Source organism: Sceloporus occidentalis, unplaced genomic scaffold, assembly GCF_023333645.1.
Source record: "Sceloporus occidentalis isolate IW3139 unplaced genomic scaffold, rSceOcc1.0.p SCAF_9, whole genome shotgun sequence".
Lineage (NCBI taxonomy): Eukaryota > Metazoa > Chordata > Lepidosauria > Squamata > Phrynosomatidae > Sceloporus > Sceloporus occidentalis.
In genome coordinates, this window is record NW_028316989.1 from 3,966,689 (window position 1) to 4,232,500 (window position 265,812).

The window sequence follows — 265,812 nt, forward strand, 5'->3', positions numbered from 1 at the left end:
TGGCCCAGATCACTGCCAGGCAGCAGGGACCTGCCTTCTCTTCTTACCCCTGCCACCTTGCTTCCCTTCTCTTCCAAGATCCCTTTGTTTCCACTTTGTGGCCCTCCAGAAAGGAAGTTTTGAACTCTGCTCTTCCCACCCCTACATGAACCGTTTAACCATTATACCACACTGTCTCTCACCATACCACAGAAAGAACTGAATGGTCCGGTTTACTCTCAGGTCTGAATGTGGCTGACAACCTCAAGACCAGCAATACTGGGAAGCAGCCAGCTTTTGGTCGGCTGTGTTTAAATATTTCATTGCAACCTCTAGTAAAGGTGGCAGAGAGAACTGGATCTGGGACACCCTCCTGCTACTGGGAGGGAAACAAGTCTCAAAGGCTGCACACTTTTCTAGTAGCTTAAAGTGAGCCAGAGATTGTGTGACATTCTTGGAGCGGAGAAGATAATCATTAAACCGTTAGACTGAGTAACCCTGTCTGGTCACTGGGGAGGTCTCTGCAAAAGGAATGAGAAAATGCTCAGAATATGGAGAGATTACTTTTGGGGATTACAATGTCCAGAGTTCCCAGTCATCTGGGATTTTCTGGGATCCGTAGTGGTCATAGTGGCTAGGGGTTTTTGTAATTGTAGTTCCAAAGAAGTAACATCCTTAAGCTCTGCCTCTCTGCTCCTATTTTAGGAATGTTCCTCGGAGGAATGTAATTTGGATCAAACTGGGAGAGATGGGTTTGTGGATGGCATTAAAGGCCATAACCTGACCACAATGAGTGCTTGTTGCCCATAAAATAGGCTGGCATTCCTTTAATGGAGATAAATTTACAGCACAATATAAATAAAGCTTGATGATGATGATGATGGTCAGAAGATACACTCAGCCTTCCATACCCATGGATTTTTTTATCCATGCATTCAGTGATCCATGGTTTGAAAATGTTCAAGAAATATATAAAATCTTGGCAAAAAAGCCCCATGATAGGTTCACCTTAGGGTTTCCATAAGTCAGAAATGACTTGAAAGCACACAGCAATTGCTGGAGAATGCAACAGGAAGTATACTATAATGCTCTGTTTGTGGGTTTTCCATGGGCATCTGGTGGGCAAGTACACTTATAGAAACAGAGGATGGTCTAGATAGGCTACCAGCCTGCTCCAACATTTTCTTGAAGTCATGGCTCAAGCCTATCTTGTGACAGAGGGCTTTGGGGAATCGACATGCAATCCAACAATTGTCCCTTTCACGATTACTACAAACACCATGGTTGTTAACACACACTGGATGATAAACATCCAGTTTCCCTGCCATGTGGTTTGAGCCACTCAATTCCTCTTTGCATTTGACTCCTTGATGTCTTGATTCAGTTTTCTTCTCTCATTCTCTAGCTCTAGCAAACTGTTGCTTCTGCATGAAGAAAAGTGTTGACTTCATGAATGGTGCCATTCATCTCTTGCCGCTCCATCAGACCTTCGTCTGAGATGTTACATTAGTGCCAGTGTGCTGCTTTCCAAATGCGTTTTGTTGTTACGAAAGAAAACAATCTTGCCTTCGGTGTCCAAATCTACAACTGTCAAGGCCACACAAGGCTTTGTCCCAGTGTGCAAGAGCTGGTTGTGTGGGGCTTTTTTATTCGAGGAACATGGAGGAGTAGAGGAATGGCCACATCTTCCAGAACCTTGTAAGGGAAGGCTAAGACTGAATAAATATTGCGGCATGACTCCTTTTTTTAATCAGCCAGAAGTAGATTCTGGGCCAACTTTGCAAATAACTAACTAGAAATAAGTAGCTAGTTGCAGTTAATTCCTTTTTCCAGTCCTCTGTCGTATAACATCTTGGAAAGGGGATTCTAGGAACTGTAACGCAAAAAAGTTGATTCCCCTTCCAAGCTTTGCATTTAAAGACAGTCGGAATGAGAACAGAAAGAAAAGAGAAGAGAGCAATAGATTAGTATGGTTAAGAGCCTGGCTGGTCATTCTGGGTCATTCCTATTCTGTCGCTTTGTCTGTTGACAGTTTGGACACAGTTTGTGGGATCTCTCAGCTGGGATAACCAAACTACAGGATCAGCAAAAACCGAGAAGGAGGGAAGGGTGGTATTTTGTGAACTGGGGACAGATCCTCCATTATCCACTTGAAATCTGCCACTTGAAGGATTTGGCTTCTTCCCTTTGGCTCCAGCAGGTCTGCAAGCATTGATCCCAATCCTAAATATTGATTCTGAGACTGGCATTGCTAGTGGGAAGGTGAAGGCACTCTTTACATGGCCGGGCACAAAGCAATCCTTTGTGTAAGAAAGCGTGGCAAAGTGGCTTGAATATTAGACTACGACTCTAGAAACCTGGATTCACTTCCCTACTCCGCCATGAAAACCAATGGGAGACCTTAGGCAAGTCACACACTCTCAGCCTCAGAGGAAGGCAATGGCAAGTCGGAGTCAACTTGAAGGCGACAACAAGAATCTTTACTAAGATCTTTCTAAATCATTTTGTGTTCTTGTGTACCGGTTACTCTGTGTACACAGATTTTAGGTACAAAGTTGCCTGCTTACCTCTGGTTGTTTTTTGCTCAGTACATGTTCAGCCAGCTGTTCTAAGTACATGTGCATCAGTGCACGGTTCAGCATTTAAGAACCAGAGAGAATGAGCCAAGCTCTATGTGTTTGCATGCGCATGGACCACCAGTTAAAGATTAATGCTCTGGTTCAGTTAATGCTCTGGCTCAGTGCTTTAGCTTTTCAGAGCAAAATCCCACTCCTACCCTCTGACCATGTCCCTGGAAACGCCAAAAGATGCTTCCCAGACTTGGTTTTAGCTTGAATGGTGGAGTTCTGGAGCATATAGTCTTGATTTAAGTGTGAACCTTGAGTATCTAAGTGAAAGATTTTTAGGGGAAGATTGTTGACAGCTTCCTAGATAGGTACATGACAGCATCCAAGCACAAAACAAACTGTCTACAGGGATCTAATACATTTATAAAGATTTTTGTGGGTCTTTCAGGCTATGTGGCTGTGTTCTGGAAGAATTTATTCCCGATGTTTCGCCTGCATCTGTGGCTGGCATCTTCAGAGAATTATTTCTAAAGCATTTATCTAGGTTTTTGGCAATGTAAAGAGACTTTTGCACCCATTATCCTAGCAATGCTTTGCAACTATTATTTAAGGTGGATTAATATCTTGTAGTCAACATCCTTCAGGTTGACTTCAAACTATGGTGACTCTATGAATGGGAGGCCTCCAAGTTACTCCATCAACAACCATTCTGCTGAGGCTTGCAGATTTATGGCCATGGCTTCTCTGACTGAATCTATCCATCTGCTATATGATTTTTCTCTTTTCCAATTGCCCCCCATTTTACCAAGCATTATCATCTTTTCTAGTGAGTCCTTTCTTCTCATTACATGGTCAAAGTATGACCATCCCCAAACCTCAGGTCTAGGTTATAAGAAAGACCATATTGTCCCATACAAACCTGACTCAGTTTTGGGATCATCTGGGGAAACCTGTCTCCCTTTCCCATCACCATTATAGGTATATCTGGTGGGAACATGGAAGAGATCCTTCTCAATGGATATCCCAGGCTCTGGAACACCTTTTCCAAAAGAGGTTAGAGTTGCACCCTCCTTACAATCTTTCCACACCCAAATTAAAATCATTTTGTTTTGGAAGGCCTTGGATTTATTTATTTTTAAAGAAGAAATGGACCTTCTCGGTCATTTTTGGCTGATTATCATTTTAATTTTTAAAATAATTTATTTACTTTCGAATTGTTGTATGCTGCAAGTCTTAACTACGTTTAACCGTTGTAAGCCTGAAAACATATCCAGGGGGTTAGCCATACACAGAAGTACAATAACATCCAAAATCTACAAAATGGTGCTACCTTTATTGGCTAACCGAAATGCACTCAGTACACAATGCAAGCTTTCATAGCTCCATTGGTTTCCTCATCGGGCATTAAAGGTGTTAAAAATCGAACAGGATTTTTGTCGCGAGCCTGTCTTTCTTGTCATTGCTGTCGAACTTTTGTATGCTGCCTTGATTCCTGCAGAGAAAGGCGGACTAAAATCACCAGCATTGACCTCACATTCACCTTCCAGCCAAGCCACTGAATGCTTTTACTCTGAGCCGTTTTTCTGACCTCCCTTGCCGTGTTTTGCAGAAGAGGCGGTGGGAATCCCCTGGCACTTCAAAGGGACAGGTGAGTCAGACTAGAGTTTATTTTGGTGTAAAAAAGGGCTTTCTTTATCTAGGGCTAGCCTAGCACTGGGAGAGGTGAGGAAGAATGCTCTAGCCTTAACTCCCTGGAATGGAGCAAGGTTCACTCCCATGCTTTTGCATTGTGTTCCCTTCTCTCATCTCTCTAGCTTGTTGTTCTGCTGTGTGTGGATCTGATTTGCTCCCCCTGCAGCTCTCAGCATGCATATTAAAGCCACAGGCGCACACAGCAGGCGCACTCTTTCAGGAAAAAGCAGCGCCTTCTCCTTTAGTCTGTGCCTCTGCCTGCCTCCTACAGACCTGAAAGCTCCAGGTTGCTTTTGCCAGCTGTGCCAGGGGTCAGGAGGTGCCCAGCGTTGGCATTAAGTCCTGCAGGATAATAACTCACGGTGCCAGCGAGTTGCAACAGGACTGTGGTTGCACTCTCTAACTTTTCCTGTGCTCTCCTTGCAAGGTAAGAATTGGCTCTCTTAAATCTTGGCAGGGAGGACTTGTGTGAATGAGGTGTAGGTTCTGGGCTGAGGGAGAAGAAGGAGAAGTAGAGAAATGAGACTTGTGGGTAATACAAATAGCCAGACTGGCCACCTCCTGATCTCAACCAGCAATGTCCAAAAACAGCCCAAAGTCCCTTCTGTGCACTGGAGATGGAAGAAAGAAGAAAAATCTGTAGACCTGGGAGAGGACAAACTTATGGTTTCATTTGGAGGTGTGTGCATCATGGAAGGATGGAGAGCAGCTGGACAGTTATTGCTCATATTCCTCTATGCTTCTCTCTGGAAGGTAGGGAGAAATTAGTTGCTGCAGGACAACTTAGAAACCTTCTAAGGTTTCCAGAAGAGACTGTGAAGTGTGGGAAGGAGATGAGGCTTTTCTATGGAACCATATGCTGTCAAGGAAATGGTTCTTCCTCTATCCATAGCAGGGGAAGATGGCAAGAACAAGAGCCACCTGGATCTCTGCAGCTACCTCCAAGTCTCTCTCTGAGCAACCATGAAGAACTGAGGGCTGGGGAGATGAGTTCTGGAGAGACACTGGGGTCCCATAGGTTAGAGTAAAGAGGATGCAAGTCATATAGCAAGCTTTGAGTTAAGTTTCCCAAAGGAACATGAGTGATATGTAAGTTGTCGGTGGGGATGGGTGCGAAGTTGAAGGCTTTCATGGCTGGCATCTATAGTCATAGTTCACTGCTCAAACCACTACACCGGCACTCTGTGGGTGGCATCTACACTGTAGAAATAATGCACTTTGACCCAGGACTTAAAATAGTGTCAAGCTGTATTATTTCTGCAGTGTAAATCATACTATGTGTAAGTCATAACGCACCCTGTGTAAGTCACGGTCACCGAAATTTTGTGCGTGCTTTCATTTGCGACAAAGGTATGCACCTTTCTTCTCTCTCCCCCTGCTTGTCATTCCTGAGTTGACTGTCAATTTTTCTTATTTGCAAGTGTTTAAAAGCATTACCTTCTGCAAATAGTCAAGGTGCATTCCTTCCTCTTGCCCCATGGCAATGACAGCAGCCTTTGCTGTGGAAATGTGATCTAGGAAAGGTCAAGGAGCAGAGGGTTGAAAGACGTGGCATCTATCTTTCCTACAGGGACCTTGACAACTGCAGCAGGCAAATAAGACTTGAAGTCGGGGTTGTAGTCTCTGAAGGAGGTGCCACTTCATAGTTTCAGTATTTCTAGAGGTATTTTCCCCATATATTGGTATGCATGTGTAGATAGAATTTGGCCATAGGACTAAGCAGATCAGAACCAGACAGAACTTTGCTGGCTGAGAGTGCAAGGATTTCTAATGCTGGAGAACTAGATATGAGTGTTTATTATGGGGGTGGCCCTCTTGGCCATCTTGTTCAGCCATCTTTGACTTTTTCCAAACCCTGACGTCCACTTTTCTCCATCCGCATTGCTGTTTTAGGCCTCATTTTTACTTGCCCGACCCTACACTTCTCTGAGCTTCTTTTCTTTCTTTCCTTATTCTCTTCCTGGAGTCTCTAATCTTCTAGGGCTTGCTTCCTTGCCTTACTCCAGCTCTTTATGGAGTTCATTTATAACAACAGATAAGACTTTAACGCTTTCAGCAACTCACAACAACAAATGACTCTTCAATACAAGCAGACTGTGCAGAATCGCTAAACTGGTGGCTTCCAAACTTTGGTCCTCCAGATGTTTTGGACCTGACCATTGGCCAAGCTGGCTAGGGCTTCTGGGGGGTTGAAGTCCCAAACCCCTGGAAGACCAAAGTTTGGGAACCACTCTTTAAACACGTAGCTTTAAATAACCAAGTACCTCCTCCACCTTACATATCCCTCTGAGTGCATGGAGGCACTAGCCCTATTCAGACATTATGGGTCAGGACGGAATAACACGAGAGGAAGTGTAATATGCTAAAAATGTTGTGGAGAGAAGAGACTCTTCTATCTGTCAAGACTCTCGATACAATTCAGGTCAAGTAGTCTAAACAGGGCTAAAGAAGAAGACTGATGCACAGAGACAGCCATGCCCACATTCTCCACTTCTGCGTGTAATGGATTAGGATAGGCTTCAGGGATCCCAGGAAGATGGGATCAAAATACTTTTGGATTTTGAACTCAGCCTGCAGCAACTGAAGACAGCTGAGGACAAAGGGGGAAAGTGGAAGGAGGACAGAGAAACTGGGACATTTTAAAAGCATCTGAAAAAGTGGGACAACAGAGGGATTACTCTGTCAAACTGGGAGAGCAAGAGGTCATGGAGTAGTATAGACAGACCGCTGTTTTGGAGGAGGACTAGAAGCAAGGCATAGCAGGCTAACTGTATTTTACGTGTTCAAGAAGTTTCCTTAGACACCCACTGAAGAATGGAAGCCAATATAATCTCTGAGTGTGCTTACTGGGTGCCATTCAGCCTCCACTTGAAAATCTCCCTGGAATGCAATTGTTTGTACTCCTTAGCCACATATTCCCCTAAAGTCCTATTTTTTTAATTCAAAAATATCTGAAACTTCTCTCTTTCCTGTTATTAAAATGGCTTGTTTTTGTCTCCGCAGCATGCTCATGATGACTAATAATTCTTCTTGCTGACATCCATCAAATATTTGAAATTTGTCAGCATGTTCCCTTTTGGGGTTTCCCCTTCTCTTGGGACGGTTGATGAACGCTTTTTCCAAGCTTTCCTTTCTGTGGTTTGCCTTCTGCCGTTGCTAACTTATCTTCCCTCTTGAGAATCCTCTCAAGTTCATCCCTTGGCAAAGAGATGTCTTTTGTTTGCTAAGAGGGTCATGGGATCTTCCGAAATGGGAACAACTTCCATGGTTCCTCCAGCATTCAAATTTGCTTTTGGTTTTGTGTTGAGATTCCTAGATTTTGTTCCACATTCCCTTACTGACTTGTCTGTTGTCTCCTTTCAGTAGTTTGTTGTCGCACCAGAGCTCTCTGACAAAGAAGACTAAATGTCTCCCAAAGTTACAATGCTTTGAATTCCATAGCATTGAGTCATGGCAGTTAGAGTGGCGTCAAACTAGATTATTTCTGCAGTGTGGATGCAGTCTTAGTGTTGCTATTTTGATATCTATTTCCTATTTTGATGACTCAGCCCTCCATATCCACTATATATTCAAAGGAGGTTTACCATTGCCTTCCCCTGAGGCTGAGAGAGAGTGACTTGCCCAAGGTCTGCATTTATGTCCCTCTACATCATCTCCGTATCCACGGATTCAACCGTCCACAGCTTGATTTTGCCATTTTATATAAGGGCCGCCACTTTACTACACCATTGTATTTGGATTTGAATGCCCAAGGGGTGGGTGGGTCCTGGAACAAAACCCCAGCAGATACTAAGGGGCTACTCTAATCTCTGAGACAAAATGTAGCTCTGTGGTTCCAACCACATTTCTTCTCCTGCATGATTTTCAGCATCTTTGCCCAATGAAGAAGCCAGTGAAGCTTGGAAAGCTTGCGTGGTGCATTTTCTGCCTCTTGGTTAGCCAAGAAAGGCATCACTCTTTTGTGAAAGTTGGCTAAGTTGCTGCACCAGCATCCCAGAAACTTTCCTCCACTTGTTGGAGATGTATGGCTTTAGGCCCTTCTCAAGATGAGACGCAACGGATGTTCTTAATCCTTGCTTTGGCTTCTCGGTCCCCTGCCCAGATATATACCACTGTCCGCAGCTGAGAGAGATTTGAGTTGGAAAATCCCGGCTGAAGCCAAAGTGGGCAGTTCACTACCATGGCCCAAGGATAAACACTAGCAACGCAATCTGGGGGCAGGGAGGAGAGCATTTGGGTGGGGAATGGAAATGTTTACATGGAAGGCTGAAAGGATTGGGAATAACAACGCATTGACTGTAACAGTAATGAAGTCCAGATTTCCCCACCCCACGCCAAGTACTTTGCCAGTTCCCCTCTAGAGTTGGTCACAGATTTGGTTTGAAGCACCCCAAAGATAAGCAGATTTGGGGCGAGTAAAGCTGTGGGCACAGAGAAATAGTTCCTGATAGCTGGTGTTGGGTAGATGTCTCTCCCTCCCTCCATCCCTAAACCATAGCGAAGTTTTGAGAGAAGGAATGGGACTTGATTTTGGAAAGGATTTCAGAGGGGGACGTGGCATTGTTGCAGGGAATTTGGGCAGGAAAGGATTTGGCACCTAGTAAAACAGCACAGCGTTGGCCGGTGCTCTTATGAGAGCCACATTGCAAAATGCTCTGTACGACTGGAAACCAAAAGCACAGCCACGCTGTTGCATTTTTGTAATATATATATATATATATATATATATATATATAGAGAGAGAGAGAGAGAGAGAGAGATTTCAACAATATGAAACAACATAGATGGGAAAATGCATCTACACAACTGACCACACAAACTAAGACACTAGAGGAAATACCAATATAACCAAAGCAAATGGGAGACATATGAGTTTCAACATACTAGATGGCTGTTGTAGTGATCAAATTCTTCTATTTCCTCTTAATATATTTATATTTATATGATTGTTGCTGTGTGCCTTCAAGTCGTTTCTGACTCAAGGCGGCAATATCATGGGGTTTTCTTGGCCAGATTTGTTCAGAGGGGTTTTTCCATTGTCTTCCCCTGACAAAGCTAGTGACTTGAACAAGGTCACTAAGTGGGTTTCATGACCAAGATGAGAATCGAACCCTGGTCTCCAGAGTTGTATTCCAACACTCAAACCAATCCACCATACTTTCAGGTTGCTATAAGTTGGAAACAACTTGAAGGCACACACCACCACCATTACTTCATTGTATGAACCAAATCTCACAAAGGAGAGTAGTGTGCAGAAACAGATTAATATTTGCCTGTAAAACTGATGTGGATGAGCATTTTTGGGGGGTAAGTAGCATGATTACCATGTCTGCTAACCAAAACTTTTTGAGGTGATATAGGACAGGCAGCAGCAGTTGCTTTTGCCTGAGCCTACTGGGAAGAGCAAGATTCTTCTCCTTCCTTTTCTCTGTGCTGAGTTAAGTGAATGGAAAGTATTTTGTACTTTGAACTCAGTTTGCAGCAATTGAAGTAAGCTGAGGACTAAGGAGGGAGGTGGGAAGAGGAGAGAGAAACTGGGACATTTTAAAAGCAGCTGGGACAGCAAGGGATTAATTGCCAAATCAGGACAGTTGGAGGGTATGTAATATGTAATGGCTGGACATTTGGACATGGCTGTCCACCATGAAAATGGTCACACATCCACTGCCTGGTACAACAATATTAATGGGAGATCACTGGATCAGATTCCAGGTTGGCGGTTTTCTGTTTCCCCTTCCTTCCTTCCTTCCTTCCTCTGCTCCAGCATGCAGCCCTGGTGCCTTCCTCTCCTGACCTGCCTTCCTCTTAAGCGTCTCCCCTTCAGGATGCGGAAGTGTTTGCATGTTGGCACGTGCGGCACTTTGGATCCTTGGATACTTTACCTGAAACACAACCCAGGAGCATAGGTTGGGCTCCACACAAGCGTGGCAAGGTTGGAAGTGGAGAGCACACCTTCACTCATGCTTTTAACTTTGCTACGAAAAGAAACAGAGATAGAAAAGAAGATCCTCGTGGCATTTTTAAAGCTGATGGGTTTATTTTATCATGGGCTTTTGTGGATTATAATTTCCTGCCTCACACCATGATAGAATATAATAGGTGTACATGCAGAGTTACATAACTGCTTTTTAGCCTTGAGACACAGCTACTCCTGGCTCTGAGAAACAAATGAAAGGTTGGCCATGATCACTGTAGAACACAGCTCAGTTCTGTAAAGGATTCCCGGATCTCAGGATCCTGCTCTAAAGTCTCAGGATCTGGTCCCATATGGGAGGAATCTCAGGGTAAGAGTATGGTCTTTACATGTACATTTGTTTGTGTCTGTATATTCCTCATTAGTTAGAGCTGTTTTTTATTTGGGTTTTATTCGGTATTTTATTGGACTCTGTATTGTATTTTATTCTTTTGGAAGCCGCCTTGATCCAACCAAAGAGGCGGGATATAAATAAAATTTATTATTATTATTATTATTATTATTATTATTATTATTATTGGCATACAGCTGGCCCTCCATATCCACGGATTCTTTATCCATGAATTCTAGCATTCCCAGCTTGCAAATATAACATAACAATAAAAAGCAAACCTTGTTTTTGCCATTTTATCTAAGAGACACCATTTTTCCAATTGTATTTAGTGGGACTTGAGCATCCATAGATTTTGGTATCTGCAGGGGGTCCTGGAACCAAATCCCAGCGGATACCAAGGGCCCAATGTACTCTGTGCAGAATGAGAGGCAGCGTGGTGTAATGGTTTGAGCATTGGACTATGATTCCAGAGTTGTCGTTGCAGAGAGAATGTTGTTGCGGTGTGCTTTTGAAATCATTTCCAACTTACGGCATCCCTAAGGCAAAACTATCACAGGATTTTCTGAGGGCTGAGAGTGTGTGACTTGCCCACGTTTTCATGGGTTTTCATGGCTGTGGGGATTCAGACCCTGGTCCCTGGAGTCATAGTCAAACAACTATGCCACGCTAGAGACCAGGGTTCAAATCCCAGCTCAGCCATGGAAGCCCACTTGGTTACCTTAAACAAGCCACACTTGCTCAGCCTCAGAGGAAGGCAAAGGCAACACCCCTCTCAACAAATCTTGGCAAGAAAACTCCATGATCGGTTCATCTTAGGATCACCATAAGTCAGAAACAACTTGAAGGCACATAACAGCAACATATTATTTGCAGCTATGTTTAATGGACAATGTACCATGCTTGATGCCATTGCCAAGAGCTGCCTCTTGTGACATTTCTAGGAGATAGGGTCATTTCCAAGTCTCAGGTTTCGGTCCTGAAATCTTAGGGCTGGAGATAGTCCTGAGCTGGCAACCCTAGCTCTATGCAAAGTCTAGCTCTCAGCCAAGGTGGAGGTGCAAATACAGAACTCCTTTTGTGTATATTGTTGATCTTAGCCTAGAACTCCACGCCTCCTGCATCCACTTTGGTCATTGAACACTCCCCATGTCATTCTAATTATTTCTTACTTAGGAAGCCAAAGAGGCAAGAAAGGAACCCTAGAGCAAGGCCAAATGTACAAAGGGATGCTGTCTCTGAGTCAAAGATAACAATACAAGTTCTTTCTCGGGTGTTTTATCAGCTACGACTTGTAAACACAGACAAGTCATCATTAACGTGATGCTATCAAGCGACACCTCTGCGTGCATGAATTACTTCCAGACGTTTCAGGGAGATGTCTTTATGCCTGCCAACATTTCGCAAATGATAACTGAAATAGATGATAACAGAAATGCATTGTTCACACTTACGGAGTTGCTCTGGAAAAACTGAAACTTTAGCTAGCGCAAAGCCTTCGACAACTAGATTGCTTTGTGGCATGTGTTTTATCAGCGTTATGACACTTGTTTCCAGTTTGTTTCTTGGCACAGTTTTCAGTACAGGGCCTCTTCTGTTGTAGCACCACAACCGTTGAACAACTCCCAGGGAGGTTAGACTAGTTTCTTCTTTCTTTCCTGTTAGGTGAAGCCATTTAGCATTTTCTATAACATTAAAACAGTTCTATATGCAATTAACTCCTCTCTTTGATGTAAAAGATGGTTATCGGCTGTTCTTAATTTTCTTTGCCCATAATGTTTTAGAACTATGTTTGAAATTGTACAGTTGTAATGTCTGTTGTTGTTATTGTTGTTGTGAGCTTTCAAGTTGCTTCTGACTTATGGCGACTCTAAGGCGAACCTATCCTGGGGTTTTCTTGGCAAGATTTGTTCAGAGGAGGTTTGCCATTGCCTTCCCTTGAGGCTGAGAGAGTGTGACTTCTTGCCCAAATAGTCCAACACTCAAATCATTATGACATGCTGGTTTAGTAATTTCTATACTGGAGTGCTAAAGTTAGAAATAAACAGATCCTAGTGCAAATCAGGCCGGAGCTTTCCCTGGAAGCCGAGATAAGTAAACTGAGACTGTTTGTACTTTGGAGATAGCATGAGAAGACATGACTCACTAGCAAAGAGAAAAATGCCTGGCAAGGTAGAAGGCAAGAGGAAAAGAGGAGGATTGCAGATATATGCATTGCACATGGATAGACTCAGTCAAAAAAGCCACAGCCCTGAGTTTGTAAGACCTGAGCAGGGCTTTTGATGATATAGTGGCTTGAAGGTCTCTCATTCATAGCGTCACCAGAAGTCGGTTGACTTGACAGCAGCTAACAACAACAGTCTTGATCCTCATGCCAAAGCACATGACCCACAACGCCCCGTTCTCTGCTCTGTTTAAAGCTGCGCCTGTGAGACTTCAGAAGTTCTTCAAAAATTGTCAGAGCTGAGATGCTAAATCATTTCCTCTCTGCTTCTCCGTTGCTGTTTAAAAGCCGGAGGGAGGAAAGAACTGGGTGGGAACTGGTGCCAATTTGGATGGCAAAACATAGCGCACCCTGCCTCCCTATCAACTTGGCAAAAGCAGTTTTCATTTTTCTCTCTTCTCTTAAAGTGCAGTTAAATAAAGCCCAAGGAAGACTTTTCTTGACAGTATGGGTGGGCAACATGACATAGTAGTTTGAGTATTGGAATTTAGGTCTCTGGAGACCAGGGTTTGAATCCTGGCTTGGCCACAAAACCCACTGGCTAACCTTGGGCAAGTCGCACTCTCTCAGCCTCAGAGGATGTCAATGGCAAATCTCCTCTGACCAAATCTTGCCAAGAAAACTCCTTGATAGGTTTGCCTTAGAGTCACCATGACTTGAAGGCACACAACAACACCAAGTGGGCAAAATGGAGGGCACAGCCATCTCCTCCAGCTGTCCCAATTTGGCAGGGACAGTCCCTATTAATCCTCTGCTATTTCACTTTTTCAATGCTTTTTAAATGTCCCTGTTTCTCTCTTCCTCCCACTTTCCCCCTTTTGTCCTCATTTTGCTTCAGTAGCTGCAAACTGACTTCAATGTGCAAAAGGTAGTTTGCACTCAACCCTTTGTGTTCCCCATAGGCTCAGGCAAAAGCAATCCGCTGCAAGCTCTCCTCACTTGTGTGCTCTTCAAACTCTGATATTGCTCTGCCACATGTGTCCTGGTTTTCTCCTGCGAAATATTGGAATGCTGCTTTAGCCTTTCTGTAATATTCTCTCGTATAACATTGTTTGTAGAAAATGACACTAAGGGATATTCCACTATCAGTAATATATCAGCAATTTGGAATCATCAGGCGGTGGTGTCTAGTGGAACGGAGCATGCGATCGTCTTGGGGAAAGATGTTTTAATGCCCTTTCAGCCCCAAATTCTTGATTTATTAAACAGAACAATTAATATTTAACTTGAGACAAGAACACAGAGGTGGGTAGTTAATATACTCGGAAGGGCAGCGATTCTTGCAATGTTTTCATACCCTCCAACAATCCCATTTTGGCACGGTCAGTTCTGGTTATTTCTCTGCCGTCCAACTTTCCCAGCTGCTTTTAAAATTGACCGGTTTCAAGACTGGTATCCAGTCAGAAGTTATTGGAATAAATAAGGTTTGGCCAGGCATACAAAACATTAACTGAAGTCAAAGAAGCAGCTAGAAAGAAGGAATTAGTAACTTTTGCCTTCTTGTTGCCTGGCCGCACCGTATCGACTACCCTCTTATGCCAGTTTTCACCTGTGAAACGTTTGGAGGGTATGCAATTTGATCTCCATCGTTCTGTATTAATAGGAAACAATAGGGTTAAAAAAAGCATTTACTATGAAATGTTGACGCTAAAATAAAGACTCCACCCTCAGACTGTTCTTTTGCTTTGCTTTCAGAGGCTGTTCAGTTCTGTTTTCTTGTTCTCCTCCGGCAAACAGCTAGTGATTCGCCTCCAAAAGTGAGTAGATTTTACTTTCTTTACCTTCTTTAAAAGGGTCTTAACACTTTTCTCCCCAGGGCCAGCTCTACCTTCAAGCCAAGTGAAGCAATTGCTTCATGTGGCAGAGACTGGAGGCAGGGGCATGCCATCTCCTATCCGAATGAACCATCTCAGTTATAGTTATAGTTTTATAGCTATACAGTAGTCATGGGCACCGTTCCATCATTAGCACCAAAATAAACTTGCATTGCTACACTTTCTATATGTGGAATAGGAGAAGGGTGCCATCCTGTGTTTTGCCTCAATATCTGTCCATATTCCATTCTTTGTTAGTCTTGGTATTCCTCTCTTCCACTTTCTCCTGTTTTCTTCCCCAACAGAATAAATTTAGATTGTAAAATTCTTGCAGTGATAAGATCATGTTGCTGATTCTGCTTTGTAAAATCCCATGTGTACTGATGGCACTTGGATCAAACCCCAATAGATAAGGATAATGTATCAAGAGCCAGCCTGGCATAGTGGTGTGAGCGTTGACTACAACTCTGGAGACCAAGGTTTGAATCCTGGCTCAGTCCTGAAACCCACTGGGTGATCTTGGGCATGTCACACTCTTTTAGCCTCAGAGGATGGCAATGGCAAACCTCCTCTGAACAAATCTTGCCAAGAAAATCCCATGCTAGGTTCTCTTTAGGGTCGCCATGCTAGGTTCATAGAGTCATAGAATCATAGAGTTGGAAGAGACCGCAAGGGCCATCCAGTCCAACCCCATTCTGCCATGCAGGAAATCCAAATCAAAGCATCCCCGACAGATGACCATCCAGCCTCTGCTTAAAGACCTCCAAGGTTCTCTTTGGGGTCACCATAAGTTGGAAACAACTTGAAGGCATGCAATACATATAAGCATGTGTTCTGCAAGAACTGAATTGTGTGCAAAGATCTGAAGATGAGACTGGATTATAGGTTTTCTTACAATCAGAGGCCCTCAATAAACATTTCAGACAAAGATGTTCTGCTGTTTGGCTGATTTCTAGAAAGATCCTAGAGTCGGAGTGTCTGCCTACTCCCTCTAATTGTGAAAGTCACTTCTATTTTGGGTCATGTGAACAGGCTGTTTCAAAGCTTATATGAGATGATTTGGCTTAAATGTTATTTATGCTAACTGGTAATGTTCCTTTGGCAAATCATTTAACCTAATTATTCATAAATTGTAAACTGCATATGACCAAGCTAGCGTCTAATCTGTTTAGAAGAGCTGAACTGCAGAACAGATTTTTTTGGAAATATGTATATATACACCACTGTCATGTCTTCCAACTGTCCCTATTTGGCAGGGACAATCCCGATTAATCCTCTACCATCCCACTTTTTCAGCTGATTTTAAAATGCCCCAGTTTCTATGTTCTCCTCCCACTTTCCTTCTTTCTCCGTAGTTTATGTTAGTTGCTGCAAACTGAATATGAAGGGCAAATATATTTTGCATTCATAAGACTGGATCCTGGTCCAGCATCTAGACCATTATGCCATGTTGGTTTGAACAGAAATATCCAGACAGAGGATCATTGTGCATGTATCTACACTTCTGTTAGGCAGAGTTAAGCCTTGCCAGGAGAGATCTATAGATAAAATGGACTGCTAAATAGATGAAGAAGTGAGTCCTAGTGCAAATCAAGCCTGAAACTGGATAATGAAACTGTTGTCATTTGGACCTATCATGAGAAGACAAGACTCACTAGAAAAAGGCAAACGACACCACATAGTATGGATATCTTACATTGTTGATGTTCTTTCCTCCAATTTTCACAGCTCTTTTGTCAGCATCAAATCCATCATTGCATAGGATACGTTAGGTCTAAACAGATAGGAAGATAAAATGCAAGAGTGGAGAAAGCCACATGGGTCGCCCATGAAAACCAGAGATTTATGACCAGGCCTTGAAACCTTAATCTCCAATATTTTGGCATTTCTTGCCCACGCTTAAGCCTTTGCTTCCTCTCTCACCCCCATCCATTCTTATACACTTGGACAAGAATGCAGCTGTGCAACTGAGCACACTGTGCAGCCTTGTTTGGGGCTGAATAATTAATGCGAAATGATTTGCATTGTCAGAGCCACAGCGAAATGCCAGACACGACATGCATACACACACCCTGCGCTGGCACAGAAATGGGGCCGGGCACTGACCTTGCTGTGGGCACTGCACCAGCTGTGGAAAGAAGGCTTGTTTCTCTAGGGCCCAGCAGGGAACAGTGTCAGGAGTAGATAATAGATGAGTCTGCCCTGCTCCAATAACTCACTGGTATCGCTTTCGGAATGAGAAGCTCTCTTGTCCTTCCTTTGCGGAGAGGCAAAGCTTTGGAATGGAAATAGCCCATCATTCTGCCACATCTCTCCTTTCCCCAACGTAAGTCGGACTTTACTGGTGGGAGATTAGTTTTGTATTGTGGTGTGTGGAGGTTGCATGCCTTCAAGTCATTTCCAACTTATGGTGACTCTAATTTCTGACTTATGGTGGTTCACAAGGTTTTCTTGGCAGGTTTCTTTGGAGAGGGTTTGTCATTGCCATTCTCTGAGGCTGAGAGAGTGTGTCTTGCCAAAAGTCACCCAGTGGTTCAAATCCTCGCTTGGCCATGAAAACCCACTGGGTGATCTTGGGCAAGTTACACACTCCCAGCCTTCAGAAAACCTTAGGGTCACCATAAGTTAGAAACAACTTGTGGGCACATAACGATGTACAGTGTGCCCTAGGTATCCATTGGGATTTGGTTCCAGGACCTCATGGATACCAAAATCCATGGATGCTCGAATCCCATTAAAAGTAATTGCATAGTCAAATGGTGTCTCTTACATAAAATGTTTGCTCTTTGGAACTAATATGTTTTTGGAATATTTTGAAGCTCTGGATGCTTGAATCTGTGGATGAAAAGTCTGTGGATAAGGAGAGCCAACTGTATTCTCTCAACTAGGGAATACCTAGGGATTGTGAATATGAAAGAGTCACGACTGCCTAACTCAAGGTTACACAGCAGATTTCCAGCCTATTTTTCATCTCCAGCACATCTTTTACTATCCTATCTCCCATATTGCTCAAAAAAACAAAACAGGAAAGCTTTCAGAACAGATTGGTCTGGGCTGTGGACTTAGGATCCCAGGGGATACATCGCTGATGCCTCCTGTAACAAATAGCAGGGATGTAATCCATTTCTGGCAGCAGCCCCTAGGACTTCCAGTCAGACCCTTGTCTGGGAGCCAAAAGGAGGCATTCCCTTCTCTGATTCCCACAGAAGGAACGATGTGACGTTGGGAGCAACCCTCTGCAAGGGAGGATTAGATAACAATGTGCAATGCAGAGGGGTGGCTGCAAGTTGGAAGTGTGTCTGGCCATCTCTTGTTTCCAGGGAAATGCACAGAAAGCGCGGACCTCTGTTCCGCAGTAGAGTCTGTGCTCTGCATGAAGGTCCCAGGTTCAATTCCATATGCTTCCAGCTAAAAGGTTCAGATACCAGATGGTGGGAAATGGCCTTCAATGGGAAAACCCTCTGTCAGTCACAATATTGGGCTGTGGATCCAGTATTTCTGCATCTTAGCCTTCAAGGGTGGCATCCCCACCAAATTTGTCCATGCATTGCTCTGTGAATACCCATTAGAATCACAGAGTTGGAAGGATTCAAAGATATAGCCATGTTAGTTTGTAGAACCAGTATGTAGAGAGATGTTGTAGCACCTTTCAGACTAACCAAAAAGAAGAAGTTGGCAGCAGGAGCTTGGAAGGAGTCGGAGAGGTCACAGAATCTGACCCGTGACTTAGTGCAGGGAATCCAACTGCAACAAAGGTAGGCAAAATACAGCTTTGTAGACCCCAGGGTTGTTTTAAGTGATTCCCAAACTTTGGTCCTCCAGGTGTTTTGGACTTCATTTCCCTGGTCAGCTTGGCCAACAGTCAAGAATCCTCAGAGCTGAAGTCCAAAACATCTGGAAGACCAAAGTTTGGGAACCATTGCAAATAGTCCAAAAATGGGGAAAAAATCCAAAATCCAAAACACTTCTGGTCCTAAAGCCTTTTGGGAAATGGAAACCCAAAGTGTATAACAAATTGAATTACACGCTTTCTTCAGTCACACCTCTCCAAACTCTATTCAGATCTTCACCCATTCTCTGACTGCACTAACTTTATTCCATCTTTTCTCTATCTGACTCTTTAACAGATAAAGCTCTAGTTTGTAAACAAAGGAGTTCTTGGAGAAGGGCTCCCAGTTTATCTCTCCCTTAGGCCCTTATTCCTCTTCTACCTTGTGCTCTCTACCTGACATACCCATCTCTCTTTTTCCCCTCGATTCCAGTCTTCCCAATTCTTGCTAAAACATTCCCAGTTTATTTTTTATACAGATCTGTTTGTTGCAGTCTGGGCTGCATCATGGAAATGTAGCGATGATGAGATGCAGATGCTTACATAATGCAGCCTAGCACAGGCCTGCATGACTCATGCAGGAGAGACCTGGGTTTGAATCCCTACACGGATATAAATCTCTTTCTCTCTGGCCTTAGAGAAATTAAGATCTCTTTGCATCCTTGTGGCGGGAATAAAGTGGGGCAAGGGAGGTCCTAAGTGTACCATGCTCAACACATTGGAGGAAGGGAGGGGATACCATTGTGCTAGATGATACAATGTGCGCGTCTTATTTCAAAATCTTTCTTTATTCCCTTCTTTGTCTGCCTTTTGCTCCATAAAACAATAAAATACTATGTGCGTTACTCCAGAATGAGCAAAGTTCCATCATGTACTGGTAGCTTTATGCAAATGTGCACCATAACTGTGGTGCCGTTGTTACTAATTGACCGATAGTGAAATTTGCCCAAATGATCCAAGTTGTGTTACTCAAGGACTCTTGTGGCAATGATTGAGCAAAGTCACTCTCCGGGGGTCTCCAGGAATGCTAACGCTTCTCCGTTGTTTAAAGTACAATTCCAGAGGTTGACCATAGACGCATGCTGGATAACCTACAAATGCCTAGAAAAGTGTTTTCTCTAGGAACATCTAGGTCCTCCGGTGTGACTCTATGGTCAAGGTCCATGACAGTCACACAGGAGGACCTAGAGATTCCTAGAGAAAACATATTACTGTATATACTCATGTATAAATCTGGACATTTTAGTCAAAAAGTTGGCCCCAAACACATGAATCGACTTATCCATGGCCAATGTAAGTTCTGTACTTTAACTCTTATTTAAAAAGGAATCATCCCCTGGTGAAAGGCAAGAGCATAATCTGTCCTGGAACCACTGACTTTCCCCTACTCTTTCATCCATTCAGCCTTGAGTGTGAGCAGAGTTTTGCCTGCTGGAATTTTGTAAGTTCTTCGGCATTCTTTTCCTTTGCTTCATGCTTTAGATCCTTTGTTATATGCCTCTAAGTTTTACCCTTGACTTATCCATGGGTCATATCAAAATCCATAAGTTTGGCTGTGAAACCTGCCCTCGACTTATACATGAGGTCGACTTATATATGGTAATCAAATCTGCAAATAATCAAATCCGCCAAAGTCAACACTGCAAACGTGGAGGGTCAACTGTATGTCCTCAAGGCATGAATAAAAATGCTTAATCCATCTTTTCCTTTTCTAATCCACACAGGGTGCATCATATTGGAGCATCGCCCTCACCTTGATTGTATTGGCCGTCTGTCTTCTGTCCCAGCAGGAATGCCAAGCCTCACCTCCCCACCTCCTCACTCCAGGCCTGGAGTACCAGAAACAAGCCTCGGACTTAGTTTGGACGACTTTATCCCTTCACACCTCCAGAGAAACTCGCCCTTTGCCAACAGCACAAGCCCGATACCTCCTCAGGCCACCTCTACTCCGCAGTCTGTGCAAGCCACCTCTCGCCGCAGAGTGAGTCTCAATGAGCTGAACTTAAGCGCAAAGATTTCATGCATCCACATGAACCAGAAAAACAGAGTTGCTTGTTCTCCAAGAGAGTCACACTGCAGGGCAACAGTACAAGAAAGGTGGAGGACAATGAACTGCAATGTGCACAGGGAATTTAGGCCTAGATATACCATAATATGGGTTGAATCTCCTCTATCCAAAATGCTTGGGATGAGAAGTGTTTGGGATCTTGGATTATTTACTGAGATATCTTGGAGATGGGACCCAACTGTAAACATGAAATCCATTTATGTTTCCTAGTTTGGTGAATCGCCAGAGATCACTAGCTGAGAATCTGAAATATCCTTCCTTAAGATGCAACCCCCAAACTTTAGATTTGGGTCTTGTCTCCAAGAAGAAGAGATGTGGCAGCACCTTTAAGACTAACTTGTTTTTATTTTCCCATGAGCTTTCGTGATGCATTTCAAGAAGTGGGGTTATATCCCTGAAAGTTCATGCAAAAGTAAAAACCAATTACTCTTAAAGCTGCTGTCGGATTTCTTTTCCCCCCCCTTACTTCCCAACTGTTCTTTTTTATGCTGTAAGAGATAAACCTGGCTACTTCTTTGAAACTTGTTCTGTTTTGTTTTGCTTCTCTCCACTTCTCAGCGTGAATCAGAGCATGGGAACAGGAAGTGTTCTCATTCAGATAATGCGTTTTCATTATCTTTCATGCCCCTCTTTTACACTTATGTATCTTTCCCTCTATTTTCCTTTCCATCTGTTTTGTTCCATTCCTTTCCCTTCGCTGTTACCAGTTTTTTCCCTTCTTAGTCAGTCGACATTCTGCAGCCATGGAGTCACTGGTCTATTTGCTGGGTTTGTTTTTCTAACTTGAAGAGGGTTTCTCTTTTTTGTTTCCTTCCTTGGAAAAGTAACTTTTTTTGGGGGGGACTACAACTACAGAACATACCTGGCCTGCATTGACTGTGATCATGCTGGCTGGGGCATTCTGGGAGCTCTGTTCCAAAAAAAGTAACTTTCCTGACATCTGATCATTGCAATTTCTAGAGCTATCCTAGATCTGAGGACACCACACTCTTATGGTCCAGTTTTGACTTGCATCAGAAATTAAAGAAACATGTGAAGTCGAAGGCTTTCATGGTCGGCATCCATAGTTTTTTGTGGGTATTTCGGACTATGTGGCCATGTTCTAGAAGGGTTTATTGTACAATACACAACATGGAAATCACTCCTCCCTACCCAGGGTCACATAGGATGGGTGGATGGGTGGATGGATGGATGGATGGATGGATAGATAGATAGATAGATAGATAGATAGATAGATAGATAGATCAATTAATTATACCTAATGTTGCCTCTTCCTAGAGATCTAAAATGGTTGTTTTGTACTTTCTGACCTATGGCGACCCTAAGGCAAACCTTAAGTTTTCTTGACAAGATGTGTGTGTGTGTGTGTGTGTGTGTGTGTGTGTGTGTCATTGCCTTCCCCTGAGGCTGAGAGAGTGTGACACAAAAGGTTAATGGCCCAAATGGGGACTCGAACCCTGGTCTCCAGAGTCCTAGCCCAACCAAGATACTGAAACCTATCCCTAAATCGCCTTAGCACCTTGGACAGCTGCATGAAAGTAGGAGAATTACAGCTGATTGTGAGAATTAATTGTGGGGGGAAAAGAGGGCTTACTCATTGATTTGCTCTCTGGGAGCAGAATTTGAATGTTGCAGTTTTTCCTTACAAAGTACCATTGGGGGAACCATTTTGTCGACAGTGGCATAAGTAAGGTAGATGACTTTGGCTTCATCTGCACTGCAGAATTAATGCAGTTTGACACTGCTTTAACTGCCAGGATTCAATATCATGGAATCCTGCCATCTGTTTATTTTTCACTTATACCTTAGCGTTGCGTCAGGAAAAGCTAGAAATTATATAACATTATATGAAATTATACGACGGGTCCAGAAGGAAATAACCCATTACAATATTACAGTATCTCATTGTAATTTTTTTGTTCCGCTTTTTGCAATGATGTTAAGTTTATTCCTAATAATAAAAATAATGTTTTATTTATATGCTGCCTCTCCATAGGATCGAGGTGCTTACAACATTGGGTAAAACACAGTATAAAATACAACATACAATTAAAACACATCCCATTAATTCCCTCCCCCATGATGATGATGATGATGATGATGATGATGATGATGGACTATATTATTGTATCCATTCCCTGAAGGTGCCTGTTATCCGCAATTGTGGTTCGAACACCCTGAATTTTGAGTTCCATGACACAGGCCCTCGCACCGTGTACAATGGGATATCTCATCTGCAGCCACAGAAAACAACCCAGTGGAACAACTCAGGTAATTCCAGCCAAGAATAAAGGAGATAATAGATTCCCTTTGGCAAGAGGAATGGAACACCTTGTCGCCTTTGGCTCCTTATCTTCCTGTTGTCCATTGACTTGAGCCTTTGTGTTTGATCAGAGGTAGACCCAGTTCTAATCTGCTAGAACCTCCTCTGCTGATGGAAAGGAGCAGAGAGATTAGACCTGTCTCTCTGTTCTCTCTTCTTAGCAGGGATCAGAGAGCCCCTGGGGTTTTTATAAAGTACTCTTTTTGGCTGTCAACATTAATTGTTCAACATGTTAATTCAGCTGGGTATTATACAACCCACATCTTCGCTGTGCTTCCTCCTGCCCATGCCTTTTAGAGCAATGGCTGAAGCAAAATCCTCATTGGTTCAGCGCAACTCTGGCATGGATAGGAACAGGACTGGGCTGATGTTTTGGACCTCTGGGGTTTTTTCCCTGCAAAAGTTACAGAGTGCAATGTGAAGCCAAAGGCTTTCATGGTCAGCATCTATAGTTTTTTGTGGGTTTTTCAGGCTATCTGGCCAAGTTCTAGAAGAGTTTGTTCAGAGAATACTGGCATGGAAGAGAGTAGGGTGTATACACACACACACACACACACACACACACACACACACACACACAATGTGTGACCCTGGGTTGGGAGGAGTGAATTTAATGTTAATCTGTGTATTGTTCTGTTGTTGAATGGCAAGGCCTCAGGGTGGGAGGATATACTAAGAGGATTGGGTCACACATATATATACCCTACTCTCTTCCATGTCAGCATTCTCTGCAAATGCCAGCCTTGTAGATCGTTCCCACTACACCTCGCATGAGCCCTACCTGGCATAGCTAAAGGCCAGGAGTTATGGACATTGTACTCCAAAACATTTGGAGGGCTGTAAGTTGCCTATGCCTGTCAAAAAGGTTCCTTTGGGATACTTGCAAGTTCGGCACAATGCTGATGGTTCTCCTTTTTTTATCCCTAGCATCTGTTGATCAGAAGTAGATTATTGCTTCTGAACACAGAGATTCTGTTTGGCGTCTGTGATTAAAATGATGCCAATCCAATAAATTAGTTTGATCAGACTGTTCTTACCTTCCTACCTTCAGCTTTTGCTGAGTCCCTAATCATAGAATCTTAGAGTTGGAAGGGACCCCAAGGGTGGTTCTGTTCCAACTCTCTGCCACGCAAGAATGCACAGCTAAAGCACTCCTTTGCTCTTTTTTGCAGGAAATAATTGGTACCCAACCTGGCCCACGAAAGAAATTAGGCCACCAAAGTCTCAAGCTACACCTGTCCCCTCTCTCCCTGGTTCATCCATGAGCCCAGCTGTGAATGGCACAGGTCAGCAAGGCTGGTCAGCTACTTGGACAAAAGATGGCAGGAGGAAGGAAAAACGCTGGTTGAAGTATGATGGGATTGGACCAGTGGATGAGACGGGGATGCCTATCGCCTCGCGATCGGTGAGTCCTTGCATTATATGTGAATGCAAACAGAATGCAGAGATCCCCACTTTTTGGCATGTCTTCTCATTTCTTCTGTATATATAGCCTGGAGCCAAGCTAACATGGGGGTGAGGATCTCTTGGCTATGGAGAGCTGGGCTGGTTCTGAGCATAAATGAGAATTGCTTAAAGTTTTCCAAATGCTGTATCACACAAACAGGTGGTTGATCTGAGATTTAGAGTGTTCCTAATACCTGAGAGTGCTACAACTTCTCTGCACGGTTTGGCACAGCCTTTCCATGCCAAACAGCTCATTATGGAAGGAAGACTGTTCTAGTATGTCTGTAATGCTCAGTTAAAACAACCGGTCTTGATGAGGTTGTGCATGATGTTTCTTCAGCTGTCCACCCCTCTCCAGCACAATATTTCCTTGTGCACATAACCAGCAATTTAGCATTATATTTGCAATGGTATTAACCATGGCTGCATGTGCAGTGCAGAAATAATGCAGTATGACACTGCTTTAACTGCCATAATAATATAATTATAATAATAATTTGTTTTATTTATATACCGCTATTCCAAAGATCATAGCAGTGAACAGCAAGTAAGCTAATTAGCAAGTAAGCTAATTTGCCCCCAACAGTCTGGGTACTCATTTTAGCAACCTCGGAAGGATGCAAGCCTGAGTCGAGCTTGGGCCCTTTTGCTGGTCTTGAACTCGCAACCTTGTGGTTTCGAGTGAATGGCTGCAGTACAGGCATTTAACCACTGCGCCACCAGGGCTCCATGGCAAAGTGCTATGGAATTCTGAGATTTGTAGTTTTGGGAGATTGCCTCAACAAATCACAAATCCCAGGATTCCACAGCGTTGAGCCATGGCAGTTGAAGCGGCGTCAAACTGCATTATTTCTGCACTGCAGACACAGCCATTGTCTCATGCTAATTTGTATTCTCTTCTTCCTCGGGATTTCAATATCAGTGCAAGCGTGTAATGTGAAATGAAACAGGGAGGGGACATTTGCATTCGAGAGGGAAGGAGAACATTGAAGGGACTATTCATTGCTCTAGAGGCTGGCTCCCACTTTGTAAACTACATTTATGTTTGTACTGGACACATCCTTATGGACAGAGGATTCAAAGACGTAGTCCTGTTAGTCTGGAAAGCCAGTATGCAACGCCATCTTGCAGTACGGGCATCTTGAGACTAACTGAATGAAAGAAGCTGGTAACATGAGCTTTCATAGACTTGAACCTACTTCTGAATATGGAACAGTTACAGATGAATAGATCTAGGTAAAATCTAGGTAACGGTTCCATATTCCCCATTGCTACTTACTTATGATGGTGACACCCTACAACTATGATAATAACTCCACACACACACCAAACTTACTTTGACAGTCCATTCTGCTGGTGATCAGAGCATGCACAAATGACATTTCCATTAGGTTTGACAGCGGACAGTACAGGGGAGGCTACATAGTGAAGTATACTTATGTAGCTGATACAGAATAATGCCCACTGTTTTTTCCTAACAATATTTATATTTTATTCTTAACATTCAAATGTTAAATCATGACTGGCAATGTCTATTCAGAGGTGATATTCTTCCCTGCCCATCCCTCCCACCCTGATCTTACGCTCCCCTTCCTTCAAGTCTTTCAATCCCTACTAGTGACTTTGCATGTCTGATTTCTCTTCCAGAGTGTGGATAGCCCCCGGGACTGGTATCGCAGCATGTTTCATCAGATCCACAGCAAGTTGCCCGGTATCCGACTGTTAAATTTGAGCATCATATTTATCCGGCTCTGAAACCCGGAGCAATGAATAATCGTTGCAATTATACTCTCAGGCACAGTCCCTAATAGTTACTGAGCATCCTCTAGTGGTTACAACTTTATTGCATCCTTTTTTGTGCTGTTGGTGGGACTTGGGAAACACGTAAGATGTGGCTTTAGATGTTTTAAGGTTCAAGAGGAACTGCAATTTTGGGTACTGAATAAAGCCAGGGATAAACACAGCTAGTAGTTTTCAGCAAGATGAATTTCTTTTCTCAGATTATACCAGGAGACCTAGACATAGATAAGGGTAGTTTCTGAATTGGACATGCTAAAAAATGGAGGAGATCAACCATTGCTTTCCTGCTGGACCCAGCATTTGGAGGCAGAACCTGAAGGTTGCATAACACTTAGCAGAGCCTAATCCTATTAATTATGAAAAGCATACCCTCCAATGGGTTCAATTTACAAAAAACTCCACATACACACCGGGAATAACTTTTTTATTAGTATTGTAAGAGCTGTTCAAAAGTGGAATTTGTTGTGTGTTATTGTGTGGCGTCCAGTTGTTCCGATTTGTGGTTCATATTTCTCCTTTAAGTGAAAAAAATGATGCACAATTATAATAAAATACAAATGAAAGCAATTAAAAAAATAAACAACAGTTAGTTTAAACAGCCTTGGAAAATGCAGCAATAAGGAGGAAACAAACAGCACCCAATCAATTAAAATTCCCTTTGGGTAGTGAACCCATTTAAATTTAAGTCCAGTGTCACGTCTACGCATTGTGGGAAATTTAAAAGGTTGGTTTGATGAAGACATCATGTTCTGTTCAGAGTGTGGCCACCACAGCCATGTAATCCCACAGATGGAGAGGGGAATCCACTAGATAGAAGACACTATTGAAGAGCCCTTCAAAATGAAAGGTGTTTGTTCCTGAGCATCTCAATTCTCTTTCAGAACCAGATGTGGACTGGGACTTCTCCTACAAACCCAAAGGTAGGGATTGGTTTCTGCCTCCAAGTGCACAGCCTAGTTGCCAAGTGTTGTGAGACTACTACGGGTGGGTATTGAGACAAACACAAAACAAGGGTCTATTGTCCTGTCCATGTTTATGGGAAAGCCCAGCTTTCTTCTGGGGCTTCTGGGTCCATGGCAAGGTTGAGCTGTCTACATAATGGGCACCCACAGTAGGCAGCACAGTCCTCACACTTTCCAGGAGACCCCTCTCCTTATTTTCCCATGACTCATGGAGGCAATGGCTATCTTACTGAGTGTTGGTGTGCTGTACTGGTGGTATTGTTTGTCTACTTGGTGCTTGTGCTATCAATTTGCACATCCGCAAAAGGAATGGCCACATACCCAGAGGATTCTCCGGAGTTTCCATCTTGATCTGGAACAAAAGAGGACTCTTTGTACTCCGGGGAATTGTCCTGGAGCATGGATTGGGCCCATGTTTCACCCGTGTTGGCCCTGTGCATCATCTGAAGAGATCAGTTTGGGAATAGGGCAGGAATGTTTCTTTTCCTCCATGCGTACACCATCTAAAGGAGGGTTCATCAAAGGCTAGGAGCCAAATGAAAACAGAAGCCTGTGGATGTATTTTGGAAACACACCTATACAGCAAGTACAGGACTACTTCTCTTCAGATACGTTCTATGTGAGCCAAAGCCTTGGATTGAAAGCTGAGACCTGTTTGTTGAGAGTAGATGGGAACAGAGTACATTTTTCTTGAATTTTCTCCCAGCCTCATGAAAATGACCTGTGATACCAAGAGCATCACTTATTGTGATGCCCAGACCGAACTCCTATGGCTTGGCAGGTGCTTCAAGACCCATAGCTTCATAGACAAGGTCAAATCATTGTGAGCCATAGGAATCAGCATTGCACCATGAGAGGGGAGTTGTTTCCATCTTCCTTTGAGGGAATGAGCCTCACTCTTCATTAGGATGTTCCACCATGTTGTTGGATCATCCAAATGTTCTTCCAGCCATGAAGGAACATCTCATGGACGAAAGTCTCTCACAGCTCTGGCTCATGCCTAAAAGGTGTGCATAGGTTTTTGTGGATTCACATTGGGTTTCTGAGAAGAAGCTAAGCAGAGCAAATGTTGTTCTCCCTTGGAAAGTGATACAGGTTGACTATCCTTTATTCGGAGTTCCAAAATCCAAACTACTCCAAAATCCAAAATTGTCTACATGACTGGCTGAGATGGTGACGCTTTTGCTTTCTAATGGTTCAGTGTACATAAACTTTGTTTCATGCATAACATTGTTTAAAATATTATGTATAAAATTATTTTCAGGCTATGTTTATAAGGGGTATTTGAAACATAAATGGATTTAATGTTTAGACTTGGGTCCCATCTCCAAGATATTTCATTATATATATATATATGCAGATATTGCAACATCTAATCATCATCATCATCATCATCTGAAATCCAAAATACTTCTGGTCCCAAACATTTCATATAAGGGAGACTCAACCTATACTTCGATCTCTTCCAGATTACAGATCCCCAGCGCTCTTGAAAAAGACCCATTCACCAGCCCAGACATCAAACAATTTATATTGTGGACAGAATGGCTTGGATTGGTGAGTATAGCATGAGGAATATGGAAAAGCTTCTTTGGGTTGGGCCAACAACAATGGCTGCCACAGAAATCACAGTTAGACAAGGATGGAAGGCTATGATCCTCCTAGATCCTATCAAAATTACAAAGTTGAACTAGTTTGCATTTGAGGAAGAGGATTTTATACCATCAGAAACTGGTACTTTCAGCTTCTCTTGATCTGCTTGAGTTGATCCAGCACATAACCTGGTTGTGGTGCAAACTGACTAAACAGCATCTGGCATGTTCAGCAGAACTGGGCTATACCCTCCTAATATGCATTTTAAAAAGCTACCTTTTGTTCTGGAAGATCTGTTGTGATGGTGGGTGGCTGTTTGAAACGTGTCCTGCTGATCCACCTGGCACATCCACTGCTGCTGCAAGTCACTTGCTTGGAGGGCAGAACAAGGTGCCCATTTCATGTGAATATTCCTGGACACTTTGTTCTGACCTCAAAGCGAGGCAACACATGGCAGGCAGCTCAACAGAACATGTTTCAAACAGCCACCTGGCATCACAATGGAGGGCCAAGTAATTGGGACGATGGGGTAGTTCCTGGGCCAGTGCAGACAAGGCCTTAAAGGGACTTGAGTATGGGAAGAATGAGAAATTGCACGGAGGGGAAATTGCATGGAGGGAACAGAGGATGCAAAGGCACAGCATGAGTTCCAATAGAGCAGTCTTTCCTATTCTGGGAATAGGATATTCTACTTTGCAAACACAAGATTGAGGATCATGGGAAGGAGGCGTGAAATGGTCAGTGACAGACCTCACAGCCACTTCTTCTTTTGCAGGCGAACTTGGGAACCAGCTAATGTTGCTGCCACAGAGCCCAGGAGCATCTTTGACTACGAACCTGGGAAATCATCCATCCTCACGGATTCCATTTCGGTATGCAGCCCGCCCTGTCTTTGGAGTGTGATATTTCTTGATTTGAGCTCGTAATAGTCCTGCATTATGTCTAGAATGGATTTCTATTGCCAATCGGTAGAAGCCTAGTGAAGTGCCAAAGCTATAAGGCTACACACACTTCTGGCAAGTAAACCTCAGCGAACTCAGTGGGACTTAGGGCTGGTCTACATGTAAGTGTATTGTGCAAATTGCTGCAGATACTTGCACATTTACATCAATCCACATCAATCTCTTCAATCCACATCTATTCACTCTCCCTTTGCCAAAGACACGCAACCATCTGAATCCATTTTGCATGAATACTCTGGTTAAAAAAAGCGAATTTTTTTTTTTCTGCAGAGTTTAAGGAGTTTTTCGGGGCGGTCCCTACAAAAAGCCCAAACTCCTGCAGATCATGTGTTGCCAGATCACATTCGATTCCCCTGGGATGAGGAGTATTTTAATTGTGTAGACTAGCCCTTAAGTGATTGCATATTTCTGCTGCACGGCTCATTGTGCTGAAACTAAAGCAACAACCCCTGAACAATAGTTGCAAGACTGTATGGAGGATTACTTTCAGGAGTGGGAAATCTCCATCCCCAAACCATTAGTCCTGATTCAGGCTGAAAGATAGGGATGTCAGGTTTGGTAATGCTCTCTTAACACCGCAACCTCTCTGCTGTGATTTAATTTGCTGACTAGGGCCTGTTAGAGACTGCCAAAATAAAGCTGCTTCAGGTCTCTTTGGAGTTATGCTGTTTAAATGATGCATGCATCCTAAGAATCCGGAAGCTGCACCAAAGCTGCACTCCAGTGCTTAGGAATGGATTGTGGCTTTGGTGAGACCTCCGGACTCTTAGGACCTATGCATCATTTAAATAGCATACCTCCAAAGAGACCCAAAGCAGCTTTATTTTGGCAGTCTGTAACAGGCCTATGGTTTTTTTTTTGCAGCCTAAGAAGTCCTTCAACACATCTCCAGCACAAGCCCGGCCAACCTCCCCACCCATTGAGGTGAGTACTTTGCAGTGCCAAAGGACACCTATGCTTAACCTGTGACCATGGAGCTAAAACTGAAACCCAGCTAAGCATATGCTACAAACTTCCATGGAGGTGGTTGATAGTTGTGGAAAGACACCCTCCCCAGCATGGAAACTAAGAGACCAGGCAGGAGGGGAAGCTGTTGTGTTTGAGTTCCTCCCTGCAGGGTTCTCCCAAGACGGCTGGAGCACAGCTGTGTTTACTGGCTTCCATGGATCAGGATTCTTTGTTATTTCCTCTCCCCTCCTCCTCTGCCTTGAACATTGTCCCCCACGTTGCCTCAATGCCGTGAAAAAATACATGACATGTTTAGATAGAAAGCTCCAGGTTAGGATTCTGGGCAAGAGCGATACTGGGGTCTCCAAATGGCTGTGCCACAAAGCCAGGTGCTCCTTTGGTGCCAAAGTCAGGATCGGGTGAACGCCACTTTAGAACAACAACCGCACTAAAAATAAAATTGAATCTGCACCCAAGCAATCAACGTTCTCTACAAAAAAGGGCTAGATTCTGTTATTGACATCAATTACCCTAATGAAGATAATAACATATAATTTATCCGGCTGGAGACCATGTATTCTTTGCATTTTTACCCTCTGATTCTGTTTCATGGAAGGTTAGCAGGAAGTTATGCAAGAGAGTTTATATTTAAAACTGCCCACACAAATATGTTTAATGTATTGCTTGTGTGGTCTAGCTGTCCTTGGGGCAGCGGATTATAGCTGATCGTATCATTTCTGTCTGCACATTGAAGGTTTATATGATCCTTCCTATTAAAAAATGTAAGTGCCTTGCATAGAGAAGACTAGCATGCCAGGGCAAAGGGGTCTTTTCTGAACACGTTGTTTTTCTATGTATATAAATCATTTTGTAAGGGAGCAGTCTGTGTGTGTCTATCTGTACATGCTTTTCAATGTGGGAGGATTTTGTCATGGGATCATGCCACGCAGACTGAATTGACATAGTGAAAAAATGAGGCCTCGGTGTCCATATCTCCGTTTCTTCATCTCTGCTTTTTGTTCTTATGGCTGCATTTCTACGCACATGTACTTGACAAGTTGTTCCCATGAACGCAATGGGACTCAATGGGACTGTGGTTCTGAAACACTGGCCTTCTTGATATTTTGGACCTAGTCTCAGAAGTTGAAGCCAGAACAGCTATTGATCAGAGATCAATGATCGGGGAAGGAGTCAAGGTTTCATAACATCTGGAAGGCTCAACATTGAGAATCCCTGCTTTAGCCTCATTGGCTCTCTTCCTATGGCAATGATTAAATGCTGGGGCAGTGCATGGTGTTATATATTATACACTTGTTCTCTGGCATTTCTGTGGAATGGGCACATTGCTGCCCCACTATGCTTCTCTTTTGATTCATCCTAACATTGGTGTGGCTTGCTTACTGTGGCTTCTCCAGACTCTTACCTACTAGCTACATATTTCTGTCTCAGGAATTGCTGGAAAAGGAGCTGCAGCAGCTCAGCGAACAGTTGGACAAGGACATTAAAGCCATTGAGAGGCGGCAGCTCGCTCACAAGGTAAGCATCATTGTTTTCTGTGCCCATTGCTCACTGCTTGCAAATAGGGGCAGGGAAATCTTTAGGGTCATAAAAGTGTCCCTTTTGCCAAGCTGGGACATTTTTACCGCCTTCTCCCATGCTTTTACATGAGAATGAAAGTGCTTCAAAGTTATGTGGAGACAGAAGGATAAATGTGCTTCTCTCCATTTGTCTGTCGGGTTTGTTTTTAATGCAATAAGGTTCCTAGTTTTAAATTCTCTATGCATCTGATATCTCCCTATAAGAGGCTCCCCATGTCTTGGGATCTTCTGGCGAGGCTCTTCTGTCTTCTGGTAGGAACTTGGGAGAGGGTTTTCTTGGTGGCTGTTCCCAAGGTCTGGGGGTCTTTTCCTACAGAGTTACTTAAAAAACCAACACATTTGCCTTGTTGAAATATTATATACAGCATAATCAGAGGTGTAGCTATTGGGGTGGGCAAGATGAGGGCATTGCCCCTTCTCTACATAACAGTTCCGCCCAAATAAAATGTTCCTTCAGTCCAAACATGTTGTTGTTGTTGTGTGCCTTCAAGACATTTCCAACTTATGGCAATTTTAAGGTGATCCTATCATGGGGTTTCTTGGCAAGTTTTTCAGAAGGGGTTTGCCATTGCCATCCTTTGAGGCTGAGAGAGTGTGCCTTTCCCAGAGGGTTTAGATGGCTGAGCTGGGATACGAACCCTGGTCTCCAGAGTCATAATCCAACAGTCAAACCATTACACCGCTCTGGCTTTCTACCTTTGCAGTGGCTTAAAACGCCAGTTGAGCAATGCATTTTAGGCATCCAAAGTTGCCAAGGGAATGCAAACATAGCAAATGTAAAAAGTTCTAGTTGTCAACCATTTTCAGAGTCTTGCTTTCTGCAGTGCAAAAATTTGGCGACTGAATTAAAATCCCATTTAGGAAAGTAGAATTCTTATATTTTGGAGGGGGATGCCATCAATTTGCTCCGACCACCAGCATCATCTTTTGCATTTTACTTTAAATGGAGTATCAGTGTATTCTGTACTCTAGACAGCAACACCAGACTTGTAAGTGTAATTATAGCATTGGGGAAAATACCTCTGTCTCTTTTCAGGGAGGTGAGGTTTTGTTTTAAATTTATGGAAGTAATTTATTACTCCGTCCTTCAACAGAATCCCAGAGCGGCTCACGAGGAATTAAACTTTCCTGCCCCATATCTAGTGAAATACTTGGTTAGGGCAAGTTTGCTTCAGTATGTTTGAGTTTTGCAAGCAGTAGTTTATGTTGATCATGTTGTGGTTTTGTAAGAATAAAAAAGATTACTGAACATCATTAAAAATAGGTGGCATGTTACTTGCACCTTTTGTGGAAAAGCCGGGCAGAAATATGTCCGATAAATAAATATAAAAGAAATAACTATAAATTTTCTTAAAAGTAATTTTAAAAACAACCCTAAAGACCAGGGTTCAAATCCTGGCTCGGCCATGGAAACTCACTGGGAGACCTTGGGCAAGTCACACTCTCTCAGCCTCAGAGATGGCAAGGGCAAAACCCATTTGAACAAATCTTGCAAGTTTTGTGAGCTATTTTGCCTTCTCAGTCAGAGAGGAGCCGCAACAAAGCTCAGGTTCCAGAGCAGTTAAACTGGTATCAAACTGCATTAAGCCTGCAGTGCGGATGCAGCCTAAAGAAGCTCTTTTGGCAGATCCTTGTCAGTCTTTAGGACCCAGCTGTGTCTCCGGCAGCTTCTTGGAAAGCCCTGCCTGCAAAGCCTTTCCCCGCCCGGCTGGGCTGGCAACTACTTTGGCTCTTGGCTCCAGTTGCTTCCATTCCTTTTCCTCTCTTTCTTTTTCGTTCTTTCTTTCTCTTTGCAGGGTTTCTCCTCGTCCCTCGCCTCCGCCAGTCCCTCTTCTTCAGCCTCTGCTGCCCAGCGGTGAGTATGGACCACCTGTGGGGAGTTGGCACCCTTGGCACCCTTGGCACAGGACTTGGTGCCCAGCCAGATGTTGAGCCTTGCTTTTTTCCAGCTCGCCACGCCTTGCCTTGCCCCAATGGCCTCATCCAAGAAGCATCTGGGGTGGAGCAGGGCAGGAAGGGGGAGAGGGGAGGAAAGGCAGAGTGTGAAAGTGAAGGAAAGGAACGGAAAGAGACAGCCCTTTGGGGAAGGAGGGGGTTTGCAGGACAGTCACTTGGGTTTAACCATAGGCCAGTGTGTTTGCATGTCACATGTCAAAGGCACCAGAGATTTCATCCGATCTTGGGAGCTAAGCAGGGTCAGCCCTGGATAGTCTTTGGATGAGAGATTGCCAGTGGATCCCAGGTGCTGGAAGCTCTGTTTGAGAGGAAAGGACTGGCAAAACCACCTCTGAGGATTTCTTGCTGAAAAGAACCCTATGAAACTCATAGGGTCACCATAAAGCAACAGGCCACTTGAAGGCACATGCACACAGTACCCTAAAGGCACTAGAGATCCTCTCTGATCTTGGAAACTAAGTAGGGTCAGCCCTGGATAATCCTTGGATGGGAGACTGCCAGCGAATCCCATGTGCTGGAAGCTCTGTTTCAGAGGAAAGCACTGGCAAAACCACTTATCATGAGGTTTTCTTGGGAGTTTATCACACGAAGGGGATCAGGAGTTTATCCCAGAAAAAAAATGTGCAATTACGTGAAACAATTTCACACAACGTCGCACAAAACCCGCCATTAGAGTGGTCACAAAGAAGCATTAACGCGCATCTTTTTACTTTTGGGATTTCAGCAACAATGCATTTCCGATATCGCTTTATTTGCGCAATTGCGTGTGATAATTATTCTTGCCATTTCTGCTTTATTTGCAGGATGCTTTAAATGTGCTTTAATCTCTCTTTAATGCCAGAAGTAGCCCCTGCATATTAAACTCCATAGCAACCTTTGTTCCAAGGAGGTTTGCCACTGCTTTCCCTTGAGGTTGCGAGTGTGCAACTTGCCTGAGATCAGCCAGTGAGTTTCATAACCAAGTCAGCCTTTGAGGACATGGTTCAATGGAGCCTCCAGCATTTGAAGCAGTGTACCTGTGCGTGAAGAGTAGGGTGTGCAATTAATTCCATTGGAGGATCTTTGAAAGATTTGGCAGCTCACTGTGCAGTGGAATGCTTGGATCCCTTTGTGGACCCTTTTGGTCTCATGCATCAAGGTCTGTTCTTATCACACCCATCCGGACACACATCCTGTTCCATAAGGAAAACAAGGGAGGTGAAGCAGGGGGTCCTTTAAGAACAGGAAGCATTTGCTGGCAAGCTTTACTGGGATTGTGGATGGAGTGGAAGGGGACCGTAAGAGTGCACTGGCACTGAGAGCCATGGGCTGCGCATATCTGAATCTCTCAGGTTTGGTGTGTGATGTTCTTTCAAGTTAGCTGTTGACATAGGGCTTGTTGCTGTTGTGCACCTTCAAGTCATCTCTGACTTATGGCGACCTTTTCTCGGCACATTTCTTCAGAGAGGGTTTGCCATTAAGGTTGGGAGAGTGTGACTTGTCCCAAGGCCACCTCATGGGTTTTATGGCTGGGAAGGGATTCGAACCCTCTTCTCCAGAGTCATAGTCCAATGTACAAACCATTACACTACACTAGCAGCCTCATTCATTTCTTAGCGTTTCTCTAAGCAAGGAATATTCAGAGGGAGTTTGCCTCTTATATGCAGCCTACAGCACCTGAACATAAAGACAGTTTAAAACCATGCACTTTAAAACAATGCAACAGCCCAAAGGATGTTCTTTAAACACTTTCTGTTTTAAAAGCCTGTCTGAGGCTGCAGGTGGAAGGAAAACCAGGAGCAGGCCATTCTTGCTTCTGTTTCCCATTCATATATTAACCAGGCCTGACCCTGCTTAGGTACCAAGAGGAATGTGAAGGTAAAGAATGCTGAAATGCCATTATGTACGTTTGGGTCCATTTTGCAAGTCTCTGTGTGCATATTACTGTAGCTTATTCTTATTATTAATGTTTATTGATATAGCGCCATAAATTCGCGTGGCACTTTACAGGCATCAAAACAGCATATAACCTGCCAATGGCATACAATCTAAAAGTCAGAAAAATATAAACTATACAAAATTCAGCAAGTTATGCAGTTAAAATACAAACTGTAAAAAGTGAATACATGTACTTTGCAAGGTATATCTGGACGCTCATTTTTAGGGCTCAAAAAGAGCTGGGCATTGTTTTTACTCCTTGTATTGCTTTTTAATACTAAAGAATGATAGACTGATTGCTTTTAAATCCTGACCTTCCTCTGAGGCATTGAAAGCCACATGCATATCCTTAAATGCAACCATCTGAGGAATGCAATGTTGAGACATAGCCCAAGGACACCTAGCTGAGGAAGGATTCGAACCTGGATCTTCCCAGTCCTCCTTTCATTTTCTCACTATTGTTTTACATCATGCACCCAGGCCTTGCATCTTCAAACCACACAGCAATTCTGTGTGCATAGGTCTTGGCTATAAGTGGTTGTTATGTGCCTTCAAGTCGTTTCCGACTTATGGTGGACCTAAGGCGAATCTATCATGGGGTCTTCTTGGCAAGATTTGTTCAGAGGGGGTTTGCCATTGCCTTCCTCTGCCGCTGAGAGAGTGTGACTTGCCCAAGGACACCCAGTAGATTTACATGGCCATGCCAGGATTCGAACCCTGGTCTCTGGAGTCCTAATTCAAGGCTCAAACCACTACACTGCATTGAGGATTTTTCCTCCAGCTTCTCTCCAAACTCTTCATGTTTTCATGTTTATCTTTAAATTTGTGGCCCAAAGGTCTGAACCACCTGCAGAGAGTTTAATGACCTAAATGAAGAGAAACTGGTTCTTGCCAAGCAGGTCCCATGATCCCTTTGCCCTTGTTAGAAAATCATCTGATGTGTTTGGCATAAGTAAATGCTGCACTTTTGCCAGTAGTGGCCGGAGGCATTTCTAGCATTTAAAAAGGATACCCAAAGTGACACCTGGCCTCTCCCTGTCCTTACTTAGGAAGGAATGCTGTAGACAACTGGGCAGTTATTTTGCATTTGTTGTCATTGTTGTTGTGTGCCTTCGAGTCATTTCTGATTTATGGAAACCCTAAGGTGACACTATCATAGGGTTTTCTTGGCATGTTTCATCAGACAGGGTTTGCTATTGCCATCCTCTGAGGCTGAGAGAGTGTGACTTGCCTAAGGTCACCCAGTGGGTTTCCATGGTTGAGCGAGCCAAGATTAGAATCCTGGTTTCCTAGTGTAGTCCAACGCTCAAAGCACTATGCCACAATGACTCTTTTGCATAGGTTGCCATATTCTGACCCACAAGGATGTTATTTGCTTTACAGAGAGGGAGAAACTAGCAATTGGGGTGGATAGGGGACAACCTTTACCAGGTAAGAGGGCTTAATCTTAAGGGTTATATTTCCTTCCCTTAGGACCATGATAAGTGGAAGAATCCCATTTACAGATCTCCAACTTCATATCTCCCTTGGCCTTCCTTTTTTCTTTCTCACCCCTCTGCTCACTTTGCCTGGAAGGAACGGTGCTGTCTCTTTAAAAATGATAAACCACGCAAGTTAAACTTCAGCAAATAGATGTTGCTTGCCAGTTTCTTGTTGCCGCCTCAATGGTTCCTGTTGAACTTGGCCTCTTGCTTGCCAAGGCAGCTCCAGGGGCCCTGGGTGGGGAGAGGAATTGCAGACAGACCCACCGCCCAAATGAGGAGCAAAGGGGGAAAGAAACAGTTCGGGAGTCCAGTCCTCCCACTTCCTCTGCTTCTGAATCCTTTGCATTATTTTCATCAGGAGGTGGGGAAAATTGTATTTACATAGAGCGGCTGCAAAGCAGTTGGCCCTGGAAGTCAAGGGATTGGAAATGTCAAAGGGTAGCAAGGCAGGTTGGTTAGGAAGCTGCTCCTGTCTTCCTCCCTTCCTAGCTTGGCTCCGCACCGTGTGAAGCCAAGCGCCAACTAGGACTTAAGAGGCAAATGATTTGTTTTTCAGGTGGATCATTTTGTTTTCTGACTGTTTTCATATAATCCCCCTTTCCAAACCCTGCACTTTTCCTATAGGGACATTTCTCCTGTTTGAAAGGACTAGGATGCAATTGCATGGGCAGTTAAAGAAGACAGTTGGGGCTGATTCTGACCAAATCCTACACATGGAGTGTGTTGCGAGGGAGATGTCTGTGATGTGTGTGTGGCTTGTTGAAAACATTGAGTGGGATGTGTTGTGCGTGTGGAATGTGGAGGACAGACCATGGTGCAGTTATGACCCTTTGTCCCTTCCTAGTTCCCCACCATTTGAAAATCCCAACCCACCAGCTGCTATTTTATTCTGGGGATATCTGTGTGTTTTACAGTATGGGAAAAATAGCAGCTTTGAAAGGCAATTTAAAATGCTGGGGACTTCTTTCTTTCTAGTCTCAAAGGTGCTGCAAGATCTCTCTACATGGCTATATCTTTGAACTGATCAGTGATCTCCCAGATGCATTTCTTTTGTTCCCATCAGCTAGACTGACTATGCTTTCTCTTTCTGTGCATCCTTGTTGTCTCAACTAGCAGCCTGCTGCCCAGCCATAGTGGCTATCCTTCTGCTGGACAGAGTCCTCCTGTGACCCGGTCCTACATACTGGCCAGCCCTAGAATGGAAAAGGGAAGCCCAGGCATCACCAGGAACAACTGGAGCAGTTCCCCACCCAGGAATGGTATGGCTCTGGATTTCCATGTGTTCATAGGGGAAATAGTGACATTTCACACTCAAGCAGGAGTGCTTTTTACTTTCTTGGCATAGGACATTGAAACGTTGAAGTACCTTCACATACTCCTGGTACACTGATCTAATGCACTCGGATTGAAGAAAGTGGCCCTAAAAAGTCTAGTGTTCCTACTCAAAGGAAATCCATAATTGGTGGTACAGGTTGAATCTCAACCTGTAATAACTTCATTGGGAGCCACCAGTATATAACAAAAGTGGGCAAGCTTCTGGGTTTTTGAGGACTCATCCTAAAGGAGATGCTCTCAGTCTTAAAGCAGGACGACTGTAGTCACCATATATCACATGGACCAAAGGGAGGAGAACTGGTACATACTAAATGTTTCTGTGAATGATAACTGAGTCACTAGATGCCACAGACATGCACATAAACACCATGTATACTATATCAGAATTTAGGCAGGAATTTCATATTTGAATGTTTCTCAAATTCAGCAACTCCTTGCAGCTGGAACGCTGTGACATCATGGAGAAACCCACAATTTTTCCCATCCATGCTAAATGTCTACTTCCAGGGAGTATGTTTATGTCCCCTTTCCATAGAATGAGAATTTATGTATATACTTCATCATTATTCTAAAATGGTTCAGTCCTAGGAACCATTAGCTTCTATATGGCTTTTACGAATCTCTGAATCTGCTTGGAGACAAAGAAGTCATTTACCAAAGCCTTTCGTGGAACTGAAAACAAAACTCATCCCTTTGCCACAATATTGCCCCGAAATGAGTGTGATTTGCTAATACCTGTTCTAACAAGAAGCAGCTAAATCAACATACGTCTGCTCCAAAAATCTAACTAGTGTTGGAAACTTGCCTCTGCTACGTCTGGGTGGTCAATTGCCTTCTTGCCTGGTTCTTATCAAGAGGAATGTGTGGCGTCACCCTAAAACTTTGTCCTCAAATCCCAGGTGTATGTAGACTGAATGTAGTGAATCAATTGGGAAGGAAGACCATGGAATCCTAGAGTTGGAAGAGACCCCAAGGGTCATCCAGTCCAACCACATGCCAGGCAGGAATGCACAGTCAAAGCACTCCTTGTGACATCCAACCTCTGTTTAAAAACCTCCGAAGAAGGAAACTCTGCCAGTCTCTGTTGAATGGCTCTTACCATTAAGTTGTTCTTCCTATGTTTAGGTGGAATATCTTTTCCTATAGTTTAAATCCATCACTCTGTGTCCTAATCTCTAGAGCAGCAGAAAACAAGCCTGCTCCATCCTCAGTATGATGCTCTGTCATCAATATGATTCTGCAAATGATCAGAGGCACTGATCTCCAGTTAGCTCACATATATCTATATATCTTGCCCGAGAGCATAAGAACTATAGCGCTTCAGACCAAAGGTCTATCTAATTCAACATTCTTTTCCCACAGTAACCAACAAGTCCATTGTCTGTGAAAAGCCCCACATGCAGGAAATATGTGCAAACGCATCCTCTCTCCTCATTCTTCCCAGCAACTGAGATACAGAGTCATGCTGCTTCAGTGCTGGAGCAAAACAGAGAGAGGGAGAGATATTTAAAAGCAAGGCAATAGCACTTCTCCCAAATTTGTCCTGGATTCCAGAAAGATGAGGCTAATCACTAAAAATATATGCATTTATTAAAGGGATTAACAAACAGCACAGAGCACCAAGAATAGTCTATGCTCCGACATTGCCAAAGTTTTAAAAAGGCCTTGGAAATGTTTATTTCTTACATGTATTCCTATTGGGGTCAGTTAACGGTTTTATGTTTTGTAAAATCTATTGATTTTGCTGATATTGTAGAAGTCTGAGATGACAGAGTATCCAGGTATATAAGCCTAGGGTATCATGGATATATAGCCTAACCTCCAACTCTGAATTTAGGGTTTATATAAGATCAACAGTATCTTCTTTAAGCAATTCCTTGTTGGCAAGGGTTTATATGGGTTGAATGAGTTCACTGAGGGTGCATCTGTACTGTAGAAATAATGCAGTTTGACACCTTTTTAACTGCCATAATAAATAATAATAAATAATAAAATATTTATTTCTATACCGCTTTTCCTGGGAGATCAAAGCGGTTTCCAAGTTCAAAGGGAATATACATTTTAAACATGTTCCAATATAATATACAGTCAAGAATACTGTGTCTTCAGGCCAGCCCGTTCTCTCCCTCACAGGCCCAAGGATGACAGTTACGGAGGGAGGGCACATTCCAGTCTATAGAATCCTGGGATTTGTGGCTTTGTGAGGCATCAGTACTCTTAGGCAGGGAATACTAAAGGCCTTATAAAACTAAAAATCAAAGGATTTCATAGGATGGAACTACAGCACTTAAAGTGGTGTCTAACTACATTTTTCTACAGTGCAGAAATAGATGCATGCTGTTGTATGTGGCAACGACTTTGTGCAAACGTTTGTATGTTGCTTGATCTTTACGTTTTCTATTTGTTTTCAGTTGTCTTTCCACCTTCTGCTGAAGAAGGTGGAAACGCGTTGCTTTTATTTTTCCAATCTGTTTCTTAATTGCTTGTGTGTGTGCATGATCTGTACTGAATAGTAGTCCCTGTTTCCTACTTCCAGAGGTCTAGCTTTGAAAATTGGCTTTTGGGATTGTGTCCTGGCTTAAGTTAAGCTCTGTTTTTTCCATATGACTCATGCCTCGGCTGATCTTCCAGGAGACGGGAACATTCCTTCTTGTGGGAAATGTCTTTTCCAAACTGGACTCTTTCTCTTTCAATTCTTTGCACAGATCCTCTGAGGCTTGTTGGACAATCTCCCTTCCTTGATTCTATGGAAATTTTCCTGGATAGTCCCCCAAAGAAAGATGAGAAGAAGGTAAGACCTCACTCCCACCCAACAGGAGACACATAATACATTAGGCATATCAGCAATCCAGAATTAAAATGCTTTACTGCATAATTGAGAGCCATCATGGCATAGTGGCTTGAGCATTGGAGTATGATGCTGGAGACCATATTTTCAAGCCATGAATGATTAAATATGTGGATAAAGTATCTGTGGATAACTGTACTGACTTTCAGGGTGCAGCTGAAAGTCTGCTTTGACACCACTTTAACTGCCATGCTTCCATGCTACAGCATCTTGGGATTTGTAGCTTTGTGAGGCACCAACATGCTTCGGCAACGAAGACTCAAGACCTTGTAAAACTACAAACCCCAGGATTCCATAGGAAGGAGCTACAGCACTTAAAGTGGTGTCAAACTGCATCATTTCTGCAGTGTAGATGCACCCCGAGTATATTTACACTGAGCCGCATAACAGCTCATGTTCATACCAACAGTTGCTTTCAGCTAGCAAATCATTAATCTGCTTTAACCTGAAAAGTGTGCACATTTTTCTTTTGAGAAGAGCACAAACACCTACTTGTTGTGGATAACCAGAGTAGAACCAACTTCTTCGGTGTCCACCATAGATAGCATTACTTCTTTCTGGAAGGGAGGCCCCGTCGACGAGAATTTTAGATGATTCTCAGAGGAATTTGGTCAGCACAAATCTTCCATGACTCATGCATAACTAGCACATGAACAGCGCCAAAGGTGAGGGGGTGAATTAGCTGCAAAAATGCCTTGAGATATATGTTCTTGTTTGTCGGAATCCAGTTTCCTTTCTTAGGCAAGAGTCGCCTGTGGCTTAGTGGATCTTGTTCCTTCAGGGCACTCTATGATCCAAGCTAAGGATATTTAATTCTCTTGTTTTTGGTTTAGCTCCTTGTTTTGTTTCTGGTACGATGCTGGCAAGGCGCCCAGGTTTCCTTTTTAAAATGCAGTGGTTTTGCATTAGGTATCTTAACTGCATATCCAGCATTAACCCATTTTTCTCCTCCTTCCAGATGAAAGCTGCTCGACTCAAATTTGATTTCCAAGCAGAGTCACCAAAGTAAGTAACAATAACTGTCCCTCTTTTAATTGAATGAACTTAGTTGAATGTGAGTAGCTGGTTGGAAACTAATATTGATAAAATACCATAGTATCTCAATGGTATTGCTAAAGTACCATAGTATCTCAATGGTATTACATAACTCAAGTTTTTATTGATCAAGTACCATTGTATTTCAGTGGCATCACATAGTATCTCAACATCAATGTCTAACCATTTACCAGTTTTTAAGTTCTAACTGATTTGACTGATTTTTGTAATAGCATTACGATAATACGGCGCTGTATAGGATAGCCTTTTAAAAAGATAGGATGCAGTCTTGAGGAGCTTTCTGTCTGAATGCAACAGATGAGACACAAAAGGGAAGGTAGTGGGAAGGAGGTGAGAGATAAAAGATGAATTAAGAGCAGATGTTTGTGTGTGCGCTGTGTGCCTTCAAGTCATTTCCGACTTACGGTGACCCTAAGGCAAACCTATCATGAGGTTTTCTTGGCAAGATTTGTTCAGAGGAGGTTTGCCATGGTCTCCAGAGTCACAGTCCAACATTCACTACACTACGCTGGCTCTCCCCATGTTTAAAGATAAAAATGTCTTATAGCTTTTCCTAATGGGATATGCTGTGCACCTTTGATGGTAGATGGCCATGCTCTGACTTTTCAGGGAACTGACCTTGCAGAAGGGGGACATTGTCTACATCCACAAGGAAGTGGACAAAAACTGGCTGGAAGGAGAGCATCATGGCAGGGTGGGTATTTTCCCTGCCAACTATGTTGAGGTAAGCATGCCTTGGCATTTCAAGTAAGTCTTTGGTATTTGCCTTATCTGTAGGAGTGTGTTTGTTTTCAGTCAGAAGAGAGGAAAGAGAGGGATTTTTGAGATCAGATTTAAACAACTCAAGCTCTTTGCATAAAATTAATATATAAAAGAAAATGGGAACTATATAAGACTGTATTGAGCAAATGCAAAGATGGCTATAAACTAAGGCACCAGGATAGGTAGTTCCCCAAAGGGCTCAGCTGTATAGAAGTCTTGGTAGTCCTGATCCTTGGTGCCCAATTGTTCCCCCCATTGCCTAAATTAGGGGGGCAAAGCTCTCCCATTCTGAGTCCCATCATCTGGTCTAGCATAAGGCAGTTTTCTGTGTTCTTACGGTTGTTTCAAAGAAGATATCTGGCACAGTTCACTTACAGTTGGCCTGAATAAAACATGAAAGGCTCATGTACAACTGGGTTTCATCAACAAACAGTTCTTCACAGCCAGCATTCTGATATGTAGGGAGCAGATTTTCTCTCCTGATGCACATGCATCTTTCAGTGAGCTGCTTAGGGTAAGCTGGCACTGCTTTGCATTTGCACTTCTGCCAAATTAAATGCACTACATGGACTGGCAATGCTGAAGTCCAAATCATATCTTAGGGTACCAATTTTCATTTAGGATTCCCAGGACTCTGGGTCCCTTTAAAAGATAGTTATGCTGCCTTTTAATTAATCATTTCCAAGGCACTTTAGAATATGCTACAAGACACAAAAAGACAGCAATTGTCAATAGAAGAACAGCACAGAAGAATGAAAATATATCAGAGGTTAAAAGCCCTGTTGTGGGTAGGGAATATTTTCCTAGGGCAGAGGTAGGCCACTGCCTTCTCCCATTTGACACTCGACTCACCTCAAATGGAGAAGATCCAAAGAAGATGATGGGTGGGCAAGCTGGATGATGTAGGAGAAGATCTTGTGTATAGTGCATTGCAGTTGTTCCTTGGAAGCTTATCTGGGTTTCTTCGACTGATCATGGTAGAGGAGCTTTCCTGAAGGACTACCTTCCTGGCTCTGTGGATCTTGTCTTGCAATGTGCAGTTTCAAGGAGAGTTGGGTGTGTTCATGGGTGTCTTCCTACTTTCTCCAAGAAAACATAGCAGCCCAGGACACCTAGCTGCACATGAACTGTTGGGCATGCTAGATTATTATTATGATTTCAGCAGCCGTCTGGGGAAGCCCAGTTTAAAGACGACTTGTTGCATGCTTTTGGTGTCAAATGGCCATTTAAATTAAGCTAAATGCTTGCTTTAAATTAGATTCTCCCAATGGTGTTGGGGGTGCTATAAAAATGGTTGTGGAGAGCTGGATGAAGCCCAGAAGGTATGCTTTCCTCCCTCCTGGTTTATCATGATGTCAGAACCCAGTCACTGAGGGTGCATTTACAAAGTAGAAATGATGTAGTTTGGCACCACTTGGATAGCCATGGCTCCATCATACAGAATCCTGGGATTTGTAGTTTGGTGAGTCACCAACACTCATTGACAGTGAAGGCTAAAGACCTTGTAAAACTACCAAACCCAGGATTCCATAGGATGGAGCTGCAGCACTTTTAAGTGGGGGTCACACTGCATTATTTCTACAGTATAGATGCACCCTGGCAGTGAATCTATGAATTCTGGGTCCCAGTCCAAAACCATAACTCATTGTGCCATGCTGCCTCTGCTTCTTTTTCAAAACAGGTCCTGCCTCCAACTGAAATCCCCAAGCCTATTAAATCCCCCACCATCCAGGTCCTGGAATATGGAGAGGCTGTGGCACAGTACAATTTCAAAGGGGACCTGCCAGTGGAGCTGTCATTTCGGAAGGTACCCAAAGCAAATTTAAAGCAAAGAGCTGGGGAGGCCCAACATTGGTGCACAAATGGATTCCAGATCAGTGATAAAGGAGCTCAAAGTCTGCTTCCACTGACTCTCATGGGCTCCAGGCCAGATTTATTCTTCTCTAACAGATGTTTGGTTGTCTGTCTCTGCTTCTCATAAACTGAGCTCTGAAGCAGCCATCATTTTAGGGCCTGGGGCAGAAGATCCAAATCATGTCTCTTGTGCCAGTGGGGGAAAAATGCAATAAACCAAGTGATTGGCACTTCATGTATCTATGCGCCTTCAAGTTGCTTGTTGATTTATGGCAACCGCATTAATTTAATAGCATCTTCTAAGGCAAGGAATACTCAGAGGTGGCTTTGCCAGCCCCTTCCTCTGAAATCTAGCCTACAGCACTTGGGATTTGTTGGCAGTCTCCCATCAAAGGACTAACCAGGGCTGATCCTGCTTAGCTTCCAAGATCAGATGGGCTCTGGTGCCTTTAGAGTATTTTCTGACCATTTAATGGAATCTGCTGCTTCAGGCAAGCTCTTTGTATTTGTCTAATAATAATTAGACCTTGAATAATAAAGGTGACCTTGCTATTCCTTTGAGAAACTTTGCATCAACAGACTCCAAAGTTTTATGTTAAAGATTAATTAGACAAATAATATTTCATGCATTTTTGCTTACCTGGGCAGAAAGCTTTTAAAAAGTCATTTTTTTTTAAAAAAAGTAAAATCTCGCAGCAAATCTTTTAGGAGAGACAAGAATGTTTTCTGCTCAGTATAAATGCTATATTCTTCTTCCTGCTATCTTAGCAATTTTTTATCTGTTAAGTAGTACATCCTCAGTACAGTCGCACCTGGTTCTATTTTCTAAGGAAAGGAAGGAATTTGGAATTATGTGAGTCAAATGCAAGCTGTTTCACATTACGAAATTCCTATGTGAAAGGTGTTCCTAAATAGTTCACGGAGTTCCTATCCACCTTTTCTGCCTAAAATAGTGCTCAGCTGGCTAACAATAACATAGTAATTCAGATAAAAACTAAACTTTGCTTAAAATATAAAAAGCACTTAAGACACATACATGAAACACCCAGCTAGTTAAAAACTTCTCCAGCAGTGATTTAGGTTACATGCCAAGGATCTGTCTAAATAAAAACATCTTTGCTTGTTGGCACAAGGACAACAAAGAGGCTCTCTTGCTATGGAGTCAGTTGCTGAGTTGAGTGTGGTGGATATGAGAGAAGGGCCTCCAATGAAGATCTTAAAACTTGGGAAGGACTATGGAGACTTAGCAAGGGTATTTAAGACCATCCTAGGCTTGGAAGGGACCACAAGGGCCACCTTCTCCAATCCCATGCCATGGAGGAATATACAACTAAAGCACCCATGAATCTGGCTCTCCAGTAGGTCATAGGGAGGAATACAAGTTAAAACAGTCTGATTTCAAGTTGTGTAGGGCACTGTAGGTCATAACTTGGAAAAAGACTGGTATTCAGTGAACCTGTTGTAATAGGGAGGTCTCATGATTCTTGTAACTGGCTTGGCAGCAGTCTGGTTGCAGGATACTCAACCAGTTGAAATTTCTGGACACTTTCCTGGGGCAAGAGATAGAGAGTTCTCTGTATACAGATCAAGGAAAGGATTAGCCTGAGGTACGGTTGCTAAACTTGGCAGCAGGATGGAACTAGACAGACAAGTGGAGCAGGACAACGGTTGGCGGGGGTGAAAGTGCTTGCAGGTGCATCAAGCTGGGCCAATTGTGCCGGGGGTTGAATTCCAGCCTATTTAAACTCATCTCTTTTAGAAGGGCAGAAAATGGCTCACTGGGCCTATATTTCAGCCTTCCAGGTTCCTTTGCTCCCGGGACATGCTAACTTTCCCCTTTCCCCTTTGCCGCTAGGGTGAACGCATCTGCCTGGTCCGCCGAGTGGATGAAAACTGGTACGAAGGACGCATCTCTGGCACTAACCGCCAGGGTATTTTCCCAGCCAGCTATGTGCAGGTGGGAAAGGAGCCAAGAGTCAAGAACTCCGAGTCTGAGTTTCCTTCTTCTCCAAGCCTCCGGGTTCGTTCGGCTTCGCCATCCCAGTTGCATTCCCCCAATGCGAGCACCAGATGGCAGCCAGACACCTCGCCTTTCAGCACGCAGAGCTCCCTGGTCACAGATGTGCCATCCTCCTCCTCCTCCAGCCACTCTGGATTCACTTTCCCCGTGTCCCCCAAGTTAGAACATGTTGAAGCTGTGCCCCACAGACCCCAAAGCTCTCCAAGAGTAGCCTCGGGCAGTCTCCAAAACCAGAGTCCAGTCAAAACTTCTAGCCACAACTTGCCACCTGCCTCTTCCTTCCAGACGCATGAGCTTCCAAGACCTGCTGCCCCTCTCTTGGCTCCAAAGCTACGGACTGCCTTCCAACAGCAGGTGAGTTGCTTGCTATTCTCTTACCTTCAGGTATGTTTTCCTACTTACAGCCCCACAATCCTGTCCCACATGCTAGCTTGCCAGATCCAGGGCCAACCACTGCAGCACTGATAAAGTTTGACACCACTTTAATTGCCTTGACTCCATGCGATGGAATTCTGGGATTTGTAGTTTTGTGGGCTGTTTAGCCTTCTCTCTCAGAGTGCTCTGGTGCCACAACAAACTGCAAATCCCAGGATTCCATAGGATGATGGAGCCATGACAATTAAATCAGTGTCAAATTGCATTACTTCTGCAATCCAGATGCAACCTACTTCCTCAGATGCCCTGCTTCTTTCACACAGTAGGTCTCAAAGGTGCAACAAGAGACCTTTGCATACTGCTTTTCCATACTTACAACACTATATACAGGAATGTAGGTATTTGGTCTTCCTCTTTTTCTACGGTCTTCTCCCTTCCCAAGCATTATTGTCTTTTCTAGTGAGTCATGTCTTCTTCCAGTTTACTTACTTGTTAATTAAAGGCCACACCTGCCCTAAAACAGCTGATGCTCCCTATAGCAAAGTAGTCACCCACGCAGTCCTCTGGGGGGGATGCACTTTTTCCCCACCCCTAATTTAAACCCTGACCAGCCTGTCCAGTCATGTATAAACTGGGATGAGGATCAACTGATTCCTGGAGGGAAAAGGCGTGAACTCTTTTCCCTGCCTACTGCTTTCCTCCAAATGCACTTTCTGTCCTGGAACCCAGCTGGAAAAACAATGACGTTTGAAGACAAGCTGCATGGAGGTCAGCTTGAGGCAGGGGGAGGATCAAGCCTACGTGCTTTGTTGTTGTTGTTGTTGTTGTTCTAATAATTGGTACTATTCATCCTAATTCACGGAGAGCCATTGTGGTGTAGTGGTTTGAATGTTGGACTACGACTCTGGAGACCAGGGATTGCTTCCCAGTTTGGCCATGAAACCCACTGGGTAATCTTGGGCAAGTCACACTCTCTCAGCCTCAGGGGAAGGCAATGGCAAACCTCCTCTGAACAAACCTTGCCAAGAACACCCCATCTTGGAGTCACCATAAGTTGGAAAAAACCCAACAACAACAACAACCCTGATTCATAAGTGATTTAGCAGACCTACATTTGTAGTGTCGGATTCACCATCATCAAGGGACTGTCTGTGAGATAAAGCCTAACACTTCAAAAAGTAGTACAAGGCAGAGAAAAGTTTAGAACCAGGCCCTTCCAGACCCACTATGCTCTTGGAGACTGGGTATATAGGTGCATTTTTTAGTTGCATTAATTATATTACATTTGGGAAGTGTCTGTCTTTTGAAAACTCTGGTATTTAGAACTGGAATGATGACCAAGAGAGAGCAGTATGCCTTTTTATTAAAAACAAATTCTCTAGTGGCTGAGAGAGGATTACCTGTGCATCCGAAACATTTGTCTCTGGGTCGTGAATATCATCAGAGCTGTTGGTTTAAAACCTTGCCTGACCTCATAAAAGGGGTGACGAAATGCATTATGTTTCCTAGATTGCTTATTCAAGAGGATTACAGTTTTGCATTTCTTGGGGTAATGGACTGAGCAAAGATTTCCAGCTACTTTTTCCCCGCTTTCCTATTCATAACAACTAGTCTGTCCATCTTTTTAAAAATTTAAATGAATGGCATGTCAGCTTGTCCCAAGAGCTCAATAAGGCAGCATTTCACACACTGTCTCTGTTCCTCCTAGTTGTTAGAAACATCTTCCTTTTATTGTGTCTCTGCCTTTTTTAGCTCCAACGATAGACTGCATTGTCACCATGGCTTCTCCTTTCTCTGTCTGCAGGACTCAGCCCTTGAGACGGCCGCTTCTTCTCAATCTCCCCAGTTGCGCAGCCCTGGGCAAATGTCCGAAGCTCCCCCATCCAGTATACAGTGGACCCCGTAAGTGAGGCCAGTTTTGCAGTTTTGCGAGGGAAGTGCGAAGGGAATAGCTTTGCTCTGGCTGGCAGTTAGCCAGAGCATCCATCCCTGGGAAGTGACCCATAGAGAGGGCTGGCTGCAGACGGCTGCCTTGGGTGCTAGACCAGGACAGTGCCTGGATTGTTGCTCAGAACAAGGGCTTTTTTCAGAAAGGCTCCCAGAGTGCCTGAGGAAGCGGAAGCGGCTGGCTGCCCTACCTGTCCCTTGACTGCCCTTTTTGCACAGCCTTGCATAGTCCTGCTTGAAAAGCTGAGACAACTCAAGGGTCCCCCAAGCTGTGGGGCTTCTCTCCCTTCCCCCAGCATGTTGAGAGCGAAGGATGAGAATGCGGGAGGAGAGCAGGCAGAGTGTTTGCCTCGGCACATTCCTTTTCCATTTGGAAAGCACAGTTCAGTGCCTCTGGTCCGTCCGCAGAGCCTGCAGAATGGGAGTCTGGAACAAAATGTTTACTCTGTGTTTGTACATTTTTTGATTTTTGCAATTTGGGTGACACTTTTTTGACAACAGAAAGCAGCTCTTGCCATTTTAAAATCTTGTTAAATGAACAACAAAAAGCAGTGCACTCACTGATGGCTTTGGTGTTACAGGTACCTGGCTCTTTATCAGTATAGACCGCAGAATGAAGATGAGCTAGAGCTCCACGAAGGAGACCGAGTGGATGTGATGCAGCAGTGCGATGATGGCTGGTTTGTGGGTATGTTTGCATAGGAGCAAGGGAATGGAGGAAGCAATGAACCCTGAAAGATGATGTAATACCAAATCTGTTGAGAGGCATTGCAATCCTAGGACTAGAAAATGGGTTAAGAGTTCTCTAGGGTTTTGCCATCTATCTTTAGGTTTCATCTCTACAGTTAGGAAAAGACTACCATAACATACGGTACCAAGCAGGTAAAAGATTTGGGTGCCATTTAGGTGGCAGGAAGAAAATACAATTTGGGGGAGTTGGTCTCCTCCCACTTCTATATGTTGTAGGGTTCTCTTTGATTGCTGTTAAGTTGCATCTGCACTGCAGAATTGATGCAGTTTGACACCACTTTAACTGTCACGGCTCCATGCTATGAAATCCTGGGATTTGTAATTTGGCACCAGGCTCTCCGACAGAGAAGGCTAAATATCTTACAAAACTACAAAACCCAGAATTCCATGGTGGTTAAAGCGGGGCAGGTGCATTCTTAGTCACTACCCAAATGTCCACATTTAATTAGAATATATAAATGGCAATTAAATTGTTGTTAAAACTTGAGTCCTTAAGATTTCCCCTTTGTTTCCAGACTGAATAGTCCAGCATGGCTGGGAAAGAATTCTTGCCTTCCAGCTCATGATCTGAATAGGTGCAATTTAACAAGAGTTTCTAGACCATCTCCCAAAATCTGGATGAGAACAGAGCTTGAAGAAGCTACTTTTTCAACTTCTGTAGTCCAAAAAGCAACTTTTTCATATTTTGGGTTAATGGGTTGTTTCTGAAGACCATGAAACAGAAGCTTCAAAGATATGGTGAATTAGTAAGATGACTTACTGGCTTCCTTGAAGCCCACTTTTTATTTGAAGAGGCTGGTTCAGAAAGCACCAGGAAAGCATTCTGCTGCCGAATGGGCAGCCATGGGCTTCTTCTGTCATCAGGGATGTCTCTCTCTTTTGTTCCTTCTGCAGGTGTCTCTAGAAGAACGCAAAAATTTGGCACTTTCCCTGGGAACTATGTTGCCCCTGTGTGACTGTCCTGCAGCCATCCCCTTGTGCACCAAATGGAGAATGAATCAGTCTCTTCTGCACTGGTTTCCCTGGAGAGAGGCTCTCAAGACTGTAGGCAAGGAGTGGAAAGAAGAGATGATGTGAGAACCAACCTTGATCCCTAAGTTCTCTTCAACAAAACCTTGACCTTTGTTACCTAGCATCCTGTGTGCCTTGCCTTCCAGTGATGTATCCTGGCCTCCCCTTTATTGGAGCAGTTGCAGGCTTATTTCTTTTCCCATTATTTACAGAAGGCCAGTCTTTCCATGACAAAGTAGAGCCTTACCCTGAGCAGAAAGTACTGGTGTCTCCCAGATTCTGTCCTGCTGCCCCAACTAAATTTCTACTTAATGAACTAATCTGGCGTTTCATCCAAAGGGAGGTGAAGAGAGACCGTGCCCCAGTGGCTGTCCTACACTACATCTCCCACGCAAAAAGATCCACCTCCCTGGAATGTACTGGATGCTATATTGATGGCTGAAGACTTATTGTGTGATCAACATCCCAGTACCATTGCTGAACATTGCTACTAATAGAGATGTATCTCAGGTCCCATGGAGTGGCTGGGATCTGCTAACAAAAGGCTGTGACACAGATCCATATGCAGTGAAACACACTGCATGGCCACTAGTATGAACATTTTCATACCTTGCCTAACTTCTCAAAAGGTTTTGTTTACTGAACCTTGATTTAAACAGCTTCTCCACCTGATTTTAGCACTTGGAGCTAAACAACATGCAGTTATTGCTCTTTAATATTAAGCCCTGCAGGAGCGTGGGTGTGTGATTTTTATCTTTATTACCTTTTATTTGTTTGTCAAACTCCAACAAGGCATGAATCTTTGGGAGAATTAGAATACCAAGAGCTACTTTGCTGTTGAGGCACAGTATGGCATTCCTTCTTCCAAAGCTGATCCTTCTTGAGGAGCCCTCTCCTCCCCAGTTTAACTCCCAATAACTGCAATAGTTATTATCCCTGATTACTGAGGTTACTAACTTTGATGCTAATAGCCTAAAATCAGAAACAATGGTGGTTCTCTGCTGCTGCTTTTGCATATACGGTCAATTTTTCTTCAAAGTTGTATCTCATGTCCAGCTGCAGAAGCCAGGGACCAATGCAAGGGTCCTGTGGTAGAACATGTCGCCCAGTTATGTTGCCTCTTTCCACCATTTTACCTCCTTGATCTTTCTATTCCAGGAGTCTCCTTTCAACTCCAAAGTCAGGGGTCAATGCCAGAGGGGAGATATCTGGGGACAAAATACCCATCTACACACAAGAAGCGTTGTTCGCAAACTCCTGGGGGCTGCAGCTGGTGAGGCAGGGGAGCAGAGGAAAGAAAAGAGTAGAAGATCGTATCGGGTCTGAACACTGTGATATCTGTGCTGCCTGCAGCTCCATGCATAGTACTAACAGTCTCGTCCCTCCATGCAACAACTAAACAACTGCACATTGACACAGTCCTAGTTCTAGGATAGGAAATTTTCTGGTTGGAACCAGCCATGTGTAAACAGGGCCAGAGAGCGTGGTGTAGTGATATGAGCATTGGATGACGGCTCTGGAGATCAACGTTCAATTCCCTGCTTGGCTATGGAAAACCACTGGGTGAATTTGGGAGAGTCACACACCCTTAGCCCCAGAAAACCCCATGATAGAGTCACCTTAGGGTCACCATAAGCCAAAAATGACTTGAAGGCACACAACAACAAAACAGGACCAGTTGCTCTTTGTTTGCAATCACATCTCAGCAGGTTCAGGTTCTGCCTCTCAATTCAGTGGTTTTCAGACATTCTACCTCTGGGGAATACTTTCTGGCTGCCACAACAATTTGCATCTGCCACTGAACCCAGTGCATTGCAAAGAATTCTCTCACATGTTCTAAGGATTAGAGTCTCACTCAGCTGCCTTCATAACCTACATCCTGAGAGTGATGCCTCTGCACATTTTCAAAAGGATAGGGATTTCTCCATCTCACAGACATCTGTTTGCTATTACTATCTCCAGGACCATTTGAGGTACATTTGTAAGACATCCCAGGTTTCCTTTAAGTTTGAAAACTGGTGGAAAAGTAGCAATGTGGTGTTGGAGGACAGAGCTGAGGATATTGTTTCATCACCAGTCCTGAAGGAAAACTCAATCTTTATTACATGAAAAAAGAAAGCCACAACGGTGTAGGAGAGTATCCGCTTTCTCTGTGCCTGTCTGTATGCACCGTAGCACTTTTGTTCTCTTCCTGAGAGAGAAGGTAATAAAAGTGTCTCTTTTGTTATGCTGGAAAAATCAGTTTGACAAAAGGCACGCTTTTATGACCATCCCAAGAAGGAGGATGCAAGTTCTCCGAGGGTTTGCGGAGGCATGGAGCAAGTCGCTACTCTCCCATTCCCTTTCGTCTTTTTTCCCTCGTGCGATAAGGCTCCAAGTACTCCTTCAATTGGTTTTTGAATGAGTTTATATAAGCATCATCTTGGCCTTTGGGTCTGACCACAAAATATCTTGGCCCAGTACAAAAAACACTGTTTGATTGGTTAGGCCTGGGAAAACAAGGATTGTTTATATTATTATCTATGCAGCTTGTCCTCTCAATAAAACGCCATTGAACTAACATTTCACTTTGCAGAGTGGCACACATCTTCCTTCCTCCAAATGTATACAGGTTCAAGACACCATGAAAGCAAACATGACATCCGCCTCCCTCTGCAAACAGAGGTGCCTGGTATGAGAAAATCTGCAAAACCCAATCTCATGGAGGATTCTTCTGCATTGTAGTGGAAGACCTGTTTGTTTCCATGGAATGCTAAAAATCTGTGCCATGCGTCAAGTCGTGGAGCAATATTACTTCAATTTCCTGTCTTTTTCCATACATTCACTCAGCTGCCACAGCAGTAGTTCCCAAAGTCTGGCTCTCTGAGTGTTTTGGACTTCATCTCCCAGAAGTCTTAGCAAGTTTGGCCAACAGTCAGGAATTTTGGGATCTGAAGTCCAAAGCTTTTGGAAGACTAACATTTGGGAAATACTAAGATCAGTATGGCCGAAGCATCCTTAAAAGCACAACATTGCGTTGGCTGAATATACCTGATAGGTTTTCTACAGCTGCAGAGTCAAATGTGTTACCTGCTTTTAAAAGCAGGAATCCATCTTATGTGAAATCAGAGGCTTTCATGGCCGATGTCCATAATTTTCTGTGCCTCAGATGCGGGCGAAACGTCAGGAATAAATTCTTCCAGAACGTAGCCACATAGCCTGGAAACCCTACAGAACACTGTAGAAACCTATCTTTTGTTGTTTCTGGATATGGACTACTTTCCCTCTGTGTCTGCGCATGCCCCAGCAGATGCTGCCTAACTCTGCATGCATGTTGCATTGCCAGAGATACCTTCACTACAGCTTTTAATATTGGATCTTGCTCAGTCACATAAGGCCAATGATCAGTCTCTTATCACCAACATCATCTTCTATCTGGTGGGTCAAAGGCAACTGCCCTTGCGTAAAGGCAGTTAATATATTATTGAGAATGTTATGTACTCCCTTACATAATACAGTATTGAATGCTGCATTAATGACTATTTTTTTCTGAATCCACTTAGTTACTAATAGGACAGCAGTCTCTTTCTTTGGCTCCATCCACACTGCAGGAATAATCGAGGTTGAAACCATTTCAACTTGGATGCTATGGAATCCAAGATTTGTAGTTTTGCGAGATATTTAGCCTTCTCTCTCAGGGAGCCACAACAAACTGTTTCCAGAATGCCATATCATTGAGCCATGGCAGATAAAGTGGTGTCAACCTGGATTATTTATGCAGTGAGGATGCAGCCCTAGTTGCAAATTCTCTTCTTCCGCTGCACATAATGCTGTAAAGCTGGTGAACTATATTCTTCAAGTTATCCAAGCCTTCAAGTTATTAAAACCATTCTAGTTATTAAATAACATTCAAGTTATTAAAACCATTCTCTCCCCCTGCTATTTTTTGCTGAAACAATTACTATTTTCCTGAATCTACTTAGTGACTAATGGGATTGCAATCTCTGCATTGCTGATCTCCCTTTGTTATCTTCCCATGCAGACAATGCTCTGAGGTTCGAGTGAGCAATGCACAAACCATCTTTTATTCTTTCTGTCTAAAGCAGTCTTCCAGTTATTAAAACCCATTTTCAGAGTAAGACGATCAGTCGTATTTCTGCTTTGTGTATATTCTGCAAGCGTAGCAGAAAGCCTTGCTCCTGAAATCCAAGTATCTTGACAAAGGCCACTCCTCTTATTCGCCATGCAGCTACCAGGGACAAAGGGCAATAAAACATAGATAATAAATTTAAAGTCCATTAGCAACAACATGAAATCTTGGAAGGTATGGGAGCATGGAGAGCCAGCATGGTGTAATGATATGAGCATTGGACTCTGGAGACCAGGGTTCGAATCCCCTCTCAGCCACTGGGGGACCTTGGGCAAGTTGCATGTTCTCAGTCTCAAAGGAAGGCAAAGGCAAGCCTTGCCAAATCTTGCCAAGAAAACCCCATGATAGGATTGTCTTAAAGTCGCCATAAGTCAGAAAAGACGAAGGCACACAACAACAACAGGAGCATTTCACCCAGAAGCATTCAGATTATACAAGCCAATAGGTAGTGACATAAGAAAAGAATAGTTGGGGCAAGGGCCTCTAAGAATTGGCAATGTGTTCCTTCTTAGCTAGGATGTGTGCCTCAGCAGGTGCCCGGCTGTGCCAACTTCTGATGCCAGCCCTTTATTTGGCCTTAAATCCAGTTGCACTCATTGGAATGTATTTGAAAACCAGCATGCATAAACTCATGCTCCACCAAGATTTTCTTTTAATCTTGCTTTTCTTCTTGAGCAAAAAAATTCATTTAGGCTTACAAGGCTTTTGATACTGTGCTTTAACTGAAGTTAGATTCGCCATTGGATCCTGTGTGTGCCTGCTTAGAAACTGCATTCGTCTGACTGGTGCTCGGGCTGCATCTGCACTGCAGAATTAATGCAGTTTGACGCTGTTTTAAATGCCGTGTAGTTTTGTGAGATATTTAACCTCCTCTGTCAGAGAGCTCTGGTGCCACAACAAACTACAAACCCTAGGATTCCATAGGATGGAGCCATGGCAGTTAAAGTGGTGTCAAACGGCATTAATTCTGCAGTGTGGCAGCAGCCTTACTCACTAGTTGGCATGTGCAGCTTTGGAGATTGAGAAGCACTGACCTAAAGAACTTGAACTAGGATCTCTTACCCCTCCCACCAAATTTAATCACTTATTCCAGTGATGCAATATTTGAATTACAAATTAAAAGTGCAAATCTCATTATGAGTTTTTGATCCCACACTTCGAAATCCATTAAGTCCAAAGAAACAGGATTGACATAAATTACAGAGGGTCGAAGGAAAACAAATATCCAGACTCGGATCCTTTAATGTATCCTTTTAAAAAGTGTTCAGAATGACGAGATTTCAATATATCAGCTGATATCTCTCTCTCATTTCCTCATCCTAGGAAATGTTTTCCTTTGCAAAGAGTGGAAAAAAAGAGAAAAGAAATAACATTTTGAAGCATTTTCACTTAAGAAAATAAACATATGTTTTATTAACTTTGTTATCTGTGTATTGCTTTGTCTTTGTCTGCTTGGAGACAACCCTGGAAGGGTTTTGTTTTGCTCCCTTCTTCCAATGTTGGGAAGAGGACTGGGTTTCAATTTACAAAAAAATTAATTAAAGTTTGGGAGATCTTAAAAGAAGAAAGACGATACAAGGAATACACTCCAGGCATAAATATGTATTCAGAAGGAAGCCTCATTGTGCTTAATGGGGTTTATCCACAAGCAAATATACATAGGATTGTATGCTTATAACTGAGTAGTCCATTGATAAGGTCTAATTCAAATTAATAATTCCTATGTGAACACTGATAGAATATTACATGAGTCAGGGCTCAGAAATGCATAGGCCTTCAGATGTTTTAACTCCCATAGCCCACAGTGAAGGATGATGGGAGATACAGTCTGTTTCCTGGTAAAACGCGTGCCATTTGTGTGGCTGTTCGATCGTAGCACAAATTGAGAGCTTCCACGCTATGTCTCCATTTAGGTTTAAAGGTAAGCGAAGCAGTCTAATGGGGTTGATCATTATTTCAGCCCTAGGCAGACATACTTAGCTGAGAGTAAGTTCTCATTGAATCCAACAAGGGCTTTGCTGTAAAAGACAGAAATGCAACAATAAAATGAAACACAGCCATTCAAGTGCTATTGAGGTTTAGTCTTCAGTTGCCAGGGCCTTTGCAAGTTGAAAGCATTCACCAACACTTTTGCCAGCTCTGGGCATCTCATGCCAGCCTCTTGGGCTTGAGAACTGCTGCCAATATTGTTGTTGTTGTTACTATTATTTCTTCCCTGTTTTCCTGTGGGGTTTGGGAAAGGGATCTAGGAGTCCTAGTAGACCACAAGCTGAACATGAGCCTGAGCATCCCAATGCATCTGAGGAAGCAGACTTAACTCTACAACTTCGTTCTTTCAGTGAATCTCCAAGGTGCCACTAGATCTCTCAACGTACTGATTCTAGAGACTAATACGGCTATATCTTTGAATTCTGCTGTGTGTTTTTGGGCCCCGAGACCACTTTAACTGCCTTGGCTCAGTCCTAGGGAATCCCTGGGAACTGTAGTTTCTTAGGGCACCAGAGGTCTCTGACAAAGAAGGTTCAATGCCTCCCAAAAGTACAATCCCCAGAATGAGATAACATAGAGCCAGGGCAGTGGAAGTCAACCTGTGGATGCTTTCTGCAGAATGCCTTGGACCAGATGCAAGTGGAGCTCTCCAAAGCCTTGCAGGAGCCGCCTCGGCCTGCAGGGGGCGCTGGCCCACCGCCTCCGCTTGAACTCTCACTAGTCCAATTAAGTGAGTCACTAGTCAGTCCCATTCGGAGGAGGATCTTTGCAGGGAAGGCTGCTGCTGCTGCTGCAGCAAGAGTTGCTGCTCCTCTCTTGCACTTTGTGCTCTCCCTTGCAACCTGGTTGCATGCCTCCTTTCTGACTTCCAGCTCTGGGACCTCAACAGCCAAAGCAGAGCCGAATCCAAGTTCTGGGTAAGTGTGCCATCCTTTCTTTTTTGCAAAGGGATCCCAGGGAGGGATGCCCCTCTTTCCAGGCTTCTCTGGTTGGAAATTATTTTTGCTTCTCAGCTGGGAGTGGAGTCAGTTTCAGAGATGCACCTTTCTCCTTTGGAGTAAGTTTCAGAAGAAACAAGGGCCAAGGCACTTTGGTCCCCACTTCAATTGCTAAGGCTCTAGGGCTCCCTGGGATTTGTAGTTGGGTGAAGCTCCAGCATTTTGGGGCAGGGAAGGCTCCATCCTGCAAAATTTGGGATTGGTAGTTTTGGGAGGCACCCACTGTTCTTTGTCTCCAGACCTTGTGAAACTATAAATCCATGATTCCATAGACTGCAGCTCCAGCCCTTAAAGTGGTGCCAAACTGCATTATCTTTACAGTGTAGATCAGTACTGGAGCTACAGCAGTTAAAACCCATGGTAGGATTGCCTTAGAGCTGCCAAAAGTTGGAAAGGACGGGAAGACACACAACAACAACAACAGCACTTAAAGTGGTGCCAAACTGCATTATTATGATTGTGTAGATGCACCCTTAGTTAGGGTACTGGAGCTACAGCAGTTAAAACCTGTGATAGGATTGCCTTAGAGTTACCATAAGTTGGATAGGACTGGAAGACACAAAAACAACATCAACAACAGCACTTAAAGTGATATCAGGCTGCATTATTTCTGCAGTGTTGTTGTTGCGTGCCATCCAGACATTTCTGATTTATGGTGAACCTGTCATAGGGTTTTCTTAGCAAGTTTCTTCCAAGGGGGTTTGCAATTGCCATCCTCTGTGGCTGAGAGAGTGTGACCTGCCGAATGTCACCCAGTGGGTTTCCATGGCTGAGCATCCAGAGTCATAGTCCAGCGCTCAAACCATGTAGATGCACCAAAAGTCTTTATAGGACTGCAACCTATAAAGACTGCAACAACAGTGCTGTTGTTGATGTTGTTTTCATTGCTGTATATTTCTGGTGCTTTTATTTCTTTCTCCCCTTACCCCAACATGTGTGTCTTGTACAACCCTGGAACCGGTAAGCGTTCTGAGTTTGTGCGCAAGCATCACAAATCCTGGACAAAACAGTTAACGCATGATGGATATGTACGTGGCTTCTAGTCAGCTGCTGATTTATGGCAATCCCATAGATTTCATAGGGTTTATACAATATTATAAAATGAAATATCTGCTTTTTTCTTTGCATTGTGCAAACAACACAATCTCATTTTTGGTTGTTGCTCAGATGAGAGGAAAATCAAACTTTTCCGCCTTGCCTTCTGCAATGAGACTAAGCAAGTTGTTTTCACCATCCTCTTATTTTGGTCCTCTGTTTTTCATTGCCTTCTTGTTGATGTTGCCTTTGGATTTTTTTTTCCCCTGTTGGCTCTGTGAGATTTGTGTTCAGACTTGAACTTTAATTGCAATATGTACATATACATATATATGTGTGTATGTATGTATATATGGAAACTACCTTTGGAGTTGTTCTGGTGGAAAGATGGTCTGTCAATAATAGGAAGCACATAAACAGGCAGACTGCTAGGAATTTTGCAAAGGCCGTCTCCCTCTTTCTTCTCTAAATGAGAGACATATGGCTGAGTTAGTGCATCATCTTTCCCTCTTAATTGGTGCTCTCCTGGTCAAATAAACTAGGGCTGCATCCGCACGGCAGAAATAATCCAGGTTGGCGCTGCTTTAACTGCCACGGCTCAATGCTATATAATTCTGGGAATTGTAGTTTGGTAAAGCATTTAGCCTTCTCTGTCAGAGAGCTCTGGTGCCGCAACAAACTACAAACCCCAGGATTCTATAGGATGGTGCCATGGCAGTTAAAGTGGTGTCAAATTGCATTATTCCTGCAGTGCAGATGCAACCTAGGAATAGGAGGCAGCTGGCAATACTTGGTAAGCAGGCAAAGGACCACCAGTGCTTATCTGTAGTTGCCTTATGGTGCATCTACACTGTAGAAGTAATACAGTTTGACATTGCTTTAACTGCCATGGCTCCATTCTATGGAACCTTGGGATTTGTAGTTTTGTGAGGCACCAGCACTCTTTGGCAGAGAATACTAAAGGCCTTGCAGAACTACAGGATCCAGGTTTCCATTGGTTGGAATTCCAGGGCTTAAAGTGGTGTCAAACTGCATTAAATTTACAGGGCAGATGTACTCTTAGTTACGGTATTAGTATGTAGGGCTGCATCTGCACTGCAGAATTAGCGCAGTTCAATACTGCTTTAACTGCCAGCGATCATTGCTATGGAATGCTGCAATTTGTAGTTTTGTGAGAGATTTAGCCTCCCTTGTCAGAGAAGTCTGGTGCCCCGCCAAATTACAAATCCCATTATTCCATAGATGGAGCCATGGCATGTAAAGCATGGCATTAATTCTGCAGTGTGGCACTGTAGACGATAGCACTTTGATTCCACTTTTAATTGCCAGAGTTTCATCCTGTGGAATCCTGGGATTGTCATTTTAGGCAGGAGGATGCATAATTATCAGCCAGAGCGTTCTAGTGCTCATGCAAACTACAAATCCCAATCTTCCAAAGAATGCAATTGTGGTCATTATAGAATCCGGTGCTCTAACTGCAGAGTGTGAAAGGGACCCAGGACACATTTAATGAAAGGTGCATGCATTATGCAAGTAAGAAAATACATGTAAACTGTGCAAAAGAAGTAAATATTGCAAACATGTATGAATTATGCACATTCCAGAATTCAGTGCGCATGTTCACACTCTCTCTCTCTGGTATAATTGTAGCTGAGAGCAAATGCACAGCCCTCTTTGCCATTTCTTTCCTCCCTTCGCCAGATCTGTTCTGCAGCCCCTTCAAACTTTGGGGGGGAATGTTCTGCAGAGGACGAAGGGGGACATTTTCTTTGGATCCGCTACCAAGTGCGATATAAATCCATGCAAACATTTGATCCAGTACAACCAGCACAACGGGGGAAACAGTAAACTCCTAATCCCACTGCAATTATAAGTAAAGCCAAGATTTGTGGCTGGCCTGTTGTAAACCCCGTCCGCCTTCCTTCCAGATGAGGTGTTAACTGTTTGCTTGAAGTATTCATTGCACTTTTAAAGTTCCTATTGGCAAAGCAGTGCAGCAGATATCCAGACTATACTGTTGTTGTTTTTAAAGGAGCAGGAAAATTGGGGATGATAGGTTATGAACCATTATAGATGATAGAGACTTTGTGGACTAGCCACATGGGAAGTCACTTGGGTAACTTTGGAAACTGTATTCATTCTTTACAGTAAGTGTAGATGGGGGAAATATGACATGAAGGGGAAGTTCTGTTTTTCTATGGAAAGCATAGCTCAGTTGCAAGTTGCTGTCTGGACATGCCTTAGATATCGAAAAGTCAAGGGGAAGTGGATGCCTGTCTCATCGATCACCTTCTCCTTTGGTTTCTTCCTCATTGTTCCTAACTTACCTCTGGGCACTTTTTTTATCGCTGTAAAACCTGTTGGTTTCGCTAATTGTTTTCGTCATTACGAGAGGCCAATTTAAAACTGTGGTCGAATGACAGGTACCTTCAAATACTTTTAGACACCTGTAATCTTCAAATGCTTGCAGACGTCTGTAATCTTTGCAGACTCACGCTTGCTCATAAACTTTTCCTCTGATCTGACACCTTCTGTGATTAGGATTCTTATCTGGAGGGTCTTCAACCAAGCAGCAGTTTGAACCCAGACCCCTCGGTTGCCTCTGCACTGTAGAAATAATGCAACTTGACACCACTTGAATTGCTATGTCTCCATCCTACAGAATCCTGGGATGTGTAGTTTTGAGAGGCACCACCATTCTTTGGCAGAGAAGGTGAAAGACCTTGTAAAACTGCAAAATCCAGGATTTCATAGTATGGAGCTACAGCACTTAAAGTGATGTCAAATTGCATTATTTCTACAGTGCAGATGCATCCCTAGGACAACACCCAAACTACTACACCACTCTGGCTCAATATCAAAAATGCATCCTTCAAACCCAGAAGTGGACTTCCAGCTGATACCAGGTTTTTGGGGAGAGGTGGGGGAAGTCCTTGTGTCCATCAGAAGATCTAAGGGACAAAAATCTGGCCCCCAGATCCATCTTAGTTGCCCACCTCTCCCAGAAATGAATGCCGATGATAACAATACTTCATAGTGTTTGTACATGTTCCAAGGACAACTCCACTTTTATTGTCTTAGTAATCATTACGACAACTCTGCCAAATAAGTGAGTTCGCCCATTCAGCAGCCATTCATCAATTGTTCAGTGATGAAGGCCGAAAACAGATGCCACGTTTTAACAGGGGTCACAAGAAGCCCTTCAGTCATGTTGTGGGCCTGATGTTTGCAACTTGCTTTGCACATGGACATCCTAGCGATTTGGATTCTGAATCGGCCATCTGCCTTGCCCCTTCCACATATGCTTCAGGCAGCTGGCTAGCTTAAAATACATTAAAATGGCACCTGTGTGCTATCAGCTTATCCTTCACTTAAACGATTTAACGCCATCATTTTAAAGAACAGTTACAAAACTTCTTCAGAGACTTACAAAAGGATTGGTACGCTACAGTTACTAGCCAACCAGCACTATTTTGTCAAGCAACCTGTACACCATTTTAACTGAAAAGCCATGGGACCAAAGAACCATAGAAATGTAGGGGGTTGATTAGATGAGGGTTGCAACCGCAGTGCAGAAACAATCCAGTTTGATCCCCCTTTAACTGCCATGGCTCAGTGCTAAGTAATTCTGTAGTTTTGTGACAAATTTAACCTTCTCTGTCAGAGATCTCTAGTGCTACAAGAAATACTATTCCCAGAATTCCATAGCATTGAACCAGGGAAGTTGAAGTGGCATGAAATTGGGTTATTTCTGCAGTGCGGATGCTGCTAAGATCTGGTGCCTTCCGGGTAGCTGGACTACTTCCATAAGTCAACTTTGACTTATGGTGACCCTATGAATGAGAAACCTCCAAGTTAGCTGTTGTTGTGTGCCTTCAAGTTGTTTCTGACTTATGGTGACCCTATGCTGTATTTGTATGGACAAAAGCAGATATTTAGATGTCATATGGCCATATTGTCATTACAGACGAATTCAGCAGAGAAAATTAAGTAGCGATTTGATATAGAATGCGAATTGACGTAAAGGCAGCCCATTAACCGTTCCACCCAAGAATTTGTGAGAGATTCAGCTTCCTCCTCTGCGGTTTACCTGCTTGCTTGCAGAAGCACCTGTTACACTGGCACCAATAAGAAAAGTATGCGCATGCGCATCCTTGTGCCAAAAGAAGAGCCTCTGACTTCAAGCGTACCTCTTCCTGCTTGCCATTTGAGCCAAAGGAGAATAAAAGACTTGCTAGGACTTCAAGCAAAGCATGATAGCAGCTTCTGGCAACGCAGGCTGTGGTGTCTGCGTACTTCACCCCACTGTTGATGGAGGGCCTCCCCACAAAAACCAGTTCTCCCCCCCCACCCCATCCAAAGGTTTTTGTAGAAGACCCCCCTCTCTGGCCGTCCATCCCAGCTAGAGACAGAAGTCATTGTGTTCCTGGCTGGGAAGGGGTGGTTTCCTGCTGGCACCGAAACATGTAAATGCAGGAAATTCTTCCCCTGAAGGCTTTCTTTGTGTGTCTGGGGTTTGGAGGGGATGTTTTCTTGTTGGCTGTTAGGGTGAAGGTATTGAGTCTGGAAAGTAACAAGGACAAGGTAGACCATGGGAACCGACTCTCTTTCCCTTCCCCATCACTTTGCCTGAACTTGGCTGGCCTTGCCTGGTAGCCTGTCCAGGGCCTCATTCCCACTACATTTTAAACCGGTTTGCAAACCAGCTTCAAGTGTTTAAATGACCCTTGTTTGCACTTGAGCCAAATCACAGAAGCAGTTTGGAGAGGGAGGCTAGCCCCATTTAATGCACTTCTTTTTTATCAGTTTTTCCCCACGTCTTTTGCAATAAATCGATTCAGCGCAAGTATGAACGGGATGCGGATCGAAATCGATTTTTTAAGTGATGTGATCAGATGATCGGCCACTGAAGAGGGTCCCTTTGGAATCGAGTCATTGGTCAATGTGAACCAAGGAAATGTGATCGGGGCAAATGCAGTGTAAACTAAGCTCTGCTGTCGAATTAGTCCATCGATTTGGATTGCAAACTGATTTATTTGTAAGTGGGAATGAGGCCCAGGATTCTTGTCTTCCTCCAAGCTTTAACAGGGTTTTAGAGTAGTTCACGGTGGAAGACTCACCCAACGAAGCCCTGTTTGGATCTACGCTTTATAAGAGCTGCTGCTCTTCTGTTGTTGCTGAACCCTCTGTGTGGTTTTCAAGTGCCACCTAAGAAAGAGGTGAATATGTGTGAAGGAAGAGCATTTGGGGCTATTCTCTATATGTTTGAGGCCTTTCCTCAAACTCCACCACATTGCTGGCCGATCAGCGTGGTGTCAGGCCAGCATCCTCTCCTGGGAGCGTTGTGCAGAGCTGCAAATCTTCCAACCTCTGCTACAGCAAAGGAAGGGGGGGAAAGTATGAATCGGGTTTGTGGTTGTGCAAACTTCCTGTGTTGGTGTTCTGGTGCTTTAGTCTTCCTTCTTCTTCTGCCTCCCCCCAACGCCGTTCTTTCCACCGTCTGCACTGTTGCCTCCCCACGCCTACTTCCTGATGAGAGGGAAGCCATATAATGTGGCCTAGGGCACCGAATGTCTGGCGCTACCAATTACTCATGTCTCCGGGGACCTTGCTTCCCCTCCCGGAACAAGGAGCCAGGCCCACCCCCTAATGAGACCCTTCTTTGCTCCTGAAGGCAAAAAGACCTTCTGGTTTGCCGTCTCCAAGTTCTTGCTCTCTCTTGCCATTCTGCATGCCTTGAAATACCCGTTGATGGCTTCCCTACCCCTTTTAACCCAAAGCTGACCATGTTTAGCCAGCAATGTAGTGTTGCGTTGCAACATCCTTTGCCCCTGGATGTTCTGACCAGGGCTAGTGAAAGTGGCACGGTCCAATAATGTCTAGAGGGCCACAGGTTACCCATTTCTGATTTACTGCATATACTCATGTTACTGTAGGCCCTTGGTATCTGCTGGGGTTGGGTTCCAGGACCCTCCGTGGATACCAAAATCTGTATCTACAGTATTTTATATCAGGATCCTGCACATGATTCAAGAGGGCATCTTACAATCATTTAAAAGTGCAAGTACAACTAAAAAAGCTGGTGGACAGAGGAGAAGGAAAAACACAAGTAATAAGGTTAAAGGAAGGTGAAGGTGAAGGGTGGGTTCGTTGTACTGGCAAGGGTTTACCAGTGTTGGCTGATAGATAGAAGCTGCCCTGTCACTCTTCTTGCATCTGGTTGCTCTGTGCCTTTGTCCCAGTCTTGTCTTGGCAAATGAGAGAAGTATTCTACTCTCCCCTGAGATTTTCTACCCTCACTTTGTTAGATGAAATTCCAGCAATAGCCTTATAGAAGGTCAATTTCTCAGTCAGAAGCAAGGACTGTTGCAGATTTACAGCATTCTTGCAGTATCTCCAAGGAGGAAACCGCGACAATGTGTTGTAACAAGAACAAGTCCTGCAGCACCTCAAAAACTAATAAATATCATCTGGCATGAGCTGCTTTGGACTACCTTGAAGTCTAATCCATTAAAGATTATGCCAGATGAAACCTGTTAGTATTTAAGGTCCCACATGACTTTTTCTTGCAATATCTATATTGTTTAGAAATGTGCAGAACGTGGCATATTTGCCATGCAATAGTCTAAGGATCTTCCTATGCATGGCTCTGCATATCCCAAACTGTATATTTTCAGTACATCACAATTTACCAGCCCACAGTATTTCACAAGATTTCTTGTCAACAGAGAGTGTGGCAGTGTGTTTTATTTCATCAGGATCTATTTATTCAGCCTTTGCTCAGGTGGTTGGGATCACTATCATCATTGCATGTTGAACAATTACGGTCATCATTTTAATGAATAGCCATTCTTTGAGCCGCTTTACTGTCTCATTCATCTTCGTAAAAATCCAGGGCCACGGTTATTCTCCCTTTTTTTATTGCTAGGAATGAAGGAGACAAAAGCAAAGCATGGGAAATAAACCACCATCATCCTGGTGACTGGGACAGAGAGGAAGATAAGAGAGGAGGATTTTAGCACCATTATTGCAGTGTTTTGATGTTTACCAATATAGCCAGCATGGAAGAAATGCCTTCTCATATCAGGAGTTCTCAACTAGCAGGATGCACACAGTCCAGTGTGACCTTAACTGTGGCCCCTTTAGAAGTCCCTCGACTTACTGATTTCCACCTGGGATGAAAAGAAGCATTCAAAGAAATAAGACAGAAAGTAGGGGTTCTATGATAGTTGCTGTATCATGGAACCCCTACTTTCTCTCTTATTTCTTTGCATGCTCATTTCCATCCCATGACTTACTTCCTGAGAAGGGAATCTCCAGCCTGGGTACCCAAACCAGCTGGTGATGGGTTCAGATTTGGTATATGGTCTCACCTCTTTGCCTGACATTCAGGTACGTGTCCCTATCCTTTTGCACCTATACTGGGAAGATTGTCTTGCTCATGTTTCCAACCGGGAAGGAAAGATGTAAGCAAGCTTCAGTCAACTCAGATCTGAGACTGGACAGAACAGGGCTCCTCACTCCATTCCACTCAGCCCATATTCCCACTGTGTGGGGAAAATACCCTTCATATCACCATTTTGAGATAGCAAAGGCATTTGCTGCTGTTGCTACAATTGTCTTTCCCTTGTTAGATCTCCTCTTTGAGTTGATTTGTGCCCTTCTTTGCTTAGAGCTTGCTTCCCTGTCAGGTGCTTGCAACCAGCAAGGCGGAACTTACTGGTTTCATTGGTTGCATGATGTGAGATCTGTGACAGGAAGGCAAGCATTGGCCGCACCATGTGGGCCACAAAACAGCTATCTTTCCATCTCCCAGTTCCCCTTCTGATGATACTCTGTACTGGTTATGCATGAAAGAAGCCATCAGGGTCTGCTGCATCTTCTCTTTTGCGTATCGTTGTGCTTTGGTTTGGAGGTCCCACTGGAGTTTGGGGATGCCTGCAGAATGTACCTGCATGAAGGATTTTACAATCTGGGGCTTCCATTCACCACAGAAAATGGGAAGGTGTCTAGATGACTGAGGTTGGAGTATGGACTTCATGGCTTCTGAATTATATTTCCATCTCTGAAAGCAAAATTACAATGGCTAGAGAGTATATTTCCATAGAGGTGGGATGGGTTTTCTTAGAAAAGCATGAAATAGTATTCTTTTTTCCTGGCTGCCTTGGAGAATTCGTGGTGAATTCCCTTCTTTCTCTAGACTTGTGCAGCCTGCAAACGGCTGGGAAAATCTGGAGCATACCTGTGGAACCAGCTTTTGAAATTGTGTGTTGTTGTTTTTAATGTTATTGAACAAAACATTGGATTTGGCACCACCTCCTTCCAGTCCTTCACTTAGACCTTTGCAATTTTTTCATCCTGTGGCCAAACTGTGGTCCTCTCCATGCTGAAACCTGCGAGCAATAATTTTTGTCTTGTTCAGCATCACATTATCGTTGAATCTTTAAGCCTCTGCAAAGACTCATGACATCTTTCTTTGATTTTATTTTTCAGGCCCCACCAATTGTTGTGGTCATTTTCTTTGCTGCTGCTAGAACTGCCATGTCAGTGACTGTGAACCTTATGGGTCCAGCTCCCTGGGGCTTCCGAATAACAGGTGGAAGGGACTTCCGGAAGCCCATCACGGTCTCTAAGGTAAGCATTACTTTTTCCATGTCCATGTATTTCAGGTATTGCGAATGCTCAAGTACCATTGTATACATTATATATGGCATAGTAAAAAGGTGTCCCTTATATAAAATAACGTAATCAAACTTTGCTTTTTGGAATATATATATATATATATATATATATATATATATTCAAGCCGTGGATGGTGGAATCCATGGATTGAAAAATCTGTGGGCATAGAGGCCAACTGCATGCCTTCTGAATAATGCACTCTGCTTTGCTGAAAACCTCATTGGGGACTCTTGAGTGGAATTTCCTTTGGGGAAACGTTGAGGTGGAGCACAGCCCTTAGTTGGCTCAGCTGTTCCTGCCCTGAATGTCTGTGGAGTTTCGCAGGACATCCTGGAATGCTGAGCATTTTCTTGCTGCTTTAGAGGGCTCTGCGTTTGCTTGGGGGCAAAGTCTGTAAAGGAAGCTGCCTCTTTCTATGGATGGGCACCACGCCAAGCATAGACCCTTCAGTCTAATGAGGAGAACAAATCCTGTTTACCATTCTCCCCACCCGCTCCCATTGCCCCTCAAAGAATCTGACTCCCTGGGAACTTGAAGTCTCCATAGCGCGTGCACATGGACTGCAAGCAGCAGGGGTCTAATATATTTGTTCCTGTCTCCGATGTCCAGTTTTTCGCCAAAGGACGTTCTCTGTTTTTCAGCCTGGTTGGGAAGGAAAGGAGCAATAGCATGCGTTCTGCTTGTGTTGTTTGCCCTGATAGTGAAAGCCAAAGTGGGATGTTGAATCTTCCCATATTGTGTGTCTGCAATAATCTTTTTTTAAAAGTTTATTATTAAAACAAACAAATATCAAACCTTCAACATCCATCCGTCCGTCGACCTCTAATAAATAAAGATCATAAAAGAAAACATATAATAAGTTTTCCATTCTCGTCATCATCACTTCAAAAGTCTTCCATGTTATTTCATACTACATCCTACCAAAATATAGTGGGAACCATGCTCTGCTGTCGAATCGATCCATTGATTCGGATCACACATCAATTTATCTGTAAGGGGCTTAGGTTAGGTGCATATTTTTCTGTGAGAGATGCTGGAGATTTTACATGGTTTGGAAGGCCTGAGATGGTTTCAGAAGTAGCTGTTATCCTGAATCCACAAAGTACTGTTTGCATCACCAAGAAAGTTTTGCTTAGTTGGCTCTTTGCTTTGGGTGACTGTGTATTAGGCAGGAACCCTGCATTCCAGCCATGCACTTTTCATTATGAGAATTCTGCTTTTGCATACATGATTATTATCTCTGGAATAACTAAATCACACTTATCGATTGGTGGTGATGGTGACAATGGCTCCTCGTGTCCTTTTCGCTTTTGCCACTTTTGCATTTGTAAAATGTGTCAGAGGCTGATGTGATGCAAGGTAACATGTTTCAGGCTTCCTAACTTGGTAAACAAGCTCCCCTCTTGTGGCTTCTAAGCTATTCTCATTGGATCCATGTTAATAAACAGAACCACTTTCTGTTAACTCTAGGGATCCAGAACATGGTTTGCTCCCTGGGGTTGCTGGGTGAACTAATTTTCCTTAGCAACAGCTTTCTCAGTTTACCTAATGATAAATTCAATATTTATTACTATTTTTGGTGGAGGAAGGAATTAAAAGGGCAAGGGGCCAGTTTTACATTCAGTTTCTGTCTTTCTGCAAAACCTTGCACATGAGAATGTCATCTACATGCAACATATATAGAATTGGTTTGGGCACCCATGATTCTTCAGTTGTTTTGTTGGACTGCACCTTCCATAATCCCTAGTCACTGGCTATTTTGGCTGGTTGCATGAAATGTTGGGGTTTTTTAGAGGCTATTAATATTGCTGCACCTGTTAAAATGTTTTGTATAAAGCTTTTGTTTTCGGAACTTGTTAATACATTCCAATTATGTATTAAAGGGAGTGTTATAATTAAGTGACAAAATTCATTGGATGATTTTTTTTTCCAAGTAGGTGTACATATTTGAACACATAGTATATTTTGGTAGGCATATATTGGGGTGATGTAAACAGGATCAAATTGCTTTTTCCATTCAAGTCATGTTTAATTGACTACAAACATTTCCCCCAGTTTAGCATAGAAAAAGAGCTTCCTTAAGTGCTATGTAATTTGGAAACTGGTGTCTTTTCCCTCCCACAAGAGTTGTGGGTCTAGATCAAAGTTCTCGATGGCCTTATCTGGGACTATTTTGGCTTTTAACTTGCTTTTTCTTAGCTATTATGGGTTAAATGCATAGTGGGTTTACTCCCATCACGGGAGGAATGCAGGAGCTGAAGTAGGGCCTTGCTTTGGAAAAGTTTGTGCCACCCCAAAAGGGGAGAAATTTGGTGCACTTATTTGTTTTGCTTTAGCAAATTTAATTCAGTTACTCTTTTGGAATGTTTTTCGTCAGGCTTAATTAACTTTTTCTGCTAAGCATAGCATTCCAAATCCACTTTTAATCTTTAATAGAAAGTGGGTGCATGGACTCTTAATAGGGGTTAATTTAGCCCTTATTATGAACTAATCCAAAGAACTCTTTCATGCAGATGCTTGTTTGGTTACTGGGGACAGAGCCAATAGGGGCAAAATGTGCAAAGAAAATAGCATGCTTCCCCCCCCCCTCCAAAAAGAACGTAGTGGCATAAGATGTTCCTATTTATCTTCCTTGGAGTTAGTGCAGTTGAGGGAAAAGGACCTTTTCTTTCCAGCAATTGAATTGCGGTTGCACCTGCCTTCTTCTCCTTATATATATACAGGTAACTGAACATGGTAAAGCAGCCCAAGGAGATCTTCGACCTGGTGATGTTATTGTCTCTATCAATGGAGAGAGGACTTCTGAGATGCTCAATGTGGAGGCACAGAACAAGATTAAGCAGAGCTCTGGGCAGCTTCAGCTGTTGGTTGACAGGTGAGTATACTTGTTGTTGTTGTTGTGTGATTCATGTCATTTCCAAATTATGGTGAGCCTAAGGCAAGCCTATCATGGGGTTTTCTTGGCAGGTTTCTTTAGAGGGGGTTAGCCATTGCTATCCTCTGAGACTGAGAGTGTGTGACATACCCAAGTGGGTTTCTATGGCTGAGCAGGGATTTGAACCCTGGTCTCCAGAGTCATAGTCCAATGCTCAAACCATGCTGAGCTTACCTGTAGCCAGTGCCAAATGAATTGGAGGCGATTGCTCAATCTCACAGACTTTAGCATGAAGGTGTCCATTTCTCCTCTGAGAGCATGGAAAGATTTTGTTGTTGTTGTCATTGTTACTGCACAATGCCCAAAATGCCAGTGGCCATGCTGGCAAAGGGATTCTGGAAATTGTAGGCCCAAAGCATACCTTTTCCAACATCTGCTTCCACTGTGGCTTCAATTTTGGCATTCTTAATAGCCAGCTAAAATAATAGCTAACAGTAACTGATTAAAGAGTTGAGAAACTGGAAGGAGCCATTCTGGAGTTGAAGCTTGCCAAGAGTTACACTGCATTTTTCCCGTATAGACTTTTGTAGCCTTTATTTCCATTTTTGTTGGCCTCTGACTGAGGCCAATTGGGCACCGCAAATCTTAAACTGTCCTGTTTTGGAAACTTTAACATCAGGGTTAGATGTGGGTAGTGGGTTAATACACTGACATTCAGGAACTGGTGCTCTAGCAAGTTTCATGCTATAAAAGTATGGACAATGGAGCTGATGGACTGTGCCAGAACTTGGTGTAGTACCAGGCTTCCCCAAGAGTTCTTTTGGTGCCAAACACTGACACACTTTACTACTACAAGACAAGCTTTACTGGTAGTAAATGATGCAGCAGATGATACGCACAGTGAAATATTCCAGCACTTTCACAGATGCGGTCCAAGATCTTCTTACAGCTAGTGATAGAATAGCCCCTCAAATCAATTCTACCCAAATTGTCCCCAGCCAATAATCAAATTCAGTTATCACTGCTGGATGTATAGGGCAGCTGAGTTGGGGTGCATGTCCTTTTAATGTGTGTTTTTAATTGAGGTTGGGAATTTGTAAATCCTTTGTTGTTCCCTGGCTCAATCCATGTAGAGAGGTGGGTAAGAAATAATAATAATAATAATAATAATAATAATAATAATAATAATAATAATATAATGTAGACGCAAACAACACCAAAGTGCACAAACATGACCCATCTCCCTTCCTCCATTAGCCACCAGAACTGTGCAGGCAGATTAGTAACAGAGGGAAATTCACTCCCGCAGTCCATTCTCAGCCTTCATATCTTTCTATTCCAAGGCTCAACTGAAAAACTAATACAAAAAGTATCTAACAAGGTCATTAATACAAAACTTTTCCATGTTGCTGGACAAGTGTTAACACTGTTTGATCAAGATGTCAGCAAGAAGTCCAAAATCCATCAGCCTGGCAGCAGAGGCCAAACTCATTACAGCTGCGGAGGGTACTATTAGCATTTACATTTGGATCTTAGTTCTGGCATTGCAGCAGGCAGTGTCTTCTTTTACTGTATATGTTGGCAGATGGTTAATGTGCAGCCATCTCTGCCAACTGCTTGGTTCTTCGGTCTTTGGATCCCATCAAATGATCCTTGCCAAACTCTTAACCTAGGGCTGCCTAGCAAAGTGGCATAGGATAGTGAGGGAAGGAGCTCATCTCTGCAAAAAGCTTTGTCACAGAAAAAGCTCAGGCCTTTTGTTTTAGCAAACTGGCTCAAAGCATGGAAGCTTAATACATGTTTCCAGGAAGGACCAAGTTGGATCGTATGTGGAGTAGAGAGAGCTGGATGATTTGTGCGGCTCTGGTTTGAAACAGCAGCAGCAGCTAAAAGCTTCCCTTCCAGATGAAACACAAAAAAGCTTGCAGGGAAATGTATTTGGAAGGATGCTTGGTGTGCTCAGTTTTGGCACTGAAAAGAAATTCTTGAGCTCAGAGGCACCCTGTTCCTTTAACCAAAGTGAATCCCCCCACTTCCAAGCCACTGCTTTGCACCTCGACCAGACTAGTAGATCTCTAGATTTTAATAAAAAGGCAAACTAGGTCATGCCAGCCTGAAGTGTACCCACTATTGAAAGTAAGGGAGTTTGCCTAGACCTGATGGATATGGAAAAACACTGAGTAAGCCCATGATTGTAGGTACATGTGAGAGCAAGCACATATTAGAGTGCATGCAACCTGGAATATGTGGAATGATCCACCTCTGCTCAGTTGTGGGAGAGCTTGTGGAGGTCTAAGTCCTTTCCATAAAAACTCAAGCAGAATAGAAACACAGAATAGTAACCCTCTTTCCAGCTTCTCAGGGACATTAGTGCAAAGACCCTGGGCAAGGACTTGATACTTAAGTTTTAAGAAAAGAAAAAAAAAACCTGTTTAAAAGCCCCTACCATTACTAAATGCAAAACATACATTTTCTATTGGTATACATATTTTAGTTTTGCTCTTTTGTGCTAATTTCTAAAGCTCCCGTATGTCCCAGTAGGGTGGGCTCTTCAAACACCCCACTATTATGAAACTGCTGGCTGTGGACCTGCTTGCCATATGTTGTGCCTGCAGGGATCATAGACGAAGAAATGATGCACACAGTACATGACATTAAAATGATTCACACAGTACATGACACAGTACATGACATAAGTGTATGTGGCTAGTTGGGAGGTACAGGGGAAAACTGGCTACAATTCCTGATCTTGGGATATTGAGATGCAAACAGGACTTGAGGCCGGTGTTCTGAATGGAAGAAAACTGCCTTGGTTTGTGGGTTATGGGGATGGCTTGGGGGCTTGTTTGCCAGACTTGCCTGAGTGTTGGTTTCTCTTGTAGTGTTCAGGAGTTGCATTTTTTGGCTTTGCAAATGGGTTAGTGGTTTGGAAAGCAAAACATAGCTAAGCCAGGGTGGGTTAGCTGGAAAGTGAAACAGCTCTGACAGGGAAACAGCTCCAGGTCTGACTGGTTTGAGTGTTTGGAGCTTTTCTTTTGCTGTGTATGGGGGTGGAGGAGAGAAGGGAGCATTGGGTGATTGAATGTCCTATGTTGAAGAGACTGAGGAAATATAGCTTAGTATGCCCTGCAGAAGGAGGATGTTGGGTGCAAGCTGGTCAAACCAGCTTCTTATGCAGGTTTGGGTCTGGTTTGTGTATGTTTGTGCTCCCCCTACATACACATAATCCTGATGCAAGGAAGTCCAGACTCTACACTGATAATGATTACACAAACTAGTTTAAATTAAAGCATACTTTTATTGTGGTGTGTGTGTGTGAAGAACCACACACTGCCAAAAAGACAAGCAGATGAGCCTTAGAGCAAATCCTCCCTAGAAGCGGAGATGACTACATTGAGACGGTGTGGTATTTTTGATGTATTATGAGAAGACACAATTCATTAGAAAAAGATAATAATGCATGGTCAGTTAGAAGGCAGTATGGAAAGAGGTAGACCACATTACGGATGGATAGATTCCATCAAGAAAGCTGCCAGCACCCTAACGGTACAAGACCTGAGTAGGATTGTTGTTAACAGGTTGACTCTAAGGTCTCTCATTCAAAGGGTCATCATAAGTCAAAGTTGACTAGACAACAGTTAGCAGCAAGGCTCAAGATAGCTTTTGTTAGGGCTTGATGGATGCCCAGGTAATAAAAGAGGGTTTTGGGGGTGGGCAGCAGAGGGATGAGAATGAGGACCTAGCCTGTGAAGAAGAAGAAGGACAAAAAAAGTGATACAACTGTGTGAATGAAAGAGTCCTCTGAGAGCTGTGCCTTTGACTCTTGGAGTACCTTACATGGTTTTGATCATCCTTCATCCACCATGAGGATTGGATAATTACCGAGAATATACACCTTCGTATTGCAGTGAAGTCTATACGGAACTGCCATTTCAATCCTTCACCTACACACTCATAGTTATCAAACGTGGACTAATAAGATCCTTTAGTGGGAAGGAAGTGCGTGTGTATGATTTGCCTTCCCCAGAGAGAAGGAAAGAGTCTCTTTCTCTCTCTCCAGGATGGGCTGTTGGGCAAGGCCTTCTGTGTTGTGGAGACACAGGACCCAATGTGTGTTGAAAACCACAGCCCACAGGCGCCTGGGTTGCTACTCTTGAATGTCCCTCTTCACCCTGCAAGGGTGGCAACTGATACTTGTTTCGGAGAAGGGACTAAAAAACCCAAGTGTCAGCACAATGATTTGCGCCGCCTTACCAAGGATCTACTTAAGGAGAGGAAACCTAGATGAACCCTGCTTGAAAAAGAGCAGGAGATGCACCACTGGCTGGGAGGTCACTGCTGGAATTTTCCTGGACTTGTTGCAAAAGCCCAGCTGGGTCCGTAATCCCGCATGAGTTTACATGTGACTGGAAAGTGAGTGAGTTGTGAAGTAGCCTTTGGGACATAATACATGAGAGAAGGCCTTGCCCGGGGTAGGGAAACTGGTAGCCGTCTCTTTGTCTTCAATGATTCAGACTAATGACAGGCGAAACTTATACTTGTCGGTGCTGGCGGAGAGGGGGAGGAAGTGGACTGCTGCGTTGTGTAAAAACCACACAACAACAGGCTGCTGTCCAGGGTGTGGTCTTCCACTGGCATGACTCAGAGCTTGTCTTTCTCCACCCCGTGTTGGCTGATATCACAGCTTGGCAAAGTCTGGAATAAATCCCCTGAGGAAGTCCTGGAGGGATCCTTACGTTCTTCTCTTAATGCATCTTTTAGAACTGAGCTATCTTGCTTTGCACCTGCTGTGTGAGCCTTGACAGGGCTTTGAAACACCTCCCGTCAACACTGGGGCATATTTTGGCTTATACAAATCACAATGCATGCCATATACATGTGAGACACGGGCGTTCTAGGTAGCGGCTAGGGTAGATCTCAATTGTTGGATTCCCAGATTGGAAAGTGGAGACTGCTCCTGTACCTTTCATGGTGGTTAGAAAAGAGAATTTTAGCCGGTGTTGCTAAGTTGTCAGGTAACAGTATGTGTTGCCTCCCAGTAACAAGCAACACTGACTGAAATTGCCTCTTATTATTTGACATCATTTTGCTTTGCTTCATCATTTAGATCCTTTGTTGCATGCCCCTAAGTTTTACCATTGACCTTTCTACGAATCATTTCAAAATCCATAATTTTGGCCCTAAAACCTGCCTTCAACTTTTACATGAGGTCAACTTATAGTCGACTATATACGATAGACTTGAGTTTAGGAAAGCTCACGCTGCCAACTTCTTTCTTTAAGTTAGTTTCAAAGGTGCGACACGATCTCTCCGCAACCATAAAAAGTGCAGGTGCCCTCTCCAGTTTTCATGCTGGCCACCCTATTGGCAACCTGGCTGTCCAGCTGAGACTCTGCCCTGTTTCTTAGTCTTGTCCTCTCTCTTCACTGCTATGTCCTTTCTTCATTCCTCCTGCTTTTGACGTGCTGCGGATGTTGGATGAGAGCTGGAAAGCCCTCATAGCATCTTGGCACCATCCCAAAACCGACAAACCAAACTGGAGCAGCTCAGGAGGCAGCATTCCTCTCATTCCGGGGCCTTCGGCTCATCCTTTTCTCTTCCTCCTCCACCCTCCCCTAAGCGTGCTTCTGCTTTCCTATTCCCACCCCACAGTTGTCCTGGGGCACTTGGAGCCTTCGGAGTTAGCTCAGCGCTGGCTGCCTTTCCGTCTCTCTTTCCCTGCTCAGTAGAGAAATCTTGTGAGCTGTGGCAAATATTAAGAGTGCGGAATTCTCCATACCACCAACTTTGCAATTTATGCTGGTTAGCAATGATATTTCCAGCTTGATATTAGACACCAAAGGCATTTCCCTCCCAAGTTTCTAAACATTTAACGAAGAGGTTTTAATGAAGACCCTTGCTTCCTTTCAGCATAAAAGGCAGCAGAAAAATTGTGCCCATGTGGTGCACTTACGTTGCCGTTTTTGTCTAGTAACATGAAGGCATGGCCATTTTTAACCAGGATTTTTCTTGCGTGCTTCCGTCTTGGAAGTCTTTTCAAATGAGTTGTGCCTTCTCATGATGGGCCAAAGTATGACAGCCTTAATTTGATCATCTTGGCTTCCAGGGAAGTTTCTTGCTTTGTCTGCTCAAGAACCCACTTGTTCATCTTTTTGCCTGTCTATGGTATCCTTAACACTCTTCTCCAGCATCACATCTCAAAGGAGTTGATTTTCCTCTTACCTGCTTTCTTCCCTGTCCAGCTTTTGCATCCATACATAGTGATGAGGAATACAACAGCTTGGGCAAGTCTAACTTTAGTGTTCAGTTGTATATCTTTACACTTTACAATCTTGTCTAGTTCTTTCATAGTTGTAGAAATAATGCACTTTGACACCTCTTTAACTGCTATTGCTCCATCCTATAGAATCCTGGGATTTGTAATTTGGTAGAATAGAATAAGCCTATCTATTGTTTGGTGTTGTTGATAACTGGAATTTGGAGAAAGGGTTCTATTCAGATTTATTTCCATGTTGACCAAAGGCCATACTAGAAATATATATGACGAAAGCAAAACATAAAATTACCGAAAGAAGGCTGTTTCATACAAATGACTGCAGTGGGCTAAAGGTAAGTTAACTGAAACTACTGGTAGTTTTCATTTACAGCACTCTTGATAACAATCCAGGAAAAAGATGGGATATTGTGTAATCTGCTCTCCTGCTCAGAAGCTCTAGATAGGCCTGGATGAGGTCTCTTCTACCTTCAGTGATTGCAAAAATCAGATTATATTTTAGCAGACATTCAGTTAATAACGTCTCTCTGCTATTTTGCTGCATTATTCTTCTTTTATGGTGGTTTTTATTGTTTGTATCCATGTTTTTGTTGTATACTGTTCTGGGAACAGGATACATGTAGGCAAGCAGTATAAAAACAAAACGAAGGACATAATTCTAGATGCTAGAAGGCAATGGGATTTCCCCAGAGTAAAAACGAGAGATGCTCACAGAAAACTAGAGGAATCAAACATGGAATTTGGGTGGCCAAAAATTCTTCGATCCCAAGGCAAGCGTTTGTACTTTTTCTGACGTGGGTCTTATTTTGTGTGGAAATGTGTACGTTTTGTCTTTCTTTCTTTCTTTCTTTTTTTCCTTCTTTCTTTCTTTCTTTCTTTCTTTGAGGTTGAGTTGGAAGAAAGTCATTTTTAGCAAAGTGATTTTTGCTGCAAATTGAGGGATATTTTGCATGTAGGATATCGGGATGGAAATCAAAACCAGACTTAACCCCACTTCTAACCTGAGATGTTAACACCTGCCTAGCAGAAAATGGGTGACAACAAACCTGCCGTGCTGCAGAACTGCCTCTTTATGGGGATAATGGGATATATTGGCCTTATTTTTTATCTCTTATGGATGACCTGTGCCTAATTGTAGGCTGGTTTTCAGCATTATTTCTGTGCATAGCTAGTAGTTGATAGCTCTTTAGACTTTTGCAAATTCAACAGAAATCAAGGTGCCACAGGCAATGGAAGACACATGCACCTTGTTTACAAGGCTGTTAGTGGTTCTGGGAGTTTCCTGGAACACTGTTAGCTTTACATGTCCCCCCATGACTTGCTTTTTGGTGGAAATATTTTAAATATATATATTTTGTGGTGGTTGGTGGACTGCTACAGCTCCCCAAATAACTTCACAGCATAATATGCAAACAGTGGTTGCAGTCTAGCAAACAAGAAGGAGTGTTCAGGTTTAGTCTTGGTGCTTTGGGGAAAAGTGGCAATTTGACCTGTCATTATTTTTTTACGATTGTTGTTAATTGCTCATGATGAGTTACTTCTAGGGCTTGGCACATCCTGCCTTGTTCAGACCCAACCTGAGATATTTTGTTGCCTGAAGCAAAGAGCAAAATAGCAACCCTTCTTGTTCCATACATCAAAGTCAAGTGGAAGCTTGAATTTTTCTTTAGTCATGGCAATGGCAGACCATCTTCCACTATGCAAGCTACAAGGGACATTTCTTCCAGTGCCTCCTTTCAGCTCTAGCTCATACTATGGACTAGATCACGTTACTTAGACAACCAAATGCCTACACAGTTACCTTTATCTGGAATGCCAGAATATTCCAAAATCTAACATTGTGCACATGAGTGGCTAAGATAGTGACAGCTTTGCTTTCTGATGGCTCAGCGTACGCAACGTTTTTGTGGTCAAAATCATTACAAAACAAACCTTTGGGCTATGTGTAAAAAGGTCTATTCCAAACCTAAATGAATTTTGTGTTCAGACTTGGGTCCTGTCTCCAAGATATCTCATTATGTATGTGCAAATATTCCAAAATCTGACAAACGCAAAAATCCAAAACCACTTCTGATCCCAAGCATTTCTGATAAGGGAGACTCAACCTGTAAAAGCTTGGTTCTGCCACATGTTGTTGTTGTTGTTGTTGTGTGCTTTTGAGTCATTTCTGACTTATGGCAACACTAAGGTGAACGTATTATGGGGTTTTCTTGACAAGATTTGTTCAGAGGAGATTTGCCATTGAGGCTGAAACTTGCCCAGGGTCACCCAGTGGGTTTTGTGGCCAAGCTGACAGTCAAACCCTAGTCTCCAAAGAAGTAGTCCTACATTCAAACCACTCTGCCACATTGGTGTCTGGCTCTGCCACAGATGACCCTGTGAACCAGAGCCAACATATTTGTGTAAAGAAGTGTTCCCTTTGGTATCCCTTTGGTATGGAAAAACAAATTTACTTCCACTGTGCGCCTTGTTTTCCATTCTATTACAGATCCATGTCCTCAAGTGTCTCTCACTTACAAGTATTCCATGCCCTTACTTTACAAACATGTATTCTGGCTGGTTTGTTAGTGGTACCACAGTCACTTTTGTTGTTGTGCCAACAATTTATTCCACGAATAAGTGCCCTTAAGATGGGCACACCTTCGTGTACCTGCATTTAGGCCTTGCTGTTGGCTGGAGCCCGTCTTTCACGCCAGGAATCGCCAATGAGCAGTTTTCTGGCTGCGCCACCACACTTGAAGGTGCTGCAAGCCTTATCAAAACTTAATCAGGGTGTGGTGCAATGCAGGTATGAGCAACTTTCAGGCTTGCAGGATCTTCTTTAAGAAAAACTCGGACCCTGGTTTCTACCTGCCAAAGCCAGGTGTGAAATGGTGACTCAGTGCACAGCCAATTGCCTATTACACTCCAGGATTGCTAAAATCAGTTATTATTATTATTATTAAACTAATGGTTTTAAACAAATTTTTAAAAAATCAGGATATGTTTGTTCAAATTGCATCTTTAAACATTTTATTCAAGCTCAAATATTTTCTTAAAACAATTACAGGCTGAGTCTTCATTATCTCACATTCTTGGGACTAGAAGGGTTTTGGAATTTGGAATATGTACATATACATAACAAAATATACATAACAAGATATGTATATACATACATATATACAAAACTATATATATATATCTCATATACATAACAAGATATGTTATGTATAAGGCAAGTTCCAACTACATGGAGTCTGATGACTAGCAAGCAAGCAGGAATTTGGTTTTGTTTCTTTTCTTGGTGGCAGAATACAATATCTTTTCCTTGACTTCTATCAAGAAATGAAATTGTTCTCCCCAGCTTGCCACCCATCCTCAACAAGAATACAGAAATCAAATCTTTCTGAAGCATGTGTTAACCATTGTGGTATATATGTAGAGAGATCTTGTAATGCCTTTGAGACTAACTGAAAGAAAGAAGTTGGCAGCATGAGCTTTGGTAGACCTAAGTCTACTTCTTCAGATGCATTTGGTGAAGATATCTGGGCAAATTTCTTGAAGAGGTTGATGGGTTTCCACTCCATTTGGCCAAATTTGGTGCTTCCCATAGTGGTAGAGTTCAAAGATATAGCTGTGTTAGAATCAGTATGTAGAGCGATCTTGTAGCACTTTTGAGACTAAATGAAAGAAGTTGGCAACGTGAGCTTCCGTCGACTTACGTCTCCTTCCTCGGATGCATATGGTGGAAAGCTCATGCTGCCAACTTCTTTCTTTCAGTGAGTCTCAAAGGTGCTACAAGATCTCTCTACATACTGATTCTATAGACTAACATGGCTATATCTTTAAATTCTACCATTGTGATGTATAATCAGCTCTGGTCTAGTAGGCCATGCTGTATCCCTCTGCCTTGGCATATCTGCATTTTGTCCTCTTGTTCGTCTCCCTGCAGCTTGCCTTTCCCCCTCTGTGATTTAATTCCCCTTAATGAATTCCAGCTCCCAGCTACATCAAAGCCCCAAATGCATTCCTGTTGGGAGAATATAAAGAAAACTACTCTTCTCCTCCCTCCCTGCCAATTTTTGGGATGGGGGTCCAACCTCCCCCCGCTAGTGTTGGCTCCAGCCATAGAACTCCTCTGATGGAGGGTAGTTGGGGGTGGTATAAGGCGCCTTTGATCCATGTAGGGGGAACCAGCTTTCTGTGCATCTTTAAGGGGGAGAGCGAAACTGTATTAGGGTAGCTCTTAGACCCACCATCTGTGCCTCATTTGAAAGCCATCTCGCAAACACCCGGTGGGAGAGGCAGGCTGTCTCGATTAAGAAAGCTCAGTTTTTATGGCCAGGCATCCAGGATGACAGAATAACTAAGACTGCTGAAGGTTCACACAGGGATTTGTGGGCTACACCAGACTGATTTTGAGCAGGAGGCTTTTGAAATCTGCATATATTGAAATGAAAACCACCCTTGGGTTTCTTAGGCTTTAAGCAGAAAGTGGCTGTGTGTTTTCAGTGTCTTCGATAGTTCTACTTGTGACTCATAGTCGTGACATAAAGATTGCACTATTAGGGTACACTATTAGATTCGCTGTGTGTATGTGTGTGTTGCTTGCCTTCAAGTCATTCCCGACTGATGGCAACCCTAAGGCGAACCTTTCATGGGACATTCTTGGCAAGATTTGTTCAGAAGAGGTTTGCCATTGCCTTCCGCTGAGGATGAGAGTGGGTGACTTGCCTAAGGTCACCCAGTGGGTTTCATGGCTGAGCTGGGATTCTAACCTTGGTCTCTAGAGTAATCGTTCAATGCTCAAACCAGTGCACCATACTAGTTCTCAATTCCACACTCCTATTTTACATTTTGCCAGAGTCACGCTTGCTTTGTGGTACTTCTCTCTAATATGTTCATACAGTGTTGTATCTGGCTGTTCCCAATAGTGATTTTTCCAGGTAAGAAATGCATACAAGGAATAAACTCTTCCAGAACATGGCCACATAAGCCCCCAAAACCCACAAAAAACTATGGATGCTAGCTGTGAAAGCCTTCGACTTCACAAGAAATACATCCTCTACCCAACACTCAGACCACTATTCCATGCTGGCTCCTGCTATTAGATTAGCTAGATTAGATTAACTAGCATAGTGTAGTGGTTTGAGTATTGGACTAAGACTTTGGAGATCAGGGTTCGGTTCCCCACTCACCCATGGAAACCATTTGGATGAACTTGATTGAGTCACACCCTCTCAGCCCCTAAAAACCTTTTGATAGGGTTGTCTTAGAGTTGCCATAAGTCAGAAACAATTTAGGGCACACAAAACGTTAGACTACACAATTATTGTTAGATTACACTATTATGATTATTGCTAATAGGGTAATTAATTATGAGAGCTAGGAACACCATTTTAAAATGTTTGTTGTTGTTGGCTGCCACCAAGTCAGTCTGGACTCATGGCAACCCTGTGGGTGTTACTGTGTGCTACATTTCAAGCTTATGGGGGATTGATATGCTAACAGCTGAGAACATAAAGGTGGCCTCTGCATCTGTTAAAACAGATGTTCACTGAACCTAATTTACAGGGCATCTCTAAGAAATGTTGTTATAGGTGATGGAGCCAAAGATGGCGCTCTGAATGCACCCACTCCTGACTTCATGTGCAAAGAAAGCACTTGAGCTAGCTAAGTTATTTTGCCACCTGCGGCAGAAAAATTCCACAAGCTGTTCCCATGAAATAAATCACAATTTTCTACTCTTTCCTGACACCCGAAATCTGCTGCCTGCGGCAGTCACCGCACTCTGCCTAATGGTAGGGCTGGTCCTGGCAGTTTATTCTGGTTTAGAAACGTCATTTCTGGAATCCTTGGAAGCAGCTCCTTCAGGAGGACATTGAAATATCAAAGCGGGCATGTACTTATAAAGCCTCATTGATCGCTTGCTTTGAATAATAAGTTACTCTGTAGTTCTCTAACAACCCTCTTAACTCGTGTTTTCCAGGTCTGAGCAGTTTTCTCCCAGCCAGACCAATGGTGAAAGTTCCCCAGAGATGCTTTCCATACAGTTTCAGGTGAGTACCTTTGGCTTTTATAGAAACGGTTCTGTTTGACAGTACTAGAGTCCATGGGAACTTACACTATATTATCTATTATACTCCCCACCAATAGCGTATAGCCTGATTTTGTGGCAAAAGAACAATCAAGACAGCTAAGAAATGTTTAGATGCCTCAATAGATGCAACCAGAAGTATTAAAACTAGATTGAAATGCTGCTAGATTGAAATGGGTTTGTGGCACTTTAAAGACTGCAGCCTGCTTCATCAAATAATGAAGTCATTTGCCTTTAAGATGCCACAAGACTGTGTTTTTACACTCAGCAGGGAGCAAATCCCATTAAATTCCAATGAATATATTTTTGGGTAGTCAGGCACAGGAATGTGCTGTGTAACATGTACTTAAGAGGGCCAAACACTTCGTGGAGCAAAATATTTTGCTTTGCCTGCTGGAAAGTAAGAAGAAAAGTTGACAAAACCTGATAGCAAAGTGCTCATAAATGTGATTATTGTTGTGGTTATTTGCCATCAAGTTGACTTAGCCTTATGGTGAACCTATAAAATGGGAGACCTCCAAGAGCCTGGTCCTCCTGTCTTGAAAACTCAAGGTTGTGATTTCCTTGGTTGAATCAATCCACCTGAAATGTAGTCTTCCTCTTTTCCTACTGCATTCCACTTCACCCAACATCATTGTCTTTTCTAGTGAGTCCTTTCTTCTCATGATATGTCCAAAGTACAACAGCCTCAGTTTAGTAATTTTGATGAGTTTAGGCTTGATTTTATCTAGGGCTCATTTATTTGTCTTTTTAGCTGTCCACAGTATCTGTAGAAGTCTTCCTCGGTACCACATTTCAATTGAGTTGATTTCCTTCCCATCTCCTTCCTTCACTGTCCAGCTTTCATGCCCCTACATAAAAACTGGAACTTGGTAAACTTGATTTGTTGTTGCTATTGTGTACCTTCAAGTCATTTCCAGCTTACCTTACACCTGAAATACACTGTACCGAAGAAACGGGGGCTGTAGCATTTATTCCCTTTCTCTCTCCTTTGTTCAAGAAAACATTGCAACATTTAACGAAAACATTGCAACATTGAGGAGAGCGTTAGCAAGAAAAACCTTGACCCAGTGGAGCTGTGTACTGTTACATCGCCTCGCAGTTCCCAAGCCCATCTCATTTCACTTGCAAAGTCTTGTGATAATGTATTTCTCCCTTTGTTTCAGTATAACCGATGTAAGTTTTTCCACTTCACCAACATCAAGAGCCTTCCTTAACCATTTCACAATCGGCGGAACCGTGCCCATTTCCCAGTATCTCACCACCAATTTTAGCTGCAAAGAATAGCTTTGGCAAAACATATTGTCTGCAGATAAGCGAACTGTTACATACATGACATCAAAAATTGAGAGAGTTTTATTTTTAAAAGACAGCAGCAATCTAAATATGCTTTTAAACAGTTGTGTCATAAAAGCAGGAAGAAAACATCTCTGTCAACCTTGATATGTAAAGTTGGCTCAGATAAAGAAGGAACCAGACATACTTTAGGGGAAAGTGCACCTCTTTTCTAGCTTTTGGTTCCCAACAAGCCCTGAGACCCTCCAAATCAGTTCTGCTTTGATATTTGTACATTCATGAATTATGCAAGGTTCTTCAAAGATATAGCCATATTAGTCAATAGAATCAGTATGTAGAGAGATCTTGTAGCACCTTTGAGACGTAAGTGTTTGCAGGGTATCTCTGCTGACCAAAGGGAAAAGTTTGTAGTTATGTGTCTGGTCCTTTTTTGGGGAAGCATTCTCATATATCTGTTCCTCTACTTCAACATCACTATAGATATTCCCAAGAGTCACAAGCTTATCAATGAAGTGTTAACCTGAGAGTCACAGTTGGCATAAACATGGTGGCAAAGGAACGTCTCCTTTTCTGAGCCATTTGTAACATACTGAAATGGTGTTAGAGTTGCTATGTGTTTCCACAGAATTCTGTAATGTTTGAAAGGAAGCAATTGTGTAGCTGGGTTTTAGGAAGTGGTTTGCTCAAACTGCCCCTGTCCAGCCCTGGGGACTTGCAACACTCTCTTGGGCAGTAGCCGCATTGCTGGTCCTCCCCACAATAACTGTTTCCTTTCCAAATTTGCCAACGCTGCATGAGAAGAAGGGCTGCTGAGCAAGGCTGGCTCTGTTGTTAAAGGGAGACGGACCGTCTCAAGGCTTCAAATTTGGAAGGCCATCAACGGGGAAAACAAACGTTGACTTGTACCACTGTGAGTGATGTCACTTTGAGTTTCTGCCTCTGGCACCAAATGTCTCCAGTTGTCTCCTGTGTAGCACATTGTTCCTGACATTGCATTTTTGTGGTCTTCCCCTGTAGGGTGCGGTGAGAACCAGGGATGACGGCCAGAATTCAGTAAGATCCTCCATCTCTAGCCCAGCGTCCATCAGTCCACGGCCCAGCAGTCCTTACTCTCCTCCATCTCCTGGATATCGATCTGGGAGCCCATACAGCCCTCAGAGGCCAAGGCTGCCCAGTGAGGGCAGAGGGGACTCCATGGTGAACAGCCGCAGGTACCTAACAGTCTTGGTCTGCTGGCACAGACTTTACAAAGCTACTTTTTCAAAGTCAGCCCTCCACATCCACAGATGTTTTATCCACTGATTCAAGCATACATATTTAAATTTCAAAAAGCAAACCTTGATTTTGCCATTTTGTATAAGGATCACCATTTTCCCATCCATGGTATTTAATGGGACTTGAACATCCATGGATTTTGGTATCCACAGAAGGTTCTGGGACCAAATCCCAAGCATACCAAGGGCCCACTCTAGTTACATTTATGGTACCAGGGCAAAAATTTAGTTAGTTACCTTTGTACAGGTGTATCTCAGTTAACATTATTTCTTTAGCAGAAACATTGGTATCAGAGGCAGAAATAAAATGGAAAGAATTGGAATAGGTTTGTTGTTGTGTGCCTTCAAGTCATTTCCAATATATGGCAACCTTAAGGTTGACTCTATCACAAGATATGTTCAGAGGGCATTTGCCTTTCCCATTCTGTGAAGCTGAGAGTAAGTGACTTATCCAAGGGAGACTCAACCTGTAGTAGATGTTTATGTTTTCTGGACCATCCCCACCAATATGTGGGATGACACTAAAAAGAAATCTAAAAGGATGTCAAGACAATTTTGCAAAAGCTAGGTTTTGCCCCTCTCCTATACTTTGTTTCCTAATTTAGCCTTTAATTAGGCTTCCCACCAAGTTTTCCTAGTATAGATGTTAGGCAAAAAGATCTCCAAAGGATCTCTTTCCACTATGAATTACCTTGAAAATGTTAGCATATATTAGCTACTAGCCAGTCATTTGAACTTCTTTTTAAAACCTTTTATTTTTACATTTGAAGTCCTCAAAGATGCTTGTGTGCTGTCTAGACCTGGTGACTTGTTTGTTTTTAGGTAAATAGTAAAATTAATGTTAATAATATACCCTTGCTTCTTTTAGCCTCTGATTTATTTATCCAGATGCCCGTAAAAGTGGTTCAGTGATGACTAACTAGTACAGTCAGCATTATGGATAAACTGATTCAGCTTTTCTGTGATCTTCCCATCTTTCTTCAATCAATCACCAGGTTTCATGCAGGGATTTGACTTTCCTAAGTCAATCCTCTTCATTTTCATTTGAATGAAGATGATGATTTTTAAGAAAGTAGCACCGTCATGATGCCATATGAGAATGGTTGCGGGGGATACTTTTCAGATAGGCAGAAGATAGCGAAAATCACAGATAATGGTGAACCCTATATTTCCCCCAGATGTTGACCATAGAGTCATGCTGGAGGACTTCCAGATACCCAGAGATAGCTTTATTCTTTGGATGCAGCAGCTGCTGATCCCATGAATATATGGGTTGTACTGTGATGTGGCTTATTATCTTTGCTACTGACGTGAACTTTATTTGCAATCTGAGAACTTAATTGATCCTGTTTGCTGTTGGGTCTCCATGTGTCTGTATTCTCTTCCAGTTTCCAGTCTCTGGGGAGTTCAGCCGGGATCTCCGGTGAGCAGTCTCCGCCACTGCAAGGACAGCAGCATCCAAGCAGAAAACAGGTAAAGAGCCCGAACTATGTGCGTGATTCCTTGGGTCTCTGTAGATGTCTATATAGCACCATTAGTGCTGCTCTGAGTAATTTGTCTTAGAAAAGTGGCTTTTCCTTCCTGCACATATGGATTTTGCAAAAGGAGTGGTTTGAGACTCTGGAGATCAAGGTTTGATTCCCTTCTTGGCCATGGAAACCCATTGGGTGTACTAGGGTGAGTCACACCCTCTCAGCCCCAGACAACTTTGTGATCAGGTTGCCATAAGTCAAAAATGACTTGAAAGCACACAACAACAAAAATTCTATTTTAATCTGATTTCCTCTCCTGCCCCCTTGTCCTGCTCTATCAGATCTCATGCTAGCCAACAAGTACCTTGTCTGAGGTGCTAACAATGGCATATTCTTGGTTCTCTTCCAACACTACAAGTTGTGTAGCCCCTGCCTTTGCTGCCCTCTTCAGCCTCTTACCTGTTGGCTTCCCTCCTGTGCCTGTAGTTCAATGTTTTCTTGCACATGTCCTTGCAGGTAAGGTGCACACCTGGCTGGCAATGTTTGCTTGTTCCTACCTGGTGTTTCTAAGCAACAACTGGGAGCTAAGGAGGCAGAACCAGTTTAGGGAGATGCTCTCTGCATCTTTTGGAAACAGAAGGTGGGGTGGTGGCATGTGAGGCTGCCTCCCAAATGTCCTGCTTGCCTCTCCTTACTCTTGGGATCTATGAAAGGATCTATTCAGAACAATCCCCTGGCTGCCTCCGGCAAAGTTTGTGCCGTTTATGCTATTGGGAATCCCTGAGCCAAGTTCCGCAGCATCCTTCCGTCCTGAGATAGCTTTGCAGTAGGGTCTGGAGAAGCTTAGTTGTTCAACGGAGTCGGTAGTTTCCAACGTTTGGTCCTGCAGGTCTTTGGGGCTTCAGGTTCCAGACTCCCCAGCCATTTTCAGCGACTGATAAGGATTTTGTTTTTATTACATTAGTATAGTTATAGTACAATGGTTTTCAAATGCTAATCTTCCAGGTGTTTTGGACTTCAGCTCCCAGCTTGGTGAACATTCAGGGATTCTAGAAGCCGAAGTCCAAAACACCTGGCAGACCAAAGTTTGCGAAAAGCAGCCTTCCAATCAGCACTGAAGAATTTGATAAACTGTGGGCAGTTTTCCCCTTCTGAATGCTTGCAGACCAGAAGGGCCTTTAGAGGCCAGGCTGTTTGAGGAATATTTCCCACTACTTTCCCCCCACATCCTTCTGACCCTGTCCTTTTTCTTTTCTTTTTCTTACACAAATATTATTTTCTCTTTGCTGGATCCTTCCTTTTTGTGAATTCCAGTGCCAGTCACTATGGGGGATAGGGGCGGGGGAGTAGTGGAAGCAAAAGGTTTAACACAATTGCGGACTGTGCAAATGAATAAAGCATGCAAATTAAGTCTGCAAAGGCTTGTCTGTCCCCTTTGTGTAATTTGAATTAAAGAGTTTTTGCTTTTGGCCTAGCAGACTGTTATTTGTTGACTTAGATCAATGGCCTGCCCATGTCCTGAAGGTTTTGGGGTGGGTGTTGGAAGCAAAAATAACACTCTACTTAACCAAAATAGAACTTAAACACATGTTTAAAAGTTTTTTTAAATTCCTCCCTTTCCTCATTCAGTTCTCAGCTGTGAACCTGGCACACAGGTTGGTCTTAATGCTTCTGAATGGTGGTGCTTAGGCTTGGATTAGGATGGCTGAGTCAGATGGAGTTTTCATACTATCAGTGCCATTCTTTGTACTCTTTAGAACATGGCGCATCAGCACGGTGTTGGGATTGACACATTCCATATTTGAATGTGAGCTATTTTCCCATAGTGACTAAGAGATTATGAATCAGGAAATCCTTGGTATGAATCTTTTTTAATGCCATGTTACCATCATGGTGCACTCAGCCAAACCATTCTCATTCAGTCTCAGTCTCTAGCCCGCTCAAATATATAATTTGTGGGGTAAGCATAATAACATGGTTTTGTTTTCAAAAGTTTTTTTCTAAGGATTGCAACTAGATAATGTGTAGAAACTCCCCACATGGTTGGAAGCACCGTACAAATATTGACTGGAATCCTGTTGGGAACTCATATGTTTTCATAAGTGGATTTACTTCTACTGGAATTAGAATTGGGCAGTTGCATAACATCTGTATCCAGTGAAGGACTGCTGTTATATTACTACATAAAGAAGTTGCGACGAAGTGACTGATGTGCATTGGGACTGATGCACACCAGGACTAATGTTCATCAGTCCCATTCTTCACCAAGACACCAGCTAGGGAGCGCTGATGTGCATTGGTAGAGCCCAGGACGCACTGGGACACACTTGCTGGTGTCCCATTATGCATCTTCACAGTTCACTAATGGGGTTTTTTAGCACCTCTGCTACGTAGCTAAGTATGCACAGTGTTACAGAACACATACCATGATTATTGTTGTTGTTGTGTGCCTTCAAGTCGTTTCCAACTTATGCCGATCCTAAGGTGACCCTATCCTGAGGTTATCTTGCCAACAGTTACTCAGGGGAGGTTTGTCACTGCCATCCTCTGAGGCTGAGAGGATGTGACTTGCCCAAGATTACTCAATGGGTTTCATAGCCGAGCTGGGAATTGAACTCTGGTCTCCAGAGTCATGGTTCAACACTCAAACCACTGTGCCACACTGGATGTAATAGAGGATTCTATTATTTGCATCAAGCATTGTTCGTTGCAAATCTGCACCTTGTCCCTGAATGCACCTCTTCCACTGCTGACTGGGAGGCTGCATATTTGAGCTTTTCTGGGCCTATCAAGTGGGCTTTGGAGCCAGTTTCCCTGGGGGATCGTGCTGGAATGCCCATGTCTTCCCAAGAAACCTGTTCCTTTCCTCCTATGGTCTTGGAGCTCCTTGTGTCTATGCCTGTGTGTCTTGGCATGTCCCTCTTCTGTTGCTTTTGGGTTGGGTGCTGTTGTTTGTTTGCTTGCTTTGGCTCCCGGGGCTGAGTTCTTGGTGTTTCTGCTATGTTCTGGGGCTATTTTGCAAGCCCAAATTGGGAAGGGAGGTTGGCTCCAGAACGGGCTTGCCAGCTGGCACCTTGCTCGCCCCAGCCCCGCAACCCCTTGGCTTCTCTACTGTGTTTTTCTTTCCCTTCTAGCATTTATTTGCTTTAGTATTTGGCTCTGTTGGTTGGCCTCCTCCCTACCCCAGTGGTTGCATCAGTGCTGGGGGCTGAGATTTGAGTATTGGAGGGTGATTAGGTGAGGCTTAGGTTTGGTTTGTTCTCCCTTATCTTATTTCCCCCAGAAAAAAACCCTTAGCTGTGCATTTCTCCAGATGGGGAATGATCAGCAACTAACCTAAGAGAAGTGCCACTTCTCATATAAGCTGCAAAGCAAAGAGGAACCATCTCTGGGCTGTCTTTCCCTGTTCCTTGTTCTTCCTAACGTCCAGAGTCAGAAAGCTTTGCGGAGACAAAGAAGAGACTGCTTGAAGCTTCCACATTTAATACATGTGTGTTCCAACTTGGATAGATAAATTCTGAACTCATCCTGGTGACAGCTTGACTTGAGAGCTAGAACCTTGCTGAACTGGACCAAGGCTGGGTTAGGTCAAATACCCCACTAAATGCCTCTAGGAAAGCCATAGGTCAAATGCAAAGGGAATCACTGGACTCTTTGTTACCAACCAGAAAGTGGGATCTAATGGTGTACTGCTTCTGAGTAAGGAGGTACCCTAAAGGCATCTGATCTTAGTAGCTAAGCATTCTCAGCCCTGGTTAGTACTTGGACAGGAGATGGCCAATGAATGCCAGGTGCTGTAGGCTAGATTTCAGAGGCAGAAACTGGCAAAACCATCTCTGAGTATTCCTTGCCTAAGAAAACCCTCTGAAATTTATGGAGTTGCCATAGGCTGAGCCCAAGGCTACAGTCCTGGATGACTTCAGGATTGGCACTTAAAGTTGCTTCTGGAATTTCTCGAGATTTCATGTGTCACAGATTGTCCCCAGCCTGACACACAGGGGCTGACATCTCCTGTTGATAAAACCATTCAATCAATTGTTGAATGATGGGTCAACACATAGGTAAATCCCATTGATTCAATGGTTCTGCTGTAGACAGGTCTCCTAACATGATTTCGTCTAGAGCTGGCTATACTCTCGATTTAATATTTTCTCCAGTGACGGTGTCACCATTTGGGTAAGCAATCTGAGAAGACCGTTGTTTTGAAATCCTGTCCTGGCTGTGCCCACAGTTTACTGGGATCATCCTGGCGTTTGGGAGTTGGAGGTCAATCATATGTGAAATTCAGAGCTGGCAGGCCTTAATGTTATGGGTCTTCTGCACTGTAGGGTTTTTGTGACTTTGTGTGTTTGGCAGGTTTCCTGAACTGGAGAGTCTGGCACATCAAGTCATTTAGCAAAACCACATGGAACGGCATGAATGGTTACATGGAATATTTGTGTGGCTTGAATTATTCCTTGGAGTCAGCTGTGTATGTATAGAAGATGGGTGGGCACTCCAGAGCCAAGGACTGGTCTTTGCTTAGAGGACAAAGGAGGGGTGGTGAGGTCCAGCTCCAAAATCTTCTCCAAAATTTCTAGCACGGAAGGAGAAATTGTCTCTTTGTTTTTTGTCTTAGTTTTGTTTTAGAAAAAGTAGATCCTATAGAAATACTGATTCGTATGTTTCTGTCAAGGCTCTTGCATGCTGCTGCTCCCAGGAACATTTGCTTCTACTTAGGAAGAGGTTTCTTCTTTCTTCCATCTCCAGGGCCCTTAAATAGGAGCAGATGAAGTGAGGGAGAGAAAAGTTTTTTTGTTAATTGTTATCACTGGACTAGCAGTACTGTGCCTTGAAAATAACAGCCTTCGTGGGGGTAGGAAGAGAAAGATAGAAGACACGCAAGGAGGACAACAGGCAAAAGAGTACCAGGACGTTGGAGGGGGTGAGGGAGGAATGTTACTGTCCACCACCCGCTATGGGATGTTTAAATGTTTTTATTCATTAGATAGTTTAATGCAATTTTAAATAAATGGAGTATAAATAAAGTCATATAGGAAATAGATAGATATATAGAGTGTGTGTGTGTGTGGGGGGGGGAGGAATTGTATTGTACTGCAACAGAGAGAACTGTGGAGGAGGGAGGAAGAAGGGACTTCTGTGACCTAGATACAGCAGCAGAGAAGGCCTTCTCTGTCCTGAATCCTGAACAAATGCAACTCAGATGTTAGTGGGATGCAAAGGGGAACCTCTCCAGAAGATCTTACTGAACAAGCCAGCTCATATGGGTGGAGGCAGCCCTTTAAGTATCCTATTCCTAAACCCCTTAAGGCTTTAAAACGTCATAATCAGCACTTTGAACTGTGTCCCAAAACAGCCCCCCAAGTCACTGTGGCTGCTGTACAGTACTAGGAGACTAGTGTGCTCCTGATAACTAGCTCCAGTCGGCATTCTGGAGTGTCTGAAAATGCTAAATACCATGTAGACTAGCTTTCAGTAACGCAATTGGGATCTAAGGAGGGCAGGTGTCAGTGTAGGCAGAACCATCCTCTATGGAAAAGTGGGCACTCCAGCCTAAATGGAGAGAAGGCACTCCTGATGGACATGGCTGCCCCCTTGGCATCCTAATTCAAGTCCAGATCTAGGAACACACTGCCTTTAAACCTTAGTTTTCCAAGAGACTCTTACCATGACCAAGAGAGGCTGAACCCTATATTACAAAGGTGCTGGTCTACTCATTAGGAGCACCTCTGTCCTGTCTAGATTTAAGCTTCAATTTGTTTGCTCCCATCTAGTCCACGACACTTATCCTGGCCAGTGATCCCATTTAGGCCAGTATTGTCTGTTGTGATTATCAGCAGTGCATGCTGGAGAACTTGAGCAAAGGTTTTCCTCATTTGCATGCCATCATCTTTTGCTGCGGCTGCATACCTCTTCCAAGCTCAGCTGTGCTGCTCTGCTCTTCCTGTTGGGTGATGGACTTCATCTAGAAGGCCTTGGGCGCTCTCTCCTGGTCAGTGCCTTGCACTGAAACACGCAGATGTCAGAGTTGTGGAAGGATGACCTTTGACTACTCCCACTGGGCAGTGAGATACAGCCACCCAAATGCTTTAGGGGAGGCACTGACTGTTAGAGCTCAAGGTTCAGTATATGCATAAAAATATGAAAACTTTGTCTGTCTTTCCCTCCTCACCCTGGCTTTGTTGTTGTTAACTGTCATCAAGTTGACTTCTGCTTATGGTGATCCTATGAAGGAGAGACCTCCAAGTCACCCTGACAGGTCTTGCAGACTCAAGGCAATTGTGGCTTCCTTGACTGAGTCTATCTATCTGTAATGTGGTCTTCCTCTTTTCCTACAGTCTTCTGCCTTACCAACCATTATTGTCTTTACTAGGGAATCATGTCGTCTCATTTGCTCTAATACCCATTTACCTGTATTTGTCTTTTTAGCAGTCCACAGTATCCATAGAACTCTTCTCCAATACCACATTTCAGAGGAAATGATTATCTTCCTTCTCTTCTTTTCTTTTCCTTCCTTCCTTTCTGTTAGTCTCACAGATGCTACAAGATCCCTTTGCATATTGATACCCCAGACTAACATAGCCATGTCTTCAAATTCTAAATGAAAGATTTTGGTGCTACTTGTGCAAAAGAGCTGAGTGCTAAAATGCTTTCCATGGGCCCTTGGGAAAGTCAGTATAGGTGGCAACTCCTGGATTTCTTTTTCTCTCGCAGAAGGCATTATGCCATCTTCTTTGCTACCTAGTGTCTTAACACGTTTTTCTTCTTCTTCTGACTGTTGCAGGAACAGAGGAGCTTCACCCATTCCAGTGTGTCTCCAGTGCCAGTTCTTCCTCCACTGAATGGCTCTCCATCACCAGGATCATATTCACTCTACAACCCTTGGGAGATCAGGAGAGATCAGGACAGGAGCTCCTCCTCTTCTTTCAATCGCAGTTACAGGTGATCCAAATGCATCTGAGGAAGTACGAAAGCTCATGCTGCCAATTTCGTTCTTTCAGTTAGTCTCTATGGCCTGTTACAGACTGCCAAAATAAAGCTGCTTGGGGTCTCTTTGGAGGTATGCTGTTTAAATGATGCATGGGTCCTAAGAGTCCGGAGGTCGCGCCAAAGCCACACTCCATTCCTAAGCATTGGAGTGCAGCTTTGGTGCAGCTCCGGATTCTTAGGATGCATGCATCATTTAAACAGCATACCTCCAAAGAGACCCGAAGCAGCTTTATTTTGGCAGTCTGTAACAGGCCAAAGATGCTACAAGATCTCTCAACATACTTAAATGACTAGGGCTTTTTGGCCCATTTCAGAGAGTCAGGCTGGGCAAGGGTTAATGTGAAGCTACTGTTGACAAGCCTGGAGGTTGGGCAGATCTGGGCGTCATTTGCAGGGAGTGTCCTTCCATACATTCTCAAGAAGAGAAAGAGAGAGACAAGTAACACCTAAACCGGGAAGAGAGGCTTTCAGGTGAGAGAGAAACAGGATGATTAGTCATTACTCAAAGGGCTGGTCCTTGGGGGTCTTTATACCTAGTCACTCACTGTTACACCTCCTTGGAATGAAGGAAAGAGTCCAGGTACTGCCTTATATGCCCAGTTTGTGATCCATTTCCTGGAGGTGTGGTGCTTAATAAAGCTTTAAAAGACCTGGTCAGGAGAAGGCTTCCTCTTGCTCTCAGCTGCTTTGGTAGGTGGGATTTTTGATAATGGCAAGTGGAAGAGAGTGGAACTCCATGGCAAAGATTTAATTTGCGTGCCTCCCTATAGTATCACAAGTCTTGAATTCAAAGATATAGCTGTATTATGTATGTAGAATCAGTATGTAGAGAGAGATCTTGTAGCACCTTTGAGACGAACTGAAAGAAGTTGGCAGCATGAGCTTTCATAGACTTAAGTCTACTTTCTCCTAATGCATCTTAGGAAGTAGACTTAAGTCTATGAAATCTCATACTGCCAAATTCTTTAAGTTAGTCTCAAAGGTGCTACAAGATCTCTCTACCTATTGGGAACTGATTCTTTAGAAACGAGAAGTCGTTGCATGGCTTGTTTTGACTGGATGGATGACTTGTGTGTAGATGCAATTGTCACTGCTTCCCAACCTGGAGCAAATTAAGTTCCAAGTTGGGTAGGTTGTAGGGCCTTGTTCCTGCTCCATACACATGACTAGACTTCAAGAGTTTCACATCCTTCCTCTGAAACCCTTGCTTCCAGAAGCGTTTTGCAAAGTACCTGTTCCCTGGATCTCTCCCAGTCCCACCTCTTTTTCCAAGCTCTGCAGAAAAGGATAGTGATGACTGATGACTGGTTTGTCCTGCCCTCCTGGATAAAAAGCTTGAGGGATTCCATCCCCACCCTAAGCCTAAATTTAGCACACTTGTTCTGTCTTCCTCTAGTCTGGATTCAGAGGCAGCCATGCATCGTTTGGAAGGGGACTCCGAGGTCTACAAGATGATGCAAGAAAACCGCGAAACCAGGGCCCCACCACGACAGTCCAGCACATTCCGCTTGCTCCAGGTGGCTCTGGAGTTGGATGAAAAAGGTGGGCAACAAAAAGGCACACTTGTGTGTGGGGGGGAGTAGGAGGGAAAGATGTGATTCCACTTTGAAATGTGTCCCTTTGCAATACTCTTCATGTTGCTGGCATTCTTATTCTTCAGCCCCATCTTGTTCACTTGAAACATTTTTCGAACTGATGCAAAGATAAATGGCCTTGCTGTTGGAGGCAAGGGAAAACTCCTAAGACCAAGGATGCATGGCCCACCAGTAACTGGCAGAGTGGCCAATTAAAGCTTGTTTGTATCTGAAACTATGTGCATTCTGCTGTGTTGCTATGAAAGGGAATGAATAAGAAAATATTTATTTTACACTTTCTACCCAGCAGCTTTTACTTCACACATTTATCTCACATTTTCTTACTGATATTAAATTTTGGTAATGTGAAAACATTGTTTCAGGATAATAGTTTACAGCTGCACTTTTGGACAGACACTTGATTGCAAAGTGTTTTTGAACCATCAGTCAGCTGCTTACCAATAGACAGGGGAACAAACCCCTGTTGCTTTAGCAGCTGCCACCCAGTAATTGGGGATTGGGGGACTTTGATTGTCCCTATACATTCCCTGAACTAGCGAATGCATAAAGATCATTAATATGAACCACTTTCATTTTGCATTCATAACTGCCTACAGGTGTATCCACATTGCAGAAATAAAGCAGTTTGACATCACTTTGACTGCCATGACTCAATGCTGTAGAATTCTGGGGTTCATAGTTTTGTAAGATACTTACAAAATATGTCAGTGTGGCATTGTAGTTTGTTGCACCATGACTCTGGTGATCAGGATTCAATTCCCCGCTTAGCCATGAAACCCGCTGGGTGAACTTGGTCAAGTCCCATGCTTTCAGCCTCAAGGAAAAGCCATGGCAAGCTGCCTCTGAACAAATCTTGCCAAGAAAACTCCCTGATGGGTTCACCTTTATAATAAGTTGGAAATGACTTGAAGACACACAACAACGATATTGAGCCTTCCCTGTCGGAGAGCTCTGGTGCCCCACCAAACTACAAACCCTGGGATACCATCACATTGAGCCATGGAAGTTAAAGTGGTGTCAGACTGCTTTATTCTTGCAGTGTGGCAGCAGGCTTAGTGACTTCTGACTGTAGCCTTTATTTATACACTGTCTTTTCCTCCAAAATTGGGACTTACCTCCTCTTCATTGCTTTGGCAGAGGGCACTACCACTCACTTTCCCAGCCAGCTGTCTCCCAGCACTCACAAACTGGCCAGCAGTCCTGTGACAAGCAGCACCCAGAAGCTGCATATATGCGAGAAATGCGGCAGCAGCATCACGTGAGTTTTGCTAATCCGTGGTGCTGGAGGGGGTGAAAACAGAATGGGATTTAAATTAAAAGTGATGTTGATGCTCAGGATGCATGAGTACTGACTATTGGACTTAGCTCAGGGCCATAGACAGAGGTGGAGCCCTGTCCCTTTGACACTGTGGTGGATGGCTGGTTGTGTATCACCATCTCCTGGGCAGTGAATGGAACAACAAGTTCATCCTGGAAACTTGTACAAAATTCCATGGCTGAAGAACATGAAGAATGCTGGATCAAATGAGACTGAGATATTTTTTTGCCACCGCAAATGCAGTAGAATGGTTTTATTCAGCGGTAAATGTGTCTGCCTGTGACCCAAGCAAACATGGAGAATAACAACTGCTATTTGCATAAGTACAGTTGGCCTTTCATATCCATGGAGCTTTGATCCATGGATTCAAACATACATGGCTTGGAAATATTTTTTTAAAAATATTCCAAAATGTAAAGCTTGCTTTTTGTCATTTTGCTATGCCTTTGTATTTAATGGGACTTGGACATCTGTGGATATTGGTATCCACAGGGGTCCTGAAACCAAACCCCAGCAGATACCAAAGGTCCACTGTACTGTATTTCTGTTTCACCTTCAAGGCTGCATACATGGTTGGGTTTTCACCCATTTTATCCTCAAAACAACCATGTGAGATAGATTAGGCCATGAAACCATGTGTTTCTTGTGTATAAGCTTCCCTGGTTGAGAAAGGATTGAATCTGGCTCTCCCCAGTCCAAAGGATCTGAGCACTGTGTCTGCTGCACCAAACAAGCCAATGGGTGGCTATGGCATGATTAGGATGATAATTATTACATTCTCAAATTGGTCTGGGTCTCCCTTAGTCTTGCAGCAGGCAGCCACAACTCCGTCTCTCAGCTTGAACTCAGAAATTTCAGGGTTGAAGAATTTATAGATTAAGGGATGAGGAGGAATGGTTGGGTATATCCAGCAAATTAAGAGGTTGGATATGTGAAAGGATGCACAATTTTGGTCTTCTCAAAGTCTGATGAACAAGTTGCATGTATTAAATAAAATCCCAAGTTCCAGTTCACAGTGCAGTGTGGAAACACGAAGTTTCTTACAAAGCCTTAAATCCCAGAATAAGATCCGGCAGTACTTTTGGGTCACCCAGAGAGACCCGTTTAGTGCTGGTGGGACTATTTAGCCCAACCTGTCTATATTTATAAATATATATTTATATTTATGGTGCAGTAAAAACTGATTCTTGTTGTAATACAGTAGAAGAATGGGAGAAAAATGTTCTGTAGTTGAGAACTGTAATGGGACTATTGATAAAATACCATTTAGAAAACTAAGTTATGACACTCTATATAGCTCAGACAAGGGGTTTACTTGGGATCTGAAACATTTAGCAGTACAGTTGATCTATAGCTAGATAAAAGAAGGTGACAGTTGTTGCCACATAAGCCATCTCCTGTGCCAGACTGCAGACGTTCTTGTATAGACTGATGCAAAAGGATCTTGGAATTGGTCTCAGTCACATAAACTCTAACTTGGTGCCCTAAATAATATGGAACATGTGTATGTATGAATATATTTGTGACTTCCAATATTAAGCAGACAAAATGCATGCATATATAAATAACTGAACTCTTTAAACTCCTTAAAGGCAGGGAGAATGGCTGAACCTTTGCTCAGCACTGCCCATAGACTTTCTCTGCAATCCTTAGCTTTAATTTCCCCCCCAAATAGCCAAGATGTACTAGGACCTCAGATTTTGTCAGATGTCATTCCCATTTTGGTGGACTCTTCCACCTATTTCTAGTTTATGTGTATGTGTATAGACGTGTGGGCATGCTTCTCACATGTTGCAACCCTTGTGTCTCCTGCAGGACCCAGGCTGTAAGAATCCAAGAGAACCGCTACCGCCATCCCTCCTGCTACACCTGCACTGACTGTGGCCTCAATTTGAAGATGCGTGGCCACTTTTGGGTCGGCGAAGAAATGTATTGCGAGAAGCATGCCCGCCAACGCTACCAAGGGCCGGCAGGGGGCAGCACGGTCACTGCTGTCTACTCTCAGTCCTAATGTTACATGGACTGGAGCAGGAAAGAAGAGCAGGTGTTGTCCTCTGGAGGACTTCTTTGCAATAACTAATCAACCTGTATGACGGCTCTTGTGATTGACTATTGGGCCTTCTTCTTCCATCATCACACCCAACCAAGATTCAACCAGTAAAGGCATACCCAATAAGGGTAGTTTCCTAAGGCCCCAAAGCCAAATGTATGGAAAGCAATGGGAGAAGGACATGGGGGATTTGGAAAACTAGGGACAGAGCTCCTCCATGCATTTTCAGTTAGCTTGTTGGGTGTGGAATTGTTATCTTAGAAGGGCAAAAGTCTATATAGCACAAACACTGCCGTATTTGGCACTTAATGGTGATTTGCAGGATAGGCTAAAGTTTTCCGGGGTGAAGTGTGCCTCCAGAGGGGTCCGTTGTAAGGCACAAAATGTAGGATGTGATTATCAGCTTGCCCACACCATCCCAGTTCTATGCGTAGCCCAAGCCAGAGTCACCAGTTGCTCCCTCCTGCGGCTAATAGCACAGCTTTCTTGTCACTGCCATCACCATCACATATCTATGTATTAAATGGAAGAGCAAAGAAAATTTGGGGAGTGTCATTTGAAGCATTAGGTACTGGGTTGGCATGGGTGCAGCTTTGACTGTTAGCTCTGTCTGTAAAGCTTCTCTAAGATATTAAGCCAGATCTCTATGTGAAATATAATATATATGTGTAAAAGGTTTTTTCCCCCTGCGCTTGCATTTACTCTGTGGAAGGGGAAGGGAAGTAATACACTTTCCCAGTCTGCATTACATGTTAAACTTTATAAGCATCAGTGTGCTTGTAAGTTTTGAAGTACAAATGCTCAGTGTGATAGGTCTCATAATTCTGCACCCACCCCAGTCCAAGAATGCAGAAATCCACAGTTGAATTCTCTGGCATCTACAGTTTAAACCATTTCGAGTTATTAGCACAATTGGGAAAGCTCTCCAGCAAACTGAGAGAGTGTTGCCAGTCAGAATAAACAGCGCAAGGACAGACTGGTCAGTCAGTGAGTCTTTCTCAGCTGTTTTCATGAGCATCACTCTGCCACTGTCTTCCAAAGTAGCAAGAAAAATTGTTGTGGCTGTTCTGTGTGCCATTGCAGCTTATCAAAAAATCCATCGTAACATCCCTATTTTTAGTTTTGTTAACCAGTCACTGTAGTCAAAACTATCCTGTTACAGAGATTCTGCATCTTCCCTGGCCATTTTGTTCCATTCTCCGAAAAATGAATGATACATATACAGCTATCTGGCAAATCCATGGCTGCATTAAAGTTTTTAAGCATGGTTCTCCTGCATCTGTACAGTTCTGTCCCTTGGATCAGACTAATGAATGACAAATGAAGCCTTGAGAATGTGCCCTCTCTGCCTGAGCTCTGTAGGATGTCCTTTTTGAAATGTGCTTAGAGACAAGCTATACATTGTCATGACATGTGTTTTTAAAGTAAGTGCATATGAACTATCCACTCTTGTTTTGAAAAGTAACCAACTTGAAGAAGGCCCTGCTGAACTTCTCTTACTGCTATTTGCCCACGATACTGTTCACATCAAGGCTAGAAAATATCTGGCTCTCCAGATGTTATTGCAAGTCTCATCATCCCTCAGCTTTGGCAATGCCAGGCATGGAGTTGGTGGTCAACAATATCTGAAGACTCACATGACCCTGGCTTACTTTAAGACAGTGGTTCCCAAACTTTGGACCCCTATATATTTTGGACTTCAGGTTCCAGAATTACTAACGGGTGGCCAATCTGGCTGGGATGTCTAGGAGTTGAAATTCAAGACACCTGTTGGATCAGAGTGTGGGAACCACTGCTCTAAGAAGCACTACTGAGAGTAAATAGTGATAGGGAGAGCATGGGAGACTACTTTCTTAAGAGATTCCAAGAGGGAGGAAGCAGTTAGTAAGGTCAGTCGATGTGTTCAGCTGAGGAGATCAGGCAGCAATTTGTGAGGATCATTCAAGGAATGCACATTTGTTTCCTATATAATGACCACAGCAGGAATGTCATGCCATTGGGTTTTCCGCAGTTGCTAAAACAACCTAAGCAGATCTTGCATTGTGGTTGAAGAGAACATGAAGGCTGCAGAATCTGAAGTCCAGCATTTGATAGTAGAGTATACAGTAGTCATAAATGGTGGAACATCTGTCTTATTCCTCCCTCCTTTGAATTCTGGAGGCAATTCATGCAGAAACATTGACATCTTTCAATGGCTGGTCTTTTACTAGAGTGACAGTCCAGGACATATGACCGGGCTATGAATTTAGCCTATGTTTCCCACTCTATTCTCCAAAATGTGATCTTTCGGCATGCTTGGAATGCTTTTTTGGGGTGTGGGTTCACTGAGAAAGATTGGGGGGAGCTGTTTCACTCTCTGGAGAAACACAAAAGAGGGGCGTCCGTCCCTCTTCAGCAGTGCAAACAATGGTCCATGCCAAAGGCATTCTGGGTGCCGCCCCACTTCCTGTTCGGAGCAGCATTCCGACCATGAAGTCACCACAGAAACGGCCAGCCCAACATGTTCTGGAATGTAGCCTCTGCATTCCCCACATTCAAGGGCTTGAAAGCAAAGGGAGAGGCAGAGCCAAGGCCCTTTGCCAGAAGATTTTGCCTAAAGAAGCCCTGCAAACAACAAAGACAACTCTCTCTGCTTGTGCAAGTCCTTGACTTGTAAACGTCAGGCATATATATCTTAAACTGCAAACCTGGAATGGTTTTATACCTTGGTAACTGGAGAGTCACCAGGGTTCAAATTCTGGCTTGGCCAGGAAAAGCCACTCGGTGGCCTTGGGCAAGTCACACTCTCTCAGCCTCAGAGGGAGGCAAAGGCAAATCCCCTCTGAACAAATCTTGCCAAGAAAATCCTGTGATAGTCTTAGAGTCACTATCAGTCAAAAACAACTTGAAGGCACAGAGCAGCAAACCTCCAACTCTCCTGATTCCTTCTTCTCCCAGTTTCCTCTGTTGTCCTCAGCATACATTTCAGTTGCTGCAAACTGAGTTAAAAGTGCAAAAGGAGTTTGCACTTGATTAACTCGGCAGAGAGTTCCCAGTAGATTCAGGCAGAAGCAAACTGCTGCAGCTTCTAGCTATTCTGTTCTTCTGTCTTGATAATGCTTGTCTTCTGATGTTGTTTGGCCACATGTGTCCAAGTTTTTCACTGGAGCCTTGAGGAGAAGTGGGAAAGAAATAACGTTGTTTTGCAGGGTATATGCAAGGGGTTTACTGGCGGCTGTGTTTTTGAATCCATTTTGTCACTGTATGCACAAAGAAGGTCACACCACACTCTTTGATGGCTCACTAGTGTACTGCTCCAGTCCCACCTGAATCTGCCCCCCAACAAAATGCACATATAAGCAAAAGAGACCTGAGATTAATCTGGGTCAAAGTCTTGATCTGTCCCTCTTTCTGGCTTTTGAGCTCATGAACACCTCTCCTGCCTTATCAGATCCCTTTGGTATTTTGTCTTTAACATTGAACTTTCGTCATTGCGCCTGTTCAGTTCGGTCTTCATTGCAACCAAATCTGCACTGAGGGCAATTTGCAGTCCAAGACACCCTCTGGGATAGTCCAATACCCATCCAAAATCCACCAAACAGTGATGCCTTTATTGACCAACCAAAAAGCACAATATACACGTTGCAAGCTTTTGAAGCTTCACAGGCTTCTTGGGCTTCTTTGGATTATTATTTGGGTGTCGTTGGATTTGCTATATGGCTATCCCCTAGCACAAAGTCACCATAACAAAGTTGGCTTGAAGGCACGTAGTAGGGACAACAACAAATCATTAACCTGTCTCTGTGTGCGCATAGGCACATGCAATTGTGAATGGGAAGAGGCCATAAAATGCAACTTGTTCCCGGAGGGAAGGAACCCGCAATGAGATAGAGTATGCGACACTTTGTCTGATGTTTACAAGCTAAACACAGAGTGGCCATGCCTAGCGCCAATACCCCCCATTGTTATTTCGCCCCAAACCCTTATTCACGAAGGGTGCATTGACTTTTTAACCTGGTCCTCCTACCTACCTCCATCCCCCTTTACCTTTGCCATAGTACCTCCCTGCTTCAGCCTCTTCTTTTGCCTCTGGCTGATTCTTTTTATTCAGTGTTGACAAGAGGAGGAGGACAGGTGGATTCCAGCACGTCCTCAAGGGCCCCTTCTCTTATCTCCTTGCTCTGTCTGCCTGCCTCTGCCTTCGCCTTTCTGATCTTCAAAATAAGGGCTATTGGAGAAGGAGGAGGAGGAGAGTTTATCCTTCCAATCAGTCTGGTTTCATGGATGAGCCCTTTGGTTCTTCAAGTCAAATGTTTGCTCACCTGTCTGTGCACATAAAGCAAAGTGGGAAAGAAAGGGATTACTTTTCACCTGCCTTTTCTATGGTGTGTACAAATTGTGGCTTTCCCTCCCTAAGGAGTTAAGGCTGACTCCCCGCACCCCTTAGTTTTGTTTCCCATTCTTTATTTCATTGATGTGCCATCTTTCTCCCCCAATGGGAGGTTGAGGGCATGAATTAAAACCTAATTGTAACAAGATTCCAAAGATATAGCCATGTTAGTCTGTAGAATCAGTATGTAGAGAGGGCTTGTAGCACCTTTGAGAGTAAGCGAAAGAAAGAAGTCGGCAGCATGAGGTTTCGTAGACTTCAGTCTACTTCCTCAGATGCATTTGGTGAATGCAAATACATATGATGAAGTAGACTTAAGTCTATGAAAGCTGGGAGGTTTCCAGGAAAGAAAAAAGAAAGAAACAATGAACAATTGGGCATAAATTTAAAACAGGCCGCAGCAGTTTGCTTTTGCCGGAGCCTTTTGGGAAAGGCCAGGTTCTGATTCTTATTGACTGTGAGCTTCTTTTGCACTTTGAACTCAATTTGCAGGAACTGAAGTTGGAAGAGGACAAAGGAGATGGGAAAGAAAGTCAAGGAAGATTTACAATTGAACATTAAGAAAGCAAAAATAATGGCTGCAGGTGATGCACGTAACTTTAAAGTAGAGAACGAAAACAATGAAATAGTTAAATGTTTATTTAATAATATTTATTTAGTCATTCATTAGAATGGAGACTGCAGTCAAGAAATCAGAAGAAGACTGGAAAGGCAGCTATGAAGGACCTAGATAAAATCCTCAAGTATAAAGATAGAGCATTTGAATACCAATGTCACGTTTGACCATGCCATCATATTTCCAGTTTCTATGTATGGTTATGAAAACTGGATTAGGAAGAAAATCATCTTAATTTGAAATGTGGTGCTAGAGGATAGTTCTACAGATAACCTAGACTACTAAAAAGATACATAAATGGGTCCTAGAGCAAATCAAGGCCGAATTCTCCCTATAAGTCAAAACGACTAAACTGAGACTGTTGTACTTTGGACATATGACAAGAAGACATGATTCACTAGGAATGACAATAATTCTTGGGAAAGGTAGAAGGCATAGAAAAAGAGGAAGAGAAGACCCCATTACAGGTGGATGAAGGAAACCACAGCCCTGAGTTTGCAAGACCTCAGCAAGGATGTTGATAAGAGGTTGACTTGGAGGTCTCTCATAGCATTGCCATACATTGGAGTCAATGTGACGCCAGTTAACAATGACAATCACACCTTCTCCCCTCCTCCAGCCCAGACAGGTCATACTGATGCTGCCAGATCATGGGGACAAATGTCTCTCATATGTCAACATATGATGTGATCTCATCAGGATGGAGGTCCATCTTGTCCTCCCTTCCACAAAGCCTTCTGGAGACAATGACTCAGTGAATGGAACTTTTCCTGGGCAGCCCCACCTGCCTTCCTAAACTCCTTCTTATTTTCCTCTCCTGGGCCGGCTAATCCCCTTGGCTTGGCTTCTTGGCACGTCCTTCCTTGACTGGGCTGCTGGAGTTTCGTATGCAGTTAAGGATCTAGTTCAAGAGGTCGGTTAAAGCAAATCCCCCTAAACCTTGGACTGGCTTGTGACAGATGCAATGCCACAGTTATCAGGCAGTCCTTGGAATTTGCGATAAGGCAATATGGTAGCAGAGGAGAATACAGCGAGGTATTAAGACGGCCTTCAGTTTGCATCTTAGCAAAGTCCTACCGGGCTATTATCTCTTAGGTTTGCCCTTCCCTGTAATATGGGGATAATATTTAATCCCAATTTGCATTGCTGCACTCAAGTCTGTAATGCTGTCTATGCTTTTGTTTGTTACATCCCCCCTAGTTACACCTTTGGGACTAACTGAAAGAGAGAAGTTGGTAGCATGAGTTTTTGTAGAGTTGCGTCTACTTGCTCAGATCGGAACCTGAGAAGTAAACCCGGTTCTACCAAAACTCATGCTACCAACTCAAAGGTGCTCCAAGATCCCTTTGCAGACTGGTTTTCCAGACTAACATGGCTATGTCTTTTTAATTCTCCCTCCAGTGAGTTAAAGTATACATGGCTCTTGCCTTTCCTACTTTATCCTTACAACAGTCCTACAAAGTAGATCAGGTGGAGAGAGTGTGACTGGTACAAGGAGACTCAGAAAGGACTAGTTCCAGTTTAACTGGAACTCCTAAAACAAAGGAGTCACATTAGTAGAAGGATGTTAGGCATCACCAAAAAGGAATGTCAAAAGAGGATGAAGAGTTTGAGGTACATAAAACATGGGAATGTGCCCATTTCTTTGATTCCTCTCTGCAGAAAAGGTTTTGCAAGTAGAATTAAATCGTCAAAGGCTTGATCCTTTAAGGCTTCCTAGGGTTGATAATGTCACAGACAACATCTGACGTGCCAGTTTGCTGTCCTCAGGCCTTCCATCATACAAAGCAACAACAGTTCAGGATTAGTTGCGTGCTTACAATTCAGGATTAGTTGCATCCCAGAAATCTCTTTTCTCTGTATTAGGAAAAACAATGAGTCCAGACGTCTCAGGCCTGCTTTCTGGCCAGCTGTATTTCATAACCTTGGAAAGAAAATGTTGCCTAAAATAAGATAGAGTAAATACGAAGGAAAGGTAAGCAACTTGTCAATAATGCTGTTTAAATGCATGTGAGAGTTCAGAGTGAGGCACAGAGCTACTAAACTATCCAAGGAATGCGTTGGTCAAGAAAAAAAGGGATCACAATAATGCTGCATGCAAATAGAAAAGAAAAATTGATACTAGATATTTCCCTGTAGGAGCTCCAAAGTCTGGATATGTATAACCAAAGAGCTACCTTTTTTTGCTTTGTAAACACACTTCTCATTGTGTGAATTCATTCAATACCTTTAGCTGGAGGATTAAGCCATGATGGATGTGGCCAGGTTTAGCTAAAACGGATTTGGGTTCCTAATCCTCATTTATCTTGCCATGGCCAGGTGTGACTTCCGGGCCTTCAAAGCAAGAGCAGATGTCCTCATTTCCATCAGGGAGATCCTTTTACAGGTACAATAACCTCACTTCTGACCTCTTGTCTCCTTCTGGCCGTTCATTATTATACATACAGAAAAGGTAGCTGATGCATGCTGAGTTTGGAAAAAGCTTTGGGACTTCAAGTTGTTTCCCACTTACGAGGACCTGAAATGGGTTTATATTTTTGCCTTTCATCAGGCATAATTCATAAGAATTAAAGTACAGTATTCACATTGACCCATGGATAAGTTGACTCATGCTTTTTGGATCAATTTTTGACCCAAATTTCTAGACTTATACAGGAGTATATGCAACAATTCTTTGAATTTGGGAGCTCCAGCACCACTATAGCCATGGTTAACAATTGTCCTGGAAAACACACACACACAATCCTCCCTGATCTGTCCTTGGCCCTTTAACAAAAGACCGCTGTGAAAATAAAACAACAGGTGAAACTTCTCAGGGCTAAACAGGATCAGCTGTAAATGGCTGCTGTTCAAGTGTTAGCAATTGCACTGATAAAGCTGCTTGCAACTGAAATGATACATCCTGGGTTTCGTTGCATTATGGCAGAGCCACAGCACATGTGTTTTTACCGTAAGTGATGCAAGTAGCAATTTTAGACCCTGGATGTGATAGTCTTATGGGGGAGTGTTTTAGATGTTGATGTGCATTAATTCATAGCTGAAGCTCATGAGTAGAATTGATCTTCAACCTCTTCTGGTAGTTCCATGAATGATTCCGCCAGAGCCCTATCATTACTTTAAGGCTTAAAAGGGGTTTGTTCCTGTGGTCCTTATGCAAAAGATATATTTACAATAGCATAGGATAATATAAGAAGTACGATATTTAGTATCACAGCTCTGGAGACCAGGGTTTGAGTCCCTCCTCAGCCATGGAAACCCACCGGATGACCCCCTCAGCCCCAGAAAACCCTGTGATAGAGTTGCCATGATGGAAATAACTTGAAGCTACACAAAAGCAACAAAAATCAAGGTAGTAATATATTGTAATATAATAAGAAGAAATGTAGCAACAAGTAATATTACTATAAATATATAATATAATAATATTTTTATATATTACTTTATTGTATACTTTAACATATGTAGAAATACATATACATATAATACATAAACCATATTCAGTCATAATATTAACTTTTGCAGGGCATAAGGAAGAAAGGATGCCATGCATGGTCAGATCTTTGGGGTGTTTAATCTCCGAATACCAACCTTTTGGGAATCAAGGGTGAAAGTATGCTATGGATGGCCAGATTGTAAGGATGTTCAGTTTCAGAATACCAACTTTTAGGGTCCAGGGAAGAAAGGCTACCATGGGTGGTCAGATCTTTGGGGTGTTTAATCTCAGAATACCAACCTTTTGGGAGTCAAGGATGAAAGTATGCCATGGGTGGCCAGATTGCTGGGATGTTCAGTTTCAGAATACCAATTTTTGGAGTGCAAGGAAGAAGTCATGTAGTGAAGAAAGGATGGCATGGATGGTCAGATCTTTGGGGTGTTTAATCTTAGAATACCAACCTTTTGAGGGTGCAAGGAAGAAAGTATGCCAAGGTATGTAGTGAAGAAAGGATGCCATGGATTGCCCCATCTTTGGGCTGTTAAATCTCAGAATACTGATTTTGGGGGGCGTAAGAGAGCCTTCTAAACCTGTTACTAATCCTGTATTGTTTTTGTTTGGCTTCTAAGCACACAGCTAATCCTGTTCTGGGCCAGGTGCCAATGCCTGTGCTTTTCATTGCTCCTCTTTCTGATGTGTGTGTGTGTGTCTCTGTCAGTCATTTGGGCCCTGAGGTCCAGCCCTAAATACATCTTTTCTTGCAAGAAATGCTATGTCCCTCAAAAAAACAGATCAGAGCAGAGGCTCCGGGGGAGAAAAGCAGCTTGCTTGCTAGGGCATGCATTGCCATTCCTATTGGAATGAGAACATCTCCATTGCAAGAAGAACTGAGATGGTAAAGAAATGCTTTATGAAACAGTGATGTTAAGCTATGCTTCTCTTGTCTCCCCAAGGCTGCAGTCCTACAGATTACTCACACATCTAGGAGTAAGTCCTATTGAACTTAATGGTGCTTACCACTGAGTAGAAATGTATAAAATGTTGGGTGGCCCTGAGAACCACAATGGGGTTGAGCCAGAGGAAGCAGGCCACTAGTTCCCAATCGTTGGTTGTCCAGGTGTTTTGGACTTCAACTCCCAGAAGCCCCAGCCAGGCTGACCGGGAATTCTGGGAGCTGAAGTCCAAAACATCTGGAGGTCTGAAGTCTGGAAATCCTTGGTCTAGATGCTTTTCTTTCACTAAATAAAGTTAGTGATGTTGCAGTATGGTAGCCATCCCCCGCAAAAACTTTGTGCCCTCCAGATGTGTTGCTTGACTTTGGATGATGGGAATTGTAATCCACCAGCCCTGCGGGGTGCAAAGATGGGGAATGTTGCATTACAGCAACCTTTTCTTAACTGGGCACCCTCCACATTGCCTGGGGATAATGGGATTTGTAGTCCAAAGTAACTGGAGGAGACCAGGAGGGGGAAGGCTCGTGGGGTGGTTCAATTCAGGCTAGGATTCAGATGTCACTTTGATAAAGTCCTTCTTGTACTTTGGGGTTGTTGTGTACCTTCAAGTCGTTTCTGACTTACGGCGACCCTAAAGTGAGCCTATCATGGGGTTTCCTTGGCCAGATTTGTTCAGAGGAGGTTTGCTGTGATCCAAAACAGACTGCAGTTAAGAATACGAAGACATAGCCATGTTAGTCTGTAGAATCAGTTGTAGAGGGATCTTGCAGCACCCTTGAGACTCACTGAAAGAAAAACCCAACCCAAGAATGAATTTTCTTTTCAGGGTGCAAAGAAGCCAGGGAAGGGGGAAAGACCCTCCTCATCCTCTTCCTCCTAAGGCTCCCCTCCCAGCTTCTCCTCCTTTCTTTGCAAGAAAGAACAAGGAGAGGAAAAAGCAAGTGCAAAAATAAAATGCAATGCAAGTGGCCCTTTGGGACTGCAAAGGCAAAGCCCATGTGGGTCAGACAGCTGGAGGGGAGGATCTGGGGTCCTGGGAGGGTCTGAGAGAGTGTGGGTCTGACTCTGGCCAGCCTCTCCCTCTATAAGAGCCAGCCCTGAGGCCAGACTTTCTTCTCCTTCCTCAGCATCCAGAGGCAGCAGGAGAGAGCAGCTTTGCCGCAGAAGATGCTCAGGAGGCGCCGCGTCTTCTCGGTGGAGCCCACCTGGGACCAAGGTAAGCAGCTGCCCACCTTCCTTGGGGGGGGGGCAAGAGAGGGTCTTTCCTGGGCTCAAGGCCAGGATCCCTTCGGGGAATCATCGAATCAGAAGGCTTGGAAGAGACCTCAAGGGGATCCCAGGCACACACTGCAAAACTTGGAGAGCTCTCCTCCAGCTTTCCCTGCTGCACTTTCCCTCCGGTGGACTCCTAACCCTGGGCTTTTTCTTAATTTTAATGTTATGTTCCTCTTTTGCATGTCCATCTCTCAAAGCTCTGGCCCTGCTGGTCTGTATAGAATCAGTATGAAGAGAGAGATCTTCTTGTAGCACCCTTGAGATTCATTGAAAGAAAGAAGAATTCTTTCAGTGGGTCTCGAAGGTGCTGCAATAAGATCTCTCTGCATACATTTTCATCCTTGCTTTGCATTTTAATTTTTTCTCCTTTTGCATTTTCATTTCTCAAAGCCATAGCCATGTTAGTCTGAAGAATCAATATGTAGAGACTGATCTTGTAGCACCCCTGAGACTCACTGAAAGAAAGCAGATTCAGTTAATCTCAAAAGGTGCCACAAGATCTCTCTGCATACATTTTCATTCTTGCTTTGCCTTTTCATTTTTTGCAAATGTTTTGCATTTTCTTATTTTTGCTTTTTTGCATTTTTTGCCTTTTTTTGGGGGGGTTGCTTTCATTTTTTTACATTTTCACTTCCTTCCTTCCTTCCTTTCTTTCTTTGCATTTTCCTCTGCCTCTTGTGACTGTGTGCCACCAAGTCGTTTCTGATAATAATAATAATAATGATGATGATGATGATGATAATATTTATATTCTGCTTAATCTCAGGGAATCCAAGCAGATGACAGCAATAAAATAACATACCATTAAAAGAGAAATGCATTAAAAATTCCAAAATCCCCAACCCTCCCTTCTAACATAAAAACACAACCAAGTCTTAAAAAGAGATGTTGTTGTCCTTGTTGTGGAGTGCCTTCAAGTTGTTTCTGATTCATGGCCACCCTAAAGTAAACCTGTCCTTTTTTCAGTGGAGGTTTGCCATGGCCATCCTCTGGGGCTGAGAGAGTGTGACTTGCCCAGGGTCACCCAGTGGGTTTTATGGCCAAGTGGGAATTTGAACCCTGGTCTCCAGAGGTAATCCAACCCTCAAACCACTACACCAGCTGGCTCTCCTACAGACCCTAGGATTCCCCAGGATGCAACCATAGCAATTGAAGTGGCATGATAGCACTGCAATTCTGGCATTTGATGGCTGCATCTGCACTGTAGGATTAATGGAGCCATGGCAACTAAAGCTGTGTCACTTGCCTAAGAAAACCCTATGAAAGCCATGGGGTCACTATGCGAACAGGTTATTTGAAGGCACATACATACACATACATACCTTGCAGGGACTTTTGGCAAAACTCACCTACTATGGCAGTGATGGTGAATCTTTTCAAGGCTGAGTGCCCAAATTGCAACCCAAAACCCACTTATTTATTGCAAAGTGCCATGTCCCTCTGGCTTTCTAGTAACGAACTCTGGCAAACTCTGTGCTGGGATGATGGCACATGTGCCCATAGAGAGGGCTCTGAGTGCCACCTCTGGCATGCATGCCATAGGTTCGCCATCGCTGTACTATGGGTTTGCCAGACCTCAGCAGGGCTGTCAATGCCTTGGAAGTCTCTCATTCATAGGGTTGCCCTTCGCTGAAGCTGGCTTTATGGCAATTCACAGCAAACCTTTCAGGGATGTTGATTTAAGATCATAGAATCATAGAGTTGGAAGAGACCGCAAGGGCCATCCAGTCCAACCCCCAGCCATGCAGGAACTCTCAGTCAAAGCATCCCCGACAGATGGATGAATGTGTTGCTTGGAGGGTGGATGACGTGTAGTAAACAGCCTAAGTGGAGCAGCTGATACTCATAACCCTTATAGCCAGGGCTTCAAAAGAACCCATAGGCATGTCCCCAGGGCGCACATACTTATAGCCCACATGTCTTTTGCATGTGGGCAAGTCTGCAGTTAAGTGACACTGTCGATACAAACATCCAAAATAAACAAGTCATAAAAGTGCCGTCCTGTTGTTTCCGACTTATGGTGACCCTAAGGCGAACCTATCGCAGGGTTTTCTTAGCAAGTTTCCTTAGATGGGGTTTCCCACTGCCATCCTCTGAGGCTGAGAGAGTGTGACTTGGCCATAGTCACCCAGGTTGAGGCAGGATTCGAACCCTGATCTTCAGAGCCATAGTCCAATGCTCAAACCATGATGCCACGCTGGTTCACTACTTCATATATCTACTCCTTCCAAACTATTTGTAAAGATTAAGTAAGAGGAGAGTTCTATTTCTAAAAAGTAAGTAAGAAGAGAGTTTTTAGACAATAGTCCAATGTCAGATCATTGCATTTCTGGGCTTGGTTTCCTTTTCTGCATTCTTTTTAATGGAAAAGGAGTGCCTTATGGCTGCTTGACATTATGAAGAACTAGAATACACACAATGTTTTTAACCCCTGATCCTCATAAACTAGCAAAACTAAAGGGTTAGTTAGACTTTAATATTCCAAACATTATCCTTTCATGCCAAACTAAATTATACATGATACAATGATACAGTCCTAAAGCCACAAGGGAACTTGAATGGCAACAGCTTAAAAGGTGACTTGACTGGTGATAGTTTCAAGGTTTGCAAAATTCTTTTGAAAGCTGCCTTTGCATTTTTTGATGGCTGAAAGGCACAAAGTTACCAATCTAGCATTTTTATATTTTAACACCCCAGTAATTATTTGTTTCTGAACAACAGAAAAACAGGGAGAGGGGAATAGTCCCTCTGCCTATGACTTCAACATTTATGGAACAATTTTATATCTGTAAAATAGGCCATTATTACAATTCTGTATTTACTATAAGCCCCTTTAACCCTGATGGTGCTTCTTTCTGACTGCATAGGTTCAATTTGTAATCCATGGTGGTTGAACAAAAGGTGCAAATGTAGCTTTTAACTGTACAGTAAATGCAAAAGAAATTTGCAAACACCTTTTGCCATTTAAGCTGCTAGCAAGACAAAGTATTAATCCTTTCCTTACTTTCTTCATTCTCTGACTCTGCTAAAGCGGCACAAAGAAAGCTTGAAGGCCTTGTGTCACTTCATTCACTTAACAGATCAAGGAGAGTCCATCCTTTAGTTTAGCAGATGACTTTCTGGTGAGGAGTCAAGGTAATTCCTATGTAATGGAGACAAGGGTCAAAGCAGAAAATAGGAAATTCGTATCAAACATGATATAATTTTATTTTTTAATCTGCAGTCCCTATAGTAGCTGGAGGGAAAGTAGATGATCCTATCAACAGTGTATTTTTTGCATGCTGTCCATTTTACTTTTATGCCAAACTAAAGTGTAGTTTGCAGTCCAAGGTATTTTGGGATGGTTTGAGCAGACAAGACCCATTAGGTTTACAAAAGACCTGCTCATGTTGGAGAAAGCGGCTGGAAGAGAGAGAGAGAGAGAGGAAGAGATTCAAAACACCAGCTGCATTTTTGGATCGTCTTGGAGGTGTTGCTCAGGATTGTCATAATAGGGGCTTCAAAATCTTCTATACAACTGAACACACGTTTGTGGTTGTCGTGTGCCGTCAAGTCATCCCAGACTTATGGCAACTCTAAGGCGAACCTATCAAGTTCTTGGCAAGTTTCTTTAGAGGCTGAGATAGTGTGACTCACCCAAAGTCACCCAATAGAATAGGATGGGAAGTGCTTTAATTTTTAAATTACATTTTATTCTTTTTCCTGGGGGGTTGGGGTACATTTTAATAAGTGAATAGTTTAATTCTATTTCAATGTTCATTTTTTGTATGTTTTTTTAATAATTGAAAGCTACTTTCAGTCCCAATTTTGGGGGGAAATGGGATATTAATACATTTAACAACAACAACAATTGTTAATGCAGTTGTAAAAAATAGATGCTGGGGTAACATGCTGGGGACTCTATTTCCCCCCACCCTTCGCACATAAATCTCCAAACTTGGAAAGCCAGTTCTGCTCTAATATTAACATTCTTGAGAGTTACGGATCCTTCAGGGCAAATGCTGCTCTGCAGCAGAATTCACCTGGATGCCTTGTGTGACACTTCAGCCCACAAAGGGCTTTGCATTGGAAGGGGGTCGCAACCACATAGCAACATGTATCCCCCCCTTTTAAAAAATGCTAACAAGTAATGGTGCATCTGGCTCATTTTATGGTCACCATCTGGCAAATTTTCTCTCCAGCTCTAGATTGCAAAACTAGTTTTCAGAACTAGTGCTCCAGAATAAAGAACAGAACTGGGGTGATAGAGAAATACAGTGGGCCCTTGGTATTCCCGGTGGTTTGGTTCCAGGACCCCAAATCTGTGGATGCTCCTGTCCCATTATATACAGCCGGGTACTAAAATGGGGTCCTTTATATAAAATGGCAACATCAAAATTTGCTTTATGGAATTTTTGGAGGAGTATTTGCAAGCCATGAATGCAGAATCCAGAGTGCCGACTGTACAGTTGTTTTGAGTTTAAAAGGAGAGAGGGGTCATCTTGATGAGATGGATTGGATAAGATAGTCACTCCAAGATCACACCAAAAGTTGAATGAGGAAGGCACAGGTTTGCACAAAATACTCACCTTTTTTGTTTTTAGATGCAAAGAAAATGACACATGGAAATAAAATAAATGGAATGGAAAGGCATCTCATTGTACTGAGGAAAGCTTTGACTAAATGACTTGTAGGCTTGCTCAGATTACTTCTCAAGAAGGTTGTTAGCTGCTAATGGGCTACTCCAGGCTCCTGCCTTCCCTTCTTTTATTGTTAGTACTGGGGAGGAATTGCTTTTGCTTTACATTCTGTTTCCTCTTTTAAGTGTGGACCTTTGTGTTGTAAATTCATACAAGAGGAGGCCAAACCAAAGCACAACAAAAAGGCTGATGGGGCAGAACATTTGTTGTTGTGTGCCTTGAAGTCCTTTCCAGTTTATGGCAACCCTAAGGTGAACCTATGATGGGGTTTTTTTGGCAGGTTTCTTCAGAAGGGGGTTTGCCATTGCCTTCCTCTGAGGCTGAGAGAGTGTGACTTTCCCTAGGTCACTCTTAAAGGTGTTAATTTTCTATTTACAGTGATTTCACAAAATACATTCTGATAAGCATTGCATTTGGATAAGGCTGGTGTGTCTTTTGGAGCGTCTGTGATCTGCAACTTGTAGCTAACTCACATAGTTGCTTTCTTGTCTTCTTAGCATCCTTTATCTTTAAACTAATCCTGAGCTCTCTAGTCCTTCAAACTGAGGACTGTTCACTGTAAAATAGGATCCAAATGCTTTAGAGATGCATTTGCAGGGCTGTTGTTGCACCTGATTCTGTTGTTCATTTGCAGGCCTTTGCACATGATTCTGTTGTGCCTGGGTTTATTTGGCAAAATTGGAATATGCTATAATCTGGTTCAGAAATTAACTGCATTCATAGATAAGGTTTCTAACCCTTATGGTGATATAGTAAAACCAGAGATTTGGAAAAAGAAATAATTTGCTCCTGTTGCTCATTGTATTATTCAAAAGCAGGATTGGTTGTGGTTACCTGTTGCATTGCTAATGACCTTTCTGTTCCTTTTGGCTCCTTTGGAACAAAAAGCATTACAATTTCAATATGCCTCTAGAAACACCTGTTAGAGGAAAGCTTTGGAAGTAACTAGAAACAGTTAGTGAAATAATTTAATTCCTATGTAGTCATCCACTGAGCACTTGGAGATGTGTCTCCATTTCTTTCACGTGGATTTCTTTTAAAAACAATACCATCTCAGGGATTCCCAAACATTAGTCCTTTGGATGGTTTGGACTTCAGCTCCCAGAATTCCTGACTTTTGGATCAAGCTGGCTGGGGCTTTTGGGAGTTGAAGTCCAAAACACATGGAGGATTAAAGTTAGAGAATCCCTGAATGGAGGACAAAAAAGAAAGGGGGACGAGGAGGCATGAAATGACTTTGGAAGAAGGAGTTCCTTTGTCAGAGGTTTGGTTAACTGCAGTACTTAGGATCTGTTTGCCAGAGAGCTCTTAGGTTACAGGAGAGTACTAGAACTCTCTTTGACATAATTCTCAGCAAACATGAATGTATTAATAGCAATCAAAGTGGATCCCAGGTGCTACAACTGCATTATGGGCCCCCTGCCATGCACCTGCAGCATACTCCAAGAATACACCTTTGAGCATGTGATTCTGCTCCCTGCGAAGTTGGCCCAGAGTCAGCGCAGCTCATGAATTCTTGGACTGCTGTTCGGTGAGATTTCCAAGGCCCTATAATTACCTTTGTCCCACATTTTTAAAGCACAATGGACATGACAGACAAGCTTGGCTACACTGCGCAATGGCAAGTGACCAAGACCAGTCATACCTTATTTTGGAAGAACTCCTCTCATGCAAAGCCAGTCATCCGGAGGATACAAACCATTCACTGTACACTTTCCACGTTCGACACACACCCCAAGACTCAATGCGCTTGCGCTCGGGGGTGACAACTATTATTTTATGGTTTGAGTCTTGGACTACAACTCTGGAGACCATGGTTCCGTTCCCACCTTGGCCGTGAAACCCACCTTGGGCAAGTCACATACTCTCAGCCTCAATGGAAGGCAATGGCAAGCTCTGAACAAATCTTGCCTAAAAACCCTCAGGGTAGGTTCTTTAGGGTTGCCGTAAGTCAGAAATGACTTGAAGGTACACAGCAACTAAATAAGTATATTATTGTTGTGGAGGAAGAAGAGCTGAAATTGTGGATCTGTGTTATCTGGAAAGGCTTTGCCATCTGGCAGCTGCTCACTTGGGAGCCGATCAAACAATCCCGCTCTTCCACAGCGAGTCTTGTTTCTTCCCTTCCTCCCCCAAATCTTCCACACTAAACATTTGGCTGGCTTTGAAGAAGAGTAGAGGGGTCTCTCTGTAGTGGGACTTCTCAATGAAGCTGTACTGGTTTCACTGGTTGCAAATATGTTCCAAATTGCAAGGTGATGGCAGATGCGTTCCTGCTTTTTGCCTTTCTTTAAAGTAAATAGTTAGGCAGGCAACACAGCTTCGCTCCTGCAAAGCTCTCCTTGGGCAATGCATTCTTCCACATTTCGCTGGACAGTCCAGACAGGCTGATAAGAGATGGAGATATGTTTGTGTTTATGTTCCTCGGATGCCAGAAGAAACAGACAAAGAGAGGAAGGGTCATTACTGTTAGAGTCTTATTTCACTTACTTAACTATTTATTATCTGTTACTTAACTTACTTAGCCTATAACTACAAACAAAAATCCATCAGCAATACTTCTATTGGTCAACCGAAATGGACAATGTTGGGTTTTTGTTTGTATTTGTTAAATGGCCAGCACAGCTACCCCTGCATTTTATTAACTTACCTAACCTTCTGGATCAAGTCCATTCAAGGCAGGATATTAAAAAGAACAACCTAGTGGTATTCGCAGAGATAGCCATATGAGTCTGTTTTGACATTAAAAGATATAGTAGCACCTTTGAGACTTAACTGGGAAAACAAATTGTGACTCCTTTGCTTTCTGATGGTTTGTTGTACATAAACTTGGTTTCATGCACAATTAAAAATGTTGTGCAAAATTACTTTCACTCTATGTGTATAAAGTGTGTATGAAGCGTAAATGAAATTTTTGTTTACACATGGATCCCATCTCCAAGATATCTTTTTATGTACATATATGCAAATACAGATACTCCAAAATCCGATGATAATGATGATGATGATGATGATGATGAATCTGAAACCCAGAACACTTCTGGTCCCAAGTATTTTGGATAAGAGAAATTCAATAATAATAATAATAATAATAATAATATTTATTTACATCCCGCCTCTTCCGTTTTGGGGATCGAGGCGGGTAACAGCAGAGTAGATAGAATACAGAAATGATAAAACAACAGACTCAGCCTATACTGGGATTCCTTTGTATCTTTTCAGACGGTATAAAACCATATTCAGAGTGCAAAAATGAATAAAACACACTGAATTAAAAAAAAACTGTGAAACAGATGGGTTTTCAAAAACATTTTTTCAAAAACACTGCATCTCTGCATGTGTTACAAGGAAGAAAGTGGTACAGAGAGGGTAACTCTCTATGTAAGATCCATATGCCCTTAGTGAAGGTTGGCACAAAGTTAATTTGGTGCATTCCTGGTTAATTTGTGATTATTTATTTGCAGGATGTCATTAACAAATGCAACACTATAAGAGCAGAGATCCGTGCAGCAAGGAGTTTACCGTTGATATAAGAGACAACACAGGAAGGGGAGGAAGAGTTAAGTTGAGAAATAATAAGCAACTGTTTCAGTTATTGCAGGAATTTGTCCCTTTCGCAGGCTAGATCTGAACAAAAAGATATCCCTTGTTTCCTTCCCCCACTGTAGTACTTGGAATGATGTGGGTTTAGAGCCATTTGTTCATTCTCTGTATGGGCCTGCATCTGATATATATATGGACAGAAAAAGCATAGGAAATTCACTGTAGGTGTGCTTGCATGCTAAACTGAGGACAAGTACTTGCATGATCTGAAAAATGGCTTCGTTTTCTCAGAAATAGAGATCAGAATGCAGGAATTCTTGTTGCATGAATGTTGCACCTCAAACATCTGAAAGGCTTGTCACATAGATGATTATTATATTGATGGAAAATTGCCTTCTTGAAGAAGTGTCTATAGCAGAAGGAGCTTTCTTGTATTTCCAGAAACCGGGCCCTTCATTCTGGAGACCATATCATGGAATGTCTGGCTTATCAGGATCATTTAGATAAGGATAGGAAACAGACTGTGCCTTATGATTGACGTAGATGTTAGAAAACAGTGGCTAAATGTTCTGCCGCTGACCCAAGTGATCCCAAGATCTGGAAAGCAATGAGAGAAGAGGAAAACCTGTTGCAAAATAAGGCGGATTATTAGATCTCTGAGATGGGATAGGCGGAAGGTAGATTTTGGGGTGATCTGCAGTAGACCATCAATAAGTCTCTGTCTTTTCAGTTACCAGATCCTATCAGGACTTGGAAGCTAAGCAGGGTCATCCCTGGTTAGTCCTTGGATGGAGAACACCAACAAATCTACATTTTGGAGGAAGGAACTGGCAAAAGCATCTCTGAATATTCCTTACTAAGAAAACCTTAAAAATTCATGGGGTTGCCATAGGTTGGCAGGTGGCTTGAAAGGCAAGACAGACAGACACAGTATTAAAGCATTACTGTTTATTGCAATAAATCATTTCCCCCCATTTCCAGATTTCAAAATATTTGTGTTTTAAAGGAAATGTTGGGAAATTAGAAAACGAATAGTCCCATCTTTTAAAAAAGTTTGGTGTGCAGGTAGCATTGGTTGCTTGGCATTTAAACAAGATAATAACAAGATAGAAGCTGCATGTTGCCGCACACACAGGTCCCTGAATCACAGAGCAACTCTTCATGAGAGTATTGAGAAGGTTGTTGTTTTTGAATTCACTGGAATGTACTCTTAGAAAAGGGAGTATAGGATTCCAGCCGGATGTGGCATCTTTGTGCCGTCCAGTGAAGGGAAGTGTGGGGAAGAGACTCAAACAGAAAACATCCATATTGTTGTAAACAGCAAGGCTTAGGAATTGCCTTTTAAGGCCTAAATTGCATGTTTCTGAAGAGACAGAACAGAGAACTGAACATTCCTGTGTTGGAGATTACCCCAGGAGCCTGTAGCTGGTGTGGTCCAAAGGAATTTGATGCAGTCACAGTGTGGAAACTAAACAGGTCTGGGTCTGGTTGGTGCTTGTAGGGGAGATTGTTGGGGACAACGGGAGAGAACCACTCTTAAACTCCTGCTAGTTTACACCAGGTGAACTAGTTTAGCTTTGTGGTTTGAGCGTTGGACCAGGCTTCCATTCTCCATTTGGCCATGAAACCCACTGGGTGACCTTGGCATCAGAGGATGGCAATGACAAACCACCTCTGAACAAATCTTGCCAAGAAAACCCCATGATAAGTTTGCCTTTTGTTCTTGCTAACCATGGTGACCCTGTGGATGAGACACTTCCAAGACTCCCTGTCCAACACTGCTCTGCAAATCCATACCCGCGACCTCCTTAGATTTCATCCATGTAGCATGTGGCCTTACTCTCTTTCTACATCCCTCCACCTTCCTTAGCATTATTGTCTTCCAATGAATTGTGCCTTTGGGTTGCCATATTTCGGAAACAACTTGAAGGCACACAACAAGTTCATGGCAGGAGGAGGTGAAATGTAAATTCAGTGATGGGCACTGGTGGGTATACTTGCCCTTGGCTGTAGGACTCACCATTGGGCCAGTATGGTCTGTAATAAAAGCTGCATCCCAGGTCCCAGTTGTGCTTTGGAGGCTGCTTTTCATGGTCGGAAAGCTCCTGGCTTTGAAAAGCGGCCTCCGAAGTAGTCCAACACTCAAACCATTACACCATGCTGGCTGAATTCATGGGGCCATATATGTTGCTCCTGTAGTTTTATCTTCCCAGGATCCATCCATGCTTTGAGGAAGGAAGTCTGGAGTACTGGGCTTATTTCAGACATTCTGGGTTGGGCAAGTGCCACTATTTCTGAGGCTCGCAGGGCTCTTAGTGCTTCCCCAATTGTTCATTTATTTCGCTCAAAATCCTCCACCTGCAATGTTGTCCTGTTTTCTGTCCCCCGGGGCTGTTTTCGGAGAGGCCTTTTATTAGCCAGGATGTAAACTGGATGTTCCAGTTTATTCCTGTCCCCCCACCCCACCCCAGCCTGGATTGGACCCAAAACACCCGGAGAAAGGAAACCTGTGGTCAAATTGCTTGGAAGCATTTCAGCAAAATATAATATAAAATAAACCATGCCTAAAAACTGGTGTGTAACAAGGACTATGGTTTTCCAGGTCTCTCTGAGGAGGTTGGAAAACTATTCAGGGTTCTAAACACATTTTGGGAAAGTTACTGTTTGGGTCTAAAACGCCCACAATTTCTCCTGGTCATGCTGAATTATTTGATTTCTTGCTGCAACTTGCAAAGGCTTTCCAGAAGGTCTGTATTTATATAGTTAGCTTTCTCTTTCCCTTCCAGTTGTAGTGCCAGGGCTCACCGTCTGCTCTGCTCTGGCTAAAAGCGAATGGGCTAGATTAAATGTTCCTTATCCCATCTGCCTAAATAATGAGAAGGAATAATGCCCCCATTTCACCTTGCTCTGGAAACAGTCCATATAGCTTAAGATTTGTGTCTTACTTTCCAAACAGGAAACTATATTTTCTCTGTATGTCTTTGAATGACAAGCTGCAGATGGTACTTAATGCATGAATCTTAATGACATCACCAAGGGCTGTCTCTAGGTTTCAGGGTTTGACCTAGAAACCTCAGGGCTGTAACCAGTCTTGATCTGGGGAGGAAACAAGGGCAATAGATAAATAGTTAGTGTCTGCCCATGTTGGGTTGCATGTAGCTCCTGGAAGATTAGTCTCTTGACTAAAAGAAAAAGAAAGAAAAAGAAAGAAAGAAAGTTGTTCCTTGGCTCCATGTGAGAAAGGAGTCTGGAATGAGAAGTGTTAGTGGCAGGTGACACATGCCAGCCCAAGGTCCCTGTGTAATCCCTTTCTGTACAAGTTATTTTGCTGCTATCCCCTATCTGAAGAGAAAGCCAACTCCTGCCTGAATCACACACGCATGAGGAATATTCTTGGAATGCGTCTGTTGCAAGCGGGCATATTTCTTCAGGAGTCAACCGTCTTCTTTCTCCGGGTGCATTGGGAAGGGGAGGGGTTGGGGTGGAGTTATTTGCAGGTAAGGCCCTGTATTTACCTAGTTTCAGGTGCTGGGCTTTCATTCTCTGTCGAAATGGGGGTGGCCCTTTCCTTACCCGTCCATGCTTCCTTTCTCAATTTCAGCTAGTGCCTGGAGATCGGGAGAGAGCTGCGTGGTATTAACGTCGGTCAGCATGTACCGGAAGCTGCAGGATCCTCAAACAGAGATGTCCCTCAGGCTGGAGCTGGACGGCGGGATGACCCACAAGGTGGATCGATGGGCCGAGGCCGGCTCCCCAACAGAAGATGAACCCCACCAGCTGAGCTTCTTGCCCAGCAGTGGTCGGCTCCTCAAATCCGAATCGGAGGACTCTGGGGTGGAGATGGCTAGCAATGACCACTCGCCTTCTACCCCGGTGGGTTCTGAGAAAAGCTTTTCCTTGGACTGTCTGGATGGCTTCCAACCATCAACAGAGGATTCTTCACCTCCAGCTGCCCACCAGAGCTGCCCTGAAGAGAAAGGGCAGGATGTACCAGATCCTGTCCACGATCGCACCTATCAACGCAGTCTCTCCATCAGCAAGAAATTGGCACAGGTGGTCCAACGGTCACAAAAGCACCGCTTGCCTAGCCATTCTCCTCGGCCACCGAGTCAACGGCCCCGTAGCCTGATGGATTTGGAAGAGCTTAAGTGCTATCACTTGTCCCAGATGGAAAGCGTTGATGGGATTACGGACATGGCCAATGGAATAGATGACCGACCGCTCTTTGGCTCCAGCACTCCAGAAGAGCACAGCACAGAGAAACAGGTAAGTGGGAGAAAAGATTGGGGTGTGTGTAGGTGCGTAGGTGCCTTCAAGCCACCTGTCAACTGATGGCGACTCCGTGAATTTTATAGGATCTTCTTAGCCATTTGGTGTGGCTTGGCTTTTCCTAGAATCTTTTTCAATGGGCATTCCCCCTTTCTTTCTTATTCCCCTTGTATTTGAAGATGGAACATTTGTGTGTAGAATGAAAACTGGAGTGGTCTCTTGTACCTTTAATGGTCTTAGAAGAGGGCATTTCAACAGAAGTTCAAGCAACACTAGCTGCAAGTCCTCTTTCTAGACAGCCACTGAAGGTACAAAAGCCCTCCCCAGTTTTCACTCTGACAACCCCAGCCGCAGGCAAGGAAGGAAGGAACAGGTCTAAAATGGGCTTTGTGGCAGAAAAAAGTGACTTTTGTGACTGACGGAGCATACTTGAGTCTGCCAGGTAGCAGATTGGCATTGAGGTTATCATGCTTTCCTGCTGTGACCTAATCTCCCCTCCCACTATCTAGGTGGGGCAGTTTCATATGGGAAATAGTATTTATTCCGCCTTATGATGATATCTTGAGTAATTGCCTCTTTCTGGAATGTGGTGATGTCCTTGCCTTTAATAACAGGGGCACACACACATATATACATAGATACACACTCATACATACACCTATCAGAAACTTATACACACACATACACACAAAAATTAATCAATATACAGTAGAGAGTGCTCTGTCTGTCTATCTCTTTTTTTCCCTTCCTTCTCTGACCTGAACCTGTTTTCGGAGGAGGGTAGTAGTGAAACTGCTAAATCTTTTAAGTTCAGCACTTGATTCATATGTGCTCTAGTTAGCTAAATAGCTATTAACACACCTAGTTAGGAACATAGGAAGCTGCTTTATTCTGAGTCAAACCTTATTCTGGGTCAGACTAGTCCAGTATCATTGGCACTGGCTGGCTATGACTCGCCAGGGTTTCATACAATTTTTCACAGGGCTCGAATCTGGGATTTCTTGCAACCAAACCATGGGCTCGCCCACTGAGGTATGGTCTCCCTCCCCAAAAAGTTAAATTTCGAGTCTTTATTGATCTGAGTAGAGGGGCAGTTTAAAATGATTCATAGGAATGTGTGTGTGTTCAAGTCACTTCTTGACTTGCCGTGACTCCATAAAGAATACTCAGAAAGAATAGAATACACTAGTATTGTATTTAGTGCAATACTTGGACTAAATCAGATTATCTGGCAGTGCTGTTTAGGTTCTTTCCCAGTCCTACCTGGCAATGCCAGGGTGATGTTATATATCCAATACATTAGCATCTAGTATATCTGGGCCTGAGAGCGAGTGTGTTGTAATAGTTTGAGTGCTGGATTACAGCTGGGGAGAGCAGCTTGGCCATGAAACCCACTGGATGATCTTGGGCAAATCATATGCTCTCAGCTTCAGGGCAAGGCAATGGCAAGCCTCTTTTGAACAAATCATGTCAAGAAAATCCCATGGTAGGTCTGCCTTAGAGTTGCCATACATCAGAGATGACATGAAGGCACACAATAACAGATATGGGAGTCTTGAATCATCTTCTGCAATCCAAGCTCACTTCCAGACTAGAAAATGGAGGTTTTGCCATAAGAAGAAATGTTAAAATCATATATTTCCAAATATCAGGCAAACTGTCCTGGAGAGGACATTCTAACATTTGGGGGCTACCACTGAAAGGGTCTGTGTGAGTAGCCGTTGACTGAATTTCAATACAAAAAAGCTTTCAGATGGTTCTCGCTCATTGCCAGTGATCTTAGGATATGAGCAGGAGTGTATGGGAGATGAGGGTCCTCCAGTCACCGTGGCCTTAAGGCATGGAACATATTTCGGTTAAAAACCAGCATTTTGCAACAGTCCTTTCCATGAAGGTTCTGCGTAAATGCCCTTGTGTGGTTGCTGTGAATTGTGTTACTGGACTCTGTGTGTTTGTGTGTGAAATTCCTCTGTGTTAGGTGCCATGAAAGGCCAGTCCTACCATTGCTTGCTTGAGGCTGTGGATTTTGGATGTCACAAAAAGGCAACAAATTGTTTGCTAGTAAGTTTGTTGTTGTTGTATTTTTACTGCCAGGAATGGGGAGAGGTTCTTGCTGGATTTTCTACAGCATGTGCCAAAATAACTTGGCTGAGTTTGAGTGTTATGCACTTGACTTGGGCGAGGAAGCAGTTGGGGATGTGTGTCCTATTTCGCGGGCTTCTACCTGCCAAATTGTATTTCAAAGGGCACAATGGAAGCCCAATGTCTCTAGTCACCAAATGGAGAACTTTACATTTTTGGACTATTAACTTCCAGTATTTTTCCAGTATTAGTTAAGGTAGCTAGGGGATGGGAGGTGTAGTCCAAACCCTAATTCTTCCAAGTTCTGATGGCAACCCAGAACTGTCCTTTGATGGGTTGGCAAAGGAAAGTTTGGTTATGAGTGACTATTTAAAGATCAGGAAAATGCCATGTTTGTGTTGCAAACTCCCCATATATTCGTGTGTTGCATGGATATTAATATCCACTCTTTGTGTGGATGCTAATATTCACTCTTTGTGTGGATATTACAGTATTTGTAATCTATTGGTTCACTGCAGAAGCATGCTCAGTCTATATACTCATTCTTTCTCTTTCTGTACAGCTGTCTTGAGTTCGACACTGCTTTGAGTACTAAAGGTGGTTTATTATATTGCTGTTGGGGCAACCATCCCCCTTACTTACTTCTCCCTTGACTCCAGATTCACTGTGTTTGGCTGTGACTGATCATATGTTATCATATTATGATGTCTTGTCATGGTTCCTTCTCTAGGTGCTGGATGACCCTTCACTTGCCATGCCTGGACAGGGTCTGCGGTACCTGGAGCACATCTGTCAGATGCTGGAGAAGATTGCCCACCTGCAGCGAGCCAACCTGCGGCTTCAACATCAGCAAAAGATGATGGAGTGCCAGATCCGGGCTCAGAAATTAGAGAATGTAAGAAAAGATTGCAACCCTAAGCTATTCTGTTGTTGTTGTGTGCTTTCAAGTCATTTCCCACTTATAGCAACCCCTATCGGGTTTTTTTGGCCAAGATTTGTTCAGAAGGGGGTTGCCATTGCCTTCCTCTGAGGCTGAGAGACTGTGACTTTCCCAGGGTCAACCAGTGGGTTTCATGGCCAAGTAGGGAATCAAACCCTGGTCTCCAGAGTCGTGGTCCAACACTCAAACCGCTGTGCCACATTGGCTTCTTTACTAGAAACAAAATCCCACCAAAATGCATTTTGTAGATAGAAGAGATCTTCTAAAAAGTAGGAAACTGGAGGATAGGAAAACAGACTAGTCAATAGTATCACTAGTCTTCTTGGGGGAGGTAACTGGAAGGGACTGTGTTAATGTGACTGTTTGTTTTGTGCTTTTATCCCTTTCTCCTGAGAGCTGGATTCATGGTTTTTCTTCTTTCCTTCCCTTTCACACTTCCCCTGACATTTTATCCCAATGAAAACCCTTTGGCCTAGATTAGGCTGAGAGTCAGTGATATAACTTATTGCATAATAGGTATATAATACTGCAGGTTCCCAGCTGCCATCCCCACACTTTCATCACTTTTGTGGTTTAATCCATACTCCTGAGGGCCTCTGACTTCAAAGTCTTCATATAGACTCTACCCTTTTTACAGCTGAATAGCATCCCTCCAACGTTCTGGGAATGGCTTTTCTCCAACTGATACCATTTTGTTCCCTAGGAGGGCTTTTCTGAAGAAACGTCAGAAGGCTCTGGGATGGCGAGAGTAGGACCCCAGCCGGAGAATCCAGCAGCTTCGGAAATGGAGGAAGAGACAGAGAGGGAGGTCGATTCACCAGCTGCCTGGCATCCCCATCACTTTCGGGCACGTTCTGCTTCAGATACACGGGAGCTGCGGAGCCCAGCCCGAAACCTTGGTGAGTAACCGATCTAACAAAGGCCCGATACAGACTTTGCTTCATGCACGACAGTATTAAAAATATTAAATAAAATTATCTTTAGGATATATGTGTAAGATGTCGTGTACATAAATTTTGTTTAGATTTGGATCCCATCTCCAAGATATCTCATTGTGTATATGTATGTATGGAAATACAGGTAATCCAAAAGGTGCAGGGCACTTGTCAGTGTTCCTAAAAATGCAGGATTGTCTTGGGCTAACAAAACCCCTATTCTTCCAACAGGGAACAGGCCCGACTGCTCTAGGAAGTCTGCAGCTCACTTTGCCAGCTCTCCTAGCCTTTTGGATCAGTTGGATGGTGGCTCTCGTATGTTGCCGGCGGGCATAAAGATCAAGGTAGGCTGGACACTTCGGCTGGGGTATAAATTAGTTATTTCTAAGTGTACAGGAAGGTGTTTTAAAAAATACCATGGACTAGTAAAATGACACGTAAATTAGTCCTAGACCAGATCAAGTCTGAAGTCTCCATAGAACTAAACTGAGACTGTCATCCTTTGGACCTATCATGAGAAGTCATGACTCAATAGAAGAAAAGACTATAATGCTTGAAAAGGTAGAAGGCAACAGGAATAGGATTGTATTGCAGATGGATAGACTCAGTCATGGAAGCCACAACCCTGAGTCTGCTAGACCTGAGCAGGACTGATGATAATAGGTGGACTTGGAGATCTTTCATAGGGTTGGCTTGATGGCAGTTAACAACAATGTCCTTGCTTAAAGAGACTTTTGGGATGATAAGCATCATGAAGCAGGCAGGCGGGTTATGTATCTTCTCCCGCATTTTCTGCACTTCAGTAACATCACAAGCAGAAGGTCAAGTCATTGGTTTCATATTGCCCATGGAGATTTTATGCAGGTTAAGAATCTTCCTACAATATCACACAACACTAATAGTGCTATTATTCCACTTTATAACTACTATGGCTGCCTCCACTTTTCACTTTCCATTTGGTCACTATCTCCGTCCTCTGCCTCTTTTCAGAATGAACATTCACACTGGAGCAAAGTCAGAGTGCTAATCAACAGGATGAAAAGGAAGTCTGTGCGGACCAATGAACCAAGTTCTCCTTGCAAACCCACATCTAGCAGCAGCAGAAGGCAGTGTGGGTAAGTTGCTGCTTTGGGGATGAGGCACTGGAGTCTCTTGATCAGATTTTGAGGGTGCCCCTCTCTCCCATTCCACCCATGGAGGGGAAGTTATGGGGTCCTCTGTGGGTTCTTCCAACCTGGACTTTTTAAACACCACAAGTGGGCAATGTGTCACCTATAGGTGTTGTCAGACTGCTGCTCCCATTACCTCTTTGCAGTAGCAATGTTGGTTAGGGCTTCTGGGAACTGGAGTCCCAAGAACAACTGGACAGCCATAAGTTATGCACACCTGGTTTATAAAGGAGAATGTGCTTGGGGCAGGAGGCAGAAGACAAGCCCAGGACCTTTCCAAACCATTGTGCGATTATATGCCCCGACACCTGTCATGATGCTTGATGGAACCAGTCATTATGTAATATTATGTTAACAGCCCATACTATTGTGTAAAGGTGGAAAATGGGGAATTAACTGAGTTTTGTTTCCAGCTTCCCCAGAGTTTGGGAACAAACTCTGCTAATAACTGTATGGTACTTTGGATGTATAACTGGCCTGACTTACAAACATTCCATGGAATGGATAGCTTCTCCAACCTGATTTCTTTCCTCCTTATTTTTCTCTTACAGAGCAGACATTGCTTTCGACAGACAAGAATCTCAACACAAGCGACATTTTCTGCCCTCTCTGGGGGCAAAGAAGCGCCACTCCAAACACCTTTCCATCCGGTGAGCTTCAAGTCCCCTTGGAGATGTGAAAGATTTGCAGAGGCCAAGTCGGTACTGATTATTGTCCTGTTCTTCACCTGCGCATCAAGATCCAGTGTTTTTTGATGGAGGATTAAAAAGACTTGAGAGACTTTCAGATAAGAAGTGAGAGACTAGCCCCACCTTCTGTGACTGAGAAAGAGAGGCTGGGAACTCACAGTCCTTTCTCTTAGCAAACCAGATGTGTCCTGATGTTTGAACTTCTATGGCATCTCTCTTCCCCCATCGACATCTAAAGATGCTACCTGCAAACTCAGCTTTGCAGACTGGTAGTAAACCTTGTGAGCATGTGTGTCTTTTTCTCTCCTCTTTGGAGAAATTTCTCCTGCCTGATGTTAAACATAGGTATTAACGCAGGCACCAAAACACAGTAATGGTTCACAGTGGATTGGCAAGCCGTGATTATGAGGGAACCTGGTTGCAGCCACCAGTTATTGGAAACACATGTCCTTCAGATTTATGGTTTGTCATCTTTGACCCAGCTCCACCTTTGGTGCCGATGCAAACCATGGTTATTGCACAGCAGGTTCTCTGAAAACCATGCTTTGCCAGCTCACTTTGAACCAGATCCACCTAATGTCTGCTGGTTCAACCCATTGTTTATTTTTCATTAATGTACATTTTAAGTGGAGCTGGGTTCTGATTTGCAAATCACTTTTTGCAGGTAGGTGTATTAATACAGGCACACAACACTTCTGTTTAGTCCTCATCCACTTCACTTTTAAATGCACTGTGTTTGGGACAGATCTTCTTGATGCTGCTCCTTTGGAGAAAACTGGTTTTGGACCTGTCCCCTAAAAACCAGTCTCCCAAAGATAATTCACTTAGCATTCCTCTCTGGTATGCATTTTCCTAAAGGTAGATGCTTTCTCACCATGGTTCAAATCTCCTTCGATTTGAGGCTGTTCTCACATTAGCTGGTTAGGTTTGCTTACATAAAATGGTTACTACATCTCCACTAGGAAATCCCTGTGTCACGAAATGTGAAATAACTTATTGGCTCTCCCTACCTTTATTCCCTCCCTTTAAACAATGTACAGAGACTTCCTTCTCCTATGCGTACAGCCATATAACTTCACCGATGAAGTGAATCCTGTATATTTATATGACCTTATGGTCACCTATGTTTTTGTATGTAGATAGAAATGCATTTATGCACAAGACTTAAAAGGAAAAAAGAAAATAAAACTTTTTGCAGACTTTTTAAACATTCTGCTTTGGAAATGGCGGTGAAGCGTTCTCAAAAGCCAGGTTGACACATTCAGCAGAATTCATTCATAGACTGTATTATTTCAAGACTGAAAGTGGTGGCGGGAAATTTGCCTGTATGACATTTCCTCCTCCTTGCGGATGCGTGGCATTTTTAACTGCATTTCAGCCCTTTCCTCTTTCATACAGTGAAGTGTTGCTTTTTCAAGACAAAGATTGCTTGCAAACCAGGATCATAAATGAGAGCTTGATCCTACATGTGTATCCAGTTTATCCCATAAGTATCTCCTAATTTCAGTTTTTTGCTGGACGACAAGTGTATTTGAATACCCTATAAATGGGGAAGTAGTCCTCTTTCACCACATGGGTTACACAAATGTGTGCTCCTATGTTGATCTTCATCCTGGGATGTGCATGGAGAGGATCTTAGGTTACATCCTTATAAACCACTGTCATAATCCAGGCTGGTCAACTACCAGGGTTTGCCAAACCTTGTCTGGACATTGCTGCAACCCACTGAGAGTTGCATTTACTGTAGCATCAGAAACACCGGTTCTTCTGCATGTACATGGAAGGTGCACAGGTACGTATGCCTCGTTTTTAAGGAGAATCATGTATGGGAAATATAAACAAAATACGTTGACACACTGAATCTAGCTCTCCCACTGGAGCACTTGTTTGGTCTTTAAGAGGTGCCAGTTTCAGTTTCCAGCATTTCCAGGTAGAACTGGGAAAGCCTTCTGTCTGAAACCTTGGAGCACTGCTTCCACTCAGTTTACACTGGGATTGAGCAATTTATGGCCTCTGAATGTTGCTGATGACAATTGCCATCTGCTATAGCCAGCACAGGCAAATAGGGATGATGGGTTTTCAAGTCCATTGAGTTCTATAAGGACATCTTCCAGAAGTTGCCCACCTGTAGTGCGATCAATACTGAACTAAATGACCAATGTCCCAACTGGATTTGCTTTTTATGGGCATCATGGGAACTTAGTGTATGAGGCCAGAATCTTAGGCGAAGGAAAGGAGCTGTGTTCACATTCTGTTCTCTTTTGCTGCATTCCAGCGCTTAAGAAATGAATTGGATGGAGAAAAACTAACCTAAGGATGTCTTGTCAATCAGTTGAGGACTGCTTTTGAAGTTCTTTGCTGGAGTGTGATCTGTGCTTTGTTTCTGAGCATTGGCAGCAGCCCCTTTGTAAACACAGCCTGGGGTTTGGCATAGAGAAGGCTCCTTGGATGTGACTACTCTCTTCTCCTTCCTGCACCCCTGCTGCTCTCTCTCTTTGATGTGCAATAAACAGCCGGGTTTGTTGGATTCCCATTTCGGTGGGTACCTTGGCGAGCGAAGAGAGCTGAGCGTTAGACTTGGCTGGTCAGATCAAAGGCTTTTCCCCAACGAGAAAAGAGGGAAACAGAGACACTGGACCTTTGAAAACATGTGGACATCTGGTATCTGTTCTGCTGACTTGTGGAGCTGCGGCACTCTCTCCTGATCCGCATTACGTTTTAATAGGCTGCAGGGATCTGGAGAAAGGGATGTTTAAATAGAAGAAAGGAATGGTCTTTGTGGGCTGGTGGCCAGTGTTTGTATAGCAGGAACTGTAGAGGGATTGTCTACCCAGCAAGGAGGAGGACAACAGGGACTGAAGGTGCGGAGGGACGGCTATAGCACAAAGGTTAGGAGAAAAGGAATTTTCAGTCTCAGAGGAGGGAAATGGCAAACCTCTTCTGAACAAATCTTGGCAAGAAAACCCCAAAATAGATTTGCATAAGGGTCAAAATACGTCAGAAAAGAAAAGCGCACATTACCTTGCCAAGAAAACTCTGGAGTAGGTTCATGTGTTGGTGGGTAAATACTACTTAAGGACTTAAGGAGCGCTGGCTGGGCAGCAGTTAAATGCCTGCACTGCAGCCATAAGGTTGTGAGTTCAATACCAGCCAAGGGCTCAAGCTGGACTCAGGCTTTACATCCTTCTGAGGTTGTTAAAATGAGTCCCCAGATTGTTGTAAACTGCTTAGAATGGTATGAAGCAGTATATAAATGAAGCTGCTATTGCTATGGCTTAGAGATCATGTATCGGTTGTAGAGAGATCTTGTAGCACCTTTGAGAGTAAGGTGCAAAAAACATACTGCAGAAATAATCTAGTTTGAGGCCGCTTTATTAACTGCCCTGGCTCAGTGCTAGGGAATTCTGGGAACTGTAGTTTGTTTTTTGAGGCATTGAGAGAGCAATCTCTGGTGCCACAATAAACTACAATTGCCAGGGTTTTCTAGCACTGAGCCAGGGCAGTTAATAAAGCGGCCTCAAACTGGCTGGAGGGAGGGGTATCAATAGTGTAATAAATGAGATTATTTCTGCAGTGCAAGATTTCGTAGACTAAATTCTACTTCTTCAGATGCATTTTTTTCTTTCAGCAAGTTTCAAAAGGTGCTACAAGAGTTCTCTACAACTGACTCTACAGACTGACATGGCCATTTATAGCGCTTTATAAATAAAGGTTAATAATAATAATAATAATAATAATATCTGAATTCTACCCCTTGGATAATGTTTGTGTGAGAGGCATGTGGTGTGATGGTTTCAGTATTGGACTACGACTCTGGAGACCTGGGTTCGAATCCTGGCTCAACCATGAAACCCACTGGTTGACTTTGGGCAATAAGTCACACTCTCTCAGCCTCAGTGGAAGGCAATGGCAAGCCTCCTCTGAATAAATGAAACCCCATTATAGTCCCCATAAGTCAGAAACGACTTGAAAACAAACCACAACGACAAGTAACGTTTGGGCCCAATCTTTATTATTGCAAGCCGCCTTGAGTCCCGCTGTAGGAGAAAGGCGGCATATAAATACTTAGAACATAAAGATACATCAAATAAACAAAGAGCCAGGAATTCTGGGATCTGAAGTCCCAAACATCCAGAGGACCGAAGCTGGGGCCACTCCAAAGACCCAAAAGACGAGAATAACGACGAACATCCACTTCCGGGTCGAACTTCGGTCCGGGCAGGAGTACTTCCGGTCGGGCGTTAGCCTTGGCAAGTTGGCATCCAGGTTGCTCCTACTCCTGAAAAAAACCGACTTCCGGTCCTGGCTTCAGTCCTGGCAAGGGAACTTCCGGTGGCGGGCGCCATCCAAGAAACTCTCCTCGCGCCTGTGTTCCATCCACTTCCGGTCCTGGCTTCAGTCCTGGCAAAGGAACTTCCGGTGATGCGGAGGTTGGAGCGTTCGCGTTCGCGAGCGACAATCCGAGAGACTCCTCCCACTCCTGTGTGGCACCCACTTCCGGTTGTGGCTTCAGTCCTGGCAGGAGCACTTCCGGAGGAGGCGTTATCCGTTGTGGAGCCACATCCGGGCGGCGTTTCCGGGTCCCTTTGTCTAGTCCGGCCTTCCTCCCCTTCGGCGCCTCCTCCTCCTCCTCCTCGTCAGGTGGGTCCCTCAGGCGGCCTTTGCGGGGCTCTTCGGGGCTGCTCTCCTTGCTCCGCTCCCGGGGAGGGAAGCCAGGCCCCCCAGGCCCCTCGGCGCCTCTCTTCGCCGCTCTCTGCGTCCGTTGGCGGCGGCCGTTGAGGACCGAACCCAGCGGGCCCTGCATTGAGGGGGAAGGGGGCAGCCCTGCTCCCAAAGCCCGGCCTTTGGGGCTCCTGAAAGGGCTGTGCCTCTTGCCTAGGTGGCGCTTTTCATATTCGGAGCCTCTGGGAGAAGAGCAGGATGCAGATCAATAGAATATAATGTATAATAAATAATAATAATAATATATAATATGATGCCAATATAATATAATGTATAATATAATGCCAGCATAGTATAAGATGTAGTATAATGCCAATATAATGCAAAATATAATGTCAGTATAATGTAATATAATACCAATAGGATATAATACGTAACGTAATGTCAGTGTAATATAATATAATGCCAATATAGCTGGGTACTCATTTGATGATGATGATGATGATGATGATGATGATGGTGAGGCTTAGTGGGAGGAGAAAAGAGAGGCCCCAGATTTAGGCTTTGTGTACGATACTGTGATTTATAGGTATAGTTTTAATTTTGCTCGTTGTTTATGCCACAAACGTTGCCGTTACGTTCAGTAATATCTAGGGATTGGGCTTTATGAGGAAGATGAGTAGAGAGAAGATGGCCCAGCATCCTGTTTGTTGTGATGTAGGAAGAGGCCTGGTGTGTTTTCCCTCTAGCTGTTCTTCCAGGTGTATGACAACCCAGTGTCACCTCCTGCCTTCCCAGCCTCCTGAGGAACCTTAGCCTCAGGACACAAACGCTTGCCCTTGTTTATGGGCTTTAACTCTCTCCGAGAGGAAGCATAAGAGTACTGTACTTGCTGCTTCTTTGGCAGCTCTGAGGGAGTTGTTTTGCCACTGAATGGGAATTTGGGTTGCACCTTGGGACCCTGGGAATTTGCCATTGCCAGTTATTGAGCAGCAATAACCACATAGTATTTTACCTGAGGTAGGCTTACTTGTCAGTGTGGTGCTTGACAGCTCGCCTGAAAGGGATCTTCTCCTTTCCCTCACTCTTTATGCTGTTTTCCTTCATGGGGATATCGCTGTGACTTATGTGTATCTTTTTACAAATGTCTTTTTAGAAAAGGAATCCCTCAGAATGGCACAGTTCAAGCGCCAAAAGCAACTGAGAGCCAGCAATCTTCAGGGAGCCCGGTCCTTCTCAGGTTGGTTGAACACAAGGGTGAAAAAGTGTGCCAATCCTCCTCCTGCGATGTAGCCTCAGCCTGTGTAGATCTGTTTCTGTGGATGAGGACCAGAGGAGGTATTTTCTGCCTCCCAAGTTCCTGGTGGATAAGCGGGTTATCTTAACCAATTCTTGACTAGACCGTAAGTGCCTGCCTGCCTGTCTCTTGTATTATATGGCCATATTTTATGGGTTGCCTCATGGGGCCAGAGCAAAGGCCAGACTTCATATTTACTGTTAAGCTGACACCTCAAAACTGAGACAGTCTCAGTTGCCCAAACAAGTAAATGTGGGTCCAGTAGATACTATGTTAATACCTAGCTGCACGTCTTCTAGTCTGATCTCAGTATAGAGATCTCAGTGACAACTAATATTGTATTAGATTCATTAAAGGCACCATATTAACTATTTCTGCAGCCATCCCAAATTAAGCACATATATTGGAAATGTGCTTTTCAAAAACCCATATGCCATATAATAAATCAGAGCCAGCTTGTTGTAGGGTTTGGGTGTTGGACTCTGACTCCAGGAGCCCAGGTTTCAAATCCCTGCTCAGCCATGGAAACCCACTGGATAACCTTAACTCATGGTTAAGGTTGTATCATGGTTCTACTGAAAAATGGCTATGGAGTTATGTTAGTTAATAAATATAGTTATGGAATTCTGTTACTTAATAAACTATATAGACAGCGTCATTCAAAAAGGAGGGTGCAGAAATAAAGCTTAAAGGCCTTCAGTTTTGCACCATTCTTTCTGAATCACCCTGTACGTTTTCTTCTAGTATTAAAACTATGTCACTGATATTTAATCCCTTTATACTTTTGTCCGGAGAATAACATGGTATTTGCTTCTTGTCACTAGGAACCCAGCCAGCCTCTTTACTGGGACCAGCACCTGGCCTATTAAATCCTCCTATCTCAGCGGATATCATTCAAGCGGCACGTCATCTCCAGGTCTGTGGATGAAGACTTTCTTTTGTCTGTTTCTTAGCTACTAGATAGTGACAATTTGGTATTCTTGCATTTTCCTCCTGTTTAGGGAACTTAGGTTAAATAATTGAAGTCTTGCTGTGTTTGGGGTGGCTACCTCTCTCAGACTTTGCTAAGAAGCAGAGCAGCAGTTCACATTCTGTCTGAGTTTGAATCTCAGCCAGAGGTCAGGTGAAGGCTGCTCAGTTCTCTGTTGGCTCCTCTGATGCCTGAGGCATGTGGCTTTGAACTCCTATGCTTCTGATGAAACTGGAGCCTCACGTGTGGTGGCAGTTTGACTCAAAGCCATTGCGGGAGGGGTTAGAAAGATATGTAAGGCAGCAAGTATGTTTGTGGATGTGTGGGCAGCTTTCTTTCCTGGAACATCAAATCTGACATACCATCAATAAATTGTATGCAAATGGATCTTGAAGCGCCTTTGAGACTAGCTGAAACAGAAGTCGGTAGCTTGAGCTTTCGTAGACGTGAGCCTTGCGAAAGCTCATGCTACCAACCTCTCTGTTTTCAAGATCCCTTTGCGTACATATTTTCCAGACTAACACTGTTATGTCGTTGAATGAATAAGTGATGCCATTAATGCATAGTAATTCAGCTGGCACAATTCCATTTGCAGCCCTTAAAGTTTGCATGTTCAGTATGAAAGCTAGACGTTTGCAATTAATAAGTCCAAAAACGTGAGGAGAAACATAGATTCTTATTTGAGTGTCAGTGAGTAGATAAACTAGGGCAGAAATATGTATCCTCTTAGACTTAGTAGGCCTGATATTATTTTGTGTTACAGGAGCAAGCCTCATGTTGAAATGCATCATATGATATGATAGAAGTCCTTTATCTGTATATGTTATGTCCTATTTGCCCCGTTTTGCATGGGTGACACCTCTTTGAGGTTGTCTACTTTGTAATGATCCGGAGTTCTGTATCACATCAAACAAAGGAGGGAACTGGTCTTACTAACAGCTCATAATATTTTAAGATAGCTTTTCATTTTCCAGTGTTATTAGGTACGAAAGACAAGGCAACAAAAGTATTTACTCTGGAGATAAATTGTATGTAGTTTGGACCTTAACTAGTTAGTGCAGTTCCAGCTGTTCAATCCAGTATTAAAGAGAGGAGGTGCGGATTCTATCAGCTAGGGATCATTAAATAGCAGATTCCTTGTTGAATAGGTGAAAGAGCTTGAGAATAGTCAAGGATTAGGTTGATCTCATCTTAAGAAACTATGAATGGTGCAGAGCCTTAGTGGTTGACAAAAATAGAAAATTAGATGGTGGCTTGTACATAGGTCACATCTGCCTTGTGTAATCACTGTACCTGTTGACTGAGCTTGGGGACACGATCTGCAGAGTACCAGATGTGTGTTGCTGGCACTGAGATTGGACCTATCATTATGTTGTTATAGTGATTTATTTCCCTGGGCCTTTGCTTTTCAGGGGGGAGAGAAGCAACGAGTTTTTACTGGTATTGTCACCAGTCTCCATGATTACTTTGGAGTGGTGGATGATGAAGTTTTCTTCCAGTTAAGGTGAGTAAGGATCTGCTGGGATACTACCCAAGACAGAAGTAGTTCATATGGGGCTATTTGTGACATTGCACTACACCATTAATACTCAGACATTTTACCCTTGGGACCCCCCTTTACATGTACATGTGGATGTTGCGCCTCCTGACAACGTAGTATATGAACAAAAATATTTTGTTCATCAAGGGGCTAAACAGACCACCCCTTTGGAGCGGCATCCCATTGCCCACCAGATAGGGGCCACGGCAACTACATGCTATGACAGCACTAAGAGGAGTCATTTGGTGGGAAATTGAAGAAATGTGTGTCTGAGAACTTGGAGAGCTGCAGCCAAGGAGAATAGGCAAAAAGGAAGTAAAAGCAGCTTCATTTGTTCCTAGTGAAATAGGACAAGAAGTTGATGTTTTCTGCTGTGCATGTAGACTAGAATGAAACCAAAATTGCTTACCTTTGAGCCACTTACCTTCTGTTACAAACTACAGATGTCTGTGGAAAGCTGAGCACCAATAAAACCATTGCAATTTTTTCCCTGTCTCTCTAGTATTGTCAAAGGCCGTATTCCACAGATTGGTGAAAAGGTGCTGGTGAAAGCTGTTTATAACCCTAGCCAGTCAGTGCCATGGAATGCCTTGAAGGTCCAAACATTGTCAAATCAGGTATAACAGAGTTCTCTTCTTTCAAATATTTAAGGAAGATGCCTTGATTTACTTTTCTTCTTCATTAGATTTTTGGAGTACTGTACTACAGATTTTTGGGAGGTGGATGTAGGGAACGATTGTATGTTGACTTTCCCAGGCAGAATGCATTCTGGACTAAATAATGATTATCATCTTGATATCAAGTTCATAGTGTAGCTTTTTAGAAGCTGCTGATGCATATCAAGTAGAAGGCAATGGTGTAATGGCTTGGTATGTGTGTTTCTGACATACCCAGCCAAATTATTTCTTGCTTGGGCAGTTTTACATTCCTTGAAACCTTACATACTGGTAGTATTTTGGCAAACGTGTGCCCCCCTCCCATTCTTCCAGTTTTGTAGCTTTGTTGGCTTAGATGGCATTGGGGAAAACTGATACTATATCTCACTGGTGACTCCTTACTGATCAATTGCTCTCATAACCCTCTGATGGCCATTATATGAGCTCTGGATTCTTAAATCTGGGGACATGGAGGATAAGAACTGACTTTCAAATGTTAATAACATCTGTTTTTCTTCTGTAGCCTCTTCTGAAGCCCCCCACCCCTCTGCTCCATGTGGCTTCTTTGGGACAGAAGCAAGGCATCTTGGGAGCCCAGCCTCAGCTGCTGTTTCAGCCTCACCGAATCCCACCACTCTTCCCACAGAAGCGTAAGTGCTCTTGCACATTGTTTTGGGGGACTGCATGTTTGTTAGAGGAAAAGAGAGATGGTAGAGTAGTAGATAACCTGGAATCTGAGAGACACTGCATGTGGATTGAAGTGGACACACATCCCTTTTGGAAGCAACCAAGGGGTGGAAACATGAGACAGTTCCATTTGGGTGGCCTGGATCAGAAAAACACCTTTCTTCCCTGGGCCATGAGACAGTTGCATTCTTAGCAAATCAGGGCTGGCAGGAGCTGTAATGCTACCCTGTGGACATTCACTGTATGGGATCTCTAGGGTACCATGCGAGGAATTTACTATTTTGATTTTCATCATGAGATTAATAGTGTATATGTCAGAATGAGCTGATGACAATGATGATCCTCAGTGAAGTTGGTACCAACACGGGGGTGTTTGAAATAAGTAGAAATAAGGCTGTGTTTCTTCTCCAGCAATGAGCCTCTTCCAGACATCTCCGTCACTCCACTTGGGGCATCTTGGGAGATATGCTGGTCGGGGTCCAAAAGGCAGGCAAGACACAGGCAGATGGTAAGCACTTATACTAGGTTGTATTGCTATATTAGTTGGTCATCTTACCTGGTTGCATGTTGAATAGGGGACTTCTGCTGTAACAAGCAGCACACACAATTTAATTGGCTCAGTCAATCTCAATCATAGCATGTGTGATCAGTACAATCCACCTTTGAGGGATTGCACTCATTGCAAGTCTCATGTAACCTTTCGGAAAGTCGGGCTATTTAGTCATCTGTCAAATCATAATTCAGGTAACAGAGTTTAGCATACATACTGTGTGTCTTTTCTTTTTTTTTACTATTCTACTCACAAAAGAGAAAGCAAACTATCAAATAAAAATAACAAAAACATTCATAGGCAGCATAAAAGTTAATTCTGTTTCAGTAGGAAAGAGAGAGAGAGAGAGAGAGAGAGAGAGAGAGAAGATTTTATACATTTATTCTTCCTTACATCTTTTTATAGAATGTGTAGAATTCAGCTTGGGATATCTGCGCTTGTATGTATCCTTTAAACACATGGATCTGATTTTTTGGCATTTTGAAGGTTGGTGTTCCCATCCTTGCAGTGCCCAAAGCCTCCCTCCCAACTTACTTTAAAGCCCTGAATGTGCCTCATACAGATATTCCAGGCTGCACTGTAAACAGACAGAATCAGAGAAGCATCTAGTAATCTGCCCTCCCCTGTTGGAGGCACGATAATTACAGAAGTGCTGAGACCTCTGCGGGAACCCAGTGCTGATGTCCTCGTTGTGTGTCTGGCTATGGGGTGGGGGGTAGTTAGATCATGTCTGATCCTGCCTGCTTTCTTTGAAGCACAGAATGCCTGTATGAAGTGGCTTTGGGTACTGTTAAGAGAAGCTGCTCAGAAAGTCTAGCATTTCAGTACTAATGCAGCCATGACCATCTGTAACAAAATTGTTATCCTTATATCTTCTATGCTGTCCTTCTTTTAGGGATGATTTTGATTCTAAGAAGCGAAAGCAGAAGGGGAATGAGCCATGGGGAGTGAAAAAGCCACGGCATGAGCCACCCCAGTACCGGGTCCAATTGGCTTGTTATTCTCTGAACAGGTAAGAAGAAGAGACCTGGGTGAGGGGGTTCTTGGGAGGAAAGAATGAATTGGACTCTGTTTGCATGATCAGCAATAGCCTTGGCAGAAAGGTGGTGTATATCAGCGTGAGAGTATTGTTTATTAATAATAGAGTGCAGACAGTGTGTGTTTTTAAAAAGCCCCTGCCATAAGGGACATTCTACAGTCTATAATTTAACAGAGTAGAATCAAGAGATGGTGGGGGGAGTCAAGGTAAAGCAAAATGGGAGTAAGAGTATGCATTTATTTAAACTACATGTGCCTTTAGACTTAATAGTTGAGCAGATTTTCTGATCTCTGTGCCTTTACAACGGTCACAGCTCCTACTTACAATGCCTAGTAGACATTTTGGCTGGTGATAACGGGAGTTGTATCTAGCCCATCTGAAGGGTCCAGATTTGGGAGAGGTAGAGTATAGTATGTTAACAAGCAAATTTGTCTCTGTAAAAGACAGTCTGGCTATATTATCAAGCTGACATAGTAAATACAGTACAATAGTATTATTTGCTAGAGTCAGAGAAAACAGTATTGGAACTGGTTGATCAGTACAGGTTTAAATTCTGCTTATTCTGCATTTGAATTAATGGAACATCCCCCCCCCCCCCCCCCAAGAATGGAGGGACATGATATATGATGACAAAAGCCTTGAATTCCCCATGGGCAGGCAACACATGTCTTGTCTTTGTCGGATTGTCTTTATAAAGTCTGGTTTTGGTAGCATCTGTTTTGTATTTTGTCAGCCCCTTCTGTGATGCAATGGAAATCTTAAGGCGTTACTGTAGTATCCAGTTGCCCAAGGAGTTCTATGATGTCCGTCTCTCCTGGTTGGATACCTTCCCGCTCACTCAGCCTTTGACCCTTCGGCACCCTAGCCGTATCCAGCTGGCCAGTCCTGCTGAAGAAGCACCTCAGGCTGATGAGAGCCCCACGCAGGATTCTCAGCCAGAGGACACCAACTCAGCTTTCAGTGCTAAGGTGAAGTGCTTGATGGCCATCGTGTTATTGCAAACAAAAGGAGGGATGAACCAGCAACTGTACATGTAGGGGTTGAAAATGAGGTAGTACAAAATAGTTCTAATTAACTTGAGCCAGGCTTGAAGTCAAGTTTTCCTCCTTCTTTATTGGACTTCACTTCCTCTCTTACGCTACCACAGGAGTGGACAACTTGTTTCCCTCCAGATGGACTGTATTTCCTATCATACCTCACCACACACAATGGCAGTTAGTGTCAAGGGGCATTGCAGTGTTACAACCTCTGGAAGGCCATAAAGCTCCCACCTCTGTTCTGCTAACACTGCATTCCATCATATGTGTGGAAGACTTAATTTTTCCTCAGATATAACTAAAGTTGAGCATTTCCTTGGACTTGTGACCCAAGCTGTGTACATGACAGCACAGCTTCTGCTATGATTGCGGAGGATGGATGATCAACCTCTTCTCTTATGTGGATGGTGGAAGATTTACAAGGAGTTGGAGAGCTGACAGAGCAACACATTCTACTATACCAGATCTCTGTGCTTTTTAAACCGCCACCCCACCTCTCCCAATTCTGAAGTATGGGTCATGATCAATAACAATATTTCCAAACTTATCTTACTGCAACTTCCAGAATCCCTCAGCCAGCTCAACAAGTGCCATGGTAGTTGGGAGATTCTAGAAGTTGTAGTCCAAAATAGTAACTTATCCAAAGGTGCATAAATAAGGCGTTTGGAGATCATTATAGCTGTACTCATTGATCCACTCTGTCTACTCTTACCTACTTTAATGGGCAGTGGGTCTCCAAAGTCTGAGTCTGAAGGCTTTTTCTGTTTGAGAGGGTGGGGATTGATCTTGGAGCTTTCTGCATGCTAAACAGCTTCCTTACTATTAAGCTGTATTTCCCTCCCCAATGTAGGTCTTGCTTTTGTCTTCTCCGGGCATAGAAGAATTCTACCGCAATTGCTTGCTATATATTGACGATCCCAGTGACCAGAGGGAGAGTCCTGAACACCCAGCAAAACAAATTAAGGTGAGAATCCCAAGGTTCAGGAGAGGGAAGCATAGATTAATTCCAGTGTTAAATTTGAGCAATTCTGTAAGAATTAGGGGAGCCTAGTCTGTCTAAACAACTGGGAGCAAATCTCGTTCATGTCTAGATCAAAATAGGAGGGATCAGGACACAGCCTACCATGACACTATCTTTCCACAGACCCAAGTAATTGGTGGGAGAGACCATGCAGGATCCATGGCCATTGCAGACACCTATTTATAGAAAGCTCCAGCTTGAGTCTCCTCCCCACACTCGCCCCAAGATCCAAGTGTGTGACTAGATAATGTGTTGAGACATGGATTTGTTTTTCTTCCCATAGTTCTTGTTGGGAAAGAAAGCAGATGAAGCAGTGCTGATAGGAGGAGAGTGGTCCCCATCTCTGGATGGTCCTGACCCAGCAACAAACCCCATGGTTTTGATTCACACAGCCATTCGTTGCACGAAGGCGCAGATAGGTTTGGACTTGACTGGCTGCACAAAATGGTAAGTGTTCCTTTTCTGATGCTGATGCACCTTCCTTGGCTACTTTTTCCAGTGAAATAAAAACCACTGGACCTAATCAAGGAGATACTCATCCCTTATTCTTTGCCTGCCCTGTGTCTGCCTGTGTCCATTCTATTTATATATGGCCTTTTCAGATAATATACCCAAGATGGTTTATATAAAAACAGATAGGGTTTGATTGCTAAAACAATAAGCCAGCACCTTACGTCTAGTCCTGATTTGTTGTCCTCTTCTTCTGCTATCAGATCCTGTAATTTGGGACAACTAAATTAATAAACATTTGTTCTGAGTTTAGACGAGAGTGTAGTTGCTGAGATTAAACCTCAGGTAACTTTAATAGTGTATGGAATAGATGTGACATCTAGCTTAAAAATTTTGTGTGGCTTGTGGTTTCCATCATGATGTCTCAATTCCTTAACTGTTTTGTTGTTGTTATTGATACTGACATTTCATATTTTTATGTGAGCCACCTTGGGTATCAAATAGAGGCAAATTATAAATCCTAAAAGAAAACTGGATGTTGGCTGGGGATGATAGGGATCACAGCTTGACACATTTGACAGTGCCATGTTGAGGAAAACTGGATTAATCAGTACAGATATACAGAATCTTCACAGCCTCGAGATTGCTTTGCCAAAATACAGTACATACACCAGAAAAAAAAAAAATCTGTGACACCTTATGTATTAGCCAGGTTATTGTAAGTACCTCTGGATTAGAACCCCGGTCATGTATCTTAATACCATAATAATTATTTTAGTCTTAAAGATGCCACAGGATTCACTGTATGTGTCATTTCTTTGAAGTTTCAGAAATCTAGTGGCATGCCACTCCTTCATGATCTTAACCACTAGGTGGCTGCCTTTTGTAATTAGATTCACATTACAGATGTCTGTTGCCTTGCATTTTAATTTTGTATATGCAATTCAAGAAAAGCCTGCCAGCTATGTTCAGGAATGCACTGTTAGAATCTAAAGGAGAGAGTGCTTGAAACTTCAGTGTATTTATCACACACCTACAGGACTCAGTTGGATCAGTCTGACAAGGCCACTTTGAGAATACTTGCTTTACAAAACTTAAATGGGGGTTGTATGGAATTCTGAGGCTAGAAGAGTAAATTATATGATGAAATTAAAATTCTGTTAGTAGTAATAAAAGATGGATTTAAAAAAAACCCCCACAATTAGGCAGTGTTTTCATTATTACCAGCTAAAATATGACAAAAGCATGTGCAGGCTTGCATGTCCTTGAGGACTCTTTGACAGGTCAGATGGTGCAAAGTCAGAAGAAAGCCTGATAGAAAGAAAATCAACTCATTTGATGTGTAGTGCCAGAGAGGAGTACTGGTTATTGTGACCAGCCAGAAAGACAAACAAATGGGTCCTTGAACAGATCAAGCCTGAACTCTCCCTGGTAGCCAAGATGACTACATTGGGGCTGCTGTACTTCGGCCACATCTTGAGAAGGCCTGACTCACTAGAAAATACTATAATGCCAGGAAAGTTGGAGGGTAGTAGAAAGAGAGGAAGTCTGCATACCAGGTGGACAGATTGATCAAGGAGGCCATAGTCCTGAACCTGCTGGACCTGAGCAGAGCTGTTGAGGACGGGGGCTTGGAGATCTCATGTTTGTGGGGTAGCCATGAATCAAAGTTGACTCAAAGACAATTAACAACAACACCACACCATTTTAGATCTGTTGAAGTTTCGAAAGACAGCTCCATGTAGAGTATGCTGTTGTAATTGAGAAGGGATGCACTCAGGGCATGTGTCGCCACAGTATGCATCGCTACTTTCTCTCACCTATGGAGGCAGAAAGGTCTTGACCCAAGTGCCTTCTCTCCAGATTGGAAGCACCACTGCAGAGAGCAGGAGAAGAAGCTATGTATATGGAGATGGTTACCATTGCCACAATGGCTGGGGTTAATGTAGCTGCCTGGGCACAGGGTTTTTTACAGTTTATGTTTTGGTTCCCAGTGCCCAGTTTGCCGAAATGAGTGTCTTACTGGGGCTTGGAGATCTGCTTCCAAGCAAAACCCTTTTGCATCTCCATCCTAACCAAGAACTGTGTGTTTCTGGCTCCTTGCAGCTCCGGTGGATGCTTTTCCACGTGAGTTCTTGGGAGCCAGCAAAGACTTCACAAATTCAGACTCCCAGCGAATCAACAGTAAGGAAACAAGCCGGAACTTGGAGCACATTGGTTTGGTTGGTAGCGGCATCGCTATATATAGATTCCTTGCACTGGGTAACCATGGCAACTGATCTTATTTTGCTTAAACCTGGCAGCACATGTGACTTGTTTGGGAAGCAACAGATGAGGGAAGAAGGGAGCTTCTGGGCCCCTGATGCTTTGCCACTTGTTGAGCGTAGTCTTGCCTCGGGAGTGCTTGTTCCCTAGAAACGTTCTCCTTCTGTTCTGTAGTGCTAAGGGAAGCCAAACTATTTGGAGAAGAATTCCAAGGCTGGGGCACCAAAGTGGATGGGACTGGAAAAATGAATATCTGAAGGCCATGACTGTAGGACTGTTTTAGGTCAAGCAGTATAGACAGCTGTGCTTGTGTTCATTGATTGTTAGATTCTGTGGATGGAATTGGTGATGGACCAGTTTGGGACTGTTAGGCTTTTGGGCCAATTGCTTGTCATCTTGCGTGGAGAGTAGAACTGCTCCATAGAGTTATAGGTATCTAAAGGGATTTCAATATATTCATGGAACATAAGGCTGCTAGTTCTGATGGCTATTCATTCCCTCCAGGATTAAGGCAGCTTGCTTTAAAAGGCTGTTTGATGGAAGGGTGCTGTTGTGCTCATGCCCTGTTTATGGGCTTTCCAGAGGTCACTAGTAACCAACTCTGCTGGATCTGATAGGATTTTTGTCTGATTCTACATTGCTAATATGACAGACCTCAAGAGAAGAAAGCAGCTCTTCATACAGTCTGTTACCCAGCTTTATCAGAACTCTGGTGGCATTGCACCCCTAACTACGCAGTGCAGAGATGTAAATGTACATATTTTTCAATGGCTCACATCTTTGTTTTGCTGCCTAATTCTCTCTCCAATTCTTGCACATTAGGTTCCGGTTTGCTGAGTTCAGATATCTATGTGAGGGAAACCCATCACACCAAGAGAAGACTGTGGTCTTCCTGCCAGATATCTGGAGCTGTATGCCATCTCTTGAAGAATGGGAAGCCTTATACAAACAGAAAACACAAAAGGCTCCTCCTCCTCCTCTGCCCCCAGAAGAGACAACAACAATGGTAAGAACAAGATAGAATTGAATAGAAACTTTTACTTGAGCACAGAAGGATCAATGGACTCTGGCAACCTATCATATGATGGCTAGAACTGAGGGGATCTTGCCCCTTGTCTCCCACTTCTTATTGATACCAGAAGTCATTTTTGCTACCTAGTTGATATGAACGATTTTAAGTGGATCATTGGGAAATAGTATTCACTTTGCTTTTAGATTGAAATGACTCATTAATCTTGGATCATGAGGATGGACTTTTTCTCAGATAGAGGTCACTTTCATTGTTGCTGCATGCTTTCTTTTCATAGTGATGGTGACCCTAAGGGAAACCTGTCACAGGGTTTTCTTGGCAGGTTTGGCTTAGAGGAAGTTTGTCTCTGCCTTTTTCTGAGGTTGAGAGCATGTGACTTGCTCCAGGTTTCTCTGGGTTTCCGCAGCTGAGAAGGGTTATGAACCCTTCCCTCTAGAGTTATAGTCAGCACTCAAAACTACTAAGCCACACCGTCCCTCTTTGCTTTGGTTAGCGCAAACTAAAATGATTATGTTCCTCAACAGGAAGACGAAACTGAACAGTCCTCTGAACCAGGTCCTGAACAGGAGATGGAAACCAGCGAACAGGAAGTAGACACAGCCGACCCTGCATCTGAGCCAGGTGTTGAGACCTCCACAGCTGAACCAGAGGCCCCAGCTCCTCCCCTAGAACCTGCCATTGTTGCTTATCCACCACCAGCTTTGCCAGGTGGTCAGCCTAGCTGCACCAACCTATCTCTTTATACCCTTCTGGAGTATAGAAGGCAGCGAGAGAAGCTCTCTTTTGAGGTAGGCCTCATTTTTTCTGGGATTGGGCTTCTCAGGGAGACTTCCATGCTAAATCTCCTCTCTGCCCCTTTGTCCAGTTAACCACCATGTTGAGATTTGCCTATTGGCTTCTTAATTGTCTCAGGTGAGCTAGTGAACACTCATGGATAATCCAACTCAGTAACCTCTTTTTGCCATGGGAGTTTTAAAAAATAAATAGAAATTAGCTTTGGAACACCTAATGACTGTAATGTTCCAGGAGAGCTTGGGTAAGGCAGCTGCTAAAAGGCCCGTAAAATGTAGGGAAAGAGGACCAAGCAAAACATAGACTCTGTTCTATGGACATTTCCCCAACGCTATGTGGATTGCACGTTTTGGCCTCATAAAGATTTTAATTTTTAAGGTTTGAGAATTCTTGTGCATGTTTCTGTCATGTATTTTTGTGAGTGATGTAGGCTTCAAGCTGTTGCCTGGCCTTTTGGTCACTGGTCTCTCTCCTGTTCTCTCTCCAACCTGAGGTGGCAGTGGTGACAGAGTTCTTCCAGGAGATGCTTCAACGGGATTTTGGCTACAAGCTCTACAAAGCATTACTGGCCCTGCCAGAGAAGGAGGAACCACTGGAGGCAAAGAATACTGAGGCTGAGAAAGCAACAGAATCAGAGAAGGAAGCTGAAAGTGAGCTCAGAGATGAGCCTCTAGAGAAACCTGAGGCAGAGGAAGCAACAGAGAGTAACCAGAAGGAATCCCAGGTGAGCTGACCTGCCTCCCTGGGCATTAGCATGGCCAAGTGGCCTCAGTTTGCTTGAGTGGTGGAGGTAAGTCTCTCCTTCCCCAAAACAGCTAACAGCATCTGGTGGCTTTTGAAAGCAGGCAGCATCCTGGTACCACAACTCCCAGGTGGCTTCACTTCTCTCCAGGACTAGCAAAACTTTTGAAAAACAAGATATTTTTCAGATTAGCTGATTTCCATATATAACATTGATTGCAAAATGTTTGTGTTGTTCAGGGTGGTGGTTGCATGGCATACCCATATTCTTGTTGATGTGGTTTTCATTCCTGTAGAAGGAGGAGGCTGGAGATGCTGAGAAGAAGCCAGCAGGTCAGGATGGATCAAATTCAGCCAAGGAAGAGAAGGTCAGTGAGAATGTTAAATCGGAGCCAAAGGATTCTACAGATGACCTCTGTGACCTGAGCCTGGAAGATGACCTACTGCTGCTAAGAGATGACGAGGAGGAGGATTTTGGTTGGTACTCTTGGAAATGCAGCCATCTTACAGGGCAAAGTTTTAGGATGTAAGGGTGGCATCGGTGTTGGGGGGGGGGCAGGAGGGTGGCAGTGATGTTATATGCAGGCAGGCCTTACCTAACTGCCGTTAAATCCAAATAGGGAAAGTCAGGGTTTCTGGGTCCCTTTCCCTGGCCTACTTTCTATTCTCAGACATGCCAAAGCTGCTTCTCCACTGTGTGACTTGCTGTGATGAATAAGGTGCTTTAGAAGATAGTGTACCAGATATTCAGATCTCATGTCAATGTGACTCTGAGGCTGGTGCTAAGAGGCTGCTGTTCTTAGCTCAGGAACTTGCTGATTGAGCCAGCAATCTTGACAAAGACAGAAGTGGGTTTATCTTTGCCAGCAGACTCAGTTTAGGAGCAGAGAAGCAAGCTGGTGCTTTTGACTTCAAATGGTGCCATGTCTCTACTCTTTAATTACCATTGCCAAAACCCTGGTTTATATCCATTTTAGATTTGGCTTTCAATGGTAATCCCTGCATTTCTGCATGAACAGTTAGTAGAGATTAGTATCTGAAGTAGGTTGTTCTGCCTTGCTCCCAGGTGTCAAACTGGAAGATGCTGAAGTGAGATCGGTGGCATCCAATCAATCAGAGATGGAGTTCTCCTCACTTCATGATGTGGTTAGTGTCTGACACCCTTCATTTTGAAGCTTGCTTTGGATTCTGGGAATTGTTTAGAGTCCATTTCAGTATTTTGGCTGGATATTAATATTAGCCATCCTCAGAGCTTATTACGCCTGACATAAATAAATACTGTGCTTCTGTGGCTTTGTCCCTAATTAATACTGTGCCATTTTGACATTCATTTGAAGACACAGCATTCTTCTGCTGAAGGTTTAAAATTCTATATTCAGCCCATATTTTGGCAGGCAGATTGGTATGGTTTTATCTAGAATCCTTCACCATGGCTGCATATTTTTTATTTTTGACCAAAACAGCCCATTTTGGGAGAAGGAAATGGAAAAAAGAGAAGCCAATCCTCATTTTGGGCATGAGGTACGGCATGATTCCTGGTTATCAGACTTCTCAGTTTGGGTGTTTCTTAATTTTTAAAAGTCTTATGTAGGAGTGATGCCAGTTGTATATCCACATCTTTTTTCATGCCTACCTGAATTGGAAATGTATGCCTTGGCAAGTTTGGGTTAGATTTTTTGCATCAGAATAGATGTTGGATGATAAGTGACACCTTGTTCAGGTGTTGTTCATCGCAACTTCTTCACCAAACGGGAACAGGGGAGTGCCTGCACATAATCATTTTCTTACATGGAACGTGGCATGCCAATCTGAAAAGGAGACACTCCTGCTTATGTAGAGGCTATCCATGCAACTGAGAGTGCTGATTTCCCAATTCTCTTGCTTGTGTGGTCAGTTGCCATGTAAGCAGGAGCCTTTCCTCTTTGGGCATATGCTTACCCTTTGAGGAGAGCATTGATAGGGTTGAGGCTAGCATCCCTTTGCTCTTGTGTTGAAAATGGCTGCTGAGTAGTGCCTGATTCATGAGTTTATATTCATGTTGATCTCTGCTCCATAAAATTCTGGAACATAGTTTCTCAAATTTCTTTTCTAGGGTAAGAAAGAGACTATCTGCCTTCTTTATTAACATTTGGAGTTACACTCTTTTCCTTATTATCCATTTTAGGTATGCTCCTTCTGTGTCAGTCTTCATAGCTTGTTTGGCCCTCATTGCAGCCCCACTTTCTTTAGGCTAGTGACTGAAATACATTGAAATCCTGGGTATAGTGTAGAGTTCCCCAGCAAGGGTGCTGAACTGTGGAGTCTGATCCTTCTTTACTATGGCCCAAATCAGCCCTTCCTATCACATCGTACTGATAAGTCCTGAGAGAATCTGCTATGTAGATATAAAGTCCTGACCTTGGAACTGCCCTTCAGGTTGTGTGTCTATGTGTCTTCACCAATGAAAGGGAATGAGATGGTCTGTGGATGGAACAAAAGTGGCATGTTGGCCGTTTGAGCAGCCTCTTCTTTTTCTTTGTAATTCTCCCTCCCTCCCCAAGTCCAGAGGGCTGGACCCAAGTGCCGTCTTACCGTTGGATGCCCTTCTTGCCTTCATTTACTTTGACTTGAATTGCTGCGGTTACCTGCATAGGAAGGATATGGAAAAACTCCTTCTCACCTTGGGCCTACATCTCTGCAAAGAACAGGTGAGTGACAACGCAATTTTGTTCCTCAGGTGGTGGTTGGTTTTTGAGGTTTGAATGCCTTGGAAGATTTCTAGTTAGCATTGAGTGCACGAGGATCTGTTTGCGGGCCTTTTCCAGTGCCATTCATGGAGGGGGGTGTCTCATCTGGTGGCAGGTGAAGCGCTTGGTGAACAGGGTGGTGACGCAGTTCGTGTGCCGCTACCGCAACCTCCACTACAGCCGGCAGGAAGGGACTGAGCCAGGCCCTGAGGAGGAGCCATTAGGTAGGTACCAAAGATGGGGTGGGAGGGGACTGTTCCACTGTATGGAGCTTCATGGATGGTATGGCCTTTGTGTTTTCCTTCTCAGCTAGGATCCTTCCAGCTTTGGCGTTACATGAAATTTAGCTGGCATCCCTCAATCATTATTTTCTGGTCTTCTTTACTCAGCTATATGCAATGCTGGTAGTCCCAGGATCTCCCTTCCTATATGCATTTGAGTGTATACTTGTTGCTGTCCATCCAACTAGTAGCAAGATTTTGGATTCTTTGATGAGACTCAGAGCAGTTTCTTTTCACTGACTCTCAAAGAAGGCTTTGTTTTGGAACAGCAAAACTTCTTCATGTGGCAAGAAGGAGGAGGTTTTGATGTCCCAACCTGCAATGGCAACTATTGGGAATCAATCCACAAAATGTTGCTCCATAATGTTTTTTTAAATTATGTTTTTCTGTTTTCTTTCCCTCCATCTAGTCTCTGGATTTCAAGGCCAACTGGACTAACTGTTGCCTTGTTTTTCCAGGGAACCTCACACTACTGCCTTCATCCTCTTCTGCTTCCAAGGTTCCTGCCAAGTCTGTTACAGAATCTCAGTCTGGTAACCTGGTTTTGTACAATGGGGCTGTCCTCAATGTAGGCAAACTGCTGGAAAAAGCAGAGCAGACAGAAAGTAGTCGTCTCTATCTGGAGAACAAAATCCACACACTGGAGCTCAAACTGGGTGAGCAACACATGGTCAGGCTTGCCCCCATTGCCCCAAGAAGCTGCGTCAAGGCAGAATTTAAGTGCTTTAACCTCCCAAATGGTTGAGCCTCCCTAGAAAGTACATACAGAACACAGCTACCCAGTGGATAGCAGGGCACTCAGGAGCTTTGACCTGAATGTAGAAGCATGTTTGAAAAAGGAATTGGATGCAAGTGCTGAGTTGTAATGAAGCAGTGGGTGGTTCATGAACTGGGCTTGCCACTGATTTAAAGACAAATCTGCAAATCTGTCTTCTGCTTGCTTTTGGCCATTTTCCTATGACTTACTGCCCAGGTGGTTGGGCTGAAGACAGCCTAGACTGACTTGATGGCAGGCAGTGGTTGAATCCATGTACTGTACAGTCCTTCAGCTGTAGGGATTCTGTTAGTACACAGGGCAACACCCTGGGCTCTTGCCCCCACATTGTTGTTCCCACAATGGCTCTGTGTAACTTTGTTTACACTTACATTTAACTCATCTCTTGGGTTTAAGGCAATGGGTGTTCAACCTTGGTTTGGTTGGGTACTTTGATGTCTGCACATTGTTTTACTGGCTTGAAGATTATTTTGTTCTGTTGCCCTTTCAGAAGAGACCCAGCTTCGTTTCTCAGCAACAGAGACTTCCAACAAGTCCCTAACACTGGAGGTGCAAGAGCTTCAGAAGCGCCTTGCTGAGATGGAGGAGCAGTCAAAAGTGAATGAGAGGCAAAAAAACAATTTTCAGAGGCTGCTGCAAGAGAATAAGAAGCGTTTGACTCCACTGCAACTGGAAATCCAGAAGATCATTGAGAAGGTAGGCAGGGGAGTCAAGGAGGATATTTTAGTTGCCCTGTTTCTGTCTGGGGTCATGACTGGTTTTTTCAGGCAAACCTATATATTAAGGTGGTGATGGCTTTGTAAACTAGGAATGCTAGTATTACTAAACACTGGGCTGCAGTGGTGTGACTGTTTTCTCCCCACTCTTGGATATTTTGCTCTTAGAGGAGATTGGGGACAGCATCTTCATGGAAGAACCTTCTCTGTACTGGCTGATTGAGTCTGATTTAAGCTTAAGTCATGGGACAGAATTTAGCTAAAAAGCACTTGTTTCACTGATTTCATCAGATGTGCACTGACCATGTGTAAATCTGGATCCAGTGTCTGTTGCGGTAGCAGTTTTTGTCTAAAGAACAACTTATCAAGAGTGTGCTGTTTGTTCCTGTGTGCACATAACTGGACATCAGTCTCACTGTCTTCAGTAAGAAATATTTCCAGGCAACTGTGCAGGCTTTTTAAACTGTAAAATACAAATTGGGCTTGCTCTCCCTGAATAGGAGTCTGAACTTGGTGGTACTGGGCTGTTGTTCTTAGCTCAGAGTTTAAAGTTGACCTTGTCTGCCCACAGAAGAGAAGCATGCTGAAAGACTGGGGAGTATGGAACTATTCTGTGATGGAATCATTTCTTATTGACTTGGGATTTTTTGGAAATGGAGAACATTGAAATACATGATTTCCCCACCTGTGTTCTTTGTCAAGGCTGTACTGGGATGCTGTACTCATACAGTATCAAAGGAAGTCTGAGACAAGGATAAAACATACAACAGTGGCAGTGTCTTCCTGAAGACTTGTGTCTGCTAGAATCCATGCTATACTATTTCAGAGCTGCCTTTGATAGCCAAGGCTAAGTAGCGGTGTTTAATCTGTGTATATCATTTTTCACTTGATCTTTCCAAGACACATAGGTTCAGCTTTAGAATTAAGATGGATAAGAGGCAGAAATAAATGTAATGATAACTCCTCTTACTGTTCTGTCACTTGTCTCTTCCAGACCAATAACTGCTTAGAAAAGAAGGATCCGGCACCAACGGCAGTTTCCAGCAATTGACATTCCCTGGAAGAGCAGCTCAGAAGGAAAGATCTATGTCCTGGTTTGATATTTTGGGCTGTGGATTAAGTGGTTGGGTGAAGCCTTTGAATCCTTCAACCCTTTCACTACCATCTCAAGGGCCAGAGCTGGGTTTTGTGCTAAACTTCCACTGTCACCACAGCCGCCACCACCACCACCACCTCAGGCTTGGGGAAGGGGCGCTGGGATTCACAGTTCATGTGCTGGAGCCACCATTATTGTTAAAAGGATGCCCATTAGGTAGGAATTTTGATGGTCTATTGTGTAAGTGGAGAAACTGCAGTTTAGGTATTCTCAGGCTGTCTGCTAGCAAGCAACAGAAGGAAGACTTGAACCCAGTACTGAGCCTGATGCTGTTTTAAATGGACAACAGGTGCCAAGTGCTCTAAAGAGGCATGGCCTTCCTCTTTGGGTTGCACGGAGACTTCCCCCACCTCCTCAATCCTGCGTCCTCCATTTCTTTTCTCCAAGCTTTTCTAACCTCAAGCTTTTGCTCAAGGAGATGGCATTGTGCCTGCCTTTTGATTAGAAGGGGGTTTGGGAAGGCTGCAAAGGAAAACAACCAACTAAGCAGGACTGTAAACATCAGAATCAATACAGTAGGTCCTGCCTGTGCCCTCTTTGGAATGTGCATTCCATGCTGCAGGCTAGTTTATGGCCGGTGCTGTGGTATGTATCAGTTTACACCTTCACATATCCAGTACAGCATTTTGGCCCTTTCAGGAAAATACCATTTTGTTCTGTCTTGGCCAGTCTCAAATCACTCATTTGCCAGATGTAGCTTTAATGGCTCAGCCACCTGCTGTGTGTTTTGCTAGCCTTCAAATTTAAGTGAAAATCTTGGCCGTCGGGTGTGGGTTTTGAGGGCCTTGGTCCTTAGTAGTAAGGTGGCTAGGATACATTTACCTTCCATTTTGGGGAAGTAGCAGAATCTACTGGAGGGCTGCGATAGGTAGCCCCTTGGGTCCCTGTGGTAGTTTTTAGTGGAATAGCTGGTGGGCTTTTGCAAAAGCAGTGGTTGGCCTTGGGCCTTCATGCAGTATGTATTGGTTGCATCTGCCCTGGTCACCTGCTCTCCCACCTCAGGTGGTCTGTCACTTCTGGATGTGTTGCTTTTAGTCTGTAAATGTGGTAACAACTTGTATTTAACTGGCCAGGTTCCCTTTTATAAAAGTATCTTCCTCAACTGGAAACGTGTGCTGCCTCCTTTTGTGGTAAACTTTCACACTCAACAAATATCCTGCTCCAAGTTGTTGTTACATAGCTGGAGAAGAGGAAGAAATGGGGCTAGGCAAATTTTTTATGGTTTATCTCAAGTTCTAGCTGCTGTAATAAGGAGTCTTCCTGATCCAAAAAACAAACAAGCGCTTTGCACACTACTTAGCATAGCATGCTAAATTGTCATGCAACTGATGTAACACTCAGGGTGATCTCTTTAGCCACTAGATAGCAGGTGTGTGTGACTCAATGGTCTTCCAAGCAAGAAGAGAGACAAACAGCCAAGGAGGCTTTAGTGTTTTATTTTATTTGAAAAAATAAAATTGGAATCATAGATTACAAGAGCACTTACACTTATATGCACTTACATTATAAGAGTTAGACTACTTCACTGAAGTTTTGATTATAAATGAGTATGGCAAAGACTACAACAGGGAAGTGCTTCTGCTGTAGGAAGGAAGACTGTCTTCCAGAAAAGCTTTCCATAAGAAATAGTATATGTTTGCACTTCTATCACTAGCCTAATCCCATCCCCAATACATGATAAGCAGAGACAACCTCACTGCCTAAATGCAGTGAACATTAGCACAGGGAAACAGGTTTCATGCCTGTAACTTATGTTCAAGTAATTAGACATGACACAGAATACCTGTGGATTACATCAAGACAATTATGTTGCCTTTTCTTGCTCCATGGCAGCTGTCCTCTAGACACATAAGAATTGTTGTCCATTAGAATTAAATTTCACTACTTAATATATATTCAAAGGGATCTTTGGTAGCATAAGCTTTCATAGACTTAAGTGTATGTATGAAAGCTTATGCTACCAAATTGTTTCTCTCAAAGTGCTAAAAGATCCCTTTGCATACTGAGCCATGTCTTTGAATTTCACTATCTAATATATAATCAGCCAGTGTGCTGAAGTGGTTTGGGCATTGGACTAAGACTCTGGAAACCAGGCTTCAAATCCTTGCTGGACAAGTCACATTCTCTCAGCCTCAGAGGAAGATAAAGGCAAACTCCCCTGAACAAATCTTGCTAAGAAACTCCCAATATATGTTTGTCTTGGAGATGCCATAAGTCAGAAACAACTTGAAAGCACACAACAGCACTTTTGTTACAAAACGGTATCCCTACTTTTTAGACAGCCTTGTTTTTCACGGAGACACATATGTTTGACTATGTTTCCAGGTCATGACAAAATGTCTCTTAACAGGCACAGAGGCTTAATTGTGACTAATTACCAGGACAGCCATTTCCCACCACCACCATGCATACAAAATTGAGAAACGCACCTTGGTCAATACATTGTGAAGGGAAGCAGCACTGATTAGTAGCTTGAAAAGGATAACGTCTTGCTCATTTCCAGAGTTTCTGGGGGAGCCTTCAAGAGCCAGAGCCACAAATGGGGGTGATGAGAATCCAGCCACATTGACTTTGATATAGACATTCAGTCTCTGGAGGGCTGTTGTAGATTTACTCCTGTGGAATAGCATCTCTGCAAAAGATTCAGTCAGAGGATCCAGTCTTTAGAAGGTTGGAAACAAAAGGAGATTTCCACACCTTCAGCAGCTTGTTGATTTTCTGGGGTACAGGTCAGTCATCAGCCACAATGGAAAGGGCCCTCAGTTCATTCAGCTTGGCTTCATTCTCCTTCTCCCGCTGCTCATCTGTCACGCCAGGCTCATCAATCTGTTCTGTTAGGTCGCCAAAGATTTTGTACATTTCAGTGTAGTACACAACCTAGTAGAAAAGAACCAGAGTCCTCCTGTTAGATTCATACATATTCACAAATGCCAAGTAGAAAGTTGTGACACACAGGTCTGTTACAGACTGCATGGGTCCTAAGAGTCCGGAGGTCGCACCAAAGCCACACTCCATTCCTAAGCACCGGAGTGCAGCTTCTGGATTCTTAGGACGCATGCATCATTTAAATAGCATACCTCCAAAGAGACCCGAAGCAGCTTTATTTTGGCAGTCTGTAACAGGCCACATTTTCCCTCTGTGTGTATGTGCCTTCAAGTCACCTGTCGACTAATGGTGAGCCCATTAATTTTATAGGGTTTCTTGAGCAAAAAGTACTCAGGGCTACGACTTTCAGCTGATCAATTGATTACATCAACTGATTCAAAGTACTGTAAACTAAAAAGATGCACACAGTCTAAAACCCAAGAAGTATTTATAAAAACAGCAGGCAGCAAGCACCATCTTAAGGAATTCCCTCCTGTGTGCAACAGGTGAGGAAGTGCCTCTTAAAATGAGGGCTGCTATGAGTGATGTGTATCTCACTTACAGAGAAAGTATGCTTTTTCCTTAGTACTATTTCCTCATGTGTAGTTTTGCCTTTTTTAAAAAATACAAAATTCCTACAAGGACTAACCAGCAAACAGCCAAGTAGGAACAAAAAGGAGTGGCTTCTCAAGAGAGCTGATGGGAGTAGTCCTGCTTCTGAAGGTCTCTTTAAGTAGATTTAGTCAATTAACTAATTAAGCAACTTAAGGAAACCAGCTAATTCCTTAATTATGGAATGGGATTGTGGATGGGGAGGAGTGAGAACACATGTCTGAATCAGGAGCACCCTTCTTCCTTTCCAGTAGTCAATGCAATGCTACCTGTATTCTCAGGGTTTTAATAGACCATTGCAGAGATGGCAAACAGTATAGAAACTGATGGAAGAAGGATCCTATTGTATCAAAGTAAACGGTCATGATTTCCAGGCCTTCAGAAGAACTACCAGAAAATGTGGGAGGCAATCTTAGAGGTTTAGGGGAAAACTTTAAAAAGCTTTAAAAACAAAAGCAACAACACTTTTCGTCAGCCATCTCCCATCCAAGCACCAACCAGGGTTAGCCCTGCTTAGCTTCCAAGATCAGAGGGGATTCTCTGGTGCCTTTAGGGTATTTAGGCTTTTCACTTTGGCAGTGACAAAAAAACCCTCCTACAGAACCCGTCTGCAGCAGCGGAGGCAGCAGAAGTGAGTCATGAACTCTAACCTTTCCTGCACAGAGTTGGAAGGAAGAGCAGCAACCAGCCAACTTTAAAACGGAGGAAGGGCAAGCATCGTGGGTTGGCCAAGCTTAACACTTTCCTTCTTGGGAACCCTTCACGGGCCGCCAAGCATTGATAGGATTTTCACAAATGCCGGCTAATCCTCCTGCCGCCCCCAGAAGGTGGCTATTCTTATCGCCACGTTCTAGACGGAAGCCCAATGGGGCAGGTGCCTTCCCCTCAAGGTCAGGACATGGAAGTCAAGAAGAGCTGGGATTTCATGCCGGTGGGTGCTTTCGCTCCTGCCTTAACCCACTAGTCTCGACTGCCTTGCAGTTACAACCCCTTTTATACACCATCACCATAGCAACAGATACTGATGGAGTCGGCCACCAGGAAACTAAGAATCCCAGCTTTTCCATCACTGCTCCTTATTCCCCTGCAATTCCTTATGCAGTGATATGGGCTGCACATCTCTTCACAACTTCCAGGGAAAGAAATGTTCGGTTAATCGGCTCAACATCCAACAAGTAACACAACCTCATCTCCAAGCTTCACCTAAGCAGAAAGACATTGAACCAGGTTTTTTGCAAATGATGATGACTGCACAACCTGCAAACCGCTCCCTTTCCTGCCTTAATTCCCAGCTTCTATAGCAAGGCTGCCTTTATACTCCTGTTATGCCATCTACTGCTAAACCTAACCAGAGGTAATTGTCCTGCAACAAGTGAGCAGTCTGCTTTGGAAGCCTTGAAGATCCCCATTCACCTTTTGAGAGTTTGTTACAAAAGCCAGTAAAATGTGTGCTTCAATCATGCATTTGGACAAGATGGATGTTTGGGCACGTCCCAGAATCCTCCAACCAGAATAATTACTGGGCCATGCAGGCTGGGGATTCTGGAAGTGGTAGTCCAAAAATAATAATGCTTTGTCCACATTTTGCTGGTCTTGTTAAAGCTAATTAAAAATCTGTGTCTAATCATTACAAGGTAGAAGACCCTCTGGGAATCTATGAACTCCACCTTGAGTTCACCATAAAAGAAACACAGCACACTAATGTGATAAAAATACAGGAGCTGTGCCAGAATCTTGGTGTGACCATATCTTTGTCTTGCTGCTAAACCTTTGAATACCCCAAAAGCACCCATATAGGTAGGGAGGTCTGCTGTTCATAAAAAAGTTCTTCCAAGAATGCCATCCAGCTCTGACAAAGGAAGTCCTGACAACTATTCCTCTACAATGGGTTAAATAACGTGACCCTACAGATAGTGTTGGACTGTAAGTCCCAGCAGCCCAAAGTGGTATAGCCAGTGGTGAAGAATGCTGGGAGTTGCAGTCCTCCAGCCTCCAGAGTGATGCTTGATACCCATGTTCTACAGCGCAGGGATCACAAAGAAGACAGTAGTAATGATAGTACACTAACCCAAAAAGCCTATCCTATGGCACAAGACATGACAGAAATGATGCAAACAGTATTTGCTAGCATGCACACAGGCCTCCAGTTCGAGAGGTCTCTCTGTGGAGCTGTGGCACTTCCAAACAAATCTCATCACTTTTAAGAGCAAGTGGTTTATGTAGATATCTACACCATCTCCATGGAGACAGCTTCTCCTCCTCCTCCTCTGGGTGCGCTGGCTTTTTGTTTTGAGTGGACGAAGGTTCCTTCTCGTGGGAACACCTAAATTGCAACAGATCTCCAAATACCTCCTCGCTGCACCTGGGCCTAGCCTACTAACACCGGGAGTGGGAGTAGTGGGCACTATCAGCGAGGCAAATATCCAGAGCGCTGAGATCTGTAGCACTGCTTTCCCTTTTAAGCAGCAGGTAGCAGGGCTGCGCTTTCTGGTGATTCAGCAGGACTGCTGCTTTGCACAGTGACTAATGAAATCAAATTGGCAAGTGCAGAACAACCAAAATAGGAAGAGCCGAATCACTGAGGGCTGAGTGGGCAAGGCTCATGCAGTGACATTAAACTGCTCAGTTCCAAGGAACATGGGGAGGGGGGCTCTCATGTTACAGACCATATTAGTCAACACCGGTGCCACTTTACTTAAACTGCCCACCTCTCCAAAAGCTCCACAGACAGTCGCCCCCGCCCCCATATTTCCTGAACCTGGCGCCAGGAGCCTGTTATCTGAGCCACGGACCCTAAAGTTGGGGACAATGCTATTAACACTTTGTTTAGCAGGCAGTCTCTTGCTGCACCAATGCATGGGAACAAGCCCCACAGTTCCCACAGGCCTCTCACCTGCCTGTTGAATACAGTAGGCCCTCCGTATCTATGGATTCAACCATCCACGGTTTGCAAAAATTACAACTATACATACATTCCAACAGACAAACCTTGATTTTGACATTTTATATAAGGGATGCCGTTGCTTGTAATGGGACTTGAGCATCCATGAATTTTGATATCCAGGGGGGTTCCTGGATCCAAACCACAGTGGATACCAAGGGGCCACTATTTCATATGGCTAGTAACAATAACCCCAAGTAAGGCACTGGGGGATGTCACCTTTCCTCATGAGAAGAGAGTCCTTTCAGGTGTCTTAAAGCATAGCACTTCCCCTGAGTGCATGCACCAATGTGTGGAAGCAATGCATCAGAACATTATACACAAGAAGCACTGAATGCCAGTTGGATAGTGAATCCATTCTGGGTTTATTGCCAATGAGTCTTCCCTCTTCATATATATCCTGCTTTAATGTGTTTGTGAATGGGAACCTTGATCCTCTGAGAAGATGCCAACATAAGAAGTTCCTTTCGGTTGAGAGATTTCCCTTGTGTAGCTCTTCCTTGAGAGCTCAGCCGATGCCTATTTTATATTGTTTTGGCACCAAGCAAAATTCTTTTTATTCTCTTGGGGCTTTCACACCTTTAAGGATTAAAAAAAACCCTTGCTGGTTTTATCCTGCTGTCTTTATGATTGCTACATGTTGTATAAACCACCTTGATATCTGTATACCAACAGATGGTATATAATTCTGATCAATCAATCATTTTCCTTAAAAAAGGCTAGGGGACACTTTCTGGATTTTTCCTCTCAAACACCAAAATAACTTGGCTGGACCTACCATTAATAGTACTAGAATGCTGCCTGTTAAGGAATGGGTAGTGCCTTCCTCTCTTTTCCTCCTCCACGTTGTTAATAGTTACTGTTGTTATTTAATACAACCGGCTCCACCGCAGAGCTAACCTTTAAGCATAGCAAACATACTGTGCTGCTCCCTTTTGGATTTTGAGTCAGTCATAACCAGAGGAGACCCAATGAAATGAGGCTCAGTGAAGTTTAAGGCATTACTAGCTCCAAATTGGGTGGGATCCTGTTGATGCCACAGGCTGAGATCCTGCATGAGAGATCTAGCACTACGATGTTGTAGGTACCTTGATCCTTGAAATCCACCTCAAAAGCCAGCCAACTGCACTCAATGATGGAGTTCTGTGGGGCTGGTGAATGGGGGGGGGGGGGGGCTGCAGGATGTCAACCAGCCCCCTCCTGTCAACAAGTAGTTACTCGCTGGTGGCAGGGAGCTGGTCATATCCTCTTGCAGCCCCTCATTTACCAGCACTGCCAAACTCCAATGCTCAGTCCAGCTGAGTGGCTTTTAAGGTGGGTTTTGGAGGGTGCATTTATAATCATGGCAAGGGGTGCCACAATCATAAATGTGACTAGGGAATATATGGAGTCATAAGTCTACCTTTAGCAGTTCGAGAGCATGCAAGGTACCACTTTGGTGGGAAGGTAACAGCATTCGGTGAAGTCATGCTGGCCGCATGACCACCAGAGCAGTTCTTGGACAATGCTGGCTCTTCGGTTTAGAAACGGAGATGAGCACCAACCTCTACGGTCGGTTACAACTAGACAGTCATGTCAAGGGACCACCTTTACATTTACCTTTTTAAGTCTAACTTATGGTGTCCTAACTAACAAAACAACAGCCATAGTGCATAAGCTCTTGTGTGCTATCCAAAATTTATCCCTAGGCAGTATAAATCCCTGCAGGGCACTGCTGTGGATATTTCATATTTGGAGGAAGGAGAGAAAGAGGACATGCAAGTGCTACTGAGAACCGTTTGATCACCTCCCTTCCTCCCCAGCTCTTAAACAACTGTAGCACCATCCCACAGGACTTGACAGCTGCCTGGGACACAAAACTGATCCAGGATCTCAGCCCCTGATTTTCATAAGTCTGCTGTAAGTGTGACTAAGAGTAGATCCAGCTCTATGGGCACAACAGGGACTGCTTGTCTGTACAGCCTAAGAAACATTTAATACATTTCTGGAGTCTGCTGGACAAAACCATAACTATCGCTAGCCCAATCTATTCTTAAGAACTACCTCTTAAATACAGTCAGCCTTCCATACCCACGGATTCTTTATCCACAGATTCAAGCACCCAAAGCTTGAAAATATTCCAAAAACATATACATTCCACAAGCAAACCTTGGCTTTGCTATTTTATATAAGGGTGACCATTTTACTCTCCATTGTATTAAATGGGATCTGAACATCCGTGGATTTTGGTATCCATGGAGGGTCCTGGAACCAAACCCCAGTGGAGGCCAAGGACCCACTGTACCAACCACGCAGAAAGGAAATGGAAGCAACAATCTTTTTTCTTGCTCCCCAATGGCTGAAAAGCAAACAGGCCCAAGTCCATCTTAAGAGGGCAAAAGAAACCTCACCATTATGGACCATCTTCAGACTGGAAAGGTCATGCATCCTTTAAAGGTGGGGGACGGGACTGTCAAGATCAGCAGTAGTGCCAGAGCAAGTCCGCTGGAGGGCAGCATACTCCAAATAGTGCGCACTCTTTCCTCCCAATTTAGGACCGTACGTTATTGCAGAAAACTTTTAGCATCCACCAAAATTTTCAGGGAACAAGCCTGAAACACCGAACACACCCACATTCCATGAATGTTCTTTAAATTCACTTCTGGAGTTCACAAGCAGAGCTCCTAACCCATTCTTCCATTAAGGTTTGACAGTAACCACCTCTTTTGGTTATTGAGGCTAATTCTCCTATATCAGGGTGGCATGAAAGCTGTGCCCACCCTCTTGTCTACATCTCACCAACTTCTCTAGCATGTCATTTAATATCAAGCAAACAGTGACAACGTTTCCCCCCCTAATGCTGGATATTTTGAATATTCACAACAGCAAGAGTTAAGAAAGTCTCTAAATTGTGGGGTGTGGATATCAAAGCAAAGCAGTGCGCTGAGAAATAAATGTTGCATTGAGGTTGCTAATGATATGCAACGTGGCTCTGACTCAGAATAAATTATGTATACTTTGCAGATATCTCCCAATCTGCATTCTTTATTCAAAAAAATCACTGTTTTAATCGTGTAGAATTTTGAATATTTCACTTTAAATAATTCATCATCATCATTATCATCATCACTGTGTCAAGAAAAGAGGCTGAAGTAAAACAAGGAAATAGGCTTAAGGAGAAGGAATGAGAAGATACTTATGCATGAAAATAAAATTTGGTTCTTAAGTCACGGTGGAGCCAGCATGGTTGAGTGGTTTGAGTGTTGGATTATGTAGACCAGGGTTTGATTCCCAGCTCAGCCAAGTAAACCCATTGGGTGACCCTGGGCAAGTTACAAGCTCTCAGCCTCAGGGGAAGGCAATGGCAAACCTCGGACAAATCTTGCCAAGAAAACCCTATGATAAGTTTGCTTTGGGGTCGCCATACATCAGAAATGAAGCCACACAACACACACACCATGTTTAGCTTCCCCCCAAATCTTTAACATCAGTCTCAAGAGCCAGAAAATTGGTATTATTTTTATCATTAAAAGGGATGCTGTATCAATGACGATGATCCCACGTTGCACACAAACCTCTCTGTCTATGGGAAATGATCAGGCCTCTTTACGTTAGGCTCCAGAACAGGATAGATTTCATTCACGCTTTCATGAGACAGACTTCAGCTTACAAACTTATAACATACTCCTCAATATCACTCCCAAAAAACCCACTAGAACTGTACAGCTTTACAGAACATTACAACTCTGTGTAGCCCTCTCTTCAAAGCACTTCCCACTCTTACTATAAAAGTGAATCGCTTTGACATCTATAGCCTAACAAGAACTGCCTGCTTAAGGAGTGCAACAAGTACTGTATGAAAAAGCTTAACTTCATCAAATAGGACAGCAGCACAGATTACTCAACATGACTTTATGCTAGCATAGTATAATGGCACAGATTCAGGGTGTAGACAACTACAGGAATAATAAAATAGCACAGATCCAAGGTGTAGACAACCACTTCTGCTTACAGTAATACTGCAAACGAAACCTGTGTCCAGGAGCTTCAAAAAGAGGCTTGATGCACCTGCTAGATATATGCAACACACACATGCACATGAGACCTCTTAAACATTCAGAAAAGGAAAGAAATGGGTTTTTCTAAAGATGATAAGAACAAGGAAAGAAGGATGTGTTCTTCATAGGCCCCCATCAACAAGGGAGCACAAACTCTCCCCCTTTTATCTGTGTGTGGGAACTTCAAAGTCAATGACTGGGGAAATGTTTGATTCCAAAAATTCAGATGAAGCCTGTGGGTGGGCAGAAGTATTTAAGTGTTGGAACAGTATACTGAGTATTCATTGAGGGGGATGTTGCATCAGCTTTTGGCATCAGGTAGAGGAAGTGATCCAAGTAGTAAAAAGTTTCCCCACAATTCTTTACAAAGTCACAGCAAGGGTAGGAGGGGAGCGCCCTCCAGATGCTGTTGCACTCTATCCCAAAAGAGCATACTGTATATGATTCTCAGCTCCATTTTATGCCAATCACTACCCAGGATGGATATGTAAAGGGTCAGTATGGAAAGGGATCTTTGAGACAAACTGTGTGAAAGATGTTGTAGCATGAGTTTTCCCAGACTCGGTCTACTTCCACAGATGACTGAGGGCTTGAGCAAATGGGCACGAAAGAGTGGCCCAAGTCCACTTTGGCCTGAAGTGGCCCAGAACCCCACTGACCACATGGCATTCTCCCCAGGCAGGCCGTGAATGCTGGGGCTGACTGGCTCTGGCAGGAGTTGGTTTATCCTGGCTCCTTTTTGCTCCGCTCTGGACTGGAGCATGGCATTGGCACAGCTTCCGGTTGACTCTGGAGGCATGTGTCATCTAAACGCCATGCCTCCAAAGAGTCTGGAAGCCGCTTCATTTTGACCATCCCTTTCACTCTCAAGTCTACGAAAGCTCATTTTGCAACTTCTTTTGCACACTTAAGTCTCAAAGGTGCTTATGTATTGATATTCCAGACTCAACATGGTCTCTGAATTCTAACCCCCTGGATGGAAAGTTACCGTATTATCACATTCTCCACCAAAACATTTCTATTGTTTTTATAAGGAAAAAACATTCCCTCCCCCAATGCACTCAACATTTCTAGAAATTTTACATCTCTATAGTTACATGGCATTGTGGGTTTTTGCACAGGAAAGGCCTAAGAGACTTTGGGCCTTGTCAAAAAAGCCACTTTCCAGGTATATAGTTTCTTTTCTGGGTTCTGTTCCTCCTGAGGTGGAGTGCTATTTAAAAATATAATTTTCCCATCACCAGTTATTTATGCAATGCTATGTGGGAAGAAGTTGGGAGAAGAGTAACACAGAAAAGAGTCATCGCTTTGCTTCAACTATGTGATTAAATCCATACATGTGCAATTGCAGCTGCTGGTGAAAAGCAACTTTACACTAAGTTTTCCTCCCAATTGGGAATGCTGAGTGAAAATGTAGTACGGCAGTGCAGCCTGAATCCGTTTGTGGCTGGATCAGCCTTTTGGTTTGTACTTATCTAGCGACTGTTTCCCACAATTCAGGAGTGTTGGAACAATCCCTGGGAACACTCATAAATATATGTGTTATGTAAAAAGTCAATAATTACACAACTGCAATGCTGAAGGGAGGGACATTTTGAGTAGCTCATTAAATGACCATCACATTCTTGTCACTCATAGTTTTTAATTGCTAAGCAAAACCAGAGAATTTGGAGGATCCTCTCAGCCTCAGAGGGAGGCAAGGACAAACCCTCTCAGAACAAATTCTTCCAAGAATGGCTGTTGTTGCTGTAAACTGCCATTATCGACTGTCCACTTATGGTGACCCTACGAATGAGAGACCTCCAAGTCACCTATCATCAATAGCCCTGCTCAGGTTTGCATACTCAGGGTAGCCATGGCTTCCTTGACTGAGTCTATCCATCTACAATGCAGTGTTCCTCTTTTCCTACTGCCTTCCACCTTAGCAAGCATTACTGTCTTTTCTAGTGAGCCAGGTCTTCTCATGATGTGTCCGAAGTACAACAGTCTCAATTCTGTCATTTTGGCTTTTAAGGAGAGTTCCAGCCTGATTTGCTCTAGGACCCATTTATTTGTCTTTTAGCAGTCCACAGTATCCATAGAACCATTCTTCAGCAACACATTCCTAATGAACTGATTTTCTTCCTATGTAGCTTTTCAGTGTATTGTTTCCATCATCTTTTTATTCATCTTTGGTACTTGGCAATGTAATGTGTTCTTTTGCTGGCTGTAGAGCATCCCACTCTTGGTTTAAAAGTCACAAACTGACTTTTAGGTCAAGATCCTTAATATGCTACAGCCAGCTATTTGTGCACATGCTAAATATGTGTAGATGTGGAGATATGGCAACAATCTCACTTCTGGATATAGAATGGTTGACAACCAGAGAGAAGACCTTTTAAGATGTGACTACAGAGCTGCCTCTGAAGAGAGATTGGGGTGCAGTTTATGATCTTTCAGACCTTTAACCCTATTCCCTCTTGTGTATTTAGGCATTTTGTAGTTTAGTTTGAGATATGGATCAAAATTGATATGACTAACCCCACACCAAACTGATCCATACAGTGTAGTGATTAAATTATCTAATATGCCACTTTGAATTGATACTATTTTTGCACAACCATGTATTCTCTTATTCTGATGGTAGTTGGGTTTTTTTGTGATGTTCTGATTATTTTTTATGGTATTTCATTATTCAGCCTAGAATGCCATTTGGCAGAGAAACAACACATATTGTTTTGAAAGAAACAAAACTGAACAAATTAAGCCCAGCTTCTCACATTTCCTCTAAGGGTGGGGATGGGTGAGCCCAGAGGAAGGGATACTGGAGCTATGGATGGAGAAGAGAAAGAAATGGTGGTGTGGAGGAGAAAGGACCTTGATCCATATGTAAGCAATTATTTCATTCTTGTTGTGGGAAGGCATTTTTAAAAGGCAGCAACAACTTGGATAATAAAAAATTGTGCCAAACAGCCTTACTTTTATATTAGCCAACAAAAAGCAGATGAACTGCCACTGTCCTGGCCTCAGAGAGAGAGAAGAGGAGGCAGGCACAGCTCCATCATCACTGGGTCTAGAAGGAAACAAAAGGCCCTCTCACCTGGCACTGCCCTGGCACACACATACATGCACACAGGTTTTCTCTGACACTGACAGCAACTAAATATGGCATTCAGCCCTCAATGACAGCCCTGCTAGTTTATGATGCATGCAGGAAAAAAGCAATTTCTGGTATGGCAGAAAGAAGGGAGACAACAAGTTGCCTTGAGTCATACCTGAGCCCGGATTAGAGATTCAAAACTTGGCTTGAAGTAATCAATCCGGCTGCTGTAGAATTTGGGCATCTCTTCCAGAAGCTGCTTGTTTTTGGCCTCAAAGTCCTCCTTCACTGGTCTCAGTTCTTCCCGTGCCTGAGAGAAAAGGAGGAACACAAAATATTAGCTTTCTTGAATAGTTGTTGTTGTTAACTGCCATGAAATCGGACTTGACTCATAGCAACCGTGTGGATAAGACAAGCTCCAAGCTAAACCCCGACATATGAAGTGGCACCCAAGACATTTTAGGAGCACTTAGAGCAATGGTGGACATCATGTGGTCCTCCAGAGGTTTTGGATTGCAATCCCCAGAATTCCTCACCCCAGGCTTTGTTGGCTATGTTGCTGGAATGTGAAGTCCAGGAGCATCTGGTCAGCTGCACAGTTACCACCTCTGACTCAAAGTGAAGATATATGTAGTTATGGTCACATATCTGATTCTTTTCATTTCCATGTGAAAGTTGCACTTTTGGAACCTCTGACAATGTTTTTCATTGCTGAAATGTTTCAATTACCACTGAATATGTTTTTCTTTTCTAATGCCCATTTATCTCACCTGTCCTTATTTTGGCACCATTTCCCTGTTGCCACTAGGTTATGGCTTCTTTCAGAGGGATCCCAGACATTCAGGGTAAATATGTCGCAGGCCAACCAGATCTAAGATTAATGCTGATTTCAGATGGAGACCAATGCTTCCTAACTAGTGTTATGAGTGTTCCAAGCCAATTAGGGCTATGAGAGTAAGGAAAGCCTGTTCATGCCCATCCTGTCTTAGGAAAACACATTCACCCTTCTCACAGTGCTACTGCAGACAAGTCTTTTCTCTCTGTGTGTATCTTCAAATACTGATGGAAATGCCTGTAAATATTGTGTACCCTCCTCCACCCTTTTTTCTCTAGGAAAAAACCCTTCCTGCTTAGTCATCAGGACAAAGCAGTGTGCACTGCCACATCCTTCAGTTTATGCGTGCATAAGTGGCATTCTAAGCTTCTTTACTACTAAGCTCCAAGTCTCTTTTCTTAATGTCAATATGGTAATTCTTCAACACAATGCACAATTGATAGAGTTATACAAATTTTGTATTCTTCAGTTCTGTCAAGTCAATCTGTTAGAGGCTACACACACACACACACACACACACACACACACACACACACACGAATGTTAACAGCATTATATTCAGAGCTGCTCCATCATTTAAGTGGCAAGCTTTTTGCAACTGATACACCAGAGCTGCTTCCAGGAAAGATATAAAATGTGGAGGCATGTTTCCTTAGCACTATGGAACTGCACACAGCTTCCCCAGAGTTATGTCCACTGAGTATTTAGGGGCACATACCCACCTGTTGCAGATTTGTTGCTGGATAAAGCAATGCAGAGGCACCAAATGCAATTGCCGCATAAAGTGTGAAGCAGCACTCAGTGACTCCTCTGTGATTCCTTTCAGAACATTGTCTTTCTTAAAAAACCAATCACAGTTCTTTGTACAACAACTAAAGATAACCCAGAGATCTACCTTCTACTTGCCCCTATTCGAAGACTTCACAGTGCTAACTCTCACATATACTTACATCTCAGCAAAAAGCTTCTATGGTAACCATAAAAAAATTACCACATATCAGGCAACTCTCCAATTTTTCTCTGACAGTCAAGTTATGAATGTCCTTCATCTTTGGCTCAGTACCTGGTGGAGCTTGGTTAGGATGGGCCCTGTCTTCTCCTTCTCTTCATATTTTTCCACCTTGGATTGCAGTCGCTTGTAATCCTGCAAAGCTTGTTCACGGCGCTTCACTGCCATATTCAGGCTGGGGAAAACACCGCTAAATCTGAAAAGAGATTTTTTTAAAAATGACAATTATAGTGTTGTCAGTATACCCAGTCCATGGAGCTTAAGTATGCAAGAAACAGAAGCTGGATGCTTTGAACTTCTGTTTAACTGGAGGCCAGTTAAGTTTTCCCCAATGACTCCTACCCTTGCTGTTATCTCTGTAACAATTTCGCGTGTGAGGTTAGGCTAGAACAGTACTTCTCAGGATATGTGACATGGAGGACAGGCAATGGTGTGTCAAGGCTCAGCACCATATTTGTGTCAACAATTGTTTATTTCATCCTTGGAAACCCTCCAAGGCCTGGCAGCCAATGGCCTGGGCAATGGGACTCGTATTTTGAGTAGCACTGGGCTAGAACACAATGTGTGAGGCACAGCCGCTTAGCAATCCTTGCAAGTGAGCAAGGAAACCAAGACTGCCAGGTCTAACACTACAGCACACTGGTTTTAAACAGAACGGAGACAAATCCATTCTCTTCAGACCTAAAAAATCATACACAGCTTCCCTTGATCATGCTAGCCTGGAAAGCTTCCCTGATCATTTGGAAACTAAATTCATGCATCACCACACTTAGTGTATTTGCTATACTAAGATCTCCTAATATGATCTTGTGCACCACTGTATGATTCAAGATTCTTATCAACTACTAGGAGACTCCCATAAAAAAATGTTGCCAGATCTCCATACTGAGACACCTCTTTAACAGCTGGAATTCAAGATTTAAGGGCTACCCAGACTAGCATGGGAAGATCTGAGTGAAAAATAATAAAGGCAGATCATTGTTTTGACCAATTATGATAGAAATTCCATTTAGACAGATCTAGCCAAGCCAACCCAATCAGAAAAATATTTAGAGGTTGCTTACAATCCTTAACAATTTTGAACTATAAAGGGAGTATACAATTTAGTCTTGCATTATATATAAAAAGGATTGGCCTTAGAATGTTTGCTATGAACAAAAGAGGAGATTTCTCTCTTCTGTGGATCAAGAAAAGAATTCTGATTGCAGACAATTTTCACAAAGTGGAGGCACCGATCGCAACCGCTGTTAGTTTATCCAAAATAAAGAGTCTGTCACATCACCTAGCAAAGTGGTGCTTTGTTTGGGTCCTCAGGTGTTATCGGGAAGCAATTTACTTGATCCCCCAAAATTAGAGCTAATGGCCAGGAATTCTGAAAGTTGTCAAGAAAAACATAATGGAGGATAAAAGGTTGAGAACTCTTTACTCTAAGGTAATCTGGAAACAACATGGATCCATCAGCTATCCAGTGCAGGTCAATTTAACTGGACCACAACCAGGTAAGGAGGTTGAGAATACTTGAGAAACCACAGTTCATCTAACTCCAGCCCCAGACACAAACCAAAATGGAAAGTGTCAACTCCTGTATCCATTGCATCAGAAAAATCTTAGGGATAGTTATGTGTTAACAGTCATGGTGGCAATGAGTCTGGAACCTCAATTGCTGAAAGGAGGCCTCAGTATGAACAGTGAATCTACCCTACCTAGGAGATATCAAAAGCACCTCCAAAGCTACTTGTGTTACCATGGGAGTCTTACCAGACAGTGGGGTAGCTGGCACATTAACAAAATCTACAACGTGTCCTAAGACACCATTGCTCAACATAAATGGCATCTTGCAAGATGTGTCAAGGAGAGGGAGAAGCAATCCTTGTGCATCACAACAATACGACCTACCTTCCCACTCTGGTCATCCACACAGTATGCAACTAGAACCCCCTGAATATACAGCTAATATTTGGACAGTAATTTCCAGAATGCCTCCACCAGCATGGACAGTGGAAATGCTGGCTGAAGGATTCTGAAAGTTGTCATCCAACAAAGCAATGTTTTCAGGCCCTGATCTGGACCAGGGCTGCAAGTACACATGCAAACATGTGCATAACTCTCCAACGCAAAGTCTTTCTAAGTCAGGTCCCCATTATATACAAACAAGGTCAATTCCTTCTGTAGTATTACAAGTAGCCATATTTCTTTAAAACAAAACAAAACCAAAACACAACTGACCTGAAAGTAAACAGCAGCAGTAAAAAGTTTAGTATGGTACTGACAAACTTACCAGGATCAGAAATTTTGGATAAGCTGTCTATAAACATCTGACCTGGTACAGTCAGCATCATAACTATCAACTGAACAATGCTGCTCACTTTTAGCAAGGAAACTGGCCAATATTATTACTTCTCTGGTACAGTACTTGCTTGGAACCAGCATGGTGTAGTGGTTTGAGCATTGGACTATGACTCTCAAGAGTCCTAGCTTGGCTATGTAAACCCACTGGGTGACCTTTGGCAAGTCACACTCTCTCAGCCTCAGAGGGTGGCAATGGCAAACCCTCTCTGAAGAAATGTGCCAAGAAAACGGTGTGATATGTTCACCTTAGGGTCGCCAACAGTTATAAACAACTTGAAGGCACACAACAACGAATGCTTGCATGAAAGTCACATTAACTTTTCATTTCTCACCATTTCTATCCGCAAAGGAGGCTGAGCAAGATCCGACTTGATCAAAGGCCCCTGGAGAATACTTAATGCATCACATTTTCCCCCACATTGCCTGATCAGGGACCTCATAGATGGAGCCCTGATTGATCGATTATACGGAGCCAGAGGCAACCCTTCCAACCCTGACTGCAACTCTCAAGAGGACATTCATATCTTTAAAAAGTAATGTGAAAACAAAAATTACTTTTAAATTAATACTGCCCACACAGTGGCTCAGAAAGGGCAAGGACAGATTAAAGAATACACACACGCACAACATCCAGTCTAAATTCAAGTTTCACAAGGTGCCTCAATTACTAGCCAAGGAAGGATACTAGCTAAACCGAACATTACACTCCTTCATTAGCAGTGTCTTTGCTGAGGTACCAAATAACTTAAAATTGCTAGTTTCGCACAAAACTAGTAAAAAAATAGTTGCAAGGCTTCTACCTGCTCTGCAAGGGCCCCAACATTTATACCAACTATATGATGAAATTTCTCTTGTCTTGTAACTTATCTTCTTCTTCGTTGTCTCTGTGATTCACACAAATGGAATATCTGCGCCTGTATCATTTGAAACCTCCTAGACCATAAGAACCCTCCATGTGGATATCTAACACATTTCCCACCTGAACTCTCAGTTCTATTTCATCTGCTGCAACAGCATCACTGAAGGAACGGCTGGTGAGCTATTGCTTCTCTTTTGGATTTCTTTGGTTTTTAGCTTCCATCAGACTGTGTTTTGGATTGATTCTTTTGAATAACGATTTGGCTTTGTTCTGGACTCTTGTCTTTTGGCTTGACTTGGACTCTTCACTCAGTAATGTTCTTTTGCTTCGCGGTTTGGTTACGCTAACCCAAGCTCAAGACTCTCTTGTAGGATCAAGCCCTGATGGCCTCTGACAAGTCCTTTGACTTGGGCCGTGGATCATTAGCATCTCAGATCTTCGTAAGTCCTGACCGTCTCTGGCCCCTTGCTCTGGGTGGTGGTGAAAAGCTCTCTCCAGGACTCCAAAACCTGACATCTTCCACAGCAGTTCCAGAAACCTGACTGCTAGAATTTAACCCCAAAGCCTTTCCTCCTTTACCAAGAGGAAAGTGGTCAAATTCAAACTATCAAAGGGATACCTGCTCAGCGAAGGAGTCACCTTCCTCTGGGGATAACTCTCCTGCTCTTTTTCCGAAGTCTCTGGTGGAAATTTACATGGTTTTCTGTACCAGCCATGTAAGCAGCAAAATATGAGGAAGCAGCCACAGAAGGGGAAATAACAGTTTTAGTTTCCCAGGGGTTGGTATTGCTGTACTAATGTTCAGGGAGGAAACTTGCATGCTCAGTATTCATTCACTAATGATTTAGGTTTAACCATAAGGCCCAGTCACCTATCTCAGATTCCCATTAATCTTCTTCCCAGAAGAATACATTTCCATTTCACACATCTGATGCTATGAGAGGTTTTCACCCTATCGTGGTGCACATTTCAGTTACACCTAACCACAACTATTCACACCCTAGACTTAACTAAGATGGGGATGATCTGATATGTGGAGGTGTGTTCCTTAACACTGAAGGCTGGACTAGATTATCTTCACACGAAGCAAGACAATTCTGTGATCAGAAACCAACAAATTAAGCAGAGACAGGGAGAGATGGTGGCTGAGCAGCAAGCCAAAGAGTTCAGAGCCATGAGATGTACAAATATGCCCAATGCCTCCTGTTACCACTATCGCCACCTGCCCAGCTCTGCAATACATACCAACCTTTTGGAAAACACACAGCTGTTAAAATAGGAATGAATCTGTTCACTTAAGGATTGCTGCCTCAATCCATAATTCATAATCTCCCTGGAAATGTATTGTTTGAATTCAGTAGCTAGACCTTTAAATGAAAACCACGATTATTGAGGCTCTTAGTACTTTGCTAAAATGTACAGACCTACATATACGGAACAGTTGTACCAGCAGATCCCCCCCTCCAATCTTTATGCCAGAACACCATGTTATACTCTTAAATATTTCAGAGGCTGCTGTGCCATAAAAACTAGTCTATAAAACCTACTCACCTGTAATAGCCCGTACGAAAGCCATAACAGCAGGAAAGGTATTGCAGTATTATTTAAAACATAAGAGCTATTGACATTTGCTTCTATACTTAGCTTTCTACATTGTTGAGAAGGACTTAGATTTAAAGGACTAACGGCACAATCCAAGCTGTGCCACAGTTGCTGTACAAATTTTACAGTGCGGTAAATTCATACAGAGGAAAGATGGGTGTCCTGCTGAATATATGCATAGATCTCCTTCCCTTTGTGCTTAATGATGCACAAGAGGAAAATGTTATAATTAAAGTAGAGTCCATTTGAGATGACAAACTTGGCCTTGGAGTGTACCACTTCAAACTGCAGGTGAAGGCTTACAAGGCTGAATACTCCTTGATATACACTCACACACACCGAGAGAGAGAGAGAGAGAGAGAGAGAGAGAGAGAGAGAGAGAGAGAGACTCAATCATGCCAATATCTTATCTTATCCTTCTTACTGAGCTACTAATGCTTTATATGCTGGGAGCATAGTAGGAGTAGCAATTCAGCATGAGAGCCCACATCTGCATTTTGAAGTTGAAGAATGCGGTCTGACACCACTTTAACTGCCATGGCTCCATCCTCCAGAATCCTGGGATCTATAGTTTGGTGAGGCATCAGCCTGCAAAACTACAAATCCCAGGGTTCCATAGGATGGAGCTACAACATTTAAAGTGGCATTATTTCTACCATTTCAACTATGGATGTTTCCCAGGAACTGGCATTCTGAAACCCGGAAAGCTAGTTCCCAGTCCCATTCAAACATCCCAAGACGCTGGAAGTGTGTCCTTCTGCCATCACCTTGCTTCATTCAAGAAATGTGAGTTAGATTTAGTTTCATTAAAGACAAACGACCCCATTATGTGGAAAGCAAAAGCTATCACCAAGTAGATGCTTTCCTAGAATCTATCTTCTCTGCTTCAAAAGTGGTGTTGCAATCATGAGTTTTAATTCCTGTTTCTATCCCTAGGGCTGTGCAGACACACTCACTCTGTGTGTGTGTGAAAGAAAGAGAAAGAATATTAATAGTAAGGAGGCAGTTAATATGATGAGCTGCTTTTAATTACAGTTTTCAGCAGAGCTTTGAAGTAAGTCATTGCAAATCTTGACGTTACCCGTAAAGTCTTATTTTGGGGGGGTAGCAAGGGAGTAATGAAGGTCTTCTGGAAAGTAGTCAAGCAACTGGTAATACCCTCCTCCTCAAAATGGTAACATTCATTTGTTGGTTTGGGGAGGTGCAAAATGGTTTATGGGCATTACTGTTTTACTGTTTTACATTGATTCCTTTCCTTCTCCCCAGAAGGATCTAAAGAGTAAGGCAGTGAGAACATTTTTAAAAGTGTTAAAATGTAAATGTGATTATTTGTTTATACGGTTACAAAGGAACTTTCCAAGCTTTGGTTTGTCAGCTGCTGAGAATCCCAGAGTTGCGAGTCAAGAAATTAGCATTCATGAAGGACTTCCAAAGGAGAAGCTGTGTTGGTCCGTTTTATCAAAGACACCGAAAAGAGTCTTTTGGTATCGTGAAGATTTAACAAATTTGTTATGGTATAAGCTTTTGAGAATACAATGGGCATGTAGTTAAGTGAACTACGTCCATGGAAGTTGCTGCCGCAATACGTTTGTTGGTCTTTAAGATATCACAAGACTGTGTTGATCTTGGAAGAAAATTTTTTGGCAAGGATAAGTGCAACACGTCCAACTACCCTGCTATGTGCTGAAAATTATCCATGCAACTGACATTAATTAGGAGCAACTAGCATAAACCAATTAGTCATAGTTCCTCTAGCTTATTATATATTTCTATTAAACGCTGCTGCGTTGAATTACAAGCCTACATGGACCACGTATTTCTCCTGCCTGTGTAACAGTTCAGTCCTGATCCTGCAACCCTAACGTAGAATATAAGAAAGCCAACACTACTGTCTGACTCGGGGTTATTGCCACTTACAAATATTTATCTTATGTACAACTTGCATAGGAGAACCGTGCAGTTTACCTCCATGAGATGAGGAGCCACAATTTGTCAGCACCACAGGAACCGTTAAGACAATGCTCCAAAATGGATAAATATTTGCTGCATTTCTACACATGGACTGAACTTCTGGACCTTCCATGTGCTTCATGTACATTATCATGGTAACAGCAGCTCCAATATGTTGGAGGAATATTTATTCTTCCTAGCTATCACCAAGAGTGAGAGGATGCAACTTCCTTAAGCGACCAACTCAACTTTGTGGCAGAGGTGAGAAGTGAAGTGGGGACTTTCTGGTTTGTAGTTCAGTATCACTCTTCATGCAAATTAGGTAATTAATAGAATATTGCCTACATTCTTTCATATATTCAGTGTCCTAATTGCATAATTTTGCTTGGGCAACTTTGAGTGGGAGAACTTCCTAAGATTGGGAAAGAAAAATGGAGATTTACCAATCACAGGGTGATGCTTGAGTGTTTAGACATGGGGTATATGTGTGCACATGTAAAGTGTGTGTGTGTGTGTGTGTGTGTGTGTGTGTGTAAATATAAAAACATATATGTACATAAGTTTTTTGTAGGTGCCCGCGTGTTTGTTTACCTCTGTGGGAAATGGGAATATCAAAGCACTCCTCTGAGGATACACATATGAAAAATGTATGCAGTTAATGACTTGTTCATGCTTTATATTTACTTACTTCATTTGGTAGCTTTCAGGAGGCCCTGGAGCGCATATTAGCAGGAAGCAATATTCAAGTGCCAAGTATTGACACAGAATCACAGAACTGGAAAAAGCTCAATGAAGGAGGTCCCCCAGCAATGGACAGCTCACTCGCCCCTAAGTAAGTGGTTTCACTGGACAAGCAAAAACCGCTGACATCATCATGTCCCTTCTAATATTCAACCAAAATCTACCTTCCTTTGAGTCCATTAGGTTTAGTTCTGATTTCTGGGAAGAAGGGGGAGGGGGAAAGACCCATATTTGCCCGCTTTTGTGTTTACAACCCTCCAAGTATTTGAAGATTGCTATCATATTGGTGAAACAGAGAGAGATTAAACTGATCATTACAAGTCCGAGAGATAAAGGCATTAAGTATGCATGGGGATACTCATTTAAGCTTCTGATTAGACATGAAGGAAGAACCCAACAAGTTGCAACTGGCTCAAATACGCAAACCAACAGACATACCAATTCTTGAGAAGTTTTGAAGACACTGAGGAAGAAAAAAGACAGGCAATAGGAAGCACACAAATCCCACGTAGGAACAATTCCAATAGTTGAAGATGCCAGCCAAAGATGCTGGCAAAACGTCAGGAATAAACTCTTCTAGAACATGGCCACATAGCCCCCAAAACCCACAAAAACCTATGGATGCCGGCCATGAAAGCCTTCGACTTCTCAAATTCCAATAGCTGCTAGTCTGATTCTGGGCATAATTCAATGCGCTAGTTATGACCTGTAAAGCCCTCTATGGCTCGGTTCCAGGATATATGAAGGTCTGTAGAGGCACTTTGTCACAGTACCTTCCCAGGCACATTTGAGGGGAAAACAGGAGAGGGCCATCTTGGTGGCTATTCTTGGACTTTGGAATTCCCTCCTTCCTTCTTGATTCCTTTTCACCATCAGGCTTTTAGGAAGACTGTGATAGGTTACTACAATCAGCCCTCCAATCAACGGATTGAAAATATTTAACATATATATAAATTCCAAAAAGCAAACTTTAATTTTGGCATTTTATATTAAGGGACATCATTTTACTATGCCATTTTATTTAAGGGGACTTGAGCATCCACAGATTTCTGTTATCTACAAGGGATCCTGGAACCAAACCTCAGCAGGTACCAAGGGCCCAGTGTAATAGTGTGATGTTTTGTTGAATTTAATGTGCAATTGGGTCTTGTAGCATCTTTGAGACTAACTGAAAGGAAAAAAACTGGTAGCATGAGCTTTTGTAGGCTTGTGTCTACTTACTCAGACTCAAGTCAACCAACGCTCATGTTACTAGCTTATCTCTTTCAGTTAGTCCCAAGGGTGTTACAAGAGCCCTTTACACAGATTTTCCAGATTAACATGGCTATGTCTTTGAAATGAATTTAAGTTTGTCTTCTAATGAAGTTTAAATGATTTTAACTCTATAGAGTGTTTAACTGTTTTTTTTTAATCACACACACTGACACATACATATAGACACATACATACATACATACCCACTAACTTTCTGAATGTTTTAATCTGAATTTAATAATTTGTACGATACCTTGTGTCCCAATATTGGAGAAAAAGAAGAATATGGATGAATGCAGCAGCAGCAACAACAACAACAAAAATAATTTGTATTATTCTGTTAAGCATCATGTGTATTAATGTTGGTACATAACTCATTATCACATGATAACCATATTAAGTCTGTTGCAGCAAAAGCGACACAAAGTCTTGTTGCTCTTTGAAAGACTAACAGATTTATTATGGCATAAGCTTTTATGGACTAGAACTTACTCCATCTAATGCATAATAATAAATCAATTATTTGTCTGAAATAAACAGTTACAAAAGCTTATGTAAAGGCCATGAAAGTATGGCCATTAGCCTAAAACACATATTCAGCTAGTTTTGAATTAAATATGTTGCTAAAAACTAATTAACTTGTCTGTTTTTCTTGCTTGCAGCATTCTGGTAGTTTTGATTTAACAAAGTGATGCTTTTTCCCTCAGATACTAATGGGAGGAACATTGCACAAAAGATTGCTTTAAAAATAGCATCAGTAAAGGGATTGAGGTGGCAGTTACTCTGTAGATACAGCAACTGCAGTTTCACAAGGACTACCACACCATTTATTGGAGTAGTGGGGGAGAGAGAGAAAAGAGACCATCCAAGCTGTACAATGTGCCATTACTAAACATGCCATACAAACTGCATTTCCTCGGTATCATCTTAAAGCACTGATTCCCAAACTGGAAAAGTGATCTCAAACTGGATTATTTCTGCAGTGGGGATGCAGCCGAAGACAAGTCGGAAAAGGGTTGGGACCACTGCTCTACAAGGGATGGCTGGGAGCCAGGCTTGCAAAATGACACTTGGCAATGCATTTCCTCTTCTTTTAGAAACTGGGATAAGAACAGTGGAAGCACAAGTGGGCAATCTCAACCGCCTAACCATCTCCTGACACTTTCAAAACACAAGGGGCTGAGTTAATGTTAAGTACCATCATTATCTTAGCGTGCTCCAAGGCGGCCTCCCCACTTTACTCAGAAATCTCCTCAACGATATTCTCCCTGCCTGAGAAACATTTTGTCAACGATTCTTCCAAGCTTTCTGTGGCAGGTTTGAGATGCCGCTGTCGAGCTGTGTGCTGTGTATATGAAATGCAGCCTGTGCCTTTATGCTGCTGTGAAAGGCTGACAACAACATGCCAGATGCTGTTTCTCTTGATGACAGTGAAAATCCAAAGCCACACCACTAAAGTTCATGAAGTTATTCCATAAAGGCACATGGCCAGAGCTAAGAATGGGGTCTGGCTGGCTGGTTTCAAATACATTTGCATAAAACACATTTTTTGCGGGGAGGGGGACCTGTACACTTTAACCAATGTTTTGTTTTAACTTATCACATTGTTTAATATGCTTTATGCATTACTTCTTACTGTTTATATTGTTTAAATTGAATTTAAACTGTGTGCTGCCCTGCGGTCATATGATACGGAGTGGGGTAAGAGTATTTAAATACATGAATATTAAATGTTATTGCCTGTACTGCCATTGTACCATATGTTATTACAAATTAAATCATCTCTGAACAATACATGCTTTTAAAGTAGCGGATTTACACACTAATCATCACCTTTCCAAAACAAATACATTTCAATCAGATCCGCAATCAACCACATGCAGACGTATAAAACTTTTGCCTTTTAGCAAGAGCCCCCCAAAACCCCTACCACTGTGCTATGCCACCTGGTTAAAAAGGAACAAACGCTCTTTACTTGTGATCAAAACTGTTTTTCCTCTAAAAGTATGGACCAGTGTGAGAGCCAGCATGAGTGTTGGATTAAGACTCTTAAAACTAGGATTCAAATCCCCTTGTCAAAATAAATGTAAAGGGGAATAAAACATGGGTAGGAATATCAGAAGCATATCACACGTGAAAAGGAGAATATAAGCAAAGCAAGAAAGTGTATCCCCCCTTAATAATCGAAGAACTGGCCAAAGGAGAGGAGGAGGGAAAGAAAGGATCTGTGAAAGGAGAAAGAAGGGACAGAAATCAAGAGAAGAATAAAACAGGAACTATGTCTGAAAAAGTAACACAACCAATGTGTGTGGAGGAGGGCACACATGAGGAAGGAAGAAGTGTGACAGAGGCAAGCTAGAGCACAGCTAGGCCAAGGCACTTGGGCTCTGTTCAGGAATGCTTGCCATTCCACAATCTGTGCCCACACGTCCGTCCCAGGCCTGTCCACCCACCAGGAAGGGGAAATTAAAGCCATCCTTTCCGACTACAGTAAAAAACCAACCGAAAATGAGATGACAGTTCAAACCAACAGCAACTAGGGATTAAGACCAAGAGCCCCCAGATAAGGGAGGGAGTTATGAAGGGAGGAGAATGCCATGTGGCTAGCTTTATGCATGGAAATCCTCATTAGAGACCTGTAAGGACATGAAAGCGGCTTTTGTCGTTTCCGGTCCCCAATTCCCTCCCTTCGAGCTGCAAGGCTGGGTTATCTGCTTTCACTGTCGGAGAAAAGATTCACAGACTGAGACTGTGTGATTAAGTGATGGGATTTATGGGGTTACAGAGGAAGGGGAAGAAAGAGGTTTGTATATGCACACCACATATGTTACAAGAACAAATGAGAATCCTTAGCAAAGGCGATGAACTAGTAATGTAGGCTATTTGAACTAGCTGGCTCAGGAAAGGAAAAGTTTTCTGAACCTGGTCACACAAATGGAGGGTCTCTGGGCCAGGGAAGTGGAAATGCTTAACACCCACCCCTGGATTCCAGCTGTTGTGGAAACCTGCCAAAGCACTCACCCATGCACTGCTAATAGTATAGCTTATGTAACATGCTGCAGCAGAAAGGCTTCTGGGTTCTAATTATGGCAAAAGCTTAGCTTTCACAAAACTCTACAGAAGGCAGCAGAGAGAAATATTAGAGACAAACAACATCACTAGCTCTGTCCAACCAACCTCAGACTCTGTCCACAACCCCACAGCCAATATCTTCATATGGATTTGAGGCATCGCTTCCATACTGCTGGTGGTCTTCACAAAGATGAATTCCAATGGTATAGCTTTTTTTATTTTAAGCCTTTCAGTTTTTTGACTCCCACGGTTATCTCAGAACAGGGATTGTCACTTCAGCCTCAGGCCTAGTAGGAATTCTGCCCGTGCCAGCCAACATAACCCAGCATCTCCAAAGAAAAACTGCCAACTGTGTCAAGCATTTAACTATGTTGGCCCCTTCCCATCTGTTCTTGAGCCAAGGAGAGTCAACATATTGCAACATCCCTTGCTGTGGAAGAGAGTGCTCTAGGATCTTCTAATTCTATCCTTCCCTTAGGGACGCCGATGCCTAGAAGCAGCACCCTTCCATGCATTTGGTGGCCATCGCTCCCAGCAGCCGAGGAAAACACACTGGAAAGTAATGTAAGTTGCCTTAAAGCATGTCTTGCTTTGAAAGTTGAGGGCAAGTCCTGATAGAGTTTAATAGAGAACAACATAGAGAGATTGATATTGTCTGTTCGCAGGCGCTGGGAGTTTGCAGACAGTTGCTGCCATGATTTGTCTCTGCAAAATACAACAAGCAAAACAAACAACAGCCACTGCATGCATCCATTGGCTGAGTACTTGACTTGGACAGTTGATAGCCTGGTTGAATAGGAAACACGAGTCTTGGGGAACCCAAACTATTACCTATTTAGTATTGTGCTGCTAACTGCCACTAGGCAACAGTCAAATTTAATGCAGTGAAAACAGAATTGGGACTCTGGATATGAAAGGTGATATGTGAACGAGCTGTCAAATAAAAACATCCTAGCTTCTCCATGTGCTTCCAAAGCACAGAGAATGTAATCCACAATGGGTGCAGCCAATGTGGTGCACGCTTTTGATGCCCCGTTGTGGAATAGGAACCTGAAGATTGCAGTGTGAGCTAGCATACAGTTGACTTTTCACTGAACTCTGGAGTGAATTTTCCAACAAACCCCCCCCCCCCCCCGTCATACCCTGCCCAACCCATACACTGCAGAACACAGCATTCTCACTTTAAAAACTTAAATGAACTGAAATTAACCCCGAGCAATTTCCCACCAGGGGACTGCTTTAATTGAAAGAAAAGAAAAGAAATGAAACTATTTCTAATCTTACTAACCCGGGGAAAATGTAGCGCCTAGTGCCCACCCCTTTGGATCAGCTGCTGATTTTGAAGAGAAACGATTAGGCCTGTCAGAATGGCCAAGTGCCTCCTGGAGCTTTGGACTATTGCACTAGAGAACAGGGAGTTTTATCCTGCGTGTGACTTTGATTACCATACGTTGCTACTAATGATAATTGCCTGGATTGAATTTATCTATGTCTTTCGTTAATAAACGGTAGGGACCACCAGTGAAGGGGGAGTAATGAAGTGCAGCTGTTAGAATCAAAGCCCATTTCTAGGTCACGGGGAGTCTGGGAGAGGCAAGGGAGGATGAGCTCCTTCGGGAAAAGCAATACCTAACAGGAAACAAGTGAAAGCATCCCAAGGCAGTTTTCATTAATCTCCAAGGCACGTTATTGGAGCACTCTTAAATCAGGATGAAGGGAGGGCACAAGCCTGAATGCCTATGGTGCCTCTCATTAATACACAAATGGATCCCACGGCTTTCAAAAATGCACTGGAATCCATATGCATAGATGCTCCCTCTTTCCCTCAGCTCCCTGTTTCACATACACAGATAACGCGGGGGAGGAGGAATCAGTCAGGTTCACCCTAAAGTGCAGCCAACGCAAGTGTGAAGCAGGAAACAAAAATAAAAATACATGTTTCAACTACACTCAACTTTCAGGACCACAAAGAAGTGTATGTGGAGGAGAACTGAGGAATGGGGAGACTAGAAATAGGGAACCCAAGGACTGAGAATTGGGAGCAGGAAGAAAAGCAGCACACAAAAAGGAGGACAGAAGAACAAAAAAAAAAGTGCCCTAGCCTTCAGGGATAAGTAATCAAGACCTTCATTTTAAACCTGTAAACTGAAGAAATGGTCTGAAACCCACTTTTGCTTGTATTTAACTCTCAGATCATCAAGAAGCCCACTTGGGTTTCACGACCTCAAATAATGATGGGAATATAATGAGAACAAATTTTCTTGTTGTTGTGTTGTTGCCTTCAAGTCATTTCAGACTTATGGGGACCCCTTATCACATGGGTTTCTGGGGCTGAGAGTGTGTGACTTGCCCAGGGTCACCCAGCAGGTTTCAATGGCAATGCAGGGAATCGAACCCTGATCTCCAGAGTCTAATGCTCAAACTGCTGGATCTCAATGAGAACAAATAGTAATCTATTTTACCTTGTAGTTGTGAAGATGAATAATGTGAGTATGTGAGTATCTATTGATGAAGGGCTACATGTTCCCCTCAAGCAAATGTATATTTTCAAGTACATGTGTCTGCAAGGGAATTGTGGCAGAGGGAATGTGCATGGACATTTATTATCCACTGGTTTATCCCTGAAACCTCTTTCTTAATCTCTTCCTCCTCTCAACTAGGCTTATTTAGAGGCTTGGGAGCTAAACAGGGAGAAAATGAGGAAGGGGCAAGGAGAAACGTGGAACAGACTTTCCCCCCTGCCCTGGGGTTCTCTTGCAAATGCCCAGTTCATTGTCACCTTAGTGTTACCTGGTAAACACAGCCATTATCCTTCTGGCACCCTGGTTCTCTTGACACTTCATTGTCAACATGTACTTCATTCTAACCATGCATTTCCTGAAACGTTACCATGGGCTATTTTCTTATATGCTACAGGTTTCCATTTCACTGGGAGATGATGCAAATTTAACCATGTGTGTGCATGCAGGGATGTGGTGTGGTGGGAGTCGGGGTGATGAATTTATTTTAAATAGAAGGCTGAAGACAAATGAAATATACCTCCTTGAAATACAATCTGTGTTCATGAGTAATACAATTTTCACAATATACATTTAATTATCTCCTAGCTTAATCCAGGCCTCATTTGTAATTGTACAGACTAAATATTCAAATTTCCCTCTTAATACAGAAGAACCCGGGAAACCAAAGAACATTCCCTTCAAAACCCTAATTGACCCTCTGCCTCCTTTTTTTATTAGCTGGAAGCCACATTCCAATTCTTGCCAGATCAGAGGTCAGCATAAGCCAGGATATTATCTATATAAGTCAGAATTTCCTCATCCAGAACTGAATTGTACTCCTATTTTTCTTCACCTGGGCCTATCTTACAGATAATGACAGATACTGGTATCCATTTTAGCCTACACATCACAAGCATTAGAAACCAAGGTGGATACAATTCCTGCCCTTGGAACCATGTTTGTGGTAAACTGTGTACCTTTCATAAACCTAGTTGCTTTTTGGCCTTTCAGTATAAATCTGATAATGCTAGTGAGGACAGAATTCTAATACTTTGGTGGAAGAGATGCAACAGCAAGAGAGACAGACCAGCGAACACTATAGGGGCAGAAAGGGAAAATGACTGGTGGCCATGAAATGCAGTTAAAGAGCAATAGAGGGTGAATTCATCCTCTGAATTCTGTAGCCTCTGCCTAGCAAGTTTCCATATGCATCCCCCCATCCAGGTCTTAAACTAGGGGTGGGATAAGTGCATGCAGCTTCCCAGGATTGATTTTTCCCCCTAAATTTTGTTTTGTTCTCAAACCCACCCCCAATATTTGTTGGGAATGGAGAGCAATTTTGCCTCTCTTTTTTTGCTGGACATTTGAATCTTCCCTTGAACCTAAAATGGCCGTAGAAGGACTTAGTGTTTTTTTTAAAGGCTCCATATGCCTCCCAGGGGCTTATGGGGCAAAAAAAAAAAAATCACTTTTTTCTGAACAGGTGGTAGAGAAGGTGGTATGGCTTCTAAGGTCCCCTTTGAACAGTTGTCCACCTGCTTTCAAATAAGGATGAAGGATATACAGCTCTCCGGAATCTGTTGGACAACAGCTCTCATCCCATCTTACCATGGCATGCCAGTTAGGGTGATGAAGTTGCAGCCCAACAATATATGGAGGGGCACACTTGGTTTGAACAAAGGAGGAGAAAAAAGAAGGAGGGAGAAACAGCATGCACAGTTTTCCATAATCCAGATAGAACAACAGTGCATAGGACAGCCACACTAAGAGCTTAGACAATATTATTTTAGAGCCAACAAAAATGTCAGGTGCAAACTAAAGTTGTTACCGAGCAATTTGTCTCACTCACTGTCTTATTAAAGTCATTTTATTCTCTCTTGCACTATTTCCCTGTAATAAAGAAGTGAATGTAAAGATTTCTAAAGTCATTTGGTTGCAGTAACAGAAATTCTTCTTAAACATTTAAGGAGTCTCTCTGATGCTTGCTTATAGCTCCGTAAATGCTAATGAGACTTAAAGTATAGGAAAGATGCTCACAGACTTGCAAGGATAAAAGTATGTCTACAGGGTTAGATGTACTGCTGGGTGAAGATGTGCTTTTAAATAGAACACCTTTAAATTTCCTCAGTCCCAGGAGGGGAAGTGCCTCTTCTACCATAAAGATGATGGAACCCATAATCACAGCGATGTTATGGAACTACAAAAGGCCAAACTGTCCAGTCCTTTTCCCAAAAGACTGGACCATTTATCCACTAGTCTACTAACTTTGCTGCAAGAGTGGAAAATGCACAGCAAAAGAGAGCAATAAAGGGGTGAATTTGGGGACAGCAACAGCCTGGAGTATTCTGGCAAGTGTAGACCTGCCCTCTGTGACAAACTGTTTTTGGGATTCTTAACATATTTACATAGAATGTGTTGGAATGTTTGGCCTACTCTCTTTTCTGATAATGGCTAGAAATTCAGGGTAGTCTCCCATCCCCACCCCACTGCAAATACCAAAAAGTTGGTATTTGCAAAATTTTCATTTGCCTTTTGTGGGCTACACGAAATGTATTCAGGAGGACAGGTATCCCTTGCCCTAATGTCACATTATGGTTCTCCAGACAGATTGTGAAAGCCTGCTGCTACTCATACAGAAACTTACTTTACTACAGTCGGCCCTTCTTATACACGGATTTTTTATACACAGATTCAAGCATACACGGTTTGAAAATGTCCCAAAAAAGTATACATTTACCTTGATTTTTCATTTTTTATAAGGGACACCATTTTGCTATGTCATTATATTTAATGGGACTTGAGCATACACGGATTTTGTTATACATGGGAGATCTTGGAACCAAGCCCCAGCGTATAACAAGGGTCCACTGTACTTACTTTTTTAAAGGCTCTATGACTGTCTTTTGGATTTGGTTCACCTGTTAGGAGAAAACAAAACAAAACAAAACACTCATTTTAGCAGGACTGATGAGGAAGACTATTTGAATATCAAGTAGAACCAGTAACCAAATATTGTTAGTCCAGAACTTGGAACAGTTACAAATTTGGATTATATTACTTGGAATCATCCAAGTAATATAGTATGAACAGTGAATATGTTGGCTGGGGGAATCTGAGACAAGCATAATGGAAGATTCACAGTAGGCACAATTGGGCTTTACATCTTCTCAAGAATCTTCTCAGTCTCTCCCTTGCATCTGATTCACTCACTCATATACACATTTAAATTTACCTTTTCTTGGTTAAAAGAATCCATTCTCTTCATTGCTGTGTCCAGTGCCATCACCATCTCAAGGAACGCAGGGTCTTGCTCACAGAGTGGGTTGGACAGTAAGTCAGACGAGATTTTCACAGAGGACTTTGACATTGCTGTTATTGACAAAATCCGGGGGTGGGGGTGGGATGGAGACATTGTCAATGATCAAGATTAATTATACCAATAAAGGAAGGGGGCTGTTGCTAGAAACAATTCACACAGGATGTTGATGTGCAAAGGGATCTTGTAGCACCTTTGAGACTAGCTGGTAGCATGAGGTTTCACAGACTTCAACCTACTTCCTCAGATGCAAGTTCACATAGAAAATGACTACTAAACAGTGGGCTCCCCAAGTCACTTTTGCAGTCCCCGGCTCCTTCAGATTGCTTTTTTCTGGCAAAAAGGTGAATTCACATTTTAAATGGGCTGTACTAATCACTGCACACACACACACACACACACACACACACACACACACACACACACACACACACACTTTTTCAAAGCTGTAGGTAGACTTCTGGCTACTCCAGGGTTTGTTTCTTTCAACTTTTTTGCCATTTTTATTGCATTTATATCCTGCCTTTCTCCCAAAATGGGATTCAAAATGGCCATCAACTGCTCTTGCCAGGTCCTGCAAACTCAGGCTGCGTTTTCCTCGACTGAATCAGTACACCTGCAGTACGGTCCCTCTTTTTTCCTCACTGCCTTCCACTTTAGCAAACATTATTGTCACGTTGTCTCACAATACGTCCAAATTACAACAGCCTGGGTTTAGTTATCTTCATATCTTGCGAGAGTTTAGGCTTGATTTGATCTAAACCCATTCACTTGCCTTTTTAGCACTCTGTGGTATCTGCAGAACTCTTCTAGAGCATCACATTTCAAGTTCATTTTCTTTCTCTGAGCTTTCTCCACTGTCCAGCTTTCACAACCATACAATCTTAAATAGCGTTTCAGGAAACAAGGTGGCTATTTTAATGTACAATGTGTTTTAATCTATGTTGTATCCCATCTTGAACTTTGAGGGAGGGAGGTAAGAAATAAAAGTTGATTACATTATTATTATTATTATTATTATTATTACTACTACTACTACTACTGCCATCTTTACAACAGCCCTATAAAGGCAAATCCCACTGTTACTAGTCCCATAATGGAGAAGTGGAACTGAAATTGAAAAAAGAGTGCCTTGTCCTAAGGTTCTGATTCACTTTGTAGCAGAGGCCAACTCCAAACTGAGGGTTTCCAGATCCATTGTTCAGCCTCACAGCTCTTTTCAGCTGGATGCACTACTATCCAAAGTGCTGCATTCACTTATCTTCACAACAATCCTGAAAGGTATACTGGTAGTACTGGTGCAGAACTAATGCTCTGAGATCAGGGCCTGCCCAGGACCACTTGAGAGAGCTGCTATCTGATCCCAAATCTTTTTGTTCCAAGGCCAGTGCTATCAAAAACATTCCAGTCTGTCCTGGGGTCAAGTGCTTTATAAGCCAGCTTTTCAGGAACTCATTTAATGCCTGGCAAATAAACTGAAACACAAAGAGCAAACACTGCACAGTGCCTAAAATGCTAATGGGAAACCTTCCAGGAAGACTAACTGATGGCTTGGAAGAAGAGCTATTAATGAATTTGTGTAAATGCCGAGATAATAGCTCCTATGTAATCAAGTCCATACTATTTAACTACGCCATTTATAATGCTGTATGAGCAAAGCTCTTTTTGGAAAAGGCACATGGTGGCTAGACACTCAGAGCCTGCTTTTTTCTCAAGGCTGTTAAGCACTGCTTTGTCTCACTGCAGCTCTTTCAAAACAAAACAAATCGCAGCCTATTAAGCCTTTGCAGCTTTCCAGTAGTTACAAAAATTATTCTGTGGCAGCTGTGACAAGATAATGAAAGTAAAGCAAAAGTTCCTATGCACACTTACCTTGGAGCAAGCCCTTATGAACACATGAGGATTTACGTCCAAGAAAACATATACAGTTTGCTAGGGTATAGTATTTATTCAAGAGGGAAATTTCTGGTCTGCCCCTTATACTGTGGGACTCCAACTTCCATAAGCTTCAGTCAGCATGGGCAATGATAAAGGAAGCTATAGTCCAACAACATCCTGAGGTTCCCAAGTTACCCATCTCTGAAGTGGGGAAAATGTCAGCATGAAGGTGGGAAAATGTGTCTCCAGAACCAAAACTGGAAAGGTCTTCTTAAACCCCAGTTCATATACCCAAGACAGTGTCCTCTGTTGGTGCCAGCTGATATCCTATGATATCCTATTAACTCAGATATGCCTCTGTTCCAAGAGGACTTGTACTTTAATTTCTCATTCTGTGGGATATCACACTGATCTCATGGGCTGCATGTTACATTATACTTTTTGACATTTTTATCAAACCTCCTCCTAGTGTTTTCCAGAGCAAGAGGGTTTTCATTCATAAGAGACAAATCCACTTGCTGTGTTCACTTTTAGGAAAAGAGGACAATGGAGAACAGAAACTGCAACGACTAAGATGGAGTAGTTCATAGAAAAATAGCAATTAATTGATGGCAATTAAGAAAAATAAATCTGAGTACATGACCAGATGATTAGACAGATAGAACTGAAGAAGGAAGGCAACCAAATTCACCGGGCAAAGAAAATTAAGACCACAACAGAAATGTTTCTGGGTCCCACCGGTTAAGGGTGATAATTTTGCAAGAGCAACAGGGCAAGGCACACCGTCTCTACATGCAGTTGCAGCAGAGTTTATTTCTCACATTCACAAATCATTTTGTAGAAATGGTCATTGCTAATCAAGTCCAATGCGACAATACAGGTTGAGCAAATAATCACATTTCCAACACTGAGATGCAAAAGAAGAATGATGATATGGAGCTGGTGGGATGGGGGAACAAAGGACAGCTATACTCTGCCAGAATTTTGCTGGGCCTGAGAAAAGCACATTAGCAATTCATTCCAGTTACATCCTCACCTCTCCATCTATGAGGAGGAGTGGGGGTGGAAGGAATATCCTCCAGAGGCCTTGGACATGTAATTGAATTTGACCAACCCCATTAAATCAGGTTTGGATTTGTCCCAATTTCTATTCACCAGTAGGAGGGACATGCAAAAGGAAAAAAGGAAGGAAAGAAAGAAGAAAAGAAATAGCCACCCTCATGCCATAATTCAGGCTGACATGCCTTTAAATGCAAAATCATCTCCTGTTATCTGGACAGAGCCTGAGCTAATTTGTGATGAGACCATAAAGCTGGAAGGGGGAGGGGGAAAGTCCTCCCACAGGTCCTTTGGGGCTTGTAGTGATCCATATAAAAACGCCCACTGAAAGGGAGGAGAGAGGAATTCTCTGCACGGAAAATCTTACCCAGGCAATGTTAGCAACCGCCAAGGAAAGGGACTTTTTAAAAATGGATTGTTTATTTGTGACCTGGAACAAGTGGTTGAATGCACAGTTACACCTCCACATATCTCAACATATACGGATGTGTACAGACCCTAAGTTCTGAGTTACCTGAAAATCACAGCCCCAACAAGTCAGTTTTAAGCACCAAGCCTCACCGGACTGGGTAAGGCTTGAAACTTCCCTGAAGAACTAATATGATTTCTCTGAGCTGCATGATGTCCATATACACTTGAGGTCACATTTGAATGAGGCCAGCGTTCAGAGTTTGAAACATATCGTCTCAGTTTGCACAATTGTGACCATGCTGATACTGTCTACATACTTGGACCTGTGCAAGCGCATATCGACATTCTAAAGCGATGTGAAGATGGAGGGCATGGAAGAGCAGATGTGATCCAGATTCCTAACCAACCACAGATACTGTACCAGAAGTGCAGACAACAGTGAAACACTGAGGATTTGGGAGTCCACAAGAACCAAGATTGCTCGTCTTCTTCCTACAACCAGTAACTTCAGTCAACTATTGGCAACCATGTTAGGGATTTTGAAGACAACCTAGACATATCCCACTGAAGACAATATAGACATATCCTACAAGCAGTGATAATAATAATGTCTTCAGACTGCTTCTCAAGTTTGTTTAAACCTGGTATTGTCAATGGGGTTCCTAAAGAAGAAACTGTAGTAATGCAGCAGGATGAGGGCAATGTACAGACGAAACTGAACACCTGGGAACCAGATGTTTCCCTGTGAAATCTCAGAAGCAAACAGCTGTGTCAGTAAAAAGGAAAGAAAGCAGGGAGGCACAGCCAGCTTGCTCACCACTTCCTACGCTTATCGCTGTGTCCTAGCCAAACCAAGCTAAATCAAACATCAGCCAAGATAATTTTTCCTTACACACCAATGAAAGGGATTTACTATTCATTCACATTAAATCACTGGTAAGACACAGAGTAAGATTTATATACATATACATATACATATATAAATAAAGAGGCATTCTGATCACAGAGGGAACTAAGACACAGTAAAGGGACTGCGCAGCAATATACAAGACAATATGCATCCAATGTGAAATCATGCAAAAGATCTCTGTAGAATTCATGATTACTTAGTGCATCCACATTACCTACCTAGGTCTGCATCTGTGCTTTTCTTCATATCTTTTTGAAGCTTCTTTGTCTGATCTTCCAGCCTAAAAATAGCAAATTGAGTTTTGATTTTTTTTTTAAAAAAAGCATGTATAATAAGAACATTCTTACTTTACGACAATCTGCTCCAAAGATGACAGGAAGGAAGAGCAAAGAAGAAGCAGAGGGGCAGTGGCCCCCAATGGAGAAGACTAGAGGCAGGGATATACAAGCTGAGTCTCCTTTATCCAAAATATTTGGGACCGGGACTGTTTTCGATTTTGGATTTTTGTGGGTTTTTTTTAAATACCTGTATTTGCATATATGTACACAATGAATAGCTTGGAGATGGGACCCAACTCTATAAACATACATTTCATTTATGTTTCCTACATACCTTATACATATAGCCTTAGCCAACACAGCCACCAGGAAGAGATCTGGTTAGCTTTGTGATGAATGTTAAAGGGAAACTTCTGTAGTGCAGGAATGGCATTGCCTTATTTTTCAGAAACCATCAGAAAAACACATAACAGTCTTCAGTTTTGTAGGAAAGATCCCTGAGCTCAAAAAGTTGGCCAAATAAAACATGCATGTTATTATCTCTCACATATAGGCAAAGCTGACATCTTTTACCATAGAAATAACGAAATGGGCACATACATGCTTTAGAGTGTCTAGCCACCATGTGCCTTTTCCAAAAAGAGCTATGCTTTAGGATTTGGAAGGTCAAATGCCCTTGCTATTATCTGATCATTCCAGGACAATCTGGAGCTTCCCCTGTTTCGGCCCTAACCAAAATGAAAGCAAAGAGAATGACTAATGACAACAGTTGGCCCTTTTTATCTACAGCCTTCTGTATCGGCAGATTATTTATCCATGGATTGAACAATCCATGGCTTGAAAACATTTGAAAAATATATACATTCCAAAAAGGAAAGCTTTTTACCATTTTATATAAAAGACACCATTTTACTATGCCATTGCGTTTAATAAGACTTGAGCATCCACAGATGTTGGTATCCATGGGAGGTCTTGGAACCAAACCTCAGCAGATACCAAGAGCCCACTGTAGTTGTAAAACAAATGATTCTCCCACACCAAATGGGGGGAGAAAAGGGAGAGCATTTCTTTGCAGGGTTGTGCTTGGGTGGCTTTATAAGAGTAGCTGCTTCCATGGGCAAGATGAGGTCGATGTCCAAAACAACAGTGCCAGAAAAATCAGCCAGGTTGAAGTGACTCACCAAAAAAGAGCAGGCCAACTTGAAGTCCAAAAGGCATGCAGGGATTCAATTACAACTCAGATTGAACTGTTTCATATTACAAAACTCCTACACGGAAGGCAGTCATCTTGTATAGGCATTATGTCTGCACACAGATCATTAATGCACATGTCCATAAAGCACCATACATATATTTGGTGGCAGTAAGCTGTAGTCAGGAGTTGCTTCCCAGAGTGTGCATGTGCCTAGCTTACCACACATGCAGAATTCAAATACAACGATCCATATTGGAACCATGCCTACAAGCTTTCTGGATAGGTATTTTGTGGCTTGTAAAATGGGACTCACCCCTAAAAAGGCAATGGTGGAAAAGGCACAGGGCCAAGATGGGCCAAAGGGAATCCAAGGTGGAACAGGAAACACAAGAATAAACAAAAGCTGGCAAGCATAAGAAAGAATAGAGCCTTGGAAGCAAAACTGTGGTCAAGAACACTTACTGCTGAAGCTTTCCATACTCCCGTTCAAAATCTCTCTCAACCTGTGAAAAGGAAGGGGAGCCAAATCAGCTAAAAGCTTAGAAGATAATTTAAAAAACAAACACACACTCCACCCAACATAGCCAGCGCTCATCTTTCCAAATGCAAAGCCCAGGGACACACTAGTTTACAAACAGCGATAGATACACCAAATTCCACTCAAGATACATATTTGCTAAGACTACCTCCCATAATTGATATCACCCAAACTGGTGAGGGCCTAAATACCTTAAAGGCATCAGATCACATCTGATCTTGGCAGATAAGAAGGGTCTGTCCCGATAAGTACTTGAGTGGGAGATCATGAAGAAATACCAGGTGCTGTAGGCTATTTTTTTAGAGGAAGGAACTGGCAAAACCACCTCTGAGCATTCCTTGCCTAAGAAAATGCTATGACATTCATGGGGTTGCCATAGGTCGACAGGCGATTTGATGGCACATATACACAGATACAGACACAGACATATACATACAGAGTTGGTATGAAAAAGAGCTTTATGTCCTCATTACCAAAACTAGAAATTGAGTACAAAAATCAAACACACACACACACAGAGTCGTCCCTTCCGATTCGCGGGGGGATCTGTTGTGGACCCCCCACGAATCAATTGCCAATATTGGAGCCCCATTGTAATCAATGGGGGTACACTCCCCCCACGTGCCATAATGTCCTCCTGACATGCTGTGTGCGAAAAACCAAGGTACGCGAACATTAAGACCATGAATTGGGAGGGATGACTATGTGTGTATAAACACACACACACACACACACACACACACACACACACCATCTATCTATCTATCTATCTATCTATCTATCTATCTATCTATCATTCCGTAATACATCTGAATTTATTTTCACATTGACAACAAATGCATAATGGGAGTTTTGGAAAAGAATGATGTGCAGAACAGTTCAGTAAACCAACCCTTTTTGATATTGCATTCACAGAAGGTGCATTATAAAAACAATTTGTCACTTTACTTTCCTGTACAAAAACAAAATATTGATAAAGCACTGTTGAAAAATGGATATTGGCAGAGTACAGTACAGAGAGAAAAGTCCTGAGGGTCTACTTTTGTTTTAACTCACACACTCTCCTTAACAACTAAGGATTCATTTTGATTCCGCTCCGAGGCTGCCCATGACACATCGCATTCCTTGAAAGCTGCTTTTTAAACAAAAGAACACATAGATGTGTGCATATTATGAGTTAACTTGTACAAATGAGAGTCCTCAGTACCAACTCACAAACTGCAGTGCACTAGTGTAGTGTTTACCTATCCCCATAAAGTGCCACACACCGAGGACAACAAGAAAGCAAGCAGAACTGGGAAGGAAGCCAGATGAGCACTGAGCTGCATTGAAAATACACAGCTTGAAAATGAATCTAGACTTGGCACTTGAATAACACAATGACCCCATGTGGAAGGCTAGGCTCAAGAGGATTCCTGCTCAAGCCTCACCTGTTTCACAGCCTTGCCAGCTGCGAGGATAAAATTAGGAGGGAGCAAGGCTCAGCAACACAAAAAAATTCCTTGGAGGAAAGATGGAATAAAAACATAATAAATAAATATCACACTTAAGAAAATCCATTTCATTTGCGATGGACCAGAAGACCACACAACCTGCATTGTGCCAGCAATCATTGCTGCCACCCCTATGGTTCAATAAGGGGCCTGTCCAAACTGAAATCTTCAGCAGGTGGAGTCATAAACACAACATCTGATTGTTTTTGAAAGCACTTTTTAATACAAATGATGTGCAATACATAGAAAGAAGTGCAGGGTTTATATCCTACAGAGGCCCACTTGATCCATACAGACAACCCTCTCTTCAGAGAATACCGTAAGACATCAGCATGTGGGATGGAGAGGGGGAGTGACAAATGACTCTCAGGCAACCAAAATGTAGTGCACTTACTCAGCCAAGTGTGGGAATAGTAGGAAAATGTTATGTTATTAGGTAGCAGATTTTTTGGGAGGAGGGGGAAATCACAGCAAACATGTCCTGCTCCAGGCAGTCATGAACCAAAATTCTCAGAAGCAAAAAGAGAAACCTAAAAGAAACCGGAATGCTTCCAATTCAAATCCCCCTTGGTTTTTAATTAACACGGCTGCAAGGACATCCCTGTTTCAAAGCAAAGGCCTGCAGATGTAAACGGTCTCTGGAATTTATGGCAATCTTCTTGACTATCATCTCAGTTTGCAAACTGGAATCTGTCCAGTGGCATCCAAACTGGCTGGCTGTTTGGGTCATGCTAGCCCATATATAGTTTGCAAGGACTCTACTTACTTTGTGTACTACAGAAATGACCACCATTGGTAGCTCTGTTGAAGGCCAAGCAAGAAAAGTTTCCTTACTGCCAAAAATGGTCCTCCTAGGAACAGGGCTGGCTCCCAGTGTGTGGGATGTTTACACTGCCACTGCCTGTGTCACAGGCTTGCCAAAATCCACAGCAGCTGATGCCTTCAGGTCGGGTAACAAGCACAAAAAGTAAAGCCACCCTATGTTTCTATGGCTCTTCCGGTGGTAAAAATAGCTGCTGAATTGTCGCTTCTATTTATATGTCCATGTGTGAACTTGTCCTGGTTGCCTTAGAAGGCAGGGCAGCAGAAGCTGCCACACTGGCACCTAACTCAGGGCATCTGCCACAACTTTTTAATCACATCTTTAAAATACTGAAGTAACTGAAACATGGAATACCTGGAATTGATGCAAACTTCAAGAGATCTTATTTTTTTGTTTCCAAGTGGAAAGCTATTTTCTAATCTCCTCCTTTTTAATTCCCCCCCCCGCTACCTTTTCCATTCATTTCAAAAGCGCACAATTATCTAGGATGGTAGTGTTCAGTCAAAGGGGCATAACTTAGTAGTAGAAGCCATGTTTTGCCTGTAGAAAGTGACCAGTACAATTCTGAGTATCTTCACTTATAAGGATCCAAGGCAGTGAGCAATGTGAAAGTAATGCAGCGGAGAGGCTTGTTGTTGTTTTTGTGTGCCTTCAAGCTATTTCTGACTTATGGCAACCCTACGGCGATCCTATCCCAGGATTTTCTTGGCAAGAGTTGTTCAGTGAGGACTTGCCAGTGTCTTTCTCTGAGACTGGAAGAATGTAACTTGGCTGAGTGGGTTTCCATGGCTGAGCAAAGATTCTTCCTCCTACAGATCCAGGTATAACAGCTTTTAAGAACTGGTTTCTCAGGAGTTAGAAAAGTTAGAAAACACAGCCCTGGAACAACAAACAGGGAATGACAAACTTTACAGGAACTGTTTGTAGAGTCTTCCATTGTTATCATGGAAGCTGACAAAAGAAGGGTCATTCTCAGATCATTGATAGAACCAAGTCAACGAAAAGTGTGGGATTTTCAAGTGCTGAATTCCAGGCTGTCATGAAATTCCTCTTCCTGCAGATGAAAACTCCAAAGGAAATCCATGAGTGCATTATGCAAACACTGAGTGACAAGTGCCCATCCTAACTGTGAAGAAGTGGTGTGCCAACTTTCAGCATGGAGATTTTGAAACTGAAGATGCAAGAGCCTTCCTGGCTGAAAAACAAGGTATAAATACCCAAAATAAATAAAATAAACAAGGTCTGGGGGACCTTCAACAGTGTCATCTCCTGAAATTGTTGAGCTTCTTCATTACAAGATTTTGGCAGATGGGCAAATCTCAGCAAAAACAATTGTTGAGACAGTAGAGATAGCCCAGGAATGCATTGGGGTATTGGACAACAATTTTTCATTTCATGCTAGTGGTCTTCCCAGTTGTATGACTGCACACTGGAGGAAACAAGATGGGTGGTTTAGACAAAACCTTGGTCTTACATGAACCTGTGCTCCAGTGGTTCAAAGGAAAAGAATTCCTATGGTGGCACACAATAATTTTTTTTAAAAAGGCTTCCAAATTCCAAGTGACCAAAAGATTTTCAAAATATTCTTATTTTCTATCTATTTCATTTCCCCACTGAAGGTATTTTATCTCTGTTTTTCTGTGCAGTCATGCAACTGCATACTGGAATTTTACCCAGTCTTTTCTGTTCTAATAAAGCCCGAAGTCATGCAGCATCACCCTAGAGACTCATCTTAACAAGTTCAAACTGACTCTTACTAGGGACCTGCCCTCTCCCTTCCCCACATTTCAGCTCCGAAATGTTTGCCTAGTTTGAAATGCAACACCCCCTGTTCTGTGCGGTCACTAGTTTTATGCCTGGACTAAGAGTTCTCTTATAAAAGGGAGTGTGGTTTGGACTTTGTGGCCTGTTCTGTTGCCTTGGATGACTAAGCAAAGGCAATAGTTGAGACAATATGCTATTTTGTGTGTTGCTTTTCCTATACACCTGATTTTATGTGCAGTTCTGTTTTCCATGAATAAATGTTTACTTTCCCTTAAAAAAAATCCAGAGTTTTGCCAGAGGACATGGTTCCAAGACGCATAATATCTTAACTCTGCTGACATAAAGCAATCCAAGACCTCATGACTGCTTAGATGGGAACTCAAGAAAATGCTAACTATGTTGCTCTGGGGTCCACCATGGGACAAAAGCAAGATGTAAGTGTAATAAACAGTTAACTAAAAAGATATTATTGGCAAGCCTATGTATATCTGTTTTTGTTCTTAGATCTACCATGGCATTTAGAAGTCCTGGCTATGAAAGGTGTGAAGAGGCATTCTCCTTCAGCCTGAACTGAAAGGGGCCAACCATACCAACCATCGAATGAATTATACCAACCATCATCCAGTGGAGTGTACCAACTTTGAGTGGAAGAGATGTGTGGTTTCAGTGCATGCTGGTTTCTGGGGGCCTGACTGAGCTCCTATTAGTCTACACTGACCCAGTTTTTTGGGGAGAGTGGATAGCAGAGTTGGAAAGCCTTGGTCAAGTAAGCTTTTTCAATGGGCCACTACAACTGATACACTTAGCTAACTATCAGAACTTACATATGTAGTGGCAGCATAACAATCTTAGAAAAGACATTCTGGATCACACATAAGGCGCATCTGCAACTGTGGCGGCAAATTCTATTGTCACATGAAGAAGTGCTTCCTTTTAACTGCCCCAAATCTCTCACCTTTCTGCTTCTGTAGATAACCCCAGGTTTTAGCAACTCGAAGTTGAGCTGCTACTTTGAAATCTTACAATCATTCCTGTTCTGAGCTATCACTCAGTCAATCATCAGTCCCTGCATCAGAGACACTGCTGTTACATTTGCTCTGGTATGGAGTATACACAGCCCTGAAAGAAAAGTGCAATGCAACTTCAAAGCTTTAACAATGTGGAACACAGGTTTCCCTCACTTCCTTACAAAGGCACCAAACAAAGGACCTTAATTTTGCCCTAACAACCTCACAGCAAGTAGGAGGCTCTTCCCAAGGCACAGGGGAGATGAGTAAACAGGTCCTTCTTTTGAAGCATCTACTCACTGATAATCTAGAACATGACATCAACTCAGGATGAATGAGATGCTTTACAGGCAACTAGGTCTGCAATGCAGCTTGAAATAGAGTTATAATCCAATCCTAGCCACCGCTCTGGCATGTCCGCACAGGAGGTTCCTGCACTCCCACTTCTGTGCTACAACACACAAACAGAAATACAGGAGGTAGTCTCGGGCAAACGTCATTAAGATGTGGCACTGGGTTTCTTGTGCCAACACTTACTTTTCATTGTGTAGGCTGGAGAAATTTTGAATAGCCCTGGATTCCCTGCCTCTGTCGTACAGATTGTAATTATGTGCGATCTGATTTCTATGTCCCAGGAACACTGGAGGAACATGCCTAAAACTAGTGAAATGCTTTAGTGATGTTTGCAGGAGATTACAGGGACTGTTCACAATTCCATTTCTATTATTGAAAACATTTAAATCCCACCTTTCCAATAAGGCATCCAAGACTGTTTCCCTACAGTGGGAAAAATATTTTAAATAACTGAAATAAAATAATGAAAATATCTCTGTGGACTCTTACAAACACCATTATAGTGTTTCTCCATGCTCTTTCAATATGTTTCAATATGGGATCTAAAGGCCAAATACATATATTCTGAAATTCTGCTTAGGCAGTGTTGGTTCCAGATTTTTTGAAGAAGGAGTTAGGCAAGACATTTTTAGTGAGGTGCTACATACTATATTTCAGTTAAAAGAACTGGCATCACCTCTAAGTATTCTAAGAAAACCCTATGAAATTCATGGGGTCACCATAAATTGATAGGGGACTAGAAGGCACACAAACACATACACACACACACACATTCACTCCTTCCCTTACTATTAATGTTTAGAATTAAAAGTAGGGAAAATATGTTAGTCATATGTTTCATCCCATATTGTTGTACATAACACTTTAAGACAGTTGGGTCTTCAGTTTTCTTAACTTTATGGGAAATTTTCCCAAAATTTAGAAAAAGTTTATCCACAAGGCCAAAATAATCTGGTTTGACACCACTTTAACTGCCGTGGCTCAATGCTATGGAATTTTGGGAAGTGTAGTTTTGTGAGATACTTAGCCTTCTCTCTTAGAGAACTCAGGCGCCACGAAAAACTACAGTTCCCAGAATGTCAACGCACTGAACCATGACAGTTAATGTAGTGTCAAACCAGATTATTTCAGTCGTGTGGATGCAGCCAAAAGTTAGATTTTGGATTCCAGTCCAGAATCACCGTATCAGTATGACCAATGAGCATTCTGGCTAGGAGATTCTGAAAGTTGCAAGGCAAAAAGTAACTTTCCCAAGCTTTAAGCTTTTCTTATTGTTCAAGATTCTACAGTAAGATGCAAGAATCCATAATCAGTTTGTGCTGAGTACAGGCCAGTGCCCTGGATTCTTCTCATTATCCTGCATAAATGAGGAAACACCTTAGAAAATATCCAATATTCCCCTGTAGCTGTACACTGCAATGGGAAGGTAAGTACCACTTTGCAAGCTGTCTTTCAGACTTTCCTGTCAAGACTGCAAGATGCTTCCAAAGAACTCTGGGATTCCCCTGAACACAGTTGGAAAATCACCGCAGACGAAACAGGTTCTAAGAGGGTTTCAATTAGATTGCTTAGGTTATACCAAACGTTCTGCATTCATACAGGTGAAGTTGTAAACCTAATTAACTCCCAACAAAGATCAGTGCATGACTAGGCAGCAGAGCACAGTGGCCTTTAGATCGCATTAGAAGCCCTTTTTTCCCATCTGAGAAAATGTTGTGAACGGAGTCTCATCCCAGTGTGTTTTCTTCCCACCCCCCACTCAAAGTCAGCTCTGGAAACAGCCACTAGCACTGTTTATGTCTACCCCGCCTGCCTTTAAATGTGTGTATGTTTGGGATCTAGCCTTGCAAGTGGGAGAACATCTCCAACAAACCACTTCCCTCTCTCATCAACACTTGATTCAGCCCTACAGATGCCTCACCTTCCCACTTCCTGAAACAGTCTCCAGAGGCTAACATCTGGAATTTAACAGTACACTTAAACTGTTCCTCCCTGGATCACTGCACTTCCCAGACAGCCTTTACATCAGCCCACCGTCAGCAGGAAAGTTGCAGACTGAACCCATCCTCCAAAAGCTACACAGCACCATTAATAGGTTTTTTCTAATATGAATCCAAGGATTGAATTACACCTGAAAGCCAGATACTTTCTTCTCTTTTGCTGAGATGACTCTTTTTTAACAACAATAAACTTCAGAATGTAAGAATAACCTTGCCGGATTACACCAAAGGCCCATTTAGTCCAGTATTTCTTTCTTAATACTGGCCAGCTAGGTAACCTTGAGAGCTCCAAAGCAGGATAGGAAGATGATGCTCCACTGTCTTTGGTTTATAATGGCCAAAGACATCTTGTCCCCAAAACAGTGGCTCCATTTAGCTATCTTAACCACATATGGACCTATCCCCCCACAAAAGTGTTTAAATCCTTTCTAAGAAGAAACAGCCATCATTGCTTTTAAGTTCTGCAAGTTAACTACTGTCAGTGCCGAACTTATTCCAAATCAAGTTTTATTAGGTGACTAACATGGCTTTGTCTCTGACTTCTACTAATGGTGTGGATATCTATGTAACCAAACTGGCACCCCCTAAGCACAAGATAGTGCTGTCGGCAGGCTTGGGGAAGCTCCAGAGTTGGAGACATACAAAAAACTAAACAAACTAAACAACAAACAACAAAAAAACACCCTTTAAGAATAAGACCCCAAAGACAAAAGGAATCGGCTCAACTGAGAACTGAAGATGATTGGGGCCAAAGAATATTGACTGAAGGCTGGAGAAAAGGGCAATAGAAACCTATATGGAAGAAAGCGAAATGGAACAGAATATCCTTTAAAATGACATGGCTGTCTGGAATGCATGCTGCAAAAATATTTTATGTACATCTCTGATGATAAGGTTTTCCAATATGGCAATGCTGGATTCAGGAAGTTACATAATGACTGGGTGAATGACTACAGATGGAGATGCTTCTGGGCAGGAGGAACCAAGTGACAGCTGGTCCTAGACAGATAAATGGAAAAGGCTTCGCTCTCAGTATGCAATAACAGAATCGCACCAGGAAGGTTCTCTTTTGCCCACAGCCCTTGCTCAGTTCAAAATGGGAAGAGAAAAAATGACCAGTGTTGAACACTTTCAAGCTGCTGTCACCCAGTTTTTAACCCAGATTATCAAATAAATTTTTATAACCACCCCCCCCCCCAATTGTTTTACAAAGTGTTCAGGAAAAGCAATTTAAGAGACGTTTCCCCATGTAATCCTAACTTATATGTTGAACACTAATGTTGGTGGTTAAGCAGATGTTCCACCAGGGAAGGATAAGGACTGCTAGTCTGCACAAAGGATTACCTTCTCAGAACAATTACCAAGCCTGCATTTATTGCCACACCAATATTTAGGTATACATGCATTAAAAGCAAGTAAATGTAGATTAATTAGGGGATAGCCAACCTGACCCTCTACAATTTGTACTGCCTAAAGATATCCTATTGGGTAAAGGGCCACTGTGGCACTACCTTTCCATGGTGCTCCTATGAGGCAAGAGACTATGCTGATGGTAGGAATAGTGCTAATAGGGTCTCCTATGTCAGATAGTATGCCAAACAGCTACTGGGCACCAGCAGCAGTGGTGGGGTTGACACTAGTAGATGATCTCTCAAGAGATAATGGCAGTGGCACCATAGTTAACAATTGTTAGTACTGTGCAGGAAGAGGCACAGTAGACCCCTCTTGAATGTCTTTTACCATGAAAACCCAATAATGAGACAATCCGATATGAAACAAGAGATAGTGCCAGAAGATGAACTCTCTCTAGAAACCAAGAGATTGAGATTGTTGCACTTTGGACATATCGCGAGAAGACATGACTCACCAGCAAAGACAGTAAAGCTTGATAAGATAGAAAGCAGCAGGAAAAGAGGGAGACCGCATTACAGATGGATAGACTCACTCAACAAAGCCGCTGCTCTGAGTCTGCATGACCTGAACAGGGCGGCTGATGATAGAAGGACTCAGAGATCTCCCATTCATAGGGTCACCGTAAGTTGGAGTCAGTTTGAGGGCAGTTAACAACAACAATATTGGGTAAAGGATGTCTTTAGCTAGCTGCCATCTTCCCCAAAAAGCCATGTCACATCGGGACAGGACATTCAGACCTCTCAGAGTTTAAAAGAGTGCATGTGTGTGTGGTAGAGAGGATATGAATATTTTATTTTGAAGCAAATTCTCTGCAGCCCAAATTAATTCACGCCTGGGCACTGAGCATTTCAGCTTCCTCCAGTAAGCCTTCCTTTGGAAACAGTTATATTCAGCAATATGAACCACTCCCCCTCCTCCATCTGCTCAGAAAAGATGAACAAACAAGCCATTGCTGAAAGAAGGAAGGAAGGAAGCATGTTCCGCTACCTCCTAGAAAAACCATGCCAGAGCGAGATGCACCCCTCCTCCTGCCACACAGAATAGGGGGGAGGAAAAAAAGTGGGGGTAGACACAGATCCCAGATACCAAAATAATCTACTGAGTACTGAGACTCCCCCTTACTCATAGGAACTGAGTGGTGGTCAAAGACAGAAGCAATTTCAGCTCACTCATGTTTTTGCCTCCCACACACACAAACAACATATTAAAAACTGGGACTGGTTAATGTGCGGGCTTGAGTCATCAGCCATATGATCAAAGACTGGATCTAAAAAAGGGGGAACTGATTTACTCACTGTCTTGGGTACAATCTGTTTCTTCGGCTGCCCAATCTTGAACGGAATCCTGGAATTTTTCGGGGGGGGGGGGGAGAGAAAAACAGAAAAGATAAGGATTTCTGTAAATAAGCAGCTGTGTCAAATGAAACAACATCTTTCTCCAACCTCTTTTTAAGGATGATTTAGGTGTGGAAGGACTGCTGTTTGTGCCAGAGCTTGCAAGTTGAATTAGAGGCAAAAGCACAATCACCTGGTTCTGTGTTCTAAAGATGTATTTCAAAGCAGATCTATTTCTCCATCACATGAGCTGCCAGTAAAATGAAGGCCATTGCCTTTATGGGCTGCATCCGCACCGCAGAAATAATCCAGGTTGATAGCACTTTAACTGCCATGGCTCAATGCTATGGAATTCTAGGATTTGTAATTTTGTGAGACACACTTCTAGTTAATAATGTCAGATTAAGTGCCAAGGAGCAAAGCAGCCTTTCAAAGGTTGGGCTGAACATCTCAGCACAGCAGATGAAATCCTAACTGTAGTGTTAATGAGACAGAGATGGAAAATGTCATATGCTATTTGCAATAAGCAACTCAGACTTGAACAATTGTGCAGCAGGGAACCATATTTCCCAAAACTCACCTATTTAACACCACTTTCTCCAACACCCCTTAGCTGTTAACAATAGCACAAACTGTATTATTGAATGACAGGAGATGCTGCACCTGTTAAATTCTTCTTCCTAAGAAGCATCAAAACTGAAATCCAGTTGCTAGTGCCATCTAGGGTACACCCACGGAATCAATGATACCTATGTAAGATGTAACTTACCATCAAGCAGCCGATTCAGTGGGGCTACACCAGCTGGGGTTAGCAATGGGATTTAATCCCTAGCATTTTCTTCTGTAGGCAGGAAGGCCTTTAACAAGTCCAGGTGGGCATTTCTGGGGACTTTCTTGCCACTGCACCTCTCACTTTGTACTGTAATTCTTTTTTAAAATATCTGTTGTTGTTGTGTGCTTTCAGGTTGTTTCTGACTTATGGCAATCCTAAAATGAACCTATCATAGGGCTCTCTTGGCAAAAAAATTGTTCAGAGGGGGTTAGTCATTGCCTTCCTCTGAGGCTGAGAGAGTTAAACTTGCAGTGGGTTTCATGGCTGAGTGGGGATTCGGACTCAGGTCTCCAGAGTCCTTGTCCAATGCTCAAACCATTACACCACATCGGCTCTTGGTATCTTTACAAAGCCCTACACCGGGAGAAAGTGACATCGGCTAGTATGAGCTTCACAGCAAAGCAAAAATGTGAACCCGAGGTCTCAACAACGGAACGCAAAACCGCCAGTGACTTTTTTGGCTGTAGGCGCCATTCCACAAATACTGCACCACAGGAGACAGCACTCAGCACTGACCACTATATAATCTGAACCGGAGGGTGGCGGAGGGGACGACTCAAAAGAGTCCTTGAATTACTCGGATCCGTCTTTCTTTCTCCCTCTCAGCCAAGTTGCCACCATTGTTTTCTAAACAAGTGTATAATTTTGCCGGCAATAATAAACCTGGCCTGCAAACTATACCCTTCCGAACCGAACATGGAACTCGAGCCAGCCTTAGTCACAAACGTATAAATTTAATTTCTGGAGTGTTTCCTGTTTATTGTTCTGAAAGCTGGGCTGATGTAATTTTAGTGTATTAACTCTTTCAAGCTTCGCTGGCACCCTCAACAGCAATGAATCACATGTCTTTCATAAACAAGCAATTCTCCACTATATAATTATTCTGTCAACAACAACGGGGGTGCCTTGGGGGGAGAAAAACTCTGCAGAACAAAAAATACAAAAGCTCCCCCCAAACACTTTCCCCTGCATGAGCAAAAACATGGAATTGAGGTAGTCTCGCTGTTATTTTCACAGGCACCTGTCAGTTAACCGAACAGTACAAACACTGCTTGCTTCTTAGAATTCCTCACCCATGGCATAAGTTTGTACATTCGGCGCATATCCAGAGATGGGGCAAATTTGTGAGAACTGCAGCTTCACTTGGAAATGATCAGTGATGTATTCAAGTCTTTTACTCCAAGACCTTGCAAGATACTTTCAGGTCAAGTCTCAAAGTCTGGCAGCCAACTTTAACACAGTAGGGTTTAGGTCCACTCAGTAGCCTGTCCCCATTTTCTATTCTCTCCTCTCTAAAACCATGAAGGTTAGCACAAGTATTCAGTTAGTGAAGATATACCTATTCATGCCCAACAGTGAACAAGTTTCCATGATTTCCAGAACTCTTCATCAGGGAAAGTAGCCATGTTGCCCCTATGAACGAACCGAATTCCGAGATCCACAAGTGGGCCACGTCTTTATTGGGACCAACTGTAATCCCACATTAGCGGCACGTTTTAAAGTATTTAAAAAAAAAATCCTTTGCAGACTAGCTAGTAAAAAGAATTATGGAGGAGAGAAGGGAAGAAGCATGCTGAAATTAGGATATCTTGCATATTTTATTTTTTCAGCATTACATCTTTCTTGTGGTCTTATTTTCTCTTGCATTCGTTTTCTCTTGTTATCTCTTATTATGAAAGCTTTTGTGTTATTGAAGTTGATTATTTATTACAATTTAGTAGACCCCATAAAATAATTTTACTACTACATAATAATGATGATGTGTTTGAATGAATATGGTCAACCTTAACTTACCATCCAGATTCTGAAAATAAACATCCCAGGTAAGCTTTTCTGGGGCTTGGATCCCCATGCACTCCCTTTTCTTCTGGAGGCACACCTTCCAGAGAAGAGCCCCAGATGACAGTCATAATCACTTTGTGTGTACGTGTTATTTGTGTACATATGGGAGAAGATAGTCCTGATTTGAGAAGTTACATTCTCTTTGTGTGTGTGTCCACTCCCAGCATCACATTACATCCAGGCATCTTTTGTCCAAATGTAATCAAAATACAAGCAAGGAGGAGTGATGTGAAAAGCAGCCCAACACAAAGACAGCTAACCCATTTGTGACTATCTGAATGCATTACTCAGCATTCAGATTGCATAATGCTTTCAAGTGTTGCTACTTCATGAAGACATTTCACACTCAAACAAGAAAGCACCAGTGATACAGACCTTGAGGAAGATAACACAGCTGACAATGGAAATGGTGCAACATGAATTGAATCTGAACAATTTTGGTCAGTTTCAGTGTTCCCTGATATAAAGCGGACCTTGTTTGGCAAAGCTACTACATCCCTGTGCCATGTCCTCAGTTTCAACCCTTTATTCAAGGCAAACAGCAGCAGCCTTCCCACTGAAATTTACTTTTGAACAGTTAGCTTTGCACAATTCAGTTTTTTCCCCCAGGTAACTATTAATTGAACCATGATAGGAAAGGAGATGGCAAGGTCATGGTCCAGGGATAGCAAGGCAAAATGGGGACATGCTCCTCCATGTAGATTGTGCTTCTGAATCCAGATGCATAGGTCCAAAACAATACAGACAGCTGGAATCTCACAACCAGACATTAATTCACCAGCTCTCTGGAAAAATGGTAAGAAACACACAGTCTGTGAGCTGCATGCAGGGTCCCCTTCCATTTTTAAAGCCTCTGGAAGCTTGGTTCTTCTTTAAAATAAGGCACATTTTCTCTGGAAGTAATTTTATTTTGCAGCTACACTGCCAGCGTTTGGGATCAACAGAGGTTGGCCATCAAACCAACCCAAGTTGCCAACCTCTGCCACAGCACCAGCCATCCAGATCTGATGGACTACTGTCATACCCAGGATTTGCTATGTGGCAATGGAAACTGTGGCCCTAAATATCTGGAGTGTGGTAAACATCTGCCAGAAATTGATCACAGAATCATGCTGTAGGACCTACAAAACCCTAGAGAAGTGTTTTCTCCAGGAACTTCTAGGTTCTCCAGCAGAACCCTATGGTCAACTTCTGGCAGAGTTGCCTTGGTGGACCTAGAGATCCCTAGAGAGCACATATTAATCAAAACCCCAAATAATCAAATCTGCAAAAGTCAAAGCCACAAACATGGAGGGCCACATGGGAGGCTACATATTCCAATATGTAAGACTTGAAAGAAAGCCAAGGTTTCTAATTTAACATCTAATATTAAATTAATGCAATATTAAGGATGGGATTTTGTTTGTTTGTTTTAGAAAGGGCTGCTCCTAAGAAACAAATATTTACATAAGGGGGGAGTACATAACCCCATCAGACTAATACTGAGAAGGAGGTATGATTTGATCCAGTCATTCTCTAACATAAGCACAAACACTTTCTATTCATCAAGAGCAGGAGCTCTGATGAGAAATGGCAACAGCATGAAAATAAAATTCGTGGTGAACAAATGGTGGAATAGATGACAGTCACTGGCACTCATGTGCAAGTTAACTTGCCGCATAAGAGCCAATAGATGAAATAAGATGTGACTCTTAATGACTGAAGATACCCACTTATTAATTAGACTAATCACAAAGAGAATCATAGACATCCTCCAAGTACAAATAGTAACTTCTGGTGGAATCTGCTAGGATAATTAATCTGTTAAATTGCATATTAATTATAATGACATGCTAATTATATTGGCATATTAACCCATGAACATTACCTTCTGAAATGAACCCTATTCTCTTCAGTCAACTGTTGATGTAACTGATTTGTATTTTCTTTCCTTCTATCGGATATTTTAAAACTCAAGAATATAGGAATAATTTAGGCTTTCAGTAGTCTGGCTAAACTTATATCACATTGCTCCTTCAGCCTAATTTTCACCTGAGAAGGTAGGGATTCCTTAAATCTTAACCAAGAAATAATATTGTTTTTTATTCCTCATCCATCACACAGTTTGTTCCTTTTACATCATTCAATGCCATACGAATGGAAACGTGTAATGAAGGGCCAAGTATCTCAAACACATCTCATGTTGAAAGGAGGATGAAAAGATAAAAGAGTCTCATATACAAAACTGTGCGCATGGAGCACATTTTAAAAGTCAAACCTTATTTCAAAGATCTTTAAAGGATGAGCAGCAGAAGTACAAGACCATTCTGAAGGTTCCTCTAAACAGCATCCTTCCTATTTCGCTCTGCAATGAGATTCCTGTGGGGTATTTCTGATCTGTCTTATCATCATAGACATACAGTAAAGTGCCATAGTGGGTATTAAGCTGAATATTAATAAGACAAAAACCACAATGATAGGTAGTTTACATAACTTTAAGGCAGCTGATGAAGACAATGAAATAGTTAAAGATTTTCTATACCTTGCGTCAGTCATAATAAAAATGGAGACTAGTCAAGGAATCGCAAGGCGACTAAAATTCCTATTAAGGAACTAGATAAGATCCTCAAGTGTAAAGCTGTATTATTAAATATCAAAGTCAGGTTCATTCATTCCCAATTGTTAGGTAGGGATTTGAAATTTGGATAGTGAAGAAAGCTGAAAGGGAAAAAATGCCCCTCATTTGAAATGTGATGCTGGAGAACAGTTATATGGATGCCACGGACCAGCAAAAAGACAAATGGGTCTGAGAACAAATAGAGCCTATACTCTCTTTAGAAGCCAAAACTGAGGCTGTTGTACTTCGGATATGCCATGAAACAATATGAGTCTCATGATAGATCTTTTATATTATCTAATAAAAGACAATAATACTGATTAAAGTAGAAGGCACTAGGAAAAGAGGTAGACCAATTTCAGGTGGATTGAGTATGCAAGATCTGAGTAGCCCTGAGTTTACAAGACCTGAATGAGGCCATTTATAACCAAGGGCCATGGGCAGTGTCTCATTCATAGGGCCATCCTATCTGGGCTCCCAGCTAGTGGACTTGTGTTTCATGGTCTATTTTAGCAGAGCCTTTCCCTTATTTACCTGCAGAGGGCTCTAAGGCCTTAGCACTGAGAATTCTAGGTTGCTCACTAGACTAGGTAACTCCATCATTTCAGTGAATGTCCTGAACTCTGTGACACAGACCGTGTTTTTCTCAATAGACATTTCACAAAGCACCACTTACGTTGCATCACAATTGTGAATGAAACCCAGAGATACACTGCCTGAACATATACTGTACAGCCTAACAGACAATAAAATCTGGTTTTCTATGTGTTCTTTAGTCCTTGCACATTGAGTCTGGTTAAAAACATACGGAGGCTACATTTGGGATGTGAAATCTTTTTCTCTTTCTCAAACTCACACACCTCTGTTTTCAGCTGGGTTTTGGGAAGAAGGAGCACCTGGCTAATTTCTCAATTTCTCCCCTGTCCACAAATACTACTTTGTCTTATCCTGCTGCTTCAGTGTGTCTGGGCTCTGGAGAACCTGGTTTGGGTGCTGCATGGCACTGGATGCCCAGGGCTATGTGTGTGATGGTTTACAGGTCATGCCGATACACAAGGGACTTGCTAGCAAGGATTGGATGGGAGGAAAGATCAGGCCTAGGCACCTAATGAAAGGAGGGGGTTCTTGCCTGGGAATGTTGGGGGGCAGCTCATGTCACAATAAATGTTCACCTGGCTTCTGGAAGAGTCGCCAGTCATTTTTCATTTGCTGCAATCTGTGACAGCTGCAATCCCTTTTGCATCTACTTGGGAGTAAATTAATTTTTAATCATGGGACATTTTCAATTGATTGTGTCGGTTTAGTCCCACTGCAAGAGGGCAGGCTCACATGGTGCAAAATGCTGGTCTGGAGACTTGGCTTGGTGACTGTTAGGCTAGTTAGGACCAGTTATCTCTACTCAGTAGATTGCAGTGTTCATAGTGATATTGATCTGTGATTCCAAAGGCCAGGAGGATCTGGAGCAATGGACAATGAAGTGTTTGATATGTTCTGCGATGTAACTTGTCTTATCGCACTGAGCTTGGCTTGGTGCAGTGACAAAAAGGACTGACAAGTAGTTATCAATCATATATTCTGGCACAGATGGAGAGTGTTCAGGTATTATTATTTTAAACTTGTATGGAATGGTTCCAATAAAAATATAATAGTAGCAGTGTGTGCATTTACTTATTTCTCCCTTCTCTCCAAAACCGAAGACCTTTGATGAGCAACTTTAAATAAATATTTGATGCACTTTAGGGTTTTAAATCTTGAGTTAAGTCAAACTGTAGACTTCTGATAGGCAGCTGATTGATCACTGTAGGAAATAGGATGCCAGATGAGTCTGATGCAGCAGGGCTCTTCTTATGTTCCTAAGAGGTGGGAACTTGTGTTCAAGGCACTGTTGGGAACCCCCAAACGATGCAAAGGCTAGAAAGAGGAGCAAGATTCTAATTTGTTAGCCCTCTTCCTTTACTACTACCTCTTTGTTCCAGCTAGACCAAGGCACATAACTTTCATGTATATACAGTATATGATTGTTCTTATAGCTCTTAAAAGGACTTTAAGTTCCTCATTCTTACATTGACTGTGAGGCTGGATCAGAAGTATTTTCATTTTGAAGATGGGACAAAAGGTTAAGAAGGCAAGAGCTATCCAAGGCCACCCAGGGCTTTCACAACTGAGACGATATTAAGAGACAAGCCCACTCTTCTACTTACTAAGGCAAACTTGTCTCAAGACTTACAAAAAGCTCAAAATGGTTCATCAGGCAGAACTGTATGCCATCTACCACCTGCCTGGCACAGCCAAATGTGGGTAGCCTTGCAGATGACACCTTCAATCACTTGAGGATGTTTGCCCACCTCTGAGGAACTCTTATCCTTTCACACAGAGCCCAAGGAGTAAGACAATGTCCAAGACCTACCTGTACTGTTGCAAGGAGTGGGAAACACAAGATACATTGGAAATTATACACTCCATCAAGCTTGAGTATCTTGCCGCTGTGGTACATGGTGTCCATGGAAACTGCAAGAACCATCCCACCCTACTCCCCTTCCTTATATAGGAACTCATAGCAACAACTCCAAGCAGAACACCAAAGGGAAGCATTATTCAAATGTATCATAAACAGCGTATGCTGACAGAAACAGTATTCCAAATCCTACACAAACTCCAAACCAATGCAACTCTTAAGGGAAAAGACCAACTACATTTAAATCAGTTACTGTCCAACTTGTGATGGATAGGTGAGACCTACAGTAAGAATCCAGCTAGCCAACCAGCCTCTTTCCCTCTTCCAGGAAAGTCTATTCACTCCTCCTCTTTCTTCTTCTTCCTAGTATTTTGATGGTTCTTGAACACCTCACTCATTTTTGCTCCTTTTGCGTTTTCTTCATTTTTGTTTTCCAAAGCCTGCCAACATTTTCCTCTTGCAAATACACAGCAATAGCAATAGCAAGTTCTTATCAGTACTTATTTATATCACTTATCAGTAAACTAGCACTCCCTAAGCAGTTTACAGTGTGTAAGCCATTGCCCCCAACAAGCTGGATACTAATTTTACTGCCCTACAAAAGGATGGAAGGCTGAGTGGACTCTGGAGCCCTGTGGGATCAAACTCACAACCTTGTGGCTGCGAGTGGCTGTAGTGCCGGCATTTGACAACTGCACCTCTTGCGATCAATACATAGTCCTGTCTTGGTTACAAAAAGATCTGCTCTCAGAGAATGAATTCATGGAAGGTCAGTGAAAGGAACAGAGAGAAAATGGGGCAATCAGTTCTGGAGTTGAGTCTATCTTCCTTACAAAAAAAAGGCAGGAAGAATAGGGGCGAGCAACTTAATCTTCACAATTATTTTTTTCTGATTCTGGTTTATATAGCCAGCCTCCCACATTTGCTGTTTTCCCTTTCACAGATTTGATGATTCACGGATTTGATTAATATGTTCTCTCTAGGAATCTCTAGCATGACTCTGTGGTCAATATCTGCCAGAGGTTGACCACAGAGGACCGTAAGATTCCTGGAGAGGACATATTAATCAAATCCGTGAATCATCAAATCTGCAAAAATCAAATTCGGTGGGCTGCCTGTATAAGCTGATGAGAAGTGTTCTCTCAGGTGAACTCCTGCAAACTGGGGAGGAGTGCGACTGTAGCATCATCATGGCGCTGAAAGACTGGACTGTATAGAGAATGAGAGGTACTGTTAGAGAGGCGACAGATGGAAGAGAAGACAAAAGGATAGCTACAGATTAAAGTCATTAAATGGGTTGCCAGGTCCTTAGGTATTGTTTTTAGCTGGGAATGAGAACTTAGAGTTTAAGCTAAACTCAACAGAGGCTTCAAAGAAGAGGAGGATTTTAAGCTGAGACTGAACAGAGAGGTGGCTAAATAGAGGCGCTCTATGTTCCTGCAAACAAGAATGAGTGGAGTCTTCTCAGAGAGGAGGAGATCGCTGGGCATTTTTGAGTGGGAGAGTTGTAGCACTTGAGAGCCATCATGGAATATAAGAAGCGATGGAAGTAGAAAGGCCAAGGCTGTGGAGAGCTATTAAGGTACTCAATTAATCACATGGGGTTTACTACACAACACTGCATACAGAAGCAATGAGAAAGTGAAATGTGCTTTGGGAAAACAGTCTTTTATATTTATGGGATAGGGAAATGAGTTTTGGATACCGCTTTCAGGAGAGTCAGTGGGCACAATTTGTGCACAAGCCCTTTGAGGCAGACACTGTTTCTTTTACCTTGCACACATCCAAATATCTTATGAATGTTATGCAAATAAAGCAGCCAAATCAGAATCCCCTAGCCATTTGAAAGATGATAATTAAGTTTTTTGTGTTATTTTTTTAAAACCTAGTGATATTTTATTCACTCATCAAAAGAAAATTACTCACTCCGGGCACGTGGGCGAACAGAGCTCTTGCAAGGCTGTTTTAGTGACTACACTACAAAAATAACCATGTTAAAGCAGGCTTGTGAAACACGGTTGGCACTTGGTGGTGTAATAACTTTGTTTGTAGCTGCCTGTTTAGAAACAAAAGAAGTGTCATGGTGACCACATTAAGGGAACTGAGATGTGGCTGCAAAAATGTGATAAGTCTTAGGATTTCTATGCATCTTCAAGACAGCTATACTGCCTCTACATCAGCTCTTAGCATCTCATTTTAGGCATACAGACAAGTTGGAGTGAGTTCAGAGAAGAGCAATGGGGATGATAGAAATATGGACAACAAAACGTAAGAGGAGAGGCTGAAGGAGCTGGGCAAGTTTAGCAGAGAGTACACCTGCACCCTCCTCTCTGTACAGTACCTTTAGGTACTGTATATACTCGACAGTCGACTTCATATATAGGTCAAAAGAAGATTTTTGAGGCCAAAATGATGGATTTTGATATGACCCATGGATAAATTGTGGGAAAAATTTCGGGACATGTAACAAAGGGTATAAAGGATGAAGATGAAGCAAAGGAAAACGATGCCAAAGAACTCTAAGCATTCCAGCATAACTGTTTGGGCTCATCCTAAAGAGTTCATGGCTGAAGAGAGAACTATGGTAAATGGTGGCTGTGTGGTGCATAGGAAAGCCGGCCAGGTGTGGGCAAGGCTAAGAAAATGCACACAGGTTAAAAAGGATAAAAAAGCAAAGCAAGTGGTGATTAGTGGTGATTAATAGCCTTTACCTTTAATGTGTTAACGCAGTGCTGCAGTCGAAAGAGTAGACTGGGTCAATGCTTCTTTTAGATGCTCCCAGGATGGACTAAGCTCTCATCTTTTGCAACTCTGCTCAGAGAAGCAGATGCTTCCTTTTTGGGGGGTCAATTTTTGGGGGATTAAAATGTATTGATTTATACATGAATATATACATTATTTAAAGAGTGTAATCATGTCATCTCTCAATCTTCTCTTCTTCAACCTGATTAAGCCCAGTTTCCTCAGCCTTTCCCCATATGTTTTGTTCCCCATACGTCATATCACGAAAAGTACTTTTACTTCGACTCCAGACTATCCCACCACATCGCCTGGGAATTCTAGGGGTTGTAAGCCAAAAAGTCACTTTACCAAGCTATGTTGGCTGTCGTGTTCTGAGCGTTTTAGTTAAAAAAAGGACCTTTTATCCATTCACTCGATTCATATCCTGCCTTGCATCCAAAATGGGACCCAGAAGTGGCTATGCACTTTTTAACATACAGGATATTTTCAAAGCTGTTCCCAGGGACATTTATTGAGGGAAATGTATTTATATAAAAGAAGAAAAGAAATCTAGATCTGAACAAGTTTAGGGCTTACACAAGCAATTATTAAAGGAACTTTTAAAATATATATATATATTACTCTTGATCTTAAAATTAATGCCAGGCACTCAATCCGGTTAATAGAAGAACTCACCAGCTGGTCTCCAGTATTAAAACCTAGTCAAAGCTACAGAACATGAATGCCAATTACTTATTAATGAACTAACTGAATGCAGGCTTCACAATACAGCTACATGCTCAGTGTGCACTTCAGGCTTTTATCCTCAGAGTAAATACAGCAGCCGCTGTGGAAGCACAAAAATCACCATCACAACACTGAAAAACTCTCCTTGTCTCCACTTTTTTTTAGTCTGAACCCTGCTGCCGCTTAAAAAAAGAGAGAAAGAAACCTTCAAATTTGCCAACGAGCCCAAAAGCTAACAGAGTTAATCCAGGTTGAACATTTGCTTTCAAACGTACTTCTTTCGTAGCTCCAGGAAACTCAAATTGCTTTACAGAGCTATTTGACACTTGTAGAGTAAATGACTGAAGCAGGAATGGCAGAACCACTTGTGCTTCAGAGGGGAAAAACTCCATGCAATCGAATGGATGGCACTTCTTACTGTTTCTAAAAGCATCCAATAGCTCTTCATGTTTAACTTACAAGTGGTGCTGCGGGCTAATCCAAGCAGATCACATTCAAGCTGCTATTCTGAATCCATCTTAAAATGAAAAGAAATCAACAAGATCCTGTGTTTGGCTTTGCTGTTGTGTGCTTTCAAGTCATTTCTGACTTATGGTGACCCTAAGGCGAAATTCAGCTTGTGCTTTATAGATGAATCATCTAACTTAAAAGCAGACAACAAAGACACTGAGATAGTTAAAGGATTCCTGTATAGTAGCTCAGCTATTAATCAAAATGAGGATTGCTGTCAAGAAATCAGAAGAAGACTAAGGATTGGAATGGCAGCTATGAAGGAACTAGATAAGATCTTCAAGTGTATAGATATATCATTGGATATAAAGTCAGGATAGCCCATTCCAACATATTTTCAATTTCTATGTATGGTTGTAAACGCAAATCAAGGCTGAACTCTCCATAGAAGTCAAAATGATTAAGCTGAGATGGCCGTACTTTAGCCATATCATGAGAAGACATATCTCACTAGAAAAGATCATTATGCTTAACAAGGTGGAAGGCAGTAAGAAAGAGGAAGACCACGTTGCAGATGGATAGACTCAACAGATGGGCCAATTGATGTCTCTGAGCACTTTACAAAGATAGCCCCGTGTACAGCACATTACAGTAATTCAAATGGTATGTAACCATGGCACGTACCACCATGACTTGAGAAAATTCAAACATACAGCTGTGTTTGTCTGCAGAATCAGTATGTAGAGAGATCTTGTAGCACCTTTAACTGAAAGAAAGAACTTGGCAGCATGAGCTTTCGTAGACTTCTTTCTTATAGTCAGTTGCAAAAGTGCTACAAGATCTCTCTACATACAGACTTGAAAAAAATTACTAAAACTTAGATGTCTTAAGAAAGCCTGACATAACCTTAATTCGTGGTTTATCTGTGATCACAACAGCGCAAGTGGAGAACATGACAACTGGTTTGTCTCCAAAACTGGAACTACTTATATATCAATGAGTTGTGCAAAACGGGAGGTTGTATGGGGCTCTTCTTGAGAACTAATGTGACGCAAGTTTTTGGTGGAAAGGTGATCTGGGCGGAGAAAAGATTAGCATCTCACATCAGTTACACCCATCTCCTAATTACAGCCATGTGTGATTGCAGGCACTCATTATATTTCCAAAAACACCCTTGTGAGGCAATTCCCTATACCCATACTACGAACGGGTGAACTGAGGAACAGACAAATCCTTGTTGGAAGTGAAGCGGGTGACATTTACAGAGGGCCATTTCATTTGCATTGACCCTATTTTATGGAATGCCCTTCCTAGGGAGCCGCACCCAGCACCAACCAATACATTTATTTATTTACCTGCGGTGCTGAGCAAAATTCTTTCTTAATCTATCTTTGGCACCTAAGCTTTAGCTGTTCTTAAACGTTACCGATGGTTCTGTTTTATCTGTCAATTGTTTTACGATGCGCTTTTATTGTTGTGACATTTAACTAAGTAAACCACCCTGTGATACATTTTGGTAAAGCACAACACAGAAATAGTTTAAGGCAGCAAAAACTAATTCAGGACCAAGGTCCTAGTCCAAGAGCTTGGGAAACAGAAATAGGTATTTCTGGGACACTGCTCAGAAGTTATTGGTTCCTCCTCCTAAGAATTTTATTGCCAATGACAATACAACAAACTCTTTCGTTCCAACCATAAACCAGTTGTATCAAACAACCCCCTCCTAGTTCCTCCGGAGTACTGTTTTTGGACTACAACCCCCAGAATCCCCCAACTAGCATGCCAACCATGCTTACTGAAGCATTTCATAAACTGTAGTCCCCAAAAGAAACGTTTCGAAGCTCTGCTCCTGGTGCACTTTGTCCCAACTCTCTTGTAGGCCATCGGGAAACAAAGCTGCCGGCTATCACTGGCCGAGCCGGAGGTCAATGTTGAGAGAAAGGCAGCACGCAAAAGCTAAACTAAGCAGCAGCAGCAGTTTCCCTGCACAAAGAAAACTCTCAGACTTGAACCTTGGAAATAAATGTTCATTCCCTTTTTTTGTATGCAGGACTCTCAGAAAACAAAGTGGTACAAAAGCAAGGCATGTTTTACGCTGACATTTGGGAAACCGGGCGGGAAGCCCTCAATAATAGATTCTCGACCCCCGAAATCCATGTTTTAGCTTCCTTGTTCACCTCAGGGTTTGTTGCAGCCTCAGTGAATGAGACTGACCTCCCACAGCCTCGTCTGCGCGTCATCGAGACCCTTTTCCCCATCCAAAGACGTACAACATTCCGGCGCCGAGTGAATAACACAATTCATTCAAGAAGCTACAGCACGAACTCACCCTGGCCTTCTCGGCATGAATTAGCAAGTATTACAGTCAATGCAATCTCTGCCAGCTATTGACAAACTGAACTGAGGGTGATTGTTTGCTTTTACACACAGACAAACCTCTCGAGTTTGATCCTTCTGGCATTCTCATGTAGAAATGAGGCCACCATATTCATAAGAACTGACGCGCAGTTTGCTGTTAGAGAGGAAGACGAGAATTACAGATTTCTGAAAAGTAACCATCCTAAACAATGAACCCTTATCTCACAGTTAAATAAATTTACTGAAATTCAACAGCTTCCCCCATCCTTCCCAAAAAATGCACTGCTTAAGAGTATTGCTAATATACACTCAGAAGACTAGGAAATTTAGGGCTATCTCCAAGTTTCTATCTAAGCGCAGAAAGCTACCTATACTGAGTCAAGCCACTGATATATGTAAGTAAATTATAAATGTCTGCAACCCATACAAATTCAGCCCTCTACTCTGGTTTCATTAGTGATTTTAGCTGTAACAAGAAGGATCATGTCCACACAATGTGTTTGGATCATAGCCTTCCCTTCTTCATACAGAGCAAGGATAGTTCCCAGTCTTTAAAAAAGTTATCCAACTATTTTTCTTTGATCAATGTAAACAACACTAGAAAAATAAGGTTCAAAATAGGAAGGCAGAAAAACCTTTAAAAAATGAGACGAACATTTTGCAGTAGTCCAGATTAATTGGAAACCATTGACGGGGCTAAGCTTAAAATCATGTTTGCTGAAGGAGCCGACAGGGCCTCCGACTATGGACCCATACAGACAGGCCAAAATAAAGCTGCTTCGGGTCACTTTGGAGGTAAGCTGTTTAAATGATGCATGCATCCTAAGAGTGCCAAAGCCATGATCCAGTCCTAAGTACTGGACTGCAGCTTTGGCGCAGCTTCCGAACTCTTAGGATGCATGCATCATTTAAACAACATACCTCCAAAGTGACCAGAAGCAGCTTTATTTTGGTAGTCTGTATGGGGCCTATATTGGCAAAACTCACATTGGGCTTTTTGTAGGACTTGTATTGCCACTTTCCTAACAGGAGCACATCACCTTTCCTTCCCGCAAACTATTCTGCGAGATGCCTCTGATAATTCTGCTCTGTAAAATCTGGCAGTGCCCTCATCCGAAAACAGCGCTACAAGTAATAAGTTAGTAGTGGCTTAATTGTTACATCAAGTGCATCTGGGTTGGGGGATCACTCAAGATTGTGAAGAAGGGTTTGTTTGTTTTTTAAAGGAAGAACCTCTGTTGTCCTTAACCTGTCACCATCTGCTGAAACGTGTGCATCCAGAGCCAAACACACTATATTACTCATTGACTGCCAGCCTTGAAAAGCGCAGTTTCTAATCAGGACAAGCCGAGCGTACAACTGACAAACTTCTTGGGCACTGTGCCTGGGTGACAGAGATGCTAACTTTAGTGTTGCGGAGAAGTTTCTATTAGTCCTGAAGGATAAGAAAGCTCCAAAGAGAACAGAGGAAGATTCTAGTCTACCTGGTTCAAGCAGACAACTGTCAAGTTTACTTGTTAGCTGAAAATCTTTATTACTCTGGATAACAGGGGAAGGCGACGAGAGTGCAGCTGGATTCTTCCAATTCCCAAGATGAATCTGCAGAGCTGGCAGCAGGGTTTGAGGGTGGGTGGGTGATAGAATAAAACACAAATGTGACTTGTAAACCAAGAACAGTTGAAGCAGAACTGCTGAGAGGGGATAAATAAGGGAGCTAATGATCACACACATAAGCAGCAACATTGTCTGTTTCCTTCAAACATCCTGAAATGAAAACTGTACACAAAGATACCAAGAGTTCAACAAATGATGTTCAGGGGCTTTGGAACTCCTTCCAAGTCTACTTTGGGTATATCTGCCTGGTCCAAGGGCACTATGTCATTCTGTGAAAAGAGAGCAGATAAGACAATGGCAGCTAGAAGGATCACAGTCCAAGCCTTACCAAGAGATGCCTATCATTAAATCCAGACAACAACGCCAAGATCGGCAAGGCAGGCTGAGAAATAAGAGGTTGAAGAAAAGTCTGTGAAGCCAGTTCAATAGAAGCAACACAAGAGAGAGTACAATGATGCAATGTTGGGATGATCTGGGGGTAAAAAAGTTGTGAAAGGCTGGTTTAAACTATAAAATGAAGAGTAGACCAAGAGACTATGGCTTCAGAGAATAGTTTGAAAGTGTATTAACACATTTCTTTTGCTGAACCTAAGTAGATCTGCTTCTGTAACCTACCTGGATAAAAGGCTGTCTGGAAGCCACATGCAAGCTGTCTTTAACTCTCTGGCAGATGAGTGGGATGTAAGATAAGAAACTTTATGATTTAATGAAAGCAATTATATTTAGCTATATGCTCATAGCCTACTAGCCTGGGGTCACTTACATCTGAAAGGAAGGAAATCAAAACAAAATAAGCAATGTGAAATTCAGCCGACTCTGACACTGCTTCCACTGACTTTTACAAGCATTAACCAAAGGAGGTTTTATTTCAGGGAAGAATGGGAAAAGGGACCATAGCTCAGACAGAGCAAATGTTTTGCATCCAGAAAACTTAAGGTCCCATCCCAGCAGCTCCAAGGGTCCATCTACATTGTAGAAAATATTGCAATTCGACACCACTTTAACTGCCATGGCTCCATTCTACAGAATCCTGGGAGTTGTACTTTTGTGAGAAACCAGTACTCTATGGCAGAGATGACTAAAAACCTTGTAAAACTAGAAATCCCAGGATTTTTTTTCCATCTGCAGCATTTAATGTGATGTCAAACTGCGTTATTTCTAATAATGCACCCTTTGGGAAAGGATCAGATATCAATAATACTGCTTGGCATACTGTGGCTCCTTAGGTTTGCAAAATGGACCTGTTCTCTACACACAAATCAATAGCTCATCCAATTTACTGTGGATTTGTGATGAAATATCTGATACTTTTGAAGACCTACCCATTTGAGGGAGTAAGGCATTGGATTTTGGCCTCTTTTTGTACAAGCATTTAGGCTTGGGAAAAATCCCTAGAAGGGAGTAAACTATACCTGCTTAAGTAATGCTTAAGATCCTGTTTGGGGGAGAGGTGTTTGGAGAACAGGAGGGCTCTGGATCACAGCCCTTCCTCCCCATTTCAATTATTATTATTATTCTTTATTTATATATATTTATTTATTTCAAGCAAAGATAATTGGTAATAAACTAGTGTCCTATGACACATCTCCTTCTGCACCCATGGAGAGAAAAGCCCGCATAGGGCCACCCTTCCAGGTAAAGCAGGACTGCATCTTTCATGCATCACCTGGCATTACTATTCTAGGGCAATGTAAGTTCATGCATTTACATTCACTGAAATCGTGAATCCACCTGTAATGACTTCACCACCTTATTTTCAGATGTGAAGCATCTTTTGTGAAACCGATCTCCTATGAAAAACACAAACATTGCCAAAGAAAAAGCGACGTTTGAATCTGAGGTGGGCTCCAGTTTCCAGTTGGCTGATTGTTTTTACAAACACGGGTCCTTATGATAAAACAAGATAAATTCAATGCACAACGATTTTAGTTTCTCAGAAATAAACAGATCAACGAGTGTAACCAAAGATAACAGCTGAAACCCTTAGGAACCAACATGGTGATACCAAATGTTACCCCTGCAATTGCGCAACCACAATTAAACACTAAAACTGCTACCTTTTGTTAGCACAACTTGAACAAATCACTCAAACAAACCTGTTTTCCTAGATGCAGATCTTACTCACAGGTAAGTGTTCGAAGGACAGAAAGCTAAGACTGCAGTTCTTAGGAGGATTTGTTAGGAAGCAAATATCTACACTCAATACTGCATTCTGAGTGCAGAGTTTAGTACTGTGTCATATAAATTTTGTATTCCATTGTATTCCCCATTACTATGTCTCTCTCTGGCTTTTCTTCGTGAACGAAGATTCAGGAAGGACGCGTCCCGCGCTTTGTACAAGCGCGTTGGTGACTAAAAAGGCCAATCCGGGAGAAACACGTCCGGTTGCAGAATGCACAGCAGGAAGTCTCCTTGGGTGATGTTTCCGGGTTAGACTCGTTCGCCGTGAGCTTTCGGAAAAGGCTGCAGCATCGTGGATAGTGCATCCCCATGCCTCCCGATGTGAGGCCAGGGGGGACCATTGTTGGTGATCTATCTGGCCAAGCCTGAGATGTTGTTTCAGGGAGTCCTTGTATCTCTTCTTTGCGGCGCCCCTCTTACGCTGACCCATGGCGAGTTCACTGTAGAATACTATTTTTGGGAAGCGATGGTCCTTCATCCTAGAAACGTATCCTGCCCAGCGCAGCTGCATCCTCAACAGCATGGCCTCAATGCTGGTGATCCCTGCTTGCTTGAGGACAGCAACATTTGTCACATAGTCAGTCCAGTGTATATTTAGAATTGTGTGTAAACAGCGCTGATGAAAGCGTTCAAGGAGTCGTAGGTGTTGGCGATAGGTGACCCATGTTTCAGACCCATAGAGGAGAGTTTAGTATTGTGTCATATAAATTTTGTATTCTATTGTATTCCCCATTACTATGTACAGATGTGAGAACTGGACAGTGAAAAAAGCGGATAGGAAGAAAATCAAGTCATTTGAGATGTAGTGCTGGAGAAGAGTGCTGAAGATACCATGGACGGCCAAAGAGACAAAGAAATGGGTCCTTGAACAGACTAAATCTAAACTCTAAACAGAAGCCAAGATGATGAAACTGAAGCTGACATACTTTGGCCAAATCGTGAGAAGGTATGACTCTTTAGAAAGGACAATAATGCTAGGAAAGGTAGAAGGAAGTAGAAAGATAGGAAAACTACATGCCAAATGGCTAGACTCAATTTAGCAGGTCATGGGCTTGAATATGTAGGACCTGGAGGACAGCAAGACTTGGAGAGGCCTCATCCACAGCGTCCATGAGTCAGGGCAGTTAACAACAACATATAAATTTGCTATGGCCACATACAGACTGCCAAAATAAAGCTGCTTCGGGTCACTTTGGAGGTATGCTGTTTAAATGACGCATGCATCCTAAGAGTCTGAAAGCTGTGCCAAAGCTGCGCTCAAGTCCTTAGGACTGGAGTGGATTGTGGCTTTGGCGCTGCTTCCAGCCTCTTAGGACTCATACAGCATTTAAAGAGCATACATCCAAAGTGACCCAGAGCAGCTTTATTTTGGCCTGTCTGTATGGGGCCTATATATAGTTTTTCTATAGTGAAATCTGTGGTTTGGAGAGAAATGTGAAGCACACGCAACAACAAAAATATTTTGGTGTGGCTCTGTGGAACATCTACTATCACTGAGAGGGAGCTCTAGGTTTTCACAGGTAGCAAAACCATTTTTTCATTCAGCAACAATCCACCACCACTTACAAAAACCATGGTTGACTTCAATGAGATTTAAGCAACCTTCTAATGTTTGGAATTACAGCCCCGGATCGTGATAAGCATGATTATTCTCCAATTACTGCTGAAAAGTACCAAAATGTTTCTCCTCTTTATGTTTCTTTACGGGGGAGTAATTGCTTTGGAACACACCTCTCCAGCTCAGCACAAATGAGTTATTTCCAAGCAAAGGCACAAACTAGAATTGCTGTAATAGAGGGGGAAACTAACTTAATGGTGCAGTGCATACACAAGGAATCATCCTGGAATCGTATTAAAGCAACCTTACGCATCTTAATGTCCTCCAAATGTTTTAGACTGAACTTTCCTCAGCCCCGGCCAACGTGGCTCAAAACCAGGGATGAGACAGTTGTTAAGTCCAAAACATCTGGAAAGCACCAGATCAAGGAGGACCACTACAATGAAACATTATATGGTCACAGTCACTTCTAAATCCATAGATTGATGAACCTCCTTTGGCCGCTTCGCTTCCTACTATCTAAAAATGGGTAAAGCAGGCTTAGCAAAATCAAATCTAGAAACCTAACAGCACAACCAAAAGCTAGTTCCACCTACTTTAAAGGCATTTATTCTTTCTGTTAATTCCATCTAGGATTGCAGTCTGACTATGTATAAATATTTTTTGCTTGCTTTAACCCTTCCTATCCTTGATTTTCCATTTCCCATACAGTTAGTTCCACTGGGTAGAGTCCTCTTATCCCTTATTTCACCATTTAAAGCACCATGTATGGACACTGATGGTACTATATAAAGAAATAACACAATATATAGTTGGTACAGGTAGGTAAAAAGGTACATAGGAAGTTACGTAGCTCAGGAAGCTGCTGACTAGTAGCTATTGCAAAGGTTTCCAGGCAGGATTCTTTACCAAACCTAAGCAAGAAGGTCCTAACAGCTTTGCATTCAAGAAACGATCAGGCCTGCGCCTGCTAGCACCCAAGCTAGACAAGATCAGTTCAGTTCAGTTCTTCTTTATTATGGTCACAGAGGTGTGTTCAAGGTGGTAAATAGTCTGTGGAATATCCTCTGATGTGGAGCAGTCGTCATCCCACAGAACATGAGTCAGGGAATCCGCCTTCTGCGTAGTTCGGCCGCAGAACCTATACCAAAGTACGACATTTGTCCCTCCCCATTCATGGACTGGGACCAAAGGTTTTGGTCCTTTGCGGACGGCATGCAAGGAGGGACAAAATGGTGCGCATGGGAGTGCGCCGCCGCCGTTATAACCAATGGGGCTTGAATATCTGTGATACTTCCGATTGGCCGGGGAGTCTGGAACGGATCCCCAAGCATTGAGCCAGAGCGGCTAAAGCGGTCTCAAACTGGGTTATTTCTCCTTCGTGGTCTCAGGCGCAATCTGTCATGGAAGCACCGACTCCTGTCTATGCTCTCCTCCATCCCAGCCTTTAGTATGAGCACAAACAGTTACGCCTGCTGGAATTTGGCAAGTGCTTTGGCATCGTTTCCCTTTGCTTCAGCCTTTAGATACTTTGTTACATGTCCCTAAGTTTTGCCCTTGACTTATCCTCAGGTCATATCAAAATCCATCATTTTGGCCTCCAAACCTGACCTTGACTTATAGTTGAGTATATATGGCAAGAGCCTGTCCTTCTGCAGTGTGTTTTGGACCTGTGTTTTTAATAACCACAAGGACTGGATCAGACCAAAAAGCTCTTTTAGTGTGGCTTTAGCCAACCAAAACCCTGCAGCCAACTGAAAATCCCTAAGGAACGCATAAACATGTCACAAACCCAACAGTCCTGCACTTGTTTGCTCCCAATGCCTACAACTGAGACGTAACACTGCCTTTGAACATGGAGGCTCCATTTTTAGCATGATAGGTTTGCCTTAGACTTGCAGGCACACAACAACAACAACAAACGATGGCGGTCATAAATTAAAAATGACTGGTAGATACACAATAACAACAACAACTGGATGCACTTGCACTGCAGCATTAATGCAGTTTGACGCGGCATTAACAGCCATGGCTCCATCCTATGGAATTCTGGGATTTGTAGTTCATTGTGGCACCAGAGTCCTCTGACAGAGAAGCACAAGACCCTTGTGAATATGGAAAAACCGCAAACAACAAAAACGCCATGTTTTTACCTGAAAGGACACCTCTCTAGGAATCTCTAGGTCCTCCAATGCAACTCTGTGGTCAACATCTGCCAGACATTGACCATAGAGTTGCATTGGAGGAGCTACAAAGGCCTAGTAGAGTGTCCTCTCTAGGAATCTCTAGGTCTTTCGGTGCAACTTTTAGCTGAAGTTGACCATAGAGTTGCACTGGAGGAGGACCTAGATATTCCTAGAGAGAACATATTAACCAAATCTGTGAACAATCAAAGCTGCAAATATAGAGGGATGAGTGCATCTGCAACTGAAAGATATAAGTAAAGCAAACATAAATTCTATATATCGGTAGTTAAAGTGGCGTTGAACTGCGTTGTTTCTGAAGTGCGGACGCAGCCGGTTGTTGTCGTGTTGCGCATAAATAATAACAATGATTATTGTGTTTCTTAGCCGCCTCTGCTCTTGGCTTGAGGTGGGCTGCAGCCCAGTTAAAACACAACCATGACACAAAACATACACATTTTAAGCTGCTTCTTTTAACTGCCCTGGCTCAGTGCTATGGAATCCTGGGATATGTAGTTTGGGGAGTCACTTAGCCTTCTCTCTCAGGGGGAACTACACATCCCAGGGGTCAGTGTTGGAAAGACTAGCCTCTGCCAGCCTGGCTTTGAGCCTTGGACTCTGGCTCTGGGGGGGACCTGAGTTCGAATCCTGGCTCAGCCACAGAAACCCATTGGGTGACCCTGGGCCAACGAGGCACACTCTCTCAGCCTCAGAGGAAGCTGCCTCTGGAGGGGCTGGCCAAGAGGGCCTCCCTGAGCCAGAGGCAACAGCAAGGCAAGAGGAGCCCCAAAGGCGGCAGGGGGCCGAAGAGAAGGGGCCCAGGGCTCTCCCTCGCAACTCACCAACTCATAGTGACCCTTGGCTCCGGCTCCAGATCCCGGAAGTACCCGAGCAGCGCTGGGAACCACCTTCCGGAAGTGACGTCACGGGCGGCAGGGAGGGAGGGAGGGGCCCAAGGAAAGGGGAGCCTCCGTGACGTCACGCGCCAGACTTAACCCTTTCTCTCCTTAAAAGGAAGAAGGAGGAGGGAGTTGCCCTCCATCCCAACAAGGCTGACAGGGGCGTCCTCCTTTTCCCGGACGTGTCCTCCATATGAAGGACTGTGACCAGGCGTCCTCCTTTTTCCGGGTGTGTGTGTGTGTGTGTGTGTGTATATATATATATATATATTACAATATCAAAGCTTGATTTCTCTCTCTCTCTCTCTCTCTCTCTCTCTCTCTATATATATATATATATATATATATAAATAAACACACAAATATATGTAATATATATAATATATTACATATATAATAGCTTTGCTATTGTTTTATATATATATATATATACACACACTATATATGTATGTGTGTATATATATACACACATATATATAGAAATCAAGCTTTGCTATTGTGATATATGGGAAAAGGAGGATGCATCGTCACCACGATTTAAATATGTGTGTGTGTGTGTATGATATATATGTATGTATATATGTGTGTATGTGTGTACATACACACATGCACATATATATATATTGAAATCAAGCTCTGCTGTTATATATATATATATATACATACACACACATATGTATATATGTGTGTGTGTATACATATGTATGTATATATGTGTGTGTGTACATACACACACACATATATATATTGAAATCAATCTCTGCTGTTGTTTTATATATATACACACACACACACACATATGTATGTATGTGTGTATATATGTCTGTGTATAGGTAAAGGTAAAGGCATTCCCCGTTGACAAGGTTGTCATGTCTGACCATAGGGGCCGGTGCTCCTCTCCATTACGAAGCCAGAGAGCCATTGTTGTCAGAGGCTACTCTGTGATCCTAGTGCCAGCATGACTGCACCGAATGCTGTTCTCTTTCCACTTGGAAGTGGTCTGCTTGCATTTGCAGGCTTTCGAAATGCTAGGTTGGCAGAAGCCGGGGCTAGTGATGGGTGCCCACCTCATCGTGCGGCACCTGGGCCTCGAAATGCCAACCTCCTGCTCTTCCGAATTGGCTCCTTAACCACTTGAGCCACTGCATCCCTTATGTATATACATATATACACACAGACAGAGGCCACCCCAAAACGTACATCCTTACAACCAGGAGAGGGCATCAACTCCTATCCAGTTCCACGACACGCAGGGCAAGATCAAGCATGTCAACCTATGCCAAGAATTACTGCAACGGGTAGAAAAGAGAGAGGAAGAGAAGGTCTGAACCACAACACAAGGAGTGGACACTCCAGATCAGCGGTTCTCAACCTGTGGGTCAAGACCCCTTTTCTGGTCGAATGACCCTTTCACAGGGGTCGCCTAAGAACATCGGAAAACATGTATTTCCGACGGTCTTAGGAGCCGAGACACTGCAATTTTATGGCTGGGGGTCACCACAACATGAGGAATTGTATTAAAGGGTCACGGCATTAGGAAGGTTGAGAACCACTGCTCCAGATCAAGCACCATAACATCCAGTAGAGGATCCTACATGAGATGCCATCACATCATAAATGCCCAAAGCATCTTGTACGCACAGTATGTCATCATGCCAGCGTATGTCTATTTAGCTTTATGGCTACAGCTTGATTGCTGTCATGCTTATACTTTCGTTGTTGTTGTTGTTGTCAACTGCCCTTGAGTCGATCTTGACCCATGGCAACCCTATGGACAAGACATCTCCAAGTCCTCCACTACTCTGCATAGTTACTGTACATCCATACCTGTGACCTCCTTCATAGAGTCCATCCCTCTCTTTCTGCTTCCCTCCACCTTTCCCAGCATTATTGTCTTTTCCAATGAGTCCTCCCTTTTCATGATGTGTGGGATACAAATAAATATCCTCACCATCATCATCACCACCACCATCATCATCATCATCATCATCATCTTCCTTAACTGTCCAGCTCTCACATCCATACATGGCAACAGGGAATATAGTGGCTTGTATGATTCCAACTTTTGTGCTGAGTTGTATATCTTTGCATTTTAGAAACTTTTCTAGTTATTTCATAGCCACCTTCCCCATTCTTAATCTTAATTTCCTATCTGAAGCCTCCATTCCTATCAATGTTTGATCTCAGGTATGAGAAGTCTTTTTACTATTTCTATTATCTACTCAACTCTAGAAAATAAGAAGCTCCCCTGCTTACACATTAAAAGCCTGCTTACTTGTAAACCTAATAGATGAAAAATTAACTGTGGAAGACTACTTGGTATCTGATTTCTCACTAAATGTTTTCAATGTATTGATTATAATGCCCTTTTGTATTTTAATCGTATTTAAATTCAGTAAAACAATAGACAAAAAGGCACAGGTCGGAGCAGGAGAAGGAAGAAGAATTGGCCAACTGCAAATTACAGTCAGTGCTGGGCTTCTTCGCATCAGCTTCAGATTAAATGTGAGTTCCAGTTCTTCAAGCTCTTTTGCATCAACTAGCCGTTGAACCCAGCCCTACTCACTGTATCATCTTTACTCAAATTGAGAGCAAAGTGTTAATTAAGTATTGTGACACATTCGGTTATCTCTTGTTTTGTTCCCATCATTACCAAAAATGGCCTCAGACCTTCCTGCTTTCTTCCTTCTTCTTTATTTGGGGTTCGGTTATGCTTCCAGTTTCTTAAGTTAAATTTCTTTACTATGTACATTGTAATTTACTATAATTTTTCAGAATTTAATTCATTCAGTTAGTCACAGAATAATTTCTTACACGTTTTTACATCTCGTTTGGTATGCAGATGGAATCTAATATGTATTGTTACTATCAGATTTTGGTCAATAGGACTATCACTATGGGTTTGTTTTAATACGTTGCCAGTCTTTCACTTGAATGAGGAATATGGATAACTAAGGAATTTAATTATTAGATTGCTGCTTTTGGATACACAATGGTCCCTTGGTATCAGCTGGGATTTGGTTCCAGGACCTTCCATGGATACCAAAATCCATGGATGCTCAATGCCAATTGTATACAATGGCACAGTAAAATGGTGTCCCTTATATAAAATAGCAAGATCAAGGTTTGCATTTTGGAATTCTGTTTTAATATTTTCAAGCCATGGATGGTTGAATCCATAGATACAGAATCCATGTATATTGAGGGCCGACTGTAGTGCCATAGAGAAGCTGTAGCTTGTGCCAGTTAAGACTAATGTAAGCTGTCTCTCTGTATATCAAGAAACAATAGAAGCTAACAACGTATTTCTGTTTCGAATTTGGAAGAGACAGATAGAAAGACCTAAAGGAGAAGCGGTCGAGTTTGGGGAAGCATTTGGGATATGGGCTGCCTTTAGAGATCTATAGAGCCAATTCAGTGTGAGTTTTGAGTACTGGACTATTTGGAGACCAGGGCTTGATTCCTCGCTCAGTTATGGAAACCCATACAATCTTGGTTATGTCACACATTCTCAGCCCCAGGAAACCTCCATGATAGGGTCACCAAAGGGACACCATAAGTCAGAAACGGCTTGAAGGTGCACTACAACAATAGAGATCTTACACAGAGCAATTAAATGAGCTATTGGGAGTATTTAAGCTGTATGCCTCCACCTATGCTCAGCCTGCATCTCTGTAAGTACATTTCAAATATTGTTACAAAACATGGTATTACTTTCGTGGCCTCCTTCTAACGCTGTACCCCTGGAATCTTTCACCATCCTCTTGCAACATTTTCATACACCGCACATGAGCATAAAAATCAAGCCAAGCTACAACTCCCATGGCTGAATCCATGGATACAGATAATGCACATTTCCACAGATTTCAGCGGACACTCCAGTAAAAACAGCAAAACCTTTCTACAGAGTTTAAGGGGTTTTTCAGGGGGCTGCAAAAAGCCCAATTTCCTGCAAATCACATGTGGCTGGATCCCAACAGGAAAGAGGAATATTATATGTAGACTAGCCCTCTGTCTAATGGTGGGGCCAACCCTTGAAATAACAATTTGCCATTTTAATTTCTTTTTGAAAGCAGTCTTATGCATCCAGGTAATGCCTGCTTCCTTCATTAACCCCCATGTTCATCTTCAGAGGCAGAGAAGGAGTTGTTCCTACAGTCTCCCCCATTTTCTGATTGATGGCCAAGCTGTTCCTGCCGGTGGTGGATGCGTTTCACCAGCTGCACACCTTTCCAGGAGACGAGTGAACAGTTACTGTTGGACGGTGCACAAAATGCCTGCAGTTTCTTCCCGGCTAATTGTGAAGACACCCACCCGCTTTCAATTTGATTTATTTATCAGGAGAGGCTGCCCCCGAGGAAGCCAACCCGGCTTTTACCCAAGACCCAACGCATGTCAAGACAGATTATTTTTTGCTTTCCTTTTAATCAGTTAAGCATGGGCTTACAGCCAGGCTGGACAAACTGAATAGAACTGGCAGGTCTTTCGCATCAAATTGCACATTCTCAGACTGGGGCAGAACCACATCCAAGTCAAACTCTCCCAATGAAAGACACTGAAGGATCACTGCACCCTGAAATGTCCTCAGAAGTCATTCCCATTTCTCAACATCCCCTTTCTCCAAAGTGAACTGGGGTCTGATCTGTACTGCAGAGATAATGACGTCTGACACCCCTTAACTGCCACAGCTCAATGCTATGGAATTCTGGGATTTGTAGCCATGTGCGGTATTTAGCCTTCTCTGTCTGAGAGCTCTGGTGCCACATCAGACTACAAATCCCAATATTCCATAGCATGGAGCCATGGCAGTTAAAGCGGTGTCAAACTGCATTAGTTCCATAGTGCAGATTAGTCCAAGGGCTCGCAACCTCTAATGGAGTATTCTCAGTATCCTCCTTTGGAGGATATCGGAAAGCTAAACGGAAAAGTTTTCGGTATTAATGCAGAACAGATATGCTCACAGTTGCAAGCTACACATTATGCAGGGCTTAACCTACCATTAGGCTTCAGGCAGCACATTTCGCTTGGCGTGAAAGGGAAGGAAAATTTAAAGTTAATTTGTTACTGCCTAAGAGGTGAAGAGGAGTTTGTGGGATTTCTTGCTTCGTGTGCCAAAAGAGTGCCATTTGTAGGAGTGTTTTAGGCAGTAAAATGTCTGCTCTTATGGCTTTTTCATACTGGGTTCCAGGACTGACCAGTGCCAATTTGTAGCTGATGTAATGGGTAGCTTGCCTATCTCCTTTGTTAGAAGTTTATTTTTCTATAACAATCATCACCATCATCACCATCATCATCATCATCCCCCATTGCCCCCTTGTCTAGGGACTCAAGGCAGCTACAGAAGTTACAGCTAAAAATACACATCATATGAAAGTTAAAATATAATTAAACTACTAATACAATTAAAAGTAATTCAATGTATTCCCCCTAAACATGAAAAATACTATGAAAGGAGCTTTCCCCATGGACAATTAGTCCTTATAGGCCTGCCAAAACAAAACAAGTTTTTGCCTGCTTCACCTGATAGTAAAGAGGGCATCTGTCTCACTTCTCCAGGAAAGAATTCAAAGATATAGCCATGTTAGTCTGTAGATTCAGTATGTAGAGAGATCTTGTTGCACCTTTGAGATTAACTGAAATTGGCAGCATGAGTTTTCGCAGACTCCAGTCTACTTCCTCAGATGCATTAGGAAAGGAGTTCCAGAACCTGGAAACAGACACCAAGAAGACACTGTCTTGTACAGTCGATCCTCCATATCCATGGATTCTTTATCCACAGATGCAACCACACACAGCTTCAAATTACAGCGCTATAGAAATAAAATTTAATAATAATAATAATAATAATAATAATAAAATGTTAAATTCCTAAAAGCAAACCTTGATTTTCCAAGGACCCACTGAGGTTTCACCAGATGTAACTGTGACCTGGACCCAAGCTGTCTTGTCTTTACAGGTCAAAACCAGCACTTTGAATGGTGCCTGGAATCAGATCGGCAGTCTGCAGAGCAGTTTCAGCAAGGGAATTGCATGCTCCCTTGTTTATTTGCAGTGTTTGATTTTGTAAATATTCATCCCCAAGGAACTGTACAGTGTGCAAACACTTCATGTATTATTTCTTGCACAGGCACCAATGGCAGCTTCTCTCCATCAGAGAGAGAGGCAGCAGCAGGGGGAAGATTTCCATCAGGACTCCTTGGCAAGGGTAAAGGTTTAAACTACCCTTTTTACATGCCATGGTCCTAACTGGTACCTTCAGACAGTTACTACTGAAAAAAACCCAAACCTCAAATACACATGAAATGCACATTACCAGGGGTCTAAATATCCTGATGGCACCAGATCCTCTCTGATCTGGGAAGCTAAGCAAAGTCAGGCTTGGTTGCTATTTCAATGAGGCACGGCCAAAGAACACCAGATGCTATATTCCAGAGGAAGGCAATGGCCACCAACCTCTGAGTATCCCTTGCCTAAGAAAACCCTATGAAAATCATAGGCTTGCCTGAAGTTAACAAGCAACTTGAAGGTACCATATACACACACACATATCACACATTGTCCACTTTTGTTCTTGCAACACAGATGCCCCAGGGCATCAAGAGGAAACATTTGGAGTGCACCTGGATTCCATCCAAAGGCCTGGCTACCAAAACCTATACTCATGTCTGCCTCTTCTGTTGGTACAGCTGTTGAGTTGTTGTGTGCCTTCAAGTCATCTCCAACATATGGTGTCCTTAAGGGCAAGATTTGTTCAAGAAGACTTTTACCATTGCCTTCCTATGAGGCCGAGAAAGTACGACTTGCCCAAAGGTTTCCATGGCTCAGCAGGGAATCGAACCTCAATCTCCCAGAGTCCAACATTCAAATCACTATGCTATCCTGGCTCCTTTTGGTACCGCTGCCTTCTCTATAAACCAATGGTCAATACTGTTTTGCTTAGGCAATGTTAGGTGAGTTCTGCTGGCTCCCAGTTCATTTCTAACCAACAATTCAAGGTGTGGGTTATTGCCTCTGAAGCCCTAAGTGGCTTAGAACCGGATTAACTGAACTGCCACCTTCCCTGCTACTAGTCTGCCTGCCTCTCTCTCTCTCTGTGTGTGTGTGTGTGTGTGTGTGTGTGTGTGTGTGTGTGTGTGTATATATATATATATATATATATATATATATGTGTGTGTGTGTGTGTGCATGTATGTTCAGGTCACCTGTCAACTTATGGCAATCTCATGAATTTCATAGGATTTTGTTGAGCAAGGAATCCTCAGAAGTGGTTTTGCCTGTTCCTTCTTCTGGAATATAGTCTACAGCACCTGGCATTCATTGGTGGGCTCCCATCCAAATACTAACCAGGGCTGACCCTGCTTAAGTTCCAAAATCAGACAGGATTTTGTGCCTTTTGGGTATTTTGGCTACATTGGTAATCAAGTCCCAGCTTCAGGTCCTTCCGTCTTCATCCATACATCTAGCTGAGATGTATGCCAGGGCAGCTTCTCTTGAGCAGCCCTGTGTTTATTGAACTCACACACCCAGGAAGCTTCGCTGGCTCCCACACCCTTGACCCTTGGATGTGAGGACATTCCTGTTTAAGTAAGCATGTGCCTTCTTTTAATTTTCTGCTGCCAGAGTTTAATTTTGTGTTGCTCCTTTTTCCCCCTTTTATCTCTATTTATTCTGTTTAGATCAGCGTTTCTCCACCTTTTTGTCCTGGAGGAACCCTTGAAATAATTGTCAGGTCTCATGGATCCCTTGCATAAACATTATTAGATTCAGAGCTTGAAAAAGGATTTCCCCCCCAGTCATGATCTCTTTCATAAACCTTAGCAGAATTCTAGGGTCCCAGACAACCTTAGTTGGGAAACCCTATGTTAGATTATTGTGATCTGAATTTGTATCTTCTTTTAAATCTAACAAAAGGTCTGCATTTTCAGATAGGTCATATGTCCTAGGTTGAACCCATAATGTAGGGTTGCCATAATTGTTACCCATACCATATAGGTTATATAGGCCTGTTACAGACTGCCAAAATAAAGCTGCTTCGGGTCTCTTTGGAGGTATGCTATTTAAATGATGCATGGGTCCTAAGAATCCGGAAGCTGCACCAAAGCTCCAGTGCTTAGGAATGGAGTGTGGCTTTGGCGCGACCTCCGGACTCTTAGGACCCATGCATCATTTAAATAGCATACCTCCAAAGAGACCCAAAGTAGCTTTATTTTGGCAGTCTGTAACAGGCCATAGTCTACCATGCTTTTGTGTGTGTGTGTCTACACATACAGAGCACACTGTTGCCTTTGTGTTGATTTGGTTCACAGGGGTCTTCTGTATGATAGCTCCAAACTCTACAAAACAAAGGCATTATGTATGCAGATTCTTTCCTTTCTTCCTTAACTGGATTTCCCTCCCTTCAATGAGTAAATAAAAGAGGGATAGAAATGACAGAAATTGCCATTTGGACCTGAGGTGGACTCCAAATGGCACGCTGATCACCTAGGGTGCATCTACACTGTAGAAATAATGCAGTTTGACACCACTTTAAATGCCGTAGCTCCATCTTTTGGAACCCTGGGGTTTGTAGTCTTACAAGGTTTTTTAGCCTTCTCTGCCTAAGAGTGCTGGTGCCTCATAAAACTACAAATCTCAGGATTATGTAGGATGGAGCCACAGCAGTTAAAGTGGTGTCAAACCACATTATTTCACCAGTGCAGACTCACCCCTAACGTCTCCCCTATAGCATAGTATCTCATTTCTGCTTCACACAGAACTATTATTTTAAACTGTGTACATATGGGTATAAATTAGCATATGAAATACTAGCTGCTAATTTGTGGATTATCGTTTCCCTTTCTAAGAGTAATATATAAATAAACCATGAGCAACCGTAGGGTGATGGTTTAAGAGATGGACTAGGACTTTGGGACTTTGGGAAGCCAGGGTTCAAATTCCTGCTCATCCCATGGACACCCCTCCGCAAGTCACATTTTCTCAGCCTAGGAGGAAGGCAATGGCAAACCTGTTTTGAATAAACCTTATCAAGAAATCCCCATAGTCAGAGTCAACATGAAGTCAAACAACAACAATAAATGTAAATGACTACCTTAATGTTTCAAACATGTCATTTGTAGGTAAAGTCTTTCGGCTCTTCATCACTGCTTTGCTCACCCACCCATCCCTGCATCCATAGTCACTTGTTTAATTCAAACGAGTTCTTACATAGTTTGTGCAACATGTAAATTAGGTGTGCTATCTTCATGCTTGATTTAAAAAAAAAAGAGCCTATTAAAAAGACAGGTGCAGTTGTAATGTGCAAATACACAATTGCAAAATCCTTGCAACGATTTGCAAAAGGACGAGGCTTAGTAAGGCAAAAGGAAACGGCATTTTGGAAACTGTCTAGATGCTCCAGAATAATAATATCATGTGCAAACAGAGGATGTGTTTCTTACATGGAAAAATCACCATTGGAAACAGCCAGATACAACAGTGTGAACCTACCAGAGAGAAGTACAGCGAAGCAAGCGTGACACTGGCAAAATGTAAAATAGAAGTGTGGAACAGAGAGCTAGCATAGTGCAGTGGTTTGGGCATTGGACTATGACTCTGGAGACTAGGGATCAAATCTCCATGCGTTCTTAGAAACCCACCTTGGACAACACACATGCTCTCAGCCTCAGAGGATGGCAATGGCAAACCTGCTGTGAACAAATCTTGCCAAGGTGATTGGTTCACCTTAGGGTTGCCATAAGTCAGAAACAACTTGAAGGCACACAACAACAATACGCTTGAAGGCAGTTGTAAAAGAAGGCCATGTTCCAGGTGGATTGACTCAAAAGGCAGCCAAGGCCCTCATTGTGCAAGAGCAGGGCTGTTAATAGAAGTGTCCAAGGCTTCATCTACACTGCAGAGTTAATGCAGTTTGAGCTTGAAAATGTTCATTTTTAAGACTACAATTCCATGAAACCTCTAGCTAGCACAGCCACCAGAACTATTCATGGCCCACTCTTTTGAGAATTCCTAAGGATCTGTCTATGAAATCAAATCCCTTTGGGTTCAATAGTGCTCAGGCCCAAATAAATATGTATACAGCTGGACGTTCCAAAATTGCTAAAGGTTTAATGGTGCTCTCTCTCTTTTAAAGAACTCCAAAGCTGGATCCTGTTGTTCCAAGGCTTCTCAGCAAGAGGAAAAATGAGCAGTCCTCGAAGAAAAAAGTGAATAAGTAAAATGAAAAACACACACTGTACCCATGCTCAGGCATACTCTCCAATTGTCGGAGACAGTCTCAATTAATCCTCTGCGGTCCCACTGTTTCAGCTTCTTTTAAAATGCCCCCCTTTCAGGGAGCTGGGGATGTTTAGCCTGGAGAAGAGAAGGTTAAGAGGTGATATGATAGCCCTGTTTAAATATTTGAAAGGATGTCATATTGAGGAGGGAGCAAGCTTGTTTTCTGCTGCTCCAGAGAACAGAACCCGGAGCAATGAATGCAAGGTCCAGGAAAAGAGATTCCACCTCAACATTAGGAAGAACTTCCTGACAGTAAGGGCTGTCCGACAGTGGAACACACTCCTTCCTCCGAGTGTAGTGGAGTCTCCTTCCTTGGAGGTCTTTAAGCAGAGGCTGGATGGCCATCTGTCGGGAATGCTTTGATTTGGATTTCCTGCATGGCAGGGGGTTGGACTGGATGGCCCTTGCGGTCTCTTCCAACTCTGTGATTCTGTGATTCTATGATTCTCCATCCTGTTCCCACTTTACCCCTTTGTCACGGGCTTAATTCAGTTGCTACACATTCAAGGTACAAAAGTAGTTTTCATTCAGTTAACTCAGCATCAGGAGGAGAGGACATGAATCTTGCCCTTCCCTGCAGACTCAGGCAAAAGCCAACTGCTGCAGCATCTCCTATTTGTGTGCACTCTTTCTCATTATTAACTTTACCATCTTGACTGCACACACTCTAATATTGCTTGGCTACAAGTGCCCTGGTTTTCAGCTACGAAATGTTGAAGAATATGCTACGGTGAAAACCAAACTGAAAATAATAGAAGATGATGGGCTCCTTAGGGACTAGGAAGTCTTTTTTTTTTAATTTGTCCAAGTGACAAAACTAGCTGAAGGACAGAAGCCAAGCAAGCTCCTCGGTGGCTCGGGGAACACAAAAGTGTGCCAGCCAGGTGTAGCAGCTGCAATCTGGGTGGAGGAGCTTGGATGCAAGTCCTAGGGTGTGTAGCAGTGTTGTAATCCCCTGTGGTATACTGACTCTGCCCTCGTTTCAACTGCATGGCAGCTCCTGCAATTGCACAAAGGTCCTTGGAGTCTATATGTAGGAAGCTGCTCCCTGTTAAGCCAGGATGCAAAAGCTTCTTGTAGCACCTTTACAGACTAAGAGCCTTATTGTACTAGAAAAGAAAGGCAAATTGATTGGGACAGTATGTATTTATTTATTTCATTTATATCCTGCCTTTCTCCTCAGAGGGAGAAGAAAATTTGGCAAAAGACATGCTTCTACAACCGTCTCCATCAGGAAGAGAACGGAAGTGCTGCGACGGCATGCGAAGAGGCACCGAGAAAGAGGCTACTGCACTTTTATATTATCTTTTATATTGCGTATATCTTATGTGATTTTATATATAGATGTTTCAATTGTTTGAATTTTATAACAATTTTAAGGGTTTAAAGGTGAACTGCCTTGGGTCCATCGGAGAATTCTCATCCGGACAAATCATCAAACCATAAATCTCAGGATCCCATAGGATGAAGCCATGGCAGCTGAAGTGTAATCACAGTGCTATAACTGTGTAGTGTGAAAGGGCTGCTAATCTAGATCCATCTACTGTGCATGGCATCTGGTCTCTCAGGACCTGGGCAAAACCCTTTCCCTTTAACCAGAGATGCATTGGACTTGTGATCCTTGTGCATACAAAGGGCATACTCTGCCATGAATCTGTGCTTCACCTTTTCACAAATGGGCCCTTTGTTGTTAAAAGATCTGCAGCATTAGGGATTTTCCCATGACAGAAGTGGGCAATCGTTTTGCTCATGCACCTTTTGGCTGTGGTCAGGACCATACATGCACACATGTTTGTCTACCTGCTCTCAAAAACACATAATTTCCCCGCATCCAGACAGAGACACACAAAAACATTCCTCCTTCCTTGTCTTAGCATGCAAAAATGGGGTGGTTTACATCTCTACAGCCTTTGGGTTGAGATCTCTGGCAAGCAGATTGTCAGAATAAAGGACTTTCCCCCATGCCTTCCGTTGCTGCAAACTCGGTTCAAAGTGCTAAAGTAATTTGCACCCATTAATTCAATGGAGGAGAAGAGTGGAAAGGGCAGAATCCTGCCCTTCCCAGTAGACTAGCCAAAAACAAATTGCTAGTTTGTGTATTTTTCCTTAATAACTTTTCCCACCTTAACCACACGCTGATATTGCTTGAGCACATATGTCCTGGTTGTCATGTATGAAATGTTGGAGGGCATGTCATCTTTAAGTATCACCTTTCTCATAATAATAATAATAATAATAATAATAATAATCCTAACATTGCAAAATGGATTGGACAGCTCAGCAGCGGGCTTGAATTTGGTAGCGATGACAAATGCCATGACAGCTCAGGCAACCCACACAGGCCGCATGAAAGACCTGAGGGCCACATGTTGCCTTTAAGCCTCAGGTTGCTCAAATGCATTGAATATGAAGAAATAATCCTATGGCTGAAATACAGTTGGTATCCACTGGAGTTTGGTTCCAGGACCCCCCGTGGATATCAAAATCTGTGGATGCTCCATTATATACAATGGTGCAGTAAAATAGTGTCCCTTATATAAAATAGCAAAATCAAGCATTGCTTTTCGGAAATTTTATTTGTACATGTGTGCAATATTTTCAAGCCATGGGTGGTGGAATCTGTGGATATGGAGAGCTGATCATGGCAAACCTCCTCTGAACAAATCTTGCCAAAAAACCCTCCTGAGAGGTTCAACCTAGGGGTCAGCATGATTCAGAAATTGAAGCCATACAACAATGATAACAAGCTGCCATTGCAAATATGAACACCGTATGGATCTGTAGTAAATATGGCACATGGAGATATGGTGACATGGATACTGCTTTGACATACTCTTATGCTACTTTTTGTATTTAGTTCATTAATGTCAACCTGCATTTGAGAGATTTCCAGTGGCATGAAGAATATGAGCTAAATTAGGCTTAACCAGTCTGTTCTCACCCTGTATTTGTGGGTAGTCATGGCCATTGTTTCGGGGATTTAAAATGTGTGTGTGTATATATCTGGACTCATCTTCCAGTGGAAGAAAAAGTATTTCACTGGTTCAACATGAATATAATTCTTCCCTTCTTAACCCACCAATGAAACGTTCTTCGTCTGACTCGCTTTTCTCTACTCTTCTGTGCATCACTCATCATTCCCTGGATGCACTCCTCCTTTCCCAAATTAAAAGCTACAAAACACCCCGGCCAAAGTCAAAGCATTCCCGGCTGAGTGCCTGCCCTTGTTGCACAAGAGGGTGCTGCTCTCAGGTGGCTTGGTTCCTCCTTCATGCCGCCTTGTTTGGATTCCTGCTTGCAGAATGACTAACTTTAGGGATTTTTTAAAAAAAGGAAAAAGGTGTTTTGATCACACTGCCTTTTCCCTCCTGCCAACTGGGAGCATTAGTCACTCTGTGTTCCTGAGCAGAAAAACCAAGCTTCGCTCATTTTTCCTCTCCTCCCCCTGTCTCCATTTGTACAGCATTAAGGAGACTTTCAAAGATGAAAAGGAGGTGAAAGAGCATGTGTGATTTAGGGGCGTCACTAAGGGGGTCCAAGGGGTGTGGAATGCACCGGATGGCATCCTAAGGTGGGTGACATCACTGCTCCCCAAACGTCTGCCTTTGGGCAAAAATGAGCTATGGCATTCACCTGTGTCCCTTTAAAATGCAAAAGAGATGACATCCTCAGTTTGATCATCTTGGCTTCCAAGATGTGCTTATTGGAAACTAAAAGACGAGAGCAGTTGCTGAACAAGGCACTTAACAAAGCCCATATAATACGATGATCCTGTCAACTCTTTCCAAGAAGTTGCTATCAGCTACAAAGAAGTCTAGAGAATCTTCCATTCTGCAGAAGCAATTAATAAGAATGAGGAAGGAACCCAATCCTATACCGTAATAGTGAACTCATTCTCCAAACATTTGTCCTCAAGTACTGAAACAGGCACCATCTGCTCAGAAAAGAGAACATCAGCAAGGTTTACCAATTGAAATAAAACCACCAGGGGAGAAAAATCTTTCTCCCAAAGAGCACAATGTGAACTAAGCATGCTCAGTGAACACATGATGCCAACTGCTAGCCAGGGAAACTGGAAACCATGGAGGTTGAGTAGGATGGAGTTTTCAGGGAAAATGCATGGTTGGCTGGAACCTGCTGAGCAAGGTTGTAAAGTGTGAATACATTTTGTTGCAGGCTGCCCTGGTTGTTATTACTATACAGCATGGCATTTCCAAACATCCGATGGACACCCAAGTACCTGACATCACTAACATAGAGTGAATGGAGATCTGGAGTGTATATTTTGTTGTTGTGTGTCTTCACATCGTTTCCGACTTATGGCAACCTTATCATTTTATAGAAGGGGCACCATTCGGCTATGCCATTGTATTTAATGTAACTTGACCATCCATGAATTTTGGTATCCACAGGTGATCCTGGATCTAAATCCCAGGGGAAAGATTGTAAGCCTGAGGGCAGGGAACAATTTTTTCTTGCATTTTATCTTGTAAAGCATCATGTATCGTGATGGTGCTAAATAAATAAATAAATAAATAATGATGATGATGATGATGATGATGATGATGATGATAATGATAATGATGATGATGATGGATACTAAGTGCGCAGTCTGCGTGTGTTTGTGTGTATATTCCAGTTCATACTGCCTTCCAACTTAGAACCTGGCCTTAAGTCTTGGCAAACTGCATTGTACCTTTTGCATCCCTTCACTTAGTTGCTTTTCATTTATGATGTATCTCCTTTGAGCATTTTGACTGCTTCTAGATGCAGCAGTTTGGATTTTGGGGAGCAGAGGTAAAATAACTAATCTCCTTCCTGGGAGTACACAGACTGTTTTGTTTTCCTGTGGCACATAAGGTATAACCTATCATCCCATTTGGGCAATAGTGCCTGAGACTGATCTGGGAGCAGCTGCCCAATAGGAAATAGCTTATGACAACACAATGATGAATTTATGAGTAATACGTTAGTGCCCCCGGGGCATTATTCATCTAAGATCCAGGTCCCATTTTGCTTGGCACTGTGAAAAAAAACATATTGCAAAACCTAGACCCTGCCTCTTTTACTCAACAGAACATTCTTCAGAATGCAAATAGGATGCAAACGAGAAAAAAAATATTATGGAGAGCTTGGTGTACCAAAGTTGAGTCTTGGTAGATCCAGGTTCAAATACTCTTTCCGCCACGAAGCTCACTGGATGACTTTGGGCCAGCTACTCTCTCTTGACTTAACAACTCTGAGTTCCATGGACTAAAGTCAAAATATATTTGAGGAACGGAGAGACAGACAGTAAAGAGAGAGACCTTGTAGCACCTTTGAAAATAACTGAGACAGCATCCCATATGATACCAGCTTCTGGGGGACACAAGTAGAGGTTGCTATTGCATCTATTCCTCCCTTTTGGGCATCCCATCAACATCTGGTCAGTCATTCTGCGGACAGAATATTGGACTAAAGTGGCCTGTGGTTTAATCCAGCAAGTTTTGCCACATGTTTGTATAATGGACACTCCTGTCATGACAGATCAGCTGTATTCTTAGAGGACAGCTCTGTCAGTGGCTATTAATCACCATAACTAAAGGAAATCATGCTTAGGGGAAGCATGTCTCCAAACGCCAGATGCGGAGGGCAAGCTAAGTAAAAGGGAATCACTCCTGACTTCGTGACCAATTTTGGCCAAGTCTTGCAAGCAAAAGACAAGACTTAGTCTATAAATATTCCCATAAAGAGAATACGTCAACCCTATGCATGTCTGTTTGGAAGTAAGTCTCTGTTCACTCAAGAAACGTACTTTGTGTGCTCTAATACATTTATATGTTGACTTCTTACCCTCCAATATAGGTGGGTGCTGTGTTTTCTTCTCTGGCGTGTTCTTAAATGGGATCTTTCACCTTTATGTTCTTATTTGTTATATGATTTTAACTGTATTGGTTCGATTTCATCAAAAACTGCCTTGAGTTACTTTCTTGAGAGAAAGTTGGCATATAAATCAGATAAATAACACACAATAAATAAAACACCTTGAAAACATTCAAAATGCACTAAAAGCAGTACAATCTCCTATAAAAGCATAAGCATAAAAAAAAGATGAGTCAATTTTGTAAAAGCTATTAAACAAAATCTGCTGATGGAACTCATACCAGACTATTGACAAAGGGTATATTTGCACTGCAGAATTAAAGCAGTCTGGCACCCCTTTAACTCTATCAGACTCTATCTAGCCACGACTCTATCAGAATCCTGGGATTTGTAGTTTGGTGAGACGCCAGAACTGACTGATAGACCAGTTTGAATACTTGCATATATTGAATTTAAAGAAGGTGTCCTGGCACATGCGCCTGGTAGCTAAGTGAAGAAATCCCCTGCCTATGAACGGGTCTGTAATGGTGTCACTCTGAGCAAAACCTTGCACCAACTCACACACAACGCTCTTGCCGACTGTGCCCCTGGCTTGGGATGGCAAGAATTTGGGTCCCTCCCAACGATTTTGTAACAGCCCTATCCAACATCCACTGACAACTCCGCTTGGCATTACCTTGGCACCGCAAGATCGTGGGAGATAATTAAAGTTAATTACTAAGCTCATTGAAACCAATTTAAAAGGGCTCCAGGAAAACACTGGCTCTCCTTCTTCTTCCTTGTCTTCTGCTTCTTCTTCTTCATGGGCTGAAGAGGTACAAAACTGGGCAGAGACCAGACCCTCCAGAATACAGGTTTCACGGTCATCATTCACACATGATCTGCTAAGAAGGACCATTAGATCTGAAGATGGGGAAAAGGATAGCTGATTCCACTTACAAATGAATAGGCTTCCAGTTTTGAAATGAAAAAAAAAATCCTTGGTTATGTATCCATTTGCCTTTTAGGCAAATAACATGGAAGATTCATGCGCATGCGCCTTTGCTCGCAGCCACATTTATCGGAGGCATTTCGATTATTTCACAATTAGTCTGGAAGCAGAGTAATAAATCCCTATTCCAAGCAAGCTTCTCTACATCCTCAACAACTCCTTACTTGCTGACTATTATTTCGTTTCCTTTCCTTGGGAATCAAGGCTCCATTACACCAAGTGAGTTTGGTGTTGCGCTGCAACCTCTAGTATCCCCAGCCAATTTCTGGAGCCTGCAGTCCAATTTGCATCTCAAGGGCTGTACAAGTCTCAACCTCGGGCTGCATGATCATTTCTACTTCTAAGTTATTCATTGTGGGAGCCAGCGTAGTGGTTACTCCATTGCACTGAGACTTGGCAGAACCAGAGTCTAGTCTTCATTGAGCCATGAAATTCACAGTGGGGGTTTTATTCTCTCTCAGTCGGACCTACCTCGCAGGGTTCTTGAAAAGATGAAGGTGGGGGGAACCATACCTTGAACTCACTGGAGAAATGGCAGGATATTATTATTATTATTATTATTATTATTATTATTATTATTATTATCCAGGACTCCTCCAATCAAACATGATGAAAAGGCAAGTTGGAGGTAGAGAATATCGGGAGAAGCAAAGAAAAGGTCAAAAATCATCCCATGGGCAGACATGAAAGCCATGGGATCTCAAGCGACACTGCCATCAAATTATCCTGTCTGCCTCTGCACTGCAGAATTAATGCAATTTGGTTCTGCTTTAACTGTCATGGCTTCATCCTATGGCATCCTGGGACTTGTAGTTTCTTGTGGCTCCAGAGCTCTCTGATAGAGAAGATGCAATATCTAACCAAATAACAAATCCCATAAGGTTCCATAGCACTGAGCCATGGCGGTTAAAGTGGTGTCAAACTGCATTATTTCTGCAGTGCAGAAGCAGCCTAAAATCCCAAAATGGAGACTGCTGGTGCAAAGAGATGTGCTGTCTTTAGGGGCAACTCAAAGTACAAAGAATCCATTGCTTACTTCTATTCTTATAGACTAGTAGTAGGTCCATCCTTATAGGCTAGAAGACCCACCAAGCATGTCCAATGTCTAGGGATTTCGGAAGTTGAATTCCAAAACATCGAGAAGATTAAGGGTTTTGAAAACCAGTGACATAGAAGGGTTTGCAGGTCCTCAGAAAACTATGATTGTGTGTTAATGTTTGTTGACTGTTTTGCTTTTGTGCATTTGTTTATTCTTGTCCTTCCCGTGGTTTGTTTTGGATTGATATACAGGAAATTAGGTGGGGAAAGCTAACTATCTATTGCCTTTAGGCAACAGATAGTTTGCTGAGTGCCTGAAAGCATTATGTCTGTTGGGAAGACAGCAAGGAAGGATGCCTTCAAGTGACAGTGATAACATCATACATGAAGCTAAGTCTTGAAGCATGTTGTCTCCACATTGGGACTTGAGCGACGATACATCTCCTGGCTTTAACAGCTTCCTGGTATGATTTAGGAACATCTGCTTCTTCCATCATCACAGGTTTTCCAACTGCTGCAGAAGAGTTTTGGAGGACTCAAGATTACATGGTGTGTGTGATTTTTAAATGATATAGTTGCCTTTCCCCCTTTCATTTATATCCAGCCTTTCTGCTGGTGTGCTTAATGTGGCTAACAAAATTCTATGCTTCCTAAATTGTTTCTGACTTATGGCAACCGTATCAGAGTTTTCATCAGGACTTTAGTATGGAGGGGAGAGGTTAAACCAGCTTTTCAACATTTCATGGTCCTAACTGGCACCTTCTACTGGAAACAAAAACTCACAGATGCATGAAATGCATTTATGCGTACATATTAACAAGGTCCTAAATACCTCTCGGATCTTGAAAGCTAAACAAGGCCAGACTTAGTACTTGGATGGAGGACCACCAAGGAATAGCAGGTGCTATGAACTATATCCAAGTATCTAGTATCTAGTATATACTATATTCTCCAAGTTGTGTGTTGCTGTGTACCTTCAAGTCATTTCCAACTTATGGAGACCCTAAAGGGAACCTATGACAGGGTTATCTTGTCATGTTCAGAGAGGGTCTAACTTTGCCTTCCTCTGAGGCTGAGAGTGTGTGGCTTGTCCAAGGTCACCCTCTGAGTTTCCATTGCCAAGTCAAGATTCGAACCCTGATCTCCCAGAGTTCTAGTCCAACACTTGCGCTACGCTGGCTCTCCTAAACTTGTATCCACAACATAATCTGGAAAGACAGGACATGGTAATTCAGCCTTTGGGGTGTGTCACAGTTATGCCAAGTTGCAGGTGCCCACAAAGAGCACAGGCTAAAAAACATTTTCCCTTTCAAAGTAGCCACCCTTTTAAAGACTGCAAAGCCAACAATGCGATGGCCTTCTTTTCTCCAACAAAACACACATGCAGCTGGTCTTCAAAGGAGATCTAACTTTTGCCTCTTACATATGTGTTCAAGTAGACGACACAAGGTGTGGAGAAATATTATGAGAACAAACTGTGGCAATGTGCGGTAAAGATATATATAGAGTGAGTGCTGAGTTCACCATTAAGTAGTATAGAAATGTAAATTCAATATATGATGTTGTGATTATTTTTTTAATATTCTTGTGCTACAAGTGTTGTAGTTTTATATTGTCACGGCTACGACAGCAAGCCTCATATTTTGTTCTGAAAGGACCAGTGGTGTGCAAAAGAGAGCCTGCATGATGTAGTGGTTTGAGCGTTGGACTTGGGAGAACAGGGTTTGAATCCTGGCTCAGCTATGTAAACCCACTGGGGCCTCCTTCCCACTACCTTTTAAACTGGATCGCAATTTGGTTTGAACCGGTGCAAATGACCCTGGTTCCCACTTAAATCGAATCGCTGAAGCAATTTGGTGAAGGGAGCCTTGCACCAAACCCATTTAGCCTGCGTCCTTTTCACACTGATTTTTTCCATGTCTTTTCCAATAAATTGATTCCGCACAAGTGTGAACCAGATGTGGATCGGAATCGATTTAAATTTGCCCTTCGGCCGGCTGGAGCGGGTCAACTTTGAATCGATTCATTTGTGAATGTGAACCACAAGTGGATAATTTTAGAGGGGGGAAATGCGATCAGGGCAAATGCAGTGGGAACCACACTCCACTGTCAAATCGATCCATCAATTCGGATCACACACCGATTTATCTGTAAGTGGGAATGAAGCCTGGGAGTCTTCCAGCAAGTTACATTCTCTTAGCCTCAAAGGATGGCAATGGCAAAACCTCTGAACAAATCTTGCCAAGAAAACCCTGTGATAGAGTTGCCTTAGGGTTGCCATAAGTTGGAAATGACTTGAAGGAAGGGAAAAATCATCACTTTTGTATATTTTATATTGTACTCTGTTTTTAGACTGTAAGCAGCTTTGAGTCCCAATGTTGGGGAAAAAGCAGCATACAAATAAATAAATGATGATGATGACAACAGCAACAACAATGCCAAAGATATTGATATGGATACTGTATTAAAGTATGGATGAATGGGATGTTTGTAGGATCCTCGGGGCTAGAGACTCGCCAGTTTTTGTTGTGAATCCCTCGCAGACCGCAGACCGCGAACACAAGTCTGCTGCGCCTCCGACAAATTTAACCAATAAGGCGAGCAATTTAGTAAAAGAAGTGGGGACAAAACATATGGACCGCACGGGTTTTTCTTTGAGCAAACCCAGAAAAACAAGCCCCCCGCTCTCCCCCCCTTAAAAAAATAGATATAAAAGAAGACAGAAAATGCAAAGCAGAGAGTGTCTTGCTGGAGCTTTTAGATATGATCGCCTGTGTTTAACTGTGTACACTTAACTGTCATTAACAAGTAAAACCTATTACTGATAGAACTCCTTATTCCAAGAAATTACACAAAATGGAAGAATTCGCTGCCGCATCTCTTTCCGTGTAAGGTTTTTTAAATATATATATAAATTCATTTTTACCTGCCTTTCTCCTGGGAATAGTCTGCTTTTCAAATCTGTTGCAATTTCCCCCGCATGTCAGAAATTCAGGAGGAAAAATTGTTCTTCACATCCAAAGGGAAGGGAACATGGCAGGCACTTTGGAAGCTTAGAAGAAGAAGAAAAAACCCCCCAGCCTCAATACTGAAATTTAATAAAACGCATAAAATAAATAATAAAATAAAATACAAAATCGCTCGACATCTTACTCCCAAACAAACCGGGAAAGAGTTTAAAATATTGTGAGATCATTTAATTGCTTCCCACCCTCTTTATTACTTTGGGAGGGGGAGAAAGAAGGGTTTTTTTATTCTTACTCAGAGGCAACGTTTAAATATTATGGGCATGAGATGAAGTTGCAAAGTAGTGTTAAAAGAAACAACAAGGAAGGTTGCTTTTTGCAAAGCACGGCTACAAGGGCTTCCTCTCCAATGAACTAATTGGGACTTTGCCGCTGAATAAGCAACGCAGTGCACAGATATTCTCCCACAAAACAGGAATATTCCATAAGGGTCAATGGGAATGAATGGGAATTGATGCACTGGGTGACTTTGGAACAAGTCACACGCTCTCAGCCTCAATGGCAAACCTCCACTGAGCAAATCCTGCAAGAAAACCTCATGATAGGTTGGCCTTAGGGTTGCCATAAGTCGGAAACTACATGATGGCACACAACAACACTTTTGGTTATGTGTGTGTGTGTGTGTATTCCATACTCCAAAAACCTCCAAAATCCCAAACACTTCTGGTTCTGTATATGTATAAGCAAATATTCCAAACTCCAAAATACTCCCAAATCCAAAACAACAACAACAGTCATTTTTATTGGCAGAATATCTCCCCCCCCCCCTACATTTACTCATGCTTTGGTGCCAGAGATCTGCAGATCTAGGGTCTTTTCTTAGTAGGCTCTTGGGACCAACAACTATTTCAACAAGGAAGGGATGCCAATGTAGTAGCCATCTTAGATCTATTATGGCAAAAAATGGGGCAAAGCTACACATATATAATGATAAAAGACTCATACAAGTTGAGTCTCTTTTATCCAGAATTCCAAAATGTTCCCAAATTGTGGACAGCTGTCAATGTACACAAACTTTGTTTCATACACAAAATGGTTCAAACGATGGTGTAGAAAATTGCCTTCTGTATAAGGCGCATGCAGAACATAAATGAATTTTATGTTGAGATTTGAGTCCTATCTCCAAGACGTCTTATTATGTGTATGCAAATATCCCAAACTCCAAAACACTTCTGGTTATGTATATGTATATGAAAATATTCCAAACTCCAAAAGACTTCTGGTTATGTCTATGTATATGCAGCAAATATTCCAAACTCTCCAAAAAGAGCACATGCCCCAATCCAAAAACACTTCTGGTCCCATGCATTTTGGATAAGGGAGATCCAACCTGTACATCTATTGAGACAGGTTTTGTTTTATATCTTGTAGCCCAGAACCGACTTCCTCGGCAACTGTGGGTTCTGCAGACCACAAAATGTTATGCCACTATAAACCTGTGCATCTTTTTAGTTGCCACCGAATGCCTTGCTGATCTAATCTCAAAAGGAAAGTGAACCTGGCTTGTCTGCTAGCCAACTTCCATGACCACATTTGCTGAGAGCCTGCAGACATGCCTTCTTCTTTTTTTGGAACTACAACTCCCCAAACTTCTCAGGGAGATTTTGGGAGTTGTAGTCCAAAAAAGGTAACTTCTCTAGCTCTGTTTTTCCCTTCCTTTTTTGGCTCCAGTTTTGGACCTCCAGAAAGTCAATGGCTGAAATCTTGTATAGGGTCAATGAAATGAACACATGGGCAGACCTCTCTGTCCCCTGAATGTGCTTTTGGTACAAAAGACTATGCTTTTCATGCTAAAGTAGGAAGAAAGGGGGAAATCCTTAGTGAATATACATATATAATATATACACACACACACTTTTAAAAAAAGGAAAACAAACAAACCAGCCAGCCAGCAGTCACTGATGCAAGAATACCTTGTTTTGCAAGGCAATATGTGCATAGATAGATAGATAGATAGATAGATATCCTTGCAAAAACATGTTATCCTTGCATATATATATATATATATATATATATATATATATTTGCATTGCCAAACAAGATATTCTTACACACACACACATAGCCTAATAAAACTAGATATTCTTTCATTTATATAGTCTTGCAAAACAAGGTATATACTAGTAAAACAAGGTATTCTTGCATATATATATATATATATATAGAGAGAGAGAGACTAGCAAAACAAGGTATTCTTACATATATATATATATATATAGCCTAGTAAAATGAGGTATTCTTGCATATATATATATATATATCCTTGCAAAACAAGATATTCATATATATATATATATATATATATAGCCTAGTAAAATGAGGTATTCTTGCATATATATATATATATATATATATTATAATTTATATAGTCTAACAAAACAAAGTATTCTCACTTGTGTGTGTGTGTATAGCCTTGCAAAACGTGGTATTTTTGCATCAATTATTGCTTGCTCCCTGACTTATTACCTGCCTTCTCTCTCTCTCTCTCTCTCTCTCTCTCTCTCTCTCTATCTATCTATACACACACACACATACTCCAAGGATTTCCCCCCTTCTTTCTACTTTAGCATGAAAAGCATGAAAAGCCTAGTCTTTTCTTCTTTGGTTTCTCTTGAGACCAAGTGAGCTCCGCGGGGGGCATCTGCACTGTAGAAATAACGCAGTTTGACACCACTTTAGACCCTCCTGTTATGGGACCCTGGGATCTATAGTCGTATCAGCCTTCTCTGCCCAGAAGTGCTGAGGCCACACGAAACTACACATCCCAAGGGTTCTGCCTGGCAGGGAAAGCGGTGCAAGCTGCATGGTTTCTCCAGTCTGGAGGCTCCGGGGGAGAGAGTCCAATCTGGGCAAGGAACAAGGAAGGGACCCCGAGCTCCCTTTGGATGCTCTTTTGGGAATCCTCCGCCAGCCCTGGAAGAGGAGTGCCCTCCTCCCATTGGGCATCAGCTCGCTCTTTCTTTCTCTCTATTTCTTTCTTTCTTTCTCCCTCTCTCTCTCTCTTATCTCCTTCCTTCCTCTTTCTGTCTTTCTTTCTTAATATTGCTCTCTTTTTAATTTCCCTTTCTTTTTTATGTTTCTATCTCTATCTTTCTCTGTTTCTCTACCTTTTTATTTCTGTCTGTCTGTCTCTCTTTCTCTCTCCTTCTGTCTCTTTCGTATCTCCTTCCTACCTCTCTGTGTTTCTTTCTTTATATTTCCCTCTCTTTTTTATGTTTCTATCTCTTTCTCTGTTTCTCTTTCTATCTTTTTATTTCTCTCTCTCTTTGTCCCCCTCTTTCTTTCTTTATATTTCTCCCTCTTTCTTTTTTATATTTTTCTCTTTCTTTATGTTTCTGCTTGTCTTTCTTTCTTCCTTACTTTATATTTCTATCCCTCTCTTTCTCTCAGTCTCAGTCTCAGTCTCTCTTTTTATATTTCTCTCTCCTTCATGTATCCATCTCGCTTTCTCTCTTTTTCTTTCTTTATATTTCTACCATTTTCTCTGTCTCTCTGTCTTTATATTTCTCTCTTTCTCTATATCTCTCTTATATTTTTCTCTCTTTTTATATTTCTCTCTCTGTCTTTATTTATATTTCCATCTCTGTGTCTTTTTTATATTTCTCTCTCTCTCTTTCTATCTCAGTCTCTCTCTTCCTCTCTTTCCTTTTTTCCGCCTCTTCTTTTCTCTCCTCTCCTCTCTTATTTTCCTTCCTTTCCTCCAGAGAGAATCCTTTTGCAATAATCCTTTTGCTTGGGTTTTAATCATCATCATCATCACCGCCGCCACCACCACCACCACCATCATCATCATCAAAAGTCCGCAGCATTTCATCTTAAGTCAGGAAAGCTTGAAAAGTTGTTTGAAGTTCTTTCCAGAAAGAAAGAAAGAAAGAAAAAGAGAGATGGAGGGATGGGGAGCAGCAGATTATTACTATTACTATTATTATTACGATGCAACTTTATTTCTGAAGCGCTGTAAATTTGGACAGCTGCCTCCAAACCCATCGTTTTGGGTCTCCCCCCCCCCCTTTCTTTCTGTTTAAAGTTTGGAGGCAGCAGTTTGCAGCATTGGATTCCTAGCTCTGCCACAGAAACCCATTGGATAGCCTTGGGCAATAAGAAGTCACACACTCTCAGCCTCAGAGGACAGCCATGGCATTTGGCAAGACCCCTCCGAGGGTGTCTTGCCAAGGAAAGAAACAAAACATTAGTATGGGTTGCCGTGAGTTAGAAAGGACTCGAAGTTGCACACAACATGACAACAGCAGCAGCAGCAACAACAACAACCACCCCAGTCTGGCTGACTCAGCTAGAGAAACTAGAAATCACAGGATGGACTTCGCAGGATGAGGGCTCCATTTGTGGGCATCCTCTGGGGAAGCTCACATTAAAAAGCATGCCATGTTATGCCCTTCGTTAGCTAGATCCCCTCTACAGTCAGTCAGTCTGTCTGTCTGTCTGTCTGTCTTTCTTTCTCTTCCTTCCTCTCTCTCTCTTTCCCTTCCCTTCCCCTCCCTTCCCTTCCCTTCCCTATATCTCTCTTTCTTTGCTTTGCTTTCCTTTCCCCTTCCTTGCTTCTTTCCCTTTCATTTATTTCCCTTTCTTTCTCCCTTCCCTTTCCCTTTCCCTTTCCCTTTCTTCCTTTCCTTTCCTTTCCTTTCCCTTCCCTTTCTCTTTCTTCCATTCTTTCCCTTCCCTTTCCCTCCCTTCCTTCCTTCCTTCCTTCCTTCCTTCCTTCCTTCCTTCCTTCCTTCCTTCCCTTTCTCTTTCTTTCTTTCTTTTTTCTTTCTTTCCTTTCTCCCTTCTCTTCACTCCTTTCTCCTTTCCTTTCTTTTCCTTCCCTTTTCCTTCCTCTTCTTCCTTCCTTGCCTTTCTTTTTCCTTCCTTCCTTCCTTCCTTCCTTCCTTCCTTCCTTCCTTCCTTCCTTCCTTCCCTTTCCCCCTTCCCTCCCCTTTCTATTTCTCCCTTCCGTCTCCTTTCCTTTTCCCTTCTCCCTTCCCTTTCTTTCTTTCTTTCTTTCTTTCTTTCTATCTGCCCTTCACTTGCTCGTTTTCTTTTGAATTTGTCCTAAAGGGAAAAGACACACAGTACCTGAGAGCCTTCTTTTCCTCCAACCCTCCCATGACTTCCACAAAGTCCAGTTCTCTGCCTAACAATGAAGGCTTGCTGCCATTGCTCTCTCTGAACATCACAGTCTTTGTCGGAGAAATGTGTTGGGTTGAAAAACAATAATATGTCTGGGAGCCTTTGGTAGTTGCATCTTCTATGTAAGCAATGCATGTCTTTAGATACATGTTTCCCTTACTCTTATAATGGTCTCCACAAAGATGTGATGGGTGTCTTCACCCCTTGGGGTGCATCCACACTGCAGAATTAAAGCAGTTTGGCACCGCTTTAATTGCCATATAATCTTGGGATTTGTGAGGCACCAGAGCCCGGCTCTGACACACCTCACTAAACTACAAATCCCAGTTTTCTGTAGGGTAGTGTCCTGGCTGCTGAAGTGGTTCAAACTGCTTTAATTCTGCAGTGTGAATACACCCTGAAGTAGCTCCGGATAATGGGACATTTCTGGGGTTAGGTTGAAGGACCCTTTTGCTTGGAGAATTTCTGAGTCAAGTGGATTTCTGGGGAAAGTCAAACAATTTTGAAATGAGCTGAAATTGTGAAAGTGTGGAAGGAAAAAAAATAAGATGCCATGGATTGTCTGAAGCAGAGAGGTAGGTGAAAAAGAGCAGATCTAAATTTGGATGAACAAGTCACTGGGGATAAGTCCAAGGTACAAAATAAAGCAGAAAGCGATAGTGGTTTGAGCACTGGAGAACAGGGTTCGAATCCTGGCTCGGCCTTGCAAACCCACTGGATGCCTTTGGGCAAGTCTCACTCTCTCAGCCTCAGAGGATGGCCATGGCAAACCCCCTTTCGAAGAAACTTGCCAAGAAAAACCCAATCCTAGCTTTGCCAAAGGGTTGCCATAAGTTGGAAAATGAAGGCACAACAATAGCAAAATGAGGCAACCGTCACATTTGGATCGGAAGGCAAGTGCATTTGTGATCCTGATGGCACAATGCAAAAGGCAAAGTGGAGCCAGATGTTCCAAGAGGAGATGGCAAAGCCTTTGCAAAGGAGGCATTTTCTTCAGCACAAACTCCCAGCAGGGACTTAGCTCAGCTTAAGGGACAAAGTGTTACACAAAAGGATCAAGAGAGAGAGGGAGAGAGAGGGTGCGCACACCTGAGACTGGTGACTGACAAGGCCTGGGTAGGGAAATCGAAGCAGGTATGGCACACAAAGGTGGGGCACCGGGTGCCACCAGTATCAGTATTAAGTCAGGTCACCCAGATCAAGATCGGAAAGGAGGAGCCTGCAAAAGTTGCACACAGAGATGATGAAATTGACCTGAGGCCAAAGGTGGAGAAACAAATCCTGATGGATTTGGATTGACAAAGAAGAGAAGGTTGGTGTGATGCTGGCTTAGCCTTTGGGGGCAGGGAGAGAAGGCACCTGGAGGGACAAGGATTAACCCTACTGTCCTTCTTTGGAGAAACCAGGGGAAGGGGGGGAAGGTTATGTGGAGACTCACCCCCACCACAACACACACATACACACAGCGCAACACAATTTAAGCAGCTTTGGTCCCATTCAGTGGCTCTGGAACCAAAGGCGAGACTTGGAGAGAAGCCTTTCAGCTTCCTTGGGAAGTGGATCATCAAGTGTTTTTCTAATGAAAAGAAACATTTAAAGAACCAGAAACAAAACTCACTAGTCCTTCCTGAATTTTAACATTAACATTCCCAAATCCAGATGCAGTCAATGTAAATATTTTTGAAGCGGAAAACAGCAACAAAATGGTGCAAGTCTATCCATGGGGGCTCCTGGAAGCAAACCCCAGCAGATACTAAAGGCCTACTGTATTCCCATATGCAGAACTTTTCCATTTCTAAATCTCAGTTAAAGGGGATGCTAGAGGTACGTTCCACTTTGGGAAATTATTAGTTGCGATGATGTGTCATTAAACCTTATTTGGGGTGTAAATTCAAATTGGCTTGAATGTGCACCTGGCTGCAAGAAGGCGCAAAGAGAAGAGAGGCCCAGGGCACGGCAGGGAGGTGTCCAGAAGGGAATCACAGGGATAAGCACCAGGACTGGCTTTATTTATTAGCAATCTGGACAAGCAGGTAAACAGCACGGTAATTACATTTGCAGATGATGCTAAACTGGGAGGTGTTACAAACATCAGCGAGGACAAAGGATTAAAGTAAAAGGATCTAGAGAGGTTAGAAACTAAGATAGATCCAGGCCAGACAAATGCAAGTAGCACACAACTCTGGAGAGTTGATCTTCAAGTGAAATTAGCCATTATGGAGGAGATGTTTGCCAATGGAATGAAAGGCAAGCGGTGGTGGGTTGCTGGTGAGTCTAAGGGGGAACTGTGGCCAACTACATAAGAAATAAGGTTGCGATATGGCTTGAGTAGCAACATTTCAAATATATTAATTAGAAGTCCTGAGAAGTAAAGACAAGTTCCCTTGGCTGCAATAGAGGGCAACTCTTACATCTCCCCGCTCCCCAGGAAAGGGCACTGAATGTTCCATTCCTGTCTATTTTAATCTTTGCCAGGAGACGATATCACGATGCCCAACCTTAGTCCCCTCTGGCATTCTCAGAGAACGAAAAGCCTTCAACAAAGAAGATCGAAATCCAAGAACGGTGACGACTTCAGGTGCATGGAGAACCAAACGTATGAAGAAACACCATGACCTGAACAATGTTCAGGACATTCAGCATGTGCCCCACGTTACTTAATGTCTCCCAGAATCAAAAGGCAGAGGAATTCACTACAGGCCTGGTGGCTGATCACGGTCCACTCCACTTATGAATAATAATAATAATAATAATAATAATAATAATAATAATAATGGCCAAGGAATTTGTAAGGAATTTAACAACTATGGACAACGAGGTTACTTGGGTGGACACTCAAAAAAAGCAAAATCTGTCCGATCGCTTTATAAACACTCACAGAGGATCAGGCCAGTCTCTTGTAAGACACAACACTAAGTGAAATATATACACATGATTAAGAATGAATTTATGTACAGCGTTCTGTTAAGATCTTAAGCATAGGGGTCATTTTCCAGACAAGAGTGGTTTAGCAGTTTTGAGTGTTGGATTACGACTCCTGAGAACAGAGTTCAAATGTGGAAACCCACTATGCCACATACTCTCAGCCCCAAAGGATGACAAAAGCAAACCCCTTCTGAACAAATCTTGCCAAGAAAACCCTGCGATAGGGTTGCCATACGTTGGAAATAAGGCACACAACCATGACAGTGACGACAACAACTTCCCAAAGTTTGCGCACGCTTCAATTTTCTACTTGCCACAACTCACTAAAATCAATGCACATGGTATATAAGGTGGTCTCTCCGGGATCAAGCAAACCTTTTTCAATGGCTTGCTTTGGACTGAAAAAATAGGATACTGTGAAGGATCTGACACATAATAGATGGCAACTAGGCTGCGTTCAGCTTGTTGGGTCACACAGTTTTGGTGGACTGGCGGAGCTAAACTTGTCACTGTCTGAATGGCGATTGCACATGCCAAAACTTATTAGGATTTAAGTGGGAAAATACTTGGATGACAAGTGATAAGAGAGAAACCAAAGGATGTCGACCCAGAGATGAGTGATAATTCTCAGCCCAGAATAGCTTATGTCAAAGACTGACTCCTAATGTCTGCAAATCTATATGGTTGTGTTTATGTAAAAGAAAAAAAGAAAAGGTGCTTGCAAATGGAGATGCTAGATTTTAAAAGAGAAATTATTTGTTCACAGGTTATTTCACGGCTCTGTTTAACAAAGTGGATGTCAATTGTCATCAACAGCCGATAGCACAGGTCTGCCCACATAGAATGATCATAAATGGAAGGAGCAGCAATCTTTGAAGGATCCCCTGAGATAACTGCTTCATCTCGTAAGACATTCTCACCGATCAAATCAGAATGGCATATAACTTTTGGGGGGTAGGCTGCAGGAACCAAAGTGTAGGAAAGGACAATCAGAAGGACCACAAAAACAAATAACAAAATATTGCACGTATACAAAGCCACAAACGTACAAACATTACAAACAATGACGTCCAAAACTGTTCCAAGCCTCCTTCCCCAAGCAGTCAGAAATAGTCCAAAGAGTGTAAGAAAATGTGTCCCCAAGAAATAAAGAAAGGAAAAGAAAGATACTGGAATTGCTATAGTGAGATCAAAAGCCAGTCTTATAGAGAGTTCTGATGTGATTATTTTGGGGTCATCTTCTACTGGAGAGAAGGACATGTTTTCTAAGATCCAAGCTTTCATTTCTTATGATCCTTTTTCTGATGCAACAGTGGCTCACATTGACTCCTGCATTGGTTCAGTGTGTATGTTGGGGACCATCTCAGGATTGATTTATGGTCAACTGGGATGATTCACTACTATACTCAAAAACAAGAACCCTATCAATGAGATGGGAAGGAAAGGTTCAAGTTCAGTGTTAAGCACGCAGATCCTAAGCCTCTTTAGCCAAAAACGACAGGCCTAGAAAAGACCTTGAGAGTTTTTAGAGCCATCCCCAGCCAAAGCTGTGAGTCAATCATCTGACTAGCTCAAAAATATTTGTAAGGCCAGGTGACTTAACCAGAAAGACGTGGTTCATTCTTTCAGATCCCAATACAATTGATTTCTCCAAGGCAAAGAGTCAGCAAGTGAAGAAGGAGGTGGTTTTCAAATGATTTTGGGGAGGACTTGTTTCAGTTGGAAAAGCCATTCCTACCCGCATATGCCAAGGAAGCAAATTTGGTAGCCTCCTTGTGTGACTACTGGTTTATTCTATTGCTAAGCAATAATCAATCCACAGGATCAAGATTTTGCTTGAACGCACCTGCTCTCTATGAAGGTTTAAAAGGTGCATATATTCATTGTGCAGGAAGCCATGCATATGTGGCACCTGCCATTTTTAAAGGCCCTTGTGCCAAGGAGGGGTTTTTGGCTTAAACTACTCCATGATAGAGGGTTTTTCCCCCTTCTTAATGTATGCTTTCCCTTCTTACTACAAAGGTATAATTCAAACTCTCACCTCCATACCAAAGAAAAGAGATCCCAGGAAAACGCTTTATCTCCTGGTCCTACTGACTGTGGGAACACACCCCGAATTCTGCCCACTCAAGCACATTTATGATACGTCTCCCACTTGATCTGCAAGTCAGAATACATTTCACCGGATCTGTCCCTACAAAACAAATAAGCTGGAGAACAGACGTCTACAGGCTGAACTGGTCTCACTGGGTTGTCAACAAACATCAGTTGACTATAAAGGTCTCAAGGTGTCTCCTCGATGGTTCCCCAAATGGAAGAAGATGTGTGAATAGAACATATAAACACAAATCCTACTATCAGTGACCAGTACTCAGCAGACGAGAGGAAGATCATTTTGCCAAAAAATGTTTTAACCCCTTTCCATCCAAATGTCTTAAAAGACAACAGCTATGGATCAAGACAGCAACACCATTTTGCTTGCTATATATCCTAGCAGACTGGGAATTCCAGCTTTACAAAACCTGGTACCTTTCTGATATTTGAGACTATAATTCCCCAACATTTCCGACCATTGGCTAGTGCTGGCAGGAGGGGAGGTTCAAACCACTGGAAGACACCAGTTTGGAAAGGCTAAGGTTCAAGGTAAAACATATCCTTCATAAGCAATTTCTTACCGTTCCCTAACCATTCTTTCTCTCCTCTCTAACCCACTATTCAATACCTGTTGCTATTTTTAAAAAATGCATTGGTTCCCCCCCCAAAAGCTCTCACATGTTACGCCATTAATTGTTATGTTCCCTTGCCCCCCACCTGAAATAATGAGACTTTGGGAATGAGAAAGAGCATTAACAGCAAAGCCATTGCAGCTAGTACAAATGCTTCCTTTTTGAAATTTAGATATACAGTATATGTCTTTTTTTTTCCTCCCTTAAAAGTGATAAAGATGCATTTACGGCGTTAGTCATTACTTACCATATGTATGAAACTGTCTTCTTAATTTCTGGACAGTTTCTGGAATAAAACGGGGATGAATTGGCAATAGAGTCCCCCCCAACAAGGCCTTTACTAACAACCGAGGGAGAAATACAACAAAAGGATAGGTATTCCTAACATCCCACATTGCCAATTTTGGAAGACAGAACAGCAAGCAACAGTCCAATATGCAAGGAGCCATTAAGAGGTGGAACCAAAGGGTTTAGAGTAATAGCACTGGGGCTGATCCTAAAGAAATCACTTGAACGTAAGCCCCTTTGATTTCAATATCTAAACCCCAAAGCAATGTGCTTGTGACTCCCAGCCCTAGTTGGCGTTCCCTGTCTGGTTTCCGCAATGCAAAATGATGGCCCAACAAACAGTATATTTGTACCAAACCAAAAAAGGATCCACAGTCTATTCAAAGTGCTTCATAGTCAAAAAAAGGATTCATAGGCATTCAAAGGTGCTGCCACTCTGAGCATAAAAGCCCCATTCAAGGCACATACTTCTAAACAGTGCCAGAAACAAATGTCAGGATAAATCTACATGGACTTAACACTGTTTAACGTGCCATTTCCAAAGCAAGCAATCCCTTTACATGTCAGAGGTACAGTACCCTTTTCTCCAAACGTACGACATACAATATGCAACACGCGATGGTTATTTTAAACAGAAAAATAAAGATATTTACTACAAGGATTTGATTGTCAGCAAACACAATATATTTACTGCATTAGCATTTGCTCACAGTGCAAATGGTACAACAATACATCAGTTCAATGCTTCTGATTTTCTCCCCCCTTTAAAATGCTGTATGCATCAACTATCATATTTGCATTATACAACGTGACAAATGAGCAAATGAAATGTGTGTGAAAATCATCACCTCTTTTTTTTTGTTTTGTTTCACAATATCAAGCATTTTTTTAACCTTAGTATAAGGTACTATAAATCCAAGAAATAAAAACATCCACAAAATATATTACATCTGGTTTTATCTCCCCCCCAAAAGTACTCAACTTTATACAAAAGTCTTTCAAAAAATATCATTCCCTTAGATTTTTTTTGTAGTTAAACCTGATTTTTTGTTTCTTTCAGTTCACATAAATTAGACTGCATTTTATTTTTCTCTCTGAGAATTGTTTTTTTCGTCCAGTTTCATCATTATTTCTTCTTCTTTTTTTTAAAACATGCAGACATCAAACCTGGATAAAAACACAACCTTTTGGCAACAAGTTTTTTTTTTAATCTCTTTAAAAAAAATCATTATCGTTGTTTTGCTTAAATATCTGAGCGGTTTTTATTAAAAGGAAAAACCCGAAAGGAAAGAAAAGGAAAGAAAAGAAAGCAAGACATGCGAAGGACATGCAAGGAGAAAAAAGGAGAAGAGGTAAAAGGCAACCTGTTCTCTTTCCTCCTCAGTTTTTTAGAAGTTGACCCCCCTCCAAACGAAACAGGAACCGATAAAAATTTAAAAATAAAAAAATAAAAATAAAATCACATTATATATATATAAAAAAGTACCCATTAAAACACTGTTTTCTGAAGTTCTGGAAAGAATTGTCTTTGTGCTAAAAAATAAAAAAAGAAAGAAAGAAAGAAAGAAAGAAGAAAGAAGTATTAATCCACCCCAAAATTGATGCTCAATAGCCCTCTTTCCTAAAATGGCCTTCCCAAGGTGAGCTGGAACCCTCTGGAAATGGCCAACCTGTTCACTTTTAAAGGGTCTTTTGAACATGTTTTAAACCACACACACACACACACACACAGACATTCATACACAGACACACACACATAAAGAGAGTGCTTTTTCCTTTCCTCCAACAAAAGAGAAAGAAGAGAAGGACATAAGCTGACCCTGGGCACAGATCTCTCCCCAAACTCTCCAAGCAACAGTATCCAAGCCTCAAGAAGGAAACCAGGAGGAATTAAAAAGTACATTCAAGTCAAGTTAAAGGAGCTCCAAAATAGTTCCAAAATAATCCTTACATTCTGTTTGGGGGGGTCAATCTAGCCCTGTTCAAAGCTGCCAATCTAAGTGGGCATACCTGGGCAATGTGTGTGTCCAAATGGAGTTTAGGGACCAGGCCCCCTCTCCTGCCCCAAATCCTCCTTTGGAGGAAATCAAACAAACTTTGGAATGCCTGACCCAGACCCAAGCCTTCTGGGCCCTTCTCTTCCTTTCTGCTCTCCCATGGCCCACCCTCAAAAGCAAAGGAACTGTTCCCAGAAGCAAACAGAGAGGATGCCAGCTGAGAAAAATGCCAACCAAGCCCTTTCCTCACCTATTCCCTTCCCATGGGGCAGGAGGAGGGGAGGTAGGGGTGGAATTGGTGGGTTTGGAACCCAAATTTATGGAGGGTGATGATGGGATAAAGGATGTGCGGAGGAAAAGGAAAGAGAGAAAGAGAGAGGGAGGGAGGAAGAGAGAAATTAGGACCCAGTTTTACAGGGGGATAAAGAGCATGTGGAGGAATTGCAAAGAAAGAAAGAATGAAAGAAAGAAAGAGGGAGAAAGAGGAGTCTTAAAAGCCCAGGGCCCACCTCTGGCCAAGACTAGCAAGAGCCCTGGAAAGGCTACCCAATTGCCAGAGAGATAAGAAGCCAGCAAGACCCCTAGAAAGGCTGCCCAGTTGCCCGAGAGAGCCACCTGCAACCTTGCAGCTGCAAGGAACCAGCGTTGGTTCACGTGGATCCTTCCTTCTTCTTCTTCCTCCTCCTCACCAAGAGTAGGGTGGGGGGGTGGCAGGACAGACCCCTTAGGGTTGGTCCTTTCTGGGAGGTTGCCTCAAGCCCTGGCCACCTAGAAAGGTTACCCAATGGCCAGAGAGGCAAGAAGCTAGCTGCAGCCTCCTAGGATATGTCCGGATCATTCCTCTTCTCTCTCTTCAAGGCTAAGGTGATGGGACAGACCCCTTAGTGGTCCCCAAACTGTGCCCTTTAAGAGATGTTGGACTTCAGCTCCCAGAAGCCTCAGCCATGTTGACCAATAGTCTGGGCTTCTGGGAGCTGGAGTCCAAAACCCCATAAAGAGCACAGTTTGGGTACCACTGCCCTACATGTTGCTCCTTTCCAGGAGAGCCCTGGCCAAGGCAAGCAAGGCCCTAGCAAAGCCCTAGCAAAGCTACCCAGTTGCCAGAGAGATATAGCTCAGCTTTGCAAGGAACTAGTGGCAGTCTCCCAGGGCTATCCCTTCTCCTCTCTCTCTCCAAGGGTAGACCCTCCAATGATTCCCAAACTTTGGTCCTCTAGGTGTTTGGGACTTCAACTCCCAGAAGCCCCAGCCAGTTTGGCCCACAGTCAGGAATTCTGGGAACTGAAGTCCAAACCATCTGGAGGACCAAAGTTTGGGAACCACTGTCTAGGTGTTACTCTTTTCTGGGAGGTTGCCCCAGCAGCAGGGCCCCTGAAAAGGCTACCTGAGCAATCCAACCATCGCCTTGCAACTGCAAGGAACCAGCAGTTGTCCCCCTCAGTCTTGGGGGGGGGGTACCACTTGGATGTTGCTCCTTTCCAGGAGAGCCCTGGCCAAGGCCAGCAAGGGCCCTGGAAAGGCTGCATGAGAGAGATCCAGCCACAGCTTTGCGATTGCAAGGAACCAGCGGTGGTCCCTGGGGGTCCTTCCTTTTCCTCTCTCTCCAAAGGCAGGGTGCGGGGACAGATAAGTGATGTCCAAACCTTGGACCCCCAGACATTGTGGGCTTCCATCTCCTGGAAAGGCTCCCTGAGGGATCCAGCCATAGCCTTGCGATTGCAAAAAAACCAGGGTGATGCACCCTGGGTCCTCCCTTCTCCTCTCTTTCCAAAGCCAGGCTGGTGGGTGGTGGAAGAGTCTCCTTTGCAGTGATTCCCAAACTTTAGTCACCTCAATGTTTTGGACTTCCTCTCCCTGGAAAGGCTCCCTGAGTGACCCATCTGCAGCCTTGCAATTGCAAAGAACCAGCCTTGGTCCCTGGAGGGTCCTTCCTTCTCCTCTCTCTCCAAAGGCAGGCTGATGGGGCAGATTGGTGATGTCCAAACTTTGGTCCCCCAGATGTTTTGGACTTCGATCTCCTAGAATTCCTGACAGCTGGGGCTTCTGGGGAGGCAAAGCCCCAAACACTTTGGAGGACCACATCTCGGGACCCAGTGCAGTGATGTCCAAACTCTGACCCTCCAGGTGTTTTGGACTTCAGCTCCCAGCATCCCAGAGATGGAGGTGAAGTCCCAAACACCTGGAGGGTCAGAGTTGGGACATGGCTGGCTCAGGGGTTCTTCCTTTCCAGGAGAGAAGAGAAGTTGTTTGGGGGGGGGGTATATGTGGGGATGGGGGTGCTGTTTAGAGATGGAGGAGAAGCAGCCCCAGCTTAGCTCCAGACACACACAAAAGGAGACACACAAAGACACACTCAGACCCCCTTTCTCTCCCCAGACAGCCCCCCTGCGCTTTGGTGTCCCCTCCTCGAAAGAGGGGAAGTGTTTTAAAAAAGGGAGAAAGCGGAGATCAAGGAGGGGACCCGGAGGGTCAAGGATGGGAGGGAATCTGGAGTCCCTGGGGATGGAGGGGCTTCAAGTCCAGGCCCCCCCTGAGTCCCCCAGCCCCCCTGGATCCAGACGATCCCGGGAAGGCCAACCAAGAGGGAGAGCCCCTTCTTTCTTGGCGAAGTGGTCAGGCGCAGGTGGTGACCACTGGGGGGGCCTGGGGGGCCTGGGAGGAGGAGGAGGAGGAGGAGGAAGAGGAGGAGGCTGCCCCCTTGTCGGCCTTCTTCTCCTTCTGCTTGAGGTGGATCTTGGCGTGGCGCTTGCGCTCGTCGCTGCGGGCGAACTTGCGTCCGCAGAACTCGCAGGCGAAGGGCTTTTCGCCGGTGTGGGTCCGGATGTGGGTGGTGAGGTGGTCGCTGCGGCTGAAGCTGCGCATGCAGATGCGGCACTGGAAGGGCTTGTGGCCCGTGTGGATGCGCAGGTGGCGGGTCAGCTCGTCGGAGCGCGAGAAGCGCCGGTCGCAGCCCTCGGCCGGGCAGGCGTGGGGCCGCTCGTGCAGCGGGGTCTTGCTGGGACGGTTGGGGTACTTCCTCGGCCGGATGGGCTTCAGAGTCAGCGGGGGAGGAGGCCCACCGGCCCCGGGGTGGAGGTGCGGAGGATGCGGGTGGTGCGGGTGGTGATGCTGTTGCTGCTGCTGCTGCTGCTGGAGCACCCCGAAGCCCCCCGCCGCCGGGTGGCCCTGCTTCTCCTTGAAGGCCTTGATGGTCTCCAGGGGGGTGATCGGGGGAGGGTTGACCCTGATCGGGTCCAAGGTCTGGAAGGGTTTGTGCTCCGGGAGGCCGGCGCCCAGGTCTGCGGGGTGCGGGTGGTGGTAGAGGCCGTAGTCCGGGATCATGGAGAACAAGGGGCCCTCTCCGCCGCCCTTGGGCCCCGGGGGGTAATCCTGGCCCGGGTAAGAGAGGCCCCCGTTGCCCTGAGGCTGCTGCTGCTGCTGCTGCTGCTGCTGGGGGTCGTGGAAGGCCTCCCCCGGGTAGAGCTCTCCGCACGTCGAGTAAGGCGGCAGCGAAGAGGGGTACATGGCCTCCACCCCCTCGGCCTGGAGCCCCGCCGACGAAGAGGGCCCTCCTCCGTTGGAGGAAGGCGCCGGCGGAGGGGGCACCCCCAAAAGGCCGGCGCTCATCAGGCTCAGCAGGTTGTCCTGGCACCAGTTGGAGGGCGAGTCGAAGGCGAACTTGCCCAGGTAGGTCACCGTCTTGTTGGGCCCCGGAGGAGCCCCGGGCCCCGGGCCCTGGAAGGAGGAGGAGTAGGAGGACGAGGCCGAGGACGAAGAGGGCACCAGGTCTCCCCCGCCGCCGCCTCCGCCAGCCCCGCCGCCGCCGCCCTTCTCGCTGGCCAGACCCAGCTCCATCACCGGCTCTGAGGAGGAGGAAGAGGAGGGAGAGAGTCAGGCCCAGGGAAGGAAGGAAGGAAGGAAGGCAGGCAAGAGAGAAGGAGGGAAGGGAAAGAAAGAGAGAAGGAAGCGAGGCAGGAAGGAAACAGGGAAGAAGTGAAAGAAAGAAGAAAGGAAGGAAGAAAAAAGGAAGGAAGGAAGGAGGGAGGGAGGGAGGCTCGGGTTGAGTCTGGGCTGCCCCTCTTAGGGCCCACCTGGCCCCCTGGCCCTCTGCCCCTTTGGGCACCTGACGGAGAGAGGACGGGCCAAGTCAGCCGGGGAGCCAGGACTCTGGGGCCGGGAGAGGAGTCCAGGGCTGCCCTGCCCTGCCTTGCCCTGGGCTTGGCCCGAGCAGGGGACTCTGCCAAGGCAGGCCCCTCCGAGGGCCGCCCGCCACCCCTGCCTTGGCCCTCCCAGCTGAGCGGGGAAAGCCAGGGAAGAAGGCCGGCCGGCTGAAGGAGAGCCCCGAAGGGCAGCAGTAGGGCTGGCAGGAGGAGGCAGGCCAAGGGGGCAGCAGGCCAGGCCAGGGAGGGCGCCCTGCTCGGGAGGGGATCCTGGGATGTGGAGGTGGTTGAGAAAGAAGGGAGTAAAGAGAGAGAAGACAAGAAGAAGGAAGGAAGGTCCGCTCTGGTGCCACAATCCCAGCATTCCATAGCAGGGAGCCACGTCGGTGAAAGTGGGGTCGAGCCGGATTCTTGCTGCCGTCCGGAGGGCAGCCTTGGTCCAGGGAAAGGACCGCGAAGGGACCCCGCAAGAACAGCCAGGAGCCTGGGAAAGGTGCCCATCTGCCCTCAGTCCTGGGGCCCAGAGGGAGAAGGAGGAGGAGGAGGAGGAGGAGGAGGCCGCCCCGGATTCCGTGAGGACCAGCGCCTTCTCCAAGCCCCGAGAAGCCCCTTGGGCTGCTGCTGCATCTACACCGAGGAACGAATGCGCTTCGGGCCCGCTTTCCCTGTCTTCCATGTGAGAAGACTCAAGAAGGTCTCCCTAATGGACAAATCCCAGCGCAGGGAAAGCGGGGTCAGAAGCGTATCCATCCTGCAGTGCAGACGGAAGCAAGGAAGAGGAAAGGGGGCTTTTTGGGCAGGGGGAAGAAGGCTGCCCAGAGAGCCTTGCAAAGCCGAGGCAGAAGAGGGAGGGAAGGAAGGGAAGGCGGCAGGCTTTTCAAACAATGCCCCCCTTTTCTTCAACCTGGAGTTGGGTCTCTGGAAAGAAGGGGGAGGCAGGGGGAAAGGTGTGGGGCGAAGCAAGGGCCAAGCGGGCCTGACTCCGGGTTGGAAAAGGGCTCCCCAACTCCTGCCTGCCACCCCCGCTCCTGGCCCTCCTTGCTCCTTTTCCTTCCAGGGCTCTAGAAATCCCAAGGGAACTTGAGCTCTTTTCCAGCAGGGAAAAAAGAGAGGAGAGGGAGAGGGAGAGTTGGGGGGATCAAGGGGTCCCCCTTGTGTTTCCCTCCCCACTCCTGGAGGAAGGAGGAGGAAAGGGGGCGCAGGGGGGTCCTTGGAAGTTGGGCCAAGGCAGCCATGGCAGCCTTTGCCAGAGAAGAGCCCCGTCGAAGAGGAGGAGGAGGGAGCCCGGTTCCCACCATCCCCTTCCATCCATCCATCCATCCATCCATCCATCCACGAGGGAGGGAGGGAGGGAGGGAGGGAGGGAGAGGGCCTTCCTCGCCCACCCGGAGCTTTCCTCTCTTCTCCCCCGGTGGATACCTGCGAGGTTCTCCCCGCCGGAGGCTCCAGGGGAGCAGCAGCCATGGCTCTGGCGCACCGAGGAGGAAGAGGAGGAGGAGGAGGAGGAAGGCAAGGTGGAGGTGGAGGGGGAGGAGGAGAGGAGGATGAAAAGGAGGGAGAGGAGGAGGGGAAGAGGAGGAGGAGGATGAACGGGGGTAGAAGAGGAAAAGAGGAGGAAGAAGAAAAGGAGGAAGAAGAGGAGGAAAAGGAGAAAGGAGAGGAAGGAGAAGAAAGGGAAAAGGAGGAGGCAGAGAAAAAGAAGAGGAGGAAGACGAGGAGGAGGAGGAGGAGGAGGAGAAGACTGGCTGCAAGGGAGGAGGGATGGCGCTGTCCAGACTCAGCCCCGGCCTGGCAGTGCCCCCACCCCATGATCTCCCTGGCCCTGGCTTTGCCCCCCACCCACCCCGCCCCCCTTTACCTGCGGCCATCTGGCTGCCGTAGTGGACGGCGGAGGCGTCTCCATTGCCGGCGAAGAGGTTGAGGGCGCTGGGGATCTCGTCCGGGTAGAGATGGTCCTGCAGCTGGTTCATCAAGGCGTTCATGGTCCCTGGCAGCTTCTCCACGAGTTTCCCTGTCATAGCCCTCGGCCGGGAGCAGGAGGAGGAGGAGGAGGGGGGCAGGGAGGAAGGCGGCAGCGGCGGCGGCGGAGGAGGAGGAGGAGGCGTCGGGCTCAGAGCAGGGGCTCCCGGGTCCTTCTTCCTTCCCGGCCTGGAGGAGGCATCCGAAGGGCCGATCCGTCCCCGGGCGACCATGCGAGGGGGATCGCGATCCTCAGTGGATCCCTGGGCGGGGTTTCTTGGAGGGAGGCGGGGGAGGCGATCCCTTTGGGGGATCTGCTCCTCCAAGGTGGGCGTCCAGGGCGTTAATCCCCCGATCCCTCCATCCCTTCCTCCATCCCTCTCGCCTTCCCCAGCCTCGATCGGTTGATCCCTCCCTTTCCCTTCCCTTCCCTTCCCTTCCCTTCCCTTCCTTTCCCTTCCCTCCCTGCAGCCCCAAATGCTCAGCCAGGGAAATCCGCCCGCCTATTTATGAGAGCCGCGGGAAAGCTCCGTGACGTAGCTGCCCATATATGGACAGACAAAGCGGAGCCGACCCGGCGACGTCACAATGGAAGCTCCTCACAATGGAACGTTCAGAAAGCAGGAAGCCAGAGAAGAAGAAGAGGATGCTGCTGCTGCTGCTGCTGCTGCTTCTTCTCTTGCAGCAGCTGTTGCTATCGATAACAACCTTAATGATATTAAT

The 265,812-nt window shown here is 43.2% G+C and overlaps 6 protein-coding genes across 15 annotated transcripts; 4 read left to right on the forward strand and 2 right to left on the reverse strand.

The window, feature by feature from the left end:
* Nucleotides 1–4,494: 4,494 nt before the first annotated feature.
* Nucleotides 4,495–53,992, forward strand: SORBS3 (sorbin and SH3 domain containing 3). Of its 5 annotated transcripts, XR_016282363.1 has the most exons (22): nucleotides 4,495–4,665; nucleotides 14,463–14,524; nucleotides 20,135–20,391; nucleotides 22,623–22,749; nucleotides 23,974–24,206; nucleotides 25,895–25,958; nucleotides 26,929–26,967; nucleotides 28,479–28,566; nucleotides 29,378–29,474; nucleotides 30,429–30,488; nucleotides 31,962–32,048; nucleotides 33,907–33,965; nucleotides 38,581–38,726; nucleotides 41,508–41,593; nucleotides 42,609–42,655; nucleotides 43,316–43,430; nucleotides 45,150–45,275; nucleotides 47,178–47,696; nucleotides 49,522–49,619; nucleotides 50,246–50,352; nucleotides 51,309–51,487; nucleotides 52,584–53,992. XR_016282363.1 is itself a non-coding variant. In XM_089538828.1 (21 exons), exons 3-21 carry the CDS (start codon nucleotides 20,203–20,205, stop codon nucleotides 51,368–51,370), a joined length of 2,349 nt encoding a protein of 782 aa, XP_089394954.1. In that variant the 5' UTR covers nucleotides 4,495–4,665; nucleotides 14,463–14,524; nucleotides 20,135–20,202; the 3' UTR covers nucleotides 51,371–53,992. The 5 variants fall into 5 exon arrangements, 4 of the variants coding, with proteins under 4 accessions (XP_089394954.1, XP_089394958.1, XP_089394956.1 ...); XM_089538828.1 differs by having other exon boundaries at nucleotides 51,309–53,992; XM_089538832.1 differs by having other exon boundaries at nucleotides 38,584–38,726; nucleotides 51,309–53,992.
* A 4,367-nt stretch (nucleotides 53,993–58,359) lies between these two features.
* Nucleotides 58,360–100,243, forward strand: PDLIM2 (PDZ and LIM domain 2). Of its 2 annotated transcripts, none has more exons than XM_089537626.1 (10): nucleotides 58,360–58,460; nucleotides 68,070–68,210; nucleotides 70,982–71,133; nucleotides 83,376–83,445; nucleotides 85,797–85,990; nucleotides 87,442–87,526; nucleotides 94,310–94,467; nucleotides 95,912–96,057; nucleotides 97,248–97,368; nucleotides 99,244–100,243. In XM_089537626.1, the coding sequence occupies exons 2-10, from the start codon at nucleotides 68,118–68,120 to the stop codon at nucleotides 99,437–99,439; spliced, it is 1,215 nt and encodes a 404-aa protein (XP_089393752.1). In that variant the 5' UTR covers nucleotides 58,360–58,460; nucleotides 68,070–68,117; the 3' UTR covers nucleotides 99,440–100,243. The 2 variants fall into 2 exon arrangements, with proteins under 2 accessions (XP_089393752.1, XP_089393751.1); XM_089537625.1 differs by lacking the exon at nucleotides 58,360–58,460 and adding an exon at nucleotides 67,447–67,598.
* A 5,229-nt stretch (nucleotides 100,244–105,472) lies between these two features.
* Nucleotides 105,473–129,613, forward strand: CUNH8orf58 (chromosome unknown C8orf58 homolog). The gene is made up of 8 exons (XM_089538198.1): nucleotides 105,473–105,498; nucleotides 109,977–110,065; nucleotides 121,948–122,612; nucleotides 125,428–125,592; nucleotides 126,341–126,536; nucleotides 126,804–126,916; nucleotides 127,563–127,687; nucleotides 128,293–129,613. The coding sequence occupies exons 1-8, from the start codon at nucleotides 105,473–105,475 to the stop codon at nucleotides 128,393–128,395; spliced, it is 1,482 nt and encodes a 493-aa protein (XP_089394324.1). The 3' UTR covers nucleotides 128,396–129,613.
* A 3,210-nt stretch (nucleotides 129,614–132,823) lies between these two features.
* On the forward strand, nucleotides 132,824–153,930 carry CCAR2 (cell cycle and apoptosis regulator 2). Of its 2 annotated transcripts, XM_089538170.1 has the most exons (21): nucleotides 132,837–133,066; nucleotides 134,247–134,332; nucleotides 135,214–135,305; nucleotides 136,772–136,863; nucleotides 137,402–137,516; nucleotides 138,079–138,205; nucleotides 138,654–138,750; nucleotides 139,688–139,804; nucleotides 140,565–140,799; nucleotides 141,719–141,832; nucleotides 142,173–142,336; nucleotides 145,427–145,610; nucleotides 146,159–146,422; nucleotides 146,920–147,150; nucleotides 147,464–147,644; nucleotides 148,234–148,313; nucleotides 149,708–149,854; nucleotides 150,009–150,117; nucleotides 150,633–150,830; nucleotides 151,440–151,645; nucleotides 152,660–153,930. In XM_089538170.1, exons 2-21 carry the CDS (start codon nucleotides 134,266–134,268, stop codon nucleotides 152,714–152,716), a joined length of 2,877 nt encoding a protein of 958 aa, XP_089394296.1. In that variant the 5' UTR covers nucleotides 132,837–133,066; nucleotides 134,247–134,265; the 3' UTR covers nucleotides 152,717–153,930. The 2 variants fall into 2 exon arrangements, with proteins under 2 accessions (XP_089394297.1, XP_089394296.1); XM_089538171.1 differs by lacking the exons at nucleotides 150,009–150,117; nucleotides 151,440–151,645; nucleotides 152,660–153,930 and having other exon boundaries at nucleotides 132,824–133,066; nucleotides 150,633–150,825.
* Nucleotides 153,931–154,241: 311 nt separating this feature from the next.
* BIN3 (bridging integrator 3) lies at nucleotides 154,242–224,760 on the reverse strand. 4 transcript variants are annotated; one of them, XM_089538172.1, is made up of 9 exons: nucleotides 224,680–224,760; nucleotides 202,262–202,310; nucleotides 192,037–192,077; nucleotides 190,320–190,381; nucleotides 185,760–185,896; nucleotides 185,405–185,445; nucleotides 168,254–168,395; nucleotides 166,531–166,665; nucleotides 154,242–155,698 (listed from the first exon to the last, which is right to left on the reverse strand). In XM_089538172.1, exons 1-9 carry the CDS (start codon nucleotides 224,685–224,687, stop codon nucleotides 155,552–155,554), a joined length of 762 nt encoding a protein of 253 aa, XP_089394298.1. In that variant the 5' UTR covers nucleotides 224,688–224,760; the 3' UTR covers nucleotides 154,242–155,551. The 4 variants fall into 4 exon arrangements, with proteins under 4 accessions (XP_089394298.1, XP_089394301.1, XP_089394302.1 ...); XM_089538175.1 differs by lacking the exon at nucleotides 190,320–190,381 and having other exon boundaries at nucleotides 224,680–224,716; XM_089538176.1 differs by lacking the exon at nucleotides 202,262–202,310 and having other exon boundaries at nucleotides 224,680–224,700.
* A 32,910-nt stretch (nucleotides 224,761–257,670) lies between these two features.
* EGR3 (early growth response 3) lies at nucleotides 257,671–265,461 on the reverse strand. The gene is made up of 2 exons (XM_089537968.1): nucleotides 264,989–265,461; nucleotides 257,671–262,833 (listed from the first exon to the last, which is right to left on the reverse strand). The coding sequence occupies exons 1-2, from the start codon at nucleotides 265,320–265,322 to the stop codon at nucleotides 261,605–261,607; spliced, it is 1,563 nt and encodes a 520-aa protein (XP_089394094.1). The 5' UTR covers nucleotides 265,323–265,461; the 3' UTR covers nucleotides 257,671–261,604.
* Nucleotides 265,462–265,812: the final 351 nt, after the last annotated feature.

Bases quoted from the DNA above. Each gene is read 5' to 3' on its own strand.
- SORBS3 (XM_089538828.1), top strand. From the start codon at position 20,203: ATGCCAAGCCTCACCTCCCCACCTCCTCACTCCAGGCCTGGAGTACCA. The intron at 24,207-25,894 runs GTGAGTCCTTGC...TTTCTCTTCCAG, and splicing joins TGCCTATCGCCTCGCGATCG to AGTGTGGATAGCCCCCGGGA. The intron at 49,620-50,245 runs GTAAGTGAGGCC...TTGGTGTTACAG, and splicing joins TCCAGTATACAGTGGACCCC to GTACCTGGCTCTTTATCAGT.
- PDLIM2 (XM_089537625.1), top strand. The intron at 96,058-97,247 runs GTGGGCAACAAA...TTGCTTTGGCAG, and splicing joins TCTGGAGTTGGATGAAAAAG to AGGGCACTACCACTCACTTT. The intron at 97,369-99,243 runs GTGAGTTTTGCT...TGTCTCCTGCAG, and splicing joins AAATGCGGCAGCAGCATCAC to GACCCAGGCTGTAAGAATCC.
- CUNH8orf58 (XM_089538198.1), top strand. From the start codon at position 105,473: ATGGTAGCAGAGGAGAATACAGCGAG. The intron at 126,537-126,803 runs GTGAGTAACCGA...TTCTTCCAACAG, and splicing joins GAGCCCAGCCCGAAACCTTG to GGAACAGGCCCGACTGCTCT. The intron at 127,688-128,292 runs GTAAGTTGCTGC...TTTCTCTTACAG, and splicing joins AGCAGCAGAAGGCAGTGTGG to AGCAGACATTGCTTTCGACA.
- CCAR2 (XM_089538170.1), top strand. From the start codon at position 134,266: ATGGCACAGTTCAAGCGCCAAAAGCAACTGAGAGCCAGCAATCTTCAG. The intron at 147,645-148,233 runs GTTGGTACTCTT...CCTTGCTCCCAG, and splicing joins TGACGAGGAGGAGGATTTTG to GTGTCAAACTGGAAGATGCT. The intron at 148,314-149,707 runs GTTAGTGTCTGA...TCCCTCCCCAAG, and splicing joins TCTCCTCACTTCATGATGTG to TCCAGAGGGCTGGACCCAAG.
- BIN3 (XM_089538172.1), bottom strand. The intron at 185,897-190,319 runs GTAGGTAATGTG...TGTCAATAACAG, and splicing joins AAGCACAGATGCAGACCTAG to CAATGTCAAAGTCCTCTGTG. The intron at 168,396-185,404 runs GTAAGTACAGTG...ATCTCTTTTCAG, and splicing joins GTCATAGAGCCTTTAAAAAA to ATTTAGCGGTGTTTTCCCCA.
- EGR3 (XM_089537968.1), bottom strand. From the start codon at position 265,322: ATGGTCGCCCGGGGACGGATCGGCCCTTCGGATGCCTCCTCCAGGCCG. The intron at 262,834-264,988 runs GTAAAGGGGGGC...CCTCCTCCTCAG, and splicing joins CGGCAGCCAGATGGCCGCAG to AGCCGGTGATGGAGCTGGGT.